The sequence below is a fragment of the Electrophorus electricus genome, chromosome 5 (genome assembly GCF_041902795.1).
Source record: "Electrophorus electricus isolate QZ-2024a chromosome 5, ASM4190279v1, whole genome shotgun sequence".
NCBI lineage: Eukaryota > Metazoa > Chordata > Actinopteri > Gymnotiformes > Gymnotidae > Electrophorus > Electrophorus electricus.
The window spans coordinates 22,834,133-23,122,490 of NC_137501.1; the positions used below are offsets into that span (position 1 = coordinate 22,834,133).

Genomic DNA, 288,358 nt, shown 5'->3' on the forward strand with positions numbered 1-288,358 from the left:
CTTAAGCCACGGAATCGTGGTCAAGGGAGCCACGCTTTGAAGCAGGATGCGCCTATATATTCGACATGGTATTTCGCAGCCCACCGCAAACTAACGCTCACTGAAGCGTGCAGAAGCCTTTTCTCTACATAAATCCAGTTTATTTTAGACCATCCGCATTCCTCTGCTTACAATGTCATTTTACGGTAGTATGATTTTAAAAATAGATGTATGAAGAAATGATACACTGAAATCTATCCAAACTTGCAAGGGTGATAGCCAAGGGCTCCTGCTCTTATGTGGTAGTAGAATTGTTTTGACATTATGGGAAAGTTCTGAGAAATAGATATCCAGATTCAGACTTTATCAATTGAGTACATTAATTCGCCTAAAGGTAGTATGACTAATATGTTTTCATGAAGAAATGGTACAGTGAAATCTGTCCAGTGGTACTAGGATTGTTTTCGTATTATGGGAAATTGTATTTTAAATTGTTTATTAAGCTGTTTAAATATATTAACAATTGTGTTTAATGATATGATGCAAATAAATTACTTAAATGAAGTAAAATATATTTTGTACTTATAAATGTAGTAAAATTGCGTGTCTACACCAGTGCTCTTCAAAAAATACGAACGTTTCTGTTTGTCTTTGTCAGGGAGCATTACTCTGCGGAAAGCTGCAAAATACCGTAATGTTGCACATATATGCGCAAATGCCAAGCCTTCCTATTTATGAACGCCATTAGTGGAGACTCAAAAGCGAAACTAGACGTGTTTGTCCATTGACGCCCGTGGGCAGAGTGAGTGTGAAAACAAAAGTTAAAATCGCCTTTTTATTTTAGATTTTCTGCCTTATGCAATATAGGCTGCTGTCAGATGTCACTGTACAATAACAGCAAAAAATCGTAGTAGTAAGCGGAGCCGGTACAAAACGTTCAAACTATTAAGGCCCGCATATAACAAGATTTCGCTAGTTCGCTAACGTAGCTAGCTGGCTACATCATTTTAGACATGGATGAAGTTGGCGGATCAGAATTAGAATAAACGTGTTTCTGTTTTGTGCTGCGTTTGTGCAGATTCCGTTTTTGAGAAATTAAACAATTTTATCCCCCGTGATATCACCCAGCCCCCGTTGTTTTGCTGCTTAGCTAACTATGCTGTGTAAAGCCTCCGCGCTGACCCGTGTGCATGTGAAAGTGAGACTGGAGCGGTTACCGTCAGTACTTAGAACCAATCAGCACTACAGTGAGAAACGTTAATGTGCTCTGCAAATTTTTAAAGGCGTCGATTTCAATCATAAACCAAGTTTTGATTGATTGCCTTGCTTGCCAACAATGCCAAGTTGCAATTATCAGCTAAACCAGGACTGCGACGCTTAACCATTTAAAGGGACATTTTGAAAAATCTCAGGAAACTGGGGGCCAGAGAACGTTTATGGTTTTATTTCATTTTTAAATACCTTTTTTACTATATTAATTGAACTGTCCATTGTTCATTCAAAATATGCCAAAACAAAACTTCCAACAACAAAATATAGGCATTTGAAGTAGACCCTGAAACATTACATTAATACTTGAAATAAGGAACACACACACACACGTGAAATATCCTATGCCATTAGAGCTTCAGATACGGGTCTGCTTATCTTCTTCAACCCAACAATCACAACATTGTGAGCTCTTCTCAGGGGTCATCAGGACGGCATGTCCCTTCCTCTGTGTTTCATTGAACTGATCCCATGACACCTCCAGATGGCTCAACATTGAGGTCTGGTATCCAAGCCTCACCCCCCCCCCCCCCCCCATGCTCACTTCAATCAAGCCGCACGTCTTTAAGCACTGTGCCACTAGCAAACGCAACCTTTCAAATCCATGATGGCCTTCCCAGCGGCTAAGGCGGTACCAAGTGCTGCTGGCACTGTTAGTGCATGCTCAGTGCCGCCAGTTCCACATGGCCAACTTTTCTTGTTAATGATGAAAAAATAGTCCACCTTTCTCATCCCGACAAGGTGCAAACTTGCAAGGGTGATAGCCAAGGGCTTCTACTCTTATGTGGCAGTAGAATTGTTTTGGCATTATGAGAAAGTTCTGAGAAATAGATATTCAAATTCAGCCTTTATGAATTGAGTACATTAATTCGCCTAAAGGTAGTATGGCTTTAATATGTTTTCATGAAGAAATGGTACAGTGAAATCTGTCCAGTGGTACTAGGATTGTTTTCGCATTATGGAAAATTATATTTTAAATAGCTTATTAGTACAGCTAAAAAACAAACATGACAGGCAAACCATGGAAACATGAATGCGAGGAGGGGGGGCCATTCGTGACAGATATAAACACACACACACTCACAGCTTCATCCACTGCATCCTCTTATGGAATTGTTAACTGTATATATAATATTGATCTTATTGTAGAACATTACAGCCACACCACCTCCATGCCAGATAGAGGGCATAAAAAAGAGCAATTATGGGTGAGAAGGTGGCCAGCAGAATTCTGAACCATCTGAAGTCTGTGAACAGAGGAGGAGCTAATGTCGAATAGAAGAGAGTTGCAATACTCCAAATGGCTAGAGATGAAAGTGTGAGTGTTTCTGCGGCAGACTGAGACAGGCAATGACCTAATTTTGGCAATGTTGCACAGATGGGAAAAATGTTTTAACTATAGAGTTGATGTGGGCACTGAATGAAAGAATGGAATGAAGTGAGAGTGATTGTGGGGCTTCTGTCAAGGAGGGTACGATATAATGAGATTTTAATTCTCTTCTGAAAATTTTTAAGTAGTGAGAATGTTCTGCAGGTAATCTTAAGTATTAAGCTTAAGTTATTGTTTTCCTATTATTTAGGGTGGTTTTAGTGCAGTAACTTGACTTTTATTTCTCTGACTACACACGCTACATCTTGCTCACATTCAGTCTTAAAAACAGACATGTGTTTAGCAGAATTTAAGAGTAGGGACACTGAAGATATTTCTTTTGTAAACCAAATGAAATGCACTGATATGCGTTTGAGCACAACGTGAAGAACATTAGTTAATTCTAACTATACGAGCAAAAGTTTCGAAAAGGTTGCAAATGCCTGTTAGAGCACCCACCATTTCACTGCGAGTCCACCATTTCACTGCGAGTTATACTGTATGACTATGTATGTGACGAATAAACCGAACTTGAACGATGCGTCGAGTACTGGACGAGTGCCCCTTTGCGACCTCTAGTGGTAATGTAAGTTACATTACATTTACTGGAATATAACAAAATTCTGAAAATTGGGTAGCATGACAGGTTGAATCGTAACGGCATGCCTTTTTCCCAGCACGTTGTCAGGATTTTGGCTTGCTTAAATAAATCTGAGCGCAAGTGTCAGTATTTCTACTAACGATTATAACTAGTTTGCTTGTTTTTAAGATGAAGCTGTGAGTTATTCAAGTCTGAATGGAGTTATGTGTAGGTATAACATTTCACAAAATTTGAAAAAGTTTTTAGATTTTATAACACGCAACGACACGCCTCGCCATTCCTAAGTCTCACTGCTGTTAAAGGTAAGATGATAAATAATCGATGCATTACATTCCCGTTTAAACAGTATAAAAAAGTGGATAGTGTTTATTTGTTTATTTATTTTTGGTGCTATTCTAGGTTGAAGCTGTAAGACCACTCGGTTGGTTTCGAGTGGTTGCCTTTACATGGCGCACTTTTCTTGTTAATGATGAAAAAACAGTCCACCTTTCTCATCCGGACAAGGTGCATTTGCTTCTAAGTTATCAGTACACATGCTTACCTCCACGTAGGGGTGCAACATTAAGATGCTACGGCCATTAAGTAACAATATGGAAGTTAAACTATCTGAACAAATTACGCAATCTGTTAGTTGCCTTAAGCCACGGAATCGTGGTCAAGGGAGCCACGCTTTGAAGCAGGATGCGCCTATATATTCGACATGGTATTTCGCAGCCCACCGCAAACTAACGCTCACTGAAGCGTGCAGAAGCCTTTTCTCTACATAAATCCAGTTTATTTTAGACCATCCGCATTCCTCTGCTTACAATGTCATTTTACGGTAGTATGATTTTAAAATAGATGTATGAAGAAATGATACACTGAAATCTATCCAAACTTGCAAGGGTGATAGCCAAGGGCTCCTGCTCTTATGTGATAGTAAAATTGTTTTGACATTATGGGAAAGTTCTGAGAAATAGATATCCAGATTCAGCCTTTATCAATTGAGTAAATTAATTCGCTTAAAGGTAGTATGACTTTAATATGTTTTCATGAAGAAATGGTACAGTGAAATCTGTCCAGTGGTACTAGGATTGTTTTCGTATTATGGGAAATTGTATTTTAAATTGTTTATTAAGCTGTTTAAATATATTAACAATTGTGTTTAATGATATGATGCAAATAAATTACTTAAATGAAGTAAAAATATATTTTGTACTTATAAATGTAGTAAAATTGCGTGTCTACACCAGTGCTCTTCAAAAAATACGAACGTTTCTGTTTATCTTTGTCAGGGAGCATTACTCTGCGGAAAGCTGCAAAATACCGTAATATTGCACATATATGCGCAAATGCCAAGCCTTCCTATTTATGAACGCCATTAGTGGAGACTCAAAAGCGAAACTAGACGTGTTTGTCCATTGACGCCCGTGGGCAGAGTGAGTGTGAAAACAAAAGTTAAAATCGCTTTTTTATTTTAGATTTTCTGCCTTATGCAATATAGACTGCTGTCAGATGTCACTGTACAATAACAGCAAAAAATCGTAGTAGTAAGCGGAGCCGGTACAAAACGTTCAAACTATTAAGGCCCGCATATAACAAGACTTCGCTAGTTAGCTAACGTAGCTAGCTGGCTACATCATTTTAGACATGGATGAAGTTGGCGGATCAGAATTAGAATAAACGTGTTTCTGTTTTGTGCTGCGTTTCTGCAGTAAAATGAACGTTTGTGCTGATTCCGTTTTTGAGAAATTAAACAATTTTATCCCCCGTGATGTCACCCAGCCCCCGTTGTTTTGCTGCTTAGCTAACTATGCTGTGTAAAGCCTCCGCGCTGACCCGTGTGCATGTGAAAGTGAGACTGGAGCGGTTACCGTCAGTACTTAGAACCAATCAGCACTACAGTGAGAAACGTTAATGTGCTCTGCAAATTTTGAAAGGCGTCGATTTCAATCATAAACCAAGTTTTGATTGATTGCCTTGCTTGCCAACAATGCCAAGTTGCAATTATCAGCTAAACCAGGACTGCGACGCTTAACCATTTAAAGGGACATTTTGAAAAATCTCAGGAAACTGGGGGCCAGAGAACGTTTATGGTTTTATTTCATTTTTAAATACCTTTTTTACTATATTAATTGAACTGTCCATTGTTCATTCAAAATATGCCAAAACAAAACTTCCAACAACAAAATATAGGCATTTGAAGTAGACCCTGAAACATTACATTAATACTTGAAATAAGGAACACACACACACACGTGAAATATCCTATGCCATTAGAGCTTCAGATACGGGTCTGCTTATCTTCTTCAACCCAACAATCACAACATTGTGAGCTCTTCTCAGGGGTCATCAGGACGGCATGTCCCTTCCTCTGTGTTTCATTGAACTGATCCCATGACACCTCCAGATGGCTCAACATTGAGGTCTGGTATCCAAGCCTCACCCCCCCCCCCCCCATGCTCACTTCAATCAAGCCGCACGTCTTTAAGCACTGTGCCACTAGCAAACGCAACCTTTCAAATCCATGATGGCCTTCCCAGCGGCTAAGGCGGTACCAAGTGCTGCTGGCACTGTTAGTGCATGCTCAGTGCCGCCAGTTCCACATGGCCAACTTTTCTTGTTAATGATGAAAAAATAGTCCACCTTTCTCATCCCGACAAGGTGCAAACTTGCAAGGGTGATAGCCAAGGGCTTCTACTCTTATGTGGCAGTAGAATTGTTTTGGCATTATGAGAAAGTTCTGAGAAATAGATATTCAAATTCAGCCTTTATGAATTGAGTACATTAATTCGCCTAAAGGTAGTATGGCTTTAATATGTTTTCATGAAGAAATGGTACAGTGAAATCTGTCCAGTGGTACTAGGATTGTTTTCGCATTATGGAAAATTATATTTTAAATAGCTTATTAGTACAGCTAAAAAACAAACATGACAGGCAAACCATGGAAACATGAATGCGAGGAGGGGGGGCCATTCGTGACAGATATAAACACACACACACTCACAGCTTCATCCACTGCATCCTCTTATGGAATTGTTAACTGTATATATAATATTGATCTTATTGTAGAACATTACAGCCACACCACCTCCATGCCAGATAGAGGGCATAAAAAAGAGCAATTATGGGTGAGAAGGTGGCCAGCAGAATTCTGAACCATCTGAAGTCTGTGAACAGAGGAGGAGCTAATGTCGAATAGAAGAGAGTTGCAATACTCCAAATGGCTAGAGATGAAAGTGTGAGTGTTTCTGCGGCAGACTGAGACAGGCAATGACCTAATTTTGGCAATGTTGCACAGATGGGAAAAATGTTTTAACTATAGAGTTGATGTGGGCACTGAATGAAAGAATGGAATGAAGTGAGAGTGATTGTGGGGCTTCTGTCAAGGAGGGTACGATATAATGAGATTTTAATTCTCTTCTGAAAATTTTTAAGTAGTGAGAATGTTCTGCAGGTAATCTTAAGTATTAAGCTTAAGTTATTGTTTTCCTATTATTTAGGGTGGTTTTAGTGCAGTAACTTGACTTTTATTTCTCTGACTACACACGCTACATCTTGCTCACATTCAGTCTTAAAAACAGACATGTGTTTAGCAGAATTTAAGAGTAGGGACACTGAAGATATTTCTTTTGTAAACCAAATGAAATGCACTGATATGCGTTTGAGCACAACGTGAAGAACATTAGTTAATTCTAACTATACGAGCAAAAGTTTCGAAAAGGTTGCAAATGCCTGTTAGAGCACCCACCATTTCACTGCGAGTCCACCATTTCACTGCGAGTTATACTGTATGACTATGTATGTGACGAATAAACCGAACTTGAACGATGCGTCGAGTACTGGACGAGTGCCCCTTTGCGACCTCTAGTGGTAATGTAAGTTACATTACATTTACTGGAATATAACAAAATTCTGAAAATTGGGTAGCATGACAGGTTGAATCGTAACGGCATGCCTTTTTCCCAGCACGTTGTCAGGATTTTGGCTTGCTTAAATAAATCTGAGCGCAAGTGTCAGTATTTCTACTAACGATTATAACTAGTTTGCTTGTTTTTAAGATGAAGCTGTGAGTTATTCAAGTCTGAATGGAGTTATGTGTAGGTATAACATTTCACAAAATTTGAAAAAGTTTTTAGATTTTATAACACGCAACGACACGCCTCGCCATTCCTAAGTCTCACTGCTGTTAAAGGTAAGATGATAAATAATCGATGCATTACATTCCCGTTTAAACAGTATAAAAAAGTGGATAGTGTTTATTTGTTTATTTATTTTTGGTGCTATTCTAGGTTGAAGCTGTAAGACCACTCGGTTGGTTTCGAGTGGTTGCCTTTACATGGCGCACTTTTCTTGTTAATGATGAAAAAACAGTCCACCTTTCTCATCCGGACAAGGTGCATTTGCTTCTAAGTTATCAGTACACATGCTTACCTCCACGTAGGGGTGCAACATTAAGATGCTACGGCCATTAAGTAACAATATGGAAGTTAAACTATCTGAACAAATTACGCAATCTGTTAGTTGCCTTAAGCCACGGAATCGTGGTCAAGGGAGCCACGCTTTGAAGCAGGATGCGCCTATATATTCGACATGGTATTTCGCAGCCCACCGCAAACTAACGCTCACTGAAGCGTGCAGAAGCCTTTTCTCTACATAAATCCAGTTTATTTTAGACCATCCGCATTCCTCTGCTTACAATGTCATTTTACGGTAGTATGATTTTAAAATAGATGTATGAAGAAATGATACACTGAAATCTATCCAAACTTGCAAGGGTGATAGCCAAGGGCTCCTGCTCTTATGTGATAGTAGAATTGTTTTGACATTATGGGAAAGTTCTGAGAAATAGATATCCAGATTCAGCCTTTATCAATTGAGTAAATTAATTCGCTTAAAGGTAGTATGACTTTAATATGTTTTCATGAAGAAATGGTACAGTGAAATCTGTCCAGTGGTACTAGGATTGTTTTCGTATTATGGGAAATTGTATTTTAAATTGTTTATTAAGCTGTTTAAATATATTAACAATTGTGTTTAATGATATGATGCAAATAAATTACTTAAATGAAGTAAAAATATATTTTGTACTTATAAATGTAGTAAAATTGCGTGTCTACACCAGTGCTCTTCAAAAAATACGAACGTTTCTGTTTATCTTTGTCAGGGAGCATTACTCTGCGGAAAGCTGCAAAATACCGTAATATTGCACATATATGCGCAAATGCCAAGCCTTCCTATTTATGAACGCCATTAGTGGAGACTCAAAAGCGAAACTAGACGTGTTTGTCCATTGACGCCCGTGGGCAGAGTGAGTGTGAAAACAAAAGTTAAAATCGCTTTTTTATTTTAGATTTTCTGCCTTATGCAATATAGACTGCTGTCAGATGTCACTGTACAATAACAGCAAAAAATCGTAGTAGTAAGCGGAGCCGGTACAAAACGTTCAAACTATTAAGGCCCGCATATAACAAGACTTCGCTAGTTAGCTAACGTAGCTAGCTGGCTACATCATTTTAGACATGGATGAAGTTGGCGGATCAGAATTAGAATAAACGTGTTTCTGTTTTGTGCTGCGTTTCTGCAGTAAAATGAACGTTTGTGCTGATTCCGTTTTTGAGAAATTAAACAATTTTATCCCCCGTGATGTCACCCAGCCCCCGTTGTTTTGCTGCTTAGCTAACTATGCTGTGTAAAGCCTCCGCGCTGACCCGTGTGCATGTGAAAGTGAGACTGGAGCGGTTACCGTCAGTACTTAGAACCAATCAGCACTACAGTGAGAAACGTTAATGTGCTCTGCAAATTTTGAAAGGCGTCGATTTCAATCATAAACCAAGTTTTGATTGATTGCCTTGCTTGCCAACAATGCCAAGTTGCAATTATCAGCTAAACCAGGACTGCGACGCTTAACCATTTAAAGGGACATTTTGAAAAATCTCAGGAAACTGGGGGCCAGAGAACGTTTATGGTTTTATTTCATTTTTAAATACCTTTTTTACTATATTAATTGAACTGTCCATTGTTCATTCAAAATATGCCAAAACAAAACTTCCAACAACAAAATATAGGCATTTGAAGTAGACCCTGAAACATTACATTAATACTTGAAATAAGGAACACACACACACACGTGAAATATCCTATGCCATTAGAGCTTCAGATACGGGTCTGCTTATCTTCTTCAACCCAACAATCACAACATTGTGAGCTCTTCTCAGGGGTCATCAGGACGGCATGTCCCTTCCTCTGTGTTTCATTGAACTGATCCCATGACACCTCCAGATGGCTCAACATTGAGGTCTGGTATCCAAGCCTCACCCCCCCCCCCCATGCTCACTTCAATCAAGCCGCACGTCTTTAAGCACTGTGCCACTAGCAAACGCAACCTTTCAAATCCATGATGGCCTTCCCAGCGGCTAAGGCGGTACCAAGTGCTGCTGGCACTGTTAGTGCATGCTCAGTGCCGCCAGTTCCACATGGCCAACTTTTCTTGTTAATGATGAAAAAATAGTCCACCTTTCTCATCCCGACAAGGTGCAAACTTGCAAGGGTGATAGCCAAGGGCTTCTACTCTTATGTGGCAGTAGAATTGTTTTGGCATTATGAGAAAGTTCTGAGAAATAGATATTCAAATTCAGCCTTTATGAATTGAGTACATTAATTCGCCTAAAGGTAGTATGGCTTTAATATGTTTTCATGAAGAAATGGTACAGTGAAATCTGTCCAGTGGTACTAGGATTGTTTTCGCATTATGGAAAATTATATTTTAAATAGCTTATTAGTACAGCTAAAAAACAAACATGACAGGCAAACCATGGAAACATGAATGCGAGGAGGGGGGGCCATTCGTGACAGATATAAACACACACACACTCACAGCTTCATCCACTGCATCCTCTTATGGAATTGTTAACTGTATATATAATATTGATCTTATTGTAGAACATTACAGCCACACCACCTCCATGCCAGATAGAGGGCATAAAAAAGAGCAATTATGGGTGAGAAGGTGGCCAGCAGAATTCTGAACCATCTGAAGTCTGTGAACAGAGGAGGAGCTAATGTCGAATAGAAGAGAGTTGCAATACTCCAAATGGCTAGAGATGAAAGTGTGAGTGTTTCTGCGGCAGACTGAGACAGGCAATGACCTAATTTTGGCAATGTTGCACAGATGGGAAAAATGTTTTAACTATAGAGTTGATGTGGGCACTGAATGAAAGAATGGAATGGAGGATGATACCCAGATTTCAGAACAGAGGGGAGGGAGATACAACTGTATCATCAATGGAGACAGAAAGAGAACCTGCTTTTTTGAGAATTGATTTAGAACCAATTAGCATGAGTTCAGTCTTATCACTATTTAACATGAAAAAATTGCACTTTATCCATTTCTAGATTTTCTAACTGATCAAGAGGTGGATTTTTAAGAGATAAATCTGAGTTGCCATTTGTAAAGCAGTGGAAGTCAAGGTTAAAGTGATGCAAGATATGTCCTAAAGGAAAGATGTACACACTGAATAAGAGGGACCCAAGAACTGGTCCTTGAGGACCACCTTGAGTAATAAGACAACTGGAAGAGGTATAGCCAGAGAGGGTAACAAACTGTTTTATATCAGTTAGATATAATGTGAACCGGTCCAAGGCGGAGCTGTCAATGCCCAGCTCATGCAGCCTAGACAGAAGGATAGAATGGCTTATTGTATCAAAGACTGCACTTAGATCTAACAGGAAAAGTATACAGAGAGCACCAGAATCAACAGACACGAGTAGATCATTAAGGAAGTTTCAGTGCTATGGTAGGTGTGGTGGACATCTCGCCAAACTGGTTAGAAAACAGTCTTGTTACTATTACATGAAAAACAGAGAGGCAATGGTAAACCAAAGAGCAAAGTCTGCGAGCATTTCAGTTACACAGACGCAAGCGTCTGTAAGGGAGAGGCAACCTCCCCCTTTCTCAGCCCACCTTTATACTGGTGTGTCCTCACACTATGGCTTTAGCAGTTGCACCACACCTTGGATTGGGAGCAGAAACAACCCCATATAAGGATTTGACTTTGTCTTCTTTTGCTCACAGAACACAGAGCTTAGACTTCCTACAGAGTCTCTAATTGACGACCAGTGTGCTTCATAATGTATGTTCAGGATAAAAGGGAGCAGAATCAGCTGGAAAGGTAGTAGAAATAGAATGGTTAAGAATAGTTAATAGAATGGATCAATAGAACAAGTCATAGGGAAGAAGATGCATCTTTGATTATAGCAACAAGGAATAGCCAGAGGAACTATGAACAGAGTAAGTCTGTGATCAGAGAGTGGAAATAGTAGAGGACAGAGATTCAAAACAGCTAAAGAGGAAGGACAGACAAGAGGACAGACAGACAACCTTTGTCATGAGTGGGAAAATCTACATATTGTATGAGCTGGAAACAGTCAAGGAACTGAGAGAAAATCATTTGAAAGGATAACATTGAGATCATTTTATAGATATTGAAGTCATCAACTAGCAACAATCAAGGTGAAATCGAACACACAAGTGTGAGAAGTTCAGATAATTCAGAGAGGAATGATGCATTAGGTTTTGGTGAACAGTAAATTACCACTGTAGTTATTGAACTAGGTAGTTTTAGAGCTAAGTATTCAAAAGATGTAGTGGATATAGGTTTGAGTTCTATAATATTGATCTTATTGTAGAACATTACAGCCACACCACCTCCACGCCCAGTAGAGCAGCGACGTCTGGAGATGATCTTGAAGTTAGATGGGGTTGCCAGACAGAGGGCATAAAAATCTCCCGCTTGTTGCCATGTTAAGAAAAACGTCATAATTTCATAAGATAACATAAATTCCTGGAGTACAGATGTTTCAGGAGCACAGAACATGAACAATGAAACAGAGGTGACAGGAAAACAAGGAGCAAGACATCGCAAATTACATAGATTAGCAGTAAGATCTAGAGAATGTGAGGAATGTACAGCTGGCGAGATGTGGTCCTGAATGAACATATATTTGTGCCGTTAGAGAAATGGATAGGGCTGTTGCAGAATTGTCTCGAGCCCAGATGAACACAATGGTGTAGACACAGAATGCCAGCTTTACTGGCAGTTACAGCAGCATCTTTAGGGAGGCTGTAGAAATTATTAGGTTTCCTCGGTTCAGCAGTAGTGGAGGTCAGGTAGTGTGGATTAAATGGAGCTCTGGGCAGTACTGAGAATAGGAAAGACCAGGAAAACCTGGTGCAGCTAATAGCAAGGCCAAAGTGATTGAGTTACATTATCAAAAATGAGAAAAGAAAGAGGAGGAAGGAGGAATTTAGTATATGGAACATAAATACACAATTTTTAGTAAACAGCTTTAATATGTGCAACTGATGTACATATTTTTTTTCCATGTAAATCCAACAGAATGTTTTGTTATGTGTTGATATACACAATAAAATGCACTAATTCCACTGTTATATGAATCAAGTTATGTTGCCTTTTACAGTAACTGTTTTTTATGCCAAACCTCAGAAGTAACATAGCATCACATTTATCATGTAACCAACTAACATTTTTATTCTTATATGAATTTAAGGTTTAGTCTGTCATGATACGGCCCCTCCTTCCTCCTCAGACATCTGTGTGTGTGTGTGTTCATTAGTCTGTAGTGCCACGCCCTCTCTTGTCACCCACCTGATCCTTGTTGTGTGTAATCGTCGAGTGTGTATATATATATATGTCTTGTGTGTCGTCATATGTTTGTCAGTGTTTGATGTAATGTAGCATGTGTGCTAAGTGTAGGTATTTTGTGTTAAATAAAATGTATGTCTCAACGTGCCTCGTCCCCGCATCCTGCTTAAGCCTCGTTCTGTCACGGAAACACCGACCGACCGAGGATGCCTGGGAAAGGCAAGAAGAAGAAGGGGAGGAAAGGAAGTTAACGCCCTCCCACAGCACCTGCAGCGAAGCCTCCCGTGTTCTTGGGCACCCTCCTGACTCCAGGTGCAGGTCCAGGTGCCGAAGCAGGGGAGTCATATGGAACCCCGGCTTGCGACCGGTACTGGTATAACAATTTCCAGTCCTCAGAGTCGGACTCTGTGGACTCCTACTATCCAGCGGAGAGACCCTCCCTCATCCTGGCCTCGCTTCAAGGAGCCACAAGGAGGGAGGAACCCGCTGAATGGTTTTGGGGGGGGCCCTGTGCATGGTGCGGGGTCGGACTTTGCAGAGTCCAATGGAAACCAGCCGGACTACGATGAGCGGCAATCGGAGATGGACTCCGCTGGGTCCTACGACCCCTGCATGGACTATCCAGAGGGCTGCGCTGAGTATGGAGAGAGAGGGGAGTATCGTGACGTTGGTCTGCGGTCAGAAGTAGGGTCTGATCGTGAGGAGGGCCCTTCGATGGTGGTGGAGGAGGTCCCTCATGGGGATCCTTCTTCACAGTGTGACGTTACAGGCTCTGAGACCGACGAGCCCCCAGCACCCAAGACTCCACCTAAGGCTCTGCCCAGGGCACGCTGCCCCAGAGCAAGCAGGCTGCCCCGGGTGACTATTGGAGATAAGCGGCATTGCCTTCAGTGGAGGACACTCCTCTCCCTAAGGCAAGCAGTCCCAAAGCGCATGCGCCTACGCCTAAGCCTCGTGGAGGCAAAAAGGCAGCGACACCAGTGCCTGCATCGGAACTGGGCAACATGGCCGGTGCGCTTCCTGGCGCACATACGCCAAAACCGGGACAGTCACTGCTACCCAAGCCAGCGAAGGACAGCCTCCAAACCAGCCGATGAGTGGGGGACTGGCTGGGGTGCCCCCCCCTTCCCGGACTATTGAATATCTGTGGTGTTCATCTGCTTGTCCCTGTCACCATGCCAGTCCCTGTTACCTTAAATGTACCAATCACTTTGTTCCCCTCTGTGTCTGTGTCAGTTCCCGTTAGTGTGTGTGTCCCTGTATGTGTCTTTGTCTAAGTCCTGGTATTCCCCCTCGCGGTCCTGCTCGCACTGGCCTGTGGCAGACTGCCCGGTCCTCTGGCCTTTTGGTGTTGATCTCGGGTCCACAGCCTGTTAGGCTGCCCTTGAGAGGGGGGCTCTGTCACGATACGGCCCCTCCCTCCTCCTCAAATATCTGTGTGTGTGTGTGTGTGTGTGTGTGCTCGTTAGTCTGTGGTGCCACGCCCTCTCGTGTCGCCCACCTGATCCTTGTTGTGTGTAATCATCGAGTGTGTATATATATGTCTCGTGTGTGTGTGTGTATATATATATATGTCTCGTGTGTTGTTCGTATGTTTGTCTGTGTTTGATGTAATGTAGCATGTGTGCTAAGTGTAGGTGTTTTGTGTTAAATAAAATGTTTGTCTCAACGTGCCTTGTCCCCGCATCCTGCTTAAGCCTTGTTCCGTCACATAGTCACAGTGCAGCTATCAGTGGTAGCCCAATCATTTATAAACTTCACAGAGAAAAAGGATCTGTGATTGCAGATAATAATAAAATAAACTATGCATACCCATGATGCTTTCAAAGAAATGCAGATGTAATTGCATTAACTCAGATACCATGAACCTGTCACAGAACGCTCCCACTGATCATGTGGGTCAGCCCACCGCGTGCAGAGGAAGTCACATTGTCTTATTTGTAACCATGCCCTACTTGATAGCACACACCTGCACATGGCTTAATGTTGTGTCTGTGTATTTGAACCCCTGTTGGTGTGTGCATCATTGTTGTTCATTGCTTATGTTGCCGTTGTTAAGGTTCACATGTTACATGTGTGTTCCGTGCCCTGCGGCACTCAGGCCGTTACAGAATCATAGCTCTCTTAGCTGTGCTCTCCCACTCTGTGACAGCTCCACACATGAATCAGCTCACTGCTACCCTGTGCTTAAATGAATTTAAACTAACCACAGAAACAAAAACTGCTTTAGAAAAAAATGGAAAAAATTTCTATATTTGCTTGTGATAAACAATGAGAATGAGAATTCCAATTTTTAAAAAGTATTATTTCTTATTGTTTATATAATCAGATTTTTTTGTGTAAAGACTACCAACTTTAAGTTCAGCCTGGAAACTGGACAGTGATATCTAAATATGAGAAGTCTAGGATGTGACCCACAAGTATCAATATAACATCCAATACAGTAGGATTTGCAATGGTTATAAAAAGACATTTCAGAGAATGTTAGGAAAAAAACTCTCATAGGCAACACAGCACAACAAATGTATGTCAGTGATTCATATGTGAGAAGGTTTAAAGGTTACATAAATACTGGTTTGAAAACTATAGCCAACTGACATTTTAATTTCTCTTCAGATGCATCTGTATGGACAAAAAAAACTCCCTTTCATTAACTAGATTCTTAGATGCACATAAGGTACAGCTGAATATAGACCACTCTTTTTGTGTCTGATTATCATGTGTAGAATGCACTCTACTTGGATGTACGATTAAAGCATTCCATGACTTAAATGTGAATGAACATTTAGAATATGTACATGGGCTGCGTGTAGTGCGTCCAAAATGTGGGTGTTTGAGTTTGTAATCGTTAAGTAGTTCATGCCTGCTTGCAAACGCTGCTGAACACCCTTTACACTGCCGCATTCACTGGAGAAAGAGACCCAAACAAATGTCATGTCATCCTACCTACACGCATCCGACAGAAATAAGGCTTTCTTGCCAGAATAGATAAACACTACTTTCCATTACTTTCTACTATCTTTAAATTCCATAAACCTGATTGCCGGTTTATTACGTCCTCCTTCAAAGCCAAAACGAATGTATTGTCTTCCAACCAGGGTGTCTGCAGATATCCGCATGTCAAATTTAAGACATTTTAAGACTTTTTAAATACTATTTCAAATGTAATTTAAGACCAAATGTGCAGTAAAGATATACAAAAATAAAACCATTTTGAATAACTTAAATATTATACTGTAAACATGGTCACTGAGGAACTGATACTTTCAGCCTAATGTTGAAGGATCATTTTGAAGACATGTGTAAGGAATAAGAGAGGCACACTGAATAAACCAAGTGGGAAAGAAACATACACAAAATTCTAAAGAAAAAAAAAAGATAGAAAACAAATCTTTTTATTGTGTGTGAAGTAATCACAAGGTTGCCAGTTCAAACCCCACCGCTGCCAAGTTGTCAGTGATGGGCCCCTGAGCAAGGCCCTTAACCCTCAGTTGCTTAAGTTGTATTCAGTCATAGTTGCAAGTCACTTTGTATAAAAGCATCAGCTGTAAATGTAAGATCATATATTTCATTACTGTTTTGAAGACATCCATTTTTTCATACGTTCCTTTGCTATAACATTTTATTATTAAATTGCTTTGATAAGGTTGTATTTTGACACATTTTGTTTTTGCGCACAGAGAACCAGGCTACAAACAGCATCTCCGGCTCCAGTGTTTACATCTGTCCAATCTGACCCCTGAGAGGACCCTTATATTATGTCCAATGGGTGTGTTTACCACCAACTTTTTCCAATATAGACCCATTTGCAATTAAATAAATGTATTTGGAGCCCTGCTCATTAATAGCATGAATATGACTAATATTTACTAGACTGTGTTACCATCATTAATTTATGTAATTTAGTTATGTTAGTATCACAACAATGATGACAAAGTTCTATCATCAGTGTATTTATGCGAAAGTTGTATTCAATACATTTTGTGTTTGTACACACAGAATGAAACTAGAATCAGCCTCACCAGCTCCAACATGCATGTCTGTCAAATCTGAGCTGTCAATGGATCGACCCATTAATTTCAACAATGGGTGTGTTTTACCCCCCCCCTTTTCTCTTGTGTCATGATTATCCACATCCACCCTCCCAGAATCCCTGTCTTCATGGTTTCCCTGTCTCATATCTTTGTTTTTTTTTACTTCCTTGTGGTTCCATTCCTTAGTTTCTTTTTCTCCGCCCCTCATGAGTTGCACCTGTGTCTTGTTTAGTGCTAATTAGATCATGTATTGAATCCCTGTGATTGTGCTGTCTTGTGACTGGTTATTGTGAATAGAAGCATCTGTTTGTAATCCATACATTGTTTGTGATTCCTAGCCTGTGTGTATACTAGCCCTTGTTTGTAATTCCTAGTTGTTCATGTTTCCTAGCCTACATTTATTCCTAGCCTCTTTGTTTTAGCCAGCTTCCCTTCTGTCATCGTATGTTGATAATGGTAATCTTGAATTCCTGGACTATACATGTTATGTAATTTAGTAATGTTAGTATCATAACAATGATGACAAATTTCTATTAACAGTGTATTCATGAGAGAGTTGTATTTCATACATTTTGTGTTTGTACACACAGAATGAAGCTAGAATCAGCCTCACCAGCTCCAACATGCATGTCTGTCAAATCTGAGCTGTCAATGGATCGACCCATTAATTTCCACAATGGGTGTGTTTACTTTATTACTTAATTTTTTCCTCTTTTTTCCAGTTGGAAGAAGTAATAGGAGATCCAGTCTGTATATTATAACATGAACATTAATAAAGAACATAAATAGCATGAACTTGAGATCAAATCCATTTATTACAATATGAACATGAACAAACATGATTAGTATGATGATAACTATACATGTTTAACATCTCCAACCATCAGTAGTAAAGAGTTGGTTTGTAGCCTACTGAGTAGGTGAGCTGTAGCGCATGGTCAGTGTTATTTCTTTGCTCTCAATATGGTGGGTGGTATTACAGGGAAAAGCAATGCAATAAGTCTTGTATTTGTCATATTTGAATTAAACACAGTGAGTTGTCAGCCAGTCTGCTGAAGGAGGATCACTTCAGGTGTTCACTGTGTACAGACGTGCTGAAGGAGCCAGTCTACATCCCCTGTGGACACTGTTACTGCAAGATCTGTATCCAGACCTACTGGACCAAACCATCCTACGGTAGAAGATACTCCTGCCCTCAGTGTAGGAAGAGATTTAACACTTGTCCTGTATTGAAGCCAAACTCAGCGTTGGCTAAAGTGGTAGAGAAGCTGCAGCAGGCTGGGCTCAGTCCTGCTCACTGCTATGCTGGACCTGGAGATGTGGAATGTGATTTCTGCACTGGGAGGAAGCTCAGAGCATTGAAGTCCTGTCTGACCTGCACTGCGTCTTACTGTGAAACCCATGTGAGGCAGCACTACACAGTAGCAGCCTTGCAGAGACACACGATGGTGGACGCGACTGAAGACCTGGAGCAGAGACTCTGCCAACTGCACCACAAAGCCCTGGAGGTCTTCTGCAAAACTGACCAGACCTTCATATGTCTTATATGTATGATGGAGGAACACAAGGAGCATGATACAGTGGTGGCCAAAAGTGAAGCTCCTACTGATGAGGTGGGTTATTCAGAATGGTCATTCACATGCAGCTGAGTGGGAATTACTTTTGATGGTTGTCTGTGATGTAAGGGAATGTAAATACCAGATTGTATGGGATATTAGAGTGGAGTATCTCTGAACCAGATTTCACACTCAACTTTACTTGTAACTAGTAAAAAAAAACTTTTAAATGCTTTTGCATTTTAAGTAATACATTTTCATACACAAAGTGTTATGTGTACAAATCACAGATTTTTTGAAAATCTTGAATAAATAACTTTATGTGGCAGGCAAACACATCAGTAAAAAAACATCAGAAAATCAGAAAATTTGATTCATTAGAAGAGAACAAGATGGAGAAAGAGATTAAACATCTCCTAAAGGAAAACAAAGAGTTGACAACAAAAGTTGAGGTAAGTTCACTCTGCTCAATCCTCTGAGCCAAGAACTTTGTTACACTGGAGAAAACATGTCCATAATAACACACTCCCTGCATTTGAAATGCATGAATATACTGTTTTGTCCTCTAAGAACTTGCAGAGAGCTGATACAGAACTGACTTACCTGGCAAAGTTACTCTGCAGAGGACTTGAAGAAGGTGGGTTACAATACTGCTATTTCAGTGAAGTTCCTCAACTGTAGTTTTCTCTGTAACGTCTGTATGAATATAAACAGTTCCAAAGTTAATTAACCAGTCAGTCCCACACCACTGTCTTCAGACTTTGTAGAAATGGCTGCTCTTGGACGTCGTTTGGATCTTGGGATGTTGTATGACTGTCGCTGTGATTCTGTCTGCTCAGGTAGGGAAAACTGTTTACTGTAGTACTGTGCTTTGCTTAATAAACTATATATGAGTTTACATATTGTGCAACACAAAGCTATATATTTTACATTCTACAGCGTTGTTCATGTTGTCAAAAGCTTCCATGCAAATGCATCAAATAGAAAGGAGATTCAGTTGTACCATCTGTACATCTTAACTATCTTTCAGTCTGTTTGAGGCATTTATTATGCTCAAGTGAAAACCTGCAGGAAGATTTGGAAACCAAATCTGTGTTCTGTCCACCTCACATGATTTCAGTAACTTGTTAGAATAAACACACTTCCAAAAGGTTATTTTTATTGTACTAATGTTTTTCTGCATGGATGTATTATTGTATTAGTGTTTGTCTATGGGATGTTGTGTAGTGCTTTATCAATAAGCCCTTACTTGTTACTCTCCAGATGAATTAATTGTAATTTTGTGGGGTATGTAAGACTTTGGCACAGTACTATTTATGTAGTATGTGTAGTTACACTGTGGGTCCTTTTTCCCACATTCTAGTAATTTTATTAAGTACAGACTCAAGAATTTATTGAAGAGAATAGCAGGTCAAGTTTTTATTTTCAGCTCAATGTAACATACAAATGAAGCATTCTCTGTAATATGTCTAACAATCACACAACAAACACACATTTTTTAGTTTTCAGAAGTGATTATGTAATCGGCCCACATTCTTTATATACTAGTGTTTAAAGTCTCCACCACTATATCCAAATATACATTATTCAAAAAATGCAAATTTAGATCCATCATTATGCATGTCAACTCACACCACCAAACAACTGCAAGATATAGAATTTCTCCTGCACCACTTGGTCCTTGGTAAGACAATGAACCTTGTTTTGCCACAGAACTCTCAAAGTCTTGTAACAAAGATGATGTTTCCCAGTACTTATGACATTATTGCTCATGGGAACAGTCCAGAGTGATTGGCCTTAGACTCGCACGGAAGCCTTGAACCCACCTGCATCAAAGCCTCTGCTCTGCACTTACAGACCCAAAAAGACCTCTGAACTTAAGATACCCAAAACATTTTATTAAAACAGTGATCTCATTCAAACCACCTGGTGTTCATTGCACTAATATTGTTGCTTTTTGGTCCACCTTGTTATGTCCTGGCCTTAGTCCAAGGCCTGACACAGAGACCTTCTGAGGCCATACACTGAAGCCTTTTCTCTACATAAGCCAGTTTATTTTAGGCTATCTGCATTTTTCTGCTTACAATATAATTTTATTACCTCAACACCACATAAAAAGTAAAAAGGATCAGGTAACTGTTTAGCCATATGTCCTGGACTTGACACATTCTGTAGTAATTCTACAGTACAATGCTGAGATGATCCAGCATACCTTTGTGGCCAAAATACAGATGTGTTGATACTGTGATATTTGACTATTTTTATTGTAGATGTCTTTCTATGGGATGAGAGCACTCTGTCCTCTATGAAACTATCTCTGTCTCGACCCCACACGGATGTGAGGATTTTAGAGGGAGAATCCCTGCAGGAGAGACTCCAAGCTCTGGACCTGAACCCTTTTCTAAGAGCCAGTGTTGTATCAGGGCTGGTGGAGGTGGCTGGAGCTGCTGCCTTTCTGAATCACTCCACTCAGTCCTGGCTGCAGGACAGAGTCACTCTGGACTACAGAAACTCCACCAGACTAGACATGCTCAATCACACACTGCTGCACAGTGGAGCTCCTCTCTCACTGACCAATCAGAACACAGCTACACATGTGGTTATGGCTGTGCTATATGGTGTCCAAGCGTTTTTTGTCTTTGATAACAAAACTGAAAGCAGTGAAGGAAATACAGTATTAAGAACAACCTTCAAAAAGATGATCGCTTCCTCCTGTGAAACTGAACTAATCTCCTGTCTCACTGAAAGTGAACATGCATGCTGTTCATTATATGACACTGCTCATTACATTGATGGAAATGATGTGACAAGTCCTATGAATTTTGACACGCCACTAAAACTGTATAGCCTTCTTCAGAAGCTGAAAGATAGAACGGCAGTGCCATTGAAAGTCTGGCTGTACCCTCTGAAGAAATTGGATCCAACATTGCCCCATGTAGTTGGAGACATCAGTGGAAACATTCTTTCAAAAACAGAGAATGTTTTGGAATGTTCTGAGAGGTCTTTGAGGGTTTGTCAGAAGTTAATTTACTCTAACATTAGTCTTAGTACATGGGCTCCAGCCTTGAAAGATGCTTTTTGTCAGTTTTCTGCCTGTCTGCAGCAGTACAGGTCAGAGTTTCAGAGAGCACTGGCCTTCTGCATCAAAGCCATACGAGAAATAGGAGAAGGAGAAGAGAGTTTGCGAGACCTTCTGCAGAGACATGAACAATCATGCTTCAGTCCAGAGAACATCAGGCAGTGGCTCCAAAACAGAGAAGCTGAAGTGAGAGCTTTGAATGAACTCAGAGATAATGACGTCACCATTGTGAAGTCACAGAAGGAGTTAAAGGAAGTCACACAAGATTCCCAAACAGACAGTGTGTTGTGTTTAATCCTCACCTCAGTGGGTGGTAAAGATCCATTTCTCTCTGCTCTGAAACAACACATTGATTCAGTAAATGCAGTGAACACACAAGAGACCCAGCCATCATTCAGACTTTCTGATACTAGTCATAAAGTCCTTTCGGACCTTCATTTATTTCTGGCCTATAAAGAAACAGATAAGACTGCAGAGAAAATCAAGTTCATTGCAGCACCTCTAGCTAAGTCACATTCTCCTGCATCCTCTATATATCTTTACCAATCTGGCCATTTGGTGAGCTGCAACGTAAAACTTGATGTAAAGCCAGAAATACTCCCAAAAATAATAGCAGTGAAAGAGAGGAGTGTGAAACTGAAACTGCAGAGTTCAAAGACCAGAAGAAGCAGATACAGAGTGGAGTACAGAGCAGTGAGCTGTAGAGTAAGGGATCCTGTTGAGATGAAATGGAGAGTCAGTGACACTTATCTTGGAGAGAACTGGGAGATTTTGGGTCTCACACCAGAGACACTGTATCAGCTCAGATATGCTGTAATGAACAGTAACAGCCTGAGTGACTACAGCAGAATCACAGAGTTCCAAACACGTCCCAGAGCCAGACCTGGAAGGCCTGAAATTGTCAGGCAGTTTGATAACTCATTGACTGTTGCCTGGAGGAAGGTTAAAGGAGACTCACCTGTGCTCCACTACATGGTGGAGTATATGAAGGTTGGTCTGGAAGGCTGGCAGTCCATTCTAACAGAGGGGCCTAAGTGTGAATGCACCATAACTTTCTCCAGCCACACCTGCTACAGAGTAAGAGTCTCTGCTGTCTATGGAGAGGGTATCACAAGCAGACCCAGTGAGGAAGCAGAGGTCCCTGTAGACGGTGAGATTAACCTCTGGTAATAGTTCTATGTGATGATGATAAATGATAAATTCACAAGTTTACTCTTTACGTCAATATAAATTGTGACTGCTTTCATATCACATTCCAGAGTGGTCCATAAACCTCTCAGAGAAAAAGGCCTCCCTCTTCCTAGAAGCGCTGAAACTCCAAACAGGGAAGAAACCAGTAGAGCTGAGAGGCTGGCCAGATGAAGAGAGTGAAGTGAGGAGTTTCGTTCAGTGTCTGCCCTACATCTCCCGGCTGAGGTTTGCACCTGATTTTATTTTAGTGAGATTCTTACTCTTGAGGCATATTTCATTTCATATATATTGGCATATTTGTGTAATACTTGTGTGAAAGTGTCCATTAAAAATACTTAAACTTTATGCATAGTATTAATATTGGTTGTCCTGCAGTGAGATTACTGTTGTGATGTGTAACATGATCACACAATCATGATAACAAGGACACAGTGTCATTGATTCAAACATCAGTAATATCCTCCCTTTCAATGATGTGTATAAAAAAGTTCACCTTTATTAAGAATCTTCAGCTTGTTAAATCTGAGTGAGTGGGTGAGTTTGTCGTTGTAACGTGGGAGGCGAAGCAGGATGCAGAGGCGAGCCGTGACGAAACAAACGTTTATTAAACACGACAAACGAAACTAAACTAAAACACGAGTAATAACACTGAACTAAACAACACAAAACAATACAAGAGATAAACAGGTTTAATCATGGTAATGAGAATACACTAAGGCAGCTGAAACCCAGCATACACGGGTTAAACACTGACAAAGCCTAACAACTAAATAGAACCTTAAATATACACGTTAACAATGGAGAAAAAGGAACAGGTGTGATACATGGGAGGGGTGTGGCAATGAAGACGAAGACACACACACACACACACACACACAAACACACAGACACAACATCATACGAATATAGCGAGGAGTCTAGGAGGGGGGGGCCGTGCCATGCTGTCAAGTCAGTAGCTCTGTGAGGTGCTCTGCATTAAAATATAATGGTTTGTTTACAGTTATTTCATTATCAGCTGAGGGTGACAAGTTGAACATGTTTCCTAGTGTCAAATCAAAGTTGTAATGCATAATGTCTGGTTTTAATGTTGTTTGTAAATGAATCCAACATGATTTGACAGTTGTCATTCTAAATCATGTCCTGTTATTTATTTTAGATTTTTCTCAGACTGAAACCCCCAAATTTATCCAGTTGTTTCTGCATCTGATCAATCAGGCTTACTAAAAATTTACGTTCTGAAAATTTGAACTACATGAAACCGAACTACATGTTATCCCAGTGTTATATGTTCTAGCCTTAAACTGATTATTTTTTCTCTAGTTCTGTTTCATGCCAAAATTGGGAAGTATTTTCCAAAACAAAGAAAATGAGTATGTGACTTTATTTTTCAGATTATTTTATTGGTTAGTTTATTTTAATCTGTTTTGTGATTCTCTCTATTCCAACAGGATTCATTATAATAAAGCACAAGAGAAAATGTCAGTGATGGAGTTTATGCTGAAGCTGATGGTTGCAACAGCAGAGAGTCATGCAGTTACAATCGAGAGTTTCAATAAGCTGCTGACACCTGAGTGTCAATACTCATTCTTTTCTTTAACAAAACATTATCTTTTTGATACTTTTGAACAGTGTAATTTGCTGCTGGATGTGTACTCATGTGTGAAGGACTCTGAGACTCAAACAGGCAGGAGTGTCCTTCCAGCATTACAGCGACTTTACCGGTCAGCTCCTGAAGTTTGGTACATAGACCTCTCAGAGAGAAAGGCCTCCCTCTTCCTAGAAGTGCTGAAACTCCAAACAGTGAAGAAACAAGTACAGCTGAGAGGCTGGCCAGATGAAAAGAGTGAAGTGAGGAGTTTCCTTCAGTGTCTGCCCTACATCTCCCAGCTCAGGTTTACAGCTGTTTTTATTTTAGTCAGATTCTTACTCTTGGGGAATATTTTATTTAGTATAAACTGGCATATTTGTGTAATATTTCTGTGAAAGTGTCCATTCAAAAATATGTTAAAAATACTTAAACTTTATGTATAGTGTTAATATTGGTTGTCCTGCAGTGAGATTACTGTTGTGATGTGTAACATGATCACACAATCATGATGACAAGGACACAGTGTCATTGATTCAAACATCAGTAATATCCTCCCTTTCAATGATGTGTATAAAAAAGTTCACCTTTATTAAGAATCTTCAGCTTGTTAAATCTGAGTGAGTGGGTGAGTTTGTCGTTGTAACGTGGGAGGCGAAGCAGGATGCAGAGGCGAGCCGTGACGAAACAAACGTTTATTAAACACGACAAACGAAACTAAACTAAAACACGAGTAATAACACTGAACTAAACAACACAAAACAATACAAGAGATAAACAGGTTTAATCATGGTAATGAGAATACACTAAGGCAGCTGAAACCCAGCATACACGGGTTAAACACTGACAAAGCCTAACAACTAAATAGAACCTTAAATATACACGTTAACAATGGAGAAAAAGGAACAGGTGTGATACATGGGAGGGGTGTGGCAATGAAGACGAAGACACACACACACACACAAACACACAGACACAACATCATACGAATATAGCGAGGAGTCTAGGAGGGGGGGGGCGTGCCATGCTGTCAAGTCAGTAGCTCTGTGAGGTGCTCTGCATTAAAATATAATGGTTTGTTTACAGTTATTTCATTATCAGCTGAGGGTGACAAGTTGAACATGTTTCCTAGTGTCAAATCAAAGTTGTAATTTATAATGTCTGGTTTTAATGTTGTTTGTAAATGAATCCAACATGATTTGACAGTTGTCATTCTAAATCATGTCCTGTTATTTATTTTAGATTTTTCTCAGACTGCAACCCCCAAATTTATCCAGTTGTTTCTGCATCTGATCAATCAGGCTTACTAAAAATTTACTTTCTGAAAATTTGAACTACATGAAAGTGAACTACATGTTATCTCAGTCTTATGTTCTAGCTTTAAACTGTTTCTTTTTTCTCTAGTTTTCTTTCAGAACTATTTTGGGAACTACTTTCCAAAACACAGAAAATGAGTATGTGACTTTATATGTCAGATTATTTTATTGGATATTTTTCTTTAAATTTCTGTTTTGTGATTCTTTGTATTACAATGGGTTTAATTCTGATGTTCTTTGTTATAAAGACAGGAAAAGAGAAGTAATGAAGGTTCTGCTGAAGCTGATGGTTGCAGCAGCAGCGTGTGATGCAGCTACAGGAGAGAGTTTCACTAAGCTGCTGACATCTGTGTGCAGCTACACAGCCTTCCCTTTTGAGGGAGATTATTATAATTATTATCCCATGATGCAGTGTGATTTCCTGCTGGAGATGTATTTATTTGCGAAGAACTATGAGATTCAAACAGGCAGGAGAGTCCTTCCAGCATTACAGCGACTTTATCAGTCAGTTCCTGCAGCCTGGACCATAGACCTCTCAGAGAGAAAGGCTTCCTTCTTCCTAGAAGTGTTGAAACTCCAAACAGTGAAGAAACCAGTAAAGCTGATAGGCTGGTCAGATGAAGAGAATGAAGTGAGCAGTTTCCTTCAGTGTCTGCCCTACATCTCCCGGCTCCGGTCTGTACCTCATATTTTTGTGTTCCATTTCTCATGAGTGTGTATTGTTTGATTTTAGTTACCTCTGCTTACTATCTTGCCAATTTTATTTGATTAAAAAAATATTTAGGCAATTCCTCCATCTACCACTGTGTATACCACCAGTAGTACTCTTACTGTAATTTGCTAACCAGTGAACAGAATGCTCCTGCAGCTCTGCTCTGGATCTGACAGCACACACACAGACACACACTCTGACTCTAAGCACTGAGGACTGCAGAGTCCTCTCCACGGCAATCCAGAGAGCGCACACACACACACACACACACACACACACACACACACACACACACACACACACACACACACACACACACACACACACACACACACACACACACACACACACACACACACACACAGAAAGCTCACTCTGCATGACTGTGAGATAGAGAAGGCTGGAGTGGAGTTACTCTTCCCGATTTTACACACAGTCACCCTGCAGTAAGCCACTGACTCCCAACACCGCACAAAATAGGGAAACATTCTGGAAAAGGGGAAAGAATTCTGTAATATGAAACAAAATGTGTGCAAATAGCATTAATGTTAGTAGTTATGTGAGTGTGTTGGTGTTTTGCGACTCTACATGTTGGTGAATGTTGTGTATGTTCAGTTGTAGTAAAGCCATGCTGCTCCATTTCCTGGATTTTGTCCATGTGGGGACTGAGTTGGAGTGTATGAGACACGCTGTGGCTCTCTCCCGGGCTCTGGGTGAGATGGTGGACCTCAGTCAGAAACGGCTGAACCAGCAGGCCTGCAGATCACTGGCACTGTTTCTGGAACATTCTGAAGGGCTGTCAGAACTGGACCTTAGCCACTGTCAACTCACTGACCACTGCCTACAGCTGCTGTTCCCACACCTGCACAAAGCCCACATCCTGGAGTGAGTGGACAAGCGGGAGGAGGGATGTGTAGAGAGTCTTGATTGTTGAGTCCACAGTGAACACTAACATAGATATAACACATTTTACTCTTTTTCTCACAATTTAACACAAAATCTGGCATGTGACTGAATATAGAAGCTGTGTGTGTTCATTGTAAAGCATTGTAAAGCATTCCTTGAAAGGCTCTATATAAATGTAACTTTGCTCATTCAGTCATATCCTGTGTTCCTTCAAGGACTTATTTTTTTCAAAAGCAAACAGTAAAAAGCCTGATTTTCTTGGTGATTTCATTTAGAAATGACTTAATTTGGAAACTGGCTGCCTGGATCACTGCTCACTGCCTGTACTTGGCAGGATGGACCTCTGTGGTCTACAGCACATCCAGACAGCTTGTAGAATCACATGTTCTCATTAAAAAGAGAAATAAGGCACAACAGACCCTTCATGATTTACAGTTTCATGCCTGATAGATAACAAGTCATGTGTACAAGAACTGAAAGAAATTATATTTTGTTTAAAATGTCAAAATGCATAATTATCTGTCCATTAATGACTCAGATCCACTGACACAAATATACTATTTATTTCTTTGCTTATTCATTCATTCATTTAATTCACTGAAATATAAATCTACAGGTTCTTGTACTACTACATGGTGATTTAGTAGAGGGAGGTGTGTTTGCGAATCCTGAACAATGTGGTAATTATAATCCATCTAATTTCAGCCTCAGTCACAATGACATCACTGATGTGTCAGCAAAGAGGATCTATGATACTGTCTCCACCAACAACAATATTCACACTGTGAGGTAACTGTGTGTTTGTGTGTGTGTTTAGGCATGTAACATAAGGCTGTATTTATTTGAGTTTAAAAATAATGTGTTTGCTTGGATTTTACAGGCTCTTCAACAACAGAATTACAGACATACAAATCTTCCTGTCAGACAAGCGTTTTGAAGTCTGGTGATGTTAATGTGTTGATAGTTATTGTGACTATCCAAATTATATTTTTGTTTTAAGTGAAAAAATGTCATGATAAAAAAAAAAAAAAAAATTTGTGAGCTTATGAATTTATGAATATTAGTCCAGTGTATCAGTGCAACCAGGTTTGATTCCTAGTCTGAGAACATCTGATATTTCCGACATTCACATTAGGGCTCTGTTTAAGTTGTGTTCAAGCAAAGGAGGACATGTGTAGACATGTAGTAAGTAATTGAAGTAATTTTTACTTGAGTAAAATGTAACAGTAAAGAAACATATAGAACTAATTTTGCTATTTGTTGATAGTTTAATGTTTATATGTTATGTTGACAAAGTATTTATTTTTGATGCTGCCTCTTGTTTTCAGGACAGTGTTGATTATTTACACTGTTTATATTTCATGTCCTGACTGCTGAAAAGTTGTGTGATCCCATCTTTCGGATGTTATGCACTGATCACTAAAATTTGCCATTGGAAAGGTTGTGCAACTTTTTTCAGACTCTTCACAATGTTTTTACATTTTTTTTTTGCAACTTTAATAGTGATTTTTAATGCATTGTTCCATCTTAAAATGGGACTTTTACTTATTCTGTATATATTCTGTAAATGTGTGTTGCTTGTCTTTTGAAGTAGGCTGACTTTGTGTTTTAACTTAATGCTGCTTTCACACTGAATGGTTTGCATTGCGCTCACCAGTTCAAACTGCTTTCACACCACTGGCAGTAGACGCTTGCAGGTCTGACGTAAAAGTGGTTGGTGCTGCACATGGTTTCCAGAACAATCTTCACACTTATAAGTAACTATCATACATATACTTGTAACAAAGGCCAAAGGCAGCCAACTACCCAGGACTTGAACCCAGGTCTAAACATGAGCTCTGACAGATGGACAAAAGAGCCCTGTAAGCCTACAAGTTTATTTCAGAAGGAACCTCTTAGTTAGTTTAAAAGCAATTTAGTATAAACCCGAGAGACCAACTTGTGCTGAGTAGTGATGGTCAGATGAAGCCTCATGAATCCTTGAAGCTTGTCATCCAATTGGTTAAAAAAAAGGTTCATCTCTATCATTTGCACACAACCCCCCTGATGGTCAAAACCTTTTTTGTCATTTCAACTATTTGAGATGGATTTCTTGGCTGTCTTGCAACAGTGTCAGCATGGGAATAGTCACTGTCAACAATAGAAATAAAAAACATCTTAATATGATTTTGTGTGGTTCTTTCATTCATCTAATCTGTTTTGATGTGTAGGTAATGGTAATAGAGGTCTATTAGTGTCAAAAAACCAGATTGCTTTCAGTCAATGTTTAAATAAATCAAACAGCAAACGAGATGTTTATGTTGAGATGTTTTTAAGAGAATGATTATGCTTATGAATACTGTGGTGACATTCACTTTTATTAAGAAACAATATTGTTCCACTGTGCTTGGACTCAGTCGGTTTGTCTTTTTGGAAATAACCTCTCCGGCTTTGGAGAAAACTCTTTCACATGGTACTGAGGAGGCACAAGCATCCCACAGCAAGCCTGTAGAGGTTTGGATATATGCACCTCTGCCTCTCCTAGTACTGGAGGGGATCCTATGTTCTGCTGATGTTCAGTTCTGCCAGGTATCTCTGTACTTCAACTGTGGCATCAGCAGTGACATTATGAGTTTTTTCTGGCCTCCATGAGCTTGGCATCAAAATGACACCACAGTTTGTTTCCTGAGAAGCAAAAACAGATCATATGAATGAGGTCATAACTCTGAAATGGACTTTAAACCAATGCAAAAATACTAACCAGGTCTTTCAGTTACAGCATCCTGTGATGTTGAAGCTGCAGCTGGGGTTGAATGTGACTGTCTAGATCCTATTACATTGGCACATTCAAAGGCGAGTCGTTTTATTGCTTCATCTGCCTTTGTTGGGCTAAAGAAGCCAAGTGATTTGTATCATGGGTTTAGCAGCATTGCCAGTGATATAATGCTCATGCTTTGGATTTTGTGGAGCTTTTCCATAAGGAGCCTGATGAGGTGCTCTCCCAGTTCCCTAGCTACTGGGACCATTGCCTTTGCTGCCTCTTCCTGGAAGATCTTTTCAACCATTTTCAATAATGGCACCTCTTTGAACCAGATACCTTTTTCTCTTCTTACAGCTCCACAGTGGCCTTGTGAAAAGAATACAGTATAGACAGGCACCCACAAACATTACTCTACACATCAGAGCTCAGCGCAGGAATGTCAATTTGTAAACCCGCCAAATCTGCCCCCACAGGCTCCCTGAGTTCCACTAATCACGCCAACACGTTGTTTCAACCTCAGTTTCTTTTTTTTAAGTTTTCCCATATGCTCTTGAACGAGGTCCAACTTCTCCTTTAACGATAAAACAGTAAACATTACACATGTAGCAATATGAAACACTATGTAAACAATGTAAAAATAATGTTACTAACTTTGGCAGTTGTGCTGCTTCTAAAATAGCCCACCAGCTTCCTTGACTTTGTACGAATAGCAGATAGCACTGGGGTTAGTTCAAGAGCCTTTTTAACAACTATATTCAGGGTGTGAGCAATGCAGAGTGCATGAGGCAGTTTCAGCTATTTGCCACAGACAATCATATTAGATGTGCCATCAGTAACCAGACATGTGACTTTATTTTATTCCCCATTCTTCCATAAGAGAGGATTTCACACAGGCCAAATTTTCAGCCGTATGCGCCTGCAGGAATTTCACAACACCGAGTAGTGTAGACTTCAGAAATGTGTTGTCATCTATAAAATGGCAGGTCACAGCCAAGAAGGCATCCACATTAAGAGATGTCCACATGTCTGCTGTCAAACTTACTGCAGGAACTTTCTGGACCTCAGCTTTGGCCTTCTCTTTCTCTTGTTGACATTTGGCCTCAACCATGGGCTTTACAGTCTAAAGGGAAGGAAGAAAATAAAGATATATTTTTTAATACTACTCTCATAATATATCCATGTCACCACACATACCTTCCTAGTTGGGAGAATATAAGTTGAATCCAAGTTTGCTACCAAGTCCCTGAAGCGTTTATCCTCAACTATGCTAAATGGCTGTGTGTCTCTAACTATCATGGGGACCAAAGCCTCATCCAGCTCTTCCTTTCTGGTCACTGCTTTGTAAAGATTAGATTATACTTTGTCACCAAAAAATACAGTACTCACCAATGAAATTCACTTCATAATCCAATCCAAACTGCAAATAACATGTAAGGTGCAGAGAATAATGCAATATATATATTTATGTATATACCGTATATACACATTTTATATACATGTGCATAATAATGTTAACACCTTGTGACAACTGATAAATAAGCCAAATGACACTCGCAAGGGTGACAGTAGGAAAAACTCATTGGAATGGTGGAAGGAACTTGGAAGGTGTCAGACTCAAAAGGGAATAAACCTGGCCAGAGATGAGTTGGGTAGAGGATGGCTGACAAATTGTAAGCATGAAAGATACACTACAGCATTCCTACACAAAGACATCATAGGAGATAGAAACAGAGCACAGTTCACCTGGATAGATCACCTGGGTAGAAATACAGTAACTCATTATTATAACAGTACAAAGAAATGAAATGTGGATCATCCAGGTGAGGTTCATCTGCTAATTTGCACATAAATATTGTTTGTGACAGTGCAGAATGTTGCAGGTAAATGGAGGGCAAGGTGCTGTCATTTTAAGCATTTTAAGGCAGGTCCAGGAAGGAGAAACCCCAGCAGGTAGGAAGAGTTAGTGGGGAGCACAGATAGCACAGCACTCCAGAATCATGTACTGGAGCATGGTGTGTCCACTGGGGGGAGGTGGGGTGGTTCGAAGAGCATAAAAGACTGTTGTTAATGCAAAGATTCATTTAGACCTTTCATTTGGACTGTTATTCTTTTTTTAGGGGGCGGGGGTGGGTGGGGTGTATTTAATTAAATAATAACGAAAAATTAATAGATGAATTCATACCAATTCAAATTCGCTGGTAAAGAAATAATTTATTTTGAGAGTGATGTTAAGGAATTTTAAAATGTTAATGATAATTTCATATTAGAATAATTCTAACATCTACGGGATGATCTGAGGGTTAAAGAAAAAAGAGGTGGACCTTATGGGCAATAATGCAAAAGTCATTATTGTAGTACAAGACCCTTTCTTCTAGCTAAGTCATCTGCTGCATCATGTAGAATTCTAAAGACAGAAAGTCTTTATTCTGCCATAAAATAAAACTGAAGGGGGAAACATACTTTGAGTTGGTACCAGTAGTTATTGATTGTACACAAAGTCCAGTATAGCATCCAAATGTAATCAAGAGATATCTGTTGGTAGCTGAACATCTCCAACTCGTACAATGCAATGTTTCTTCTTTGTGTCAAATGAACTTAACAATTCAAACATCCATAACTGGCTGTGTTTCTTGCCAACATACTGGTGTTTGGACTTATGGGATTACATGTCTGTTGCCTTCAATATCTTAGTTGGTAGAGTGGAGGACTGTAGAATTTAAAACTGTTATCCTTAGTCTGTCAGTTAAAATCTGACTCAAAGGAAGTTTGTTTTTTCACATACAAGCTTCTTTTTTAAGTGAGCAAAAGGAGCGTCCCCTGACCAGGAATCAAGCCCAAGCCGCAGTGGTGAAAGTGTTGAATCCTAGCCACTCACCCACCAGCAATAAAGCTCAGATGCTTCTGACAAACATTTTTCAAACTCTGTATTCCTAGTATACTGACGATGTTTGTATGCATACTGGACTTGGTATGCATGAGCATTAGGAGGTCATAAAGAGAGGTATTCATATTTCTTTTTATTCCACATAAAAATTAAGTTTGAAAGAGAATCCTAGCCACTAGCTCACCAGGGATAAAGGTGACAGTTTCCTCTGACATGAACATGAGCTACATTGGTAACATTTTGATCGAAACCAGGCAAAAGTATTTAGTCACTAGCTGAAATAGCTCAGCTGGGTGAGTGTTAGATTGAATATCAAAAGACTCCTAGTTCAGTCCTGGGTTTTGGTAGCTGTGCAAGACCAAGCTCCTCATCAAATTGTCCTCTTTTTAAGAATATTTCATAAACTTTTACATTCCTTTCCTAAAAACGAATGACATTACTGTTTTTACGCTATTGTTAGAAGTCATAGTGTAATAGTGCTCTAGACTTTGAATTCAGTGATCCTACTTAAACTTTAGTGGAATTTGCACTTCCTTATGATATGTTTCCTCACTGCACAGAGAGCCATTTGAACATTGGCTTCTGTATAAACGCTTTTGAAATGTTTTTCATTAGTTGTCTACTGGCCAAACCACTGGACAAGGGGAGGGTAGGTGTCAGCTTGCATGTATGCTTGTGTTGGTATCCTGGTTCACACACTCCCTGTGTTTTCATGGAATGGGGCCTACCTCAGCTTCCTTTGGCTCATGGATGGGCTTTGTCCTACCAAAAAAGGTGATGCAAATAAGTCATCTGCTTACTAAAGTTCTTGAAAATCACACTCTGCGAAGAGGCATTGCATAATGCAAAAAAACCTTCAGAAACAATACACTCTAATGACAGCAACCAACATACTTAATACAGGAGTGACCTCAGGGGTGACCTCATCCAAAGGCCACAACAGGAACAACAGGCTTAAGAAGGGACACATGAAATGACCTCAAAACACAAAAGTGAGCAGGTAAGTTGAGTTGATATGTGACTTCATTAATGTGCTTGGTAATTTCATATGGACCGATATACTTGGGACCTAACCTGCGACATGACCCCGGCTTGCGGAAGTCCTGTGTAGAGAGCCACACTCTGTCACCAGGTTGGTATATCGGGTTCTCCCCTCTGTGCCTGTCCGCAATTTCCTTATACATTCAGAGAGCTCATACAATACACTGATCTGTTTCCTCCCATACCCTTTCGCTCCGCTGCATCCACTCATCCACAGCGGTGAAACCAGCTGATATGGAAGTCCATGGGACATTTGAGGCTGATAACCTAAAATACAATAAAAAGGAGTCAAGCCAGTGGATGAACTAGTAAGTGAATTTTGGGCCATTTCTGCCAATAAGAGGAACTTGGACCGGTCTGATGGATTGTTCATATAAAAACAATGTAGGAATTGGCCATTTGACTGTGGATGTAAAACTAATAGCTACCCCGATGTGTTCAATATAGGAAGCCCAAACTCGAGATGTGAATTGATGTCCCCAATATGATATTATGTCCTCTGGGATGCCAAATATACGGAACACCTGGTTAAACAAGGCTTCCACAGTTTGGCAGGCTGTAGGCATACTCGGAAACACAATGAACCACACACCCCTGGAGAATCCATCAACTACAGTGAGGACAGAGAGGTCAGTAACGCAATCTAAGGTGATGTGAGACCAAGGACTTTCTGGTACGGGAAGAAGCATGAGCTTTCCTGTGGGTAGGGTCTTAGGCATCTTGCTTTGACTGCAAATTGAACATGAAGAAACATACTTATAAATATCGCTTGTCATAGCCCTGAACCAGCGAAGAATGAGCCCACTTCAACAGATGGTCACAGCACAAGGTAGGTAATGTTTTCCCGACAGACATTCCATTGGGATGACTGTGTCTTGTATGGCTTGTTTATTCCATCATCTATTTTATATACACTTGTCTATTTAATCATCTATTGTAACTTGGACTTGTCGTATCGTTGTGAAAGTACAGCTCCTTCCCCGATGTTAGCAGCATCAGCTTCCACGACAAATGGAATGGAAGGATCAGGATGTCGACGTATGCTAGTCGTGGTAAAAGCTTCTTTCAGTTTCCTGAATGCTTGATCAGCCTCCTGATTCCAAAGTAGCTTGGTCATTGCTCCTTTCAGGAGGGCTGTGAGAGGAGCTGCAATGCTGCTAAAATTCCATATGAAGCATCGGTAAAAGTTTGCAAATCCCAAGAATCTCTGGAGTTTTTTAACTATAATAGTAATGGGCCACTGGAAGATGGCTTTGATCTTCTTATCATCCGTAGTGATTTCACCATGGCTGATCACGTATCCTAGAAAAGTTATAGTTGGAAGGTGGAACTCACATTTCTTTCCCTTTACAAACTCAATAAACTTTTACTCTTTACTACTCAATGCATAAAGCTGTCTGTGTTTGATGTGCTCTCATTTTCCCACCACATCCATTTAGCAGTACTTCTGAATAACCGAAATGGCTTAAAACAGCTGAGGGGATGTTTGAAACTGAGTGATAAGATGTTCAGCAATTTATATATGATAATACAAGGCAATAAATTAAATTTGGCTGAACTGGACAATAGTACCTGGCATGAAAAGTATGTCGTAAAGAGAGTAACAAAAAACTCAACCTCTCACCTCGCGCTCTGAGATGTCTCCGTCACTGTCTGTAGTGTCCTCTAGGATACTGCTGCCCTCACTAAAGTGTGTCACCCTGACCGGGTCAAACATCTCTTGAACATAATAACTACACAATGGAAAATCAGCTTCAAGTGCTGCACTGAGCAAGAGTGCACTGTAAATGGCCAGATATAAATGGCAATGTCAGTAGTAAATTTATATATGCAGTCATGGAACAGGACCTAGCTGTAGAGCACAGCTTTAAGGTGCATATTATGATGTGCTCTTACCAATCATCCTCCTGGCTGTGTCTTGCTCTTTTGGCCAAATGTTTCTCTTCCAAAGCAGACAGACCAGACTTGCTGCATATTACTCCGTGCACTATAAACAAACCACATGTATAATGCCTTGTAAACAATGGAACAAGGGAAATTTGAATTGTGACTACTGTGTTAAAGGGGCGGATAAGGCAACCCACCCAAACCCCCCCGAAAGCTGTTCTGTTATCTCTAATTGCTATGCAATAGTCCTGTGATTAACTCAAAGGCTGGAGAAGTTTCACCTTTCTCTACTTGAATCCTGAAGGCTGTTCGGTTCTGTCGCCCACAATCCATCCTGTGTAATTAAACATTCACATCATAACTCGACCCCGTGCAATAGGGCAAACTCACTCGGATGGGGGAAAGGATCACAGACTACCTGTACTGCTGCCGCAACTCTGCGGCCATTCCAACAACATCCACATACATTCCAGCAACATCCTATTATAGGACACAGTGGGCTTAAGTACACCCATTTAATAGCATGTTGGACCTTCTTTGGCCTCCAGAACTGCAGCAATTCTTTCTGGCATAGTTTCCACTATGTGCTGAAAATACTCTGCAGGAATCTTGGTCCAATCTTCATAGGATATTTTCTCTCAAATTACATGGAGGGACTGACATGTTCTAAACTGCCTGTTATACTCTTACAGCCGCTTTGAAATACAAAAAAACCATATTTATCTTCCACTCCACTCAAGGATGGCCACACTTGGAATTTCCCTTGGCACATTTAAAACATTGTGTGAGCCAGATAGCTTCTGTTTTCAACCTTCCAATGCTCTGAGTATTAGTGTTCCATGCATATGAGATGCTTCAACACGTCCATGCGTGTTGTAAAGAAACACAGTGTAAGCAGTATTAATGAAAGTGCATCTCTACCTCAAACTCACCAGTGTAACAATTACAGTTTGTGAAATCTAGTTTTAAATGGCGATCAGCCTTCTTAACAAATCTCCAATAACAAATAAGCAGAACTCACCTTGTTAAGTGTTTGTGTTTGTTTGTGTGTGTGTGTGTGTGTGTGTGTGTGTGTGTGTGTGTGTGTGTGTAGTTTTAAGCATAGCAAGGCACTTCAGGGTTGCCAGGTGGAGCCTTCCTGAAGACCCTGATACTGAAACAGCATTAAAAGCTGCAATGGCACTGTAGTTGTATTTATCTGCACTAATACAGTTTTGAACTATTGCACTCTTACATACAGTAAGTTTCTGTGTACCGGTGTACATTTCTGTGTACCTTTAGTAAATAAAGGGATTCTATTCTAATATTACAAGTGCTAGAAGTGCTGAAACTGCAAACAGTGAAGAAACCAGTGGAGCTTAATGACTGGTCAGATGAAGAGAGTGAAGTGAGGAGTTTCCTTCAGTGTCTGCCATGTCCCAGCTGAGGTGAGTGTGAAGCTTTTATTAGTACTATAGGAGTTGTGTTTAACTTTGAAACTGATGGTGTCACAGCCATTTGTGGCCGAGAGTCTAGAAGAGCATAATTGGCTGTACTCTTAGGGAGAGAGGGAGTGGCATACGCTCTCTCCCCTGTCAATTACAGAGACACCGTGCAATCAAGGGCGTCTATAAGTTCACGCGTCAGAAGGGGGAGGAAAAGACTATTTTCTGAGTACTTAGAATAACATTCCGTATTTTTTGGAGAACATTTTCTAGAGTGTTTTCATGTAGAGAGAGAAATGAGTGCCTAAAATGTCAGAAACATTAAGGAGACAAATGGGAAATATATAACAGCTCTTTCCATGTGTTAGTGACACCAGCGTTCCCTCTTTTCCCAGATGGTAAAAAAGAGCCCTGACTCTTGCAAACTTCATTTTTTTGTAGAACAAAGAGAAAGATGAATAACTCGCTTTATGGCCTTTTTCCACTCATGCATACCAAGTCCAGTATGCATCCAAACATTGTCAGAATAGTAGGAGTGCAGACTTTGAAAAATGGTCTTGTCATGTAAACTTAGCAGCTTTGTCCCTGGTTGTCTAGTGGTTAGGATTCGGCGCTTTCACCGCCGCGGCCCGGGTTCGATTCCCGGTCAGGGAAAAACCTCTTTTTATGCTCATATAAAACGACAGATTCTGCATTAAAACATAAAGTTTGTGTGAGTTGGAGTTGAGCCGACAGCCTAAGGATGACAGTTTTAACTTCTACTCTACCAACTAAGTTATTGAAAGCGACATGCAAGTAATCCCACATGTCCAAACACCAGTATGTTGGCAAGAAACACAGCCAGTTTTGGATGTTTCAATTGTTAAGTTCATTTGACACAAAGAAGAAAGATCGCATTGTATAAGTTGTTCAGCTACAAACAGATATATCTTTTGATAACATTTGGAATCATACTGGACTTTGTGTACATGAATGGAGAAAGGCCATAAATGGTTAGAATAACATTCAGTGCTTTTGGAGAAAAGTTTCGAGAGTTTTGTCATGTAGTGAGAGAAATGAGTGGCTGAAATATCAGGCATTAAAAGTGCAATTTGCACTCATGGAAAGAAAATTGCTTTCATGTGGACCGCATTGAGATATCGATCTGCCTGTGGAACATAACACCTCTTAAGAGGCTAGATTTGTGCTCTCAAGCTGCGATGGTGGTTTTCTCATGGCTTCTAAAAGAAGAGGCTGTGGTCAGGGTGGAGTGAGTCTTTGATAACCAAGATTGTTGTTGTTTTGGCCTTCGAATAGACAATGGCATTACCCAGTGTCAGGTCTTTCTCAGTAAACTGCAGAGAATGATATAGAGGGCAAGAAATGGTCAAGCACAGTTTTATTGGGTGTGTGTCTGTAAAAAACACTACAGCTCTCTGATACATTTTTGGTTCAAGATTTAATCATCATGCAAATGATTGTGATTAATGCTTTGTCTGTTTAATTCAAATATTATACTATAAACCTAATATTTTAATAGGGTTGGCAACTTTCTAGATCCGATTACTACATGTGTGTGAAGTACAGGTGCTGTAGCTATACGGTATACAATTGTCCACAGTAGCCTAATTATAATATATACAACCAAAAATCCATCTAAAATAAACACCAGAAACCTGGACTAAGGGTAATTTACATAAGTGCATTAAATCTAGGTAGGACTGCTCAATAGATAGGATAACAGCAGAACAATTGTCCCGCCGTATAAGCAAAATGAGAGCCTGCTAAGGCCGCCAAGAGGGTGCCAAAGACCATGTATTTATTTCTATTTGTTTTTTACCTATGTTATGTCAGTGGCAGCTCAGATTTCTGCATAGGGCCCCAAACAGGCTTGGGCCAGCCCTGGTATCACAGTGTCGTGCACTGGAAAACCATCAAGCCTGTTGACTATGCTACCAGTGTTGTTCATGTAACTGTGCAAATAAACTGCAAACACAATTACTTTTAGAAGTATCATCCAGTTTATTTTCACAATTGCCAAAATGTAATGAATCACAGCCAGTGTTCACAGCTGGAATGTATTCCTGGCTGATGTGCCCTGTTTCTGGTTACAAAAAAACAAAAAAACAAAAAACAAAATAAAAATTTAAATTGGTGGATGAATTTTCAATGAAAGTACTTCATTCAGCAGCCATTAATGATTCTTATATCCAGTATGAATAAATTGAAATTCCTATCCTTGTATCAGGTGCAGCAATTATGTGTAACAATTGTGAAGCAAAAAAGCAATAGCAACATTTTAATATAACAATATAGGTAATATAGAACATGATCTAATGATATTAATTAGGCTATGCAAATAACACAACTACTTCGGTAGCAGATCATTCATGCCTGTTGAATAGGCAGTTTTCTGCTTTGCAGATACTTGAAATCTTTTACTAATCTTTCCCCAAATCCAGTAGGAGCTGCCTTTTACATTAACATGCCAGGATACACACTGACTGGATGTTTAATCTTTCTAATGGGTAAGCTATATTCTTATAGTCAAGAAAGATATTTTTTAATTATTAATCAGTTAAGGAAGTCAAGCTATTGCATTTTGCTGAGATGAAGGAATATTGCATAACCCTGTACTGGCCAAATAATTAGATTTGATGTTCTATTTTGTGGATTAATCCCATAACTGAATTATTCACATGGTTTTATAGCCATGGTTAATACTTGCTGTCAAAATGCTGAGGTTCATAAGAACCTCTTTCCTTCATAAGGAAGCTTCCTGTTTTTGAAACAGGTAGTTTCAGCATACTAGCTCTTACTGCTCTCTATCTGTTTAACAAATGTTTTGTTGGATTTAACTACTTTCTACCTGGAAACTGGCAACTTCCATGGAAAACTATTTTATCATCACAAACTATATCTAAGGAACTACCACAAACATAAGTAATGTTAACATTTTGCTTTTTCATCATGACTTATGTTCTGCTTCAGAGCACTGAATGCAGCATGTTTATTCTTCGTCATTAGTGGCAGTTTTATCTGTGAGAAGTGTAGATGAATTGCTAGTCTGACAGACAGTACGCATCCAGACAGCAAGGCGAAAGGGTGACGTTACGACAAAGTAGACAAGCTTCCACCAGCTCATGAGACCACTACACATCCCCAACATTAAGTAACAAAATCCCAGAGACCTTCTGCCTGTACTGGCCAGACTTCAGATCAGAAGGTGAGAGAATACAGTCATGTGTTGTGTGGCTCAGATTGTTCACACAGTTAGTAACAGTCCAAACACTTTAATTATACTGTACAGCATGAGACCTGGAAATGTGTGTGTGTGTGTGTGTGTGTGTGTGTGTGTGTGTGTGTGTGTGTGTGTGTGTGTGTGTGTGTGTGTGTGTGTGTGTGTGTGTGTCTTCTCCCCAGGCTGAGCTCCAGCTTTGTACTGTCCATCATCAGAGAGATCTATCAGACTGGCTCTGCCCACTGTGTGTCCAGCTTCTTGAATTCAGCAGAGAACTGCATCAACCTGAACAGCAGAGAGCTGGACTCTGTCCACTGTGCTGCCCTGCACTTCACCCTCCAGCACTGCACAGCAGTCTCTCTCAGCCTGCTTTTCACCTCCATACCAAAGGCGGAGCTGGAGAGCATTGAGCAACTGCTCTAACACGTCTCCCGTCTCAGGCTTGAACTTTTCTCACAATCAGAATTTTAACACAGAACTGGTCTGTTTAGGGAGTGTTCTATAAACGTTTATGTACGTTTATGTGTTTTTCACGAGTTTCCTCAAAAGTCATTTTGTGCCAGCATCACTTAGGTTTTATTGAGACTCCTGTGAGGTAATCAGCAATATCCATGGATATTTACTTCAGAATAAAATGACTTTCTGGAGGAAATTGTTAAATTTAGGTGAAATATTTATATTAACCTGAAATTAACTGCCCTGCCACTGTCTGTGTGTGTTTTGTTTTCTCCGTGTTGACAGGCTGCTGTTGCTGAGGCTGCTCCACTGCTACAGTGTCTCTGAACTACAGCAGGGGGCAGCAGCAACAGATCTGCTCTTCGCTCTGCAGCACAGACTGGATTTCTCCTGCTGCTCTGCTCTGGACCTCACAGCAGACACACAGAAACACACACTGACTCTGAGCACTGAGGACTGCAGAGTCGTCTCCATGGTCATCCAGAGAGCTCTCTCTCTCTCACACACACACACACACACACACACACACACACACACACACACACACACACACACACACACACACACACACACACACACACACACACACACACAGCTCACTCTACATGGCTGTGAGGGCAACTCTTCCCCATTTTACACACAGTCACCCTTCAGTAAGCCACTGACTCAACACCACACAAACTAGGGAAACATTCTGGAAAAGGGAAAATAATTTTATCATTTGAAACAAAATGTGTGTAAATAGCATTAATGTTAGTAGTTATGTGAGTGTGTTAGTGTTTTGTGACTCTACATGTTGGAGAATGTTGAGTGTGTTCAGCAGCAATAAAGCCATGCTGCTCCAGTTCCTGTCTCTTCTCTGTGTGGGGACTGATGTGGAGTGTGTGAGACGCGCTGTGGCTCTCTCCCGGGCTCTGGGTAAGATGGTGATCCTCAGTCAGACCCGGCTGGACCAGCAGGCCTGTAGGTCACTGGCACTGTTTCTGGAACATTCTGAAGGGCTGTCAGAATTGGACCTTAGCCACTGTCAGCTCACTAACCACTGCCTGCAGATGCTGTTCGCACACCAGCACAAAGCCCACATCCTGGAGTGAGTGGACAAGCGGGAGGAGGGATGTGTAGAGAGTCTTGATTGTTGAGTGCACAGTGAACACTAACATAGATATAACACATTTTACTCTTTTTCTCACAATTTAACACAAAATCCGGCATGTGACTGAACATAGAAGCTGTGTGTGTTCATTGTAAAGCATTGTAAAGCATTCCTTGAAAGGCTCTATATAAATGTAACTTTGCTCATTCAGTCATATCCTTTGTTCCTTCAAGGACTTATTTTTTTCAAAAGCAAACAGCAAAAAGCTTGATTTTCTTGGTGATTTTATTTGGAAATGACGACCTCTCTCACTGGCTGCCTGGTTCACTGATCACTTCCTGTACTTGGCAAGATGGACCTCTGTGGTCTACAAAATATCCAGACTGCTTGTAGAAACACATGTTCTCATTAAAAAGAGAAATAAGGCATAACAGACTCTTTATGATTTACAGTTTCATGCCTGATAGATAACAAGTCATGTGTACAAGAACTGAAAGAAATGATATTTTGTTTAAAATGTCAGAATGCATAATTATCTGGCCATTAATGACTCAGGTCCACTGACACAAATATACTATTTATTTCTTTGCTTATTCATTCATTTGCTAATTCAGTCATTCGTTTATTCATTCATTCGTTCATTAATTTAATTCATTGATATATAAATCTACAGGTGTTTGTACTACTACGCGGTGATTTAGTAGAGGGAGGTGTGTTTGGGAATCCTGAACAATGTGGTAATTATAATCCATCTAATTTCAGCCTCAGTCACAATGACATCACTGATGTGTCAGCAAAGAGGATCTATGATACTTTCTCCACCAACAACAATATTCACACTGTGAGGTAACTGTGTGTGTGTGTTTAGGCATGTAAAATAAGGCTGTATTTATTTTAGTTTAAAATTTCAAATTTAAAAGCCTATTTTGATTTTATAGGCTCTTCAACAACAGATTTACAGGCATACAAATCTTCCTCTCAGACAAGTGCTTTGAAGTCTGGTGATGTTGATGTGTTGTTGGCACTGTAATGATGAGATTTGATTTTTCTAGATTATTGGGACTATCCAAATTATATTTTTGTTTTAAGTGAAAAAATGTAATGATTAAAAAACAAATTTTAGTTATCTTATACATTTTAAGATTACATATAAAAATCAAATATTCAAAATTTATTTATAAAGTACTTTTTAAAATTGTATTTTATTTTATTTTATTTTATTTACAACAGGTGCTATTATAAAGCAGCTTTTCAAATGTCCAAGTCCAAGCCCCCAGTAAGCAAGCCAAGGGTGACAGTGGCAAGGAAAAGCTCCCTAGAGCATGAGGAAGAAACGTCGAGAGGAACCAAGACTCAAAGGGGGTCCCATCCTCCTCTGGCTGTTTAAAGAGAGACATAAATAAAAAAATGAAATAAGCATTTAATGTTTAGTCCAACTTTCTGGAGGTTCTAGACTTGTGTGCATGTGTCCGAGACCCAAGTCGCAAGAGAACGTCCATTAAGGGCAACAGAGAGTAGCTGGTTGGGGTGGAGGTGGTGTGGGCTACAACAGGGGACATCAGGGGATGATGGGAGTAGCCAAGGCATCTGAGACAGGATGAGGCTCAGTAACATCACAACATCAGGGGTAGGTGTACCTCGGCAGAGTCCACTATCAGTCCAGTGTATTAGAGCAATGATGTTTGATTCCTACTCAAAGAACATGTGATATTTCCAACATTCACTTTAGGTATCAATGAAGTTGTGACATCAAGCAAAGGAGGACAGTGAGACATGAGTAGACAAGCACAAGTTGGACCTATTAGGGACAATGAAACAAAACCTGAAGACAAGACAACAGAAATGAAAGCCTGAGTGAGCTGAACTGAACTGAGTCAAACTCCTACCGCTATATGGACCTAGCTCTGTAATATAGTTGAAACTGTAAGTTGCTATAGATAAGCGTGTCTGCCAGATGTCTGCTCACATTAAGCAGTGCAGTTGTGCAGTGTGAACATGACATCTGTCTTTTACAGCAAAATCTAATTATTTTATTATTCTTTAAATGTCTTTAAATGTCTTCATGGTCTAGCAACTCATAATGGCATTAGCACTTGAAAGCAAAAAACAACAACAAAAAAAAAACAACAGCAAAACAAAAACATCTCAAAACACACTTATTGCATTGAGTTCTGTTTAGATGACTTTTGATTTTATATTAACACATCTACTGTTATCTATTTACCTTTTCCTTTTATCATTATATATGTCATTTTATTTTTTATCCTTTGGGCAATTAGTCTCTTCTCAATGTGTTTTATTTTTTGTGTGCAGAGAGAAGGGGTAAGAAGATGCATATACAGAGGTCTGGACTAGCCGTGCTGTCAAAGGTTAGGGGAAATGAAATAAATAAATGTTCCAAAATGTTTTTTTAAATAGTTTAGTATCCAACATTTTAAATTCTAACATTTATGGTTACCCCCAGCAGTGATCAGTGGTAGCTCAGTGGTTAAGATACTTGACATGTAGTCAGAAGCTTACCGGTTCCAGCCCTACTGCTGCCAAGTTGCCACTGTTGGTTCTCTGAGCAAGGCCCTTAACCCTCAATTGCTGAAGATATACTCACTCGTAAGTCACTTTGGATATAAGTATCAGGTAAATGTATGGTTATGTTTTTTATAATCTTGTCGACACAAATGTCATATTCAACCAGAATATGTAAAACACACTGTCAAATCGTGTTTATAAAAATACGTTTCAGTTTTAATTAATTTCTATAACTTCATGTCACTTATGTTGATATGGTTGTTGGCTAAGACAACAATGGCCACAAGAGGGAGACAAAGAGCTTCCCTAGTAATCAATGAAAACAGGCATACCCTGTAACTGTATGCTATACTATTCTTTTATTTTATATTTTTCCTTGATGTCCACTTACAATGTCTGCATGGCTTTATGTTCCAAAAATAATCATAATCTATTTTACACAAATATTTTCCAACCTGTTTATCTTGTAGAATGAAATAGGACATGTATTACATTACGAATAAAGAATTCTGCGCTGCATACACTTAGACATCGGTAATATAACTTGTAGTTATATAACTTCTAGTGAAAATCCTTGAAGCAGTCAACACCATCATCTGAGTGAGCTCCATTTAACCCTCTGAAGTTAAACAAAGAATTGCAGCTAAATGTGTGAACATTATCACATGTGTCAGTTCATAACAAGTTAAGCTTCATAATAAGTCACGAAGTCAAGAAAATTTATACCTAAGCATTACTTTGTTTGATATGTTTATGGATGTATTTGGGTATAACCAGGTCATTTGCCTGTTTTTATGTATTGATCTTTATTGCTCCAAAAAACTACTCACGTCTTCCAATGTTCTTGATCCCCACTTGTAAGAAATAGTAAATGGACTAATCCTAGTTGTGGATAAGTATAAGACTAAACAGCTGTGAACTAATTCCACACGAGGGGAGTCATCACTGGAAAGGTGTCCTGGTACGAGGCGTGCAGTGGTCCCTGTCCTGCGAACACAGAGAGACACAGAGGCGAGATACCAGTTAAAAAGGTTTGAGAAAGTACATCCTCCACTGACAAGATTCTGTTGTTTAAACGTAAATGGAACAGGTCTGCTCCTTCTCTCAGCCAATATAGAAACAGCTAACCGCACTACAACAAGTACACAAGGTGTAATGAACTTGCTATGAGAATGATCTCAGTAAGTAACTCAAAAAGGAAAGGAGCTTCTCCTTCCTGTTTTCTTTGTTCTCTTCTTGTTAGTGTTTGTATTTGCTCTTTCAAAACACTCCTGCACTCATTCCTCACACTAAAACATGAACCTGGTGTTGTTTACACAGTGACTTGGTGTGAGGCATCTGATCCATGATTTCCCCCTGGGGTCACAGGTCTCGTTTGTCGCCCTTTTTTTTCTCCTTAAGACAAAAACAAATTCAAATAAGAGCAGAAAAACTGAGCAGAAATAAACAACTATTAAAATTCTAGATGCACTGCGGAATGTTCAGAGAAAAACAAGACACTCCAGTCTCTATTGTATTTAATATGTGGTATTTAACTGTCAATATGGGGACATTACGACAAGGGAGTGGGCTCAGCTGACCTGTCTATGATTTTATTTTATTTTATTTTTTTAATCCTAGTCTTTGATTAAGTTAAGGAATTTTTCTTTCAAAGAAAAGAAAAGGGATGGAACATATGAAACACAAACATAAAAATAGGTATGCATTTATCTAATAAACTGATGACTACGATTAGGTGAGACAAGTTTTAGGATATAATAATAAGTGTATAATTTCCATCACACTTTTCACCTGAGTCTCCTGTGTTTCTGAATAAAAGAAAGTAATATAACACAAGCAGTTATACAATTTCCGAAAGGCATATTATTTAGAAATAAAGAAGAACTTGGTTATTATTTGGTTATTAGGACACATGAGGAAAGCATTTTAGTTGCATTCATTTTGCCAAAAACATCCATGACTGAAACAAGCTTCCTGTCACCACTGACCACCCTCCTAGCGTTCATGTCTCCACGGTTTCCCTGTCTAGTGTCTTTATTTTGATTTACTCCCTTGTTGTGGTTCCATTCCTTCGTTTCGTTTTCTGCACCCCTCATAATTTGCACTTGTGTCTGGCTTAATGCTCATTTGACCATGTTTTTAAGCCCTGTTTTAGTTTAGTCTTGTTGCTATTTATTGTAAGTCCAGCTGCTGTTTGTTAATCGAGGCTTCCGTGCATGTGAATATAAGCCTGAATGTTTATCCTCGCCCCAATGTTATAGCCTGCATCCCTGGTTTGTCTTCGTGCACTTTTCTTTACTTTAGTTTATCATGAATTCTCGGACTCTCCATGTTAATAATTTGACCCTGGACTTTGGATTTGCCCCTAATAAATCTCACTCTTTTCCACACACTGCTCATCGTTACACTTCCCCAACCTACTATATTTACATTAAAACTCCGTCAACAGCAGTCTTTAGCGTTGAGGGTTTTTTTAATCTTCGTAAAATTACATAATTTCTGCTGTTTCAGAAGTGAAGGATTTGCGTGCTCTAAATTTTCATCATGCCAATGCACAGAGGTTTTGGTATGGAGATTTTATCCCGATCTATAGGAGCAGGTGTGATGGACTATAAAGTTGACGAGAAAGAAACCATCCGTTTCGCCGTTTATGATATATTGATATTATGATATATTTATGATAGCCGTTTATGTCCATAGATGCTGCTATTACCAAAACTAGTACTGCGCTGATTCTTAGAGGACAGTTGATTTGACCGGATGTCGCAGCAATACGGCCGACTACTCCTGATCATAACGTATTCATGACACTCAGCCCTTTTTACGACTGAGGTGCTCACACGACAACGCGTGATCTTGCACCTTTTATGTGTTTTAAGAAAAACGCTGTGTTTTAAAGTGCAGCAGCGAATTTTCCTCTAACGCGTTACTAAACTCTGTGAGCAGAGTAATTTCTCCCATTGTGTTGAAATGAACAGGTGTCTGTTAAACTCATTCATGAGCGTATTTTAACGCGCGTTCAATATCGTCCGAGCTGTAATCTTTTGAATTCTGTAACCATGCGGCGTCATACGTATAACATTCTAGTCGCGTGGTGTGATAGCAACTGCTAGTCAGAATAAACAAGACAAACAGTAGTAGAAACATTTAAAAAAGATACGATTACAAAAGTGAGATGCATTTTTGGCAGAACAGCGTTAATCCTTTTGAAGTTAGTTGCAGCAATTCTCCCACTTTAGAGCCGACCTACATTGTAAGACATCCTCCTGTTGAGCTGGATATCAGTGTGTTAAGCAGGTTTCTGTTTTGTAGGAGGACGGTAAGCAGCTGGAAGATTCCACCGTGTCAGCGCATCGTAGAGTGAGTTATCAACACAGCTGGCGACTGTTACAACTAACACAGCACTTTAAATTTTGATATGAGCCCTTTTTAGATAGAGATTGCCTGTTAGGGATTAGAATGAGGCTCTGCAGCATCTCAGATTGAAAAAGAAAGTAAAGAACGCAGAGAAGAACAATATATATATATATATATATATATATATATATATATATATATATATATATATATATAATCTTTGTCGGCTGAAGATCTCTAGGGACCGAATACACATTGCTGGGTCATATGTCTCTGTATGTTCCAAATGGGAAACCATAAGGTGGAGGAGGAGTTGAGCAAAGAGACCCTGGGTGAATGTCGGAGAAAGACATGGGAGGACAACCGACGGAAGGCTGCACGTGTGGGGCGGTGTCTTGGAGGTCTAGACCTCGAGCTAGCAGTGCGAGAACTGCAAAGGGAGAATGTGGAGATCAAAGCTGAACTAAGAAGGCTGAGAGCACAGCTTGAGAAAGTAGGAAAAGTGAAACACTTAGTTACACTGCAGTGCACATCCAATGAAGCAATGTTCTGCTATACACAGCAGATGGTTTTAGATTGAAATAAGGAACTATAATTAAAGTCCAGGTAAATAGTGAGCATAAATGTGTTAGGGCATATCAACAAATGGATTGCCTATGGCACTACAATATCACTTACATTATATTTTTGATAGTATATCAAAGTGTGTGCACATGCATGTATTTAATAGTGATGCTAAATTAAATGCTTTTTCACAGTTGGAAAGCCCAAGGCCCAGTTTCCCCCTGGAGTCTCCCAAACCACGAGACAACAGGTTTCCCTCACTCTCCCTCAGACAGCCTACCAGATTTGCACCTGGTGAGCCCCACTGGTTCCAAGAAGCCCCATCATCCAGACCCTACAGGCCTTGCCGTCCACTACTGCCTCACTCAGATGTGAGGCCAGCACCAAATGCACAGGAGAAACAGTTCAAGGAGAAAAAGACACATGAGAAGAAGAAACTGAAACGTCATCAAAAAGACATAGAGCAGACAACGAAAGAAGCGAATGGAGCCTCGGAAGCAAGAACATGTGAGAAGAAGAGATTTCGAATTAGGATTGTATGGAAAGGATTTAAAGGAATTAAGTCTTTCTTTCAAAAATAGCTGTATGGTATAGAATTTCATGTCCTTTCCATATTAACATAACTTTACTCCTTTACTGCATGCAATAAGCCTGCCAAAATAATTTTCCAGGCATTTTTCATAGATATTTAATTGATTTATAATATGAATGTCTAACTTCTCATTTCAAAATGTGCTTATTAGTTCATGTCTGTTTTATAATGTAAATAAAGATATTTTCTTAAATAGGTGAAAAGTCTGGCCTCATCTTAATAGGTACAGTTGCATCATTTAAGTCCATTTAAGTTCCAAGTAAGATCATGTCATGATTTATTGACAAAATATTAAAAATGTATAGTTTTGAAAGGATTAACAGCTCAACATTTATTCAGTAAGAGGTTCAGGAGTAGAAAAAATGTTAAGAAGCCCCCTAGTCCCCCAGTCCCAGAGTCACATGCGAGGTTTAACCATCAAATATTAAAACCCTGAGAAATGTTCAGTCTGAGATCTGAGTGAATAGTTTAAGGAAGATATTTGTCCAACCGTCCATGTTCTGTCACAAAAATGGGGTTGCGGTCTGGACCTCCTTGACACCAAGAATTGTACAACCGTTTCCCTTTGTAGATGATGAATCTGCCCAACAACATTCCCAGTGATGTGGACGGTTATCTGTTCCCTCCCACTTCCACCTGTAGTCTGCTACATAATCTTACAGGATTTGTCATGGACCAGTGACAAATCCTGTCTCATCTACATTGTAGATATTCTGGGGTTTTGTTGTGAAATCTGTGAGATAAGCATATCAAAGCAGTGGTTGAATATTCCAGTATCAGCTGAGGTCCTCACTGTAGCCACAGGAAACTGTTCTGATTTGTGAATGGTCTGCTCAGGATGATCTCACATAAAACAATAAAATCATTTTCTCCCATTGGGGAAAGGGCTCTGAATTCCACTAGCCAGATTATAATCCAGAACAAGATGTAAAACATCTGTTTCAGTAAAGCTCCAACCCCAGTCACACATGACCTGCCAGGATTGTAAGAACACATGGACACATTAGCCTAAGCCATTTTATGATCACATCGTAACTTCATATTTGTCATTCATTTATTCCATCAAACAGCATTTATTTTGCATATCATAATTTCTTACTTGCAGCCAGTACAGCGAAAACTGATGCAAGTTTGTACTTGAAGGAACTCCTCATTAAAACACTCTAAGGTCATCTTAAATGGAGTGTAGTGGGCTTAAATGGTTTCAAAGCGACTAATGGTGAAAAAAGACAATGTGTTCATTTTTAAATAAAAGATATATTTACATGCATGGAGCCTAAATATTACGTGGACTAAGAATCATAAGAAGTATCTTTACTTAGAAACTCTGTTCTTTACCTTTTTCACACTATGAAACAGCTTTGTATTCACCTTAAACACTGTTTCAGGGCAAGAGATTGTGTTTTAGACTAAAAGGGAATGCATTATAAGAAGAATCTTTACTTTGAAACTCTGTTCTTTACCTTTTTCACACTATGAAACAGCTTTGTATTCGCCTTAAACACTGTTTCAGGGCAAGAGATTGTGTTTTAGACTAAAAGGGAATGCATTTTAAGACGAATCTTTACTTTGAAACTCTGTTCTTTACCTTTTTCACACTATGAAACAGCTTTGTATTCACCTTAAACACTGTTTAAGGGCAAGAGATTGTGTTTTAGACTAAAAGGGAATGCATTATAAGAAGAATCTTTACTTTGAAACTCTGTTCTTTGCCTTTTTCACACTATGAAACAGCTTTGTATTCACCTTAAACACTGTTTCAGGGCAAGATATTGTGTTTTAGACTAAAATATAATGCATTATAAGAAGAATCTTTACTTTGAAACTCTGTTCTTTACCTTTTTCACACTATGAAACAGCTTTGTATTCACCTTAAACACTGTTTCAGGGCAAGAGATTGTGTTTTAGACTAAAATATAATGCATTATAAGAAGAATCTTTACTTAGAAACTCTGTTCTTTACCTTTTTCAAACTATGAAACAGCTTTGTATTCAACTTAAACACTGTTTCAGAGCAAGACATCTTGTTTTTAACCAAACCGAATAACTTACAATGTGTTAAGAAAACACATATTTCAAGTGAAAAGAGTTTATACAGGGGAGAAAAAAGGTGTTTGTAATATGACAATTTAAAGTAATTGCAACTCTGTTTGAACACGTCTCACCACAACGAAACAGGGTTTCTATGCATTGTAATCGGCTTATACAGCATTTCAGAGCAAGACATCTTGTTTTTAACCAAACTGAATAACTTACAATATCCTAAGAAAACACATATTTCAAGTGAAAAGAGTTTATACAGGGGAGAAACAAGGTGTTTGTAATATGACAATTTAAAGTAATTGCAACTCTGTTTGAACACGTCTCACCACAACGAAACAGGGTTTCTATGCATTGTAATCGGCTTATACAGCGTTTCAGAGCAAGACATCTTGTTTTTAACCAAACTGAATAACTTACAATATCCTAAGAAAACACATATTTCAAGTGAAAAGAGTTTATACAGGGGAGAAACAAGGTGTTTGTTATATGACAATTTAAAGTAATTGCAACTCTGTTTGTACACCTCTAACCACAAAGAAACAGGGCTTCTATGCATTGTAATCAGCTTAAACACTGTTTCAGGGCAAGAGATTGTGTTTTAGACTAAAAGGGAATGCAGTATAAGAAGAATCTTTACTTTGAAACTCTGTTCTTTACCTTATAAACACATTGAAGCAGCATTGTAATCGCCCTAAACACTGTTTCAGGGCAAGAAATTGTGTTTTAGACTAAAATATAATGCATTATAAGACGAATCTTTACTTAGAAACTCTGTTCTTTACCTTTGTCACACTATGAAACAGCTTTATATTCAACTTAAACACTGTTTCAAGGCAAGAGATTGTGTTTTAGACTAAAATATAATGCATTATAAGACGAATCTTTACTTTGAAACTCTGTTCTTTACCTTTTTCACACTATGAAACAGCTTTGTATTCACCTTAAACACTGTTTCAGGGCAAGAGATTGTGTTTTAAACTAAAATATGAACACGTCTCACCACAACGAAACAAGGTTTCTATGCATTGTAATCGAATTATACAGCGTTTCAGAGCAAGACATCTTGTTTTTAACCAAACTGAATAACTTACAATATCCTAAGAAAACACATATTTCAAGTGAAAAGAGTTTATCCAGGGGAGAACAAGTTGTTTTAACATGGTTCTAATGTGACCCTTGAAAGTAATTGCAACTCTGTTTTTACACCTCTAACCACAAGGAGGCAACGTTTCCACGCATTATAATTGGCTTATACATAGTTTCAGAGCAAGAAATATTGTTTTTAACCAAACTGAACAACTTACAATATCCTAAGAAAACACATATTTCAAGTGAAAAGAGTTTATACAGGGGAGAAACAAGGTGTTTGTTATATGACAATTTAAAGTACTTGCAACTCTGTTTGTACACCTCTAACCACAAAGAAACAGGGCTTCTATGCATTGTAATCAGCTTAAACACTGTTTCAGGGCAAGAGATTGTGTTTTAGACTAAAAGGGAATGCATTATAAGAAGAATCTTTACTCTGAAACTCTGTTCTTTACCTTTTTCACACTATGAAACAGCTTTGTATTCACCTTAAACACTGTTTCAGGGCAAGAGATTGTGTTTTAGACTGAAAGGGAATGCATTATAAGAAGAATCTTTACTTTGAAACTCTGTTCTTTACCTTTTTCACACTATGAAACAGCTTTGTATTCGCCTTAAACACTGTTTCAGGGCAAGAGATTGTGTTTTAGACTAAAAGGGAATGCATTATAAGAAGAATCTTTACTTTGAAACTCTGTTCTTTACCTTTTTCACACTATGAAACAGCTTTGTATTCACCTTAAACACTGTTTCAGGGCAAGAGATTGTGTTTTAGACTAAAATGGAATGCATTATAAGACAAATCTTTACTTTGAAACTCTGTTCTTTATCCTTTTCACACTATGAAACAGCTTTGTATTCACCTTAAACACTGTTTCAGGGCAAGAGATTGTGTTTTAGACTGAAAGGGAATGCATTATAAGACGAATCTTTACTTTGAAACTCTGTTCTTTACCTTTTTCACACTATGAAACAGCTTTGTATTCGCCTTAAACACTGTTTCAGGGCAAGAGATTGTGTTTTAGACTAAAATATAATGCATTATAAGAAGAATCTTTACTTAGAAACTCTGTTCTTTACCTTTTTCACACTATGAAACAGCTTTGTATTCGACTTAAACACTGTTTCAGAGCAAGACATCTTGTTTTTAACCAAACTGAATAACTTACAATGTGTTAAGAAAACACATATTTCAAGTGAAAAGAGTTTATACAGGGGAGAAACAAGGTGTTTGTAATATGGCAATTTAAAGTAATTGCAACTCTGTTTGAACACGTCTCACCACAACGAAACAGGGTTTCTATGCATTGTAATCGGCTTATACAGCGTTTCAGAGCAAGACATCTTGTTTTTAACCAAACTGAATAACTTACAATATCCTAAGAAAACACATATTTCAAGTGAAAAGAGTTTATCCAGGGGAGAACAAGTTGTTTTAACATGGTTCTAATGTGACCCTTGAAAGTAATTGCAACTCTGTTTTTACACCTCTAACCACAAGGAGGCAACGTTTCCACGCATTATAATTGGCGTATACATAGTTTCAGAGCAAGACATCTTGTTTTTAACCAAACTGAATAACTTACAATGTGTTAAGAAAACACATATTTCAAGTGAAAAGAGTTTATACAGGGGAGAAACAAGGTGTTTGTAATATGACAATTTAAAGTAATTGCAACTCTGTTTGAACACGTCTCACCACAACGAAACAGGGTTTCTATGCATTGTAATCGGCTTATACAGCGTTTCAGAGCAAGACATCTTGTTTTTAACCAAACTGAATAACTTACAATAGCCTAAGAAAACACATATTTCAAGTGAAAAGAGTTTATCCAGGGGAGAACAAGTTGTTTTAACATGGTTCTAATGTGACCCTTGAAAGTAATTGCAACTCTGTTTTTACACCTCTAACCACAAGGAGGCAACGTTTCCACGCATTATAATTGGCTTATACATAGTTTCAGAGCAAGAAATATTGTTTTTAACCAAACTGAACAACTTACAATATCCTAAGAAAACACATATTTCAAGTGAAAAGAGTTTATACAGGGGAGAAACAAGGTGTTTGTTATATGACAATTTAAAGTAATTGCAACTCTGTTTGTACACCTCTAACCACAAAGAAACAGGGCTTCTATGCATTGTAATCAGCTTAAACACTGTTTCAGGGCAAGAGATTGTGTTTTAGACTAAAAGAGACTGCATTATAAGAAGAATCTTTACATTGCAACTCTATTCTTTAACTTTTAGACACATTGAAACAGCATTGTAATCGCCCTAAACGCTGTTTCAGGGCAAGAGATTGTGTTTTAGACTAAAATGTAATGCATTATAAATGGTATCTTTACATTGCTACTCTGTTCTTTACCTTTTAAACACATTGAAACAGCATTGTAATCGCCCTAAACACTGTTTCAGGGCAAGAGATTGTGTTTTAGACTAAAATGTAATGCATTATAAATGGTATCTTTACATTGCTACTATTCTTTACCTTTTAAACACATTGAAACAGCATTGTAATCGCCCTAAACACTGTTTCAGGGCAAGAGATTGTGTTTTAGACTAAAATGTAATGCATTATAAATGGAATCTTTACATTGCAACTCTGTTCTTTACCTTTTAAACAGCGTTTCAAAGCATTGTATTCGCCCTAAACGCTGTTTCAGGGCAAGAGATTGTGTTTTAGACTAAAATGTAATGCATTATAAATGGTAACTTTACATTGCTACTCTGTTCTTTACCTTATAAACACATTGAAGCAGAATTGTAATCGCCCTAAACACTGTTTCAGGGCAAGAGATTGTGTTTTAGACTAAAATGTAATGCATTATAAATGGAATCTTTACATTGCAACTCTGTTCTTTATCTTTTAAACACATTGAAACAGCATTGTAATCGCCCTAAACGCTGTTTCAGGGCAAGAGATTGTGTTTTAGACTAAAATGTAATGCATTATAAATGGTATCTTTACATTGCTACTCTGTTCTTTATCTTTTAAACACATTGAAACAGCATTGTAATCGCCCTAAACGCTGTTTCAGGGCAAGAGATTGTGTTTTAGACTAAAATGTAATGCATTATAAATGGTAAATTTACATTGCTACTCTGTTCTTTACCTTATAAACACATTGAAGCAGCATTGTAATCGCCCTAAACACTGTTTCAGGGCAAGAGATTGTGTTTTAGACTAAAATGTAATGCATTATAAATGGTATCTTTACATTGCTACTCTGTTCTTTACCTTTTAAACACATTGAAACAGCATTGTAATCGCCCTAAACACTGTTTCAGGGCAAGAGATTGTGTTTTAGACTAAAATGTAATGCATTATAAATGGAATCTTTACATTGCAACTCTGTTCTTTACCTTTTAAACAGCGTTTCAAAGCATTGTATTCGCCCTAAACGCTGTTTCAGGACAAGAGATTGTGTTTTAGACTAAAATGTAATGCATTATAAATGGTAACTTTACATTGCTACTCTGTTCTTTACCTTATAAACACATTGAAGCAGAATTGTAATCGCCCTAAACACTGTTTCAGGGCAAGAGATTGTGTTTTAGACTAAAATGTAATGCATTATAAATGGAATCTTTACATTGCACCCCCTTTCTTTACCTTTTAAAGACATTGAAACAGCATTTCAAAGCATTGTATTCGCCCTAAACGCTGTTTCAGGGCAAGAGATTGTGTTTTAGACTAAAATGTAATGCATTATAAATGGTATCTTTACATTGATACTCTGTTCTTTACCTTTTAAGCACATTGAAACAGCATTGTAATCGCCCTAAACACTGTTTCAGGGCAAGAGATTGTGTTTTAGACTAAAATGTAATGCATTATAATTGGAATCTTTACATTGCAACTCTATTCTTTAACTTTTAGACACATTGAAACAGCATTGTAATCGCTCTAAACGCTGTTTCATGGCAAGAGATTGTGTTTTAGACTAAAATGTAATGCATTATCAATGGTATCTTTACATTGCTACTCTGTTCTTTACCTTTTAAACACATTGAAACAGCATTGTAATCGCCCTAAACACTGTTTCAGGGCAAGAGATTGTGTTTTAGACTAAAATTTAATGCATTATAAATGGTATCTTTACATTGCTACTCTGTTCTTTACCTTTTAAACACATTGAAACAGCATTGTAATCGCCCTAAACACTGTTTCAGGGCAAGAGATTGTGTTTTAGACTAAAATGTAATGCATTATAAATGGAATCTTTACATTGCAACTCTGTTCTTTACCTTTTAAAGACATTGAAACCGCATTTCAAAGCATTGTATTCGCCCTAAACACTGTTTCAGGGCAAGAGATTGTGTTTTAGACTAAAATGTAATGCATTATAATTGGAATCTTTACATTGCAACTCTATTCTTTACCTTTTAGACACATTGAAAGAGCATTGTAATCGCCCTAAACACTGTTTCAGGGCAAGAGATTGTGTTTTAGACTAAAATGTAATGCATTATAATTGGAATCTTTACATTGCAACACTATTCTTTACCTTGTAAACACATTGCAACAGCGTTTCAAAGCATTGTATTCGCCCTAAACGCTGTTTCAGGGCAAAAGATTGTGTTTTAGACTAAAATATAATGCATTATAATTGGAATCTTTACATTGCAACTCTGTTCTTTACCTTTTAAAGACATTGAAACAGCATTTCAAAGCATTGTATTCGCCCTAAACGCTGTTTCAGGGCAAGAGATTGTGTTTTAGACTAAAATGTAATGCATTATAAATGGTATCTTTAAATTGCTACTCTGTTCTTTACCTTTTAAACACATTGAAACAGCATTGTAATCTCCCTAAACACTGTTTCAGGGCAAGAGATTGTGTTTTAGACTAAAATGTAATGCATTATCAATGGTATCTTTACATTGCTACTCTGTTCTTTACCTTTTAAACACATTGAAACAGCATTGTAATCGCCCTAAACGCTGTTTCAGGGCAAGAGATTGTGTTTTAGACTAAAATGTAATGCATTATAAATGGTAACTTTACATTGCTACTCTGTTCTTTAACTTTTAGACACATTGAAACAGCATTGTAATCGCCCTAAATGCTGTTTCAGGGCAAGAGATTGTGTTTTAGACTAAAATGTAATGCATTATAAATGGTATCTTTACATTGCTACTCTGTTCTTTAACTTTTAGACACATTGAAGCAGCACTGTAATCGCCCCAAACACTGTTTCAGGGCAAGAGATTGTGTTTTAGACTAAAATGTAATGCATTATAAATGGAATTTTTACATTGCAACTCTGTTGTTTACCTTTTAAAGACATTGAAACCGCATTTCAAAGCATTGTATTCGCCCTAAACACTGTTTCAGGGCAGGAGATTGTGTTTTAGACTAAAATATAATGCATTATAATTGGAATCTTTACATTGCAACATTATTCTTTAATTTGTAAACACATTGCAACAGCGTTTCAAAGCATTGTATTCGCCCTAAACGCTGTTTCAGGGCAAGAGATTGTGTTTTAGACTAAAATGTAATGCATTATAATTGGAATCTTTACATTGCAACTCTATTCTTTAACTTTTAGACACATTGAAACAGCATTGTAATCGCCCTAAACGCTGTTTCAGGGCAAGAGATTGTGTTTTAGACTAAAATGTAATGCATTATAAATGGTAACTTTACATTGCTACTCTGTTCTTTACCTTATAAACACATTGAAGCAGAATTGTAATCGCCCTAAACACTGTTTCAGGGCAAGAGATTGTGTTTTAGACTAAAATGTAATGCATTATAAATGGAATCTTTACATTGCAACTCTGTTCTTTATCTTTTAAACACATTGAAACAGCATTGTAATCGCCCTAAACGCTGTTTCAGGGCAAGAGATTGTGTTTTAGACTAAAATGTAATGCATTATAAATGGTATCTTTACATTGCTACTCTGTTCTTTATCTTTTAAACACATTGAAACAGCATTGTAATCGCCCTAAACGCTGTTTCAGGGCAAGAGATTGTGTTTTAGACTAAAATGTAATGCATTATAAATGGTAAATTTACATTGCTACTCTGTTCTTTACCTTATAAACACATTGAAGCAGCATTGTAATCGCCCTAAACACTGTTTCAGGGCAAGAGATTGTGTTTTAGATTAAAATGTAATGCATTATAAATGGTATCTTTACATTGCTACTCTGTTCTTTACCTTTTAAACACATTGAAACAGCATTGTAATCGCCCTAAACACTGTTTCAGGGCAAGAGATTGTGTTTTAGACTAAAATGTAATGCATTATAAATGGAATCTTTACATTGCAACTCTGTTCTTTACCTTTTAAACAGCGTTTCAAAGCATTGTATTCGCCCTAAACGCTGTTTCAGGACAAGAGATTGTGTTTTAGACTAAAATGTAATGCATTATAAATGGTAACTTTACATTGCTACTCTGTTCTTTACCTTATAAACACATTGAAGCAGAATTGTAATCGCCCTAAACACTGTTTCAGGGCAAGAGATTGTGTTTTAGACTAAAATGTAATGCATTATAAATGGAATCTTTACATTGCACCCCCTTTCTTTACCTTTTAAAGACATTGAAACAGCATTTCAAAGCATTGTATTCGCCCTAAACGCTGTTTCAGGGCAAGAGATTGTGTTTTAGACTAAAATGTAATGCATTATAAATGGTATCTTTACATTGATACTCTGTTCTTTACCTTTTAAGCACATTGAAACAGCATTGTAATCGCCCTAAACACTGTTTCAGGGCAAGAGATTGTGTTTTAGAATAAAATGTAATGCATCATAAATGGTATCTTTACATTGCTACTCTGTTCTTTACCTTTTAAACACATTGAAATAGCATTGTAATCTCCCTAAACACTGTTTCAGGGCAAGAGATTGTGTTTTAGACTAAAATGTAATGCATTATAATTGGAATCTTTACATTGCAACTCTATTCTTTAACTTTTAGACACATTGAAACAGCATTGTAATCGCTCTAAACGCTGTTTCATGGCAAGAGATTGTGTTTTAGACTAAAATGTAATGCATTATCAATGGTATCTTTACATTGCTACTCTGTTCTTTACCTTTTAAACACATTGAAACAGCATTGTAATCGCCCTAAACACTGTTTCAGGGCAAGAGATTGTGTTTTAGACTAAAATTTAATGCATTATAAATGGTATCTTTACATTGCTACTCTGTTCTTTACCTTTTAAACACATTGAAACAGCATTGTAATCGCCCTAAACACTGTTTCAGGGCAAGAGATTGTGTTTTAGACTAAAATGTAATGCATTATAAATGGAATCTTTACATTGCAACTCTGTTCTTTAGCTTTTAAAGACATTGAAACCGCATTTCAAAGCATTGTATTCGCCCTAAACACTATTTCAGGGCAAGAGATTGTGTTTTAGACTAAAATGTAATGCATTATAATTGGAATCTTTACATTGCAACTCTATTCTTTACCTTTTAGACACATTGAAAGAGCATTGTAATCGCCTTAAACACTGTTTCAGGGCAAGAGATTGTGTTTTAGACTAAAATGTAATGCATTATAATTGGAATCTTTACATTGCAACACTATTCTTTACCTTGTAAACACATTGCAACAGCGTTTCAAAGCATTGTATTCGCCCTAAACGCTGTTTCAGGGCAAAAGATTGTGTTTTAGACTAAAATATAATGCATTATAATTGGAATCTTTACATTGCAACTCTGTTCTTTACCTTTTAAAGACATTGAAACAGCATTTCAAAGCATTGTATTCGCCCTAAACGCTGTTTCAGGGCAAGAGATTGTGTTTTAGACTAAAATGTAATGCATTATAAATGGTATCTTTAAATTGCTACTCTGTTCTTTACCTTTTAAACACATTGAAACAGCATTGTAATCTCCCTAAACACTGTTTCAGGGCAAGAGATTGTGTTTTAGACTAAAATGTAATGCATTATCAATGGTATCTTTACATTGCTACTCTGTTCTTTACCTTTTAAACACATTGAAACAGCATTGTAATCGCCCTAAACGCTGTTTCAGGGCAAGAGATTGTGTTTTAGACTAAAATGTAATGCATTATAAATGGTAACTTTACATTGCTACTCTGTTCTTTACCTTATAAACACATTGAAGCAGCATTGTAATCGCCCTAAACACTGTTTCAGGGAAAGAGATTGTGTTTTAGACTAAAATGTAATGCATTATAAATGGAATCTTTACATTGCAACTCTGTTCTTTACCTTTTAAAGACATTGAAACAGCATTTCAAAGCATTGTATTCGCCCTAAACACTGTTTCAGGGCAAGAGATTGTGTTTTAGACTAAAATGTAATGCATTATAATTGGAATCTTTACATTGCAAATCTATTCTTTAACTTTTAGACACATTGAAACAGCATTGTAATCGCCCTAAATGCTGTTTCAGGGCAAGAGATTGTGTTTTAGACTAAAATGTAATGCATTATAAATGGTATCTTTACATTGCTACTCTGTTCTTTAACTTTTAGACACATTGAAGCAGCATTGTAATCGCCCCAAACACTGTTTCAGGGCAAGAGATTGTGTTTTAGACTAAAATGTAATGCATTATAAATGGAATTTTTACATTGCAACTCTGTTCTTTACCTTTTAAAGACATTGAAACCGCATTTCAAAGCATTGTATTCGCCCTAAACACTGTTTCAGGGCAAGAGATTGTGTTTTAGACTAAAATATAATGCATTATAATTGGAATCTTTACATTGCAACATTATTCTTTAATTTGTAAACACATTGCAACAGCGTTTCAAAGCATTGTATTCGCCCTAAACGCTGTTTCAGGGCAAGAGATTGTGTTTTAGACTAAAATGTAATGCATTATAATTGGAATCTTTACATTGCAACTCTATTCTTTAACTTTTAGACACATTGAAACAGCATTGTAATCGCCCTAAACGCTGTTTCAGGGCAAGAGATTGTGTTTTAGACTAAAATGTAATGCATTATCAATGGTATCTTTACATTGCTACTCTGTTCTTTACCTTTTAAACACATTGAAACAGCATTGTAATCGCCCTAAACGCTGTTTCAGGGCAAGAGATTGTGTTTTAGACTAAAATGTAATGCATTATAAATGGAATCTTTACATTGCAACTCTGTTCTTTACCTTTTAAACAGCGTTTCAAAGCATTTTATTCGCCCTAAACGCTGTTTCAGGGCAAGAGATTGTGTTTTAGACTAAAATGTAATGCATTATAAATGGTATCTTTACATTGCTACTCTGTTCTTTACCTTTTAAACACATTGAAACAGCATTGTAATCTCCCTAAACACTGTTTCAGGGCAAGAGATTGTGTTTTAGACTAAAATGTAATGCATTATAAATGGAATCTTTACATTGCAACTCTGTTCTTTACCTTTTAAACAGCATTTCAAAGCATTGTATTCGCCCTAAACGCTGTTTCAGGGCAAGAGATTGTGTTTTAGAATAAAATGTAATGCATTATAATTGGAATCTTTACATTGCTACTCTGTTCTTTACCTTTTAGACACATTGAAGCAGCATTGTAATCGCCCTAAACACTGTTTCAGGGCAAGAGATTGTGTTTTAGACTAAAATGTAATGCATTATAAATGGTATCTTTACATTGCTACTCTGTTCTTTACCTTTTAAAGACATTGAAACAGCGTTTCAAAGCATTGTATTCGCCCTAAACGCTGTTTCAGGGCAAGAGATTGTGTTTTAGACTAAAATGTAATGCATTATAAATGGTAACTTTACATTGCTACTCTGTTCTTTACCTTATAAACACATTGAAGCAGAATTGTAATCGCCCTAAACACTGTTTCAGGGCAAGAGATTGTGTTTTAGACTAAAATGTAATGCATTATAAATGGAATCTTTACATTGCAACTCTGTTCTTTATCTTTTAAACACATTGAAACAGCATTGTAATCGCCCTAAACGCTGTTTCAGGGCAAGAGATTGTGTTTTAGACTAAAATGTAATGCATTATAAATGGTATCTTTACATTGCTACTCTGTTCTTTATCTTTTAAACACATTGAAACAGCATTGTAATCGCCCTAAACGCTGTTTCAGGGCAAGAGATTGTGTTTTAGACTAAAATGTAATGCATTATAAATGGTAAATTTACATTGCTACTCTGTTCTTTACCTTATAAACACATTGAAGCAGCATTGTAATCGCCCTAAACACTGTTTCAGGGCAAGAGATTGTGTTTTAGACTAAAATGTAATGCATTATAAATGGTATCTTTACATTGCTACTCTGTTCTTTACCTTTTAAACACATTGAAACAGCATTGTAATCGCCCTAAACACTGTTTCAGGGCAAGAGATTGTGTTTTAGACTAAAATGTAATGCATTATAAATGGAATCTTTACATTGCAACTCTGTTCTTTACCTTTTAAACAGCGTTTCAAAGCATTGTATTCGCCCTAAACGCTGTTTCAGGGCAAGAGATTGTGTTTTAGACTAAAATGTAATGCATTATAAATGGTAACTTTACATTGCTACTCTGTTCTTTACCTTATAAACACATTGAAGCAGAATTGTAATCGCCCTAAACACTGTTTCAGGGCAAGAGATTGTGTTTTAGACTAAAATGTAATGCATTATAAATGGAATCTTTACATTGCAACTCTGTTCTTTACCTTTTAAAGACATTGAAACAGCATTTCAAAGCATTGTATTCGCCCTAAACGCTGTTTCAGGGCAAGAGATTGTGTTTTAGACTAAAATGTAATGCATTATAAATGGTATCTTTACATTGATACTCTGTTCTTTACCTTTTAAGCACATTGAAACAGCATTGTAATCGCCCTAAACACTGTTTCAGGGCAAGAGATTGTGTTTTAGAATAAAATGTAATGCATCATAAATGGTATCTTTACATTGCTACTCTGTTCTTTACCTTTTAAACACATTGAAATAGCATTGTAATCTCCCTAAACACTGTTTCAGGGCAAGAGATTGTGTTTTAGACTAAAATGTAATGCATTATAATTGGAATCTTTACATTGCAACTCTATTCTTTAACTTTTAGACACATTGAAACAGCATTGTAATCGCTCTAAACGCTGTTTCATGGCAAGAGATTGTGTTTTAGACTAAAATGTAATGCATTATCAATGGTATCTTTACATTGCTACTCTGTTCTTTACCTTTTAAACACATTGAAACAGCATTGTAATCGCCCTAAACACTGTTTCAGGGCAAGAGATTGTGTTTTAGACTAAAATGTAATGCATTATAAATGGAATCTTTACATTGCAACTCTGTTCTTTACCTTTTAAACAGCGTTTCAAAGCATTGTATTCGCCCTAAACGCTGTTTCAGGGCAAGAGATTGTGTTTTAGACTAAAATGTAATGCATTATAAATGGAATCTTTACATTGCAACTCTGTTCTTTACCTTTTAAACAGCGTTTCAAAGCATTTTATTCGCCCTAAACGCTGTTTCAGGGCAAGAGATTGTGTTTTAGACTAAAATGTAATGCATTATAAATGGTATCTTTACATTGCTACTCTGTTCTTTACCTTTTAAACACATTGAAACAGCATTGTAATCTCCCTAAACACTGTTTCAGGGCAAGAGATTGTGTTTTAGACTAAAATGTAATGCATTATAAATGGAATCTTTACATTGCAACTCTGTTCTTTACCTTTTAAACAGCGTTTCAAAGCATTGTATTCGCCCTAAACGCTGTTTCAGGGCAAGAGATTGTGTTTTAGAATAAAATGTAATGCATTATAATTGGAATCTTTACATTGCTACTCTGTTCTTTACCTTTTAGACACATTGAAGCAGCATTGTAATCGCCCTAAACACTGTTTCAGGGCAAGAGATTGTGTTTTAGACTAAAATGTAATGCATTATAAATGGTATCTTTACATTGCTACTCTGTTCTTTACCTTTTAAAGACATTGAAACAGCGTTTCAAAGCATTGTATTCGCCCTAAACGCTGTTTCAGGGCAAGAGATTGTGTTTTAGACTAAAATGTAATGCATTATAAATGGTAACTTTACATTGCTACTCTGTTCTTTACCTTATAAACACATTGAAGCAGAATTGTAATCGCCCTAAACACTGTTTCAGGGCAAGAGATTGTGTTTTAGACTAAAATGTAATGCATTATAAATGGAATCTTTACATTGCAACTCTGTTCTTTATCTTTTAAACACATTGAAACAGCATTGTAATCGCCCTAAACGCTGTTTCAGGGCAAGAGATTGTGTTTTAGACTAAAATGTAATGCATTATAAATGGTAAATTTACATTGCTACTCTGTTCTTTACCTTATAAACACATTGAAGCAGCATTGTAATCGCCCTAAACACTGTTTCAGGGCAAGAGATTGTGTTTTAGACTAAAATGTAATGCATTATAAATGGTATCTTTACATTGCTACTCTGTTCTTTACCTTTTAAACACATTGAAACAGCATTGTAATCGCCCTAAACACTGTTTCAGGGCAAGAGATTGTGTTTTAGACTAAAATGTAATGCATTATAAATGGAATCTTTACATTGCAACTCTGTTCTTTACCTTTTAAAGACATTGAAACCGCATTTCAAAGCATTGTATTCGCCCTAAACACTGTTTCAGGGCAAGAGATTGTGTTTTAGACTAAAATGTAATGCATTATAATTGGAATCTTTACATTGCAACTCTATTCTTTACCTTTTAGACACATTGAAAGAGCATTGTAATCGCCCTAAACACTGTTTCAGGGCAAGAGATTGTGTTTTAGACTAAAATGTAATGCATTATAATTGGAATCTTTACATTGCAACACTATTCTTTACCTTGTAAACACATTGCAACAGCGTTTCAAAGCATTGTATTCGCCCTAAACGCTGTTTCAGGGCAAACGATTGTGTTTTAGACTAAAATATAATGCATTATAATTGGAATCTTTACATTGCAACTCTGTTCTTTACCTTTTAAAGACATTGAAACCGCATTTCAAAGCATTGTATTCGCCCTAAACACTGTTTCAGGGCAAGAGATTGTGTTTTAGACTAAAATGTAATGCATTATAATTGGAATCTTTACATTGCAACTCTATTCTTTACCTTTTAGACACATTGAAAGAGCATTGTAATCGCCCTAAACACTGTTTCAGGGCAAGAGATTGTGTTTTAGACTAAAATGTAATGCATTATAATTGGAATCTTTACATTGCAACACTATTCTTTACCTTGTAAACACATTGCAACAGCGTTTCAAAGCATTGTATTCGCCCTAAACGCTGTTTCAGGGCAAACGATTGTGTTTTAGACTAAAATATAATGCATTATAATTGGAATCTTTACATTGCAACTCTGTTCTTTACCTTTTAAAGACATTGAAACAGCATTTCAAAGCATTGTATTCGCCCTAAACGCTGTTTCAGGGCAAGAAATTGTGTTTTAGACTAAAATGTAATGCATTATAAATGGTATCTTTAAATTGCTACTCTGTTCTTTACCTTTTAAACACATTGAAACAGCATTGTAATCTCCCTAAACACTGTTTCAGGGCAAGAGATTGTGTTTTAGACTAAAATGTAATGCATTATCAATGGTATCTTTACATTGCTACTCTGTTCTTTACCTTTTAAACACATTGAAACAGCATTGTAATTGCCCTAAACGCTGTTTCAGGGCAAGAGATTGTGTTTTAGACTAAAATGTAATGCATTATAAATGGTAACTTTACATTGCTACTCTGTTCTTTACCTTATAAACACATTGAAGCAGCATTGTAATCGCCCTAAACACTGTTTCAGGGAAAGAGATTGTGTTTTAGACTAAAATGTAATGCATTATAAATGGAATCTTTACATTGCAACTCTGTTCTTTACCTTTTAAAGACATTGAAACAGCATTTCAAAGCATTGTATTCGCCCTAAACACTGTTTCAGGGCAAGAGATTGTGTTTTAGACTAAAATGTAATGCATTATCAATGGTATCTTTACATTGCTACTCTGTTCTTTACCTTTTAAACACATTGAAACAGCATTGTAATCGCCCTAAACACTGTTTCAGGGCAAGAGATTGTGTTTTAGACTAAAATTTAATGCATTATAAATGGTATCTTTACATTGCTACTCTGTTCTTTACCTTTTAAACACATTGAAACAGCATTGTAATCGCCCTAAACACTGTTTCAGGGCAAGAGATTGTGTTTTAGACTAAAATGTAATGCATTATAAATGGAATCTTTACATTGCAACTCTGTTCTTTACCTTTTAAAGACATTGAAACCGCATTTCAAAGCATTGTATTCGCCCTAAACACTGTTTCAGGGCAAGAGATTGTGTTTTAGACTAAAATGTAATGCATTATAATTGGAATCTTTACATTGCAACTCTATTCTTTAACTTTTAGACACATTGAAACAGCATTGTAATCGCTCTAAACGCTGTTTCATGGCAAGAGATTGTGTTTTAGACTAAAATGTAATGCATTATCAATGGTATCTTTACATTGCTACTCTGTTCTTTACCTTTTAAACACATTGAAACAGCATTGTAATCGCCCTAAACACTGTTTCAGGGCAAGAGATTGTGTTTTAGACTAAAATGTAATGCATTATAAATGGAATCTTTACATTGCAACTCTGTTCTTTACCTTTTAAACAGCGTTTCAAAGCATTGTATTCGCCCTAAACGCTGTTTCAGGGCAAGAGATTGTGTTTTAGACTAAAATGTAATGCATTATAAATGGAATCTTTACATTGCAACTCTGTTCTTTACCTTTTAAACAGCGTTTCAAAGCATTTTATTCGCCCTAAACGCTGTTTCAGGGCAAGAGATTGTGTTTTAGACTAAAATGTAATGCATTATAAATGGTATCTTTACATTGCTACTCTGTTCTTTACCTTTTAAACACATTGAAACAGCATTGTAATCTCCCTAAACACTGTTTCAGGGCAAGAGATTGTGTTTTAGACTAAAATGTAATGCATTATAAATGGAATCTTTACATTGCAACTCTGTTCTTTACCTTTTAAACAGCGTTTCAAAGCATTGTATTCGCCCTAAACGCTGTTTCAGGGCAAGAGATTGTGTTTTAGAATAAAATGTAATGCATTATAATTGGAATCTTTACATTGCTACTCTGTTCTTTACCTTTTAGACACATTGAAGCAGCATTGTAATCGCCCTAAACACTGTTTCAGGGCAAGAGATTGTGTTTTAGACTAAAATGTAATGCATTATAAATGGTATCTTTACATTGCTACTCTGTTCTTTACCTTTTAAAGACATTGAAACAGCGTTTCAAAGCATTGTATTCGCCCTAAACGCTGTTTCAGGGCAAGAGATTGTGTTTTAGACTAAAATGTAATGCATTATAAATGGTAACTTTACATTGCTACTCTGTTCTTTACCTTATAAACACATTGAAGCAGAATTGTAATCGCCCTAAACACTGTTTCAGGGCAAGAGATTGTGTTTTAGACTAAAATGTAATGCATTATAAATGGAATCTTTACATTGCAACTCTGTTCTTTATCTTTTAAACACATTGAAACAGCATTGTAATCGCCCTAAACGCTGTTTCAGGGCAAGAGATTGTGTTTTAGACTAAAATGTAATGCATTATAAATGGTAAATTTACATTGCTACTCTGTTCTTTACCTTATAAACACATTGAAGCAGCATTGTGATCGCCCTAAACACTGTTTCAGGGCAAGAGATTGTGTTTTAGACTAAAATGTAATGCATTATAAATGGTATCTTTACATTGCTACTCTGTTCTTTACCTTTTAAACACATTGAAACAGCATTGTAATCGCCCTAAACACTGTTTCAGGGCAAGAGATTGTGTTTTAGACTAAAATGTAATGCATTATAAATGGAATCTTTACATTGCAACTCTGTTCTTTACCTTTTAAAGACATTGAAACCGCATTTCAAAGCATTGTATTCGCCCTAAACACTGTTTCAGGGCAAGAGATTGTGTTTTAGACTAAAATGTAATGCATTATAATTGGAATCTTTACATTGCAACTCTATTCTTTACCTTTTAGACACATTGAAAGAGCATTGTAATCGCCCTAAACACTGTTTCAGGGCAAGAGATTGTGTTTTAGACTAAAATGTAATGCATTATAATTGGAATCTTTACATTGCAACACTATTCTTTACCTTGTAAACACATTGCAACAGCGTTTCAAAGCATTGTATTCGCCCTAAACGCTGTTTCAGGGCAAACGATTGTGTTTTAGACTAAAATATAATGCATTATAATTGGAATCTTTACATTGCAACTCTGTTCTTTACCTTTTAAAGACATTGAAACAGCATTTCAAAGCATTGTATTCGCCCTAAACGCTGTTTCAGGGCAAGAAATTGTGTTTTAGACTAAAATGTAATGCATTATAAATGGTATCTTTAAATTGCTACTCTGTTCTTTACCTTTTAAACACATTGAAACAGCATTGTAATCTCCCTAAACACTGTTTCAGGGCAAGAGATTGTGTTTTAGACTAAAATGTAATGCATTATCAATGGTATCTTTACATTGCTACTCTGTTCTTTACCTTTTAAACACATTGAAACAGCATTGTAATTGCCCTAAACGCTGTTTCAGGGCAAGAGATTGTGTTTTAGACTAAAATGTAATGCATTATAAATGGTAACTTTACATTGCTACTCTGTTCTTTACCTTATAAACACATTGAAGCAGCATTGTAATCGCCCTAAACACTGTTTCAGGGAAAGAGATTGTGTTTTAGACTAAAATGTAATGCATTATAAATGGAATCTTTACATTGCAACTCTGTTCTTTACCTTTTAAAGACATTGAAACAGCATTTCAAAGCATTGTATTCGCCCTAAACACTGTTTCAGGGCAAGAGATTGTGTTTTAGACTAAAATGTAATGCATTATCAATGGTATCTTTACATTGCTACTCTGTTCTTTACCTTTTAAACACATTGAAACAGCATTGTAATCGCCCTAAACACTGTTTCAGGGCAAGAGATTGTGTTTTAGACTAAAATTTAATGCATTATAAATGGTATCTTTACATTGCTACTCTGTTCTTTACCTTTTAAACACATTGAAACAGCATTGTAATCGCCCTAAACACTGTTTCAGGGCAAGAGATTGTGTTTTAGACTAAAATGTAATGCATTATAAATGGAATCTTTACATTGCAACTCTGTTCTTTACCTTTTAAAGACATTGAAACCGCATTTCAAAGCATTGTATTCGCCCTAAACACTGTTTCAGGGCAAGAGATTGTGTTTTAGACTAAAATGTAATGCATTATAATTGGAATCTTTACATTGCAACTCTATTCTTTAACTTTTAGACACATTGAAACAGCATTGTAATCGCTCTAAACGCTGTTTCATGGCAAGAGATTGTGTTTTAGACTAAAATGTAATGCATTATCAATGGTATCTTTACATTGCTACTCTGTTCTTTACCTTTTAAACACATTGAAACAGCATTGTAATCGCCCTAAACACTGTTTCAGGGCAAGAGATTGTGTTTTAGACTAAAATGTAATGCATTATAAATGGAATCTTTACATTGCAACTCTGTTCTTTACCTTTTAAACAGCGTTTCAAAGCATTGTATTCGCCCTAAACGCTGTTTCAGGGCAAGAGATTGTGTTTTAGACTAAAATGTAATGCATTATAAATGGAATCTTTACATTGCAACTCTGTTCTTTACCTTTTAAACAGCGTTTCAAAGCATTTTATTCGCCCTAAACGCTGTTTCAGGGCAAGAGATTGTGTTTTAGACTAAAATGTAATGCATTATAAATGGTATCTTTACATTGCTACTCTGTTCTTTACCTTTTAAACACATTGAAACAGCATTGTAATCTCCCTAAACACTGTTTCAGGGCAAGAGATTGTGTTTTAGACTAAAATGTAATGCATTATAAATGGAATCTTTACATTGCAACTCTGTTCTTTACCTTTTAAACAGCGTTTCAAAGCATTGTATTCGCCCTAAACGCTGTTTCAGGGCAAGAGATTGTGTTTTAGAATAAAATGTAATGCATTATAATTGGAATCTTTACATTGCTACTCTGTTCTTTACCTTTTAGACACATTGAAGCAGCATTGTAATCGCCCTAAACACTGTTTCAGGGCAAGAGATTGTGTTTTAGACTAAAATGTAATGCATTATAAATGGTATCTTTACATTGCTACTCTGTTCTTTACCTTTTAAAGACATTGAAACAGCGTTTCAAAGCATTGTATTCGCCCTAAACGCTGTTTCAGGGCAAGAGATTGTGTTTTAGACTAAAATGTAATGCATTATAAATGGTAACTTTACATTGCTACTCTGTTCTTTACCTTATAAACACATTGAAGCAGAATTGTAATCGCCCTAAACACTGTTTCAGGGCAAGAGATTGTGTTTTAGACTAAAATGTAATGCATTATAAATGGAATCTTTACATTGCAACTCTGTTCTTTATCTTTTAAACACATTGAAACAGCATTGTAATCGCCCTAAACGCTGTTTCAGGGCAAGATATTGTGTTTTAGACTAAAATGTAATGCATTATAAATGGTAAATTTACATTGCTACTCTGTTCTTTACCTTATAAACACATTGAAGCAGCATTGTGATCGCCCTAAACACTGTTTCAGGGCAAGAGATTGTGTTTTAGACTAAAATGTAATGCATTATAAATGGTATCTTTACATTGCTACTCTGTTCTTTACCTTTTAAACACATTGAAACAGCATTGTAATCGCCCTAAACACTGTTTCAGGGCAAGAGATTGTGTTTTAGACTAAAATGTAATGCATTATAAATGGAATCTTTACATTGCAACTCTGTTCTTTACCTTTTAAAGACATTGAAACCGCATTTCAAAGCATTGTATTCGCCCTAAACACTGTTTCAGGGCAAGAGATTGTGTTTTAGACTAAAATGTAATGCATTATAATTGGAATCTTTACATTGCAACTCTATTCTTTACCTTTTAGACACATTGAAAGAGCATTGTAATCGCCCTAAACACTGTTTCAGGGCAAGAGATTGTGTTTTAGACTAAAATGTAATGCATTATAATTGGAATCTTTACATTGCAACACTATTCTTTACCTTGTAAACACATTGCAACAGCGTTTCAAAGCATTGTATTCGCCCTAAACGCTGTTTCAGGGCAAACGATTGTGTTTTAGACTAAAATATAATGCATTATAATTGGAATCTTTACATTGCAACTCTGTTCTTTACCTTTTAAAGACATTGAAACAGCATTTCAAAGCATTGTATTCGCCCTAAACGCTGTTTCAGGGCAAGAAATTGTGTTTTAGACTAAAATGTAATGCATTATAAATGGTATCTTTAAATTGCTACTCTGTTCTTTACCTTTTAAACACATTGAAACAGCATTGTAATCTCCCTAAACACTGTTTCAGGGCAAGAGATTGTGTTTTAGACTAAAATGTAATGCATTATCAATGGTATCTTTACATTGCTACTCTGTTCTTTACCTTTTAAACACATTGAAACAGCATTGTAATTGCCCTAAACGCTGTTTCAGGGCAAGAGATTGTGTTTTAGACTAAAATGTAATGCATTATAAATGGTAACTTTACATTGCTACTCTGTTCTTTACCTTATAAACACATTGAAGCAGCATTGTAATCGCCCTAAACACTGTTTCAGGGAAAGAGATTGTGTTTTAGACTAAAATGTAATGCATTATAAATGGAATCTTTACATTGCAACTCTGTTCTTTACCTTTTAAAGACATTGAAACAGCATTTCAAAGCATTGTATTCGCCCTAAACACTGTTTCAGGGCAAGAGATTGTGTTTTAGACTAAAATGTAATGCATTATCAATGGTATCTTTACATTGCTACTCTGTTCTTTACCTTTTAAACACATTGAAACAGCATTGTAATCGCCCTAAACACTGTTTCAGGGCAAGAGATTGTGTTTTAGACTAAAATTTAATGCATTATAAATGGTATCTTTACATTGCTACTCTGTTCTTTACCTTTTAAACACATTGAAACAGCATTGTAATCGCCCTAAACACTGTTTCAGGGCAAGAGATTGTGTTTTAGACTAAAATGTAATGCATTATAAATGGAATCTTTACATTGCAACTCTGTTCTTTACCTTTTAAAGACATTGAAACCGCATTTCAAAGCATTGTATTCGCCCTAAACACTGTTTCAGGGCAAGAGATTGTGTTTTAGACTAAAATGTAATGCATTATAATTGGAATCTTTACATTGCAACTCTATTCTTTACCTTTTAGATACATTGAAAGAGCATTGTAATCGCCCTAAACACTGTTTCAGGGCAAGAGATTGTGTTTTAGACTAAAATGTAATGCATTATAATTGGAATCTTTACATTGCAACACTATTCTTTACCTTGTAAACACATTGCAACAGCGTTTCAAAGCATTGTATTCGCCTTAAACGCTGTTTCAGGGCAAACAATTGTGTTTTAGACTAAAATATAATGCATTATAATTGGAATCTTTACATTGCAACTCTGTTCTTTACCTTTTAAAGACATTGAAACAGCATTTCAAAGCATTGTATTCGCCCTAAACGCTGTTTCAGGGCAAGAAATTGTGTTTTAGACTAAAATGTAATGCATTATAAATGGTATCTTTAAATTGCTACTCTGTTCTTTACCTTTTAAACACATTGAAACAGCATTGTAATCTCCCTAAACACTGTTTCAGGGCAAGAGATTGTGTTTTAGACTAAAATGTAATGCATTATCAATGGTATCTTTACATTGCTACTCTGTTCTTTACCTTTTAAACACATTGAAACAGCATTGTAATTGCCCTAAACGCTGTTTCAGGGCAAGAGATTGTGTTTTAGACTAAAATGTAATGCATTATAAATGGTAACTTTAAATTGCTACTCTGTTCTTTACCTTATAAACACATTGAAGCAGCATTGTAATCGCCCTAAACACTGTTTCAGGGAAAGAGATTGTGTTTTAGACTAAAATGTAATGCATTATAAATGGAATCTTTACATTGCAACTCTGTTCTTTACCTTTTAAAGACATTGAAACAGCATTTCAAAGCATTGTATTCGCCCTAAACACTGTTTCAGGGCAAGAGATTGTGTTTTAGACTAAAATGTAATGCATTATAATTGGAATCTTTACATTGCAACTCTATTCTTTAACTTTTAGACACATTGAAACAGCATTGTAATCGCCCTAAATGCTGTTTCAGGGCAAGAGATTGTGTTTTAGACTAAAATGTAATGCATTATAAATGGTATCTTTACATTGCTACTCTGTTCTTTAACTTTTAGACACATTGAAGCAGCATTGTAATCGCCCCAAACACTGTTTCAGGGCAAGAAATTGTGTTTTAGACTAAAATGTAATGCATTATAAATGGAATCTTTACATTGCAACTCTGTTCTTTACCTTTTAAAGACATTGAAACTGCATTTCAAAGCATTGTATTCGCCCTAAACACTGTTTCAGGGCAAGAGATTGTGTTTTAGACTAAAATGTAATGCATTATAATTGGAATCTTTACATTGCAACTCTATTCTTTACCTTTTAGACACATTGAAAGAGCATTGTAATCGCCCTAAACACTGTTTCAGGGCAAGAGATTGTGTTTTAGACTAAAATGTAATGCATTATAATTGGAATCTTTACATTGCAACACTATTCTTTACCTTGTAAACACATTGCAACAGCGTTTCAAAGCATTGTATTCGCCCTAAACGCTGTTTCAGGGCAAAAGATTGTGTTTTAGACTAAAATATAATGCATTATAATTGGAATCTTTACATTGCAACACTATTCTTTACTTTGTAAACACATTGCAACAGCGTTTCAAAGCATTGTATTCGCCCTAAACGCTGTTTCAGGGCAAGAGATTGTGTTTTAGACTAAAATGTAATGCATTATAATTGGAATCTTTACATTGCAACTCTATTCTTTAACTTTTAGACACATTGAAACAGCATTGTAATCGCCCTAAACGCTGTTTCAGGGCAAGAGATTGTGTTTTAGACTAAAATGTAATGCATTATCAATGGTATCTTTACATTGCTACTCTGTTCTTTACCTTTTAAACACATTGAAACAGCATTGTAATCGCCCTAAACGCTGTTTCAGGGCAAGAGATTGTGTTTTAGACTAAAATGTAATGCATTATAAATGGAATCTTTACATTGCAACTCTGTTCTTTACCTTTTAAACAGCGTTTCAAAGCATTGTATTCGCCCTAAACGCTGTTTCAGGGCAAGAGATTGTGTTTTAGACTAAAATGTAATGCATTATAAATGGAATCTTTACATTGCAACTCTGTTCTTTACCTTTTAAACAGCGTTTCAAAGCATTTTATTCGCCCTAAACGCTGTTTCAGGGCAAGAGATTGTGTTTTAGACTAAAATGTAATGCATTATAAATGGTATCTTTACATTGCTACTCTGTTCTTTACCTTTTAAACACATTGAAACAGCATTGTAATCTCCCTAAATACTGTTTCAGGGCAAGAGATTGTGTTTTAGACTAAAATGTAATGCATTATAAATGGAATCTTTACATTGCAACTCTGTTCTTTACCTTTTAAACAGCGTTTCAAAGCATTGTATTCGCCCTAAACGCTGTTTCAGGGCAAGAGATTGTGTTTTAGAATAAAATGTAATGCATTATAAATGGTATCTTTACATTGCTACTCTGTTCTTTACCTTTTAGACACATTGAAACAGCATTGTAATCGCCCTAAATGCTGTTTCAGGGCAAGAGATTGTGTTTTAGACTAAAATGTAATGCATTATAAATGGTATCTTTACATTGCTACTCTGTTCTTTAACTTTTAGACACATTGAAGCAGCATTGTAATCGCCCCAAACACTGTTTCAGGGCAAGAAATTGTGTTTTAGACTAAAATGTAATGCATTATAAATGGAATCTTTACATTGCAACTCTGTTCTTTACCTTTTAAAGACATTGAAACCGCATTTCAAAGCATTGTATTCGCCCTAAACACTGTTTCAGGGCAAGAGATTGTGTTTTAGACTAAAATGTAATGCATTATAATTGGAATCTTTACATTGCAACTCTATTCTTTACCTTTTAGACACATTGAAAGAGCATTGTAATCGCCCTAAACACTGTTTCAGGGCAAGAGATTGTGTTTTAGACTAAAATGTAATGCATTATAATTGGAATCTTTACATTGCAACACTATTCTTTACCTTGTAAACACATTGCAACAGCGTTTCAAAGCATTGTATTCGCCCTAAACGCTGTTTCAGGGCAAAAGATTGTGTTTTAGACTAAAATATAATGCATTATAATTGGAATCTTTACATTGCAACACTATTCTTTACTTTGTAAACACATTGCAACAGCGTTTCAAAGCATTGTATTCGCCCTAAACGCTGTTTCAGGGCAAGAGATTGTGTTTTAGACTAAAATGTAATGCATTATAATTGGAATCTTTACATTGCAACTCTATTCTTTAACTTTTAGACACATTGAAACAGCATTATAATCGCCCTAAACGCTGTTTCAGGGCAAGAGATTGTGTTTTAGACTAAAATGTAATGCATTATCAATGGTATCTTTACATTGCTACTCTGTTCTTTACCTTTTAAACACATTGAAACAGCATTGTAATCGCCCTAAACGCTGTTTCAGGGCAAGAGATTGTGTTTTAGACTAAAATGTAATGCATTATAAATGGAATCTTTACATTGCAACTCTGTTCTTTACCTTTTAAACAGCGTTTCAAAGCATTGTATTCGCCCTAAACGCTGTTTCAGGGCAAGAGATTGTGTTTTAGACTAAAATGTAATGCATTATAAATGGAATCTTTACATTGCAACTCTGTTCTTTACCTTTTAAACAGCGTTTCAAAGCATTTTATTCGCCCTAAACGCTGTTTCAGGGCAAGAGATTGTGTTTTAGACTAAAATGTAATGCATTATAAATGGTATCTTTACATTGCTAATCTGTTCTTTACCTTTTAAACACATTGAAACAGCATTGTAATCGCCCTAAACACTGTTTCAGGGCAAGAGATTGTGTTTTAGAATAAAATGTAATGCATTATAAATGGTATCTTTACATTGCTACTCTGTTCTTTACCTTTTAAACACATTGAAACAGCATTGTAATCTCCCTAAACACTGTTTCAGGGCAAGAGATTGTGTTTTAGACTAAAAGGTAATGCATTATAATTGGAATCTTTACATTGCAACTCTATTCTTTAACTTTCAGACACATTGAAACAGCATTGTAATCGCCCTAAACGCTGTTTCAGGGCAAGAGATTGTGTTTTAGACTAAAATGTAATGCATTATCAATGGTATCTTTACATTGCTACTCTGTTCTTTACCTTTTAAACACATTGAAACAGCATTGTAATCGCCCTAAACACTGTTTCAGGGCAAGAGATTGTGTTTTAGACTAAAATGTAATGCATTATAAATGGAATCTTTACATTGCAACTCTGTTCTTTACCTTTTAAAGACATTGAAACAGCATTTCAAAGCATTGTATTCGCCCTAAACACTGTTTCAGGGCAAGAGATTGTGTTTTAGACTAAAATGTAATGCATTATAATTGGAATCTTTACATTGCAACTCTATTCTTTAACTTTTAGACACATTGAAACAGCATTGTAATCGCCCTAAATGCTGTTTCAGGGCAAGAGATTGTGATTTAGACTAAAATGTAATGCATTATAAATGGTATCTTTACATTGCTACTCTGTTCTTTACCTTTTAAACACATTGAAACAGCATTGTAATCGCCCTAAACACTGTTTCAGGGCAAGAGATTGTGTTTTAGACTAAAATGTAATGCATTATAATTGGAATCTTTACATTGCAACACTATTCTTTACCTTGTAAACACATTGCAACAGCGTTTCAAAGCATTGTATTCGCCCTAAACGCTGTTTCAGGGCAAAAGATTGTGTTTTAGACTAAAATATAATGCATTATAATTGGAATCTTTACATTGCAACACTATTCTTTACTTTGTAAACACATTGCAACATCGTTTCAAAGCATTGTATTCGCCCTAAACGCTGTTTCAGGGCAAGAGATTGTGTTTTAGACTAAAATGTAATGCATTATAATTGGAATCTTTACATTGCAACTCTATTCTTTAACTTTTAGACACATTGAAACACCATTGTAATCGCCCTAAACGCTGTTTCAGGGCAAGAGATTGTGTTTTAGACTAAAATGTAATGCATTATCAATGGTATCTTTACATTGCTACTCTGTTCTTTACCTTTTAAACACATTGAAACAGCATTGTAATCGCCCTAAACGCTGTTTCAGGGCAAGAGATTGTGTTTTAGACTAAAATGTAATGCATTATAAATGGAATCTTTACATTGCAACTCTGTTCTTTACCTTTTAAACAGCGTTTCAAAGCATTGTATTCGCCCTAAACGCTGTTTCAGGGCAAGAGATTGTGTTTTAGACTAAAATGTAATGCATTATAATTGGAATCTTTACATTGCAACTCTATTCTTTAACTTTTAGACACATTGAAACAGCATTGTAATCGCTCTAAACGCTGTTTCATGGCAAGAGATTGTGTTTTAGACTAAAATGTAATGCATTATCAATGGTATCTTTACATTGCTACTCTGTTCTTTACCTTTTAAACACATTGAAACAGCATTGTAATCGCCCTAAACACTGTTTCAGGGCAAGAGATTGTGTTTTAGACTAAAATGTAATGCATTATAAATGGAATCTTTACATTGCAACTCTGTTCTTTACCTTTTAAACAGCGTTTCAAAGCATTTTATTCGCCCTAAACGCTGTTTCAGGGCAAGAGATTGTGTTTTAGACTAAAATGTAATGCATTATAAATGGTATCTTTACATTGCTAATCTGTTCTTTACCTTTTAAACACATTGAAACAGCATTGTAATCTCCCTAAACACTGTTTCAGGGCAAGAGATTGTGTTTTAGACTAAAATGTAATGCATTATAAATGGAATCTTTACATTGCAACTCTGTTCTTTACCTTTTAAACAGCGTTTCAAAGCATTGTATTCGCCCTAAACGCTGTTTCAGGGCAAGAGATTGTGTTTTAGAATAAAATGTAATGCATTATAAATGGTATCTTTACATTGCTACTCTGTTCTTTACCTTTTAAACACATTGAAACAGCATTGTATTCGCCCTAAACGCTGTTTCAGGGCAAGAGATTGTGTTTTAGACTAAAATGTAATGCATTATAAATGGTAACTTTACATTGCTACTCTGTTCTTTACCTTTTAAACACATTGAAGCAGCATTGTAATCGCCCTAAACACTGTTTCAGGGCAAGAGATTGTGTTTTAGACTAAAATGTAATGCATTATAAAAGGAATCTTTACATTGCAACTCTGTTCTTTACCTTTTAAAGACATTGAAACAGCATTTCAAAGCATTGTATTCGCCCTAAACGCTGTTTCAGGGCAAGAGATTGTGTTTTAGACTAAAATGTAATGCATTATAAATGGTATCTTTACATTGATACTCTGTTCTTTACCTTTTAAGCACATTGAAACAGCATTGTAATCGCCCTAAACACTGTTTCAGGGCAAGAGATTGTGTTTTAGAATAAAATGTAATGCATTATAAATGGTATCTTTACATTGCTACTCTGTTCTTTACCTTTTAAACACATTGAAACAGCATTGTAATCTCCCTAAACACTGTTTCAGGGCAAGAGATTGTGTTTTAGACTAAAAGGTAATGCATTATAATTGGAATCTTTACATTGCAACTCTATTCTTTAACTTTCAGACACATTGAAACAGCATTGTAATCGCCCTAAACGCTGTTTCAGGGCAAGAGATTGTGTTTTAGACTAAAATGTAATGCATTATCAATGGTATCTTTACATTGCTACTCTGTTCTTTACCTTTTAAACACATTGAAACAGCATTGTAATCGCCCTAAACACTGTTTCAGGGCAAGAGATTGTGTTTTAGACTAAAATGTAATGCATTATAAATGGAATCTTTACATTGCAACTCTGTTCTTTACCTTTTAAAGACATTGAAACAGCATTTCAAAGCATTGTATTCGCCCTAAACACTGTTTCAGGGCAAGAGATTGTGTTTTAGACTAAAATGTAATGCATTATAATTGGAATCTTTACATTGCAACTCTATTCTTTAACTTTTAGACACATTGAAACAGTATTGAAATCGCCCTAAATGCTGTTTCAGGGCAAGAGATTGTGATTTAGACTAAAATGTAATGCATTATAAATGGTATCTTTACATTGCTACTCTGTTCTTTACCTTTTAAACACATTGAAACAGCATTGTAATCGCCCTAAACACTGTTTCAGGGCAAGAGATTGTGTTTTAGACTAAAATGTAATGCATTATAATTGGAATCTATACATTGCAACACTATTCTTTACCTTGTAAACACATTGCAACAGCGTTTCAAAGCATTGTATTCGCCCTAAACGCTGTTTCATGGCAAAAGATTGTGTTTTAGACTAAAATATAATGCATTATAATTGGAATCTTTACATTGCAACTCTGTTCTTTACCTTTTAAACACATTGAAACAGCATTGTAATCGCCCTAAACACTGTTTCAGGGCAAGAGATTGTGTTTTAGACTAAAATGTAATGCATTATAATTGGAATCTATATATTGCAACACTATTCTTTACCTTGTAAACACATTGCAACAGCGTTTCAAAGCATTGTATTCGCCCTAAACGCTGTTTCAGGGCAAGAGATTGTGTTTTAGACTAAAATGTAATGCATTATAAATGGTATCTTTACATTGCTACTCTGTTCTTTAACTTTTAGACACATTGAAACAGCATTGTAATCGCCCTAAACGCTGTTTCAGGGCAAGAGATTGTGTTTTAGACTAAAATGTAATGCATTATAAATGGTATCTTTACATTGCTACTCTGTTCTTTACCTTTTAAACACATTGAAACAGCATTGTAATCGCCCTAAACACTGTTTCAGGGTAAGAGATTGTGTTTTAGACTAAAATGTAATGCATTATAAATGGTAACTTTACATTGCTACTCTGTTCTTTACCTTTTAAACACATTGAAACAGCATTGTATTCGCCCTAAACGCTGTTTCAGGGCAAGAGATTGTGTTTTAGACTAAAATGTAATGCATTATAAATGGTATCTTTACATTGATACTCTGTTCTTTACCTTTTAAGCACATTGAAACAGCATTGTAATCGCCCTAAACACTGTTTCAGGGCAAGAGATTGTGTTTTAGAATAAAATGTAATGCATTATAAATGGTATCTTTACATTGCTACTCTGTTCTTTACCTTTTAAACACATTGAAACAGCACTGTAATCTCCCTAAACACTGTTTCAGGGCAAGAGATTGTGTTTTAGACTAAAAGGTAATGCTTTATAATTGGAATCTTTACATTGCAACTCTATTCTTTAACTTTCAGACACATTGAAACAGCATTGTAATCGCCCTAAACGCTGTTTCAGGGCAAGAGATTGTGTTTTAGACTAAAATGTAATGCATTATAAATGGAATCTTTACATTGCAACTCTGTTCTTTACCTTTTAAAGACATTGAAACAGCATTTCAAAGCATTGTATTCGCCCTAAACACTGTTTCAGGGCAAGAGATTGTGTTTTAGACTAAAATGTAATGCATTATAATTGGAATCTTTACATTGCAACTCTATTCTTTAACTTTTAGACACATTGAAACAGCATTGTAATCGCCCTAAATGCTGTTTCAGGGCAAGAGATTGTGATTTAGACTAAAATGTAATGCATTATAAATGGTATCTTTACATTGCTACTCTGTTCTTTACCTTTTAAACACATTGAAACAGCATTGTAATCGCCCTAAACACTGTTTCAGGGCAAGAGATTGTGTTTTAGACTAAAATGTAATGCATTATAATTGGAATCTATACATTGCAACACTATTCTTTACCTTGTAAACACATTGCAACAGCGTTTCAAAGCATTGTATTCGCCCTAAACGCTGTTTCATGGCAAAAGATTGTGTTTTAGACTAAAATATAATGCATTATAATTGGAATCTTTACATTGCAACTCTGTTCTTTACCTTTTAAAGACATTGAAACAGCGTTTCAAAGCATTGTATTCGCCCTAAACGCTGTTTCAGGGCAAGAGATTGTGTTTTAGACTAAAATGTAATGCATTATAATTGGAATCTTTACATTGCAACTCTATTCTTTAACTTTTAAACACATTGAAACAGCATTGTAATCGCCCTAAACGCTGTTTCAGGGCAAGAGATTGTGTTTTAGACTAAAATGTAATGCATTATAAATGGAATCTTTACATTGCAACTCTGTTCTTTACCTTTTAAACAGCGTTTCAAAGCATTGTATTCGCCCTAAACGCTGTTTCAGGGCAAGAGATTGTGTTTTAGACTAAAATGTAATGCATTATAAATGGAATCTTTACATTGCAACTCTGTTCTTTACCTTTTAAAGACATTGAAACAGCATTTCAAAGCATTGTATTCACCCTAAACGCTGTTTCAGGGCAAGAGATTGTGTTTTAGACTAAAATGTAATGCATTATAAATGGTATCTTTACATTGATACTCTGTTCTTTACCTTTTAAGCACATTGAAACAGCATTGTAATCGCCCTAAACACTGTTTCAGGGCAAGAGATTGTGTTTTAGAATAAAATGTAATGCATCATAAATGGTATCTTTACATTGCTACTCTGTTCTTTACCTTTTAAACACATTGAAATAGCATTGTAATCTCCCTAAACACTGTTTTAGGGCAAGAGATTGTGTTTTAGACTAAAATGTAATGCATTAAAATTGGAATCTTTACATTGCAACTCTATTCTTTAACTTTTAGACACATTGAAACAGCATTGTAATCGCTCTAAACGCTGTTTCATGGCAAGAGATTGTGTTTTAGACTAAAATGTAATGCATTATCAATGGTATCTTTACATTGCTACTCTGTTCTTTACCTTTTAAACACATTGAAACAGCATTGTAATCGCCCTAAACACTGTTTCAGGGCAAGAGATTGTGTTTTAGACTAAAATTTAATGCATTATAAATGGTATCTTTACATTGCTACTCTGTTCTTTACCTTTTAAACACATTGAAACAGCATTGTAATCGCCCTAAACACTGTTTCAGGGCAAGAGATTGTGTTTTAGACTAAAATGTAATGCATTATAAATGGAATCTTTACATTGCAACTCTGTTCTTTACCTTTTAAAGACATTGACACCGCATTTCAAAGCATTGTATTCGCCCTAAACACTGTTTCAGGGCAAGAGATTGTGTTTTAGACTAAAATGTAATGCATTATAATTGGAATCTTTACATTGCAACTCTATTCTTTACCTTTTAGACACATTGAAAGAGCATTGTAATCGCCCTAAACACTGTTTCAGGGCAAGAGATTGTGTTTTAGACTAAAATGTAATGCATTATAATTGGAATCTTTACATTGCAACACTATTCTTTACCTTGTAAACACATTGCAACAGCGTTTCAAAGCATTGTATTCGCCCTAAACGCTGTTTCAGGGCAAACGATTGTGTTTTAGACTAAAATATAATGCATTATAATTGGAATCTTTACATTGCAACTCTGTTCTTTACCTTTTAAAGACATTGAAACAGCATTTCAAAGCATTGTATTCGCCCTAAACGCTGTTTCAGGGCAAGAGATTGTGTTTTAGACTAAAATGTAATGCATTATAAATGGTATCTTTAAATTGCTACTCTGTTCTTTACCTTTTAAACACATTGAAACAGCATTGTAATCTCCCTAAACACTGTTTCAGGGCAAGAGATTGTGTTTTAGACTAAAATGTAATGCATTATCAATGGTATCTTTACATTGCTACTCTGTTCTTTACCTTTTAAACACATTGAAACAGCATTGTAATTGCCCTAAATGCTGTTTCAGGGCAAGAGATTGTGTTTTAGACTAAAATGTAATGCATTATAAATGGTAACTTTACATTGCTACTCTGTTCTTTACCTTATAAACACATTGAAGCAGCATTGTAATCGCCCTAAACACTGTTTCAGGGAAAGAGATTGTGTTTTAGACTAAAATGTAATGCATTATAAATGGAATCTTTACATTGCAACTCTGTTCTTTACCTTTTAAAGACATTGAAACAGCATTTCAAAGCATTGTATTCGCCCTAAACACTGTTTCAGGGCAAGAGATTGTGTTTTAGACTAAAATGTAATGCATTATAATTGGAATCTTTACATTGCAACTCTATTCTTTAACTTTTAGACACATTGAAACAGCATTGCAATCGCCCTAAATGCTGTTTCAGGGCAAGAGATTGTGTTTTAGACTAAAATGTAATGCATTATAAATGGTATCTTTACATTGCTACTCTGTTCTTTAACTTTTAGACACATTGAAGCAGCATTGTAATCGCCCCAAACACTGTTTCAGGGCAAGAAATTGTGTTTTAGACTAAAATGTAATGCATTATAAATGGAATCTTTACATTGCAACTCTGTTCTTTACCTTTTAAAGACATTGAAACCGCATTTCAAAGCATTGTATTCGCCCTAAACACTGTTTCAGGGCAAGAGATTGTGTTTTAGACTAAAATGTAATGCATTATAATTGGAATCTTTACATTGCAACTCTATTCTTTACCTTTTAGACACATTGAAAGAGCATTGTAATCGCCCTAAACACTGTTTCAGGGCAAGAGATTGTGTTTTAGACTAAAATGTAATGCATTATAAAAGGAATCTTTACATTGCAACTCTGTTCTTTACCTTTTAAAGACATTGAAACAGCATTTCAAAGCATTGTATTCGCCCTAAACGCTGTTTCAGGGCAAGAGATTGTGTTTTAGACTAAAATGTAATGCATTATAAATGGTATCTTTACATTGATACTCTGTTCTTTACCTTTTAAGCACATTGAAACAGCATTGTAATCGCCCTAAACACTGTTTCAGGGCAAGAGATTGTGTTTTAGAATAAAATGTAATGCATTATAAATGGTATCTTTACATTGCTACTCTGTTCTTTACCTTTTAAACACATTGAAACAGCATTGTAATCTCCCTAAACACTGTTTCAGGGCAAGAGATTGTGTTTTAGACTAAAAGGTAATGCATTATAATTGGAATCTTTACATTGCAACTCTATTCTTTAACTTTCAGACACATTGAAACAGCATTGTAATCGCCCTAAACGCTGTTTCAGGGCAAGAGATTGTGTTTTAGACTAAAATGTAATGCATTATCAATGGTATCTTTACATTGCTACTCTGTTCTTTACCTTTTAAACACATTGAAACAGCATTGTAATCGCCCTAAACACTGTTTCAGGGCAAGAGATTGTGTTTTAGACTAAAATGTAATGCATTATAAATGGAATCTTTACATTGCAACTCTGTTCTTTACCTTTTAAAGACATTGAAACAGCATTTCAAAGCATTGTATTCGCCCTAAACACTGTTTCAGGGCAAGAGATTGTGTTTTAGACTAAAATGTAATGCATTATAATTGGAATCTTTACATTGCAACTCTATTCTTTAACTTTTAGACACATTGAAACAGCATTGTAATCGCCCTAAATGCTGTTTCAGGGCAAGAGATTGTGATTTAGACTAAAATGTAATGCATTATAAATGGTATCTTTACATTGCTACTCTGTTCTTTACCTTTTAAACACATTGAAACAGCATTGTAATCGCCCTAAACACTGTTTCAGGGCAAGAGATTGTGTTTTAGACTAAAATGTAATGCATTATAATTGGAATCTATACATTGCAACACTATTCTTTACCTTGTAAACACATTGCAACAGCGTTTCAAAGCATTGTATTCGCCCTAAACGCTGTTTCATGGCAAAAGATTGTGTTTTAGACTAAAATATAATGCATTATAATTGGAATCTTTACATTGCAACTCTGTTCTTTACCTTTTAAAGACATTGAAACAGCATTTCAAAGCATTGTATTCACCCTAAACGCTGTTTCAGGGCAAGAGATTGTGTTTTAGACTAAAATGTAATGCATTATAATTGGAATCTTTACATTGCAACTCTATTCTTTACCTTTTAAACACATTGAAACAGCATTGTAATCGCCCTAAACACTGTTTCAGGGCAAGAGATTGTGTTTTAGACTAAAATGTAATGCATTATAATTGGAATCTATATATTGCAACACTATTCTTTACCTTGTAAACACATTGCAACAGCGTTTCAAAGCATTGTATTCGCCCTAAACGCTGTTTCAGGGCAAGAGATTGTGTTTTAGACTAAAATGTAATGCATTATAAATGGTATCTTTACATTGCTACTCTGTTCTTTAACTTTTAGACACATTGAAACAGCATTGTAATCGCCCTAAACGCTGTTTCAGGGCAAGAGATTGTGTTTTAGACTAAAATGTAATGCATTATAAATGGTATCTTTACATTGCTACTCTGTTCTTTACCTTTTAAACACATTGAAACAGCATTGTAATCGCCCTAAACACTGTTTCAGGGTAAGAGATTGTGTTTTAGACTAAAATGTAATGCATTATAAATGGTAACTTTACATTGCTACTCTGTTCTTTACCTTTTAAACACATTGAAACAGCATTGTATTCGCCCTAAACGCTGTTTCAGGGCAAGAGATTGTGTTTTAGACTAAAATGTAATGCATTATAAATGGTATCTTTACATTGCTACTCTGTTCTTTACCTTTTAAGCACATTGAAACAGCATTGTAATCGCCCTAAACACTGTTTCAGGGCAAGAGATTGTGTTTTAGAATAAAATGTAATGCATTATAAATGGTATCTTTACATTGCTACTCTGTTCTTTACCTTTTAAACACATTGAAACAGCATTGTAATCTCCCTAAACACTGTTTCAGGGCAAGAGATTGTGTTTTAGACTAAAAGGTAATGCATTATAATTGGAATCTTTACATTGCAACTCTATTCTTTAACTTTCAGACACATTGAAACAGCATTGTAATCGCCCTAAACGCTGTTTCAGGGCAAGAGATTGTGTTTTAGACTAAAATGTAATGCATTATCAATGGTATCTTTACATTGCTACTCTGTTCTTTACCTTTTAAACACATTGAAACAGCATTGTAATCGCCCTAAACACTGTTTCAGGGCAAGAGATTGTGTTTTAGACTAAAATGTAATGCATTATAAATGGAATCTTTACATTGCAACTCTGTTCTTTACCTTTTAAAGACATTGAAACAGCATTTCAAAGCATTGTATTCGCCCTAAACACTGTTTCAGGGCAAGAGATTGTGTTTTAGACTAAAATGTAATGCATTATAATTGGAATCTATACATTGCAACACTATTCTTTACCTTGTAAACACATTGCAACAGCGTTTCAAAGCATTGTATTCGCCCTAAACGCTGTTTCATGGCAAAAGATTGTGTTTTAGACTAAAATATAATGCATTATAATTGGAATCTTTACATTGCAACTCTGTTCTTTACCTTTTAAAGACATTGAAACAGCGTTTCAAAGCATTGTATTCGCCCTAAACGCTGTTTCAGGGCAAGAGATTGTGTTTTAGACTAAAATGTAATGCATTATAATTGGAATCTTTACATTGCAACTCTATTCTTTAACTTTTAAACACATTGAAACAGCATTGTAATCGCCCTAAACGCTGTTTCAGGGCAAGAGATTGTGTTTTAGACTAAAATGTAATGCATTATAAATGGAATCTTTACATTGCAACTCTGTTCTTTACCTTTTAAACAGCGTTTCAAAGCATTGTATTCGCCCTAAACGCTGTTTCAGGGCAAGAGATTGTGTTTTAGACTAAAATGTAATGCATTATAAATGGAATCTTTACATTGCAACTCTGTTCTTTACCTTTTAAACAGCTTTTCAAAGCATTTTATTCGCCCTAAACGCTGTTTCAGGGCAAGAGATTGTGTTTTAGACTAAAATGTAATGCATTATAAATGGTATCTTTACATTGCTACTCTGTTCTTTACCTTTTAAACAAATTGAAACAGCATTGTAATCTCCCTAAACACTGTTTCAGGGCAAGAGATTGTGTTTTAGACTAAAATGTAATGCATTATAAATGGAATCTTTACATTGCAACTCTGTTCTTTACCTTTTAAACAGCGTTTCAAAGCATTGTATTCGCCCTAAACGCTGTTTCAGGGCAAGAGATTGTGTTTTAGAATAAAATGTAATGCATTATAAATGGTATCTTTACATTGCTACTCTGTTCTTTACCTTTTAAACACATTGAAACAGCATTGTATTCGCCCTAAACGCTGTTTCAGGGCAAGAGATTGTGTTTTAGAGTAAAATGTAATGCATTATAAATGGTAACTTTACATTGCTACTCTGTTCTTTACCTTATAAACACATTGAAGCAGCATTGTAATCGCCCTAAACACTGTTTCAGGGAAAGAGATTGTGTTTTAGACTAAAATGTAATGCATTATAAATGGAATCTTTACATTGCAACTCTGTTCTTTACCTTTTAAAGACATTGAAACAGCATTTCAAAGCATTGTATTCGCCCTAAACACTGTTTCAGGGCAAGAGATTGTGTTTTAGACTAAAATGTAATGCATTATAATTGGAATCTTTACATTGCAACTCTATTCTTCAACTTTTAGACACATTGAAACAGCATTGTAATCGCCCTAAATGCTGTTTCAGGGCAAGAGATTGTGTTTTAGACTAAAATGTAATGCATTATATATGGTATCTTTACATTGCTACTCTGTTCTTTACCTTTTAAACACATTGAAACAGCATTGTAATCGCCCTAAACACTGTTTCAGGGTAAGAGATTGTGTTTTAGACTAAAATGTAATGCATTATAAATGGTATCTTTACATTGCTACTGTTCTTTACCTTTTAAACACATTGAAACAGCATTGTAATCGCCCTAAACACTGTTTCAGGGCAAGAGATTGTGTTTTAGACTAAAATGTAATGCATTATAAATGGAATCTTTACATTGCAACTCTGTTCTTTACCTTTTAAAGACATTGAAACAGCATTTCAAAGCATTGTATTCACCCTAAACGCTGTTTCAGGGCAAGAGATTGTGTTTTAGACTAAAATGTAATGCATTATAAATGGTATCTTTACATTGCTACTCTGTTGTTTACCTTTTAAAGACATTGAAACAGCGTTTCAAAGCATTGTATTCGCCCTAAACGCTGTTTCAGGGCAAGAGATTGTGTTTTAGACTAAAATGTAATGCATTATAAATGGTAACTTTACATTGCTACTCTGTTCTTTACCTTATAAACACATTGAAGCAGCATTGTAATCGCCCTAAACACTGTTTCAGGGCAAGAGATTGTGTTTTAGACTAAAATGTAATGCATTATAAATGGAATCTTTACATTGCAACTCTGTTCTTTACCTTTTAAAGACATTGAAACAGCATTTCAAAGCATTGTATTCGCCCTAAACGCTGTTTCAGGGCAAGAGATTGTGTTTTAGACTAAAATGTAATGCATTATAAATGGTATCTTTACATTGATACTCTGTTCTTTACCTTTTAAGCACATTGAAACAGCATTGTAATCGCCCTAACCACTGTTTCAGGGCAAGAGATTGTGTTTTAGAATAAAATGTAATGCATTATAAATGGTATCTTTACATTGCTACTCTGTTCTTTACCTTTTAAACACATTGAAACAGCATTGTAATCTCCCTAAACACTGTTTCAGGGCAAGAGATTGTGTTTTAGACTAAAAGGTAATGCTTTATAATTGGAATCTTTACATTGCAACTCTATTCTTTAACTTTCAGACACATTGAAACAGCATTGTAATCGCCCTAAACGCTGTTTCAGGGCAAGAGATTGTGTTTTAGACTAAAATGTAATGCATTATAAATGGAATCTTTACATTGCAACTCTATTCTTTAACTTTCAGACACATTGAAACAGCATTGTAATCGCCCTAAACGCTGTTTCAGGGCAAGAGATTGTGTTTTAGACTAAAATGTAATGCATTATAAATGGAATCTTTACATTGCAACTCTGTTCTTTACCTTTTAAAGACATTGAAACAGCATTTCAAAGCATTGTAATCGCCCTAAACACTGTTTCAGGGCAAGAGATTGTGTTTTAGACTAAAATGTAATGCATTATAATTGGAATCTATACATTGCAACACTATTCTTTACCTTGTAAACACATTGCAACAGCGTTTCAAAGCATTGTATTCGCCCTAAACGCTGTTTCATGGCAAAAGATTGTGTTTTAGACTAAAATATAATGCATTATAATTGGAATCTTTACATTGCAACTCTGTTCTTTACCTTTTAAAGACATTGAAACAGCGTTTCAAAGCATTGTATTCGCCCTAAACGCTGTTTCAGGGCAAGAGATTGTGTTTTAGACTAAAATGTAATGCATTATAATTGGAATCTTTACATTGCAACTCTATTCTTTAACTTTTAAACACATTGAAACAGCATTGTAATCGCCCTAAACGCTGTTTCAGGGCAAGAGATTGTGTTTTAGACTAAAATGTAATGCATTATAAATGGAATCTTTACATTGCAACTCTGTTCTTTACCTTTTAAACAGCGTTTCAAAGCATTGTATTCGCCCTAAACGCTGTTTCAGGGCAAGAGATTGTGTTTTAGACTAAAATGTAATGCATTATAAATGGAATCTTTACATTGCAACTCTGTTCTTTACCTTTTAAACAGCTTTTCAAAGCATTTTATTCGCCCTAAACGCTGTTTCAGGGCAAGAGATTGTGTTTTAGACTAAAATGTAATGCATTATAAATGGTATCTTTACATTGCTACTCTGTTCTTTACCTTTTAAACAAATTGAAACAGCATTGTAATCTCCCTAAACACTGTTTCAGGGCAAGAGATTGTGTTTTAGACTAAAATGTAATGCATTATAAATGGAATCTTTACATTGCAACTCTGTTCTTTACCTTTTAAACAGCGTTTCAAAGCATTGTATTCGCCCTAAACGCTGTTTCAGGGCAAGAGATTGTGTTTTAGAATAAAATGTAATGCATTATAAATGGTATCTTTACATTGCTACTCTGTTCTTTACCTTTTAAACACATTGAAACAGCATTGTATTCGCCCTAAACGCTGTTTCAGGGCAAGAGATTGTGTTTTAGAGTAAAATGTAATGCATTATAAATGGTAACTTTACATTGCTACTCTGTTCTTTACCTTATAAACACATTGAAGCAGCATTGTAATCGCCCTAAACACTGTTTCAGGGAAAGAGATTGTGTTTTAGACTAAAATGTAATGCATTATAAATGGAATCTTTACATTGCAACTCTGTTCTTTACCTTTTAAAGACATTGAAACAGCATTTCAAAGCATTGTATTCGCCCTAAACACTGTTTCAGGGCAAGAGATTGTGTTTTAGACTAAAATGTAATGCATTATAATTGGAATCTTTACATTGCAACTCTATTCTTCAACTTTTAGACACATTGAAACAGCATTGTAATCGCCCTAAATGCTGTTTCAGGGCAAGAGATTGTGTTTTAGACTAAAATGTAATGCATTATATATGGTATCTTTACATTGCTACTCTGTTCTTTACCTTTTAAACACATTGAAACAGCATTGTAATCGCCCTAAACACTGTTTCAGGGTAAGAGATTGTGTTTTAGACTAAAATGTAATGCATTATAAATGGTATCTTTACATTGCTACTGTTCTTTACCTTTTAAACACATTGAAACAGCATTGTAATCGCCCTAAACACTGTTTCAGGGCAAGAGATTGTGTTTTAGACTAAAATGTAATGCATTATAAATGGAATCTTTACATTGCAACTCTGTTCTTTACCTTTTAAAGACATTGAAACAGCATTTCAAAGCATTGTATTCACCCTAAACGCTGTTTCAGGGCAAGAGATTGTGTTTTAGACTAAAATGTAATGCATTATAAATGGTATCTTTACATTGCTACTCTGTTGTTTACCTTTTAAAGACATTGAAACAGCGTTTCAAAGCATTGTATTCGCCCTAAACGCTGTTTCAGGGCAAGAGATTGTGTTTTAGACTAAAATGTAATGCATTATAAATGGTAACTTTACATTGCTACTCTGTTCTTTACCTTATAAACACATTGAAGCAGCATTGTAATCGCCCTAAACACTGTTTCAGGGCAAGAGATTGTGTTTTAGACTAAAATGTAATGCATTATAAATGGAATCTTTACATTGCAACTCTGTTCTTTACCTTTTAAAGACATTGAAACAGCATTTCAAAGCATTGTATTCGCCCTAAACGCTGTTTCAGGGCAAGAGATTGTGTTTTAGACTAAAATGTAATGCATTATAAATGGTATCTTTACATTGATACTCTGTTCTTTACCTTTTAAGCACATTGAAACAGCATTGTAATCGCCCTAAACACTGTTTCAGGGCAAGAGATTGTGTTTTAGAATAAAATGTAATGCATTATAAATGGTATCTTTACATTGCTACTCTGTTCTTTACCTTTTAAACACATTGAAACAGCATTGTAATCTCCCTAAACACTGTTTCAGGGCAAGAGATTGTGTTTTAGACTAAAAGGTAATGCTTTATAATTGGAATCTTTACATTGCAACTCTATTCTTTAACTTTCAGACACATTGAAACAGCATTGTAATCGCCCTAAACGCTGTTTCAGGGCAAGAGATTGTGTTTTAGACTAAAATGTAATGCATTATAAATGGAATCTTTACATTGCAACTCTGTTCTTTACCTTTTAAAGACATTGAAACAGCATTTCAAAGCATTGTATTCGCCCTAAACACTGTTTCAGGGCAAGAGATTGTGTTTTAGACTAAAATGTAATGCATTATAATTGGAATCTTTACATTGCAACTCTATTCTTTAACTTTTAGACACATTGAAACAGCATTGTAATCGCCCTAAATGCTGTTTCAGGGCAAGAGATTGTGATTTAGACTAAAATGTAATGCATTATAAATGGTATCTTTACATTGCTACTCTGTTCTTTACCTTTTAAACACATTGAAACAGCATTGTAATCGCCCTAAACACTGTTTCAGGGCAAGAGATTGTGTTTTAGACTAAAATGTAATGCATTATAATTGGAATCTATACATTGCAACACTATTCTTTACCTTGTAAACACATTGCAACAGCGTTTCAAAGCATTGTATTCGCCCTAAACGCTGTTTCATGGCAAAAGATTGTGTTTTAGACTAAAATATAATGCATTATAATTGGAATCTTTACATTGCAACTCTGTTCTTTACCTTTTAAAGACATTGAAACAGCGTTTCAAAGCATTGTATTCGACCTAAACGCTGTTTCAGGGCAAGAGATTGTGTTTTAGACTAAAATGTAATGCATTATAATTGGAATCTTTACATTGCAACTCTATTCTTTATCTTTTAAACACATTGAAACAGCATTGTAATCGCCCTAAACGCTGTTTCAGGGCAAGAGATTGTGTTTTAGACTAAAATGTAATGCATTATAAATGGAATCTTTACATTGCAACTCTGTTCTTTACCTTTTAAACAGCGTTTCAAAGCATTGTATTCGCCCTAAACGCTGTTTCAGGGCAAGAGATTGTGTTTTAGACTAAAATGTAATGCATTATAAATGGAATCTTTACATTGCAACTCTGTTCTTTACCTTTTAAACAGCTTTTCAAAGCATTTTATTCGCCCTAAACGCTGTTTCAGGGCAAGAGATTGTGTTTTAGACTAAAATGTAATGCATTATAAATGGTATCTTTACATTGCTACTCTGTTCTTTACCTTTTAAACACATTGAAACAGCATTGTAATCTCCCTAAACACTGTTTCAGGGCAAGAGATTGTGTTTTAGACTAAAATGTAATGCATTATAAATGGAATCTTTACATTGCAACTCTGTTCTTTACCTTTTAAACAGCGTTTCAAAGCATTGTATTCGCCCTAAACGCTGTTTCAGGGCAAGAGATTGTGTTTTAGAATAAAATGTAATGCATTATAAATGGTATCTTTACATTGCTACTCTGTTCTTTACCTTTTAAACACATTGAAACAGCATTGTATTCGCCCTAAACGCTGTTTCAGGGCAAGAGATTGTGTTTTAGAGTAAAATGTAATGCATTATAAATGGTAACTTTACATTGCTACTCTGTTCTTTACCTTATAAACACATTGAAGCAGCATTGTAATCGCCCTAAACACTGTTTCAGGGAAAGAGATTGTGTTTTAGACTAAAATGTAATGCATTATAAATGGAATCTTTACATTGCACCTCTGTTCTTTACCTTTTAAAGACATTGAAACAGCATTTCAAAGCATTGTATTCGCCCTAAACACTGTTTCAGGGCAAGAGATTGTGTTTTAGACTAAAATGTAATGCATTATAATTGGAATCTTTACATTGCAACTCTATTCTTCAACTTTTAGACACATTGAAACAGCATTGTAATCGCCCTAAATGCTGTTTCAGGGCAAGAGATTGTGTTTTAGACTAAAATGTAATGCATTATAAATGGTATCTTTACATTGCTACTCTGTTCTTTACCTTTTAAACACATTGAAACAGCATTGTAATCGCCCTAAACACTGTTTCAGGGTAAGAGATTGTGTTTTAGACTAAAATGTAATGCATTATAAATGGTATCTTTACATTGCTACTGTTCTTTACCTTTTAAACACATTGAAACAGCATTGTAATCGCCCTAAACACTGTTTCAGGGCAAGAGATTGTGTTTTAGACTAAAATGTAATGCATTATAAATGGAATCTTTACATTGCAACTCTGTTCTTTACCTTTTAAAGACATTGAAACAGCATTGTAATCGCCCTAAATGCTGTTTCAGGGCAAGAGATTGTGATTTAGACTAAAATGTAATGCATTATAAATGGTATCTTTACATTGCTACTCTGTTCTTTACCTTTTAAACACATTGAAACAGCATTGTAATCGCCCTAAACACTGTTTCAGGGCAAGAGATTGTGTTTTAGACTAAAATGTAATGCATTATAATTGGAATCTATACATTGCAACACTATTCTTTACCTTGTAAACACATTGCAACAGCGTTTCAAAGCATTGTATTCGCCCTAAACGCTGTTTCATGGCAAAAGATTGTGTTTTAGACTAAAATATAATGCATTATAATTGGAATCTTTACATTGCAACTCTGTTCTTTACCTTTTAAAGACATTGAAACAGCGTTTCAAAGCATTGTATTCGACCTAAACGCTGTTTCAGGGCAAGAGATTGTGTTTTAGACTAAAATGTAATGCATTATAATTGGAATCTTTACATTGCAACTCTATTCTTTATCTTTTAAACACATTGAAACAGCATTGTAATCGCCCTAAACGCTGTTTCAGGGCAAGAGATTGTGTTTTAGACTAAAATGTAATGCATTATAAATGGAATCTTTACATTGCAACTCTGTTCTTTACCTTTTAAACAGCGTTTCAAAGCATTGTATTCGCCCTAAACGCTGTTTCAGGGCAAGAGATTGTGTTTTAGACTAAAATGTAATGCATTATAAATGGAATCTTTACATTGCAACTCTGTTCTTTACCTTTTAAACAGCTTTTCAAAGCATTTTATTCGCCCTAAACGCTGTTTCAGGGCAAGAGATTGTGTTTTAGACTAAAATGTAATGCATTATAAATGGTATCTTTACATTGCTACTCTGTTCTTTACCTTTTAAACACATTGAAACAGCATTGTAATCTCCCTAAACACTGTTTCAGGGCAAGAGATTGTGTTTTAGACTAAAATGTAATGCATTATAAATGGAATCTTTACATTGCAACTCTGTTCTTTACCTTTTAAACAGCGTTTCAAAGCATTGTATTCGCCCTAAACGCTGTTTCAGGGCAAGAGATTGTGTTTTAGAATAAAATGTAATGCATTATAAATGGTATCTTTACATTGCTACTCTGTTCTTTACCTTTTAAACACATTGAAACAGCATTGTATTCGCCCTAAACGCTGTTTCAGGGCAAGAGATTGTGTTTTAGAGTAAAATGTAATGCATTATAAATGGTAACTTTACATTGCTACTCTGTTCTTTACCTTATAAACACATTGAAGCAGCATTGTAATCGCCCTAAACACTGTTTCAGGGAAAGAGATTGTGTTTTAGACTAAAATGTAATGCATTATAAATGGAATCTTTACATTGCAACTCTGTTCTTTACCTTTTAAAGACATTGAAACAGCATTTCAAAGCATTGTATTCGCCCTAAACACTGTTTCAGGGCAAGAGATTGTGTTTTAGACTAAAATGTAATGCATTATAATTGGAATCTTTACATTGCAACTCTATTCTTCAACTTTTAGACACATTGAAACAGCATTGTAATCGCCCTAAATGCTGTTTCAGGGCAAGAGATTGTGTTTTAGACTAAAATGTAATGCATTATAAATGGTATCTTTACATTGCTACTCTGTTCTTTACCTTTTAAACACATTGAAACAGCATTGTAATCGCCCTAAACACTGTTTCAGGGTAAGAGATTGTGTTTTAGACTAAAATGTAATGCATTATAAATGGTATCTTTACATTGCTACTGTTCTTTACCTTTTAAACACATTGAAACAGCATTGTAATCGCCCTAAACACTGTTTCAGGGCAAGAGATTGTGTTTTAGACTAAAATGTAATGCATTATAAATGGAATCTTTACATTGCAACTCTGTTCTTTACCTTTTAAAGACATTGAAACAGCATTTCAAAGCATTGTATTCACCCTAAACGCTGTTTCAGGGCAAGAGATTGTGTTTTAGACTAAAATGTAATGCATTATAAATGGTATCTTTACATTGCTACTCTGTTCTTTACCTTTTAAAGACATTGAAACAGCGTTTCAAAGCATTGTATTCGCCCTAAACGCTGTTTCAGGGCAAGAGATTGTGTTTTAGACTAAAATGTAATGCATTATAAATGGTAACTTTACATTGCTACTCTGTTCTTTACCTTATAAACACATTGAAGCAGAATTGTAATCGCCCTAAACACTGTTTCAGGGCAAGAGATTGTGTTTTAGACTAAAATGTAATGCATTATAAATGGTAACTTTACATTGCTACTCTGTTCTTTACCTTATAAACACATTGAAGCAGCATTGTAATCGCCCTAAACACTGTTTCAGGGCAAGAGATTGTGTTTTAGACTAAAATGTAATGCATTATAAATGGAATCTTTACATTGCAACTCTGTTCTTTACCTTTTAAAGACATTGAAACAGCATTTCAAAGCATTGTATTCGCCCTAAACGATGTTTCAGGGCAAGAGATTGTGTTTTAGACTAAAATGTAATGCATTATAAATGGTATCTTTACATTGATACTCTGTTCTTTACCTTTTAAGCACATTGAAACAGCATTGTAATCGCCCTAAACACTGTTTCAGGGCAAGAGATTGTGTTTTAGAATAAAATGTAATGCATTATAAATGGTATCTTTACATTGCTACTCTGTTCTTTACCTTTTAAACACATTGAAACAGCATTGTAATCTCCCTAAACACTGTTTCAGGGCAAGAGATTGTGTTTTAGACTAAAAGGTAATGCTTTATAATTGGAATCTTTACATTGCAACTCTATTCTTTAACTTTCAGACACATTGAAACAGCATTGTAATCGCCCTAAACGCTGTTTCAGGGCAAGAGATTGTGTTTTAGACTAAAATGTAATGCATTATAAATGGAATCTTTACATTGCAACTCTGTTCTTTACCTTTTAAAGACATTGAAACAGCATTTCAAAGCATTGTATTCGCCCTAAACACTGTTTCAGGGCAAGAGATTGTGTTTTAGACTAAAATGTAATGCATTATAATTGGAATCTTTACATTGCAACTCTATTCTTTAACTTTTAGACACATTGAAACAGCATTGTAATTGCCCTAAATGCTGTTTCAGGGCAAGAGATTGTGTTTTAGACTAAAATGTAATGCATTATAAATGGTATCTTTACATTGCTACTCTGTTCTTTACCTTTTAAACACATTGAAACAGCATTGTAATCGCCCTAAACACTGTTTCAGGGTAAGAGATTGTGTTTTAGACTAAAATGTAATGCATTATAAATGGTATCTTTACATTGCTACTGTTCTTTACCTTTTAAACACATTGAAACAGCATTGTAATCGCCCTAAACACTGTTTCAGGGCAAGAGATTGTGTTTTAGACTAAAATGTAATGCATTATAAATGGAATCTTTACATTGCAACTCTGTTCTTTACCTTTTAAAGACATTGAAACAGCATTGTAATCGCCCTAAATGCTGTTTCAGGGCAAGAGATTGTGATTTAGACTAAAATGTAATGCATTATAAATGGTATCTTTACATTGCTACTCTGTTCTTTACCTTTTAAACACATTGAAACAGCATTGTAATCGCCCTAAACACTGTTTCAGGGCAAGAGATTGTGTTTTAGACTAAAATGTAATGCATTATAATTGGAATCTATACATTGCAACACTATTCTTTACCTTGTAAACACATTGCAACAGCGTTTCAAAGCATTGTATTCGCCCTAAACGCTGTTTCATGGCAAAAGATTGTGTTTTAGACTAAAATATAATGCATTATAATTGGAATCTTTACATTGCAACTCTGTTCTTTACCTTTTAAAGACATTGAAACAGCGTTTCAAAGCATTGTATTCGACCTAAACGCTGTTTCAGGGCAAGAGATTGTGTTTTAGACTAAAATGTAATGCATTATAATTGGAATCTTTACATTGCAACTCTATTCTTTATCTTTTAAACACATTGAAACAGCATTGTAATCGCCCTAAACGCTGTTTCAGGGCAAGAGATTGTGTTTTAGACTAAAATGTAATGCATTATAAATGGAATCTTTACATTGCAACTCTGTTCTTTACCTTTTAAACAGCGTTTCAAAGCATTGTATTCGCCCTAAACGCTGTTTCAGGGCAAGAGATTGTGTTTTAGACTAAAATGTAATGCATTATAAATGGAATCTTTACATTGCAACTCTGTTCTTTACCTTTTAAACAGCTTTTCAAAGCATTTTATTCGCCCTAAACGCTGTTTCAGGGCAAGAGATTGTGTTTTAGACTAAAATGTAATGCATTATAAATGGTATCTTTACATTGCTACTCTGTTCTTTACCTTTTAAACACATTGAAACAGCATTGTAATCTCCCTAAACACTGTTTCAGGGCAAGAGATTGTGTTTTAGACTAAAATGTAATGCATTATAAATGGAATCTTTACATTGCAACTCTGTTCTTTACCTTTTAAACAGCGTTTCAAAGCATTGTATTCGCCCTAAACGCTGTTTCAGGGCAAGAGATTGTGTTTTAGAATAAAATGTAATGCATTATAAATGGTATCTTTACATTGCTACTCTGTTCTTTACCTTTTAAACACATTGAAACAGCATTGTATTCGCCCTAAACGCTGTTTCAGGGCAAGAGATTGTGTTTTAGAGTAAAATGTAATGCATTATAAATGGTAACTTTACATTGCTACTCTGTTCTTTACCTTATAAACACATTGAAGCAGCATTGTAATCGCCCTAAACACTGTTTCAGGGAAAGAGATTGTGTTTTAGACTAAAATGTAATGCATTATAAATGGAATCTTTACATTGCAACTCTGTTCTTTACCTTTTAAAGACATTGAAACAGCATTTCAAAGCATTGTATTCGCCCTAAACATTGTTTCAGGGCAAGAGATTGTGTTTTAGACTAAAATGTAATGCATTATAATTGGAATCTTTACATTGCAACTCTATTCTTCAACTTTTAGACACATTGAAACAGCATTGTAATCGCCCTAAATGCTGTTTCAGGGCAAGAGATTGTGTTTTAGACTAAAATGTAATGCATTATAAATGGTATCTTTACATTGCTACTCTGTTCTTTACCTTTTAAACACATTGAAACAGCATTGTAATCGCCCTAAACACTGTTTCAGGGTAAGAGATTGTGTTTTAGACTAAAATGTAATGCATTATAAATGGTATCTTTACATTGCTACTGTTCTTTACCTTTTAAACACATTGAAACAGCATTGTAATCGCCCTAAACACTGTTTCAGGGCAAGAGATTGTGTTTTAGACTAAAATGTAATGCATTATAAATGGAATCTTTACATTGCAACTCTGTTCTTTACCTTTTAAAGACATTGAAACAGCATTTCAAAGCATTGTATTCACCCTAAACGCTGTTTCAGGGCAAGAGATTGTGTTTTAGACTAAAATGTAATGCATTATAAATGGTATCTTTACATTGCTACTCTGTTCTTTACCTTTTAAAGACATTGAAACAGCGTTTCAAAGCATTGTATTCGCCCTAAACGCTGTTTCAGGGCAAGAGATTGTGTTTTAGACTAAAATGTAATGCATTATAAATGGTAACTTTACATTGCTACTCTGTTCTTTACCTTATAAACACATTGAAGCAGAATTGTAATCGCCCTAAACACTGTTTCAGGGCAAGAGATTGTGTTTTAGACTAAAATGTAATGCATTATAAATGGTAACTTTACATTGCTACTCTGTTCTTTACCTTATAAACACATTGAAGCAGAATTGTAATCGCCCTAAACACTGTTTCAGGGCAAGAGATTGTGTTTTAGACTAAAATGTAATGCATTATAAATGGAATCTTTACATTGCAACTCTGTTCTTTACCTTTTAAAGACATTGAAACAGCATTTCAAAGCATTGTATTCGCCCTAAACGATGTTTCAGGGCAAGAGATTGTGTTTTAGACTAAAATGTAATGCATTATAAATGGTATCTTTACATTGATACTCTGTTCTTTACCTTTTAAGCACATTGAAACAGCATTGTAATCGCCCTAAACACTGTTTCAGGGCAAGAGATTGTGTTTTAGACTAAAATGTAATGCATTATAAATGGTATCTTTACATTGCTACTCTGTTCTTTACCTTTTAAACACATTGAAACAGCATTGTAATCTCCCTAAACACTGTTTCAGGGCAAGAGATTGTGTTTTAGACTAAAATGTAATGCATTATAATTGGAATCTATACATTGCAACACTATTCTTTACCTTGTAAACACATTGCAACAGCGTTTCAAAGCATTGTATTCGCCCTAAACGCTGTTTCATGGCAAAAGATTGTGTTTTAGACTAAAATATAATGCATTATAATTGGAATCTTTACATTGCAACTCTGTTCTTTACCTTTTAAAGACATTGAAACAGCGTTTCAAAGCATTGTATTCGCCCTAAACGCTGTTTCAGGGCAAGAGATTGTGTTTTAGACTAAAATGTAATGCATTATAATTGGAATCTTTACATTGCAACTCTATTCTTTAACTTTTAAACACATTGAAACAGCATTGTAATCGCCCTAAACGCTGTTTCAGGGCAAGAGATTGTGTTTTAGACTAAAATGTAATGCATTATAAATGGAATCTTTACATTGGAACTCTGTTCTTTACCTTTTAAACAGCGTTTCAAAGCATTGTATTCGCCCTAAACGCTGTTTCAGGGCAAGAGATTGTGTTTTAGACTAAAATGTAATGCATTATAAATGGAATCTTTACATTGCAACTCTGTTCTTTACCTTTTAAACAGCTTTTCAAAGCATTTTATTCGCCCTAAACGCTGTTTCAGGGCAAGAGATTGTGTTTTAGACTAAAATGTAATGCATTATAAATGGTATCTTTACATTGCTACTCTGTTCTTTACCTTTTAAACACATTGAAACAGCATTGTAATCTCCCTAAACACTGTTTCAGGGCAAGAGATTGTGTTTTAGACTAAAATGTAATGCATTATAAATGGAATCTTTACATTGCAACTCTGTTCTTTACCTTTTAAACAGCGTTTCAAAGCATTGTATTCGCCCTAAACGCTGTTTCAGGGCAAGAGATTGTGTTTTAGAATAAAATGTAATGCATTATAAATGGTATCTTTACATTGCTACTCTGTTCTTTACCTTTTAAACACATTGAAACAGCATTGTATTCGCCCTAAACGCTGTTTCAGGGCAAGAGATTGTGTTTTAGAGTAAAATGTAATGCATTATAAATGGTAACTTTACATTGCTACTCTGTTCTTTACCTTATAAACACATTGAAGCAGCATTGTAATCGCCCTAAACACTGTTTCAGGGAAAGAGATTGTGTTTTAGACTAAAATGTAATGCATTATAAATGGAATCTTTACATTGCAACTCTGTTCTTTACCTTTTAAAGACATTGAAACAGCATTTCAAAGCATTGTATTCGCCCTAAACACTGTTTCAGGGCAAGAGATTGTGTTTTAGACTAAAATGTAATGCATTATAATTGGAATCTTTACATTGCAACTCTATTCTTCAACTTTTAGACACATTGAAACAGCATTGTAATCGCCCTAAATGCTGTTTCAGGGCAAGAGATTGTGTTTTAGACTAAAATGTAATGCATTATAAATGGTATCATTACATTGCTACTCTGTTCTTTACCTTTTAAACACATTGAAACAGCATTGTAATCGCCCTAAACACTGTTTCAGGGTAAGAGATTGTGTTTTAGACTAAAATGTAATGCATTATAAATGGTATCTTTACATTGCTACTGTTCTTTACCTTTTAAACACATTGAAACAGCATTGTAATCGCCCTAAACACTGTTTCAGGGCAAGAGATTGTGTTTTAGACTAAAATGTAATGCATTATAAATGGAATCTTTACATTGCAACTCTGTTCTTTACCTTTTAAAGACATTGAAACAGCATTTCAAAGCATTGTATTCACCCTAAACGCTGTTTCAGGGCAAGAGATTGTGTTTTAGACTAAAATGTAATGCATTATAAATGGTATCTTTACATTGCTACTCTGTTCTTTACCTTTTAAAGACATTGAAACAGCGTTTCAAAGCATTGTATTCGCCCTAAACGCTGTTTCAGGGCAAGAGATTGTGTTTTAGACTAAAATGTAATGCATTATAAATGGTAACTTTACATTGCTACTCTGTTCTTTACCTTATAAACACATTGAAGCAGAATTGTAATCGCCCTAAACACTGTTTCAGGGCAAGAGATTGTGTTTTAGACTAAAATGTAATGCATTATAAATGGAATCTTTACATTGCAACTCTGTTCTTTATCTTTTAAACACATTGAAACAGCATTGTAATCGCCCTAAACGCTGTTTCAGGGCAAGAGATTGTGTTTTAGACTAAAATGTAATGCATTATAAATGGTAAATTTACATTGCTACTCTGTTCTTTACCTTTTAAACACATTGAAACAGCATTGTAATCTCCCTAAACACTGTTTCAGGGCAAGAGATTGTGTTTTAGACTAAAATGTAATGCATTATAAATGGAATCTTTACATTGCAACTCTGTTCTTTACCTTTTAAACAGCGTTTCAAAGCATTGTATTCGCCCTAAACGCTGTTTCAGGGCAAGAGATTGTGTTTTAGAATAAAATGTAATGCATTATAATTGGAATCTTTACATTGCTACTCTGTTCTTTACCTTTTAGACACATTGAAGCAGCATTGTAATCGCCCTAAACACTGTTTCAGGGCAAGAGATTGTGTTTTAGACTAAAATGTAATGCATTATAAATGGTATCTTTACATTGCTACTCTGTTCTTTACCTTTTAAAGACATTGAAACAGCGTTTCAAAGCATTGTAATCGCCCTAAACGCTGTTTCAGGGCAAGAGATTGTGTTTTAGACTAAAATGTAATGCATTATAAATGGAATCTTTACATTGCAACTCTGTTCTTTACCTTTTAAAGACATTGAAACAGCATTTCAAAGCATTGTATTCGCCCTAAACACTGTTTCAGGGCAAGAGATTGTGTTTTAGACTAAAATGTAATGCATTATAATTGGAATCTTTACATTGCAACTCTATTCTTTAACTTTTAGACACATTGAAACAGCATTGTAATCGCCCTAAATGCTGTTTCAGGGCAAGAGATTGTGATTTAGACTAAAATGTAATGCATTATAAATGGTATCTTTACATTGCTACTCTGTTCTTTACCTTTTAAACACATTGAAACAGCATTGTAATCGCCCTAAACACTGTTTCAGGGCAAGAGATTGTGTTTTAGACTAAAATGTAATGCATTATAATTGGAATCTATACATTGCAACACTATTCTTTACCTTGTAAACACATTGCAACAGCGTTTCAAAGCATTGTATTCGCCCTAAACGCTGTTTCATGGCAAAAGATTGTGTTTTAGACTAAAATATAATGCATTATAATTGGAATCTTTACATTGCAACTCTGTTCTTTACCTTTTAAAGACATTGAAACAGCGTTTCAAAGCATTGTATTCGCCCTAAACGCTGTTTCAGGGCAAGAGATTGTGTTTTAGACTAAAATGTAATGCATTATAATTGGAATCTTTACATTGCAACTCTATTCTTTAACTTTTAAACACATTGAAACAGCATTGTAATCGCCCTAAACGCTGTTTCAGGGCAAGAGATTGTGTTTTAGACTAAAATGTAATGCATTATAAATGGAATCTTTACATTGCAACTCTGTTCTTTACCTTTTAAACAGCGTTTCAAAGCATTGTATTCGCCCTAAACGCTGTTTCAGGGCAAGAGATTGTGTTTTAGACTAAAATGTAATGCATTATAAATGGAATCTTTACATTGCAACTCTGTTCTTTACCTTTTAAACAGCTTTTCAAAGCATTTTATTCGCCCTAAACGCTGTTTCAGGGCAAGAGATTGTGTTTTAGACTAAAATGTAATGCATTATAAATGGTATCTTTACATTGCTACTCTGTTCTTTACCTTTTAAACACATTGAAACAGCATTGTAATCTCCCTAAACACTGTTTCAGGGCAAGAGATTGTGTTTTAGACTAAAATGTAATGCATTATAAATGGAATCTTTACATTGCAACTCTGTTCTTTACCTTTTAAACAGCGTTTCAAAGCATTGTATTCGCCCTAAACGCTGTTTCAGGGCAAGAGATTGTGTTTTAGAATAAAATGTAATGCATTATAAATGGTATCTTTACATTGCTACTCTGTTCTTTACCTTTTAAACACATTGAAACAGCATTGTATTCGTCCTAAACGCTGTTTCAGGGCAAGAGATTGTGTTTTAGAGTAAAATGTAATGCATTATAAATGGTAACTTTACATTGCTACTCTGTTCTTTACCTTATAAACACATTGAAGCAGCATTGTAATCGCCCTAAACACTGTTTCAGGGAAAGAGATTGTGTTTTAGACTAAAATGTAATGCATTATAAATGGAATCTTTACATTGCAACTCTGTTCTTTACCTTTTAAAGACATTGAAACAGCATTTCAAAGCATTGTATTCGCCCTAAACACTGTTTCAGGGCAAGAGATTGTGTTTTAGACTAAAATGTAATGCATTATAATTGGAATCTTTACATTGCAACTCTATTCTTCAACTTTTAGACACATTGAAACAGCATTGTAATCGCCCTAAATGCTGTTTCAGGGCAAGAGATTGTGTTTTAGACTAAAATGTAATGCATTATAAATGGAATCTTTACATTGCAACTCTGTTCTTTATCTTTTAAACACATTGAAACAGCATTGTAATCGCCCTAAACGCTGTTTCAGGGCAAGAGATTGTGTTTTAGACTAAAATGTAATGCATTATAAATGGTAAATTTACATTGCTACTCTGTTCTTTACCTTTTAAACACATTGAAACAGCATTGTAATCTCCCTAAACACTGTTTCAGGGCAAGAGATTGTGTTTTAGACTAAAATGTAATGCATTATAAATGGAATCTTTACATTGCAACTCTGTTCTTTACCTTTTAAACAGCGTTTCAAAGCATTGTATTCGCCCTAAACGCTGTTTCAGGGCAAGAGATTGTATTTTAGAATAAAATGTAATGCATTATAATTGGAATCTTTACATTGCTACTCTGTTCTTTACCTTTTAGACACATTGAAGCAGCATTGTAATCGCCCTAAACACTGTTTCAGGGCAAGAGATTGTGTTTTAGACTAAAATGTAATGCATTATAAATGGTATCTTTACATTGCTACTCTGTTCTTTACCTTTTAAAGACATTGAAACAGCGTTTCAAAGCATTGTAATCGCCCTAAACGCTGTTTCAGGGCAAGAGATTGTGTTTTAGACTAAAATGTAATGCATTATAAATGGAATCTTTACATTGCAACTCTGTTCTTTACCTTTTAAAGACATTGAAACAGCATTTCAAAGCATTGTATTCGCCCTAAACACTGTTTCAGGGCAAGAGATTGTGTTTTAGACTAAAATGTAATGCATTATAATTGGAATCTTTACATTGCAACTCTATTCTTTAACTTTTAGACACATTGAAACAGCATTGTAATCGCCCTAAATGCTGTTTCAGGGCAAGAGATTGTGATTTAGACTAAAATGTAATGCATTATAAATGGTATCTTTACATTGCTACTCTGTTCTTTACCTTTTAAACACATTGAAACAGCATTGTAATCGCCCTAAACACTGTTTCAGGGCAAGAGATTGTGTTTTAGACTAAAATGTAATGCATTATAATTGGAATCTATACATTGCAACACTATTCTTTACCTTGTAAACACATTGCAACAGCGTTTCAAAGCATTGTATTCGCCCTAAACGCTGTTTCATGGCAAAAGATTGTGTTTTAGACTAAAATATAATGCATTATAATTGGAATCTTTACATTGCAACTCTGTTCTTTACCTTTTAAAGACATTGAAACAGCGTTTCAAAGCATTGTATTCGCCCTAAACGCTGTTTCAGGGCAAGAGATTGTGTTTTAGACTAAAATGTAATGCATTATAATTGGAATCTTTACATTGCAACTCTATTCTTTAACTTTTAAACACATTGAAACAGCATTGTAATCGCCCTAAACGCTGTTTCAGGGCAAGAGATTGTGTTTTAGACTAAAATGTAATGCATTATAAATGGAATCTTTACATTGCAACTCTGTTCTTTACCTTTTAAACAGCGTTTCAAAGCATTGTATTCGCCCTAAACGCTGTTTCAGGGCAAGAGATTGTGTTTTAGACTAAAATGTAATGCATTATAAATGGAATCTTTACATTGCAACTCTGTTCTTTACCTTTTAAACAGCTTTTCAAAGCATTTTATTCGCCCTAAACGCTGTTTCAGGGCAAGAGATTGTGTTTTAGACTAAAATGTAATGCATTATAAATGGTATCTTTACATTGCTACTCTGTTCTTTACCTTTTAAACACATTGAAACAGCATTGTAATCTCCCTAAACACTGTTTCAGGGCAAGAGATTGTGTTTTAGACTAAAATGTAATGCATTATAAATGGAATCTTTACATTGCAACTCTGTTCTTTACCTTTTAAACAGCGTTTCAAAGCATTGTATTCGCCCTAAACGCTGTTTCAGGGCAAGAGATTGTGTTTTAGAATAAAATGTAATGCATTATAAATGGTATCTTTACATTGCTACTCTGTTCTTTACCTTTTAAACACATTGAAACAGCATTGTATTCGCCCTAAACGCTGTTTCAGGGCAAGAGATTGTGTTTTAGAGTAAAATGTAATGCATTATAAATGGTAACTTTACATTGCTACTCTGTTCTTTACCTTATAAACACATTGAAGCAGCATTGTAATCGCCCTAAACACTGTTTCAGGGAAAGAGATTGTGTTTTAGACTAAAATGTAATGCATTATAAATGGAATCTTTACATTGCAACTCTGTTCTTTACCTTTTAAAGACATTGAAACAGCATTTCAAAGCATTGTATTCGCCCTAAACACTGTTTCAGGGCAAGAGATTGTGTTTTAGACTAAAATGTAATGCATTATAATTGGAATCTTTACATTGCAACTCTATTCTTCAACTTTTAGACACATTGAAACAGCATTGTAATCGCCCTAAATGCTGTTTCAGGGCAAGAGATTGTGTTTTAGACTAAAATGTAATGCATTATAAATGGTATCATTACATTGCTACTCTGTTCTTTACCTTTTAAACACATTGAAACAGCATTGTAATCGCCCTAAACACTGTTTCAGGGTAAGAGATTGTGTTTTAGACTAAAATGTAATGCATTATAAATGGTATCTTTACATTGCTACTGTTCTTTACCTTTTAAACACATTGAAACAGCATTGTAATCGCCCTAAACACTGTTTCAGGGCAAGAGATTGTGTTTTAGACTAAAATGTAATGCATTATAAATGGAATCTTTACATTGCAACTCTGTTCTTTACCTTTTAAAGACATTGAAACAGCATTTCAAAGCATTGTATTCACCCTAAACGCTGTTTCAGGGCAAGAGATTGTGTTTTAGACTAAAATGTAATGCATTATAAATGGTATCTTTACATTGCTACTCTGTTCTTTACCTTTTAAAGACATTGAAACAGCGTTTCAAAGCATTGTATTCGCCCTAAACGCTGTTTCAGGGCAAGAGATTGTGTTTTAGACTAAAATGTAATGCATTATAAATGGTAACTTTACATTGCTACTCTGTTCTTTACCTTATAAACACATTGAAGCAGAATTGTAATCGCCCTAAACACTGTTTCAGGGCAAGAGATTGTGTTTTAGACTAAAATGTAATGCATTATAAATGGAATCTTTACATTGCAACTCTGTTCTTTATCTTTTAAACACATTGAAACAGCATTGTAATCGCCCTAAACGCTGTTTCAGGGCAAGAGATTGTGTTTTAGACTAAAATGTAATGCATTATAAATGGTAAATTTACATTGCTACTCTGTTCTTTACCTTTTAAACACATTGAAACAGCATTGTAATCTCCCTAAACACTGTTTCAGGGCAAGAGATTGTGTTTTAGACTAAAATGTAATGCATTATAAATGGAATCTTTACATTGCAACTCTGTTCTTTACCTTTTAAACAGCGTTTCAAAGCATTGTATTCGCCCTAAACGCTGTTTCAGGGCAAGAGATTGTGTTTTAGAATAAAATGTAATGCATTATAATTGGAATCTTTACATTGCTACTCTGTTCTTTACCTTTTAGACACATTGAAGCAGCATTGTAATCGCCCTAAACACTGTTTCAGGGCAAGAGATTGTGTTTTAGACTAAAATGTAATGCATTATAAATGGTATCTTTACATTGCTACTCTGTTCTTTACCTTTTAAAGACATTGAAACAGCGTTTCAAAGCATTGTAATCGCCCTAAACGCTGTTTCAGGGCAAGAGATTGTGTTTTAGACTAAAATGTAATGCATTATAAATGGAATCTTTACATTGCAACTCTGTTCTTTACCTTTTAAAGACATTGAAACAGCATTTCAAAGCATTGTATTCGCCCTAAACACTGTTTCAGGGCAAGAGATTGTGTTTTAGACTAAAATGTAATGCATTATAATTGGAATCTTTACATTGCAACTCTATTCTTTAACTTTTAGACACATTGAAACAGCATTGTAATCGCCCTAAATGCTGTTTCAGGGCAAGAGATTGTGATTTAGACTAAAATGTAATGCATTATAAATGGTATCTTTACATTGCTACTCTGTTCTTTACCTTTTAAACACATTGAAACAGCATTGTAATCGCCCTAAACACTGTTTCAGGGCAAGAGATTGTGTTTTAGACTAAAATGTAATGCATTATAATTGGAATCTATACATTGCAACACTATTCTTTACCTTGTAAACACATTGCAACAGCGTTTCAAAGCATTGTATTCGCCCTAAACGCTGTTTCATGGCAAAAGATTGTGTTTTAGACTAAAATATAATGCATTATAATTGGAATCTTTACATTGCAACTCTGTTCTTTACCTTTTAAAGACATTGAAACAGCGTTTCAAAGCATTGTATTCGCCCTAAACGCTGTTTCAGGGCAAGAGATTGTGTTTTAGACTAAAATGTAATGCATTATAATTGGAATCTTTACATTGCAACTCTATTCTTTAACTTTTAAACACATTGAAACAGCATTGTAATCGCCCTAAACGCTGTTTCAGGGCAAGAGATTGTGTTTTAGACTAAAATGTAATGCATTATAAATGGAATCTTTACATTGCAACTCTGTTCTTTACCTTTTAAACAGCGTTTCAAAGCATTGTATTCGCCCTAAACGCTGTTTCAGGGCAAGAGATTGTGTTTTAGACTAAAATGTAATGCATTATAAATGGAATCTTTACATTGCAACTCTGTTCTTTACCTTTTAAACAGCTTTTCAAAGCATTTTATTCGCCCTAAACGCTGTTTCAGGGCAAGAGATTGTGTTTTAGACTAAAATGTAATGCATTATAAATGGTATCTTTACATTGCTACTCTGTTCTTTACCTTTTAAACACATTGAAACAGCATTGTAATCTCCCTAAACACTGTTTCAGGGCAAGAGATTGTGTTTTAGACTAAAATGTAATGCATTATAAATGGAATCTTTACATTGCAACTCTGTTCTTTACCTTTTAAACAGCGTTTCAAAGCATTGTATTCGCCCTAAACGCTGTTTCAGGGCAAGAGATTGTGTTTTAGAATAAAATGTAATGCATTATAAATGGTATCTTTACATTGCTACTCTGTTCTTTACCTTTTAAACACATTGAAACAGCATTGTATTCGCCCTAAACGCTGTTTCAGGGCAAGAGATTGTGTTTTAGAGTAAAATGTAATGCATTATAAATGGTAACTTTACATTGCTACTCTGTTCTTTACCTTATAAACACATTGAAGCAGCATTGTAATCGCCCTAAACACTGTTTCAGGGAAAGAGATTGTGTTTTAGACTAAAATGTAATGCATTATAAATGGAATCTTTACATTGCAACTCTGTTCTTTACCTTTTAAAGACATTGAAACAGCATTTCAAAGCATTGTATTCGCCCTAAACACTGTTTCAGGGCAAGAGATTGTGTTTTAGACTAAAATGTAATGCATTATAATTGGAATCTTTACATTGCAACTCTATTCTTCAACTTTTAGACACATTGAAACAGCATTGTAATCGCCCTAAATGCTGTTTCAGGGCAAGAGATTGTGTTTTAGACTAAAATGTAATGCATTATAAATGGTATCATTACATTGCTACTCTGTTCTTTACCTTTTAAACACATTGAAACAGCATTGTAATCGCCCTAAACACTGTTTCAGGGTAAGAGATTGTGTTTTAGACTAAAATGTAATGCATTATAAATGGTATCTTTACATTGCTACTGTTCTTTACCTTTTAAACACATTGAAACAGCATTGTAATCGCCCTAAACACTGTTTCAGGGCAAGAGATTGTGTTTTAGACTAAAATGTAATGCATTATAAATGGAATCTTTACATTGCAACTCTGTTCTTTACCTTTTAAAGACATTGAAACAGCATTTCAAAGCATTGTATTCACCCTAAACGCTGTTTCAGGGCAAGAGATTGTGTTTTAGACTAAAATGTAATGCATTATAAATGGTATCTTTACATTGCTACTCTGTTCTTTACCTTTTAAAGACATTGAAACAGCGTTTCAAAGCATTGTATTCGCCCTAAACGCTGTTTCAGGGCAAGAGATTGTGTTTTAGACTAAAATGTAATGCATTATAAATGGTAACTTTACATTGCTACTCTGTTCTTTACCTTATAAACACATTGAAGCAGAATTGTAATCGCCCTAAACACTGTTTCAGGGCAAGAGATTGTGTTTTAGACTAAAATGTAATGCATTATAAATGGAATCTTTACATTGCAACTCTGTTCTTTATCTTTTAAACACATTGAAACAGCATTGTAATCGCCCTAAACGCTGTTTCAGGGCAAGAGATTGTGTTTTAGACTAAAATGTAATGCATTATAAATGGTAAATTTACATTGCTACTCTGTTCTTTACCTTTTAAACACATTGAAACAGCATTGTAATCTCCCTAAACACTGTTTCAGGGCAAGAGATTGTGTTTTAGACTAAAATGTAATGCATTATAAATGGAATCTTTACATTGCAACTCTGTTCTTTACCTTTTAAACAGCGTTTCAAAGCATTGTATTCGCCCTAAACGCTGTTTCAGGGCAAGAGATTGTGTTTTAGAATAAAATGTAATGCATTATAATTGGAATCTTTACATTGCTACTCTGTTCTTTACCTTTTAGACACATTGAAGCAGCATTGTAATCGCCCTAAACACTGTTTCAGGGCAAGAGATTGTGTTTTAGACTAAAATGTAATGCATTATAAATGGTATCTTTACATTGCTACTCTGTTCTTTACCTTTTAAAGACATTGAAACAGCGTTTCAAAGCATTGTATTCGCCCTAAACGCTGTTTCAGGGCAAGAGATTGTGTTTTAGACTAAAATGTAATGCATTATAAATGGTATCTTTACATTGATACTCTGTTCTTTACCTTTTAAGCACATTGAAACAGCATTGTAATCGCCCTAAACACTGTTTCAGGGCAAGAGATTGTGTTTTAGAATAAAATGTAATGCATTATAAATGGTATCTTTACATTGCTACTCTGTTCTTTACCTTTTAAACACATTGAAACAGCATTGTAATCTCCCTAAACACTGTTTCAGGGCAAGAGATTGTGTTTTAGACTAAAAGGTAATGCTTTATAATTGGAATCTTTACATTGCAACTCTATTCTTTAACTTTCAGACACATTGAAACAGCATTGTAATCGCCCTAAACGCTGTTTCAGGGCAAGAGATTGTGTTTTAGACTAAAATGTAATGCATTATAAATGGAATCTTTACATTGCAACTCTGTTCTTTACCTTTTAAAGACATTGAAACAGCATTTCAAAGCATTGTATTCGCCCTAAACACTGTTTCAGGGCAAGAGATTGTGTTTTAGACTAAAATGTAATGCATTATAATTGGAATCTTTACATTGCAACTCTATTCTTTAACTTTTAGACACATTGAAACAGCATTGTAATCGCCCTAAATGCTGTTTCAGGGCAAGAGATTGTGATTTAGACTAAAATGTAATGCATTATAAATGGTATCTTTACATTGCTACTCTGTTCTTTACCTTTTAAACACATTGAAACAGCATTGTAATCGCCCTAAACACTGTTTCAGGGCAAGAGATTGTGTTTTAGACTAAAATGTAATGCATTATAATTGGAATCTATACATTGCAACACTATTCTTTACCTTGTAAACACATTGCAACAGCGTTTCAAAGCATTGTATTCGCCCTAAACGCTGTTTCATGGCAAAAGATTGTGTTTTAGACTAAAATATAATGCATTATAATTGGAATCTTTACATTGCAACTCTGTTCTTTACCTTTTAAAGACATTGAAACAGCGTTTCAAAGCATTGTATTCGCCCTAAACGCTGTTTCAGGGCAAGAGATTGTGTTTTAGACTAAAATGTAATGCATTATAAATGGAATCTTTACATTGCAACTCTGTTCTTTACCTTTTAAACAGCTTTTCAAAGCATTTTATTCGCCCTAAACGCTGTTTCAGGGCAAGAGATTGTGTTTTAGACTAAAATGTAATGCATTATAAATGGTATCTTTACATTGCTACTCTGTTCTTTACCTTTTAAACACATTGAAACAGCATTGTAATCTCCCTAAACACTGTTTCAGGGCAAGAGATTGTGTTTTAGACTAAAATGTAATGCATTATAAATGGAATCTTTACATTGCAACTCTGTTCTTTACCTTTTAAACAGCGTTTCAAAGCCTTGTATTCGCCCTAAACGCTGTTTCAGGGCAAGAGATTGTGTTTTAGAATAAAATGTAATGCATTATAAATGGTATCTTTACATTGCTACTCTGTTCTTTACCTTTTAAACACATTGAAACAGCATTGTATTCGCCCTAAACGCTGTTTCAGGGCAAGAGATTGTGTTTTAGAGTAAAATGTAATGCATTATAAATGGTAACTTTACATTGCTACTCTGTTCTTTACCTTATAAACACATTGAAGCAGCATTGTAATCGCCCTAAACACTGTTTCAGGGAAAGAGATTGTGTTTTAGACTAAAATGTAATGCATTATAAATGGAATCTTTACATTGCAACTCTGTTCTTTACCTTTTAAAGACATTGAAACAGCATTTCAAAGCATTGTATTCGCCCTAAACACTGTTTCAGGGCAAGAGATTGTGTTTTAGACTAAAATGTAATGCATTATAATTGGAATCTTTACATTGCAACTCTATTCTTCAACTTTTAGACACATTGAAACAGCATTGTAATCGCCCTAAATGCTGTTTCAGGGCAAGAGATTGTGTTTTAGACTAAAATGTAATGCATTATAAATGGTATCATTACATTGCTACTCTGTTCTTTACCTTTTAAACACATTGAAACAGCATTGTAATCGCCCTAAACACTGTTTCAGGGTAAGAGATTGTGTTTTAGACTAAAATGTAATGCATTATAAATGGTATCTTTACATTGCTACTGTTCTTTACCTTTTAAACACATTGAAACAGCATTGTAATCGCCCTAAACACTGTTTCAGGGCAAGAGATTGTGTTTTAGACTAAAATGTAATGCATTATAAATGGAATCTTTACATTGCAACTCTGTTCTTTACCTTTTAAAGACATTGAAACAGCATTTCAAAGCATTTTATTCACCCTAAACGCTGTTTCAGGGCAAGAGATTGTGTTTTAGACTAAAATGTAATGCATTATAAATGGTATCTTTACATTGCTACTCTGTTCTTTACCTTTTAAAGACATTGAAACAGCGTTTCAAAGCATTGTATTCGCCTTAAACGCTGTTTCAGGGCAAGAGATTGTGTTTTAGACTAAAATGTAATGCATTATAAATGGTAACTTTACATTGCTACTCTGTTCTTTACCTTATAAACACATTGAAGCAGAATTGTAATCGCCCTAAACACTGTTTCAGGGCAAGAGATTGTGTTTTAGACTAAAATGTAATGCATTATAAATGGAATCTTTACATTGCAACTCTGTTCTTTATCTTTTAAACACATTGAAACAGCATTGTAATCGCCCTAAACGCTGTTTCAGGGCAAGAGATTGTGTTTTAGACTAAAATGTAATGCATTATAAATGGTAAATTTACATTGCTACTCTGTTCTTTACCTTTTAAACACATTGAAACAGCATTGTAATCTCCCTAAACACTGTTTCAGGGCAAGAGATTGTGTTTTAGACTAAAATGTAATGCATTATAAATGGAATCTTTACATTGCAACTCTGTTCTTTACCTTTTAAACAGCGTTTCAAAGCATTGTATTCGCCCTAAACGCTGTTTCAGGGCAAGAGATTGTGTTTTAGAATAAAATGTAATGCATTATAATTGGAATCTTTACATTGCTACTCTGTTCTTTACCTTTTAGACACATTGAAGCAGCATTGTAATCGCCCTAAACACTGTTTCAGGGCAAGAGATTGTGTTTTAGACTAAAATGTAATGCATTATAAATGGTATCTTTACATTGCTACTCTGTTCTTTACCTTTTAAAGACATTGAAACAGCGTTTCAAAGCATTGTATTCGCCCTAAACGCTGTTTCAGGGCAAGAGATTGTGTTTTAGACTAAAATGTAATGCATTATAAATGGTAACTTTACATTGCTACTCTGTTCTTTACCTTATAAACACATTGAAGCAGAATTGTAATCGCCCTAAACACTGTTTCAGGGCAAGAGATTGTGTTTTAGACTAAAATGTAATGCATTATAAATGGAATCTTTACATTGCAACTCTGTTCTTTATCTTTTAAACACATTGAAACAGCATTGTAATCGCCCTAAACGCTGTTTCAGGGCAAGAGATTGTGTTTTAGACTAAAATGTAATGCATTATAAATGGTATCTTTACATTGCTACTCTGTTCTTTATCTTTTAAACACATTGAAACAGCATTGTAATCGCCCTAAACGCTGTTTCAGGGCAAGAGATTGTGTTTTAGACTAAAATGTAATGCATTATAAATGGTAAATTTACATTGCTACTCTGTTCTTTACCTTATAAACACATTGAAGCAGCATTGTAATCGCCCTAAACACTGTTTCAGGGCAAGAGATTGTGTTTTAGACTAAAATGTAATGCATTATAAATGGTATCTTTACATTGCTACTCTGTTCTTTACCTTTTAAACACATTGAAACAGCATTGTAATCGCCCTAAACACTGTTTCAGGGCAAGAGATTGTGTTTTAGACTAAAATGTAATGCATTATAAATGGAATCTTTACATTGCAACTCTGTTCTTTACCTTTTAAACAGCGTTTCAAAGCATTGTATTCGCCCTAAACGCTGTTTCAGGGCAAGAGATTGTGTTTTAGACTAAAATGTAATGCATTATAAATGGTAACTTTACATTGCTACTCTGTTCTTTACCTTATAAACACATTGAAGCAGAATTGTAATCGCCCTAAACACTGTTTCAGGGCAAGAGATTGTGTTTTAGACTAAAATGTAATGCATTATAAATGGAATCTTTACATTGCAACTCTGTTCTTTACCTTTTAAAGACATTGAAACAGCATTTCAAAGCATTGTATTCGCCCTAAACGCTGTTTCAGGGCAAGAGATTGTGTTTTAGACTAAAATGTAATGCATTATAAATGGTATCTTTACATTGATACTCTGTTCTTTACCTTTTAAGCACATTGAAACAGCATTGTAATCGCCCTAAACACTGTTTCAGGGCAAGAGATTGTGTTTTAGAATAAAATGTAATGCATCATAAATGGTATCTTTACATTGCTACTCTGTTCTTTACCTTTTAAACACATTGAAATAGCATTGTAATCTCCCTAAACACTGTTTCAGGGCAAGAGATTGTGTTTTAGACTAAAATGTAATGCATTATAATTGGAATCTTTACATTGCAACTCTATTCTTTAACTTTTAGACACATTGAAACAGCATTGTAATCGCTCTAAACGCTGTTTCATGGCAAGAGATTGTGTTTTAGACTAAAATGTAATGCATTATCAATGGTATCTTTACATTGCTACTCTGTTCTTTACCTTTTAAACACATTGAAACAGCATTGTAATCGCCCTAAACACTGTTTCAGGGCAAGAGATTGTGTTTTAGACTAAAATTTAATGCATTATAAATGGTATCTTTACATTGCTACTCTGTTCTTTACCTTTTAAACACATTGAAACAGCATTGTAATCGCCCTAAACACTGTTTCAGGGCAAGAGATTGTGTTTTAGACTAAAATGTAATGCATTATAAATGGAATCTTTACATTGCAACTCTGTTCTTTACCTTTTAAAGACATTGAAACCGCATTTCAAAGCATTGTATTCGCCCTAAACACTGTTTCAGGGCAAGAGATTGTGTTTTAGACTAAAATGTAATGCATTATAATTGGAATCTTTACATTGCAACTCTATTCTTTACCTTTTAGACACATTGAAAGATCATTGTAATCGCCCTAAACACTGTTTCAGGGCAAGAGATTGTGTTTTAGACTAAAATGTAATGCATTATAATTGGAATCTTTACATTGCAACACTATTCTTTACCTTGTAAACACATTGCAACAGCGTTTCAAAGCATTGTATTCGCCCTAAACGCTGTTTCAGGGCAAACGATTGTGTTTTAGACTAAAATATAATGCATTATAATTGGAATCTTTACATTGCAACTCTGTTCTTTACCTTTTAAAGACATTGAAACAGCATTTCAAAGCATTGTATTCGCCCTAAACGCTGTTTCAGGGCAAGAGATTGTGTTTTAGACTAAAATGTAATGCATTATAAATGGTATCTTTAAATTGCTACTCTGTTCTTTACCTTTTAAACACATTGAAACAGCATTGTAATCTCCCTAAACACTGTTTCAGGGCAAGAGATTGTGTTTTAGACTAAAATGTAATGCATTATCAATGGTATCTTTACATTGCTACTCTGTTCTTTACCTTTTAAACACATTGAAACAGCATTGTAATTGCCCTAAACGCTGTTTCAGGGCAAGAGATTGTGTTTTAGACTAAAATGTAATGCATTATAAATGGTAACTTTACATTGCTACTCTGTTCTTTACCTTATAAACACATTGAAGCAGCATTGTAATCGCCCTAAACACTGTTTCAGGGAAAGAGATTGTGTTTTAGACTAAAATGTAATGCATTATAAATGGAATCTTTACATTGCAACTCTGTTCTTTACCTTTTAAAGACATTGAAACAGCATTTCAAAGCATTGTATTCGCCCTAAACACTGTTTCAGGGCAAGAGATTGTGTTTTAGACTAAAATGTCATGCATTATAATTGGAATCTTTACATTGCAACTCTATTCTTTACCTTTTAGACACATTGAAAGAGCATTGTAATCGCCCTAAACACTGTTTCAGGGCAAGAGATTGTGTTTTAGACTAAAATGTAATGCATTATAATTGGAATATTTACATTGCAACACTATTCTTTACCTTGTAAACACATTGCAACAGCGTTTCAAAGCATTGTATTCGCCCTAAACGCTGTTTCAGGGCAAAAGATTGTGTTTTAGACTAAAATATAATGCATTATAATTGGAATCTTTACATTGCAACACTATTCTTTACTTTGTAAACACATTGCAACAGCGTTTCAAAGCATTGTATTCGCCCTAAACGCTGTTTCAGGGCAAGAGATTGTGTTTTAGACTAAAATGTAATGCATTATAATTGGAATCTTTACATTGCAACTCTATTCTTTAACTTTTAGACACATTGAAACAGCATTGTAATCGCCCTAAACGCTGTTTCAGGGCAAGAGATTGTGTTTTAGACTAAAATGTAATGCATTATCAATGGTATCTTTACATTGCTACTCTGTTCTTTACCTTTTAAACACATTGAAACAGCATTGTAATCGCCCTAAACGCTGTTTCAGGGCAAGAGATTGTGTTTTAGACTAAAATGTAATGCATTATAAATGGAATCTTTACATTGCAACTCTGTTCTTTACCTTTTAAACAGCGTTTCAAAGCATTGTATTCGCCCTAAACGCTGTTTCAGGGCAAGAGATTGTGTTTTAGACTAAAATGTAATGCATTATAAATGGAATCTTTACATTGCAACTCTGTTCTTTACCTTTTAAACAGCGTTTCAAAGCATTTTATTCGCCCTAAACGCTGTTTCAGGGCAAGAGATTGTGTTTTAGACTAAAATGTAATGCATTATAAATGGTATCTTTACATTGCTACTCTGTTCTTTACCTTTTAAACACATTGAAACAGCATTGTAATCTCCCTAAACACTGTTTCAGGGCAAGAGATTGTGTTTTAGACTAAAATGTAATGCATTATAAATGGAATCTTTACATTGCAACTCTGTTCTTTACCTTTTAAACAGCGTTTCAAAGCATTGTATTCGCCCTAAACGCTGTTTCAGGGCAAGAGATTGTGTTTTAGAATAAAATGTAATGCATTATAAATGGTATCTTTACATTGCTACTCTGTTCTTTACCATTTAGACACATTGAAACAGCATTGTAATCGCCCTAAATGCTGTTTCAGGGCAAGAGATTGTGTTTTAGACTAAAATGTAATGCATTATAAATGGTATCTTTACATTGCTACTCTGTTCTTTAACTTTTAGACACATTGAAGCAGCATTGTAATCGCCCCAAACACTGTTTCAGGGCAAGAAATTGTGTTTTAGACTAAAATGTAATGCATTATAAATGGAATCTTTACATTGCAACTCTGTTCTTTACCTTTTAAAGACATTGAAACCGCATTTCAAAGCATTGTATTCGCCCTAAACACTGTTTCAGGGCAAGAGATTGTTTTTTAGACTAAAATGTAATGCATTATAATTGGAATCTTTACATTGCAACTCTATTCTTTACCTTTTAGACACATTGAAAGAGCATTGTAATCGCCCTAAACACTGTTTCAGGGCAAGAGATTGTGTTTTAGACTAAAATGTAATGCATTATAATTGGAATCTTTACATTGCAACACTATTCTTTACCTTGTAAACACATTGCAACAGCGTTTCAAAGCATTGTATTCGCCCTAAACGCTGTTTCAGGGCAAAAGATTGTGTTTTAGACTAAAATATAATGCATTATAATTGGAATCTTTACATTGCAACACTATTCTTTACTTTGTAAACACATTGCAACAGCGTTTCAAAGCATTGTATTCGCCCTAAACGCTGTTTCAGGGCAAGAGATTGTGTTTTAGACTAAAATGTAATGCATTATAAATGGAATCTTTACATTGCAACTCTGTTCTTTACCTTTTAAAGACATTGAAACAGCATTTCAAAGCATTGTATTCGCCCTAAACACTGTTTCAGGGCAAGAGACTGTGTTTTAGACTAAAATGTAATGCATTATAATTGGAATCTTTACATTGCAACTCTATTCTTTAACTTTTAGACACATTGAAACAGCATTGTAATCGCCCTAAATGCTGTTTCAGGGCAAGAGATTGTGATTTAGACTAAAATGTAATGCATTATAAATGGTATCTTTACATTGCAACTCTGTTCTTTACCTTTTAAACAGCGTTTCAAAGCATTGTATGCGCCCTAAACGCTGTTTCAGGGCAAGAGATTGTGTTTTAGACTAAAATGTAATGCATTATAAATGGAATCTTTACATTGCAACTCTGTTCTTTACCTTTTAAACAGCGTTTCAAAGCATTTTATTCGCCCTAAACGCTGTTTCAGGGCAAGAGATTGTGTTTTAGACTAAAATGTAATGCATTATAAATGGTATCTTTACATTGCTAATCTGTTCTTTACCTTTTAAACACATTGAAACAGCATTGTAATCTCCCTAAACACTGTTTCAGGGCAAGAGATTGTGTTTTAGACTAAAATGTAATGCATTATAAATGGAATCTTTACATTGCAACTCTGTTCTTTACCTTTTAAACAGCGTTTCAAAGCATTGTATTCGCCCTAAACGCTGTTTCAGGGCAAGAGATTGTGTTTTAGAATAAAATGTAATGCATTATAAATGGTATCTTTACATTGCTACTCTGTTCTTTACCTTTTAAACACATTGAAACAGCATTGTATTCGCCCTAAACGCAGTTTCAGGGCAAGAGATTGTGTTTTAGACTAAAATGTAATGCATTATAAATGGTAACTTTACATTGCTACTCTGTTCTTTACCTTATAAACACATTGAAGCAGCATTGTAATCGCCCTAAACACTGTTTCAGGGCAAGAGATTGTGTTTTAGACTAAAATGTAATGCATTATAAAAGGAATCTTTACATTGCAACTCTGTTCTTTACCTTTTAAAGACATTGAAACAGCATTTCAAAGCATTGTATTCGCCCTAAACGCTGTTTCAGGGCAAGAGATTGTGTTTTAGACTAAAATGTAATGCATTATAAATGGTATCTTTACATTGATACTCTGTTCTTTACCTTTTAAGCACATTGAAACAGCATTGTAATCGCCCTAAACACTGTTTCAGGGCAAGAGATTGTGTTTTAGAATAACATGTAATGCATTATAAATGGTATCTTTACATTGCTACTCTGTTCTTTACCTTTTAAACACATTGAAACAGCATTGTAATCTCCCTAAACACTGTTTCAGGGCAAGAGATTGTGTTTTAGACTAAAAGGTAATGCATTATAATTGGAATCTTTACATTGCAACTCTATTCTTTAACTTTCAGACACATTGAAACAGCATTGTAATCGCCCTAAACGCTGTTTCAGGGCAAGAGATTGTGTTTTAGACTAAAATGTAATGCATTATCAATGGTATCTTTACATTGCTACTCTGTTCTTTACCTTTTAAACACATTGAAACAGCATTGTAATCGCCCTAAACACTGTTTCAGGGCAAGAGATTGTGTTTTAGACTAAAATGTAATGCATTATAAATGGAATCTTTACATTGCAACTCTGTTCTTTACCTTTTAAAGACATTGAAACAGCATTTCAAAGCATTGTATTCGCCCTAAACACTGTTTCAGGGCAAGAGATTGTGTTTTAGACTAAAATGTAATGCATTATAATTGGAATCTTTACATTGCAACTCTATTCTTTAACTTTTAGACACATTGAAACAGCATTGTAATCGCCCTAAATGCTGTTTCAGGGCAAGAGATTGTGATTTAGACTAAAATGTAATGCATTATAAATGGTATCTTTACATTGCTACTCTGTTCTTTACCTTTTAAACACATTGAAACAGCATTGTAATCGCCCTAAACACTGTTTCAGGGCAAGAGATTGTGTTTTAGACTAAAATGTAATGCATTATAATTGGAATCTATACATTGCAACACTATTCTTTACCTTGTAAACACATTGCAACAGCGTTTCAAAGCATTGTATTCGCCCTAAACGCTGTTTCATGGCAAAAGATTGTGTTTTAGACTAAAATATAATGCATTATAATTGGAATCTTTACATTGCAACTCTGTTCTTTACCTTTTAAAGACATTGAAACAGCATTTCAAAGCATTGTATTCACCCTAAACGCTGTTTCAGGGCAAGAGATTGTGTTTTAGACTAAAATGTAATGCATTATAATTGGAATCTTTACATTGCAACTCTATTCTTTACCTTTTAAACACATTGAAACAGCATTGTAATCGCCCTAAACACTGTTTCAGGGCAAGAGATTGTGTTTTAGACTAAAATGTAATGCATTATAATTGGAATCTATATATTGCAACACTATTCTTTACCTTGTAAACACATTGCAACAGCGTTTCAAAGCATTGTATTCGCCCTAAACGCTGTTTCAGGGCAAGAGATTGTGTTTTAGACTAAAATGTAATGCATTATAAATGGTATCTTTACATTGCTACTCTGTTCTTTACCTTTTAAACACATTGAAACAGCATTGTAATCGCCCTAAACACTGTTTCAGGGTAAGAGATTGTGTTTTAGACTAAAATGTAATGCATTATAAATGGTAACTTTACATTGCTACTCTGTTCTTTACCTTTTAAACACATTGAAACAGCATTGTATTCACCCTAAACGCTGTTTCAGGGCAAGAGATTGTGTTTTAGACTAAAATGTAATGCATTATAAATGGTATCTTTACATTGCTACTCTGTTCTTTACCTTTTAAACACATTGAAACAGCATTGTAATCACCCTAAACACTGTTTCAGGGTAAGAGATTGTGTTTTAGACTAAAATGTAATGCATTATAAATGGTAACTTTACATTGCTACTCTGTTCTTTACCTTTTAAACACATTGAAACAGCATTGTATTCGCCCTAAACGCTGTTTCAGGGCAAGAGATTGTGTTTTAGACTAAAATGTAATGCATTATAAATGGTATCTTTACATTGATACTCTGTTCTTTACCTTTTAAGCACATTGAAACAGCATTGTAATCGCCCTAAACACTGTTTCAGGGCAAGAGATTGTGTTTTAGAATAAAATGTAATGCATTATAAATGGTATCTTTACATTGCTACTCTGTTCTTTACCTTTTAAACACATTGAAACAGCATTGTAATCTCCCTAAACACTGTTTCAGGGCAAGAGATTGTGTTTTAGACTAAAAGGTAATGCTTTATAATTGGAATCTTTACATTGCAACTCTATTCTTTAACTTTCAGACACATTGAAACAGCATTGTAATCGCCCTAAACGCTGTTTCAGGGCAAGAGATTGTGTTTTAGACTAAAATGTAATGCATTATAAATGGAATCTTTACATTGCAACTCTGTTCTTTAACTTTTAAAGACATTGAAACAGCATTTCAAAGCATTGTATTCGCCCTAAACACTGTTTCAGGGCAAGAGATTGTGTTTTAGACTAAAATGTAATGCATTATAATTGGAATCTTTACATTGCAACTCTATTCTTTAACTTTTAGACACATTGAAACAGCATTGTAATCGCCCTAAATGCTGTTTCAGGGCAAGAGATTGTGTTTTAGACTAAAATGTAATGCATTATAATTGGAATCTATACATTGCAACACTATTCTTTACCTTGTAAACACATTGCAACAGCGTTTCAAAGCATTGTATTCGCCCTAAACGCTGTTTCAGGGCAAGAGATTGTGTTTTAGACTAAAATGTAATGCATTATAAATGGTATCTTTACATTGCTACTCTGTTCTTTAACTTTTAGACACATTGAAACAGCATTGTAATCGCCCTAAACGCTGTTTCAGGGCAAGAGATTGTGTTTTAGACTAAAATGTAATGCATTATAAATGGTATCTTTACATTGATACTCTGTTCTTTACCTTTTAAACACATTGAAACAGCATTGTAATCGCCCTAAACACTGTTTCAGGGTAAGAGATTGTGTTTTAGACTAAAATGTAATGCATTATAAATGGTAACTTTACATTGCTACTCTGTTCTTTACCTTATAAACACATTGAAGCAGCATTGTAATCGCCCTAAACACTGTTTCAGGGCAAGAGATTGTGTTTTAGACTAAAATGTAATGCATTATAAATGGAATCTTTACATTGCAACTCTGTTCTTTACCTTTTAAAGACATTGAAACAGCATTTCAAAGCATTGTATTCGCCCTAAACGCTGTTTCAGGGCAAGAGATTGTGTTTTAGACTAAAATGTAATGCATTATAAATGGTATCTTTACATTGATACTCTGTTCTTTACCTTTTAAGCACATTGAAACAGCATTGTAATCGCCCTAAACACTGTTTCAGGGCACGAGATTGTGTTTTAGAATAAAATGTAATGCATTATAAATGGTATCTTTACATTGCTACTCTGTTCTTTACCTTTTAAACACATTGAAACAGCATTGTAATCTCCCTAAACACTGTTTCAGGGCAAGAGATTGTGTTTTAGACTAAAAGGTAATGCTTTATAATTGGAATCTTTACATTGCAACTCTATTCTTTAACTTTCAGACACATTGAAACAGCATTGTAATCGCCCTAAACGCTGTTTCAGGGCAAGAGATTGTGTTTTAGACTAAAATGTAATGCATTATCAATGGTATCTTTACATTGCTACTCTGTTCTTTACCTTTTAAACACATTGAAACAGCATTGTAATCGCCCTAAACACTGTTTCAGGGCAAGAGATTGTGTTTTAGACTAAAATGTAATGCATTATAAATGGAATCTTTACATTGCAACTCTGTTCTTTACCTTTTAAAGACATTGAAACAGCATTTCAAAGCATTGTATTCGCCCTAAACACTGTTTCAGGGCAAGAGATTGTGTTTTAGACTAAAATGTAATGCATTATAATTGGAATCTTTACATTGCAACTCTATTCTTTAACTTTTAAACACATTGAAACAGCATTGTAATCGCCCTAAACACTGTTTCAGGGCAAGAGATTGTGTTTTAGACTAAAATGTAATGCATTATAATTGGAATCTATACATTGCAACACTATTCTTTACCTTGTAAACACATTGCAACAGCGTTTCAAAGCATTGTATTCGCCCTAAACGCTGTTTCATGGCAAAAGATTGTGTTTTAGACTAAAATATAATGCATTATAATTGGAATCTTTACATTGCAACTCTGTTCTTTACCTTTTAAAGACATTGAAACAGCGTTTCAAAGCATTGTATTCGCCCTAAACGCTGTTTCAGGGCAAGAGATTGTGTTTTAGACTAAAATGTAATGCATTATAATTGGAATCTTTACATTGCAACTCTATTCTTTAACTTTTAAACACATTGAAACAGCATTGTAATCGCCCTAAACGCTGTTTCAGGGCAAGAGATTGTGTTTTAGACTAAAATGTAATGCATTATAAATGGAATCTTTACATTGCAACTCTGTTCTTTACCTTTTAAACAGCGTTTCAAAGCATTGTATTCGCCCTAAACGCTGTTTCAGGGCAAGAGATTGTGTTTTAGACTAAAATGTAATGCATTATAAATGGAATCTTTACATTGCAACTCTGTTCTTTACCTTTTAAACAGCTTTTCAAAGCATTTTATTCGCCCTAAACGCTGTTTCAGGGCAAGAGATTGTCTTTTAGACTAAAATGTAATGCATTATAAATGGTATCTTTACATTGCTACTCTGTTCTTTACCTTTTAAACACATTGAAACAGCATTGTAATCTCCCTAAACACTGTTTCAGGGCAAGAGATTGTGTTTTAGACTAAAATGTAATGCATTATAAATGGAATCTTTACATTGCAACTCTGTTCTTTACCTTTTAAACAGCGTTTCAAAGCATTGTATTCGCCCTAAACGCTGTTTCAGGGCAAGAGATTGTGTTTTAGAATAAAATGTAATGCATTATAAATGGTATCTTTACATTGCTACTCTGTTCTTTACCTTTTAAACACATTGAAACAGCATTGTATTCGCCCTAAACGCTGTTTCAGGGCAAGAGATTGTGTTTTAGAGTAAAATGTAATGCATTATAAATGGTAACTTTACATTGCTACTCTGTTCTTTACCTTATAAACACATTGAAGCAGCATTGTAATCGCCCTAAACACTGTTTCAGGGAAAGAGATTGTGTTTTAGACTAAAATGTAATGCATTATAAATGGAATCTTTACATTGCAACTCTGTTCTTTACCTTTTAAAGACATTGAAACAGCATTTCAAAGCATTGTATTCGCCCTAAACACTGTTTCAGGGCAAGAGATTGTGTTTTAGAGTAAAATGTAATGCATTATAATTGGAATCTTTACATTGCAACTCTATACTTCAACTTTTAGACACATTGAAACAGCATTGTAATCGCCCTAAATGCTGTTTCAGGGCAAGAGATTGTGTTTTAGACTAAAATGTAATGCATTATAAATGGTATCTTTACATTGCTACTCTGTTCTTTACCTTTTAAACACATTGAAACAGCATTGTAATCGCCCTAAACACTGTTTCAGGGTAAGAGATTGTGTTTTAGACTAAAATGTAATGCATTATAAATGGTATCTTTACATTGCTACTGTTCTTTACCTTTTAAACACATTGAAACAGCATTGTAATCGCCCTAAACACTGTTTCAGGGCAAGAGATTGTGTTTTAGACTAAAATTTAATGCATTATAAATGGAATCTTTACATTGCAACTCTGTTCTTTACCTTTTAAACAGCGTTTCAAAGCATTGTATTCGCCCTAAACGCTGTTTCAGGGCAAGAGATTGTGTTTTAGACTAAAATGTAATGCATTATAAATGGTATCTTTACATTGCTACTCTGTTCTTTACCTTTTAAACACATTGAAACAGCATTGTAATCTCCCTAAACACTGTTTCAGGGCAAGAGATTGTGTTTTAGACTAAAAGGTAATGCTTTATAATTGGAATCTTTACATTGCAACTCTATTCTTTAACTTTCAGACACATTGAAACAGCATTGTAATCGCCCTAAACGCTGTTTCAGGGCAAGAGATTGTGTTTTAGACTAAAATGTAATGCATTATCAATGGTATCTTTACATTGCTACTCTGTTCTTTACCTTTTAAACACATTGAAACAGCATTGTAATCGCCCTAAACACTGTTTCAGGGCAAGAGATTGTGTTTTAGACTAAAATGTAATGCATTATAAATGGAATCTTTACATTGCAACTCTGTTCTTTACCTTTTAAAGACATTGAAACAGCATTTCAAAGCATTGTATTCGCCCTAAACACTGTTTCAGGGCAAGAGATTGTGTTTTAGACTAAAATGTAATGCATTATAATTGGAATCTTTACATTGCAACTCTATTCTTTAACTTTTAGACACATTGAAACAGCATTGTAATCGCCCTAAATGCTGTTTCAGGGCAAGAGATTGTGATTTAGACTAAAATGTAATGCATTATAAATGGTATCTTTACATTGCTACTCTGTTCTTTACCTTTTAAACACATTGAAACAGCATTGTAATCGCCCTAAACACTGTTTCAGGGCAAGAGATTGTGTTTTAGACTAAAATGTAATGCATTATAATTGGAATCTATACATTGCAACACTATTCTTTACCTTGTAAACACATTGCAACAGCGTTTCAAAGCATTGTATTCGCCCTAAACGCTGTTTCATGGCAAAAGATTGTGTTTTAGACTAAAATATAATGCATTATAATTGGAACCTTTACATTGCAACTCTGTTCTTTACCTTTTAAAGACATTGAAACAGCATTTCAAAGCATTGTATTCACCCTAAACGCTGTTTCAGGGCAAGAGATTGTGTTTTAGACTAAAATGTAATGCATTATAATTGGAATCTTTACATTGCAACTCTATTCTTTACCTTTTAAACACATTGAAACAGCATTGTAATCGCCCTAAACACTGTTTCAGGGCAAGAGATTGTGTTTTAGACTAAAATGTAATGCATTATAATTGGAATCTATACATTGCAACACTATTCTTTACCTTGTAAACACATTGCAACAGCGTTTCAAAGCATTGTATTCGCCCTAAACGCTGTTTCAGGGCAAGAGATTGTGTTTTAGACTAAAATGTAATGCATTATAAATGGTATCTTTACATTGCTACTCTGTTCTTTAACTTTTAGACACATTGAAACAGCATTGTAATCGCCCTAAACGCTGTTTCAGGGCAAGAGATTGTGTTTTAGAGTAAAATGTAATGCATTATAAATGGTAACTTTACATTGCTACTCTGTTCTTTACCTTATAAACACATTGAAGCAGCATTGTAATCGCCCTAAACACTGTTTCAGGGAAAGAGATTGTGTTTTAGACTAAAATGTAATGCATTATAAATGGAATCTTTACATTGCAACTCTGTTCTTTACCTTTTAAAGACATTGAAACAGCATTTCAAAGCATTGTATTCGCCCTAAACACTGTTTCAGGGCAAGAGATTGTGTTTTAGAGTAAAATGTAATGCATTATAATTGGAATCTTTACATTGCAACTCTATACTTCAACTTTTAGACACATTGAAACAGCATTGTAATCGCCCTAAATGCTGTTTCAGGGCAAGAGATTGTGTTTTAGACTAAAATGTAATGCATTATAAATGGTATCTTTACATTGCTACTCTGTTCTTTACCTTTTAAACACATTGAAACAGCATTGTAATCGCCCTAAACACTGTTTCAGGGTAAGAGATTGTGTTTTAGACTAAAATGTAATGCATTATAAATGGTATCTTTACATTGCTACTGTTCTTTACCTTTTAAACACATTGAAACAGCATTGTAATCGCCCTAAACACTGTTTCAGGGCAAGAGATTGTGTTTTAGACTAAAATTTAATGCATTATAAATGGAATCTTTACATTGCAACTCTGTTCTTTACCTTTTAAACAGCGTTTCAAAGCATTGTATTCGCCCTAAACGCTGTTTCAGGGCAAGAGATTGTGTTTTAGACTAAAATGTAATGCATTATAAATGGTATCTTTACATTGCTACTCTATTCTTTACCTTTTAAACACATTGAAACAGCATTGTAATCTCCCTAAACACTGTTTCAGGGCAAGAGATTGTGTTTTAGACTAAAAGGTAATGCTTTATAATTGGAATCTTTACATTGCAACTCTATTCTTTAACTTTCAGACACATTGAAACAGCATTGTAATCGCCCTAAACGCTGTTTCAGGGCAAGAGATTGTGTTTTAGACTAAAATGTAATGCATTATCAATGGTATCTTTACATTGCTACTCTGTTCTTTACCTTTTAAACACATTGAAACAGCATTGTAATCGCCCTAAACACTGTTTCAGGGCAAGAGATTGTGTTTTAGACTAAAATGTAATGCATTATAAATGGAATCTTTACATTGCAACTCTGTTCTTTACCTTTTAAAGACATTGAAACAGCATTTCAAAGCATTGTATTCGCCCTAAACACTGTTTCAGGGCAAGAGATTGTGTTTTAGACTAAAATGTAATGCATTATAATTGGAATCTTTACATTGCAACTCTATTCTTTAACTTTTAGACACATTGAAACAGCATTGTAATCGCCCTAAATGCTGTTTCAGGGCAAGAGATTGTGATTTAGACTAAAATGTAATGCATTATAAATGGTATCTTTACATTGCTACTCTGTTCTTTACCTTTTAAACACATTGAAACAGCATTGTAATCGCCCTAAACACTGTTTCAGGGCAAGAGATTGTGTTTTAGACTAAAATGTAATGCATTATAATTGGAATCTATACATTGCAACACTATTCTTTACCTTGTAAACACATTGCAACAGCGTTTCAAAGCATTGTATTCGCCCTAAACGCTGTTTCATGGCAAAAGATTGTGTTTTAGACTAAAATATAATGCATTATAATTGGAACCTTTACATTGCAACTCTGTTCTTTACCTTTTAAAGACATTGAAACAGCATTTCAAAGCATTGTATTCACCCTAAACGCTGTTTCAGGGCAAGAGATTGTGTTTTAGACTAAAATGTAATGCATTATAATTGGAATCTTTACATTGCAACTCTATTCTTTACCTTTTAAACACATTGAAACAGCATTGTAATCGCCCTAAACACTGTTTCAGGGCAAGAGATTGTGTTTTAGACTAAAATGTAATGCATTATAATTGGAATCTATACATTGCAACACTATTCTTTACCTTGTAAACACATTGCAACAGCGTTTCAAAGCATTGTATTCGCCCTAAACGCTGTTTCAGGGCAAGAGATTGTGTTTTAGACTAAAATGTAATGCATTATAAATGGTATCTTTACATTGCTACTCTGTTCTTTAACTTTTAGACACATTGAAACAGCATTGTAATCGCCCTAAACGCTGTTTCAGGGCAAGAGATTGTGTTTTAGACTAAAATGTAATGCATTATAAATGGTATCTTTACATTGCAACTCTGTTCTTTACCTTTTAAAGACATTGAAACAGCATTTCAAAGCATTGTATTCGCCCTAAACGCTGTTTCAGGGCAAGAGATTGTGTTTTAGACTAAAATGTAATGCATTATAAATGGTATCTTTACATTGATACTCTGTTCTTTACCTTTTAAGCACATTGAAACAGCATTGTAATCGCCCTAAACACTGTTTCAGGGCAAGAGATTGTGTTTTAGAATAAAATGTAATGCATTATAAATGGTATCTTTACATTGCTACTCTGTTCTTTACCTTTTAAACACATTGAAACAGCATTGTAATCTCCCTAAACACTGTTTCAGGGCAAGAGATTGTGTTTTAGACTAAAAGGTAATGCTTTATAATTGGAATCTTTACATTGCAACTCTATTCTTTAACTTTCAGACACATTGAAACAGCATTGTAATCGCCCTAAACGCTGTTTCAGGGCAAGAGATTGTGTTTTAGACTAAAATGTAATGCATTATCAATGGTATCTTTACATTGCTACTCTGTTCTTTACCTTTTAAACACATTGAAACAGCATTGTAATCGCCCTAAACACTGTTTCAGGGCAAGAGATTGTGTTTTAGACTAAAATGTAATGCATTATAAATGGAATCTTTACATTGCAACTCTGTTCTTTACCTTTTAAAGACATTGAAACAGCATTTCAAAGCATTGTATTCGCCCTAAACACTGTTTCAGGGCAAGAGATTGTGTTTTAGACTAAAATGTAATGCATTATAATTGGAATCTTTACATTGCAACTCTATTCTTTAACTTTTAGACACATTGAAACAGCATTGTAATCGCCCTAAATGCTGTTTCAGGGCAAGAGATTGTGATTTAGACTAAAATGTAATGCATTATAAATGGTATCTTTACATTGCTACTCTGTTCTTTACCTTTTAAACACATTGAAACAGCATTGTAATCGCCCTAAACACTGTTTCAGGGCAAGAGATTGTGTTTTAGACTAAAATGTAATGCATTATAATTGGAATCTATACATTGCAACACTATTCTTTACCTTGTAAACACATTGCAACAGCGTTTCAAAGCATTGTATTCGCCCTAAACGCTGTTTCATGGCAAAAGATTGTGTTTTAGACTAAAATATAATGCATTATAATTGGAATCTTTACATTGCAACTCTGTTCTTTACCTTTTAAAGACATTGAAACAGCATTTCAAAGCATTGTATTCACCCTAAACGCTGATTCAGGGCAAGAGATTGTGTTTTAGACTAAAATGTAATGCATTATAATTGGAATCTTTACATTGCAACTCTATTCTTTACCTTTTAAACACATTGAAACAGCATTGTAATCGCCCTAAACACTGTTTCAGGGCAAGAGATTGTGTTTTAGACTAAAATGTAATGCATTATAATTGGAATCTATACATTGCAACACTATTCTTTACCTTGTAAACACATTGCAACAGCGTTTCAAAGCATTGTATTCGCCCTAAACGCTGTTTCAGGGCAAGAGATTGTGTTTTAGACTAAAATGTAATGCATTATAAATGGTATCTTTACATTGCTACTCTGTTCTTTACCTTTTAAACACATTGAAACAGCATTGTAATCTCCCTAAACACTGTTTCAGGGCAAGAGATTGTGTTTTAGACTAAAAGGTAATGCTTTATAATTGGAATCTTTACATTGCAACTCTATTCTTTAACTTTCAGACACATTGAAACAGCATTGTAATCGCCCTAAACGCTGTTTCAGGGCAAGAGATTGTGTTTTAGACTAAAATGTAATGCATTATCAATGGTATCTTTACATTGCTACTCTGTTCTTTACCTTTTAAACACATTGAAACAGCATTGTAATCGCCCTAAACACTGTTTCAGGGCATGAGATTGTGTTTTAGACTAAAATGTAATGCATTATAAATGGAATCTTTACATTGCAACTCTGTTCTTTACCTTTTAAAGACATTGAAACAGCATTTCAAAGCATTGTATTCGCCCTAAACACTGTTTCAGGGCAAGAGATTGTGTTTTAGACTAAAATGTAATGCATTATAATTGGAATCTTTACATTGCAACTCTATTCTTTAACTTTTAGACACATTGAAACAGCATTGTAATCGCCCTAAATGCTGTTTCAGGGCAAGAGATTGTGATTTAGACTAAAATGTAATGCATTATAAATGGTATCTTTACATTGCTACTCTGTTCTTTACCTTTTAAACACATTGAAACAGCATTGTAATCGCCCTAAACACTGTTTCAGGGCAAGAGATTGTGTTTTAGACTAAAATGTAATGCATTATAATTGGAATCTATACATTGCAACACTATTCTTTACCTTGTAAACACATTGCAACAGCGTTTCAAAGCATTGTATTCGCCCTAAACGCTGTTTCATGGCAAAAGATTGTGTTTTAGACTAAAATATAATGCATTATAATTGGAACCTTTACATTGCAACTCTGTTCTTTACCTTTTAAAGACATTGAAACAGCATTTCAAAGCATTGTATTCACCCTAAACGCTGTTTCAGGGCAAGAGATTGTGTTTTAGACTAAAATGTAATGCATTATAATTGGAATCTTTACATTGCAACTCTATTCTTTACCTTTTAAACACATTGAAACAGCATTGTAATCGCCCTAAACACTGTTTCAGGGCAAGAGATTGTGTTTTAGACTAAAATGTAATGCATTATAATTGGAATCTATACATTGCAACACTATTCTTTACCTTGTAAACACATTGCAACAGCGTTTCAAAGCATTGTATTCGCCCTAAACGCTGTTTCAGGGCAAGAGATTGTGTTTTAGACTAAAATGTAATGCATTATAAATGGTATCTTTACATTGCTACTCTGTTCTTTAACTTTTAGACACATTGAAACAGCATTGTAATCGCCCTAAACGCTGTTTCAGGGCAAGAGATTGTGTTTTAGACTAAAATGTAATGCATTATAAATGGTATCTTTACATTGCAACTCTGTTCTTTACCTTTTAAAGACATTGAAACAGCATTTCAAAGCATTGTATTCGCCCTAAACGCTGTTTCAGGGCAAGAGATTGTGTTTTAGACTAAAATGTAATGCATTATAAATGGTATCTTTACATTGATACTCTGTTCTTTACCTTTTAAGCACATTGAAACAGCATTGTAATCGCCCTAAACACTGTTTCAGGGCAAGAGATTGTGTTTTAGAATAAAATGTAATGCATTATAAATGGTATCTTTACATTGCTACTCTGTTCTTTACCTTTTAAACACATTGAAACAGCATTGTAATCTCCCTAAACACTGTTTCAGGGCAAGAGATTGTGTTTTAGACTAAAAGGTAATGCTTTATAAGTGGAATCTTTACATTGCAACTCTATTCTTTAACTTTCAGACACATTGAAACAGCATTGTAATCGCCCTAAACGCTGTTTCAGGGCAAGAGATTGTGTTTTAGACTAAAATGTAATGCATTATCAATGGTATCTTTACATTGCTACTCTGTTCTTTACCTTTTAAATACATTGAAACAGCATTGTAATCGCCCTAAACACTGTTTCAGGGCAAGAGATTGTGTTTTAGACTAAAATGTAATGCATTATAAATGGAATCTTTACATTGCAACTCTGTTCTTTACCTTTTAAAGACATTGAAACAGCATTTCAAAGCATTGTATTCGCCCTAAACACTGTTTCAGGGCAAGAGATTGTGTTTTAGACTAAAATGTAATGCATTATAATTGGAATCTTTACATTGCAACTCTATTCTTTAACTTTTAGACACATTGAAACAGCATTGTAATCGCCCTAAATGCTGTTTCAGGGCAAGAGATTGTGATTTAGACTAAAATGTAATGCATTATAAATGGTATCTTTACATTGCTACTCTGTTCTTTACCTTTTAAACACATTGAAACAGCATTGTAATCGCCCTAAACACTGTTTCAGGGCAAGAGATTGTGTTTTAGACTAAAATGTAATGCATTATAATTGGAATCTATACATTGCAACACTATTCTTTACCTTGTAAACACATTGCAACAGCGTTTCAAAGCATTGTATTCGCCCTAAACGCTGTTTCATGGCAAAAGATTGTGTTTTAGACTAAAATATAATGCATTATAATTGGAATCTTTACATTGCAACTCTGTTCTTTACCTTTTAAAGACATTGAAACAGCGTTTCAAAGCATTGTATTCGCCCTAAACGCTGTTTCAGGGCAAGAGATTGTGTTTTAGACTAAAATGTAATGCATTATAATTGGAATCTTTACATTGCAACTCTATTCTTTAACTTTTAAACACATTGAAACAGCATTGTAATCGCCCTAAACGCTGTTTCAGGGCAAGAGATTGTGTTTTAGACTAAAATGTAATGCATTATAAATGGAATCTTTACATTGCAACTCTGTTCTTTACCTTTTAAACAGCGTTTCAAAGCATTGTATTCGCCCTAAACGCTGTTTCAGGGCAAGAGATTGTGTTTTAGACTAAAATGTAATGCATTATAAATGGAATCTTTACATTGCAACTCTGTTCTTTACCTTTTAAACAGCTTTTCAAAGCATTTTATTCGCCCTAAACGCTGTTTCAGGGCAAGAGATTGTGTTTTAGACTAAAATGTAATGCATTATAAATGGTATCTTTACATTGCTACTCTGTTCTTTACCTTTTAAACACATTGAAACAGCATTGTAATCTCCCTAAACACTGTTTCAGGGCAAGAGATTGTGTTTTAGACTAAAATGTAATGCATTATAAATGGAATCTTTACATTGCAACTCTGTTCTTTACCTTTTAAACAGCGTTTCAAAGCATTGTATTCGCCCTAAACGCTGTTTCAGGGCAAGAGATTGTGTTTTAGAATAAAATGTAATGCATTATAAATGGTATCTTTACATTGCTACTCTGTTCTTTACCTTTTAAACACATTGAAACAGCATTGTATTCGCCCTAAACGCTGTTTCAGGGCAAGAGATTGTGTTTTAGAGTAAAATGTAATGCATTATAAATGGTAACTTTACATTGCTACTCTGTTCTTTACCTTATAAACACATTGAAGCAGCATTGTAATCGCCCTAAACACTGTTTCAGGGAAAGAGATTGTGTTTTAGACTAAAATGTAATGCATTATAAATGGAATGTTTACATTGCAACTCTGTTCTTTACCTTTTAAAGACATTGAAACAGCATTTCAAAGCATTGTATTCGCCCTAAACACTGTTTCAGGGCAAGAGATTGTGTTTTAGACTAAAATGTAATGCATTATAATTGGAATCTTTACATTGCAACTCTATTCTTCAACTTTTAGACACATTGAAACAGCATTGTAATCGCCCTAAATGCTGTTTCAGGGCAAGAGATTGTGTTTTAGACTAAAATGTAATGCATTATAAATGGTATCTTTACATTGCTACTCTGTTCTTTACCTTTTAAACACATTGAAACAGCATTGTAATCGCCCTAAACACTGTTTCAGGGTAAGAGATTGTGTTTTAGACTAAAATGTAATGCATTATAAATGGTATCTTTACATTGCTACTGTTCTTTACCTTTTAAACACATTGAAACAGCATTGTAATCGCCCTAAACACTGTTTCAGGGCAAGAGATTGTGTTTTAGACTAAAATTTAATGCATCATAAATGGAATCTTTACATTGCAACTCTGTTCTTTACCTTTTAAACAGCGTTTCAAAGCATTGTATTCGCCCTAAACGCTGTTTCAGGGCAAGAGATTGTGTTTTAGACTAAAATGTAATGCATTATAAATGGTATCTTTACATTGCTACTCTGTTCTTTACCTTTTAAACACATTGAAACAGCATTGTAATCTCCCTAAACACTGTTTCAGGGCAAGAGATTGTGTTTTAGACTAAAAGGTAATGCTTTATAATTGGAATCTTTACATTGCAACTCTATTCTTTAACTTTCAGACACATTGAAACAGCATTGTAATCGCCCTAAACGCTGTTTCAGGGCAAGAGATTGTGTTTTAGACTAAAATGTAATGCATTATCAATGGTATCTTTACATTGCTACTCTGTTCTTTACCTTTTAAACACATTGAAACAGCATTGTAATCGCCCTAAACACTGTTTCAGGGCAAGAGATTGTGTTTTAGACTAAAATGTAATGCATTATAAATGGAATCTTTACATTGCAACTCTGTTCTTTACCTTTTAAAGACATTGAAACAGCATTTCAAAGCATTGTATTCGCCCTAAACACTGTTTCAGGGCAAGAGATTGTGTTTTAGACTAAAATGTAATGCATTATAATTGGAATCTTTACATTGCAACTCTATTCTTTAACTTTTAGACACATTGAAACAGCATTGTAATCGCCCTAAATGCTGTTTCAGGGCAAGAGATTGTGATTTAGACTAAAATGTAATGCATTATAAATGGTATATTTACATTGCTACTCTGTTCTTTACCTTTTAAACACATTGAAACAGCATTGTAATCGCCCTAAACACTGTTTCAGGGCAGGAGATTGTGTTTTAGACTAAAATGTAATGCATTATAATTGGAATCTATACATTGCAACACTATTCTTTACCTTGTAAACACATTGCAACAGCGTTTCAAAGCATTGTATTCGCCCTAAACGCTGTTTCATGGCAAAAGATTGTGTTTTAGACTAAAATATAATGCATTATAATTGGAATCTTTACATTGCAACTCTGTTCTTTACCTTTTAAAGACATTGAAACAGCGTTTCAAAGCATTGTATTCGCCCTAAACGCTGTTTCAGGGCAAGAGATTGTGTTTTAGACTAAAATGTAATGCATTATAATTGGAATCTTTACATTGCAACTCTATTCTTTAACTTTTAAACACATTGAAACAGCATTGTAATCGCCCTAAACGCTGTTTCAGGGCAAGAGATTGTGTTTTAGACTAAAATGTAATGCATTATAAATGGAATCTTTACATTGCAACTCTGTTCTTTACCTTTTAAACAGCTTTTCAAAGCATTTTATTCGCCCTAAACGCTGTTTCAGGGCAAGAGATTGTGTTTTAGACTAAAATGTAATGCATTATAAATGGTATCTTTACATTGCTACTCTGTTCTTTACCTTTTAAACACATTGAAACAGCATTGTAATCTCCCTAAACACTGTTTCAGGGCAAGAGATTGTGTTTTAGACTAAAATGTAATGCATTATAAATGGAATCTTTACATTGCAACTCTGTTCTTTACCTTTTAAACAGCGTTTCAAAGCATTGTATTCGCCCTAAACGCTGTTTCAGGGCAAGAGATTGTGTTTTAGAATAAAATGTAATGCATTATAAATGGTATCTTTACATTGCTACTCTGTTCTTTACCTTTTAAACACATTGAAACAGCATTGTATTCGCCCTAAACGCTGTTTCAGGGCAAGAGATTGTGTTTTAGAGTAAAATGTAATGCATTATAAATGGTAACTTTACATTGCTACTCTGTTCTTTACCTTATAAACACATTGAAGCAGCATTGTAATCGCCCTAAACACTGTTTCAGGGAAAGAGATTGTGTTTTAGACTAAAATGTAATGCATTATAAATGGAATCTTTACATTGCAACTCTGTTCTTTACCTTTTAAAGACATTGAAACAGCATTTCAAAGCATTGTATTCGCCCTAAACACTGTTTCAGGGCAAGAGATTGTGTTTTAGACTAAAATGTAATGCATTATAATTGGAATCTTTACATTGCAACTCTATTCTTCAACTTTTAGACACATTGAAACAGCATTGTAATCGCCCTAAATGCTGTTTCAGGGCAAGAGATTGTGTTTTAGACTAAAATGTAATGCATTATAAATGGTATCTTTACATTGCTACTCTGTTCTTTACCTTTTAAACACATTGAAACAGCATTGTAATCGCCCTAAACACTGTTTCAGGGTAAGAGATTGTGTTTTAGACTAAAATGTAATGCATTATAAATGGTATCTTTACATTGCTACTGTTCTTTACCTTTTAAACACATTGAAACAGCATTGTAATCGCCCTAAACACTGTTTCAGGGCAAGAGATTGTGTTTTAGACTAAAATTTAATGCATTATAAATGGAATCTTTACATTGCAACTCTGTTCTTTACCTTTTAAAGACATTGAAACAGCATTTCAAAGCATTGTATTCGCCCTAAACACTGTTTCAGGGCAAGAGATTGTGTTTTAGACTAAAATGTAATGCATTATAATTGGAATCTTTACATTGCAACTCTATTCTTTAACTTTTAGACACATTGAAACAGCATTGTAATCGCCCTAAATGCTGTTTCAGGGCAAGAGATTGTGATTTAGACTAAAATGTAATGCATTATAAATGGTATCTTTACATTGCTACTCTGTTCTTTACCTTTTAAACACATTGAAACAGCATTGTAATCGCCCTAAACACTGTTTCAGGGCAGGAGATTGTGTTTTAGACTAAAATGTAATGCATTATAATTGGAATCTATACATTGCAACACTATTCTTTACCTTGTAAACACATTGCAACAGCGTTTCAAAGCATTGTATTCGCCCTAAACGCTGTTTCATGGCAAAAGATTGTGTTTTAGACTAAAATATAATGCATTATAATTGGAATCTTTACATTGCAACTCTGTTCTTTACCTTTTAAAGACATTGAAACAGCGTTTCAAAGCATTGTATTCGCCCTAAACGCTGTTTCAGGGCAAGAGATTGTGTTTTAGACTAAAATGTAATGCATTATAATTGGAATCTTTACATTGCAACTCTATTCTTTAACTTTTAAACACATTGAAACAGCATTGTAATCGCCCTAAACGCTGTTTCAGGGCAAGAGATTGTGTTTTAGACTAAAATGTAATGCATTATAAATGGAATCTTTACATTGCAACTTTGTTCTTTACCTTTTAAACAGCGTTTCAAAGCATTGTATTCGCCCTAAACGCTGTTTCAGGGCAAGAGATTGTGTTTTAGACTAAAATGTAATGCATTATAAATGGTATCTTTACATTGCTACTCTGTTCTTTACCTTTTAAACACATTGAAACAGCATTGTAATCTCCCTAAACACTGTTTCAGGGCAAGAGATTGTGTTTTAGACTAAAATGTAATGCATTATAAATGGAATCTTTACATTGCAACTCTGTTCTTTACCTTTTAAACAGCGTTTCAAAGCATTGTATTCGCCCTAAACGCTGTTTCAGGGCAAGAGATTGTGTTTTAGAATAAAATGTAATGCATTATAAATGGTATCTTTACATTGCTACTCTGTTCTTTACCTTTTAAACACATTGAAACAGCATTGTATTCGCCCTAAACGCTGTTTCAGGGCAAGAGATTGTGTTTTAGAGTAAAATGTAATGCATTATAAATGGTAACTTTACATTGCTACTCTGTTCTTTACCTTATAAACACATTGAAGCAGCATTGTAATCGCCCTAAACACTGTTTCAGGGAAAGAGATTGTGTTTTAGACTAAAATGTAATGCATTATAAATGGAATCTTTACATTGCAACTCTGTTCTTTACCTTTTAAAGACATTGAAACAGCATTTCAAAGCATTGTATTCGCCCTAAACACTGTTTCAGGGCAAGAGATTGTGTTTTAGACTAAAATGTAATGCATTATAATTGGAATCTTTACATTGCAACTCTATTCTTTAACTTTTAGACACATTGAAACAGCATTGTAATCGCCCTAAATGCTGTTTCAGGGCAAGAGATTGTGTTTTAGACTAAAATGTAATGCATTATAAATGGTATCTTTACATTGCTACTCTGTTCTTTACCTTTTAAACACATTGAAACAGCATTGTAATCGCCCTAAACACTGTTTCAGGGCAAGAGATTGTGTTTTAGACTAAAATTTAATGCATTATAAATGGAATCTTTACATTGCAACTCTGTTCTTTACCTTTTAAACAGCGTTTCAAAGCATTGTATTCGCCCTAAACGCTGTTTCAGGGCAAGAGATTGTGTTTTAGACTAAAATGTAATGCATTATAAATGGTAACTTTACATTGCTACTCTGTTCTTTACCTTATAAACACATTGAAGCAGCATTGTAATCGCCCTAAACACTGTTTCAGGGCAAGAGATTGTGTTTTAGACTAAAATGTAATGCATTATAAATGGAATCTTTACATTGCAACTCTGTTCTTTACCTTTTAAAGACATTGAAACAGCATTTCAAAGCATTGTATTCGCCCTAAACGCTGTTTCAGGGCAAGAGATTGTGTTTTAGACTAAAATGTAATGCATTATAAATGGTATCTTTACATTGATACTCTGTTCTTTACCTTTTAAGCACATTGAAACAGCATTGTAATCGCCCTAAACATTGTTTCAGGGCAAGAGATTGTGTTTTAGAATAAAATGTAATGCATTATAAATGGTATCTTTACATTGCTACTCTGTTCTTTACCTTTTAAACACATTGAAACAGCATTGTAATCTCCCTAAACACTGTTTCAGGGCAAGAGATTGTGTTTTAGACTAAAAGGTAATGCATTATAATTGGAATCTTTACATTGCAACTCTATTCTTTAACTTTCAGACACATTGAAACAGCATTGTAATCGCCCTAAACGCTGTTTCAGGGCAAGAGATTGTGTTTTAGACTAAAATGTAATGCATTATCAATGGTATCTTTACATTGCTACTCTGTTCTTTACCTTTTAAACACATTGAAACAGCATTGTAATCGCCCTAAACACTGTTTCAGGGCAAGAGATTGTGTTTTAGACTAAAATGTAATGCATTATAATTGGAATCTATACATTGCAACACTATTCTTTACCTTGTAAACACATTGCAACAGCGTTTCAAAGCATTGTATTCGCCCTAAACGCTGTTTCAGGGCAAGAGATTGTGTTTTAGACTAAAATGTAATGCATTATAAATGGTATCTTTACATTGCTACTCTGTTCTTTAACTTTTAGACACATTGAAACAGCATTGTAATCGCCCTAAACGCTGTTTCAGGGCAAGAGATTGTGTTTTAGACTAAAATGTAATGCATTATAAATGGTAACTTTACATTGCTACTCTGTTCTTTACCTTATAAACACATTGAAGCAGCATTGTAATCGCCCTAAACACTGTTTCAGGGCAAGATATTGTGTTTTAGACTAAAATGTAATGCATTATAAATGGAATCTTTACATTGCAACTCTGTTCTTTACCTTTTAAAGACATTGAAACAGCATTTCAAAGCATTGTATTCGCCCTAAACGCTGTTTCAGGGCAAGAGATTGTGTTTTAGACTAAAATGTAATGCATTATAAATGGTATCTTTACATTGATACTCTGTTCTTTACCTTTTAAGCACATTGAAACAGCATTGTAATCGCCCTAAACATTGTTTCAGGGCAAGAGATTGTGTTTTAGAATAAAATGTAATGCATTATAAATGGTATCTTTACATTGCTACTCTGTTCTTTACCTTTTAAACACATTGAAACAGCATTGTAATCTCCCTAAACACTGTTTCAGGGCAAGAGATTGTGTTTTAGACTAAAAGGTAATGCATTATAATTGGAATCTTTACATTGCAACTCTATTCTTTAACTTTCAGACACATTGAAACAGCATTGTAATCGCCCTAAACGCTGTTTCAGGGCAAGAGATTGTGTTTTAGACTAAAATGTAATGCATTATCAATGGTATCTTTACATTGCTACTCTGTTCTTTACCTTTTAAACACATTGAAACAGCATTGTAATCGCCCTAAACACTGTTTCAGGGCAAGAGATTGTGTTTTAGACTAAAATGTAATGCATTATAAATGGAATCTTTACATTGCAACTCTGTTCTTTACCTTTTAAAGACATTGAAACAGCATTTCAAAGCATTGTATTCGCCCTAAACACTGTTTCAGGGCAAGAGATTGTGTTTTAGACTAAAATGTAATGCATTATAAATGGTATCTTTACATTGATACTCTGTTCTTTACCTTTTAAGCACATTGAAACAGCATTGTAATCGCCCTAAATGCTGTTTCAGGGCAAGAGATTGTGATTTAGACTAAAATGTAATGCATTATAAATGGTATCTTTACATTGCTACTCTGTTCTTTACCTTTTAAACACATTGAAACAGCATTGTAATCGCCCTAAACACTGTTTCAGGGCAAGAGATTGTGTTTTAGACTAAAATGTAATGCATTATAATTGGAATCTATACATTGCAACACTATTCTTTACCTTGTAAACACATTGCAACAGCGTTTCAAAGCATTGTATTCGCCCTAAACGCTGTTTCATGGCAAAAGATTGTGTTTTAGACTAAAATATAATGCATTATAATTGGAACCTTTACATTGCAACTCTGTTCTTTACCTTTTAAAGACATTGAAACAGCATTTCAAAGCATTGTATTCACCCTAAACGCTGTTTCAGGGCAAGAGATTGTGTTTTAGACTAAAATGTAATGCATTATAATTGGAATCTTTACATTGCAACTCTATTCTTTACCTTTTAAACACATTGAAACAGCATTGTAATCGCCCTAAACACTGTTTCAGGGCAAGAGATTGTGTTTTAGACTAAAATGTAATGCATTATAATTGGAATCTATACATTGCAACACTATTCTTTACCTTGTAAACACATTGCAACAGCGTTTCAAAGCATTGTATTCGCCCTAAACGCTGTTTCAGGGCAAGAGATTGTGTTTTAGACTAAAATGTAATGCATTATAAATGGTATCTTTACATTGCTACTCTGTTCTTTAACTTTTAGACACATTGAAACAGCATTGTAATCGCCCTAAATGCTGTTTCAGGGCAAGAGATTGTGTTTTAGACTAAAATGTAATGCATTATAAATGGTAACTTTACATTGCTACTCTGTTCTTTACCTTATAAACACATTGAAGCAGCATTGTAATCGCCCTAAACACTGTTTCAGGGCAAGAGATTGTGTTTTAGACTAAAATGTAATGCATTATAAATGGAATCTTTACATTGCAACTCTGTTCTTTACCTTTTAAAGACATTGAAACAGCATTTCAAAGCATTGTATTCGCCCTAAACGCTGTTTCAGGGCAAGAGATTGTGTTTTAGACTAAAATGTAATGCATTATAAATGGTATCTTTACATTGATACTCTGTTCTTTACCTTTTAAGCACATTGAAACAGCATTGTAATCGCCCTAAACACTGTTTCAGGGCAAGAGATTGTGTTTTAGAATAAAATGTAATGCATTATAAATGGTATCTTTACATTGCTACTCTGTTCTTTACCTTTTAAACACATTGAAACAGCATTGTAATCTCCCTAAACACTGTTTCAGGGCAAGAGATTGTGTTTTAGACTAAAAGGTAATGCTTTATAATTGGAATCTTTACATTGCAACTCTATTCTTTAACTTTCAGACACATTGAAACAGCATTGTAATCGCCCTAAACGCTGTTTCAGGGCAAGAGATTGTGTTTTAGACTAAAATGTAATGCATTATCAATGGTATCTTTACATTGCTACTCTGTTGTTTACCTTTTAAACACATTGAAACAGCATTGTAATCGCCCTAAACACTGTTTCAGGGCAAGAGATTGTGTTTTAGACTAAAATGTAATGCATTATAAATGGAATCTTTACATTGCAACTCTGTTCTTTACCTTTTAAAGACATTGAAACAGCATTTCAAAGCATTGTATTCGCCCTAAACGCTGTTTCAGGGCAAGAGATTGTGTTTTAGACTAAAATGTAATGCATTATAAATGGTATCTTTACATTGATACTCTGTTCTTTACCTTTTAAGCACATTGAAACAGCATTGTAATCGCCCTAAACACTGTTTCAGGGCAAGAGATTGTGTTTTAGAATAAAATGTAATGCATTATAAATGGTATCTTTACATTGCTACTCTGTTCTTTACCTTTTAAACACATTGAAACAGCATTGTAATCTCCCTAAACACTGTTTCAGGGCAAGAGATTGTGTTTTAGACTAAAAGGTAATGCTTTATAATTGGAATCTTTACATTGCAACTCTATTCTTTAACTTTCAGACACATTGAAACAGCATTGTAATCGCCCTAAACGCTGTTTCAGGGCAAGAGATTGTGTTTTAGACTAAAATGTAATGCATTATCAATGGTATCTTTACATTGCTACTCTGTTCTTTACCTTTTAAACACATTGAAACAGCATTGTAATCTCCCTAAACACTGTTTCAGGGCAAGAGATTGTGTTTTAGACTAAAAGGTAATGCATTATAATTGGAATCTTTACATTGCAACTCTATTCTTTAACTTTCAGACACATTGAAACAGCATTGTAATCGCCCTAAACGCTGTTTCAGGGCAAGAGATTGTGTTTTAGACTAAAATGTAATGCATTATCAATGGTATCTTTACATTGCTACTCTGTTCTTTACCTTTTAAACACATTGAAACAGCATTGTAATCGCCCTAAACACTGTTTCAGGGCAAGAGATTGTGTTTTAGACTAAAATGTAATGCATTATAAATGGAATCTTTACATTGCAACTCTGTTCTTTACCTTTTAAAGACATTGAAACAGCATTTCAAAGCATTGTATTCGCCCTAAACACTGTTTCAGGGCAAGAGATTGTGTTTTAGACTAAAATGTAATGCATTATAATTGGAATCTTTAAATTGCAACTCTATTCTTTAACTTTTAGACACATTGAAACAGCATTGTAATCGCCCTAAATGCTGTTTCAGGGCAAGAGATTGTGATTTAGACTAAAATGTAATGCATTATAAATGGTATCTTTACATTGCTACTCTGTTCTTTACCTTTTAAACACATTGAAACAGCATTGTAATCGCCCTAAACACTGTTTCAGGGCAAGAGATTGTGTTTTAGACTAAAATGTAATGCATTATAATTGGAATCTATACATTGCAACACTATTCTTTACCTTGTAAACACATTGCAACAGCGTTTCAAAGCATTGTATTCGCCCTAAACGCTGTTTCATGGCAAAAGATTGTGTTTTAGACTAAAATATAATGCATTATAATTGGAACCTTTACATTGCAACTCAGTTCTTTACCTTTTAAAGACATTGAAACAGCATTTCAAAGCATTGTATTCACCCTAAACGCTGTTTCAGGGCAAGAGATTGTGTTTTAGACTAAAATGTAATGCATTATAATTGGAATCTTTACATTGCAACTCTATTCTTTACCTTTTAAACACATTGAAACAGCATTGTAATCGCCCTAAACACTGTTTCAGGGCAAGAGATTGTGTTTTAGACTAAAATGTAATGCATTATAATTGGAATCTATACATTGCAACACTATTCTTTACCTTGTAAACACATTGCAACAGCGTTTCAAAGCATTGTATTCGCCCTAAACGCTGTTTCAGGGCAAGAGATTGTGTTTTAGACTAAAATGTAATGCATTATAAATGGTATCTTTACATTGCTACTCTGTTCTTTAACTTTTAGACACATTGAAACAGCATTGTAATCGCCCTAAACGCTGTTTCAGGGCAAGAGATTGTGTTTTAGACTAAAATGTAATGCATTATAAATGGTAACTTTACATTGCTACTCTGTTCTTTACCTTATAAACACATTGAAGCAGCATTGTAATCGCCCTAAACACTGTTTCAGGGCAAGAGATTGTGTTTTAGACTAAAATGTAATGCATTATAAATGGAATCTTTACATTGCAACTCTGTTCTTTACCTTTTAAAGACATTGAAACAGCATTTCAAAGCATTGTATTTGCCCTAAACGCTGTTTCAGGGCAAGAGATTGTGTTTTAGACTAAAATGTAATGCATTATAAATGGTATCTTTACATTGATACTCTGTTCTTTACCTTTTAAGCACATTGAAACAGCATTGTAATCGCCCTAAACACTGTTTCAGGGCAAGAGATTGTGTTTTAGAATAAAATGTAATGCATTATAAATGGTATCTTTACATTGCTACTCTGTTCTTTACCTTTTAAACACATTGAAACAGCATTGTAATCTCCCTAAACACTGTTTCAGGGCAAGAGATTGTGTTTTAGACTAAAAGGTAATGCTTTATAATTGGAATCTTTACATTGCAACTCTATTCTTTAACTTTCAGACACATTGAAACAGCATTGTAATCGCCCTAAACGCTGTTTCAGGGCAAGAGATTGTGTTTTAGACTAAAATGTAATGCATTATCAATGGTATCTTTACATTGCTACTCTGTTGTTTACCTTTTAAACACATTGAAACAGCATTGTAATCGCCCTAAACACTGTTTCAGGGCAAGAGATTGTGTTTTAGACTAAAATGTAATGCATTATAAATGGAATCTTTACATTGCAACTCTGTTCTTTACCTTTTAAAGACATTGAAACAGCATTTCAAAGCATTGTTTTCGCCCTAAACACTGTTTCAGGGCAAGAGATTGTGTTTTAGACTAAAATGTAATGCATTATAATTGGAATCTTTACATTGCAACTCTATTCTTTAACTTTTAGACACATTGAAACAGCATTGTAATCGCCCTAAATGCTGTTTCAGGGCAAGAGATTGTGATTTAGACTAAAATGTAATGCATTATAAATGGTATCTTTACATTGCTACTCTGTTCTTTACCTTTTAAACACATTGAAACAGCATTGTAATCGCCCTAAACACTGTTTCAGGGCAAGAGATTGTGTTTTAGACTAAAATGTAATGCATTATAATTGGAATCTATACATTGCAACACTATTCTTTACCTTGTAAACACATTGCAACAGCGTTTCAAAGCATTGTATTCGCCCTAAACGCTGTTTCATGGCAAAAGATTGTGTTTTAGACTAAAATGTAATGCATTATAAATGGAATCTTTACATTGCAACTCTGTTCTTTACCTTTTAAAGACATTGAAACAGCATTTCAAAGCATTGTTTTCGCCCTAAACACTGTTTCAGGGCAAGAGATTGTGTTTTAGACTAAAAGGTAATGCTTTATAATTGGAATCTTTACATTGCAACTCTATTCTTTAACTTTCAGACACATTGAAACAGCATTGTAATCGCCCTAAACGCTGTTTCAGGGCAAGAGATTGTGTTTTAGACTAAAATGTAATGCATTATCAATGGTATCTTTACATTGATACTCTGTTCTTTACCTTTTAAGCACATTGAAACAGCATTGTAATCGCCCTAAACACTGTTTCAGGGCAAGAGATTGTGTTTTAGAATAAAATGTAATGCATTATAAATGGTATCTTTACATTGCTACTCTGTTCTTTACCTTTTAAACACATTGAAACAGCATTGTAATCTCCCTAAACACTGTTTCAGGGCAAGAGATTGTGTTTTAGACTAAAAGGTAATGCTTTATAATTGGAATCTTTACATTGCAACTCTATTCTTTAACTTTCAGACACATTGAAACAGCATTGTAATCGCCCTAAACGCTGTTTCAGGGCAAGAGATTGTGTTTTAGACTAAAATGTAATGCATTATCAATGGTATCTTTACATTGCTACTCTGTTGTTTACCTTTTAAACACATTGAAACAGCATTGTAATCGCCCTAAACACTGTTTCAGGGCAAGAGATTGTGTTTTAGACTAAAATGTAATGCATTATAAATTGAATCTTTACATTGCAACTCTGTTCTTTACCTTTTAAAGACATTGAAACAGCATTTCAAAGCATTGTTTTCGCCCTAAACACTGTTTCAGGGCAAGAGATTGTGTTTTAGACTAAAATGTAATGCATTATAATTGGAATCTTTACATTGCAACTCTATTCTTTAACTTTTAGACACATTGAAACAGCATTGTAATCGCCCTAAATGCTGTTTCAGGGCAAGAGATTGTGATTTAGACTAAAATGTAATGCATTATAAATGGTATCTTTACATTGCTACTCTGTTCTTTACCTTTTAAACACATTGAAACAGCATTGTAATCGCCCTAAACACTGTTTTAGGGCAAGAGATTGTGTTTTAGACTAAAATGTAATGCATTATAATTGGAATCTATACATTGCAACACTATTCTTTACCTTGTAAACACATTGCAACAGCGTTTCAAAGCATTGTATTCGCCCTAAACGCTGTTTCATGGCAAAAGATTGTGTTTTAGACTAAAATATAATGCATTATAATTGGAATCTTTACATTGCAACTCTGTTCTTTACCTTTTAAAGACATTGAAACAGCATTTCAAAGCATTGTATTCACCCTAAACGCTGTTTCAGGGCAAGAGATTGTGTTTTAGACTAAAATGTAATGCATTATAAATGGTATCTTTACATTGCTACTCTGTTCTTTACCTTTTAAACACATTGAAACAGCATTGTAATCGCCCTAAACACTGTTTCAGGGCAAGAGATTGTATTTTAGAATAAAATGTAATGCATTATAAATGGTATCTTTACATTGCTACTCTGTTCTTTACCTTTTAAACACATTGAAACAGCATTGTAATCTCCCTAAATACTGTTTCAGGGCAAGAGATTGTGTTTAGATTAAAATGTAATGCATTATAAATGGAATCTTTACATTGCAACTCTGTTCTTTACCTTTTAAACAGCGTTTCAAAGCATTTTATTCGCCCTAAACGCTGTTTCAGGGCAAGAGATTGTGTTTTAGACTAAAATGTAATGCATTATAAATGGTATCTTTACATTGCTACTCTGTTCTTTATCTTTTAAACACATTGAAACAGCATTGTAATCGCCCTAAACGCTGTTTCAGGGCAAGAGATTGTGTTTTAGACTAAAATGTAATGCATTATAAATGGTATCTTTACATTGATACTCTGTTCTTTACCTTTTTAGCACATTGAAACAGCATTGTAATCGCCCTAAACACTGTTTCAGGGCAAGAGATTGTGTTTTAGAATAAAATGTAATGCATTATAAATGGTATCTTTACATTGCAACTCTGTTCTTTACCTTTTAAAGACATTGAAACAGCATTTCAAAGCATTGTATTCGCCCTAAACGCTGTTTCAGGGCAAGAGATTGTGTTTTAGACTAAAATGTAATGCATTATAAATGGTATCTTTACATTGATACTCTGTTCTTTACCTTTTAAGCACATTGAAACAGCATTGTAATCGCCCTAAACATTGTTTCAGGGCAAGAGATTGTGTTTTAGAATAAAATGTAATGCATTATAAATGGTATCTTTACATTGCTACTCTGTTCTTTACCTTTTAAACACATTGAAACAGCATTGTAATCTCCCTAAACACTGTTTCAGGGCAAGAGATTGTGTTTTAGACTAAAAGGTAATGCATTATAATTGGAATCTTTACATTGCAACTCTATTCTTTAACTTTCAGACACATTGAAACAGCATTGTAATCGCCCTAAACGCTGTTTCAGGGCAAGAGATTGTGTTTTAGACTAAAATGTAATGCATTATCAATGGTATCTTTACATTGCTACTCTGTTCTTTACCTTTTAAACACATTGAAACAGCATTGTAATCGCCCTAAACACTGTTTCAGGGTAAGAGATTGTGTTTTAGACTAAAATGTAATGCATTATAAATGGAATCTTTACATTGCAACTCTGTTCTTTACCTTTTAAAGACATTGAAACAGCATTTCAAAGCATTGTATTCGCCCTAAACACTGTTTCAGGGCAAGAGATTGTGTTTTAGACTAAAATGTAATGCATTATAATTGGAATCTTTAAATTGCAACTCTATTCTTTAACTTTTAGACACATTGAAACAGCATTGTAATCGCCCTAAATGCTGTTTCAGGGCAAGAGATTGTGATTTAGACTAAAATGTAATGCATTATAAATGGTATCTTTACATTGCTACTCTGTTCTTTACCTTTTAAACACATTGAAACAGCATTGTAATCGCCCTAAACACTGTTTCAGGGCAAGAGATTGTGTTTTAGACTAAAATGTAATGCATTATAATTGGAATCTATACATTGCAACACTATTCTTTACCTTGTAAACACATTGCAACAGCGTTTCAAAGCATTGTATTCGCCCTAAACGCTGTTTCATGGCAAAAGATTGTGTTTTACACTAAAATATAATGCATTATAATTGGAATCTTTACATTGCAACTCTGTTCTTTACCTTTTAAAGACATTGAAACAGCATTTCAAAGCATTGTATTCACCCTAAACGCTGTTTCAGGGCAAGAGATTGTGTTTTAGACTAAAATGTAATGCATTATAATTGGAATCTTTACATTGCAACTCTATTCTTTACCTTTTAAACACATTGAAACAGCATTGTAATCGCCCTAAACACTGTTTCAGGGCAAGAGATTGTGTTTTAGACTAAAATGTAATGCATTATAATTGGAATCTATACATTGCAACACTATTCTTTACCTTGTAAACACATTGCAACAGCGTTTCAAAGCATTGTATTCGCCCTAAACGCTGTTTCAGGGCAAGAGATTGTGTTTTAGACTAAAATGTAATGCATTATAAATGGTATCTTTACATTGCTACTCTGTTCTTTAACTTTTAGACACATTGAAACAGCATTGTAATTGCCCTAAACGCTGTTTCAGGGCAAGAGATTGTGTTTTAGACTAAAATGTAATGCATTATAAATGGTAACTTTACATTGCTACTCTGTTCTTTACCTTATAAACACATTGAAGCAGCATTGTAATCGCCCTAAACACTGTTTCAGGGCAAGAGATTGTGTTTTAGACTAAAATGTAATGCATTATAAATGGAATCTTTACATTGCAACTCTGTTCTTTACCTTTTAAAGACATTGAAACAGCATTTCAAAGCATTGTATTCGCCCTAAACGCTGTTTCAGGGCAAGAGATTGTGTTTTAGACTAAAATGTAATGCATTATAAATGGTATCTTTACATTGATACTCTGTTCTTTACCTTTTAAGCACATTGAAACAGCATTGTAATCGCCCTAAACACTGTTTCAGGGCAAGAGATTGTGTTTTAGAATAAAATGTAATGCATTATAAATGGTATCTTTACATTGCTACTCTGTTCTTTACCTTTTAAACACATTGAAACAGCATTGTAATCTCCCTAAACACTGTTTCAGGGCAAGAGATTGTGTTTTAGACTAAAAGGTAATGCTTTATAATTGGAATCTTTACATTGCAACTCTATTCTTTAACTTTCAGACACATTGAAACAGCATTGTAATCGCCCTAAACGCTGTTTCAGGGCAAGAGATTGTGTTTTAGACTAAAATGTAATGCATTATCAATGGTATCTTTACATTGCTACTCTGTTCTTTACCTTTTAAACACATTGAAACAGCATTGTAATCGCCCTAAACACTGTTTCAGGGCAAGAGATTGTGTTTTAGACTAAAATGTAATGCATTATAAATGGAATCTTTACATTGCAACTCTGTTCTTTACCTTTTAAAGACATTGAAACAGCATTTCAAAGCATTGTATTCGCCCTAAACACTGTTTCAGGGCAAGAGATTGTGTTTTAGACTAAAATGTAATGCATTATAATTGGAATCTTTACATTGCAACTCTATTCTTTAACTTTTAGACACATTGAAACAGCATTGTAATCGCCCTAAATGCTGTTTCAGGGCAAGAGATTGTGATTTAGACTAAAATGTAATGCATTATAAATGGTATCTTTACATTGCTACTCTGTTCTTTACCTTTTAAACACATTGAAACAGCATTGTAATCGCCCTAAACACTGTTTCAGGGCAAGAGATTGTGTTTTAGACTAAAATGTAATGCATTATAATTGGAATCTATACATTGCAACACTATTCTTTACCTTGTAAACACATTGCAACAGCGTTTCAAAGCATTGTATTCGCCCTAAACGCTGTTTCATGGCAAAAGATTGTGTTTTAGACTAAAATATAATGCATTATAATTGGAATCTTTACATTGCAACTCTGTTCTTTACCTTTTAAAGACATTGAAACAGCATTTCAAAGCATTGTATTCACCCTAAACGCTGTTTCAGGGCAAGAGATTGTGTTTTAGACTAAAATGTAATGCATTATAATTGGAATCTTTACATTGCAACTCTATTCTTTACCTTTTAAACACATTGAAACAGCATTGTAATCGCCCTAAACACTGTTTCAGGGCAAGAGATTGTGTTTTAGACTAAAATGTAATGCATTATAATTGGAATCTATACATTGCAACACTATTCTTTACCTTGTAAACACATTGCAACAGCGTTTCAAAGCATTGTATTCGCCCTAAACGCTGTTTCAGGGCAAGAGATTGTGTTTTAGACTAAAATGTAATGCATTATAAATGGTATCTTTACATTGCTACTCTGTTCTTTACCTTTTAAACACATTGAAACAGCATTGTAATCGCCCTAAACACTGTTTCAGGGCAAGAGATTGTGTTTTAGACTAAAATGTAATGCATTATAATTGGAATCTATACATTGCAACACTATTCTTTACCTTGTAAACACATTGCAACAGCGTTTCAAAGCATTGTATTCGCCCTAAACGCTGTTTCATGGCAAAAGATTGTGTTTTAGACTAAAATATAATGCATTATAATTGGAATCTTTACATTGCAACTCTGTTCTTTACCTTTTAAAGACATTGAAACAGCATTTCAAAGCATTGTATTCACCCTAAACGCTGTTTCAGGGCAAGAGATTGTGTTTTAGACTAAAATGTAATGCATTATAATTGGAATCTTTACATTGCAACTCTATTCTTTACCTTTTAAACACATTGAAACAGCATTGTAATCGCCCTAAACACTGTTTCAGGGCAAGAGATTGTGTTTTAGACTAAAATGTAATGCATTATAATTGGAATCTATACATTGCAACACTATTCTTTACCTTGTAAACACATTGCAACAGCGTTTCAAAGCATTGTATTCGCCCTAAACGCTGTTTCAGGGCAAGAGATTGTGTTTTAGACTAAAATGTAATGCATTATAAATGGTATCTTTACATTGCTACTCTGTTCTTTAACTTTTAGACACATTGAAACAGCATTGTAATCGCCCTAAACGCTGTTTCAGGGCAAGAGATTGTGTTTTAGACTAAAATGTAATGCATTATAAATGGTAACTTTACATTGCTACTCTGTTCTTTACCTTATAAACACATTGAAGCAGCATTGTAATCGCCCTAAACACTGTTTCAGGGCAAGAGATTGTGTTTTAGACTAAAATGTAATGCATTATAAATGGAATCTTTACATTGCAACTCTGTTCTTTACCTTTTAAAGACATTGAAACAGCATTTCAAAGCATTGTATTCGCCCTAAACGCTGTTTCAGGGCAAGAGATTGTGTTTTAGACTAAAATGTAATGCATTATAAATGGTATCTTTACATTGATACTCTGTTCTTTACCTTTTAAGCACATTGAAACAGCATTGTAATCGCCCTAAACACTGTTTCAGGGCAAGAGATTGTGTTTTAGAATAAAATGTAATGCATTATAAATGGTATCTTTACATTGCTACTCTGTTCTTTACCTTTTAAACACATTGAAACAGCATTGTAATCTCCCTAAACACTGTTTCAGGGCAAGAGATTGTGTTTTAGACTAAAAGGTAATGCTTTATAATTGGAATCTTTACATTGCAACTCTATTCTTTAACTTTCAGACACATTGAAACAGCATTGTAATCGCCCTAAACGCTGTTTCAGGGCAAGAGATTGTGTTTTAGACTAAAATGTAATGCATTATCAATGGTATCTTTACATTGCTACTCTGTTCTTTACCTTTTAAACACATTGAAACAGCATTGTAATCGCCCTAAACACTGTTTCAGGGCAAGAGATTGTGTTTTAGACTAAAATGTAATGCATTATAAATGGAATCTTTACATTGCAACTCTGTTCTTTACCTTTTAAAGACATTGAAACAGCATTTCAAAGCATTGTTTTCGCCCTAAACACTGTTTCAGGGCAAGAGATTGTGTTTTAGACTAAAATGTAATGCATTATAATTGGAATCTTTACATTGCAACTCTATTCTTTAACTTTTAGACACATTGAAACAGCATTGTAATCGCCCTAAATGCTGTTTCAGGGCAAGAGATTGTGATTTAGACTAAAATGTAATGCATTATAAATGGTATCTTTACATTGCTACTCTGTTCTTTACCTTTTAAACACATTGAAACAGCATTGTAATCGCCCTAAACACTGTTTCAGGGCAAGAGATTGTGTTTTAGACTAAAATGTAATGCATTATAATTGGAATCTATACATTGCAACACTATTCTTTACCTTGTAAACACATTGCAACAGCGTTTCAAAGCATTGTATTCGCCCTAAACGCTGTTTCATGGCAAAAGATTGTGTTTTAGACTAAAATATAATGCATTATAATTGGAATCTTTACATTGCAACTCTGTTCTTTACCTTTTAAAGACATTGAAACAGCATTTCAAAGCATTGTATTCACCCTAAACGCTGTTTCAGGGCAAGAGATTGTGTTTTAGACTAAAATGTAATGCATTATAAATGGTATCTTTACATTGCTACTCTGTTCTTTATCTTTTAAACACATTGAAACAGCATTGTAATCGCCCTAAACGCTGTTTCAGGGCAAGAGATTGTGTTTAGACTAAAATGTAATGCATTATAAATGGTATCTTTACATTGATACTCTGTTCTTTACCTTTTAAGCACATTGAAACAGCATTGTAATCGCCCTAAACACTGTTTCAGGGCAAGAGATTGTGTTTTAGAATAAAATGTAATGCATTATAAATGGTATCTTTACATTGCTACTCTGTTCTTTACCTTTTAAACACATTGAAACAGCATTGTAATCTCCCTAAACACTGTTTCAGGGCAAGAGATTGTGTTTTAGACTAAAAGGTAATGCTTTATAATTGGAATCTTTACATTGCAACTCTATTCTTTAACTTTCAGACACATTGAAACAGCATTGTAATCGCCCTAAACGCTGTTTCAGGGCAAGAGATTGTGTTTTAGACTAAAATGTAATGCATTATCAATGGTATCTTTACATTGCTACTCTGTTCTTTACCTTTTAAACACATTGAAACAGCATTGTAATCGCCCTAAACACTGTTTCAGGGCAAGAGATTGTGTTTTAGACTAAAATGTAATGCATTATAAATGGAATCTTTACATTGCAACTCTGTTCTTTACCTTTTAAAGACATTGAAACAGCATTTCAAAGCATTGTATTCGCCCTAAACACTGTTTCAGGGCAAGAGATTGTGTTTTAGACTAAAATGTAATGCATTATAATTGGAATCTATACATTGCAACTCTGTTCTTTACCTTTTAAACAGCGTTTGAAAGCATTTTATTCGCCCTAAACGCTGTTTCAGGGCAAGAGATTGTGTTTTAGACTAAAATGTAATGCATTATAAATGGTATCTTTACATTGCTACTCTGTTCTTTATCTTTTAAACACATTGAAACAGCATTGTAATCGCCCTAAACGCTGTTTCAGGGCAAGAGATTGTGTTTTAGACTAAAATGTAATGCATTATAATTGGAATCTTTACATTGCAACTCTGTTCTTTACCTTTTAAACAGCGTTTCAAAGCATTGTATTCGCCCTAAACGCTGTTTCAGGGCAAGAGATTGTGTTTTAGACTAAAATGTAATGCATTATAAATGGTATCTTTACATTGCTACTCTGTTCTTTATCTTTTAAACACATTGAAACAGCATTGTAATCGCCCTAAACGCTGTTTCAGGGCAAGAGATTGTGTTTTAGACTAAAATGTAATGCATTATAATTGGAATCTTTACATTGCAACTCTATTCTTTACCTTTTAGACACATTGAAACAGCATTGTAATCGCCCTAAACACTGTTTCAGGGCAAGAGATTGTGTTTTAGACTAAAATGTAATGCATTATAATTGGAATCTTTACATTGCAACTCTGTTCTTTACCTTTTAAACAGCGTTTCAAAGCATTGTATTCGCCCTAAACGCTGTTTCAGGGCAAGAGATTGTGTTTTAGACTAAAATGTAATGCATTATAAATGGTATCTTTACATTGCTACTCTGTTCTTTATCTTTTAAACACATTGAAACAGCATTGTAATCGCCCTAAACGCTGTTTCAGGGCAAGAGATTGTGTTTTAGACTAAAATGTAATGCATTATAATTGGAATCTTTACATTGCAACTCTGTTCTTTACCTTTTAAACACATTGAAACAGCATTGTAATCGCCCTAAACACTGTTTCAGGGCAAGAGATTGTGTTTTAGACTAAAATGTAATGCATTATAATTGGAATCTTTACATTGCAACTCTATTCTTTACCTTTTAGACACATTGAAACAGCATTGTAATCGCCCTAAACACTGTTTCAGGGCAAGAGATTGTGTTTTAGACTAAAATTTAATGCATTATAAATGGTATCTTTATATTGCTACTCTGTTCTTTACCTTTTAAACACATTGAAACAGCATTTCAAAGCATTGTATTCGCCCTAAACGCTGTTTCAGGGCAAGAGATTGTGTTTTAGACTAAAATATAATGCATTATAATTGGAATCTTTACATTGCAACTCTGTTCTTTACCTTTTAAAGACACTGAAACAGCGTTTCAAAGCATTGTAGTCGCCCTAAACGCTGTTTCAGGGCAAGAGATTGTGTTTTAGACTAAAATGTAATACATTATAAATGGTATCTTTACATTGCTACTCTGTTCTTTACCTTATAAACACATTGAAACAGCATTGTAATCGCCCTAAACACTGTTTCAGGGCAAGAGATTGTGTTTTAGACTAAAATGTAATGCATTATAAATGGAATCTTTACATTGCAACTCTGTTCTTTACCTTTTAAAGTCCTTGAAACAGCGTTTCAAAGCATTGTATTCGCCCTAAACGCTGTTTCAGGGCAAGAGATTGTGTTTTAGACTAAAATATAATGCATTATAATTGGAATCTTTACATTGCAACTCTGTTCTTTACCTTTTAAAGACACTGAAACAGCGTTTCAAAGCATTGTAGTCGCCCTAAATGCTGTTTCAGGGCAAGAGATTGTGTTTTAGACTAAAATGTAATACATTATAAATGGTATCTTTACATTGCTACTCTGTTCTTTACCTTATAAACACATTGAAACAGCATTGTAATCGCCCTAAACACTGTTTCAGGGCAAGAGATTGTGTTTTAGACTAAAATGTAATGCATTATAAATGGAATCTTTACATTGCAACTCTGTTCTTTACCTTTTAAAGTCCTTGAAACAGCGTTTCAAAGCATTGTATTCGCCCTAAACACTGCTTCAGGGCAAGAGATTGTGTTTTAGACTAAAATGTAATGCATTATAATTGGAATCTTTACATTGCAACTCTATTCTTTACCTTTTAGACACATTGAAACAGCATTGTAATCGCCCTAAACACTGTTTCAAGGCAAGAGATTGTATTTTAGACTAAAATGTAATGTATTATAAATGGAATCTTTACAAGCTGTTGTACCATGATTGCAATGTGCACATTGTATCTGCAAATCTGTTTTTTCACTTCTGTATACAATGAAACAGCTTTTCCAAGTCTTCAAATCGCATTAAACAGTGTTTTACTGCATTACATAGTGTTGTAGAGTAAGATGAACTAAATACCAGACATTTTGTACAAGTGAAAAACTGTTCTAACATGTTTGCAATCTGCTCCTTTTAACTGCAGCTCTGTTCTTTCCCTTCTACATACTATGAAACAGCGTTTCCAAGATTTCTATTCAGCCTAAACCATGTTTTATAGCAATCTAAAATGAAAAACGAAACAAAGTACTATGTTGTATTTCAAGTGAAAACAAGCTGTTGTAGCATGATTGCAATGTACACATTGTATCTGCAAATCTGTTTTTTCACTTCTGTATACAATGAAACAGCTTTTCCAAGTCTTCAAATCGCATTAAACAGTGTTTTACTGCATTACATAGTGTTGTAGAGTAAGATGAACTAAATACCAGACATTTTGTACAAGTGAAAAACTGTTCTAACATGTTTGCAATCTGCTCCTTTTAACTGCAGCTCTGTTCTTTCCCTTCTACATACTATGAAACAGCGTTTCCAAGATTTCTATTCAGCTTAAACCATGTTTTATAGCAATCTAAAATGAAAAACGAAACAAAGTACTAAGTTGTATTTCAAATGAAAACAAGCTGTTGTACGATGATTGCAATGTGCACATTGTATCTGCAAATCTGTTTTTTCACTTCTGTATACAATGAAACAGCTTTTCCAAGTCTTCAAATCGCATTAAACAGTGTTTTACTGCATTACACAGTGTTGTAGAGTAAGATGAACTAAATACCAGACATTTTGTACAAGTGAAAAACTGTTCTAACATGTTTGCAATCTGCTCCTTTTAACTGCAGCTCTGTTCTTTCCCTTCTACATACTATGAAACAGCGTTTCCAAGCTTTCTATTTAGCTTAAACCATGTTTTATAGCAATCTAAAATGAAAAAAGAAACCAAGTACTAAGTTGCATTTCAAGTGAAAACAAGCTGTTGTACCATGATTGCAATGTGCACATTGTATCTGCAAATCTGTTTTTTCACTTCTGTATACAATGATACAGCTTTTCCAAGTCTTCAAATCGCATTAAACAGTGTTTTACTGCATTACATAGTGTTGAAGAGTAAGATGAACTAAATACCAGATATTTTGTACAAGTGAAAAACTGTTCTAACATGTTTGCAGTCTGCTCCTTTTAACTGCAGCTCTGTTCTTTCCCTTCTACATACTATGAAACAGCGTTTCAAGAATAAGAAAATCTAGCACAGCAGACAGAGCTTTTTCCTATAAAGCTTCCACACTATGAAATAAACATACTGTATCATTATTATTTTCTTGACAATTTTTTTGTGTCTATGTTTAGTTGGTCCAGAATTTACATTTTTCTTTTTTTTTTTTCCTAAGGTTGATATTTCCTGCTTCCCCTAATTCTATTTTAATCATCTTTCTTAGCACAAAAAAGGCACGATTTACTTCCTAAACAAAACCAATAAAATAAAACAGGCAACTTGATAAGATAAGATAAACATGGCAACAGACCACACCTTTGGATTGAAAAAATAAAAATAAAAATATGCTTTGTGATGCAAAGTGAATTTATCACAAGGCTGTGTTGATAGAATGTCAGTTTCACAAGCAAAGTATTACTTTAGAGTGAGTGTTGTGCAGTGTTAGAAAGTGGAGATCATACCTAGCAGAGCCTGGAAATTGTCAGAGCTCTGGTCCTCTCCACATCTACAGCATCTCAGAACAATTACTCCACCCAGAACACCATCCTCACTGGCCAGAAATGGTGAACCTATAGCACACAAACAATCTAAGCCTATAACCAGTCCACATTTGAATTTTTGTGTAAATCTTTCCTAAAATACCACAGGCCAAACAATGGGTTATTGACACCCACAACAAAACCACTGTTGTAAGCGATTAAAAATATTGTGAGCAAATCTACAAAGCAGCAGAAAATTAGATAATATGCTAAAACTCATCCTTTTGTACTTCATAAAGCAGAATTCATGATTAAACCAAATAAAGTCCCAAGTTAGGATTGTCCAATTATTACCTTTCTATTACACGTTCTTGACATTTGGTTTAAAAAGTAATTTGAGTAAGAGAGAAATCCTGCTTTTTGAAATACCCGCATTTGTTTTCAAGGTGTTAAATGAATAAGTACTCACCAATTAATTTATTTTGCATAACTTCCAGGAGGGCTTGATGTGCATCCTCAGTCTGCATAGCTGTGGAACATTCTCTAGCTAGCATGGTGCGCATAAGATGTTCTCCACATCCTGCAACATACAAACAGAACAAGATTTTGTACCATTAAGTAATGTTTTCACCAAGTATTTAACATACACATTTTCCCTCCTACATAATCAACACATCAAGAAATGTATATTTTAGACCTATTAATCACAAATCTCATTCAAATAAACATTCATGGAAAACCTCACTTTCTTAAAAAAAGACTCATAGGCTTATTTCTGTTCAAAGAGTTGCAATTTTCAGATATTTTACATTAATTATTTTGTAAAGAATTGTGTGGATTTTATTGCTATGCAAAAACTGATGCAATCCACCCCAAACAAAACAGAGATGAACTGTCACCCTCCAAGATGATGAATGACTTGGATGCATGAAAACCACATAAAGGAATAAAGAATGAAAAAAATAAACAAACAAAAATATCATAGGGCTGGTAAGTATAAAAATAGTAACCATATCAGTACATGGATTGTGATATTTCCCATTAGAAATACAAGGTGGAAACCTTTTTTTATTTTATTTATTTTTAATTTATTTATTTATTTATTTATTTTTTACAAAAGCAGTGCCACTATCCCTCTAATGTCCTGGCCCCAGTACCAATTGTTGAGAATATCCAATAAAGTGAATACAGGTAGTTTTGTAGACCAAATAAGCATTACTGTACATGTACATTCTATTAATTGAGATTCCTAGATTAAATTTATATCAATATTCTACTTTAATTTTACATTAGTTCTAAAAAAATAATTAATTAATTTTCAAAGTAACTTAATGTTAAGATAATGCTGTGCCACTTAGAAAGAAAATAACTCCCACTTCAGGTCCCTGGATTTGATGGTGCCCAGGAACTTGAGTGACTCCACAGTAGAAAACACACAGCCATTGATGTTGATGGGAGGTAGGAATGAGATGTAGCCTCTGACATCCACCACAATCTCTATTGTCTTTTGCATGTTCAGCAGCGCGAAGCTGATACTGCACCAGGGGACTAGCAGCTCAACTTCCTTTCTGTAGGCAGACCATTGGCTATGAGGCACAGTGGTGTCATCTGCAAATTTCAGGATCTTGTAGTGAAAATAGTTGTTCCCCTGATGAAATTCTGACCTGGTCAAAAGGGGGCTCTCTTCCACCCCCAGGCCACAGACCAGACCATTGGTGCCTAGAGGCTTAGCAACAAAGCCATAAATGGCCTAGCTATCATGATGGCCTGGCTCCTGACCCTCAACTCCCTTCCCTGAAGGGTCATAAACTGATGGATGGTAAGGTGAAAAGCTCTTACCAACCTGGGTATAGTAAGGAAGACCATAAATTCCATTAGACTCAAATTCTGACCAGGGCAAGTAACTTTACTCAGCCCACATATTCACAAAGTATCAATTTACCATTTAATCTACTATGATGTCAAATAATCAACCAATAATGTATGGTGATTTTAATGTAATCTCCTGTTGTTGCTTTATTGTGTTCATTACTTGTCCTTCATTCATTTTATTATTTAGTCATATTATCTCATCTGTATGTTGTTTACTTCATGCATATTGTAAACAAATCATCAATCACCACTAGTTGTGTTTACCAGAAATCCTATATGAACCAATTAGACAATATATTAAAGTTAGTAGTTTGTAACGTCGAGAAACCAGAAAAGCTATTAAACTCATTATCCAATTGCTCTACTCTCGTTCTAAGACCAGGAGGTAGGAAAGGACAGGAATATCTGATTTTCTTTATTATTATTTTTTAATTCTGTTAGTGCTTTATTTATTTAGTGGTGAATTCTATGTATTCCTGTTTCCCTATATCGCTTCCCCAGTCATGAACAGAGGTTACTGAACATGCATGACCTAGGCAGGTCTTATTCCTTCCAAGATATAACTGACAAATTCTACCCCCTCAGGTGGGATGAGTAGAGTCAAGTCAAGCAATCTAGTCTGGTCTGGTCCTATGTGCGAACTGTGACTGAAACAGGGGGCAACCCCCCAATGAACTTCGAAGGTGGCAAAGAGCTTGTTTTTGTTTCTTAAACAAGTCACCAACTTCTCACTAAGCAGACAGAAATTCAAGGTTATCTTTGTTTACCACATTTTAATTGTCTTTGTTTTTTATGTTATTTTACTAATTTCTTTTCATTAGTGTGTATTCATTGGAATTTACCCATCATGGCTCATTATGAACACACACTTCTTGTTGAGACTGAAATTCCAATACACTGGAATTCCAATACACCGGTAAAGAACCCACGTCTCGGAAAAGGTCTGTGACTCTCACTATAGCCAAATCTGAAGGTCCACTTTCTTGGTCTAAGAACCCTGGTCTCCTCACCATCAGTGGCACCCAGGAACAGTGGACTGAGACACCCAGGAACAGTGGACTTGTGGTCCTCAGGCACTGAGGGTTTGGGGGTCTGACGTGTTTTTCTAGCCACAACTGCTATCTCTTATTTGTCAGGAAATCCACAATCCATTGGCAAAACACTTTTGTGCTCTGGATTTGCTCTGGATAAGAGCGTCTCTTAAATGTGGTAAATGTAAATATAAATCTGGCATGACAGCTGGGATGATTTGACCTACAGTAGATATGGCAGTACAGTGTTGAAAACTGAGCTGAAGTCCACAAACAGGACTCTAGCATATTGTCCAGGACTGTTGAGATGTAGCATGAAGGTCATTGGTGAGCCAGCAGTTGCTCAGGAGATGCGTAGTTTTTCTCACCTTTTTTTAATCTCTCCTCACCAAACTGAAGCTGGCAATGTGGCTTTTCAGCTTTTCTGATAATTTTTATCTTTGCTTTTTTAATCCCTTACCCCAGCCTGTACTTGGCCTCTTTGTAGAGAAATCTGTTCCCACTACTGCTTCCTTGTCCCTCCAATGACATCTAACTTCCACTGAAAACCATGGTTTATTGTTGCTGTTATTTCACCCATGTTGTGAAATGCAGCTGTCCTTGCAGAAATTTATGTATATCATCATGGTATCCAGGTACTCATTTAGACCGACTGTGGCCTTTTCAAAGTCCAGTTGTAGGCAGGCTATATATTTTGCTTAAAACATTAGTAATTAAGGAGGAGTTAACTATCTAAATGACTTCTTGTACACTTTACACGTTAGGTGTCAACCTCTGACTGCACCTGTGCCCTTTAGCACGTGGGCCCAGTCTGGCATACTCAAATAAATCACTTGATCACATCAAACCTCCTGAAATACACTACATCAACATAGAATTTCTTAGGACTAATATAAGTACCTGCTTACCAATTTTCAGCTATCTACATGCAACTGTTTGCCAGAAATCCTATGCTGTTTTATTGGTAAATATCCACAACAATTGTGCCTGTCCTTTTAAATGGCCTTTTAAAACATGTATCCAAGGAGGCTTAGGCTTCTCATGACCCACCATGATAACTTCCGATTTTGTCATATAAAATTCAATTACGATCAAAGCAACTGTGTGACATCTTTAAAAGTACATAGAATGTTAGTAAAGTTCTTTATTTGCTGGCTCACATCTTTTTACAAAAAACATGCGTTCCTTTCCTTCATAACCTAACACAAAATACACAAGCCTTTAGTTACCACAAAATGCACTTTACTTATGTAGAAGTGTTCCTGAATAGACCCCTAGCACCCTCCTCTTTTAGATTTAATTGTTGCTGTTGGGCCATAAAGAGCTATTTTCTTCGAGTCAGACTCGTTCACACCTACAGAGCACCAAGGTGTTGGGGGCAGGGGGAGGAGGGGCCCTATCAAATTACTTCACAAATGTTTTCCAGGCACAATCTGAATGATTGGCAGCTGTTTCACCAAAGCGAGGACACTTAGACGAAAGCCTAGATGCCTTACTTGCCTTATTTGGTAACCCGCTTACTCAGCTACAACAATGCGCACAGCAAAACATTGCTTTGCGTTCTAAACCAGATAAAGTGTAGTGCATGCATGTGACACTGTTTGGCGAAACTAATGCAGTCATTGAGATTGTTTTTAGTGAATCATTTCATCGCCAATACTTTTTGACCTCATGGAACGGAAAAGGCTTACTTTATCTGAAGTTTATGTGGAGTTGTTTGGGTGCAGTTATGAGCTGGAAGGTGAGAGGAAGCTTCTAGCATAGACTATGATGTTTGTATTGCAACTCACTGGATGTTTCCAATTAAAGCTGGAAAAATTGTGATCCTGCTAAAATTGTAAGTATAAATGAATTGTAAGTATAAAATATAAATACTATTTCTTTACAGTATTACAGCATTTACAGTATTAAAGTATTTTTCCAAGCACAGCCTTTTAGGCTGATAGCAATGAAGCTAATATTGTTTAGCCTTTAACAATGAAGCTATAATGGAATTAATATTGTCTTTTAGTAGGTTGTAGCAAAAATCACACTCTTGCACAATGGATGTATAGTAACTAATGACTGTGTGCATTTGGGGAGGTTTTGGGCACTTTGGAGATTTCTAGCACACTTAGTAGAAAATACTGTGTAGCTCCTGAGCAATTTAATGTATAAGATCAAAATTGTTCATTTTATATGACAAGACCCTGTTGAATCAGGAAATATAGAGCATGACTGAAAATGAATCTCCAGCATCCACATACATACCAAAAATAAAAGGTGCTTTTTGTTTTTTTGACATTTTCTTCTGTATTAGATGGGCTCAAATGGAACCTAAATGATGGGGAAAATAAGCCTGGATATGAATGAATGTCTTGGCTAAAGTGTCTTCTTCAATTCAAATCCTGCAATTTCAGATAACTAGTGTTAAAGTGTATAAGTATAAATCTTAAAACTAAATGTGCACTTAGGGATTATCTTGCAGAACAAAATATTAAAGGTGTTCCAAAAAATATTTAAGGTGTTCCAAAAAAATTATATCTTCTCTCAGACTATTACCATCAACCCCAGAATGGCATTAATCTAGAGTCATTTATAACAACAACAAATCCCCTTAAAATCTAAATGTCAAATAAAATGTGTATACAGACACAATTATAGACACTCTGGAAAATGCAGGTTTTCATACCTGAGGTGCTCACAGCTGTAGAGTATGGTCTAGCATCACGTGCATTTTCAGCCCAGCAGCCACATCCATAATGAGCAGCCTTAGAAAGTGTAAACATTTGTGCAATGTTTAGTGATTTTTTTTCTTCTTCTTCAAATAGGAATATATAATTCTAGTAGCCTAGACCTGTGTAAGACTGATTGCTGCAGTGCAGTGAAGGAACATTGACTTACTTGGCCCACTCGTCTAGGGTGTTTCATGGCTAAACCTCCACTAGACACAGCAGCTGCGACATTCCCTTCCTGATCCACAACAATGGCTCCCACTGTATCCAAGGAGGCAGACATAGGCTCCTCATGACCCACCATGATTTCACTCACCTGCTTAAAGCAATTTAAATTATTGTTTGGCACTTTAAAATCATAGGCAGTTATAAATCCCAATGATTAATTTACCAAAACTCAGGAAGGCTGGAAGGTTAGGTAGAGCAAGTAAATCAGCATGTGGTGCACTCGTACAACAATTTACTTAATGTATTTAAACAAATTACTTATGGTCAGTCTTATTTTGAGTAATGAGTCAAATACTGTCTTGGGGAAAGCTTCTGGCCAGAGTGAAAATGCCAAAAGTTGCCAAGAAAACCTAGGGTTCAACCACATTTCCTGCCAATGCTTTGGTTTTTCCGTAACACTTCATTTAAAAGGTGCGTATATAACGTACAACACACACACACACACACACACACACACACATTATATATATATATATATATATATATATATATATATATATATATATATATATATATATATATATATATATATATACACACATATACATGCATACATACATATATATATAAACAAACATCTTACATAAACACTTCATAACATGCTCATGAATGATAAAAAAAATTAACAAAAAGAAGAGAAATACAGATGCACAATACATGACTTGGACAGAAGAGCACAGAAATGAGAGATAGAGAAAAATAGACAGCATGGTTATTACATAAGTACTGTAACTGTCCTAAAATTAATAATTCAAATAATACTTCAGATGAGGAGGTAATCACCTAAGTAACAAGCGTAAAGGTTAATATTCAAATGCTATAATAGGGTCAAAACATAAAAATAATACTTAATACTGAATAGCTGAGATAAGACATAGGGAAAAGGTTAACACAAAATTAGAGGGAGTAAGTCTCATAACAGTTCAGTGGTGATGGCTAGTTAGAGTTCACTCAGTATTAAGCATACCAAGACTGTTATGTATATCAAAATTCATTGCTGGGCTGTACATGGTTAATAAGTCAAGCTGGGGGACCTAGCATAGTCACTGTGGGATGCGGTGGATTGTGTCCACACAGTCAAAGAAATCTTGTTGCATTCCTCAAATTCAACAGACATATTCTTTATCTGAACTTTGTCTTGTTGCAATGCTCGCGTATGGGAAAGGTTCAAATCTACTAGTCCTTTTAACAAGTTTTTCCAATCTAGGTATTCTGGGTCGTGAAGTCATTGTTAAATTCCAACCGAGGTATTTTATGGTCTTTTAGTTCCCCAGGCCAGACCAGGGGGTCGTTTTGGGACATGTGTCCTTGCGGAGTAATAAACCTCTCTTACAGAGTGGCTTTGAAGACCTGATAAGAAGGTTGAGGTGACATCCTTGTAGAGCCAAAAGGGTTCTGGTGTTTATATCAGAGGCCTCGCAGATGTTGATGTTATGATTTGTCCTATGGGTGAAGGTCCAGTCAGACAGGAGAACAAAGGCTGGTCTCCCAATTCATCTTGATAAGGAGATGTTCCAAGTGGGGTGTTTAAGGTTTCCTCAGGGTAAATTGCTGAGGCGGCAGGGGCGGCAGCTTCCACTACACTAGATAGACGTTTTTAGAAACTGCAGCTGTTGGCAAACTGCCTTCAGAGGACCAAGGCCTCCTCTAGGAATTAAATAATCAAATCAAATGATCAAAAGTGTGAATGCAACAACTGATTCTCATAGTGTCTAGTACTGCACTGAACTTGTGAATTAAATTTTTGATTTTCTTTCCTCATCCCACCTTGAAAATAAATCCTGGCTACATCCCTGATGTAAGGGGACTCATGTTCTGCTCAGTATGGGCAATACTATAGCAGGAATGTGTTGTCCTTTGGTGACAGTAGCTGTATGTTTGTACTGCAGCCATGGAGACATTTGGCCATTATGCAGAATGACCAAACATAGTGCATCACTACAAATACCTATTACCATTCATCGAGCATTGTGGTACAGGAGTGATGATACTGGTTTTCCTTTCTTCCTTTTTTTTTTGTATCTGAAGGACCCGACCATCTTGTAGTTAAGGCAACCATAAACTCCTCAATACCAAAGTATTCTATAGCTGTAGGAAGCTAGGCCGAATTTGTGTCACGAATCAAGACAAAAATCCCAAAGTGAACTCCTCTTTTCACAAAAGTATTCCAGAAACAAATGTGGGACAATCTCTCCAACAGCTAAAGTTTTGCCAAAATTGTCTCATGCAATTAGGACAATGATTCAATCATCAATCATAAACCAAAATAACAATTAAGTTACTGCCTAACTACTGTACAGGACTGATCACCAGCTATATACAATATCTGAATGTATTGCTTTTTATACTATTTATCATGTTAATCAATAACAACAACTACAATAATAATTCCATAATTCTATACATACGTGTACACACACACACACACACACACACACACACACACACACACACACACACACACACACACACACTTTCATATATTTAAAAGGGCATATCTACCATAAAATATATGGGAGGTCTTTAATAAACTAGGGCTACATTTCTGATGCCAGTAGTACTGGGACCCTTTTTTGTGATTTTTTAGACACAGTGTGGAGGGAAACCCATTATTTGGTTATTCAATTTGTGCACAAGGTAGTAAAACAACTAACATCACCAAAAGCACTATATACTGCTCACTAGAAGACATATTGCTTGTTGGCAGTGTTTGCTCTAGTGATGCCTAATAGTGCTTTGTTGAATCACAAAAACTGAATAGCTGTAGAATGTATTCATCAGATGTCTTACTGATAAAATATTTTCAAACTCAATAGTTTGCATAACTGTACAAGACATTCCAGTCAATACTGAACTAAAACTCCCTCGCAATATGCAATTTCTGATGTTTGTCCACACATCTCTCTTTCTTTACGCCTGGATAAATGGGCTATTATTAAAATAATAACAACAGTCACTAAAATGTGATCATTATATTCAGCCATTGCTCTCTTTCCATGAAAACAGGTATTTGGATTATGCATTTAACTTTGTTACCAGCTCCTAATTCTGTGTCCTGACACAGAAAAGTACCACAGAGGCCAGTTAGTTGAAATGCTTAAAGTGTAGGGCACACAATATGAATATGAACATAAATTCTTAAAATAAGTAATTTTAAGTGACTCTGCCGCTATCATTTTCATTTGTTTTTGTTTTTTATTTATTAATTCATTTGTTTAATATACTTACAGAAAACACTAACGTTTAACATTCAGTGCATGTAACAAATTTCCAGTGCCATCTGTGTACGACATGGGGGTGCTTCACATACTACTGATGTTGTGCATATTACAGTATTAGAACCATTGCAGCTGCATACAACAGCAACACAAGGACTTAAATATCTTTACATCTGGCAACAATTTGTAAAATGTCTTGGCAAGGGGTATGGCATGTCGCAACAGTCTAGTATCAGCGTCTTCTTGATTATTGTTCAAATTTAGTAAGCTCTCCACTTTGTCCTTGCAATCTGTATGGTATGCAGATGCTTTGGACAACCAATCCATTTGGCTTAAAACTGTTTATGAAAAGTACCAAAGGAGTCCAGAGAGTCTTTCTTCTCAGCTGATATGGTGATGTCACAGTTTGAGCTCAGATGTGATGGCTCCTGAACTGCTGGAGAGTCTGGCAGGTAGTCTTGTGTATCTAATCAAGAAAATATGAAATGATGACTTAGTGGTGCAACGATAGAATTAGAAACATTGACACCAGTCAGGTTGCCTCAGAAAGGTTCATCTTGCTTCCTTGATGATTCACAAACATAAAATAAGATGTACATAGACTAATACTTGCATAAGTGCAAAAGGTTTACGGAAAGATCTAGAAAGAAGAAAATGCTCTGTTGCTTTTACAGAGTATACTGAAGCACCTCCGTGGACATATACCTTTGGCTTGAAACTTGTAGAACTGCCTCTAAAAAGTGCATTAAATACTGTCTAAGTCTACAGCCTAATATTAGTGCTTTCCTAGACACAGGGCAAGCTGGCACAAAGACATTTGTGGCAGTCAGCATTACAACTGTTGAGAAAATGCTTGTGGGAGACACAATCAGTATTTACTTTAAAATCGGAAATTCTTTGCAAATGTTTGGAAGTGCTGTGACAAAGTAAAATGCTTTCGTCATCCTGGTTCGACTGAATACCTCAGTAATTAACTGTCTACGGCAAGACATGATGTTCTTTTTCTGTATGGCCAAAGCAAAATTAAAAGAAGAAAATGGTTGGCAAAATTCATAAAATCTACTGCCAGATTTAAATGTGATGATCACTACAAATAGCATTGCATCTACCCGTCTCAGCTGCCATGGATACTCCCACCTCCCGCTGATGTCCCTTCCTGTAGCCCACTACACCTCCACCCTAGCCAACTATTTCTCCGTTTGCCTTGCAGCAGACATTAATTGCTTATTTTTTCATTTACGTTTCTTTTTAAATTGTTATTACTGTTGTGACCCCTTTGAGTTTTGATTCCTCTCAAGGTTTCTCCTCATGCTCTAGGGACTTTTTCCTTGCCACTGTCTCCCTTGGCCTGCTCACTGGGTGCAAAGCTGCCTGTGACATCTGTTTAAAAAAGTGCTATATAAACACATTTTGATTTGATTAGCACATTTCCTCATTAATAAATGTGGACTGCCAGTGTATTTTACCATCTGTGTCATAAATTGATCCACAATTTGTCTTCATTTACATATGACACTGACAATTCATAATCGAACCACCTTGACTCCAATGGTAAGCAACAGTAAACCAATGTGGATTGGATGTTCTTTTCTCTAATGTTTAGTCACATGCAAGTCAACAATAAAATACTGCACATTTATCTAATTGACAGATTTATTTAAAAGGCATGTTTTTGGGTTGGAATGAGCATGTTCGCAAACTTTGCAACTGCAATAGTAGGAGTAGACAAAAGAAAGTTACTTGTTTTAGCAGGATCTCAGAATGAGGAGAGATACAGTTTTGTGCTCTGCCATGACTTAGAAGACGAACTCTGTACAACCATGTAATTCCCATCTTGGTGAAAGTTACAAATTCCAGTTTTATGGGAAAATTTCAGTGTGTCACGGGTCTCATGACCATGGGGTTAATCACTCATCTATCATTTGGGGTGGGTTTTTAATATGCATGGCCTCATTGTGTGTTGATTTTGATTGGCCTTCACCTTGGACAAGAAGAACTAAAGGCAGCATTGACACCAGTGTGCTAATTTTCGAGACTTTACGAAAAGGAATTAAATACCATGTCACACATTTTGCATGGTTTAGAGCAGTTACCGTTAAGTTTTATGAATCTGGCTCTGTATGTCAACTAGTCATTTTATATCTATATATATATATAGATATTTTTTTTTTCATTCTGCCTTCTATAGCAGTGTGCTTCTTATCTTCCGTCAACAGAGGATGCATTTAAACAACATGTTCTCAAAGATTTGCACCGTATATCAATGCCAATGTTGCTGTAGAGGAGTTACCCGTGCATCACAAGCATTTCAATGAATGAATGTGCTGTATGTTTATGCAAATGACGAATAAATGTGACTTTACTTGAAATCCACATTGGTGCTGGGGTGATCTTGAAAAACTAATTCTCCAACAGGTTGGAAAGTTTGTATGCAAAAAGTGATGGATGAAATAAGCCTGGGATAGTTCAGGAAACAGCATAAGAAGTGGGTACACAAGGTACATAGTGATGTCAAAAAAGGAAAATGCCAGTGGATTTCAGCTTTCTTGTACAATTTTTTTTTCTTGCTGCTTTCTTCTATGCTTGAACATGACATAACTCTTGATGACAATTCCATTGATAACTGAAGGTGTCCCGTGCCATAATTTATAACAAAAATAATCCTAGATTTCCACTTAGTACAATTGCACATAACAAAGAATAAAACTGATACCAATGCTCAGATTACATCACATAGTAATGAGTTCACAAATTTCTTCAATGAGAAAATTAAGCACATTAGAGATAACAATCAGAGTATTAACGTGACATTGAGCAGCTACTTAGAGATCAGAACAACCAAGCCAAAAAAGACTATAGAACCCTTTACATCTATCCAAGAGCCAGAATTTACACCTCAAAGTCCTTCACTTGCTTACTAGATTCACTGCCCACACACTTTCTAGAGGAAATCCTACCTGAAGTAATTAAAACTTTACTACATTTAATAAATTCCTCCTTGAGCATTGGCTACGAATCTAAATCTTTCAAATTTGCTATAATCAGACGACATCAAAAAATCTAACCTTGACCCTTGTCCGCAGGCCAATCTCAAACCTTCCATTTATTTCCAGCATCCTAGATCCAATATCCTAGAAAAAGCTGTAGCTCAGCAGCAAAGCTCATACCTGAATCTGAACAAGATACATTAAGTCTTTCAGTCAGGGTTTAGTCCTCAGCATAGTACAAAGACAGCACTGATTAAAGTAGTTCATGACCTGTTGTTGGCTTCTGACCAGGGTTATGTCTTTTTGTTTATATTGTGTGATCTGAGTGCAGCATTTGACCCTATAGATCACAACATTTTACTAGATAGACTTGAAAATGGTGTTGGGGTTAGGAGAATAGCCCTTTCCTGGTTTAAATCTTATCTAGCTGTTTGCTACCAGTTTGTTAACATAAATGGAGACTTCTCAGCATACAACAAGGTTAACTATGGAGTCCCACAAGTATCTGTTCTAGGGCAATTGCATTTTTCTTTATATATGATACCTCTAGGTGACATTATAAATAAACAGTGTGCTAGTTTTCACTGCTACGCTGATGATGCTCAGCCAAACCAGAGGACATATCAGCTTATTATTATTGAGGAATGCATAAAGCACGTCATACTCTGGATGTTGAGAAACTCTCTCTCACAATCCTGACAAAACAAGGGTGCTTCTATTAGGCCCAGAGACAGCTAGGTCCTCACTGTCTAATTACTTAATGAAGCTCAATGGTTTCCCAATCACATCTTCTCTAACAGTTAAAGATCTTGGAGTGATCATGGATCCCAGTCTCTCGTTCGAAGCTCATGTAAATATTTCTAGGACTGCCCTTCTCCACTTCAGGAAAATTGCGAAAATTAGGAACATACTTTCTTCACATGATGCAGAAAAGCTAGTCCAAGCATTTATCACTTCAAAATTGGACTACTGTAGTGCTATATCTCTGTACCTACCTTTGTGCCTAAACAAGGTCCAGTCTGTACAAAATGCAGCAGCCAGAGTTCTTACTAGAACTAGAAAGTTTGATCATGTTACTCCTATCTTAGCTACATTACATTGGTCCCAATAAAATTTTGTATTGATTATAAAATACTTCTAATGGCCTACAAAGCACTGAATGGTCTTGCCCCACAGTACCTTAGAGATCTCCAGGTACATTATGACCCACCGCATCTGCTTAGATCAAAAGGTACAGGCTCTTACCAAAAATATGAAAATCTACTGCACAAGGCAGAGCCTTTTCCTATAAAGCTCCTACAATATAGAATAGCCTTCCTGTACATGTTTGAGACTCAGACACAGTCTCAATATTTAAGACTAGGCTGAAAAACCTATCTGTACAATCAGGAATTTTATAAACTACTTCCCATCTTAGGTAAAGGTGTAGGTCTGGGGGTCCATGAGCATTGAGAGTTATGGTAAACTGGGATGTTATGATGCTCTCACTTCACCTCTCTCTTGTCACTAAGGTTTGTTGACTGAGAGGGTTGGATTGCTGATGGGGCCCCCCCATTTGAGTCTTGGTTCATCTCAAGGTTGCTTCCTGATGCTCTAGGTGCCTTTTGCCTTGCCACTGTCGCCCTTGGCTTGCTCACTGGGCGCTTGGACTCAGACATTTGAAAAGCTGCTTTGTGACAACATATTTTGTAAAAAGTGTTATATAAATAAATTTAACTTAACTTTGACTTAAAGTTTTAACTTTTGCTGTAAAACACTGCAATGACAAATTAAATATGCATTAATAAAACTGTATATCTTCAAATAGTGTTTAGAATTATTTTTTGGTGGCCTTTTCAAAGTAATCATTATTTGCTACTTATTGTACACAGCTTTGTAGTATTTTCTGTTTCCTCCTCTCTGCTGATTCCTCAGGAATTAGAGGCTGGTAATAGCTATGTAAAGTGCATAATCCAAAAACATTTATGATAACTATGTATAGAGTAGAACATATTTAAAATGAAATTTTAAATTAAAATTTTAATAATGACAATGTTTTGTATGTAAAAATACCAATTACAGTCAATATAAACCTTATAAAAAACCCGTATAAAAATAACCACAAATCTTCCATTTTGCAAACTACAAATATCAGTCACAAATAAGCACTGCTGTACTTTGGCACCTTACCAGTGGTCAATAAACCACTTCTGTAAATCAACTCTCAATGAAAATACAACTACATTGACCAGCTTTTGTGGCATTAGCATTAACATAACGGATTTACTGAAGATAAACATGCAGGTGGGAAAAATGTTTTTATATTTGGGAAACACCTAATGAAAAGTATTATTTTCTGGCAAAGGTCAGTGGTTTAAAAAAAAACAAAACAACTTTATTACAATAAAATGACACTTGCAAGAGATCTGTACGTGCAACTAACGAGAAAATAATACAAGCCATTACATTACTCACAGTTCCATTTGATTGTTGTCGTCTCTTTGAAGGATTATACACGGTCTCCAGCTTCTCTGCCTGTTCCATCTTCCGCTTGTTCCTTCTGTATGCTGACAAACTAAATTCTGAAAAGCATCAAAAAGAACTCTCTGTATTTCTTAGTAATAGGCAAAAGTTTCATCCTGAACAATAATCTTGCTTAATCGATGAGAGGCCAGCAAATTTGCTCCATTTTCCTTATACTTTATACCCTTCCAGACCACTGTAGTGCACTACATTTTAATAGTTATACTAGTATTAGGTTGAGCAGACTCCACTTGTAATACTTCAGCAGAATACAAGCCTTCCTTGATCACTGAGTCAACAAGTTCTCATATTTTGAAACTGCACTTCTGCAACTTGTTCCTTGATCGACTCTCCTATACCACCACACCTCCACAATACATTCAGAATTATTCTACTTTCCTGGTTCATACTACATTCTCTTTTTTTATTCTTCTCCCAAGGTCACTCCACTAGCTCCCTGCTAGATAAAGTACAAACATTCAGTAAACAACACAGTGTCATGATCAAACTCTATTGAACAATTTAGCAAGATGGCATTATTAGTCAGTAAAGGTGTAAGAGGTGAGCATCACACCATCACCATTCCAGTTCACTCAGCATTCAGGATCAGAGAAAAGCTTTAGGTTGGTGGAGGGATGAAGTTATTTAGGAGTTGGTGATCTCTGGCAGAACTAGATTACTCCCATATGTTGAGAGATCATCACAGATTACAGACACTTAAGAAGTAAAGAAGAAGCAGATGAAAAAAGTAAATAAGTAAATAACAGAATTATATCTGTATTTCTTTGTTTAAAAAAGTTGCGGTGTAGGTCAGATCTGCAGGAGTTAAACATTTTACTGCATTCAATCACTTCACAATCCCTCTTAAATCAAACAAGTTTCTGGTTGCAAGCCAATTTCGATGAAATTACAAGCATCAAATGACTACTAAGCTTTTCAATCAGTTATGTATTCATGTCTATAAAATGCTCAAAGTATGTAAGAGTTATTCCATTTGTCAAGATTAATTAGGCATTCCTTCCTTACTGACAACAGCTAAAATTTTCTTACTAGAGTCACAGCTAGCAAGTGATACTAAGCGTTTTGCTTTTTTTTCTCCAACCAGAAACTATTTTTTTGGGAGGGATATTTTTAATAGTGTAGCAGTGTTAAAAATAACTCAATCATACATAATGAATATCAAACAATTCCAATTTTCACCAATATTATAGCATTAATATCTATTAATGCTATAATATCTGCAACTGTAAAACATGTTTATTAATTCCAGTCTCCTTGTTGGTGAAATGCTTAACCTATGTGTCTACACTTCACATAATTACTATTGGGTACATAAGACAAATACTGGGGAAAAAAAAAAAAAAAAAAAAAAAAAAAAAATATATATATATATATATATATATATATATATATATATATATATATATATATATATTATTTGCAAAATAAAATTTTCGTTTAGGCAAGTAAAAGCAAGTTTTTACTTCCCTTTCAATAAGTTTATTTTAGAAATATTATATGCAAAAATCATCAATGACAATGATTTGTGATTTAATTGTTTAACTGAATTTTACTGTTTTGTAATGCCATATATTATCTACTTTTAATTGTAATAATATAAACAAACAAATAAATAAATATATAAATAAGAAAGCTTTGTTTTGGGCAGGGCAAAAACATAATCCTGAAATTGTCATTTCTTTTTAGTCTCTTTGCAGAATAAAAGTTAATCAAATTTGGTGACACATTCAATGCACAACATATGGTTTCACATAATGTTTTCAATATTTGGACAATTATACTAACACTATAATATACATTAATCTGAAAATATTAATAAATAATTCATCATTAATTTCTGAAAAGAAAGCTGTATTCTGACTAGAACACAAAGGATGCAAAATGGGTTTCAGGTAAACTCATCTGAAAAGAAAAGATGGCATTTAGAAATTGGGGCAGTATTTTACAAAATAGGTCAAATACAGGTTGGAAAAGAACTAAAGCAGCAAAGAAAGAATATTCAGAAAAGCTGAAGAACAACTTGCTGCTACTGATGCAACAACAACAACAACAATACCACCACCACCAGCCTGAATGAATTCTATTGCAAACCTGATAAAGCAAAGGACAATATCCATCCTTATGCTTCTAACCCCTCAAAACAGATGTCAATACTTGAAAATCACATTGTCATCTCACTTTTATCACTCCCCCATCTCAAACCTCTCATCAAGGAGATGAAGCCCATTAAAGCCAGCACAACCAGAAACAAGCACAGCTGTGTGTGTCTGTGTGTGTAAAAAGGGAGGAGACTGAATGCGTGAGTGCAGATGAGCGCACGTTTACATGTGCATGAGTGTGTGCTGTAAGAAGGAGGCAAGATTTGCCATCTTGGCTCTATGGAGAACAAATCAAATAAAATGGCACAGAGTTTGAACATCCGAGCAATGTGGCTGTATGTTAATGAGCTCAGCCAATTTATACTAGTCTAATCACAGAACAAAGGACAATGGTGCTGATTTTAGTAACTATCAGTGGTGTGTCAATGTTCATATGGTGCTGGAGGAAGAAAGAACCAGAGAGAGAGAGAGAGAGAGAGAGAGAGAGAGAGAGAGAGAGAGAGAGAGAGAGAGAGAGAGAGAGAGAGAGAGAGAGAGAGAGTAGACAGAGCCTCTCTTTGAGGTCTAACCTTGTAAAGAAAACCAGAGACAGAAGTTCTGTTGACCAAGGTATTTACACTTGAGTTCTGTGTGCTTTTGGACACACCCATTGATGGTCCTGTTAGGCACTGGCCTTAGGTACATGTGGGAACTAAACATAGAGAATATAACTAGGAACAGGTGAGAAGAATAACTAATAAACCACGGATTGAGACTGAGGAAAAGAACTAGGATTAAACCTTTAGCACAGCCAAAACTCAAAAAGGGAACCATCCCCATCTTTCTGAAAGCCAATAAACAAAAAAGGAATACCAGCATTTTTTGTCTTGTGGCTGAGTTGTTCAGATATACACCAAGATAATTATTTCATAGTGAAGGACACACAGAGTCACAGAATGGCATTTAAAGCTTTTACTCAGACATTTATTGTGTTTCATAGATGATAAATCGGGGTATTGTTCATGTTTATTCAGATAGGTACATACTTATTCTTGTGCTAAAGCAGAACCTAATGGCTAAGAAATTGCATTTAGTGGTTATGCTAGAGAACTCGTGTTTTGTTTGTTATTCTCAAATGCTTAAATGTAAAGATGTGAGGGAGCCATGTACAGTGATAACTATATACATGTAAATTTACAGAGATGACTTTTTGTTTTATACAGAATAAATATGCTAGCCATGTCCTTTTTTAAGATACCATTTGCCATTGTGCTGCTATTGTTCCATTGAGATGTGTTACTACAAAAGGTTGCAATATTGAGCCACTTTGTATACAAGTCTTGGAACATAAGAATAAGAGGTAACAGAATTCTTTCTGCATTATGCTGATTGGTCAAAAGTGAAGCGAGACAGGGTACTGTTTGGGGTAGAGATTGAAGGTGGCTAAACATCAGGTTAGTATAAGGCTGGTAATCACCACAGAAAAAGAATAAATAGCACATGAAAATGGTTGTCATGCAAGTCCTGTCTGGTCTGGTCTATAGAGCTAGAAATGAATCATCAGGATCTTGTGCTCATGCTGTATTAGCTGAATAACCAAATCAGCACTGCAGTAATAGTGGATAGGCTGATTAAGGCAGTAGTGTAATGGAATAATTGTTTGCACCTAGCCCTGATCTTTTATTCTTCTGGAATGCCCAAAGAATGTAGAATATTTACTAGGAATAAACACAACATTGGTTTAAAAAAGACCTTAGATCAGAAAGAAGAGAGCAAAGATCATAAAGCAGATGGCAAATGAAAAATGGCTGGCCAACTAATCTGGTTTGAAATTTACATACACTGAACATGGACATGAATGTCATGGCAATATTGGGCTTGCAAAGATTTGGCTTGCAAAGATCCTTGAACAGTTATTTTTCTTTTTCTGGGGTAGAATGAATGTACAATACATATTGTTAATAGAATAAAAAAATATCAGGCTTTAGTGCATAAATTTTAATTTTGGAGGTGGGGGGGTTGTCTGAATCAACACAGGGTCAAAATTATACATACAGGGTCACAAATATGTATACTCCCACTTACATTATTAAATCAGTGCTGCTGAAAGTTCCAAAATGTCTTAACTTGCCAAGGCATCTTATCTTCCTGTAGGTAATCATGACTGACTACTGCTAAGCTTAATAACACTCACAATGATTGCTGTTTATTTGTTGCGCTCGATAATCAGCCAGCCAGCAGGCTCCACTTGGCAGAAGATCTTGATGCAAATGCAGACAATGATTGATGGGAAAACTTTCATGTCAACTTCTGGCATAGTAATAAACTGTAAAAAAAACAATTTGATAAAATTCACTATTGCCTGCACAGTGTGAAGTTTCATTAGAACTTTTTCACTCCTTATGGTTTGGAATCTCCCTTAAAATAGCTGAATTCCTTATGTAGCCCACTTTGCAGGAACTACTATGGAAACTGGAATGCACTTTTCAATTCTGAAATGTTATTCATCTGCTTAGTTATATTTAATACTTAACATCTTGCAAAAAGTACAACCACAAAGCATTGTTTGAGCTACCAATGCTGAAAACGTTACCACAGTTTCAGTTATATGGGTGTGCTTTGGATATCTGAAAGGTGATGAAGCACAAATTAAGTCTGCAAAATATGTCGTTGGTCAGTACAAACCAAAACAGGCAAGATAACAAATATTTTCCATTACCTAAAAAGGTGCCCCATCACAGTGACCACACCCACACTGTGAAAATGCGGCCCATGTTAATTCATGCTTAAGCAGTGCTAGTGGGGCTCTACTAAAAAGCAATAAATCATGTCATGTTTTGCAGCCATTAGCCCATATGGAAAGCAAACACCTGCCACATGCCTCAACATCTGTAGATTTTTCCTTCAAAAAAAAAACAAACAAACAAAAAAACTGAACCTGCAGTCATAATGATGAAAATCACACACTGCTAACAAATAAATGGCAAGGTTCAGTACAAGTATTATCTAGTTTTTTTTTTATTTTTTAGAGCAGGTATACAGGAGAGCTCCTCTCACTGTTATTCAATTAATACTACAGAGGCTGATTGGTTTTTCAATACTGTTCAGTAAAAAGATTGAAGACAATAGTCAGCAACTAACTACTGGATGTTCATTTCAATCTTGCATTTTATGTGGCCAGGACCACAAACACATTTATTAGACATACATACATTAGACATACATCCCATCTTAAGTGAGGTACCTTCATGTTTTGCAATATTTGTTGTCTTTGTTCTTTTTTTTTTCTGTCATTACATTTTATGCAAGCTTAAGAGTAATGAAACTACTTATTCATGGCAGTAGGGTCCTCCATATTGGCAAAATACTGGTTGTCTATTGGTAATCAGTCTTAGAGCAGTGGAAGTGCAAAACCAATGTGAACTCTGTATTATGACAGGAATTTAAAAAGTGAATCGCTACCATTTTGCAGTATAATTAATATTTAATGTGACAGGCCTTCTGTTTTGTGTGTGTTTTTTTTTTTTTTTTGGCACTACAGGGCACTATATTAACTGCACACGGCAGTTATTAATAAATTACAGCAGTTTTTTTTAGTCCTAGAGACTACAGGACTACTGGTGTGTTGCTATGCAGTTTGTGTATGTCAGGTCTATCTTCAAATGTAAAATCTGGTGTAATTCCGATGTATTAAATCCTTGCTTTCTAATGTGTCCATGAAAGATGGGCAAATAATAGAATGGGCTACCATATCCTCTGAGACCAGAGGTCCCCTTTTACTGTGCTATAACCATAGTTCACTGTCATATATTACAGCCAAATTTCCAAGTATGTTGTACATTACACTAACAGAATTAATTTGCAAGTTATAGTCATTCAAATGATAAATTAGAGTGGGCTGTGATGCCCAATCCTAGCACGCTGAGTGTATTTGTTGATTACCTGAAAAAAATGTTAGGAAAACCTTTAATTTCACCATGAAAGCCAACAGCTATTTTTGCAGTACCAATGATAAAACACAGACAGGTTCACTTAAATAGATTATATGATCACTCTTATTGACAGAGATACTATGAGTTTGGGATATCCCTTACTTGGCAACTGACTACAGTTTGTACTATACTGTATGTTATTTTGAAATTGACTTTTGGGAGGTGGTCTGATCATTTCTGCTCATCTTGTCGTGCATGGCTGCTGGTAAGCTTAAAAAAAAACAAATCTGTAAGTTCAATATTATTGCTTATCTAAAAGCTTTGAGTATGGTTTGACAATGGTTAAAGTGACTGAATATTTTGCATGTCCTAACACAAAATGAGGTACTTTTCCTTCCAGGTTCTAATATGAGGTGTTTTAGAATTCTGAAGAACATAAGACTTCACTCTTAAATTGGCCTTCAAATCAAATAATTCTGCTCAATCCTGTTCCGCAGCACTATAAAAAGCAAGCAGGTGTAGAGTACAATGAAGCAAATTGTATACATAAAATACTCACTCGTGGCCATCTTCTCTGAAGGACATGCAGGGATGCCATGACCAAGAGCCCACTGCTGCGCTCCTATTCCAACTAAAAAGCTGACAAACAGAAAAAATGAACCTATGTACTTAAAAAACATTTTCAGCTATTGCATGACATTAGCATATAACTGTAGCCTGCAACATCTCAAATGAAGAATGAGTGAGGAATCATTGAAACATTCAAAAAGGAGTAGAATACATGAAAAAAGATGTATACACTGCCAATTAATTGCACATTTTTCTCATTTACCAAAAGCAAATGCCATTAAGTCTATAATGGAGCCTCAATCAGACAGATTGTTTTATTTAAACTTAATATCATGAATATATTTTCAAGTTTGTACATCCCTACAAAAATCAAGATGCATGAAATCACATGCACACAAGTGAAACAGTAGTAAGCAAAGGTAAAGGTAAGCATGTATAATAACGAATACAATAAGATTGCAATAATTATACCAACAATAGAAAATTAAAGAGCATAAACAAAATATAATTTGTTAAATAAAGACAACAGAACCCCAATACTGATCTATGTCTAATTTTTTTGGCTTCATCATAAGGCATTGAACAAGTGAAACATTTTCAACAGTACCAAATATATTCTGATTGTACAAAAGTAACAAGACTGAGCACTGCAACACACCTGGAAAGCTGATTCAGCTCTACCTTTATAAAATGTAAATCTTTCAAATTAATAGAAAATAGATTAGAGTTTAGCCAACTGAGCCACAATGACACTGTACACCTGACATGTTGCAGCTAAATATATTTTTTCAAACAAAAGTTTGTTTGTGTGTTTTTGTTTTAATTAAAACTTTTTGGGGGTGGGATGTAAACAGGCATCAAAAACAACTGGCTTGAGTTAACTGGCAGTTAATTTATCATGACCTACCACTCCAGTGACATCATCTGCGAACTGGACCTTTTTAAGAATTAATATAAGATATGGAGGCATTAATAATTTGATCAAGAGATTGAGGCAGGACCATGATGCTCTGATTACATTAGGCAAACAAGCTATTATATAGCAAATTACCTTGTATGTGTAATCAGTTTATTGTCTGTCTGTACAAGAAATACTGACTCTCTACACAACAACATTGGTTTTAGGTGTAGTGCCCTATGTACTGGTTGAAGAAAACAAAAAGCATCATGTGAACCACAGATTTAAGGTTTGATTTACCATTAAGAGACAAACTATTCAGAAACAGAATTCTGAAACCTGAACAAACCTCTGTTGGACAAACATCTCAACCTTTTCACAGAATTTAAAGATTTAAAAGTGATAGTTCACTAGTTCACTTCACTGCAGTGGTATCATTTCAGTAATGATATCAAAATCAGTATCGAAACAAAACTTTTGGTATCATGATAACACTATGCCCCAATAGGCATTCCCCTTGGGGGCCGCGATGACAAGCAAACAAAACCAATCCTACCACTGCAGTATTACATAATAAGAAACAAATGGCTGGAGTAATTAACAAAGGGCTGTAGACATGATTGGGTTTTATAAGATAACACTATATTAATCCCCAGGGAAATTAAAGAAATAACCATCTACATAGATCCAAACAGCAATAATACATTAGTAGCCTTGTATAACTATTATGTTTACTACAAACAGTAAAGTCTATATTTTATAAAGTTATTTTAAAAGGCTGTTTGAAAAAGACAATTGTGTACTAATATTATTTATTACTATGCTGTAGCCTTGAAGAGTTAAATCATAAATATCGTCATGAATCAAGAACACATGATCAGCTGGTCTGGTTAGATGTGCTGCTACAATATCCAAATCATATCAACTCCCCTGATTCCCTTTAAAAGCTTAGCATGAGCCAGCCACATGACAATGACAATTTCACCAGAAAGTTTACGGATGACCAAAGAGATACTTGTCATGGAAGTACAGAGCTGTCACAATAAGATTTATGGCACTTGAAAAATTATAGTTGATCACTCTGATGAGAGTAAAATAAATAACTGTGAGTGTGATTAATTACTTGAACTATTTAATTTTCCTTGCATAATGACAATTGTTTATATATACACACACACACACACTTTATTTTTTTATTTTTATATTTTACTCATTTTTATGTCCATACCTGAAGTGAGCAAAATATTGTGCTGCAATTGTGTTTGTGTTAAGAGCAGATCCCAACGGAGGCGGTGGCACAAGTACAGTTTTAAGTCATAATGAGTTCAAAAATATTGTCACACCCTCTGTTGCGCCATTCCACCCACTCAGGTGCTCATTTATTTTTGTCTCAGGTGGACTTAACAAATGGCAATAGTATATGAGGATTTGATTTCCTTGTGCAAGTAGTTTATTATTAAATTATGGGTCTTCCAATAGTCATTATAAATAAATAAAATATAAGTATATTTCTCATGTATTGTCTTGCCAGCAATAATGTGTGTCCATCCTACAAAATTAGTAAAATATGGTAATAGGGGGCTCCAGTGTAGCATAAAATTAGAGCCCCTAGTGTCTTGTGAAATAAAGTGCTTGTAAGAAGGGACAAATAGGGTGTTAACAACAAAGCACATACACAAACAGCAAATTGATCAGTTACTTATGACACAGAAGTGTGCTTATCAGGGAGGTATCCTCCCAGCTGAAAGCTTCCCCTTTTGTGCTTCATTCAGTAGTCTTCTGGCACCAAGATCGGATTCTTAATTCCTAAGAAGAGAAAAACCATTACTTTATATACATGTTCCCAGGAACTTGTATAGTAGAAACACCTGCATTCGATAAAGTAATCTAACTGTCTCAGCCCTCAGAGCTGAATAAGTGTGTTACACCATAGTACAATAGAAACAGATTCAACAATTACACGCAGTCAAAACAGTTGGCACTCATTTAGTCACCCCTTCTTTCATTTGTATTTATAGCTCCCTGAACTGTTAATCTATAGCCTTCAATTTCAGTTCTCAAATACTCAACAAACTGCTTTGTATATTGACAGCATTTATCTGTTTAATCCTTTTTATCCTCTTTTGTCCCTCCATTCTTCCATGGAAACCATTTGAAGCTATAGCTAGAAAACTTGGTAAAAACATTTATCGACCTCTTCTATCTTCATTTATTGCACCATCTTCCCATTGAAACCGATTGATTCTACAACCCCTTTCTTTTTTAAGTTGTATTTCATGTTGATGAAACAATCACCTATTATCTTTTTTCATTTCTTTCATTGTCTTTATATTATAAAGAAGTTGCAACTCAAGCAAAAATAAATACTTCCCAGATAAATAGCTTTTAGTTTGACTCGAGGCTAAAGCATCCTGATATCCTGAGGTTGACAATAAATAGCCAAAGATAATTATATTGCACAACAAATCAAAAGGTGCTCCCTAAACTGCACCATGACTTAAAATCCTAGTAAAAAAATATTGCATTGCTACCATCAGCTTTATACTTATACACACAAATGCATACATTAAAGATATTACAATACAACAAAATGTAACAACTGTTACTCTAGATCAAAAACTAGGAGGAGAAAAAATTGTGAGGTTGTTCTAGATCAAAAACTGTGGGAAGAGAAATATTTGTGAGGAAATTTGTATGGAACAATATAATAAAAAGGGGAAAAAATCAAGGTAAATAAAATATTAACATTTCTGTTTCTCATGAACATTAATAGAAATTAAGAAAACCCACCAGTTAAAGCACCAACTGCTCCATAGTTTAATGATTTTCCATCCATGATGCTGGCATCACATTCAATATCCCCACACAAGTTCAGGTTGGAACCTGTACCAGCATTGGTGAATGGTGAGTCCTGCAAACAAACAAACAATAAGGATCACTGTATGCTTGCCCAAAACAAGTGTCATTTCATATTTCTTGTGTGTGGATTTTTTTGAATTTGTATAGGTCTTGCACATCAATCAAAGACATTTAAGGGACAAGACATTTTGTGTTTAACAGGGTCTGTTATATACATTACAAACTTTTGCCCAACTGAAATATCCAATAAGAGATGCATTTCAGATTTTCTGATTAAAAAGCTAACTGGCACCTATCCTTCAACTGAAAAAAAAAAAAAGAAAAATCCACCTGCAACAACATGGTTATTCTCAAAGTCCTTTAAGTGTTATTTTCTAAAAGCACCCTTAAGAGTTTTATTAGTGCACTGCTGCCTCACAGTGGGGCTGGGCAATATCTGAAAAATTCTTTTCACAAACACAGATGTTTGTGCAAGCACAATATATTGAAAACTAATGATGCAATGCAGCTTGTGTATGGGTGTCCAAAAAGGCTGTCATATTGGCCAGCTTATCTGTAGTAGCTACAGATTTTTTTTTAAAGATACAATAAATTGAAAAGCAAGAGTAACTCAACACTGGCTACCTCATCTGTAAATTAAAAAAGAACCCAACAAACTGTTTGTTCTCATAAACATATGGGTTTCATTAGAAAATACTAATCTTATCATGGTCCTGATCAAACAGTATGAAGCAGCTAAAAACCTTAATGGATACGTAAAAATATTATGCAGCTTGGGTAATAGTTTACCCAGCTAGTTCCAAGTTACTTGATTTAAAGTTACAACACTACCTCCTGGCTACTGGAAAATGTAGTTGCTACTGTACTATATTAATAAATAAGTTAGGTTAGTATGTGATTAACTTTTGCATGCTGTCAACTTTGTGCAGCATTGACTTTTGTTGTTGAGTTTTACATATAAACAACTGATTTTGAACCTTATGTCAACTTCCAAGAGATTCAAAAACTTATTGTTTTATATTCACAAAAATCAGCTTTTAAATCACAGCTCATTTATTCACAGAGAAGCAACACAGCCCAAGATTAAAAAGTAGCTAAAATTTAATTTTCAACATCTCAACATGTTTCATAAACCTAAACGTTCAGCTAACATTGAATTAAATGGCCATCCATATTCTGTTTGTGCTGTTATGTGGGATACCTTGTTTCCTAATATTTATTTAGCACTTATGTAGTTCAAGGACACATTGGTGTTTCTACATCAAATACACATTATTTTTCAAGGTATTTCTTATACTGTGTATCAAAAATACTGTGATCAAAAATGGGAGCATATTGGCCAATTGTGAGTTTTTGTTCTCAGTAAAACTCAGTAATTCAGCATTCACCCTTCTATGCAGCTGTTTACACAAGCTTGGAGAAAAGGGGCTCTTACCTTGCCGTAGTTACATGAGACCTACTCATCACAAACTCACATCTTCTTAGATTACTTACAGCTACTTCATGTCAATTACTGTGAGATCCAAACTGCTAAAAATTTCAGGAGCGTTGCTCATCCTTATATTAATAGAAAGCTTACAGCATATGAACAAAGCACATCAGATAAATCTTTTTTTAATTATGTGCAGCAGTATCAGTACTGGTAAAACATTACAGCAGATATGACTGTATTTGATATAGATTATCGGTTACCAAAAAAATCATAATTATGTCTATAAAGGTGTAAATGATGATCGCCTTAAGTGTTGGCGTGTCATTTTGGTTCTTGCCTTTTTTCGTATTCAGACTGGACAAGGTAAGATAGAAGATCCAAATGAAGCAGTATGTAATATTATAATAATAGTATGTATATTCTCAACCGTATAATGTGTGCTTCCTTACTCAGCTAGTGATAAGGATCATTGACATAAGTGGTTGACCTCAAAGGAGGTGAAATCAATCAGATCAATGGTTTCCATGGCTCAACTGGCTATTGCTTATTTTTCTCTCTCCACTTTAAAATACAACTGTAAAATAACAATACATGTTCCATTTGATTAAAACATTTTTATAGTATTCATGCTATAATCCAAACTAGTTTAGGAAAAGTAAAAAAGAAGCACCTCTAGCTCTATAAGAGCAGCAGTCACTGCCTCCAGGGCCATGGCTCCAGCTCTCAGCCTGTCCACAGCCTGCAAAAGATTAGGGAACATGAAAACATGTAAAATTTCTTTCATGGCAAAAACAAAAAAACACTGGCACAAAAGAAGTGAGGCAAGTTTGGGTGTGTTAATTATTACTATACTGCATAAAAACATTTCCACACTGTCCATCATGTTAACAATAGACCCTTTTAATGTTTCGTTTTAAGACTTTTTTTTTGCCTCCGTCATAACTTCACACAAAGACCACACACATCAACTGAATACGATGCTTGTAGATTCTTATTTATACAATGCCCATTTTTGGATAAAACAAATGTTCTTCAGGTCAACATTTTATTCAATTTTCTGCATTTTGTGTATTTTATTAATTAACTAAGCTAAACACAAAAGACTGTAAAACAGCACCTTATGCTAAAAAGGTGCCTAACTGAACTACAAAAAAACAAAAAAAACAAAAACAAAAAACAAAACAAAACAGAAGAACGGTTCTTTGCTGCTTTTTGAGGACCCTTTAGCTTCCCACTGCACATAAAGTAAGAGTAAAATTTTGCATACAATATGTTATTAACTAAGTCCTCATTATTGTCTCATTAAAGGTCAGATTATATATATATCATATAATCATATTTTATGAGTTCTTCATTTAAAATCAACATAATTCACAAACATTCACAATTGTACAAATTTTTATGACAAAAGCCAAACTCTCACAATACACAGAACACTGCATAATGCCATTTGAAAAATACCATAAGATTTGGCACCCCTACCTGTTAGAATTCATAAGAATTATTCAGATCAATCTGAGCATCTCCAAATACAGTTTAAGAACTACCCTTGCAAAGGTATTTTTTTCCTCATGCACACTGGATCCACTAGCATTATGTTAAATCTAAGTGTGAGAACTGCTTTGTTGTTGGCTGCACAGGCCAGCATAAATTGCTACATCCATACAGTACAGAAGACCTCAATGGATAAAGGTTTTCATGGCAATGGCCCAGCTACAGTCGACAAAAACCTGTATGCACTAACCACTATGTATCTGACATCCTTTACAACATCAGTCAGTACAATGCATGCCTTGCAACAAAACCTTTCCTAAAAGAGGGATCAATACTAACTGTGTGAGGCTAAATTGGAAATGAAGAGGGAAATGAAGGGAAATGAAGATAAGTATTACAAAGAAATATGCTAGCTCAAGTGTTTCTTTGGCTGTTTAACACTAGCTAATGTTAAAGGTTGATGTATTAGCTAATGCAATTTTGTAGAAAATGACTGGCGTTACTTACTGCAGGACCCAGGATCCACAATAACATTAATGCTATTAGTATGTTAGCTAGTTAAATGTCTGTAAGATGAACTTCACTTTATCAACATGTTATTCACGACAGTAAAAGCAAAAGTTACAGTTGTGTTGCAGTCAGGTAATCAGGGGTTAATGACATTACAATGTGCATTATCTCCATCCTTAATTTGGCAAGCAAGCACACATTGCAGTGTGTGGCTATGTATTTTTTATTTTTATTGTGTGTGTGTATGTATGTGAGACTGCAAAATTAGTCCTGACATCACAGCAAACTCAGGGTCCAACTTTGGTTCAATCACATATGACTTCACTGCTATGTTGTCTCTGGCAGCAATGTTTATCCCAGGGTTCACACGAAAGGGGCAGTGAGTAGTTATCTTATCATTTAAAGGAACAGGCACCCAAATTGGACATTCTGAACAGGGTGAGAAAGGTACAGTGGTATTCGATCGTTTTGGTATTGTGACCAAATGTAATTTTGTGACTCTCTGAATAATTTCATTAAAATTCCAACTTGTGTAAAGGGGACACAAGATGACAGGGAATGCCTGAGAGGAAGCTGCCATCCTAGTTCCTCTTGTACATTTCCAACCCAGGTTTCTGATAAAATGTTTGGTTTTTCTTGGATTATATAAAATGACTGAGGTAGTTAGTTTATTTGGGAGAGGGTGTGTGTTTATATATATATATATATATATATATATATATATATATATATATATATATATATATATATATATATATATATATATATATATATTTTTTTTTTTTTTTAACTTTTTTCCCCTCTTCATTTTAAACAAAGTCTCTGTGTTGCTCTGGGAATTCTTTACAATAAATCTCACATTTACCTGGCATCCTTACCAATGCAGAGCAAAGCACAACAAATACATTACTGAGAACGTTTTGGGTATTCAATATTTGGTCATTATTACTTTTTCAAATTATTCTGCCTAATCCTAAACATAAAAGTGTACACAAGACAAAAATCACATAAATAATCAGTGTTTCACATATTATAGTATTTAGCAGGTTGAGTGCTTTGTTTTAGATTTTTCTGTGTATTTACTGAATAAGTTATATTAACCCACATTAGTAGATATGCACCGCTTGCAACAAAGAGATAACTACAATAAACACTCCAAATTCATGGTTGTATGATGCTGGATGCTCATGCAATCATCTGTGCAAAAAAGTATAATCCAGCCTTTACCTTGTGCAATATCAGATGTGGAATCAGTGTGAAACCACAGAAAGAAATGTTTTACCACGGCCTTTGATTTACTAAAGGTTATAGATTATGCTGACTTTTTCTTAGTCCTGATAAGGATACATTCTGAAATGGTGGAAACTTATTTCATACATGCACATAAGCTTATTTTCACAGTTTAAAACAGCAATATCAAAATTTTGCATTCTTGCAGATTTAAAAAATGCATATCATAGGAACCAATCTTTAAAAAAGGAAATTATGTTAGTGCTTGTATATGTTACGGGGCTTAATTCTTGATGTTACCTGTGAAAAACAAAGAATCACACTAATGTTTGAAGAGAAGAATAAAAATACTAGAATACCAAAAGGAAAATAATGTTAAAAAACCCATATGTACACACTTTCTGGCAAGCCCTCTTGCACACATGTTTATACTCCTTGGCTTTGGATTCTGAATGATACCCTGCCCCTGTGGTAGCAAAAAAATTAGGGGACATTATAATTTTCCTTATTTGCTTTAACAATTTGTCAGATGTTACATTTTCAAACTCAAAGGGCAAATATACCCCTGAGGTCTGACAGAATTTAGTTTACTCCTTTAGTTACTGAGAACGCTCTGCTGTTGTCAATTATGTTAAGTATAGATTTTCTTTTAATTTTAGCTCATTAAGAATTTCCAAAATTGCAAACAATGTTAGCTCATTTGAGAAAAACATTGGTGGGTTAAGATGTTTAAACTTTATGGTGCCATATTTCTTTAGTGGATGAAAAAAGGCTCACTGCAAAAATAACAGGAAAAAAAAACAAAAAACACATTCCATAAGTTGTAACTATATTCTCGTGATGAGGAAAGAGCAGACCCACTTTATATCACAAGTCTAATACATATGTCCTTACACATGAATATCAACAACTATAACTACTAAGGATGTAGAGCTACAGATAGATTACAGTATTACAGTTTATGTACATATATATCAACTTTGGTTTTGGTTTATGCAAGTATAAGTGTATATATGCTGAAGTGCAGATGTTTTTGTTTGCAAAAGGATGTAACTACCTACATTATGGTATTTTGCCCCAGTAAATACCATTTAGAAGAAAATTTAAACTGTAACACAGTTTAACTAAAGTGAGATTTTAAACCAGACTGTACTTTTTTGACAGTACTTTTAACTGCAGCCTAGGGTATCAATTCTGGTTTCTGTTTGGTTACATCACAAATATAATAACAAATAATTTACACTTTCAGTGGACTGTTCCTGTGCTATTTCTATTAAATTTGATACAAGTGTGAACTAATACAGCTATTGAACTAAGCTGTATTACATTTGCAACATACAAACTAGTTACAAGTATAGTTGCCTGAATAGTGTAACTACACTAGCATTACAGAAACAACAAGTGGGTTTAAAAGGTCTATCTAAAATTGCAATTATTCTTATATCACAGTGACAACATTTACAGCATTTAGCTGACGCTTTTATCCAAAGCAACTTACAATTATGACTGAGTACAACTTGAGCAATTGAGGGGTAAGGGCCTTGCTCAGGGGCCCAAACCAGCAACCATCTGATTACAAGTCAAGTACCTTAACCACTGAGTTACCACTGACAACAACTGAAGCCCTAAAACAAGAGCTATTCTTGCATCATAATTATATATGTACATACTGCTGACATGGTTGATTATTGTCCTGTATTTTGTTGTATTATTTATGTATGTTGAATCATATGAATACTGTAAAGAACCAAACACCAGAAAGCTTATCTAGAATAGCTGAAATGAACACTGATGAAGGGATTGACATTTTCAAAGCAAATTCCATTTTATGAAACCATCTGTACTTTTTCCCCCTCAAAAGGAAAAATACCAGGTCAGCATGAAGGTTTTCATTTTCACTAAATGCATAACTTGCTTTCAGCAGTGATTTAGGCTAGACTCCATTATCCCAAGCACTGTAAGATATACGATCTGAGAAAAAGCTATAGACCTGGGGGTACCCTCATGCAACATGATTGAATTATTATTGCATTATTTATGAAAAAATAAATATAGAATGAATAAATAAATATGGAATTATTTACATTTTGAATTATGTGAGTGTAGTGCTAGCATTGGTCAAGTTGCTTACAGCACAAAATTGTACTGTTAAGAGCACCAGTTTGAATATTGCAGCATTCTGAGATTTCAGACCTGCAAAATGTCAATACTACAATAACAATTAACAAATTACATATTGTGCAAACATAACCTGCATTTCGCTTATTCTCCTCAAGGCCCAAATATAGATGTTTCATACCCCCTTTAGAGGTTACCTAAAAGTCAGTAAAATCCAATAAATGTCCACAAGACTTAATTTTATTAAATGACCAAAATTCATAAAATGACAGTGACAAATGATTCAGTCTATGGTCATGTGATGTACGTAAATATATTTATAGCTAGGTCATCAACATAAGCAAGGTAGAAGTTTAAACTTGGACAGCAATGTTATGATTTTTGAACATCTGAACCCTTCCCTTTCATACTGTTCCCAGGCCAGCTACTGAGAAAGTGGACAAATAAAATGGGCACCAAACAGAAATTTCAGTTATAAAAGGTCCCCTAAATTCCAACATAATTGAGCATTCAAAAGTGCAAAAAATCTAAACTAAAAATGCACAAAGCATAAATCCTCCAGCACTTAGAATGAATTTCTTTTGGCAAAACCACAATTAAGAAAACTACACAAACTACACTTTTACCTAACTTAGTGAGAATATATAACTGTGAATGTGCTTTGTTGATTTTAGCCTTTGCACTTTCTATAAGCAATTTAGAAATGTAAAATAAATAAAACAAATAAATTAAAATTGATTGAATGAAACTGATATGTGAGAATGATTAGCTATGCTTGTATGTGTCCTTTTCATCTGAAATGAGATAGTAGATGGCTCCTAAATGAAACACCTTCACATAGCATATACTCAAAAGGTATAAAGAAATTTAGGGGAATACTATTGCAATAGTAAGTGTCCATTTCGGCGGTAGCTGTCAAAGTATGTAGCATTTTGGACAACACGTGCATGCATCTAAGTTTAAAGACTCTCCCAGTAAAATGCATCAGACGAAACCTATCTGCAAAGACATTTTATATCCTTTTAGTCTATAGCAAAGACACACCTCTGTTCAATGGTTGGAAAAAAAAAGTGGTATAACTCATATCAGATTTACAAATGTCTTATCCTGTATAATGTGTATTCAACAGATACACAGATCAGCCACAACATTAAATCACTGACAGGTGAACTGAATAACATTGATTATCTCACTACAACGGCACCTGTGAAGCGGTGAGATATGTTATGTCTATTCTTGAAGCTGATGTGTTGGAAGCAGGAAAAATGGTCGAGCGTATAGATCTGAATGAATTTAACAACATTCAAATTGTATGACTAGATGACTGGGTCAGTGCATCGCAAAAAATGGTAGGTCTTGTGGTGTTCTTGGTATGCTCTACTAAGTGAGCATCACCAGACAACTTACAGGACTTAGTGGATGTGCTGCTAATGTCTTAGTAGTAGATACCCCAGCACAAAGGTCTTGTGGGGCTTGTATCTTGGTGGGTTTTGGTGGCACAAGGGGGACCTACACAATATTAAGCAGCTAGTTTTAATGTTATGGCTGATCATTGTAGTCATATTTGCATTCTGAAATGGTCTGTTATGTGGTAAGTTTTCGAATGGAAGACAAAATTATACAGTATAGGCTGTATATCTATGTAAAATTGATTGAATGAACAACTGATATCTGAGTTGCTATATTAGCTATACTTGTATATGCCCTGCATATATCCAAAGCAACTTACAATTATGGTTGAGTACAATTTGAGCAATTGAGGGTAAGGGCCTTGCTTAGGGGCCCAACAGTGGCACTGTAGCAGCAGTGGGGCTTGAACTGACAACCTTCTGATTACTAGTCAAGCACCTTTACCACTGAGCTACCAATAACCAGCTACCAGTACTACTACTGCTACTATGGTAGATGACTCCTAAATGAAACACCTTCAAGTAGCATATGTTAAAAAGGAAAGAATATTACACCTGAATTCAAAAACAAACCTGCATGCACCAGAACAAAGCCCATAGCTTTGTACACCCTGCTGGAAATGTTCTGTGTAGAACCTGAATAATTTAGTTGCAACCTGTTAAGTTTATTACTTCCACCATGACCCATATGCAGCAGCAATTGCATCTTGTCCCATCAATCACTCAAAATATTTGCATTCTGGCCCTCTGAGTCCTGAAGAAATAAAACATAAGAGGAAAAAGAGAAGCTTAATGTTTCAAGACCCAATAATAAAAATGTACTGAAGATAATGTTTCAGTTTGATTCAAGCAAACTGATATGCCACAATGCATGGAAATGACATTATGAAACAATAATAGAACACCAAAAGTCAGAGGTCAATTTTTTCACACTTTCATTAAGTCATTAACAGAGAGTAGTGTTATTTGTATGTTACTTACAGTGATAAACCTAGGTTTATTTGTTTCTGCCATTATGAGCAGCACACAGTAAATGACTAAACATAGTAATATACAGTTGTGGCCAAAAGTTGAGACTAGTACACATTTTGGTTTTCACAAAGTTTGCCGCTTCAGTTTTTTTATGGTGGCAGTTTGCATTAACTCTAGATTGTGAAGAGTGATCAGATGAATTGCAATTAATTGCAAAGTCATTCCTTGCCATGAAAATGAACTTAATCACAAAAATCATTGCATTCCAGCCACTGTATTTCAACACTGACACAAAATGCCCTGCTAATATCATTTCAGTGATGATCTCATTAGCTCAGGAGAAAGTGATAAGGATAAGGCATCTGATATCACACTGTCATGCCATGGTAACCATGGTTACCTCTAAGGAAACATGTGCAGTCATGCTTGCATCGCATCAAAATGGCTTCACAGGCAAGGACATTGCTGCTTGTAAGTTAGTACCTAAATTGACCATTTATCAAATCATCAAGAACTTCAAGGAGAGCGGTTCAATTGCAGTGAATAAGGCTTCAAGGCACCCAAGAAAGTCAAGCAAGCACCAGAACCATCTCCTAAAGAGGATGCAGCTACAGGATCGGGTCACCACCAGTGCAGAGCTTGCTCAGGAATAGCTAAAGGCAGGTGTGAGGGCATCTGCACACACAGTGAAGCAAAGGCTTTTGGAGGATGGCTTGGTGTCAAGAAGGGCATCAAAGAAGCCACTTCTCTCCAAGAAAAACATCAAGAACAGACTGACATTCTGCAGGAAGTATAGGGATTGGACTGCAGAGGACTGGGGTAAAGTTATTTTCTCTGATGAAGCCCCCTTCAGACTGTTTGGGACATCTGGACAAATGATGATTGTCCAGAGAAGAAAAAGTAAGTCATGTGTCATGGCAACAATGAGGCTTCCTGAGACCATTCATGCGTGGGGTTTTTTCTCATCCAAGGGAGTGGGTTTGCTCAAAATTGTGCCTAAGAACACTGCCATGAATAAGGAATGGTATCATAACATCCTCCAAGAGCAATTTCTCCCAACGATCCAGGAGCAATTTGGTGATGAATAATGCTTTTTCGAGCATGACTGAGCATCATGTCACAAAGCAAAAGTGATAACCAAGTGGCTCGGTGAACAAGACATTGAAATGTGGCATCCAATTTTGCACCTCCCCAGATCTGAATCCCATTGAGAACCTGTGGTCAATCCTCAAAAAGCAGGTGGGCAAACACAGAAACTGATCAACTCCAAGCAGTGATTAGGCAAGAATTTTGCCCAGAAGCTGATATCCAGCAAGCCAAGGTGAATTGCAGAAGTCTTAAAAAAGAAGGGTCAACACTGTAAATATTTAATCTTTGCTTAAACTTGATGCATTTGTCAATACAAAGTTAAAAACTTATGAAATGTTTATAATTGTACTTCACTATACCATATAAACATCTGGCAAAAGTATCTTAAAAAAAAAAAAGAGGCCAAAATTTGTTACTCAACTTTTGGCCACGACTGTAGACCTTGACAAACTCTGAACCATGTCTCAAAAAACACCATGCACTTACGTCAATGAACTGTATCTATACTTTATTCAATTAGAATTAAGCACATTAGAAATAAACGTTTTGTTGTTCATAACCCACCCACTTCACTGCCAGTAATCTAACTGTTGTGATTGCACTTTAAAACACCAGGACCGGTATGAATAAGACTGTGTTAATATGTAAGCAATAAATATATCCCAAACGAAACGTTTACCGTTTCAGTGTAGTTTTCACAAAGTATAATTATAAAGCAATGAAAACAACCAATGTATTACATAACGAAGCCCCACAGCAACAGCTGCACTTCGTTCTTTTGACCACCAGGTGCCATTGACGTGCACTATGTTGAAAATCTTTAAGGAAACCCTTGCTCAGTACGTTTCACCACCACTACCACCTAAGATAGCTAACAAAACTCACCACCGCATCTAAGTTTCTGCAGTTTCCAAGCATTCCCCTAATACACCTGAGTCTGCTGCAGGTGCGGGTTTGTCTTATGGGTTAAATTGGTTAGGGTTGTTATGGTTACACTTTACTGGTCTAGCTATAAAGTGTTTTGAGTGTGGGATCCCTAAAACCAGAAGCGAGAAGTAGCTAAACTACTCAAAGTGTATTTATCCTAAATTGATGTTGCTTTGCTCTTCGCGGTATTACTAGCTAGAATTTTAAATTATATTAGTCAGTTAAGCAAACCGTTTATAAACTACCGAAAACTAGTATTGTTTAATAAAAGTCAATGTTCTTTGTCTACTAATACGTCAAATTGAATTATGCTAACCCTGGGGTTTATGATTTAGCTAAGCTAAATAATACTCGAGCAATTAAGTTTATGATACGACTGTCTAGCTGGCTGGCTAATTGTGTTGCTAACTCGCTAGCTAACCTAGCGTTACCTAGAAGTTAAAGACACATCGTCAAACACCACTGAAAACTGCTGCATCGAAGTATGCAGGTAGCTATGACTGTACATGAACAACGTAAAGCCCTCTGACGTTATAAGCCATAGCTAGGGTGAGCTAATTCCCCAGCCATACGTGTTTTATACGTTTCATACCTAACCTGGTGTTTTAAATAGTTGTGTCGCCAGCATTCCCACATTTTCAGAATTAGCTTGTTAAAGAAAACTTAACAAGTTCTAAGTTCGATGATAGTTTTCGGTGTAGTGAAATTAGTGATAAATACATACATCAACATTAGATCCGCTGCATCTTTTTTGAGAATACATTTTATATTTAATAGCGGCGTTGCTAATTTCTTCTTCGTTGGCGTCTGCCGCCGCTGCTTCTTCTTCTTTAGTTTACAGTGGTTTTCCACCACAGGACCGTCGCCACCTTCTGTGTTGGAGCGTGAAGTTGCTCGAAAAGAGAATAGATTTTTGCATTTTACATTCGCAGGCCTATAAAGCAATAACTACCAAATTTTCAGAAAAGCTTTATCTTAAGCCCATTCACTTCTTGTGCTGTTTGAAATAAGTTATGTCCCGTTTCAGAGCCATGGGGCGTTCCACTTATTTATATAGAGCTTCTAACAACAACTGCTGCGACAAAGCAGATTTACGTATGTCAGAGTCCAAGCCCCAAGTGAGCAAGCCGGTGGCAAGTAAAAACTCCTTAATAAAGTTATTTTCATGTGGGTTCATTTCATTTGGGTTTTATGTAAAACTGTTCTACAGGGGTAGTTTTGTGTGTGTGTGTGGTGATGAATTCTAATTAATTTTTTTCTTTGCAAATGGAAAACACAAGCCCAATTTTGGTGGAAGTGACCCAGCTCTGGTTTGAGTTTTCATCCAGATCCAGCAGCCAGTTCAAAAGACATAATTGGTGAAAATCAGTAGTGTATGACTTTGGTCATCTTTTTATGTCTCAAAAACAGCTCTCCATTACTTTCAGAATTAAAATTTTAAACTATATATATATATATATATATATATATATATATATATATATATATATATATATATATATATATGTATGTAAAAATCTTATATATTTTTTTACTTCAGGATCTGTTGGAGCCACTTTGCTGTTGGCCTCAGTGTGTTGGATTGTTCTTCCATCACAGTAGTCAACCTAAAAGTATTCAGTATCCTGTATTCATTTCCCATTTTGTATATACATAAAATAACTAAGGGTTGGGTGCGTCAGAGTAATACACTTTTGTCCTGAAAAAACAGTTAAACATTAAAAACATTTCTCAAAAAGTCAGAGTGTGAGGTCCGAACTATCTGTTTTAGAAAAAAAGTGTATACCACAGCTGCTCTGTTTAATCTTAAAACAAAAATCTATGAGCCTCTCCCATGATTGTGGTTTCCATGTTGCCAAACCTAGAAGTACACTGACCTAAATGGAAAACTGCAAGATTTTGGAAATGTTTTGCGAGCTCATGCAAAGTTTTTACAAAAGTAATTTTTTTTACCCATTGATTTTTTTCCCTTCCATGTCCTTTCCAATATTAAGGATTTAAACATCATTACCATAATACAGAGCTGTACGGTAGTAATGATGTCTAAATCGTGACTAAAATATTTCTTGTATGTGATTCCTATGTATGGAAGCCTTAAATGTCCTTTGATTTACATCTTTTTTACTCAGTTTTACCATCATAACTATTTAATTATATTTGTTTTATTGAGAGCTCAAATTATTTATTTCATTATCACAGTGTGTCAAACACTGTTTTCTTGTGATAATTTTATTAAAAGCATGATCACATTGAAATTACCAAAGGAAAGAAACATAAGGACTTATCAACCTTCTAAAGGGCTCAACTCTGGTAGAAAGGTTTCTATAGAATGACCTGTAATATCCAGCCATACCTAAACATTTATGTAACTCACGACATGTGGTTGAGACAGGATAATTCTGTCCATTTTTGCATCCAAGGAGTGAACATAAGCACCACCCATTTGCTTTCCCAGGTAGGTGACTGTAGCTTTGGCAAATTCACATTGTGCCAAATTTAAAGTCCGAGACATTTTTCAAATGTTGAAAAAGAACATGCAAGGACTGCACATGACTTGTCCAATCAGGTGAATACACAACCAAATCATTGAGATAAGCAGACCAATCTGGCATATCACCTAAAATGGTGTTGATCAGTCTGTGGAAGGTGGCAGGTGCATTCTTAAGTCCAAAAGCCATAACAGTGTACTGCATAAAATCATAAGGATTGACAAAAGAAAGCTCCGAAGCCTCAGCAGTTAAATGGACTAACCTTTCAGCATATTGAATTTACTTACAAAACAAGCAGCACCAACATTATCAATACAAATCATCCATATGTGGTAAAGCGTATGAATCAGAAACAGTGACTGCTTTTGCCTTCCTATAATCCGTAAGGAGCCTACATTTTCCATCTAGTTTAGAAACCAACAAACAAGGCGAACTCCATGGACTATTGCTGGGCTTAGCAAAGCTATGATCCACCAGGTACTTCATTTCTTGTTTTATAAGAGCCTTTTTGGTAGCATTAACATGACATGGGTGCTGTTTCATCTGATTTGCAACAGTAACTTTAATATCATGTTGCAACACGTGTTTGAGTTGGATCACCAAATATCGGGAAAAACTTAAATCAGTGATATCTTTCTGATGTTCTTCTGATAAATTAATAATTTTAGAAGACAACTGTATCAAAACCTCAGAATTAAAAAGCTTGGCACTGGGAATGGATTTACCAAACTGGGCACAGCATCAGGTTTTTGAACGTCTCTATGATGATATGATTTCAACATATTGATTTGACAGACATGAGAACTTTTTGGATGTTCAGGAGTTTTAATAATGTAATCTGTTTCTCTCAGCTTTTTCTCCACAACATATGGTCCAGAAAAATGAGCTGCAAGAGACAAACCAGAAACACGCAGCAAAGCCAACACTCAGTCTCCTGGGTTAAAACTACGAGATGCTGCCTTTTTATTGAAAGTTTCCTTCATTTTAGTCTGCGCCGACTTCAGAGCTTCCTGAGCAACATCCCGTGCATTATGTAACCTCTTACAAAGTGCGCTGACATTCTAAAACATGATGCAGCTTTTGCATTGTATCAGTAGCCATAAAACACTGTTTCAAAAGCTTCAAGGGTCCATGTACTGCATGACCAAACACCAATTCAGGAGGACTAAAAGAAAGACATTCTTGAACGGCTTCTTGGGCTGCAAACAAAATAAGAGGAACTCTATCATCCCACACTTTATTTGTCTCAAAACAATACTTACGAAGCATTGACTTTAAGGACTGATGGAAACATTCCAGGGCACCCTGTGATTTTGGGTGATAAGGACTAGAGATAGCATGCTTGATTTTCAGACTCTCTGTAACAGTTTCGATAAAAAATGCATACACTGATCAGCCTGGATCACTTTAGGCATGCCAAACATAGAAAAGAACTTCACTAAGGCTTGAACAATACTTGAAGTAATCCTACATCGTGGTATGGCCTCTGGAAAAAGCATAGTGGCATACATGATAATAAGCAGGAATTGATTTCCCGACTTTGATTTAGATAATGGCCCAATGCAATCTACCAATACCCACTCAAAAGGTTCACCTATAACTGGGATGGGCCGTGCTGGAGCTGGCGGAACAGGTTGATTAGGCTTACCAGTACTCTGGGAAGCATGGCACGTATGATAATAGGTAACAATGTCTTTTTTTACTGCAGGCCAAAAGAAGTGTTTTAAAACCTAATGGTAGGCTTTAGTGACACGCAAGTGACCGGACCATGGACCATCATGAGCAAGATTTAAAACATACTGCCAATACTTTATGGACACCACAATTTTGTACGCAGTGTTAAGTTCAGGTTTAACAACCGGTTTCTACCTATGCATTAAAATTTCATCACTGAGATAATGTCACTTGCTTACTACCCATTTCATCTTTACTACTCAGAATAGTAAAATACTTGATTAAACTATTATCTGTTTTTTGTACTGCTATAAGATGATCATGTCCAACCACACAAACTGCTGACTTTTTACTTCATCTGGCTTACTCTTCTTCTGTTCACATTCAGTCAGTGTAACAGGGCTCAGCAGTTTATCCACTTCTGTGTTCATACACAGAAATTTATCAGACAAATTTGCAATCACCCACTGTGCATGGCTGAGCCTGTCTAAGTACACACACAAGAAAAACATCCAGCTGTTCCCCAGTCCTATCAACAGGGGAATCTAAAACATCTAAATGAGGCAAAACCTGCAATGTTATTCCCCAAAAACAACTGAATTCCACTAACAGGCAATTTTAAACAGACCTGACAGCAACTCACTAGTTAACTGAATAAAGTGCAAAGGTGCTTTAACATATCCCATTTCAAAACCCTAACATACAACATGTGAACTGCAATGACACATCTGAAAATGGTAAAACTCCTACTAAAACAAAAGATTGGGATGCCCCAGTATCTCTTAATTTTAACAGGTGTAAAATCACCTACTTTTTACAAACACAACCATCTAAAACAAAAGGCTTGTATAATGGGTCTACAGTGGTGTGAAAGTGTTTGCCCACTTCCTGATATCCTTTTTTTTTTGCATGTTTGTCACTCTAAAATGTTTCAGATCTAACAAATTTAAATATTAGACAAAGAACACAAGTAAACACAAAATGCAGTTTTTAAATTAAGGTTTTTATTATTAAGGGGGAAAAAATCCAAACCTATATGGCCCTGTGTGAAAAAGTGATTAAACCTAATAACTGGTTGGGCCACCCTTAGCAGCAACAATTGCAATCAATCATTTGCGATAACTGGCAATGAGTCTTTTACAGCACTGTGGAGGAATTTTGGCCCACTCATCTTTGCAGAATTGTTGTAATTTGGCCACATTGGAGTGTTTTCGAACATGAACTGCCTTTTTAAGGTCATGCCACAGCATCTCAATTGAATTCAGGTCAGAACTTTGACTAGGCCACTCCAAAGTCTTCATTTTGTTTTTCTTAAGCCATTCAGAGGTGAACTTGCTGGTGTGTTTTGGATCATTGTCCTGCTGCAGAACACGCTTCAGCTTGAGGTCATGAACAGATGGCTGGACATTCTCCTTCAGGATTTCTTGGGAGACAGCAGAATTCATGGTTCCATTTACCACAGCAAGTCTTCCAGGTCCTGAAGCAGCAAAACAGCCCAAGACCATCATACTAATACCACCATATTTTACTGTTGATATGATGTTCCTTTTCTGAAATGCTGTGTTACTTTTACACCAGATGTAATGGGACATACACCTTCCAAAAACTTCAACTTTTGTCTCATCAGTCCACAGAGTATTTTCCCAAAAGTCTTGGGGATCATCAAGATGTTTTTTAGCAAAACTGAGATGAGACCTTATGTTCTTTTTGCTCAGCAGTGGTTTTCGTCTTGGAACTCTGCCATGCAGGCCATTTTTGGCCAGTCTCTTTCTTATGGTGGAGTCATGAGCACTGACCTTAACTGAGGCTAGTGAGGCCTGTAGTTCTTTGGATGTTGTTGTGGGGTCTTTTGTGATCTCTTGGATGAGTCATCACTGCGCACTCGGGGTAATTTTGGTCAGCCAGCTAGTCCTGGACAGGTTCACCACTGTTCCACTGTTTCACCATTTGTGGATAATGGCTCTCACAGTGGTTCGCTGGAGTCCCAAAGCTTTAAAAATGGCTTTATAACCTTTTTCCAGACTGATAGATCTCAGTTACTTTGTATCTCATTTGTTCCTGAATTTCTTTGACTCACAGCATGTTGTCTAGCTTTTGAAGATCTTTTGGTCTACTTCACTTTGTCAGGCAGGTCCTATTTAAGAGATTTCTTGATTGAGAACAGGTGTGGCAATAATCAGGCCTAGGTGTGACTAGAGAAATTGAACTCAGCTTTCCAAAGATATGATGAACCACATTTAATTTTTGTTTATTGTAATTTATTTGTCATTTACAAACTGCATTTTGTGTTTACATGTGTTATTCTTGTCTAGTATTTACATTTGTTTGATGATCTGAAACATTTAAGTGTGACAAACATGCAAAAAAAAAAGGGGGGCAAACACATTTTCACACCACTGCTCTAGATCAAATACTTGATTATACTGGGCCCACAAATGATAATCCATTTGAAGCTAGGCTATCTGAACCAGCACCATGACTACTTTGCCTTTTTTGTTTTCCCTTAAGCACCAGACAATTCACTGCAATAATAGCACTCTCTGGTCCCCTGGGACCATGGAGATGATCAGCCAGTTTGCTTCGGTTTAAATCGGCCTTCAGTCGGGCATTGTACATCAGTTGCACTACAATTTTGTTTATGAGTGAGTACGAACGTATCTGCGCAAATAGCCGCTTGCAATGCAGTAACAATCTCTCGCTCATTCAAATATACTACCACACGTTCCGAAAGAATGATAAGCTCTCTAATTGATTCAAAATCAATGGATTTACTGACACTACACCACTTATCAAACACGATAGACTTCTCCTTTTCGAACTCTGTATAAGATTGTGTAGATAGCTTCTTATGAGTTTTGAAGCTTTGTCTGTAAGCCTCTTGCACACATATCCTCTTAGTATAGTTGCCTTCACTACTTCATACTGTGAGCTATTTAGTGACAAAGTGGAACAAGCTTCTTGTGCTTTACCTACCAACTTACATTTTACTAATATTTCCCATATATGTTCTGGTCAGTGAAGGGCAGTGATGAGCTTCTCAAAAGCACTGAAGGAGGTACTTTGCTTTCTCTAAAAGGAGCTCTAGTTCAGTGTGCACAGCAAACACTGCCCTGAGTCTGAACACCTGCTTGTACCAACACAAGCCCATCAGTGGGAGTAGTGGAGAGTCAGGAAATCATAGGTGCAAGGCTATGTCAAATGGTCTGGACATGATATGACATGCAGTGTCTAGTATGAGACAGTAACTCCCAACCATGTGACAGCCTTGCACCTAATAAACAGTATAGGACAGCATGACATGAGAGAGAAACTGACAGACAGACAAAGAAACAGAGAGAGAAAAACAACTATTTACAGAAGTGGGAGTTACATTATATAGAAAATTTAACAATTCCCATTTTTTATTCCTTCAGAATAACATCTGCAATGCAAGATTCTTCCACCCAGACTGGGTGTCTATTAGAGAGAAAAAGCCCCAGCCTACCCACTTTTGTGCAGCAGGGTTAATACCCCAGGTGAAATCAAATGTATTTATTTATTTTCCAAATGTCAGTAACTGACATTGTCAGACACATACTATTTCTAATATATAACACAATCATTAGAATAAAGGACATAGTCTTTATGTTTTTGTTTATAATTATGTAGGCTGCAGGCAATTGATTTGTTATTCAGGAATAATGCAGTCAAAGTACTTGAAATTAGTTCTTGGATACATTTTATCACTATAGGGATGTAGCAAGGAATAATAAAAACAATCACGATGGGTAAAACAACCATCAGAATGAGATGAAGCCAACCACCCCACATTGTCTCTACCCAAGTGAGATGAATGTATCATGTATCAGTGTGAGCTGAAGTCGAAACTGCATGCATCGTATCATTAATAATACGAGTAATTCTGTGTGAATAATCAACAATATAAAAACAGCAAGAAGCATGTAAAACCTTACACACCCCTCCCGCTTTTGCCAGCAGGAGTTCAAAAGCCAAATGAGCCAAACGATACTGTTTGCAAAGCAGCCAACTAACTGATAACGAAGCATGTAAAGTATTAGCCAATTTCAAAACCTGCCAAGCTAGCCCATTAATCAAAGCAACAGTTGTGCCACTTCCCAAAAACAATGACTGGCCTATAGCCGATAATGGAGTAGTCCATGGGTCTCAAAGTATAACCAATGAACTTTTCAGGAACAGCTACCAGTCCAATGAACATGACTTATTTCCAGAAAACCATACCATAGAATCAGTGGCGGAAACACCAGTAAAAGGGCAGGGGAAATGTTTAGACTCTCTATATGAACACAACATAAAAGCACTCTTTTGACTTATATAAAGACCATGATTAATATCTATGTAATGAGACCACTCCCAGTAGTGGAATCAAATGTATTTGACATCATATGACAGTTTTTGAGTACAAATAAAACATGCTTCTGATATTAACTTAATAGTTTTTGCAACTTCTGTGATACAATATCTGCTATTAATATATTATCAATCACCCCCCTTGTCACCCACTGTGTAAATGACCCACAAGAAAGGGTAAGAAAGATATGGGCAACATCAGTCAAGCCAGGGTCATTAACTAAGTATGTGAGAGAAAACTATAAGTAAAAGTACAATCAGATGGACCAATATAGGGGCAAGTTGTCCCCTCTTTGGCTGCGTGTTTGGCCACAGTGTCAGCTAAATAAGTGCAGAATGGAAAATAGGCTTACCATTATCTGCACGAAAGCCTCTCCATGTCCTTATGTGGCCAAATTCATGTGCCACACCAAATGTGTGGCAACTGACAGTATAGATTGTTACTGGCCAATCTTTGAATAAGGAACATGCCCTAATTAAGGCAGCAAGTTCAGCTGTTTGTGCCAATTTATATGGGAGTGGGCTTCTAGAATAATGTTGAGAAGTTGACAAACAAAGTAACTGCAAAGAAAAACACCACCGCTTGGTTTAGAACAGCAACCATCAACGAACACTTTGTACCCTCTTTCTAAAGTGCAAGAAAGAAGTTCTGAACTGCATTGTTACGGCCTGGTCTAGGCTCCGGACCATGACAGAAAAAGGAGAGATGAGGAAAAGGATATAATGAAGTAAAAAGTGGTATTTATTTGTAGAGGGTTGTGCTTTGGGAGATGCCAAAATAACAAACAAACAGTCCTGGAATGAAAACAGGAGATAACTTGCCTAACGAGAAAAAGAACAAACATAAATGAGCAACAAAAATGTGCCCTAACTCCCTGAACCAAAACGGAAGAAAAAAAAAAGAAGTTACCCAAAATAAATGGCATCATCTCCCTACACCTCTACGACCAACATACTCTATACAGACATAACCGAACTAAACACAAAACCCTCGCATACTCAACCACAAAAAAAAAAGTTCAGCAACAAAAGGTACAAGACAGATACAATGCAACATATACAAAGGTATGTTCAGGCCTCTTCTCCTCGAATGGGCTATATGTGAGGTGGTGTAAGGTAGGACAACCAATCAGGCCAAGGCACGTTGCAATCACCGAAGCTCGTCAGCACCTGGCATGGCGATAGAGATGTGGATGACGAAAAAAACCTGAAGCAAAGTACATATAACAGACAAACAAAACGAGCCACCAGAGGTCGTAGTCACCTGGTCCAGTCAGGCAATAAAGACCAGTCCCAACCTCATCCTGGTTGTTCTTCAAATACAATGGGGGGTAAAACTGTAAAACCTATGCTAGGAGAGAGTTCATGGGCATGGATGGAAATGAAATGAACTGGATGAATATACAGTTACGTGGATAGATAATTTGGCCGGGAGGACTGACGGCTCCAAATCTTATTTTGGCTGAACCTATTTGTGAGAGGGGTCTTTTGAAGAAACTCACATGAGGCAGGACTGAATAAGGGATGGCCAGGGAGACCCAAATTGGGATTATAATTATATGAATAAATGCCTGCCTATATGAAGCAAAATGAAAGCTGAATGGGACAAATATGTTAAAAAAAGACTTAAAAAAGAAAGTTCATAAAAGTATGCCTGTTGGATCCGCCCTTTTGGCTCCCCCACTGGTGCATAATTGCCATGTGTTAGATGTAAAGAAAACCAAACAAACGGTTTCACTTAACAACAAATTACGGACCAGTGATCAGACAGGTAGCGTGAATTATGATGATTCACAAAGTATGAGTATTGATCTCAACAATGACATGTAATATCAAGAGCATAATGTGGTTGCACATTATTATCTACTCCATTTACATCCAGGCTTATTTTTATTATTTATTATTATTATTATTTATTATTTGTTATTTAGGTTCTATTTGAGCTTATCTAATACAGAAGAAAATGTCAAAAAACAAAAAAAATGCCTTTTATTTTTGGGGTTTGTAATGTGTATTTGGATGCTGGAGATTCATTTTCACTCATGTTCTTCACTTCCTGATTCACCAGGGTCTTGTCGCTGTACAGTATTTTCCACTAGACATCTTCAAAGTGCCCAAAACCCTTTCCAAATGCACACAAAGTCATCAGTCACTGTACATCGAGTGTGCAAGATGTTTTTTGCTAAAACATCACAACAATGTACTAAAAGACAAATGGTAGCTTCATTATAACTTCATTGTTAAAGGCTAAACAATATTAGTCTCATTGCTATTAGGCTAAAAGGTTATGCTGAGGAAAATACTGTAATACTGTACAGAAATAGTATGCTTTCTCATTTCTACTTATATTTTGTTACTGGATTATGAATTTTTCCAGCATTGAATGGAAACATCCAGTGATTTGACATGCAAACATCATAGTTAGCCAATCAATTGCTGATCAATTTATTCCAAACCCCCCACCCCCCACCCCCCGCCAAAAAAAAAACATCTAAGACTGCATCATTTCCGCTTTATCTGATTACAATGTGCAAGCGATGTTTTTGCTGTTGGCATGTCTCTAGCTCAGTTAGTGGGTAAACAAATAAGGCAAAAGAGTATGATTGGGTCTAAGCGTTCTCTATTAACAGCTTCCAATCATGCCGCTTTGCCTGGAAAACACTTGTGAAGTAATTTGATTGCCCCCCTCCCCCCCGGGGCCGCTTACCCCCTGACTCCTTGGTCCTTGGTAGGTGTGAACGGCCATCAATCAAAGAAAATAGCTCCTTATGGCCCAACAGCAATGATGGAATCTAAAAGAGGAGTGTGTTAGGGGTCTATCCATGAACACTTCAATATGAGTAATTTTGTGGCAATTAATGGCTTGCGTATTTTTTATCAGATTATGAAGGACATGAATGAGTGTTTTTGTACAAAGACATGAGAAAGCAAATGAAGAGCTTTACTAACATTCTATGTACTTTTTAAACGTCATGCAGTTGGTTCGATGGTAACCCAATTTTCTTTGACAAAATCTGAAGTACCAGAGCCATGTTTTAAAAAGCCATTTAAAAGGACAGGCACAATTGTTGTGGAAATTTACAATATAAAACACGGTGTATTCAATGTGGGACTTCTGTTGAACGGTTAAACATAAATGGCTAAAAATCAGTAAGCATTAGTCCTAAGAAATGTTCTGTTAGTAGATTACTGTATTTTAAGAATATTCTATGCTATCAAGTAATTTGTTTGAGAATGCCATATCTGTCAGATGCCAGATGATGTTGGGATATCTTCGTTTTTTTGAGGATTTGGCCTTTCCTATTGTAGACCTGATGGTCGCAGATAATCTTGATTCCCCTTTGAACTTGGAAGAGATTACTGTAGCTATTAAGGCTATGCAAAACAATAAGTCTCCTGGTCCCGATGGATTCACTATTGAGTTTTTAAAGAGATTTATAGATAAGTTGGCTTCTATTAGGAGTTTATGATGAATCCTTGTCAGCTGGGGCCTTGCCCCAACCCTAACTCAAGCACCTAGATCCCTTCTTTTGAAGAAGGACAAATATCCTACTTCTTGCACTTCATACAGATCCCTGTCTCTTTTAAATGTTGACATGAAAATTCTGGCCAAAGCTTTGGTATTATGTAAAGAGTTCACATAGAGTTCACTGGTCTAGGTCTCAGCTATCTATATTCTACCCTAATTTAATCAATAAATGCTGTGATAAATGCTCTGCCTCACCATGTACTTTAAGTCATATGTTTCATCTCTGTCCCACTATAAGTAAATTCTGGTTTCATTATTTTGGGATAATGTCAAGGGTCTTAGGCATCAACATCAGTATATGTTCCTCTATTGCTATATTTGGTGTCTCCTTTGGTTCATCTTCATTAACTAAAGTTCATTTGGTAATTCTGGCTTTCACCACTCTATTGGCTAGAACCTGCTTAATTTACTATGTCGTGATATGTCAAAATTACATTTGTCAATCTTTATTGAGAGAGGAAAATTGTCAGTTCCTACTAAAATGTGGCTATTCATTTTTTGTTGATTCAACAAATATAGTGACCCTCAACTACAGATCCTTAGCTACCTAAAAGACATGCCCAAGAGGTTGTGGGCAGAACACAAGGATCAAGTGGGTTTGTTAAACTGTGAACCATATCAGGTTCAACTATCAACAACAGCAACCAATGAACTGCAAGCAATATCTTCTATGAGAAGGAAACAGGCAAAGAGGGTGTTATAAATTAAACAACAAAAACAACTCTCAAATATTTGCTTGTAATTGTAGATCAGTTTTCAAAGTGGTGTGAAGCCTTCCCGTGCATGAGCGAAAATACAAAAGCTGTCGTACAAATTTTGACTAAAGAAGTCATCCTTCGTTTAGGTATTCCAACATTAATCAATAGTGACAGAGTACACAGCTGCACAGATTGACAAATTAACAAGTATGTTGCCGCTTCTCTTCCTCTTCTCACAGGTCAACCCACTCACCCTTTAAAACCTGAAGACAAGGTAGTAATCAAATGTTTGTTCCCTAGGAAACTGGGAGAGATGCTGTATGGACCTCCATGTGTTGTGATTGCTGTCACGAGGACAGCTGTGTTAACAGATGAAATGCCTTAATGGATGCATGCTAGTCAGGTAAAACATGCTAGAAATATTAAGGGGGCCCCAATAAGACTAGGTTGAGAAATGTGTGTGTTCTTTTTGATACTTCTTTCTCTGCATCTCTCAGTCTTTCCCTTATATAGGCTTTAATGAACCAACTGCTGTTGTATGCACAGGGTGTTGGTCATTTCCTAATGATAGATGGTGTTGATTGCTCGATAAGGTAACCAACAGATGAGGTGACCTTCTCGGGGTTGTTTACAATGGGTGATAGAAAATAACTGCTCTCCATTGTCCCTTATTGAGACTCTTCTCATACCATCTACAAACCATCTGATTCTACCACTTGGATGGTACCCAAGATATCAGTGGCACTTTAAGATTTACTGGCTAAGTAAATCTACTGGCTAAGAAAATGAATTAAGAACTTGTTACGTGCAGCAGGAGGAAATTGTTCTCTATGGACTTGGTCTTGTTTATCTGTATATAATAACTATCTGCATTTTTTTTTCTTTTTTAAAATTGACTTTATTTTGCTAACACTTCAATCCTAGAAAGCCTAGACAGATATGATGTAAAATTTCATGAGAATTTATTTAAGAGATGTGCATTGTTGTTGTAGTGGTAATTATTACCCTACTTTGGGGAATATTACAAAAAATCCTGGCTAGATGCCAGGGAAACACTCATTCTGAGAAACATATCCCAGGGCTCTGAGGAGGAACCACCAGACACAGGCGAGGCAGATGGTGGGACCAGTAGTACAGAGTTAAGGATAATACAAAATTTGATAAAACTGTAAATTTGATACTTTTTGTTACCTTCTTTATGTAATGCATTATGGTACTTTAAAGCCACACAATACATGTTATTTACTAGGTAAAAATCTGAAGCAAAGAAATGTTCACAAGCAGGTGTTTGTTGTCAGAATTATTTGTTAGATTTTCCCCATGTTGAATGTGCATCTGAACTGTTACTATATTTCTTTTGTATTTTTCCATCTTTGCTACTAAACAGGTTTTTTTGTGTAATGGGATGCTCTGTTGGAATGAATAAATCATACTAGGCTTACTGAAAAAAAAATATTTCATATTGAAATATGTTTTTTATTTTCATATTCTAAAAGCTTGAAATTTTTGGTCTCATTTTTTAGTTTTTTATTTATTTTTTGTCTTATTATTATCAAATTAAAATTTAATTTAGCTGTCCATACTGGTAATCCCCCCCAGCATTGATGAAATAAGATGTAACATCTTCAGGTTTACTGTTTGTGAAGTTTGCTTGCATCCAGATGAATATGGCAGTTCTCTTTGAAATACTTTGATGGCAACACTGATAAGGCTGAAGCCTGGCTAAGCATCTTCTGAGTTGATGCACACAAACGTGTGTATGTTCTTATTTGGTCACTGAATTTATGAATGATTTGGGATTTTCTTGATGATATGAAAAAACTAAAATATTGCAGATGTTTTTAACTAATTATCTATTTTTTGTAGAACTAAAACTTAGAACCTTAACATTAATCTAGATTCAGTCCTTTACTTGACAGAAAGATGGCAGTATAAGCCTTTATTATGCATGGCCTACATGCATTCCGGCTTTTAAAGTATATGGAAGCCAAGAACAAAGTCAATAGGGTAACCACTAATTGGCCTGAGTTCAAGAAATAAACATGCTCGGGGACTTTTTCAATTGTCTCCACTCTGGTGGAAGACTGAAAAGGTCCTTTTCTATATAAATTGGGAAATGAAATCAGAAAGAATCATAAGACATGAGGCATTTTTTCCCATTCTCTGTGTGTGTGTAAAAGCAAGAGAGTCATCCACTTGACATACGTAGATACGTAGATCAAAATTTAGTACAAAAGTATAAAATTCTGAAAGACTGAAAGGTCGAAAGTCAAACAGAAAATATAATAATAACATATAGCTCTCACGGTACAGCCCCTTCTCCCAGGCACCGCCCCAAAAGGAGCAAATGTAAGAAGAAGGTGAAGAAAGCACTTAAGCGTTCCTCCCTAGCCCTTGCGAGGAAACCCCCCATACTCTTGGGCACTCTCAGTACTGGAACAAGAAGGGAGAGTGCCCCTGGAAAATTTTGGGGGGGCTCTGAGGGTAGTACAGGGTTGGACTCTGTGGAGTCCTACAGCCCCAATATGGACTACCAGAACAGGTATGATGACAACCTATTATCCAAATTGGGACTACCGGGAGAGCTACGGGGAGTACAAACGGAGTGAGGTGTATACCGACATCAGCTTCCAATCGGTGTGTACTGACATCAGCCTCCAATTGGACTCGGAAGTTGATCTCATGGAGAATCTGTCAATGGAGATGGAGGAGGTCCTCCATAAGGATTCTCCCTCAGTTGTGGACATCGCATCAGCGGGGCTGTAGCCTGATAGGCTGACACACTGGGAATTGCGCCGTTGGGGAGGGGCTCTGTTATGGTATGGTCCCTCCTCTCAGATGTCTTCCTGTGTGTGTGTGTGTGTGTGTGTGTGTGTGTTCGTTCATATGGCCATGCCCTCCCCATGTTTCACACCTGCTCCTCGTTGTGTATCGTTATTGTGTGTGTATATAAATCTCTTGTTTAAGTGTGAGTAGTGTTGGTGTTTGACCTTATGTGTGCCTGAGTGCTGCAATCAATGTTTTTTGTAAATAAAAGTATCGTTCTGTTTCCCACGACTCGTCCCCGCATCCTTCTTAGCCTCCTCGCCTCACAATAGCATAAAAATCTGAAGAAGCTGATTAAACAAACAAGCACACAAATCTACAAAAATTATCTGACCATTATCTTTAGTTAGAAAAATGTTTTAGCTACAGGTAAGACAAATAAAAAAATGTTTGAGGAGCTGCTGCAACTGACATTGCGCAACACAGTTTCACAGTTTCATCCGTCATATCGCCCGCTTCCTCAACACACTACAATACCCAGCAGGCTGTTCGTCACCCAACCTCAACCAATCATGAACTTCACATCAGATCATCATCACCCAAATATTGAACTCACATGTGTCATTTATGAACAGGTATATAAGCTGGTCTAAAACTTAATCACGTTGCAAAGTATTGCCTCTAGTTTTGATACCAAGCATACCAAGCCGTTATTTCTTCTGTTTCTTCTTCTGTGTATCGAACCTAGGATTTACTGTTTCTCATTATTGGATTTTGCCTGCCCCTTTTGGATTGTCTTTCTGGTTTTGATACGGACTGTTTCACCACTATTCGTGCTACTGTCTCTACCTGGCTCATTTGCTTGCAACCTTTTTCTTTCACTACGTGGAACTACAATAAAAACCCTTTTTTTTATCCGTAAGCGTCTGATTTTTGGCCTGGCCCATTACAGAGTACTTCACTTCCATGCAGATGGTGGACTCAGATGCCTTGAAGGAGGCTTTGACCAACCAGAGTCAACTAATCCAACACCACCAGGTGCTTGAGGGTTTCACATGATCAACGGATACTATTCAGATGCCTTGAAGGAGGCTTTGACCAACCAGAGTCAACTAATCCAACACCACCAGGTGCTTGAGAGTTTCGCATGATCAACGGATACTATAGCCAAACAACAAGCAGACCAACAAACTCAAATGTCAGAACTAGGACAATGTCTTAGAGAACTTACCACCCGACTGCAAATGATGACTACTCCTTCCCAGTTCAATCCCACGCCTGCACCTAGTACCGCCATGATCGGTATCCAACCAACCTTCCCTGTGAGTAAACCCAAAAAATATGATGGCTCCCCAGACAAGTGTCGAGGTTTCTTGTTACAATGTTCATTGTATTTCAATAGCCTTCCATCCTGTTACAATTAAGATAAAATTACCGTCGTTACCTCTCGTCTAACTGGCAAAGCTCTTGACTGGGTGACTACCATCTGGGAGAACACACAACTGGTGTCTTATGATGATTTTACTGATCAATTCAAGGCTGTGTTCGATCACCCACATGAAGGAAGAGCCTGCAGGGAGATACTCACCAAGTTGCACCAAGACAATTGTTCTGTGGCCGACTATGCAAGAGAGTTCCATACAGCCGCTGCAGGCAGTGGATGGCATGAGGCAGCATTGATTGTCACTTTCCAGAACAGTCTCAATGTAGAGGTTTTACATGAACTAGTTTTGCTGGGATGATAAGTTAAATTTGAATCACCTTATAGCTCTTTCTATACGTCTGGATCATTTTGGTCAAGAAAGAAAACCCTGTAGAGCTAGTAGTTCTCGCCCAACCCATCTCTCTCCCAGTTATAGACCAGAGCTCAGATGAGAGCAGACAACGGAACCAATGCAATGTGATTCTTCATGCTTAACTAAAGAAGAGAGATGGCACCAATTCCAGGATGGTCTTTGTTTTTACTGTGGATCCTCAGAACATGTTATCAGTTATTGTTGTCTTAGACCCAATCGAGCATCATCGCTGAGCCATAGAAGGATCAGGCAACCCACATCACAAAACAAGGTAGAGATCTTGCCACCAAGAAAGATGATGGCTAAGTCATTTTTGTTAACTGTTTATGTTGGGCCTCATACATCATCTCCTACATTTACAGCCTTAGTTGATTCAGGAGCCGAGGGTAACTTCATACATGCCCATCTTGTACAGGAATTGGACATTCCAGTAGAGCTGTTACCCAAGACTGGCTGCTCTGGATGGATCACCAGTAGGAGCCGGTTCCATTACACTCTGCACTACACCCATAAAATTTACCACAAGCACACTTCAGTCAGAGTTCATATCATTTCTTGTCATAGAAGCCACATCATTTGCAGTCTTTTTAGGTCTACCTTGGCTAGAACAACATGACCCAAATATATCATGGTCCTGTAAGGAGATCACTCAGTAGTCATCTCAATGCCTAAGAAATTGTTTGACATTACCAGTTGTCCAGTTATGTTCCACCACTATTGAGAGTCCTGCTGACAACCAAGCCTTTCCCCTCCCTCTGGAATACCAAGATCTTTCTTTGGTCTTTAGTAAGAAGAAAGCAATCCTGTTACCTCCCCATTGTCCCTATGACTGTTCAATTAAGGTCCTGGAGGGAGCCATATTCCCCAAGGCTCATATTTACCCTCTCTCCCAAGAAGAAGAGAGGAACATGGAGGAATATATAGATAAAGCGCTAAGTCAAGGCTTTATTCAGCCATCCACTTCCCCAATGGCTTCGGGCTTTTTCTTTGTAAAAAAAAAAACAAACGGAGGTCTTTGCTCCTGTATTGACTACCAAAATCTCAATCAAATATCCAAGAAATATGCATACCCACTACCTCTCATCCCTGTCGCTCTAGAACTATTATGAGAAGCCAAGCTATTCACCACATTAGAACTCCATTGTGCTTATAATTTGATAAGGATAAAGAAAGGTGATGAATGGAAAACCGCCTTTATCACCACCAGAGGTCACTATGAGTACAAAGTCATGCCATACAGTATCAGTGTAGTTCCATCTGTCTTTTATCAGTGATATCCTCCATGAATTTGATATTGCTTATATTGGCAACATCCTCATCTAATCCCCTGACATTAAAGGACATATACAACACGTACGAGTAGTATTGAAGTCTCTTCTGGATAACAGGTTATATGTCAAGGGAGAAAAAGTTCCACCTTCCTACCACAACTTTTTTAGGATATGTGATCAGCCACGGTGGGATCACTATGGATGACAAGCTATCGAAGCTATCCTCCAGTGGCCCGTCCCTGTCACCGTTAAAAAACTCCAGAGTTTCTTAGGGTTTGCAAACTTTTACAGATAATTCATACAGAATTTTAATAGTATTGCAGCCCCTCTCACAGCCCTCTTGAAAGGAGCAACAACTAAGCTATTGTGGAATCAGGAGGCTTACCAAGCATTCAAAAAACTGAAGGAAACTTTTACCATGGCTACTATACTTCGACATCCAGATCCTTCTGTTCCATTTGTTGTGGAGGTTTATGCTTCTAACATCGGGGTAGGAGCTGTACTTTTCACAATGACACGATAAGTCCAAGTTATACTCAGTGGCTTATTTTTCCCATAAGTTATCACAGGTAGAACGTAATTATGGAATGAACTGTTGGCCATTAAACTGGCCTTAGAAGAGTGGAGGAATTGGTTAGAGGGGGCAAATCATCCCTTTCTAGTTATCACCGACCACATGAATCTGGAATACATGCGTACAACTAAACAACTGAACCCGTGTCAAGCTCGTTGGTCTCTGTTCTTTTCGAGATTTAATTTTAAGTTCATGTATCATCCTGGGACCCTCAATACTAAAGCTGATGCCTTATTCCGTGAAAAAGATGATGAAATAGAACAAGCCATGCAAGACACAGTCATCCCAATGAAGTACCTGTCAGGAAAACGATATGTACCCATCTCGTGCCGTGACCGTCTATTGAAGTGAGCTCATTCCTCACTGGTCTCAGGGCACCCTGGGGAGACACATACTCGACAGCTTCTGGCTAACCGGTACTGGTGGGAGATCATGATGGGTGATATGCATAAATATGTTTCTTCATGTTCAGTTTGCAGTCGAAGTAAAACACCTAAAACCCTACCTGCAGGAAAGCTCATGCCACTTCCCATACCAGACAGACCTTGGTCTCATTGACATTGCCTCAGTGTAGTTGATCATTTCTCCAGGGGTGTGTGGTTAATTGCTTTCCCGAGTATGCCTACAGCATTCCAAACTGCGGAAGCATTGTTTAACCAAGTGTTCCACATATTTGGCATTTCAGAGGACATATCAGATTAGGATCTTAATTCACATCACTAGTTTGGGCTTCCTTTTTTGAACATATTGGGGTGGCTATTAGTCTTATGTTGGGCTATCATCCTCAGCCAAATGACCAATGTGAGCGGACTAACCAGTAATTAAGTAAATTCTTACATTTTTTGCATGAACAAGCCATCTGACTGGTCAAAGTTTCTGCTATGAGCAGAGATGGCCCAAAATTCTCTTACTAGTGCATCCACTGGTTTGACTACTTTTGAGTGTTTTTTTAGGCTATCAGCCTCCGATGGCCCCGTGTACCTCTGTCTCAGCTGAAAAAATTCAGAGAAGCGGGCAGGAACCCCAGCCTGTCCCCCAGTCGTCGGCTGGGTCGAAGTCCAACTGTGCTGTGGGAGATCGCCCTTCGCTGATTTGGGTGGCGACGGCTTTTCTGGCTTTGGCGCAGACAAATCAGGAAGCGCACCAGCTGTTTTGCCTGTCTCTAGGGCAAGCACTGGTGATGGCTCCTTCTTGCCTCCTTGAGGCTTGCACATAGGCACATGAGCTCTGGGGATTAGGTGAGGGAGTGTCCTCAGTGATGATGCCGCCTCTCGGCGAGTCACGTGATGCAGCTTGCTGACTCTAGTGCGTAGTGCCTTGGGCAGAGCCTTGGGTCTCATCGCTCTCGGAATCTGCCAACCACGTGTCCATCACAGAGGGGGAATCCTCCTGGAGGGCCTCCTCCACTTCCATTACTGGATTCTCCAAGCGGTCAACTTCTGAGTCCGACCAGAGGCTGATGTCGTGGCACTCCTCGTTCTGTTCGTAATCCCCATAGTCCTCACGATAGTCCCAATACGGATAATAGGACCCTGCGGAGTCCGAACCTGGATACTGGTCGTCATCGTTCCAGTTTTGTTAGTCTGTCAAGGGTCTGTAGGACTCTGCAGAGTCCATCCCTGTAGTACACTCAGGGCCCCCCCAAAGTTTTATAGGAGCACTCTCCCCTGTTGTACCAGAGTGCCCAAGAGTATGGGGGGTTTCCTTGCAAGGCCTGGGGAGGAACGGTTACGCATTTTCCTCCCTTTCTTCCTTTTGCTCCTCTTCTCTGGCATCGTTCGGCAGTCGGTGTTTCTGTAACGCATGGAGGCTTGGCAAAGAGGAGAAGTGTAACACACAACGACATTTATTGAAAGACACAAAAAGGACAACGTAGCGCTTAGGCTAACATAAGGTCAAACACCGACAACATCCACAATTAAAACATTCTGTCTTACACACCCACAAAATGAGGAGCAGGTATGAAACATGGGGAGGGTGTGGCCATACAAACACACACACACACACACACACACACACACACAGACAGCTGGACATCTGGGAGGAGGGTCTGTAATGTGACAAGTTTAAAGCCCTAGTGGGTATCCTTTGTATGCTTGGGAACTGTTGGAGATTGAACTGACATTATAAATGTTTGAGATTTGAAAGATGAAAATAAATCATAGTTCAGCTGTTTTTGTATTCATAGTTTAGCTTTTATTAAATTGACTAATAAAGACTAATAAAAATTTCTTGCACCTCTGCCGTCTGATGTTCATTTGATTGAACAAGCCTTGTGAGGGGAAGGATTCATTGTTAGAGCTTAATAATTCTTTCTTTGTGACTACATTCAATTGATAGGTTGCTCTCATCCCACAATTAAGAGTGGTGTAGTTGGGGCTGGGTTCCAGGTGCCACACACAATTTGAAACACTCGTGTACTGAAGAAGGTTTGATTGTCCTATTCATGTGGTATGCTGAGCTTCAAATAACCAAAATAATGGTTTGATTTAATTTTTTCTTCTTTTAAATGTTTTGATTTACACACTAGCATTCTGCTAGTTCTAATATGATTACTTATTTCCCTCTGTTTTGCCTTTTGATTTTTTAAGTGAAAAAAGAGTATTTTTTCATGAGGCATATAATGACTAGATTGGGTATAGCTGGGTGTAGTGACAGAGAACCCAGGATACCTTTCTCTCTTGCCAACAAACATTGTTTATAAAAGTGTTTTCAGTTCCTCCTTCATTACTGTAAAATGGTAATAGAAGAAGAATGCATTATTTTATATCCCACTGGCAAATCAGAGCCTGTAAGTGGTTCTTTGTCATATTATGTTTAGCTAGGCTTGAATGAGCACTTCTTATTGATTGTATTTCATATGTTGCTGGCTGCTGTGATGTGGCCATGCATTGCATTGAATGACAGTTTTATTAGTGTTGCTGATGATTGGTATGCACAAAGGCAAACACACTCTAGCTTTGTCTCTTTTTCCCCAAGCATTCTTAGACACCAGTCCCTCTCCCTAAAGTTTTTCTAGTCTAAGAAAACAGGATGTCACATGTATGGATGTAATTCCATCATGGCGGTCGGAGGTCAGGTCACCTTTTTTTTGCTAACCTTTCTGATCCTACATGCCAGCTAAAGTAACAAGGCCTTTATTAATAGTCTAACTCTGATGATCTGTGAGGGTCAGCCAGAAGACTGGATGCATGTGCTCCTCAGAGTGTATGAATGCTAAAACTGCAGAGTTTACATTTGACCCACACAAACCAGTCACACGTGTGTGTGTGTGTGTGTACACATTTGTATGCTTGTGTGTTGGGGTTGTGTTTTTATTTCTTTGTACTAGTATGTAAAGAAAAGCATACAGAAACCAGCTTTGATAGTGACTAGATAATAGTTGATGCCAATTAGTCCTTTAATGAAATGTATTGAACAAATCCAGTTAAACCCATATTTGGTGCACTATACACTAAAACCTGTTACTACATAAACTATTCACTCACATGCAAACAATTTTTTATTGGTGTCTATGGTGTTTCTAAGTAGGTAAAGACGTTATACAGATAGGAAAAAGGTCACAAAGCTATTCAAAACCTAAATTTCATATAAACACTTTTAACAAATAAAAAGAGCAGTATCTGTCACGGACTGCTCCTCTTTCAATTGGTCACGTGGTTCGGCCACAGCATGTAATGGAAATTCATTTAGCCTTGTTTCTAACCACTCCCCTGTTGTCAGTGCACACCTGCACATGGTTTAGTGTTGTAGTGTCTGTGTATTTAAACCGCTGTTAGTGTGTGCATCTTTGTCAGTCATTAGGCATTTGTCGTTGTTGGTGTTCGCAGTTGTTTTATGTTCACGATGCTTATTCATGTTCACTGTGAGTGCCATTGTCTTACATGCATGTCAATAAATGTCTATCACCATCGAGGGAGTCTGAATGTCCTGCTCCTTGCCCTGCGGCATTTGGGCTATTAAAGTATCTTTATTACTTATGCCCACAAGTCCATGCACCAAATAATAAAATGTGTTAGTGTTGAAAAAATTGAGTGTCGCATAAGAAGATACATTTATCATAATAGAAAAAGCCTTACTGTAACAAGACACCATAAAAAAAAATACATACTTCATAGAAACTGCTAGGATGGAATTAGGAAAAGTAGACAGAATGGTGCATAATAGATGCACAGGATTAAGTAGAACATAAATTTAGTACATGCATAGAGCACATAAAAGATGTAAAGGGAACAATGAAAATGGATAAGCTAATTTGTGCGTTATGATTGATTCTGAAAATGCTCTAATTACTGTACCATAAGGACACAGAAATAAAACAGGCTTCTGGAATAGACAGAATCAGTCTTAAAAAAGAGTAGTAAAGCAGTGACAAATTGCAAGGTGCCCAGCACAGACAAGAGCAACAATGCCATCAGGGGCAAAGGGAAACAAAAAGGAGGTTCAAAGTTGCTTAGAGGCAGCCTCTCACAAAGCTATAATGCATTCTGGGACCAAGCCACAATAAAAGAAAAGACAAATCACGTAAAATGACAATTATGAGATGAAAGTGAAGAAAGGCAGGACATAGGCAGTAATGAGTGGTCACGGGATAGGAGTATGCACATGTTTGTGTGTTTGTAAACTGGAACTAACAGAGACTAAGCCTATGTCATAGGATTCAGCAAACAGACCAGACCAATTGGAAGTATAACAAAACAGCAATGCTAAGGCAAAAGCCTATGAGTGATGAGACCTATGAGTGTGTGAGTAATGACAGTATAAGGGGATTTAGCGAAGATGAAACAACTAGGTGGAACAAGAATATAAATGCAGGATAAGACCTAATACAGTAACTGAATATTTGCAGTTGGGCTTTTAGGAAATCAGGGGGCAGTATTGTTGCACAGTGACTATAGAATCCACAATGGTAATGAAGGAGGTATACAAGCAATGACAAAGCTGATCCAAGAGTATGGAGTATGGAAGCAACAGAAAGGCCATGAAAGGACAAGTGGAACAGAGAGGTGGCATGGGGGAAAGAAAGAAAGTACATTTATGTGCCTGTGATGCAATGCACTCGGTTATGTGAGCAGTGTTAAAGAGAAACAAAAGGAAATTGCAACAGGCTCTTGGGCCTAAAAAATAAAATCTCAAATATATGTTGTATTCCTGTTTGAAATGTACATATGAACAATTGAACTGAAGGAAGGATGTCAGAGTAATAATGCAATCATAACAGGCTGTACTGTAAGGGAACTACATGACCAGGATACATGTATACATTTAAGATGAACAACAAATTGTTCAAAAATTGCTCAGCCTTAAAAACAAAAGAAACAAACAAAAAAATGCAAGATTAGATTCCTCTAAGTAGCTGACTGGATACTATGAAATGTGTGTGAGGGTTTGGACAGTGACAAAACAAATTAGAGCCAAATGGTTTAGAACTAACTGAAATGTAAGATTAAATAAACAATGAAATTGAAGTTTGTCATATGCCATTACTAACAGTAACAACAAATGCTGCATTATCTCAACGATTTCTTATGTATAATGAAATAATGTGCATCATCTTAAAATGACTATATGCATACCAAATTTTAATTACAATTCTGCCGTATATAAACATATAGACAAACAAGTAAACTTTAAATAAAAGTAAAACCTTTTATGATTTCTCTTATTGTTAAAAGCTTTAGCAGAAATACTGTCATCAGCAATGTTCAGATATCCCACTTCTCTCATGGAGTGCACAGTCATTTTCTCTTCTGACCTCTCTCTCTCACTGCTGTCAAATGTTTATCAAATCTGTAAGTTTCCAAATCATCCATATGATTAATTGCCAAGCCATAATTGTGTTAATGTATATTTTGGTTTTCATCTACTCCTCACCACTCATTTTGCCATTCAAGTTTTACATTTTAGTGCTTTCCTGTTATACTCACAGATTCCTACAAATTACCATAGAAACAGGAGCAAAACACTTAAGGCTGGAAACGTTTACATGAAGAATTAGAGACTGAGTTCATCAAAAGAAAACATTCTGAATTTCTTGCACATAAAGGTGACTACATTTATGTGCTAATGTGTTTCTATACAGAATATTTCTGAAGAATAGTTTGACAGACATGATTTTTCCACTTACAGCAAGCAAATGCTCTGCATGAAGAGCATCCACATTGCCCCATGATCATGTGAGAAAGCCGCATTCCAGTTGTCTGATACATTGATCTGCTAAATTCCGTAAATGTAAATATCTGAAGGCACTGGGATTTTTGCAGTGTGACTGTAGACATTGTCTGGAATTGTAGCCCATCGATTCTCAGCAGCAGTACTCCCTGCTAGGACGGCATAACATCCAAGGATGCCATCATGAAAAGTGCAAGCAAAAACAAACAAAAAAAAAACCTACTCCAGGATTTTCCAAACTGTTTTTCATTACATAAATGTTTCTCTCATTCTTAGTACTAATTGACTGATATTAGACAAATTGGAAAGCTGTGAGGAGCAATTAAATACATTTCAAGTGAAGCCATTATGATATTGTGTATTGTGTATCTATTTACAACTGTTAATGAGAATACAGGAATATTAAAGCTATTTTACAAAATAACAAGGTTTGAGCTTTTATCATTGACACTCTAGGTTGAGCTGTTAACACTTGATAGAGGAAATTGCAAAACATGTACAATAGTTTGGCTGGTCATCAAGGCTAATTCTTAACAGGTAGACATGGACCATGTTTATAGCAATAGGTGTTATAATTTGCCCATTATGCTATAAAGGCCATCTAGGGCTGCTTGTGCCACGGTGGTGACCAGCATGGCAAGACACTGCAAAGACATTAACTAAGCCAAAGTGGCGTTCTGCTTTACTGGTCTTTCCTGTAGACAACATATACACACTCCTAGTCTCAGGACCTGTTTCTCAAAATAACTAAATTGTACAGAAACTGTGCCCACGCCTTTTAAATGCTGTAAAGCCTTTTTCTACTCTACTGAGTTTTTCTACTCACCCTGTCTCTTTTTTTGGGCAATGGTATGTATTCCTTTCAGAAGAGGGGTAACAAAAAAGAAAAATAATATAAAGATATTGCATAAATAAAGTCAAATAAAAACAAATCAGCCTAATCATATAAACAAATTTATATATTCTTTGTTACTACAAGTGCATTTCTGTGTGAGAAATTAAAACTGCTCATTAATATGTCTGCAGGAACTTGATGATGTGTATGTGCCTACGTGTCTCTTCTGGTGATATTTTGAAGGGTTCCGTAATGTAAGTGTATTAGCAAAATGCCAGGAAATCTAACCAAAGAAATGTATGACTTTAACGACAGCGGATGGTCAACAACAGCCTGACCTTTCTCAGTATTTTGAAGAAAACATAACTGACGATGTAGAAGCTACCTTAGCCAACATACTTTGTGATGACTACAAGCAAGACAAACAATGTGGCCTACTGTAATGGCCCAAGTGCTGCAAAGCGTGGAGCAGGACGCACAGACTCCCTCAACAGTGACAGACATTTATTAACAGACGCTTACGACATTAGCACTCACATATAACGTAAACAATGAACAAAAACACAGGCATTGACATTATGAAAACAGACATGAACAAAGGCAATGTGAATAAAAGATAATGACCGACAGTGATGCACACACCGACAGATTTAAATACATAAACACAGAACAACACTAACTAGGTGCAGGTGTGTGCAGACATGTAGGCATGATTACAATGAAACAAGAAACTCCCACTGCACGCGGCGGGCCGTACCATATGACAGTGAGAGGGGAGCATTCCGTGACACCTACCTAATTGATTTTACCCTTCAATCAAAATCTCTGAACAATTCAGTGAGGTGGGTCAAATCCACCTTAGTCAGTATGAAAAAAATATTATGTACAAAAATTATATATGCATTTTGAGGACTACTGAGCTGTATTTTGCAATCCAAATTATATGTTCAGTTCACATGTATTTTTTGCACTACACATACACTGCCTGGCCAAAAAAAAAAGGTCACCACCTGGATTTAACTAAGCAAATAGGTAAGAGCCTCCCATTGGATAATTACTGCATGGGTGATTATGTTTTAGCTGGCAACAAGTTATTTAACCATAACTTAAGCAGTGAGTAGCTTCTCATTTGTTAAACCACCATGTCGAAAGACACATCCTGTGGTCATGGAAAAGATGTTAATCTGTTTCAGAAGGGTCAAATTATTTTGTCAAGCAGAGAAAACATCTAAGGAGATTGCTGAAACTACTAAAATCAGGTTAAGAACTGTCCAACGCATTATTAAGAAGTGGAAGGACAGTGGGGAAACATCATCTTTGAGGAAGGAATGTGGTTGGAAAAAAATCTTGAATGATTGTGATCAGCGATCACTTAAGCGTGTGGTGAAATCAAATCGTAGAAAAACAACAGCAGAACTCAGGGATATGTTTAATAGTGAAAGTAAGAGCTTTTCCACATGCACATTGCAAAGGGAACTCAAGGGATTGGGACTAAACAACTGTGTAGCCTTAAGAAAACCACTTGTCAGTGAGGCTAACCGGCAAAAACGGCTTCAATTTGCTAGGGAGCATAAAGATCGGACTCTGGAGTAATGGAAGGTCATGTGGTCTGATGAGTCCAGATTTACCCTGTTCCAGAGTGATGGGTGCATCAGGGTAAGAAGAGAGGTGGCTGAAGTGATGCACCCATCATGCCTAGTGCCTACCGTACAAGCCTGTTGGGGCAGTGCTATGATCTGGGCTTGCTGCAGTTGGTTAGGTCTAGGTTCAGCAATGTTATGTGCCCAAAGAATGAGGTCAGTTGACAACCTGACTATACTGAACGACCAGCTTATTCCATCAATGTATTTTTTCTTCCCTGATGGAACAGGTATATTCCAAAATGACAATGCCAGGATTCATCAGGCTCAAATTGTGAAAGAGGTTCAGGGAGCATGAGATCATTTTCACACATGGATTGGCCACCACAGAGTCCAGACCTGAACCCCAGTGAGAATCTTTGGGATGTGCTGGAGAAGACTTTGCACAGTGTTCCAAACCTCCCATCATCAATACAAGATCTTAGGGAAAAATTAATGCAGCTCTGGATAGAAATAAATCTGACATTGCAGAAGCTTGTGGAAATGTGCCACAGCTAATGTGTGCTGTAATCAAAGCTAAAGGCGGTCCAACGAAATATTAGAGTGTGCGACCTTTTTTTTGACCAGGCAGTGTATAAAACAGTTAGTCAAAATGAATAATAAAATTACGATAGCCTTTACCAAGTAAAAAATGCTTATCAAAACAAGTGTTATGCAAGATGTACCCATTAAGCATGCCATAACTGTATAATGACTTATGGAGCCTTCACTTTTACCCATATGGGAAAATGTAGGCTCTTGATCCTATTGAAGAGACAAAGATTAAGCTGAGGAAATGAATATGCACACATATATGGTGGCATTGAGGTGTGCTCGGGTTTCTCTGAGTATGAAGCTGAGGTGAGGGCCCCTCTTTTCTGGTGTGTGAATGCCCTGCAGTTACAACTCCTCAGAAACAAGGAACAGTTGGCCAACTCACATCCCCAAATGTCCTCTGAGAAGGGAAGGAGAGAGGATATTATCTATTTTATCTATATTATATATCTATATAAATACAATTATATAATTATATTGCCTTCAGATCTACACAAGCAGAAGCCTAAAGAAACTTTTCATAATATTTGGACCATTTACTCAAGAGAACTAACAAAACACCAAGTGCTATAGGCTTCTAATAATTTCAGTCATCTTAACTTGTTCTTCATTAGGCCATTCATGCTATCCTTTTAATAGTACAATATAGTTCACACTGGAAAGAGGGGAAATCAAATAGCAAATAAATCTAAAATAGTGAAACCACCAAAAAGGCCATTGTGTGCTTCATAATGCACAATAACGCCACAAAATAGCCTGCTTTGGGCAGACCTATAGAAATTCACAATTCCCTTAATGATGGGAAAGTCAGTGTTTGCCAAGCCGAGGATTGTAAGATTGTGTTGCACAAGAGAAAGATTTCCGGGGCTTGGTTAGTAAAGTGTGGTCAATGATAATGATAAAAGCAGTGTGCAGTCAGTTGTAATAATAGGTTTGCAAGGGCTACTCCGCGATAAAAGTGAATATGGACCACAAGCTTCCGCAACTATTAGGTACCGGGCCTATTAGCCAGATGGACTGTTCAATATAGTGAAGAGGGAATAAATCAAAGTGACTCTGACTATCGGGAGCCCATGCAACACCAAAATTGCAATGTCATGACCACGTTTCCCAATCTGTGCTGACAGCTACAGCTACCTCAATGTCGTAGTCAGAATTATAGCATTCTTATTCCTTCTTTTTGTCACGGGATGCTCTCCCCCCAAGTCACGTGGTACGGCCTGCCGTATGCAGGGGGGTTCACCCATGTTCGTAGCCACACCCCCCCGTGAAAGCACGCACCTGTACGGGATTACGTGTTTAATGTGTGTATGTCTATTTAAACCCCAGTCAGTGCGTGCCTCCTCGTTGGTTATTGTTTGTCTGTGTGTTAGTGTTTGAAGTTGTATGTTTGTTTTCAGGCTTCTCCAGCCTATGTTAATCATTTACCCAAGTGTCTTCATGTTTGTCATAGCTGTTACGTGTGAGTGCCACCCTTGTCTACAAGTTTGTGTCATTAAATGTTTCAACTCCAAGAGAGTCTGTGCGTCATGCTCTGCAGCACTCGGGCAACGTCACACTTTTTTTTTTTTTTTTTTTAAAGGCAAAAAAATGGAATATGTATGAATGGATGTGATTCATCAGTTCTAAAATGAGACACAATCTTGCAGCAATTGCTGCTGTCATTTCTTGTCGTTACTCCTCCATAAAACTCTTTGTCCTTTTCTACTTCTGCCCTTCTTCCCCTGTTTTTCCTTGATGCCTTCCAGTAGCAATGTATCCCAAAGTTTGACCAATGATGAAATAGTTCCTTATTGCTGGGTAATCTCCACAAACAAAGAGCAGTCTGCTCCTTATTATGGCCAAGGCTGTGTAGTTCCCAGACTGCTCTGTGCCCTGACCTGTGCCTTTCCCCAGATCAGGTCATATGATAAACATTAGCACTACTGCCTTTTTCCCACCAGCTCAATGCCTGAATGCCATCACCCAAGGGCAGCAATGAGAGTTTGTTTTTTTGCCAGTTAAAAATAACCTGTCTGCGTCCTTTTATGCCACCTCATTAGATCTCCAACAAAGGATGCAAGAAACACAGAGAGGGTGGGGGTACAAATGAGGATTTCAGTAGGGGCACAATGTAGATAGCTTTATATTCAAGAGGTTAGACTGTTGTAGGTTTTTTGTAATTCCTTGGCGATTGAAAGATGAGCTGTACTATTGTCATTGCATAGTGGCAAAGAGCACTGGCAAATACTAATCAACTAAGTGCTGGCATTATTACAATCCAGGCCTTGTTATGATACCACCAGATATTGAGACCATACATAATTAAATAAGTGTGTATTAAAATGGAAATATGCATGGATAATTACTACTATTTTGATTGGAGTAGATACACACCAACTATCCTTGTATGGAAGGTCACAGTGGGAGGGGGACAGAAACTCAGCTTAGTCAGAGCCAGAGATTGGTGTGACACTGAATGACTTGTAGTGGATGAGATTTCCCATTTGAATGGCCTCTTGTGATTGCAAACTGTGCATCAATGGCTGTCCTTATCCATAAATAAAGAGCATTGAGATATCATTTAACAAGGGGAAACATTCCTGTGAAGTAATACTCTTAATTTTCTATCAACAACTATATTCAATTATATTACCTGATACAGGGTATAAATTTGTAATGTAATAGATGAGACATGAAATAAGTAGAAAAAAAAACAACATTTCAGTTATACCAGTAGGTATACTGTGAGGAACAGGACACAAGGGGACTGAAACACTACATGCCAACAGATGGGCTACAGTCAGTAATTGTACATGGATTTAAATGTATCTTTAAGATTTGTGTACTTTATATTTGCATTTAAATTTATAGCATTTGGCAGACAACCTTGTCCAATGTGATAGACTTTTTGCCCTAATAGTATTCTTAATACTAACCTATTTATGCTAAGATTGAATAACTGGAACAAAAAGACACCTTTTTATTTCAGGGAAAAGACTATAAATTCATAAGAGGACAGACTGTAATTTTGTGAATCACAGAACTCTGATAATCTGTACCAATATAGGCTCTCACTTTTCCATCTGTCAGAATGCAATGCACTGTCACAGGTTTGTTATAGTTAAAAATTAATAAATAAATAAATAAATAATAATAATAATAATAATAATAATAATGATACATATTATGTAATAAGCACCTTTCAGGATACTCAAGGACATGTTACAGTACACGAGCAAATGAAAACATGATAAGAGTTATAAGAAGAGAATAGCGGGGTAAAACATGACAATGCAGTTGGTAAATTAATACATGGTAAGCATTACAGTAAGAGAATGGCAGGACAAAACACAAATATGATAAAAGTGAAAATAAGATTTAGAGATTAGAAAAAGCAGTCTGAAAGAGAAGTTTTTAAATGCTTTTTGAAGGTGGATAGTGATAGGCAGAGATAGAGTTGCAAGGGGATGGAGTTCCATTGCTTTGGGCCTGCAAAGCTAAAAGCTCTAACACAGTATGTGCATAATTTGGTAGGAGGGACAGAGTGCCAATGAGCATCAGCAAACCGGAGCAACTGTGAGGGTGTATGTCCGGACAACAATGCAGAATGGTAATCAGGAGCCAGACCATATAAAGATTTGGAAACCAGGAGTTCGATTTTATACTGTATGCAATAACAGACTGTGAGCCAGTGTAGGTTTGGGGGTTACGCTTGCTGCTGAATTCTGCACATATTGGAGCTTCTTGGGAAGACTAGCAGGGAGCCCAACCAGAAGTGAGTTGCAGTAATCCAGTCTGGAAGTAATAAAAGCATGAACTAGCGCTTTGGCTACAGAATCAGGGAGTGAGATGATATTTTTAAGGTGGAAGAAGGCAATTTTGGTGGTATTATTAATGTGGGCCTCAAGAGCATATGTAGTCCATGATAACACAGAGGTTATGGACCTCTAGTTGACCAATATTCTTGAGAGTGGAAGGTGATGCTATGAGAATGGCTCCAGATTTAGTACAATTAAGTTTGAGGAAAATCAAAGCCATGCAGTTTTAATGTCAATGAGGCAGCTAATCATTGAGTCTGCGGGCAATGTATCAGAGGGCTTGGTGCCTCACTGGGTGACGGAAAGTCACAACTCGAGTTTGAATAAAAGTATGCTGGTTAAGCACCATAGAGACAGTATCAGTGTAATGATTGACCAGTGCCATAGCTGATGTAAGTGACGGTGGTTGAGGGTGTTCATAAAAGCCAAAGGACTAACATTTTTAATATTCCTAAAGGCAATACTATGAGGAGTGTGCATCTTAGTGGAGTGGCGAGACAGGATAGATCAAAAACAACTGCTCAGAACTTGCCTGTGGGATTCCAAGGTACTTGTAGCTGCCCTCAACATCTGTTATGTTACCTTCTGGTAGTACAGTCCCCTCTAGTTTAGCTATCTTCCCTCTCCTTGTAACCATCCACCACATCCAGTCTGAAGGACATGCCAATGTCATTGCTGTGTGTCCTGGTGAGATGGATTAGACAATGTCTTGTTCACCTCTGGCATACAGCTTGATGCCATCCATGTAGAGGAGGTGGCTAATGCTTTTTCCTTTCTATAGCCAGTATTCGTAGCAACTCTTGGTTATTTGGAACAAAGAAGAAGAGCAGCTTGAGAAAAACCAAGGACTGAGGGAAGTGCTAGAAAAGATGTGGAGCGTGAGATCAACTGTGGTTCTCATGGTAATCTGAGCACTAAGGGATGTAACCTCCAAACTGGGAGAATGGCTCCAACAGATCCCAGGAACAACATCCAAGATCTTGGTCCATAAACTGCAGTCCTGGGAACAGCAAAGATGCTGATCAGGGCTGTCAAGCTCCCAGGCCTCTAGTAGAGGACCTGAGCTTGGAGGAAATAAGACGGAGTGAGTTGGAGTGAGAGTTGGGAATTTCTTTTTAAATATATAAAATAACCATACATAATTATCTTTGATCAGACTAAAAAAGTAACACTGCAGACCCAAACTGTTAAACATTACCCAGAAACTATTAGGATTAGATAAGTGTGCCTAGGGCTACTTGTTTCTTTGTATAGGTGCAATGCTAAGGTTGTCTTGCAGTGTTTGAAGTGTCTGTTTCTTTTCTGGCCTGAGATGTTTCTTCAACTCAGAGATGTCAAACTTGCAATTAATGCTCAGAGCAAAGTGTCACCAGTGAAGCTCCTCGACCTGGGAATCATGTATACACAACTAGGTTAATTGAATTTAAATGTAGATATTGTCAGCACTGTCCTAAAAAGTGGAAGGTGGTGTGCTGTACAAAATATATAGTTTTATTTTCTTATTTTAAAGAGAATAATGGGAGTGAATGGCATAGATGAAATAGCAAACCTGTGTGATGATATTTTGGAGAGAGTCCATCTGTTGATTTAGTTCTTGAAACTTCCCATCTTATACTTTGTCGATTGTTATTTTGCACATCATCATCAAGAGCATTCATTTTGTTTGTTTTTTACTAGGGATTTTTTTTTATTTATTTTTTTTTTTTTTTTTGGAACAAAGTGAGCCGAATAGCATGCAAGAATCACCTTTCGGACAAAAAAAAAAAACATTTGCAACAGTTGCTTTGAAATAATGATTTTAACATCACAAGGGCGTGCATGTATTCACAAACATGTATGATCAAATAGGGAACGATCCTTTATTTTAAATGTATTGGATACAACCAAGTATTGAGACCTGATTAGTTTAACCACCATAAAGCATCAGCCTGACATCACTTTCTTATTGTCATTTTGGCAGTATGTGGAATCAATATAAGCATGTTGTGACACGTTAAGACTCTACCTGGTACAAAAGCACGCTGTTGGTCTCATACAATCTAATAGTGTTTAGTCTGTATCAGCTGGCTATATAATGTTAAATCAGATAAAGATATCTTTCTGATGACCATTTTTGGACATATGGAAAATATACACGTTTCTTCATAAGTTATGCTTTAGTAGTCTTGTGTCTGAACCTGCCAAATTTCCAATCCGCTCATCTATGGAGAACGCTTCTGAAGATCCTTACAAATAGAAACAATGCAAATACCGCAGCAGAACACACCCAAACAGAAGATTTTTGTAATACAAATATGCATTTTAATGCAACCTATACAGTTCTGGAATATATGAAAAATGAAGTGGCCTATCCTGTTTTGATATGCAGCTATTAATAAAATGTGAAGACATGTACGAGGTAAAAAAGTCTTTTATTTTTTTATTTTATATTACATATTTTTACCCTCATAATCAATAATTCAGCAATCTTCAAAAGCTTTGACTTTGATGTAATGAAATGTGCAGACATATTGGCTCTAAACATATACTCCATAGACAAAAGCATAATTATGTCAGTGAGTTTCTAGCTCGATGTAGTCATTATATGCAAATGAACCCCGTGTTAACAAAATGTTCCTATTTTCAAATGCTCAAAAATGACTAAAATATTAGATCGCCACACTAACCCTAACCTTTTTTTCCCTCCAACTTACCTTGCTATACTGCTAAAGTTGCCTCAATGCTTTTGAAAGGTCAGTGTAAAAAAAAAAAAAAAAAAAAAAAAAAAAAGTCCTTACCTTTTTCCCCCCCCATTCTCAGGCTGAATTGATTATCTTTGTTAATTCCCAGCATCCTCACGCAGTAATCCATGACTTTTCCAACCTATGTATCTCTTGGAGTCCTCAAATGAGTTGCTTTGATGCTAAAATAATACCAAATAACCTTTGTGACAACCTGGAAATTCCACATGAACATAATACTGATGGGCATGTTAACCAAACTTAAGCATTCATTTTAGGAAACAGTTCATACTGAGAAGAGGAAAGAGTTCTTTTCAAGAAAATAATTACCATGCATTTGTGAAAAGACTGAGAACTGATACCCTTGTGATAATACAGAAGTCTAATTTGTGAATACTGAAACACTAACTGCTTTGTTCTTGTGACCTGTATTTAAACAACATAGACTAAATTATAGTAATAACAGTTCTGTTCAATGTTTGGAAATCAATTGTTTTGCTAAATTTAGCTCTCAATTACAGTATGAAGAGAAATGATATTTCATAACATTCATTAATGATATTTTGACTAATTCAGCAAAAGGGTTTTGGTCTGAAGCAGGGTGCTTGTCTGAGATCACTAACTGTGGCCATAACTGGTTACATGAACAGCACCAAAATGTAACATTAGTCATGATCTCTACAAGATGAGCATTTCTGTGCACCTGAACATTTTCCCCTTTGTGTCTATGAGAATGAAATATGGATCATATAAACAGTGTGTCTACAAGATGTTACCACATTTTAAAATGTTGGGCTGAAGATACATTTTAAATATTTAAAACGTGGGCATGGGTTGAAACATTGAAAAGACTTGTACCTGAACTTATGTAACATTTAATGTATTGTGACAAAGCTGATATTTGGTGAAGACAAACTCATGGACATTAAAGAAGCACTAAAATTTAACATTGCTTGGACCAAAACGTACCATTTTTATTTCCATTTTCAAGTAGAATGACAAAACTGGTTATCAGGGGTATTATCAGTAAACTTAACTATACTGAAACAGTATTCTGATTTTAATTTGCTTCATTTGGTATTATAAACCATTTGTATTTTAAATTTCATTTTACAGATTGAAGGTTCTGTTGTAGTAGTATGTTACCTAGAAGGAAGTCGAGTTTCTGGGTGGATAAAGTTCCTGGTAGATGGCTGACAATAATGTCTCATGTTCCTCTGCCCCAGACACTTGGAGGACATCCAGAATTTTGGGGTCAATGTGAGAACCACTTAGTTCTGCTCCTGTAGAACATAATACAGCCCATAATTAACATTATTTGAGACAGCTGTAACAACAACAACAACAACACAACTCCAATTGACTTATTAAAAGCTTTTTCATATATAATACTTATGAACATTGTAAATGTCAATAGAAGTCTTAAGATAACAGGACCAATGATAAACATCACAGAAGTAATACTAATAGTCAAAGGTTTTGTTTCAGTGTGACTGACCCATTTTGTTTTATTGTAAAAGACTTCCTGCTGCCAAAGGCTGACTCTTCAGACCAAGGAATATCAGTGATTTAAATATGTTTCTGGTTGTAATCTGATTAAACACTAAAAATGGTAACATTTTCACTACACTAGCATCAATCCATTTTTTAAATTGATTTTAAAATTAACTTACTGGTTTTAATCCTAAAGTTAAATAAATTGGTATTGCATTTGTTGAGTTCTGAGATTAAGATACCACTCTAATGTGGGCTCAAAACCAGGTCAGATAAGTGACAACACCAACAGCCTACTGGGTGAGCAACCACACTCTAATGATAGTGAGCCCATGTGTGAAACAGTTAGATCGTAGAACCATAAAACAAGAAAAATAAATAACTAAAGGAGGGGAGTGAACACCAGCCACTTTGCTGGAAGGTGAATAAATACCCGGTAGACTGCGACAGCTATAAAACTACCCGCACGTATATCGCCCTTCAAAGGAATGAAGGGCAACAAAACTAGAGGAAAAAAAATTAAACAGCACGCTGAGCGTGGAAAAAGGGAGAACCAAGGACACCACAGGAAGAATGGCAGCCCCGATGCCGTGGGGAAAACCGAACTAAAACTTCCCAAACAAAACAGAAAACAAAAAGGAACTGAATGGCTAAGGGAAGCCTTGGGAGAGAGACTTGAGGGGGAAAACTGGAGAGGTGAGGGTACATGTAAAAACACAAACACCCTCGCAGCACAGAAGTTATGTGTAGAACAAGGGCTCACAGACCACAATACCTGAAATTACCATTTAGGAGCTTGGCTTAGAACTTTGGCAAAAACCCAGCACTGAGTGATTGGGTCACTGGGCTAATATAGACCCAACCCAACTGTTGGGCGTTAAGCCTGATTAGTGGCGTGCCTGACTCGAGGCCTCCCTCTGGTGGCTGGAGGGGGCCTCAGCCTGGTACCAACCCTTACACACTCAGCATACATGTTCTGCAAAGTTTATATTCTGGTCCATGGACTGAGGGTTGAAGGATGCCGAAAGTAGATAAAAATTAAGGTACAGTCTTTTTCATAGTAGTCTTGTTCACAATTTCAGTGAGTCACCTAAGGCAAATTCTATTTCTTTTGATTTATATGAAAGATTTAAGCAGAGGTGTAGGAAGCCATTGCCTCAAGGTAGAGAGACAGTGGACAATGATAACAGCAAAGCAATTTGTATATAACAATATGAAGCCAAAAAAGAGAGTCCTTATCAACAGCTAATCTTTGCCTTGGTAATTCATCATCTTCAAAAATGTCATCTGCTCCATTATGAACAGAGTAAAGATTGTGCCTCTGTGACCTTGTTTCCCCCAAACTGCACGATCTTGTAACTGGCTTCTATTGACTATGCAATGTTAATAATAGAACATTTGCACAACTGCAAGGACACTCATGAAGGGTCAATGAAACTAACAAAATTAAATGCATAACTATAATTCGGAAATTAAACTTATTTCCCTGCACTTTTTACCATTTACCATGAACATTGTACTATTACAGTTTAAACCAATATCAAAGTAAGCAAATGCATTTGCAACACAGTAAATATATTTATCATTAACATGCTGGCAATGTAATATAACTGTCTACAAGTAAAACTTTCATTAAAGCCCAGCATTGCTTGGGTTTAATGCCAGTGTCAGTCATACTAAATTCTACCCATTGTAGAGCTCGTCTATACAATAAAAGCCCCTGGATAACAGGAAGCACGTTTGTATCACATTCAGCCAACTATTACATCTTTGTTAAACTCCCAAATTGCAGTAGAGAAAGAGCATTAACTTTCACATGGCATTAGAGACTTGACAAGCTTTGTATCAACATAGAAAGGCATAACACCACCATTTCCATGCAGTGGGACAATTCTGAACAAATATATAAAGACTCCCAGCCAGCCTAGACAGCAGTTGCATTGCTGAAATTTGAGCTTGGGTGTCACGATATGTCCCCTCCCTTCTCCTCAAATATCTCCTTGTGTGTGTGTGTGTGTGTGTGTGTGTGTGTGTGTGTTCGTTCGTCTGTAGTGCCACGCCCTCTCGTGTCATCCACCTGTTCCTTGGTGTGTGTAATCGTCTTGAGTATATATATGTCTCGTGTGTTGTCGTACGTTTGTCGGTGTTTGATGAGAATATAGCCTAGGTGCTATGTCATGTGTGTTAAGTGTTACATGTTAAACGTGTTTCATCGTGCTTTGTCCCCGCATCCTGCTAAAGCCTGCTCACATTACAGAAACACCAACCGACCAAGGATGCCTGGGAAAGGTAATAAGAAGAAAGGAAAGAAGGGATGTAAACACCTTCCTACAGCCCTTGTAAGGAAGCCCCCCATGTTCTTGGGCACCTCCTGACTCCCACAATAGGAGAGAGAGGTCCAGGTGTGTGCGATCCAAGTGCGGAAGTGGGGGAGTTGTGCAGAACCATGTCTGGCTACCAGGATTGGTATAACGATTTCCATTCCTCGGAGTCTGACTCCATGGACTCCTCCTGTACCATGGTGAGACTTTTCGTTCATCCTGGGCTCTCTCCAGGGATCCACAACTGGACTACAATAACCGGCAATCGGAAATGGATTCCGCTGGGTCCTACGACCCTTACATGGACTATCGAGAGGGCTACGCTGAGTATGGAGAGAGAAGGGAGCATAGTGACGTTGGTCTGCGATCGGACATGGGGTCTGATCATGAGGAGGACCCTCCAATGGAGGTGGAGGAGGTCCCTCATGGGGATCCTCCCTCTCATAGAGACGTTACAGGCTCCGAGGACAACGAGCCCCCAGCACCCAAGGCTCCACCTAAGGCTCTGCCCAGAGTACACCGCCCCAGAGCAAGCAAGCTGCCCTGGGTGGCTAGCAGGGAGGCAGCATCATCAGAGGAGGACACACCTCTCCCTAAAGCAAGAGGCCCCAAAGTGCATGCACCTATGCCTAAGCCTCGTGGAGGAAAAAAGGCAGTGACACCAGTGCCTGTGCCGGAACCGGGCAAAATGGCTGGTGCGCTTCCCGGCATGCATGCACCAAAATCGGGACAGTCACCGCTACCCAAGCCAACAAAAGACAGTCCTCCACAGGCTGGTCAGCCTCCAAACAAGCTGATGACTGGTAGACTGGCTGGGGTGGCTTCTCCCTTCCCCGGACTATGGAATATGTGTGGTGTTGTTCATGTACCTGAGCCTGTCACCGTGCCTGTCCCCGTTATCCTGAATACACCACTTTATTCCCCTCTGTGTCTGTGTCTGTCCCTGTTAGTGTGTGCATTCCTGTGTCTGTCATCGTCCTGGTCCCGGTCCTTCCCCCTGCTGTCCTACTCACACTGGCCCATTGTGGGTTGTCTGGTCCTACTGCCTCACCGTTTGGTGTTGGTCTTGGGGCTGCAGCCCGATAGGCTGGCGCGCCGGGAGTCGTGCCCTTGAGAGGGGGCTCTGTCACGATACGGCCCCTCTCTCCTCCTCAAACATATCTGTGTGTGTATGTGTTCATTCATGTATAGTGCCATACCCTCTTGTGTCATCCACCTGTTCCTTGTTGTGTGTAATCGTCTTGAGTGTAATCGTCTTGTGTGTTGATGTACGTTTGTTGGTGGGAATATAGCCTACATGCTATGTCATGTGTGTTAAGGGTTGCATGTTAAATAAAGGCCTGTTTCATCCCCACATCCTGTTAAAGCCTCTGCATGTTACATTGGGTCTCAGGAATAGAATCCATCTCTGTACTTGCAAAAATGCCCTTGCATATGACTAATTTCTCATAGCTTTTACAGAATAGCCATAAGTGGATGAGAAAGAATCTGGATATATATGAATACATCCCTGTCTGGGAAAACAAAAAAGGATTTCAAAACTATGTTTGGTCTAGTGCATGTTATTAGAAACAACAAAAATTCCTGGCTGCATTTGGTAGTGATGAAAAATGATTCCCAGACAGAAACAATCACTCTTAGTTATATTTTTTATATAATGACATATCTAGCTACACATACCAAAATGAACAGATGCACTTCTTTGATTTTGTTGGATACTGTGATCACAGTTGCCTAGTAACTCAAATGGACAAATAAAGGTTGGCTGGCAAATAGCACACTTTCCCACACAATGCAGACATTCCCAACACATTGCATTCTCAAATGACCTACCTCTCATAACAAGGTTAAAAAAGTCAAGTCAAAGTCAAGTTAAATTTATTTATATATTGCTTCTTATAACAGATGTAGTCACAAAGCAGCTTTGCAAATATCTGAGTCCAAGCCCCCAGTGAGCAAACCAAGGGTGACAGTGGCAAGGAAAAACTCCCTAGAGCATGAGCCTCAAAGTGGGAGGCCCAGCCTCCTCTAAAAGAGGAATCTCTAAATCCTCTAAAATACTATCTCTAATATAGTGTATGGGAAATGTATGTAGATACCTGATTGGAAAACCCATTGGACATCTGGTTGGAAATCCCGTTCAAAAATCATGGGTATTAATATGGAGTAGCAACTCCCTGCTTCTCACTGTAACAACCTCCACTATTATTGGAAGGACTGGTTTGCAGGGATGTCAGTCAAAAGAGCATTTGTTAGGTCAGGCATGAGAAGGCTTGGCTCACTACTGTTCAGATTGAGGTCAGGGCATTGTTCAGGCCAATGGAGCTCCTTCATACTAAACTCATCAAATCATGTCTTTAATGACCTTGCATTGTTGCACAAGGCCACAGTCATGCTGGACAGGAAAGGGTCTTTCACAAACTGCTGCCACAATGCTGAAAATGTAGAATTGTCTAAAAAGACTTTGTGTACTATAACATTAACCATTCACTAGAATTAAGGGTCCTAGCATACAGCCACAGAAATTATCCCTCTTCCACCAAACTTTACTATTTACTAGACTACCAGATAGTGTAGCATGATCCAGAACTCCAGAGAACACATGCCCATTGTTCCAGAATCCAGTGGTGACATGCTTTACACCACTTCAGCTGACACTTGGAATTACACGTCAACTCAAACATATTAGTATAGCACTTTTTATAAAACAAGTTGTCACAAAGCAATTTTACAAATGTATGGCTCCAGGTGCCTAATTAGCAATCCAGAGGCAACTCAGGAAAACAAAAAATTGGGTGGGATTGAGGAAGAAACCTTGGGATTGTGTGGTCTGCTGGTTTGTGGCTGAGCTGCCACTGGACCTAGACACTTCCATTTCACAATAATAGCATTAACTATTGGGCAAGTCTAACAGGACAGAAAATAACCTAAATTGTAGTAAGGGTAAGATTCCATGTCAGTGCCATGTTTATAGTTACTCTTCAGCACAACACATTCTAAAGCTGCTTTGTAAAATGTGTGGTAAAAAGCACAATATAAATACATTTAACTTGATTCTACTACCAGATTTTTCCATGATGAATTTTTTCTATGTGCTTGAATTTATACACCCGCTTGCAACATGTGTAGCTGAAACACAAAATCAATAACTGGGAGGCACATATTTTAGTCTACATATTGTAATTTTATAAAACAGCATTCTGACCCAGTTCAGTTCAGACTAATAAAGAAACAACATTCCCATCTCCCATACAAAGTTCCAACTACCATGCAAGTTTAGCACAGATGCCTCAAAACATTCTAACAAATTACTAAGTGGGATTCACAGTAGCAAAAGCTCAAGAATTACTGATGGAATCAGTACATGTGAAGGCATCAGTGTACTCTCTGAATGATAAATTCCCTAATGAGTCTTCAGAAATCCTCAACTCATCACTTAATATTTTTCCTATTGGCCCGTTTCATCCATTACATGAACATTACCCTAAAGGTTCCATACAATGGAAAACTGTATTTACCTTGACATATTTGACTAAGAAGAGTTCTGTACATGGAACGGACATACCGTATACCTCAAACTCTGTCACCTTCTTCAAATGTAAATCCTACATATGTAAAATAGGGTCATAAAATAGAAAAATTTAAAAACTCCTAGACTGTTGCATGACATTTATGCCAGTAAAATATACAAACACAATCCCCCATGTTCTACTCTAGCCTAAACTTCAAGTTTTTCAGTAGGTATTGTGAAAAATTAAATACTGACAGTGGACCAACAGGCATGCTTGGCATTCATATTTAACAGGATCCCAGACAAGTTGTTAGCTAACCTAGCTTGTTTGCTATTAGGCTATATGTAATGTTAGCTACTAGCACTCTCTAGAAAGTAACTAGATAGCTAGCATAGCTAGCTAAATACTATGATGACATATTTACATGGAGGGGTTTTGGTTTCCTGTCTGTGCCCCATTCAAAGAAATTACCTGCATTGTCAAATAAATCTAGAATATAAGATGTATCTTCATCAATCTCTTTGTCAGGTAAATTTCTAATTTATTAAGAAGATATAACTCAAAAACTAACTAGTTAGCTAGCTAGTTTGGTTCCTTAGAGATATTCACTCTAGTTTGTTAACACACTCTAAGATAGCTAACATTAGCTTCCCCACCACAGAAGTGGAAGCGATTTGACAGGACAGTCAACCTGTTTGAGAACTGAATATCCTCCAATGCCAGCTCATGCATATCCGGTTGGATGCTTAAAGACTCCATGGTTCACCTCTCACAGATAGCTAGAGATTGCTATTGACCAGCTGATTCTGTGTGAACCATCTTCTTAACTTTCTGTAAACAAGCCAATCTAGATAAAGTTCATCAATTATTAATTCTAGGGCCAAATCACAGTGTTATAATTAGGTTTGTAAAGCCACTTCTGAGCATTTTTCACCTATATTTTCTATATAGACATGCCTTCTATACAGACATAAAAATACAGAATAAAGCATTTTATGGCAGATTTCTAAGCAACTCTAGATGTGCATAATACAAGAAGCGGGTGTCTGTCTGTAAAGCATACTTGAGTTTGAGAAAGGCACTATATAAATGTAACTAAGAAGAAGAAGCACTGAAAAATATGTCAAAATACATTAGTTTGGAAGTTTGGAATCCAGGCTAGATGTGTTATCTGAATATATTGAATGACTTTATATACTTCCCACTTTTCACATTTCTTAAAAATTACTTTTTTCAGAAGTGCATGGAACCAGCTCAGTCTGTGTCATACATTGGTTTAGACTACAGTCAACATCAGTTCACTTAATAGGAAGGGTTCATTGAGGTCCTTCAGAAATAGCTGACAATTCCATATTCATAAGCAGTTTACACTAAAATCCAAAAGACATACCAGCACACAAAAATCAAGCACAAGATGTCGTTGCTGCACTTGCAAGATTTATTCACCCACAAATGATGGACAAAACCTCTTTGTTTGCAGACAGCATTACTTATATCCCTTAAACCAGGCAAGCAAAGGCCAAAAAGAGACTGAAGGGTGTGAGAAAGTACTCATATATCCTGCAATTCTGGTCAGGACGATTAGAAGGTTTCCAGAGGTTTCAGATAGAAGTCCTTCATCACTTGTGCAAGCGAACAGGACATTTCAGACAGAGGTCCATCATCAGCTGACAAGTAAATCTTCAAATATTCTTTGCTTGCACAGCTGATGAAGGACCTCTGTATGAAATGTCCTGTTCTTTGTACCTCTGTTCTTTGGAAATCTTGTGTACTTCACTGAAATTTTAACTACCTCTATATCTTTTATTACAGTACAGTGCAGTTACTGCCTGGAATCTTTTTCATATTTTGTATCATACTGTGTGTTTAAACCACATAATGAAGTACTTAGTGATGCACAGTAGCCTCAAAACAAGGGAACAATGAGTCACAACTGCAAGGTATCTACCACAGAAATATGGTATACAATCAGCTGATTAAGACACATTCTGGACCATACATTTGTCATTTTACAGCTACTGTATCACATCATTAATCAATATTTAACATTACATTTAGAATGTAGATGTCCTCCCGGTGTAGTCCTCCGTTGGCCGGTCCTCCACCGGGAGGGACACGCCCACGCCAGACAGGGACCGTACCACTTACCTGCCCTGCTCTCAGTCACCTGACTTCTAATTGGAGACACCTGCTCCACATTCCTTGTCTCCCTATTTTTACACCTACAGGTTCTGAGAGAGAACACTGCACATTAGCGGACGATGCTGCGAGTTCCCCTCGGTGCATCACTACTCTGATCTTGTAGAGTTATCGTGACTACTTTTGTGTTGGTTTAAGTGTAATGGAAAATAAAGAGCACATTAGCTCGACATCGCCTCTCGCTTTCTCTGTGCCGCCTCCATCATAGTAGACTCATTCAAGTTGTGCTCAGTAAACTGGAGTAAGTTGATTCCAGCAAAAAAAACTGTCATATAAAAATATGAGTCGCTTACTCTTCTCCAGATACTCAGTAAAAGGGGACACTTTGAAGGAGCTGCACAAGTTTATTTTATGCTGTTTGAACTTGATCTCCTTAGCTGCATTTGCTTATTCTTGGAACTTAAGCCTTGGAACTTCATCTTCAACCTCAGTAGGCTCTTCAGTCATAATACTCTGATCTAGTTTTTCTTCTTCCTCTTCACTTTCATGGTTCCGTGGGGCCGCAGTTCCTATGCTGTCAACCTCATCACTGCCTGATGTGTGAACCACACTCTCTTCTTCTGAGTTCTTGTCAAAGAGGGTGTATTTGTAATTAAATTGATGATGGGTGCTGTGAGGAGGCAACCATCACTGTAAAAGGGATTGCAAGTGATAAAGTGGGGAGTCCGGAGATGAGTTGCACTCCTCACTAGTCAAGCTACGTTAAGTGGTTCTGGACTAGAGAGACATTGAAGGCAGTGGTACTAGCTTCTTCTTCAGCATCACTCTTTGGCATGAGGACACAGAGCTAGCAGAGTGGCCCAGTGTACCTCTATGAGGAGTGGAACAGTTTACTTCTGTAAGGGTGAAGTTTGGGTTGTCTATTCCCAAATCCTCCACAATGATTTGAATACTCTCCTCATCCTCAACACTTGCAGATTCCTTTTCTTTATCTTGGTCAAAGATAAGACAAGAGTCTTTCTCACATGCCTGAAGGCAGGAGCAGCAGAAAAGCTTCTGCATAAATGAAATATATTATAAAATATTCCTTCTGGATTGGCACTTATATTTGGTAGGCACCAGATCTTCTATTGTCTTCTATTCCTGAACTTTGTCTCTTCAATAGGCAGCAAGCCAGCCAAGAAACAAATATATCTCTCAATCTCAGAATTAGCCCATTAGAACTTTAAAGCAAAATATATAACTTGGTAAATTAGTGTAGCTTTACCAAAAAGGGGTAGTTTATGCATATGAGCCTCTTTTAGTGCAAAAGAAACACATTTTAGTGTTTCGAAAAAGCAATGCTAATGAATGCTTTTGAGTATGTTGCTTAGCAGTAGTGTAAGAGAGAATTGGATGGAGCCATGTGCTCTGAGTCAGGTGAACACTTGAGAAATACTGGTTTTAATTAAAAGCCTTTTATGGAAAGGCAGTTGTAACATTGCCCTGCCCTCATAGCACATTGCTACATGTTTATACATAATTAATACATAAGGCATGAGAAATACATTAAGTTTATTTCCAGTGAGGATTATGTCCTCATTACACTAATTATGTTATCTTACCATCAGATTAGTGTAAAAAGGAAGACTTAATTTATGAACCTGATTTATTATAGCATAATTTGTACCATGTTAATTAATATTGAATTATGTCTGTCATTTAAACCTGTACATGTGGGTGATATAGCACAGCTAACTGTAGCATTGAGCGGTAAGGATGTGCTGAGAGGAGCGAGATTTAATAGGGGCAAATGCAAAATCAGGGTCGTTTAGGCAGTACAGGGTCATAGAGCCGACACGGAGAGTACAAGGAAACATTACAAAACAAAAACACATGAAGGCACAAAGAAACAACCATCAAACATTAATTCAAAAATGAAACCAACAGTCAAACCTCCAAACAATGAACAGCCACGACCAAGGCACACAGCAGGGTTTAAATACATGAACTAGAAACAAGGGACGGACAGGTGTATGCAATCAATGTGAGGACAAAAAACTATGGAACGTAACACCACAAGACATGGAAGGGACTGATCGTGACAGTAGCCCCCGCCCCCCAAGCACACGAAACAAGAAACACCAAAACAAGACTAGGACGAGACACCAACAGGAACAGAACGGGCAAGACACAGAGCAGGGACAGAACCCAGACAAGACACAGGAGCAGACAGACCAGAAACAGGACATGAGGAGCAGGCACCAGAACAGCAGACACAGAAACCGGGGCAACAGAAGAGACAGGCAAAGAAGCAGGAACAGAACCAGACTGAGGACAAAAGAAGTGCCGGGAGGAAGGACGAGGATTACAAGCACACAAAACAGACCAGGCTAGGGACAAAGGAACAGGAACAAAAACGGACACAGGCACCGGAACGGACACACAGACGGGCACAGGAACAGAAACAAAAGGGAGACACAGGAACTGGAATGGTCACAGAAACAGGCACAAGGACAGACAACACAACAGGAACCAAAACAAAACCAGGCAACAGAGAAGGTAAAAACAATGGGGCAGTAGGAGCCACAGGAGAGCTTTGAGGAGTGACCAGACGGACAGGCCTGGCACGAGGCACGGAAACTTGTGGAGTGGTTTCTCCCACTCCAGGAACAGGAACTGGTGGGTCTAGGGGCACGGCTGCGACGACCAGTGGCGGCAGGTCTGGGGGTTCTGGAGGCAGGGCTGCGGCCATCAACGGAAGCGGCGGGTCCGGACGCATGGCAGAGGCAGTCAATGACAGCGGGTCTAGGGGGTGCAGAGGCGAGGCTGCGGGAACAGACCTGGTAACAGGTCGGATGGCATCAACTAGGCTGGGAACAGGGACGGAACTGGCAACATCCACTATGCCAGCAACAGGAACTGGAACAGGACAGGCGGCGTCTCACGCCGGGAACCGGATCATACTGGGTGGCTTGCGGGATAGCCACAGACACTGGTGGGGTCACACAGACACAGAACCCTCTCAGTGGCTCCCAGAGCACACACGGGCTATGGGGAGCTCATATTTGCGCTTGAGCACCAACCGAGTGCCTAAAAACAGGTTATCTGCGCATTCACTCTGCCTACTCATGCCTTGCGCTGCAGGCTGCTACCCCCTGCAGCGTTGGTCAAGATGGGTAGACTCTTGGCGCTTACCTGGGATCTCATCGTCATCAAAATAAATGTGATCCTGCTTTTTCCAGGGACAACGAGATGCCTGTGTACTCGCAGTGCCAGGGGATTTGCTGTCTCTGGTTTGATGGCACTGATATGTAATGAACTCGGACTGTGTAGAAATAGCCAGAGTTTCATCCCAGTGAAACCACCTCCCAGAGTCTTGCTCTCTTGCTGCATCTTTGTTAGGCTGTTGATTCTGTAGCGTTGAGCGATAAGCAGGCGGACGCGTGTGCTGAGAGGAGCGAGATTTAATAGGGGCAAATCCAAAATCAGGGTCGTTTAGGCAGTACAGGGTCATAGAGCCGACACAGAGAGTACGAGGAAACATTACAAAACAAAAACACATGAAGGCACAAAGAAACAACCATCAAACATTAATTCAAAAATGAAACCAACAGTCAAACCTCCAAACAAACAATGAACAGCCATGGCCAAGGCACACAGCAGGGTTTAAATACATGAACTAGAAACAAAACTATGGAACGGAACAAAACACAAGACATGGAAAACACGGAACATGGAAGGGACTGATCGTAACACTTACACTGAAAATTGTCTTTTCAGATACAGCTAGTGTCAACAATACCTCCTTTAACAGGAATGTATTTTTGTGCCCTGCACAAATGAATTACCATATATATTTCCTATGTTCACTGCACATGAGGTGAGATGTTATAAGAGAAAACATAATTCAGGATACTGCCAAATATTATTTTAATAAATGTATATTATTGGTATAATGACTTATTAAATTCAGTTGAATACAAAATTATATTACATAATGTAAATATTAGGTGTATCAACTGTGAAAACAATCTGATTGAATATGATCGTGCAGTGTGGTTAAACAGGATTGAGAACAAGTGGTATCAATACTGGAAATCTTTTGTCACTTTGTCAGTCTCTCAAAGTGAAATACTCTACTAGAGCTATGATCTGTAGCAGCAATCTGTAGCAGCAAAGAGAAACTATTTTTCTCAGGAAAGCCTTCACTACAGTTAATTATGTCCAGTCTATTTGGTTATGATTTGGAAGGATTGATTACCAGAGTGTCACTAGAGTTTAGATGGAGTTGGTAGTCAGAGGTGAAGGGAAGAGGAAGGATTTGAATGTGGCTGCTAAAGAACCATGTGAATTCATTACTCAGCAATCCAACATTGCAGGATATCTTAATCAAATATTTGCTTTTGTCTGAAATTACATTTTTCAAATTTACATTTAAACACATTCAGTACACAGTGTCAACACAGATTCATTTTAGGTTTCTTATTCTCTGTTAATTCTTCAAAGATCTTACAATTAAGACTAGGACTAGACCACTTTACAGTGGTCTTACTGCACTCAAGGTTCAGAATCAGTTGTAGTAAGTAACTATGAAAAGTGCCCTATATACTGTATACTATTCTATGCTGTATACATTCTTCATGGTGAACACAGAGATTGCCATTGTTCTTTTGTGGCTCTCCAGCATACTTTTCTTCCTAAGCATGTTTTCCTATTGTTTTGAGAGCTTGCTAGATGCTGGTGCAGCCCTAGACATCTAGCCAAAAGCAACATTAGTTCTGTTGAAAGGGATACTTACTAAAGGAAGTTCCAGCTTGGTTTTAACACTGTGAAACATATTGAACATTTCCTGAGACTCTCATGTTTCCACAGGCCAATCTCCCATTTGCTGTTTCACAGAGCATGACCATGCCCACTCCTGAGCCTTACCTAATCAGTTATGACTTCTTCCACATTTCTCTATGTTCTGCCACCAGTGTTCCAGACTCTTTCACCACCCTCCCAGGCCGCCCACCTACATTTTGCTTATCCTGTAATTGCTTTATGCTTAACATGAACAAAATGGAAAGCAACTTTCCTTTCACCACTGGAATGTAACAAATTTGCCCAGAAGTAAATGATGTTGACTCTGTACTCATTAATCATGTTTTATATATAAATGGGTGTGTTCCTACACTGCTGGAGGAAAAAATTAAATTAAAAGAGCAATCCTACTGCATAATGTGTGTATGTGTGTGTGTGTATATATATATATATATATATATATATATATATATATATATATATATATATATATATATATAGAGAGAGAGAGAGAGAGAGAGAGAGAGAGAGAGAGAAAGAGAGAGAGATATTCAAAATTAAACTGAATTAAATAATAAATAAAATAAAAATACTAAATTTTTCAGAGAAACAGGACATTTGTCCAAGATAAGTGCTTCTGAATGAGTAGGACAAAGCAGTTTATATATGGAAAAGTAGATGTTTAAATCAGGTTTTCTAAACTTACAAGAGTGAAGATCAGCTCTTTTACTTTGAGTTTCCTAATTACATTGCTGCCATAGCAACAACTGGCAATGCAAACAGACATGTCATTAACCCTAAGTGCACCTCCAGTTTTAAGCTCATTTTGAATGATCTGTACTCGTTCACTTTAACACTAGCTATCTGAAATTGTACACATAGCACAATGATCATTCAGAAATCAATTTGAAGTAGATACTTGGGCAAAGACATCCATTCACATCCAAGCTTATTTTTCCATCATTTATGTTCTATTGGAGCTCATCTAATACAGAAGAAAAAATCAACCACCAACAAAAAAATATTTTATTTTGGGGGTTTATAATGTGTATTTGGATGCTGGAGATTCATTTTCAGCCATGCTCTACATTTCCTGATTCACCAGGGTCTTGTGAAATAAACTGAACAATTTTGAGCATATCCATGAAATTACTCAGGAACTACACAATATTATCCACTAGGTTTCCTAGACATCTCCAAAGTGCTCAAAAACCTCTCTAAATGCACACATCTGTCATCAATCACTTTTTTGCTAAAACATCACAACAATGTTCAACAACATACTAAAAGACAATATTAACTTCATTATAGCTTCGTTGTTAAAGGCTAAACAATATTGGCTTCATTGCTACTAGCTTCATTGCTATTAGGCTAAAAGGTTATGCTGGGGAAATGGCATGCTTTCTCATTTACTCTTACAATTTGTAGAAGGATTAGGAATTTTTCCAGCAGTGAATGGAAGCATGCATGATTTGCGATGCAAACATTGTGGCTAGTCCATGCTAGAAACCACTGAGCCATTTTTCAGCTTCCAGCTCATAACTGCACCCAAACAACTCCACATGAACTTAAACTAAAATAAGCCTCTTCCTTTCACTGATGTCCAAAAGTATCAAATTATTCTCTAAAAATAATATCAATGACTGCATCAGGTTTGCCATGGTTACATTACACAAGTAACATTTTGCTGTTCACATGGTTGTAGCTGACTCAGTGGGTTACCAAATAAGGCATATATATATATATATATATATATATATATATATATATATATATATATATATATATATATATATATATATATATCACATCGTTATCATCCTTGTTAGTCTGTGTATTTAAGGTCCTGTTCTGTGTTTGTCCTTTATTTGTGTTTGACCTTGTGTATGCTGCTGTTCAGCTACATTATTGTGTATTGAGTCCTTTTTATTGCTTTTTATATTTTGTCTTGTTTTCACTTAGTGTTGCTGTTTGTGTTTTGGTTTCAGTTTCGTTACGCATTAAAATAAAAATCTGTTATTGTGCAACACAGCTTGTCTCCCAATGTCACTATATATGTATATATAAAATTCCCCACTCGCCCTCCTCTTGAGGAGGTGTTTTCCTTCAAGCTCAGGTACTCTACTAGAGATGCAAGGCAGGAAGCCACTACACAATGTTGGCAGCAAAATGCCAACTCTTCAAACTTTGTGATGTTTAGTGAAAAGAATTCTCCAACGGCCACTATTTTTCAATCACAGCTCTCCAGTCCCCCAGTCAACCTACTAAGGAGGTAAACAAAGCCTGGCTGCATCAAGGCCAATGTGTGAGTGTTTGTCTTTAGGCTACAAAAATGGGCATTCTTGGTATTGTATGGAAACAATTACAAGTGCAGCAGTAACAGTAACATTGATTCATATGCCTTAAACTAAATGCAATTTGAGAGCATCATCATGTCAGAATGACACATTCTCAAACTGATCATGTTTTCAAGAGACCACTTGTCTCATGTATCATAGCATTATTATTATTTCTTTCAGCCTTTCCCAGAGATGTAGAAGTAAGTTATTGACAGTTATTCTCTGATGGTTTGTTCATGACCTTTGACGACATCAAAGAAAAATACAACATACCAGATAACTGTCATTTTCAATATATAAAACTCAAAGATGTTCTAAAGAAAATAATCAATAGCAGAGAGTTTTGTAATCATACTCCCACCCCCCACACAGAAGTACACTTCCTTAAACCAGAAAATATTATCACAAATATATAAACTCATAGCATCAAATGAACACACTATCTCAATAAGAGAAAAAAATTGACCTCAGATATAAAAGAAACATGTAATCTTATCTGGCAAATGATATGCTAAGGTACTTGACTTGTAATCAGAGGTTTGCTGGTTCAAGCCCCACCACAGCCAAGCTGCAACTTTTGGGCCCTTAAGCAAGGCCCTTAAACCTCAATTGTTTAGCCACAATGATGCATGCCAACATTGCCAAGATTTAACAGACAACTATTATCGTGCATTCTGGACATGTCCCCCTATCCAGTCCTGTCTTATCCAATTAGTCTATTGTCTGTGTTTTCCTGCCTTGTTGTTCAGTTCTCTTTTTCTTTCTTTTCACAAGATGGCTATTATCTGGGAGATGAACATGTAGGGGGCTGCTGTAAAAGAGGAGAGTGGAAGGGAGCGGAGTTGGGTGGTTGTGGTACCTCATCAATTTTATATTTGTATACAAGCAATGAACTGTGTGACATTACTAATGAAAAGGAAAAAAATATGAAGTCAATGTCTCGATAAAGGGGGGTGGTGGTGTGGCCAATAATACTGACTCGGGCATTTATTTTTTTTTAAATGATACAAATAAAAGATAAGAGAAAAATGTGAAAGAATTTCCATTGGAGATAGACAAAGATGGGCATATGCAATCACTTTTTTAGAGTGGTGGAAAGCAGAAAACCTGATATAAAAAAGCTCCAGAATAAAACGAGGCTTTGTTTTAATTGGAAAAAGACAATCCAAAGTGGTAGTCAAAATACAGGCAATGGTTAGAACCAGTATGATAGTTTTTACAGAACCAGAGAACATAGCAAACAGATACAAAAACAGTTCAGGTAGAACTCAAAAAATGCAATCAACCCAGGCAGACAAGTCCAAAGGGGCAGGCAAAAACAGAAGATGTCAATTGTAAAAGGATCAGAAACACACACAGGCAATCAGGAAATAACGAACGGTATGCACAGTAAACACTAGTAGAAAGGGTGTATGGAACTGGCAGGTTTAAATAGACAGAGTAGAGTAACAGGTGCAGTTAATAGTCCAGTGATGAGGATCTTGTAAGTTGTCACTGATTGGCTGGGCTTCCCTCTGGTTGGGTATCAGAATACTGGGAGTTGCAGTGAGCTGGGGAAATGGGTGGCATGACAACTGATTTAAAAATGTATAAGATGTGGGTAACTCAGGGCTCCTAACAAGGCTCAACCGCTTCAATATACACACACACACAAAGAGAGAATGGGTGGGGGACAGTGGCATTATGAGAAGATTTTTAATGAGAAGCTTTTTTTATGAGAAGTAGTTTAAATAATATCTAAAAGCATTCACATGGAAATGGTCTTTGTACCAGTCCATGAGCTACAAATCATATACAGTGAGTCAGTGAGTGTTAAACATAATATAGAGAAACACAAGAAAGTGCATATATACACATACAATATATAACTATTATAAATATATTTTAACTAGGAAGACTTAGTTCTTCTCTACCACTCTCTGCAGTTCCTCCCATTTGGATTTGGCAGTGTCCACCTCATATACATTGCATATGTTCCTGTATATGATCTCTGCCACATTTCATGTTTCTCAGTGTATACTTTCCCTGCCAGCATCTTACATCCTGCTAGTAGATGCTAGATTGTCTCAGAGATTCCTATGTACTGTCTGCATCTTGGGTCTTGTCTGGTGTGATACACTCCTGCTTTTATTGACCTAGTGCTTAGTGCTTGATCTTATGCTGCCTTGATTAGAGACTTTGTACTGTTCTTCAGTCCTGCCTTTTCCACCCATTGGCAGGATTGTCTTATGTCAAACACCTCAGGTGTCTACTGGTGACACATTCCATGGAGGGGCTTATCCTGCCATGTAAAACACCTGAATTCAATGATTAAGAGGTGTGTCCCAATACTTTTGATCGTATAGCATATTATTCTTGCTTTATAATTAACTGACACATAAATTTGACCAGATTCTGATATCATTCATAATAATTGTGGCAATTTAGCGTTCAGTGACCAGGATATTACTATATTGTTGTTCTGACATCATTGAAGGTCTTGTAAGTTTGTGACTTTTATTCTGCTCCAAAAGGCTTGCAAAAAAGATACCAGTGACTAATCAAGAAAGCTTCTGCTTAAGAGGAAATGCACACATGCACGCACAAAACACACACAAATAGCCTAAACACACAAAGATACAAAAGCTGATAGAAATTCCCTGTCTGCTGTTAAGGGTAGGTATTGAAATTCAGCATCAATATGGCACTGGTTTTATTATTGGTGTTTACCCCACCAAATCACAACAGCTTTCAGTGCCACATAAAGGGATAGGTTGGTGAAAATAAAATTATTTTCACTTACTACAGATGCAGTCGATTGGCCAACATGTTTGGAATCAAAATTTTGCTTTTGTAGTTTAGAACAAAGATTGCTAATGTTGCTAACAAAATCAGAAAGTAAATAGCAATGACAACAGCATTTGTAAATAAGTTAGCTAACTACACATCCTCAAATGTATCTCAACCTGCATCCCGGTCTCTGGTGGTAATGGTGACATTTGTAATCACTCTTATAGTTCACAATGTCATACTGCATCCTACAACACATTGATTAGTCTGTGTGATGATTATTAAGACCTAGATGCAGTTTGCGGAAGTTAAGCAAAGTTTGTGGGCACGTATATACAAAGGCTATTTGGGTTGCTGTTGAGTTTAAGTGTTGTTAGTAGTGTTGAGAGTTTTGGTACTAGACAACTAAAGCATGTGTATGCATACAGTTATGTAATTTCTACAACTCCAGCCTTTACAACTAAATCTCAAACAAAATGAAACTGACTTCTATCCTATAATGGGTAACTAAAAATAACAAACAGAGAGAGTTTTTTGACACTATATGCTTACAAGACATATGACTAATCATATAACTAATTGTGACAGGACAAGCAAGGCCAGACGCTCGCGGATGTAGAGAAATAGATGTATTATATTTCAAATTCGTGATGGGTGAACAAGCCAGGGTCAAAACCAGGAAAGCCAAGACAGGGGTAATCCAAATCATAAAGGTAAACAGACTGAGTCAAAAACCAGAGAGCAAGAATAAACCAGGCAAACTATACAAAAAGGGGAAGGCAAAAATCAGAAGTCTGGAGTGCAAAAAAAACCACAATCGAAACACAAGGAAAGACCGCTCGGTCAAAACTAGTGGCAATATTTCACAATACAGGTAAGTTCTAGGCATGTTTATATACAGTTGAGATGTAGAGAAACAGGTGAGGTCAATATTCTGGTAATGAGGATCTGAAGGAATGTGTATGAGTGGATTAGCACAACGTGGTTAGCTGTATGATGAAGAGCATGTTTGGTGTTGTAGTGTGCTTGGGGTTTGGCTGACGTGACACTAATCATTTGTTCTGCAAATGTGTGGAATGCATGTTTTTTTAGTTTTCCAGAATCTTATTTAAATAATTAATGCAGTTTAATAGATTGAGTTTTGACAATTCTAATAATTTTCATTACACACAAGAGAATAGAATTTTTAAAAGTCTTCCTTAACAGATATTACAGTGGCCTTCACTTTTATCATTTTCAATATGTGCTTTTAAGAGTAGCTTCAAAAAAGAAAACTGTCAAATCATTATTTAGGTAAACTCCTCTTTATACTTGGAAAAACACTTAAATAGCTATGAACCTGAGTATTACAAAGTTTACTCAGAGTATTAGTAAATAAATGTAAAAAAAAAAAAAAGCATTTTATTTTATTAGCTTCATTGCTATTAGGCTAAAAGGTATTTTATTAGTTTAAAAAACTAAAAACTGAGGTTGTGCAGAAGGACAAACTGTCCCCAGGCCAAGTAAATAGTGAAAGACAGGGGGCAAAAACTCTGGCTTACAGTATGCAATCTTTGAAGGGGACATATGAAAAAAAATACTTTTTTCAGTGCTTGTGCACAGACATTTGGGTATTGGGGGTACCTACCAACCCACAAACTGAAATAATACAACCCATTCAGTTTTTGTGGGTTGCCATCAGATTTGAGCAGCCATCATGCAGGGTGCGGCACATGGAGCGGCCATGGCATAGGGTGGGATGGACAGTGCAGCCATGATGCAGGGTGTGGCACGGCTCTGCAATGTTTTACAGGACTTAATAAAGACAACAATAATGACAACAGATTAGCCAGATAGCTTACTAACAACCTGTTTAATTTAACTCACTACTGTCACAGCATGGCCCCATCCTCCTAGACTCCTCCCCGTGTCCATGTAATGTCTTGATAGTGTGTGTGTGTGTGTGTGTGTGTGTGTGTGTGTGTGTGTATGTCTACATGGCCACGGTCCTCCTTTGTTAGTCGGGTACATGTTTCACCTGTTTCTTGTTAGAGTCATTGTTAACGTGTATTTAAGTCTTTGTGTGTTAGTCATTCCTTGTCTGTGTTTAACCCAGTGTGTGCTTCCATAATCAGCTGCTTTATTGTGAGGAGTGGCTTACTATAATTTAAAGGAACCGGTACTCGGGTTCTGTGGTGCTTGATCCTTGTGGTGTGTTAATGTGAACTGTGTTAACATGTAAAAGGGCTATGTCACCTTTAAGTGATGAAGTATTTATGTGCAATTGCTCATTGAAACTAATTGTTTTTTTATCTCTTAGGTATGACTTAAACCTGTGCTTTGAATATTTATTTTTCTGATACTGAATAGGCTTTTCAAAACATCAAGAATATCCAAAAATTCAGTAAATGCTAGGAGTTCCGTTTATACAGGAATAGTATTCATCCCATCACTTATGTGTCTTGGACATTTCGACATGAAGAAGAAACATCTATTTAAAATACCTTCCCTCTAGAAACAGCATAAGAAAAATAGTCATAGTGCTTAGAGTTCAGGCAGTAGCTCTTATCTCAAGGAAATGAAGGCCAATACTGTACCAATCTTTTTTTTTTATTTTCTCTTAATAATATAGCATTTTATTGACACATACTCGCCCTGAAAGAAATAACATATTCATATAATTCTGACCCAAATCTGCTTCCTAAAATGTGACATTGTTGTTATTTTTCCTGCACTTTTCCTTTTCTGTCTGGTTGTTCTATTCAGGGTATAATATCTTGCAGTAGACAGGAAATATAGCTAAAGGTCTCCCATTTGCCATGTCATTGCTTGACACCAAATGCCCTGAAGCCATCTTTTATCCCTCTTTTAAGTAGTAACATAATGTTTGTTTATGGTGACCTCTAACTCCATGGAATTCAATGCCAATTGTGGAGTTTGAACTTAAAAAAAATAAATAAATTACTCAAGGAACACCGGGTCTTAGTTGCATGTTCTCTGTATCTTAATATTTTATAGTCTCTTAATATCCTTTCACACAGCAACTGTCTCTTAAGCTACTGGCAACAAAGTTTTTCATTCATATCACATTACAGGATCTGCCATCTTATATTAAGACAGTAATGAGAACCTGAAAATTATTTGTAACCTTGGGCTAAGACATCAAAGTTAAACTAAGGTTAGCATATGTTTTAACCTGTACAGATCAGACTCAACAGGACTACCAAAGCTGAAAAGAGATACATATTTTTTAAGACAAGACTATGCTGGTATGACAAATAGTTGGTGTTTGTTTCCCTCTAAATATTTTAATCCTTCCAGCTTCCTTTTCCATGCTATACTGTCATAGCCTCCAACTTCCCTGCAAAATAAAATATGAATGAAGCTTGACAGCTTTATCTGAATCATTAACACATCAAGAAAATGCAAAAATGAAATAAACCAATTGTTGCCTAACTCTTTAACCTCAAAAATGGCATTTTATTCTTAAAAAACAAGAACTTATGAACTTTTTTTTTTCTTTTGTGATAAACCGGTCAGTAATGTGTCAGTAATGTTAATTAAGGAAGATTACTGTTGTCATGGCAAATCTAAGAAGAACCACCAGTGGGAGAAGGGCCTCTCTCTCTCACACACACACACACACAATTAAAAAAATATAAATAAATAAGTGCATGCGCACATACACATACGCACAAATAAAAGAAAGAAAAAAGAAAATCAAATTTGTGAATAGACACAGCTACAGATGAGCAGGACTGTGGGTAATTAGACTGCCAGTTGAGGGTGACAATGTTTGTTTACCTTTATTGTTGCATATTGGGCAAGCATAATGAAAATGCTGGCCCCACCCTCTTATGTCCCAGATGCCTTGACCTCTTTGAATTTAAACTTTCTTTTTGCCAAACGATTGTCTAAAGCTATAATAGTTTGGTTTAGTTGGTGAGGGTACAGATACAGACATTGGATGAGATTATGGTATATTAAAGTGTAAAAATGATTTAATCAAACCTTTTGCCCTCTTAAATACCAACAAAAATATTTTTGAAAATTGTAGTGAAGCTAAACTGCATGGAAAAGAAACTGTTAAGCGTCAGGCTAAGTGTCAGGCTTTAATCTCTCTCACACTTTGATTCATTTCTTTTAATGCAGAAGTAACACCCTACTAAAAAAAACTTAGGAAAGATCGTACTTTTCACCTGCCCTCCCCTTATGTGCGAACACACTTGCGAAGTGCCGATGCGCTGGATGGTATGTGAAACAGAACTAGTGAGTAATGCCATATGAGAGTAACTAAGAGTTTGATAAATAATAGATCTAATAACAGAAACAGGTGACCAAAAACAGAACAAAAGACAGAAAGAACAGGCTAACAAGACGAGTAAGGGAATTGGAAAACAGAGCGAAGGTAACTAAACACGGCGAACAAACGGGCGCTAACTAAACGAGGACAACCGAGAGCTACTCAAACACATACCCTACCAAAACACTGACCGACAAACCAGAGACCTAGGAAAGGTGTTTTTATAGGACTACAATCAGGGACAAACTAGAAACAGCTGGAGACTAAGGAGAGGAGACAGGGAACCAGAGAGACCGACGTAAACCCGGAAGTAACTAGGTTGCCCGGGAAACAGGCAATGCTTCGGTCTGTGGACGTGACAGTAAGAGTGAGATGATCTGTCATAGTTTTTGTCATGAAGAAGAAACCTCTACAGAAAGTATGAAGGAGAAATATCAAAACCTGCTTAATTCTTGTCCTGTCATTCAGAATCTACCTGGTTATCATCACATTCATAGGTGTAAAACCCATTCCTGTAAAATACTGTATACTATACAACGCATTATTTGTGTAATCAAACATATTTATACCATGCTTATATTATAGGTTTATGTTTTATGTTTTGACATATTGTACAATATATGTATAGATTTAAATAAATAAATATATACATTCAATATTTTTCAATTATATTTAGAGCACATGTCTGAACAATACAGAACTAAAATATGTTACACAACAGTTTTACATGTCATTGTTACAGGAGATATTATAGAGCATCTTTTTTAAAGTCCTCACTTTTGATCAGTTTTACCAGCACCCTTACTTGGAAAGCTATACTGTATATTGCCATCAGTATACTGTCACCTTGACATACAAAAAAAGTCAGATGTAATAATGTGCTATGTCATTTCACCCCCAAAGTGTCATGACACATTACCAAAAATCTGTCATACTTGACATAACTGTTGTGTTAACTTGACATCAAAGTTGACAAAAGCACATTTTATGACATCTTCTTGTTGACATAAGCATTTAAAATGTTTATGTATCTTTAATGAATTGTCATGAAGGGCTTATGTAAGTGTCATGAAGCCTTCTAAACAGTGCCATTCAGTAAAGTGTTACCTTAATTCAACAATGTTTACATTACAATTTGTGTGGCTATTTCTAATTGAAAAACTGAGTAAAATACTTTTTTTTTTTGCCTCATGTGGACTTTCAAACTTTAACCAATGTACATGCTGAAATGTAATGTATACTCATTGACATGTGAACTATGGTTTATTCACAGCAACATCCAATCAGTTAGTAATATCCTAAAGCCATCCTTGACAATTGAGGTGCAGAGTAATTTGCCTCACACACTGCTACCACCATTTTACTGGTTTTTGCATTCAAATTGTAATCATCAGTATTATATATGCACAACATACAAAGCAATATGTTGAATATTACATTTTTTGTTTGTTTAGAAATAAATATAGAATAGTGAAATGTACTGCTGAGATGATTCTCAAGAACCCAGGGAACTGGCATTGTATAAAAACATTTCATTTCTCTCTTTCTCTCTCATTATGGTGTGCCACTGAGATGGTATGCATTTCTTTTAGCCTTTTTAAGGACTGACATTATGTTTTATTCTTCATTTGCATGAGAACTGGTTTGTGCACATAATTATTACATTCAGAAGTAATCATTGGTTGGGATGCAAGAGCTTCTAAATAACACAACTTCTCAGTGTTGGGGAAGGCATGAATCTACCCAGCTAGCAATTAAAGTATGTGAAAGTATATGTTAAGCCCCCACCATTGAAGCTGTTAAGCAGCCTGTTATCTGATTTTAATTTCAAACTTCTTAATACTCTATAAAAATTTGATATAACTAATAGAGTATGAAAAATATGCACCACTGCCTGATACTGTATGAAAGGTTTATGATTTAAATTAACTACTGGTGTTTTCCAATGTTTTGATTCATTTGCCATTCTGTTTTATCATCTTCATAAACATGTTTTTTAACATAATTTAGAAAATAATCAACAAAGTATGGCATGTTTTTTAATAAAAATATATAGAGGAAATCAATTTAAGTAAACAATACACAGTAATTGGCCTGAGTTCTAGTGAGAATGGAAACAGTCCATCATGAGCTTCCATAAGCTTGTTGTTTATTTTTCCTCTAATAGTGGTAGTTACATGGGAAAAGATCTCTGCCACGGATGCTCTGCCCACATGTATACAGAGAGGCTGATATCTGTTAAACTGGCTAGACTGCCAGGATTCTGCCAGTTGCATTCTGATTGTCTATCCACTCTTTCTCATTCATTTGGTACTTGTTTTGTATGAATCAAAGTTTGTTCAGCTTTAGCAAACAATACATAATGAAGGAAAATGAGCCGTTCAGAGCAAGATATTATCTGTGGGACTGAAAAAGGCTTGTGAAGTCCATGGTATCTCATCATTAAAAGTAATTCAAGAGTTTTGCTTAAAGCAGTAAGGAATATGTAACAGAACATCACTGCTTGTTTGCTGATGGGCTATGGGAAAAACTCTATATTTCAATAATGGCCAACTATGAAAATCCTCACAGAAAAAAAAGGTTATTTGTGGCTTATGCGGGGAAAAATTAGATTATGTACACGTAATGGACACTAACAGACACTAATGTTCATGGATGCTAAAAAGTGGAAAGAAGTGCTAGAGACCGACATTTACAGTGAGTGGCTTATTAGACAATCTGCTTCCTGGGGGACTGTTTATATCATGATTCCATACCTCCTTCTATATGTCATGCCAAAATTGCAAACTTGTGATTGGTAGTTTTGTGTGTTGAATTCCCTTTTTCTGCAAGAGTATGTGGTTCTTGGCTACATTAAGTGATGAAAAGGACCGGACTCTCCCTAAAGATTCTGACCATGTGAAACTATGTGGGATATATATTTCACATAAATGGTATATATATTTAATTATATGACAATACATATGTATATACAGGTATATTGGCCAGAGGAGGATAACCCCCTCTCAAGGTTTCTTCCTCATGTTCTAGGAAGTTTTTCCTTGCCACTGTCACTCTAGTTTGCTCACTGGGGGCTTGGACTTGAACATTTGTAAAGCTGCTTTGTGACATCTGTTGTGAAAAGTGCTATATAAATAAATTTTGATTTTGATTGATATATTTATCACAAATATATGTGTAGCATTACAAGGGGTTAAGAATATATAACACTAGTGCAAATATTTTTCCATGCTTTTTGTCAAAAAAGGCAATACAAGCTGCAGAATATGTTAAAAGTGAATCTGTAATGTGCTAGTTTGGATATTTAAATAATCAAAGCAAAACCCTGAAGCTCTTCCATCCTCTATATTTATGAGCAGGTGAAAAAATTCTCAAGAAAAAATCTTTTAGCTTAGCAAATGCCATGCAAGAAGTGTAAAGAAAATCATGTGGAATACAATAGAATGAGCACCAAATCCATGTAATAAGATCGAGAAGAATAAAGAAAACAAAACCTTAATTTATCCTGCAGAGCATTTTGTGACAAGTAGAATAATTGAAATTTAAAAAAAAAAAAAAAAAAATCTTTAATGTAGTAGAAAGTCAAGGATCATTTTGAGTATAAGACTAGCTCATACCTATACAGTTGCCAATCTTTCAAACGAATTCCCAAAGTCTCCAAAATTGCTGTAATTGGACAGTCCACAATGAATGGCTCACAGTTAACAATGCTTAACAAGTTTAACATCCTACTTAGTTTTGCCCAACACCTTCACTATTTCCTAACCTTAACACGCTGCATGTTTGTGAGTGTCTGTTTGAACCCAAATGTATAATTTATAATGTATAATGTATAATGTTTCTCTAGAAAGACATATAGATTTATTTCTAATCTAAGTCCCTTGAATGCTGAATATCATTAAGGCTGCCATGGTGCAGGCAACAGCATAGACTGAGAAATCAGATCTATGTCACTATATTCTATTGTACTTTGGATTCATCTGCATTTGGAATAATGGTGAATGGTATGGTATGTTTTGCTCTTCTGTAAATAAACAAATCAACTTGTCTTGTGTTTCAAGATTGTGAATAGGGTATGGTATTTTTTTAAGTGAAAACATTATTGCCTTAGGACTACATAGATAAAGGGTATAAAGATAATTATATTTTGAGATCACAAATACAACACAGACCTACAAATATGTTTATTAATGTGGAGTAAACCACTGGGTTAATAAAAGGAGAATTATTTCTTATACCTCTGTTACAACACCATAAATTAATCATAGATAATAATATTAAGTAATTTCAATAATAATAATATAAATGAGGAACTTTCATAAGGAAGACCTTTCCCTTCAAAAGGAGCTTCAGTAATTGGTTGGCCATTTTATTTATTCCAGTGAACACCACAATGCAAACAAACAAAAGTGTCAATCCAAACATACATTTACCTGGAACTTCCAGAAAACATTCCAAAATAACTGACTCTGGCTGTAATTTTGAATGCATTGGTGTGCCTGAACTGTTGAAGCTGTTATTGAAAAGTAAAGCATATATGCTACCACGCTCATCCAGCCTTTAAAACCTTGTGCTTCAACCCAGAGCATCAGGCAAAAGATCAATCAGCAGTCATTAGGAAGCCGACCACAGCTTGGAAAGACAGTTTAACAGCTTATGACTAATAGTGAGGAAAAACAATAATATCATTATTATTCTAATTATTATTATACATGTATATATTACATCAAAAACATATTTTGAAGCAGTAAACCATGGCTAAACTGCCTTACTTCGGTATGTTGTGATTACACTACTGTTATGGTCAATGTATATTTGCTGAATAACCTAGAAAGCAGGGTTATCCAGATGCAGAGTATTGCTATGAAACCTAAAATAATCAAATCATAGATCTGCCACAATAATAAGTCAGATAATACGTTCAGCTGTCCAAAATATAATGACAGTATAATGACAGTCTGTGCTCTGCTGGTCACACACTCTGTGGAGTGTACTAAGAAGGACATTCTGATACATCCAATAAAGTCTCATGTGTAACATTTCTTGACTGAATAGGGTTGCTATTTGGTCTGTCATCAGAGAAATCTAATGGAATCAGTTTGTGCCTCATATTATGGTGCATTATTTGTGCTCATTTACTATTTTCAGGACATCCTCAATGTTTTTTTGTTTTTTTTTTTATCGTTAAACTCCAATTATAGATCCAAGGCTCTTTGAGCCTAGTCTTTGCTATAGGTTTTTAGCTCATGCCATTTCAGGAGGTTTTTGTTACCAGTCATCTCCCGCTCCTCTTATTAATATGGTATGGATCTGGATTCCTGATTGCTTTATGACATTTTCTATTGTTAATAGTGTGATTCAAATTAAGTTACTCTGGCCTTCCACTACAATGTTTTATGAACATTTTTGTTGTTTTTCCTGTGGTTGACATGACACTTTTTTTGTCTGTATTGTACTGCAGTTTAGGTAACCAAATTCCTCCACAGAAGGCATCACCTTTCAATCACAACTTTATTAATTCATAAACCTGCTCTCAGAGAAATGTGTAGTTGGAAGATCTTGTATGAAGGTGAAAGTAAAATATAATCACCATCCACTTAAAACACCCATCTTGTATCTCCACTCAATGGCCACTTTATTAGTTGAATTTTATACAGCCCATCTGTTTGCGTGCATTCATTAGCCATGCTAACATGGTAATGGCATGATTTGGGATGCTGAGCTGGTACATGTTTATCAAGCACAGTGGTATTGCTGGGGTCTTTACATATGTCACTGTCACTATCGAGTGGTATGCTACCCAAAAATAGCCAGGCAACAGCTGTCATGTAGCCAGAAACTAACCACTAATGAAGGGTTAGAGGAAGGTTAACACAAACTGTGTGTACAACAGATGTACAGTTCCTTATTAAAGTGTTTTGCTACATTGTGAACCTACAAGATAGGAGTTTCCAATAAAGTAGCTGATGAGTTTATATTTCCTTAATATTTCCTTTATATTTACTAGATTTCTTAAATAATTTAGCCAGATGGCCAAATTAGTGCAAGTTAGCAAATATGGTTAATAATTTGAATTAAGATAATGAACCATGGCTGTGACCCTGAACTACAAGTGCATGTAGGAGAGTTGTATATGGTTGTAGAAGACTTGGCAGCTATTCTCACACCTGATGGGTAACTTTTGTCATTACTTGTGTGCAGTATAGTTCAAATATGAACAGCTTTACATTCTGTACTAGACACCCAAAACACTTTATATTTTGGTACAATATGTATGACACTCCAGATTTATTAGATGCTCATTTACAGTTGTAGCAAATATGAGGGATAGTAGTCTAAACCTAATTAAAATGATACTATTAACAATACTACTGTTACTACTACAATATAGAAATTTAACAAGCTCAGAAAAGTGTTTCTCCAGAAACTACATCATCTAACCTCATAAATTAATTAACTACAATATCACAATCGGACAAAGGTCAATCCAGCTTGCCAACATTATTTGGACTGTTCTTGAGGAATCAGAATACCTACCTGTTAGAAATTTAATTTATTATGGGATTTACACTACAGTACCTGCCATACTTGTTGTGCATGTTGTAGAATTTACAAATAATGTGCATACTAAATTATAAGACATAATACCAAATTTTTATGACAGCAAAGGCCAAGTGTATTTACACGTTTTGGTGTTCAGGCACAGAAATATACAAGAAACTGGCACAATAGATTCAGGGGTGGCCCAGGCCAACAAAAACAAAAACCACACTAGAAACAAAAAGACAATTTACTGAGCAAACAAAAAGAAACATACAATGACTATACAGACTATAGTGGCATACGCAAAGACAAACCCACACCCAAACAAAATAGCAGCCACTCCCTTTCACCAATGTGTAACTAATATATACAGGACAACATATACAAGAGACATGACATTTAGCAACCAGCAATCAAACCAACAAGGGACAAAGCAAACCGTAAGTCAAGGGGAGAAGGCAAAGTCATATGCACAAATCCTAAGCGATGAAATATCAAAAAGCAGACACAAGTACAAGCACTAACAACAATAATCTCTTCTCTAATCAGCCCTAAGATGAGTTCTTCCCTTCATCTTCCTTTTATATAGTCCTCCGGCTCACTGGAAAACCCAGTAGGATTGGAACAACAGAAGATTCAGAAGCCAAACCTGGAACACAGGAAAGGCAGACACACACACACACGTGTACATAACAGATACTACAGGCAACAAACTATTAATGTTACTGCATGTCATGCTGCTAATTAAGACCACACTTGCTCTTATGGAAGCAGACACATACCATTAGCTCGTAGCTAGTACCTTAAGATTAAATGCCTAAAGATAAAACATTTATAGTGTGGTTGTATTCCACTAAAAATAATTCAAACACCAGAATGTGCATGAAATGTTTCAATGAGCATTAACTCATTTTTATCACCAAAAAAAGGTTTGCTAGTTTTTTTTTCTGTAAAGTGCATCTCACATGAGATGAAGAATCAAACTGCTTTGTAGTCCTTTTTATGAATTTGAGTTTTTTGGAGTTTATACTCCATAGAGTGGGTCCCCCAAATGGAGATGGCTATGTTTAAAATAGATTTAGTACATAACATCTGAAAAATCCAGGCCACTAAGTATCAGTATAATAGCTGCTTCATAACATGAATAAAAATCATTTTAAAAATGACTCCTTGCTCCTTTAAACAACCATCACATATAAAGGGGGAACATAAATTTCATGAATAATCTGTCAACACATCAACAGCTTGTGTGATCCCATGCCAAGCACATCAGCAGGCAGTGTGGGTTTCTCTGGTCCTGATACACACATATATTTGCCCTATAAATAAATAAATAAATAAATAAATAAATAAATAATATATATATATATATATATATATATATATATATATATATATATATATATATATATATATTCTTTAATGTTGTTGACCCTCAGACACAATAATAAAATAATATAATATGAAAGTACCAAAAATATCATACATAATAAAAGTATCATTTCAGCACAGGTATTGGACAAAACTCAAATGATACCCAACTCTAGTTGAGAGCATCCTGACTACCTAACGCCACATGTTACTAATTTTGTAGGGTGCATACACATTTATCGCCATTTGTTTATCTGGTGGACCAGGGATGTGTGACATTTAAAAGCCACAGAAACATTACATAACAAAGTATGCTGTCTGATCACTAATACAGCTATCACATACAGTATTTAACCCAATATGTATGCTGCTTTAAGAATCAGAACATTTTAAACAGCACCTTCTTACTTGTCTAATGACTCAGTATTAAATAGGGCTATTGGTGTAATTTTAACGTTGAGCAGTAAGGAGGTGGACCCATGTGCAGAGGAGGGCGAGATTTAATTGGGGGCAAATCCAGAAGTCCATGGTCAAAGAGCCGACACGGAGAGCATGGGGATACATTATTAAAGGGGACAGGGGCTAGGATACACAAAAGCTAGGAGACAAAGCAAAACGTACACGACGGCAAATGGGCTATAACAAAGACTAGGGAACACGGAAGCTAAGATAACACAAAGGCATTGAGTACAAACTTATGGACTTGCAAAAACATCGAAACAACCAAACACTTAAACGCAATGAAGCATAACATACCCAAATGACCTGCCAAAAGTAAGGGAACCAGGCAGGGTTTAAATACAATCAACTAAACGAGGGACGGGTGTAGAAAATCAAATGAGGGGCGGAGAAAACGAAACTATGGAACGGAACTAAAAAACACAAGACAGGGACAACACAGAATATGGAAACCGGGAGGGACTGATCATGACAGTAATCATGTAAAATAAATCCATTGAAAGTGACTAACTGTTTTGACATTGTGTATAGCCTATATCCAACACTTATTTTAAATCTATCACAGCTTTGAGTAAGTTTTTGAAACCGTGAAATTAGGCTACTTCTAAAACACAAAAACATCTAATTTGAAAGAATATAGTTTGTTTTTGCCAACATTCGGTTTTATCCAGTGTTCCAGTATGCATATCTGAATATCATTTTCAGCAGCATCAAAGGCTTCACTGAGGCCAAGAAGTATACACACCCAGTCAGAACCAGCACTCAGCTGCAGAGTGAATTTATAACAATGCCGTCTCATCAGAGCAGTCTCTGGATTAGACCAGAACAAGACTGAATTTTTTAAAAAACTCATCATAATGAGCAAATAAGTTAACTGAATAAAAACAATATTTTCTGTTTGGAAAGTCACCAGAGTAAGAAGTTTACAAAATCAAAGACATTATCCAAGATCGAGGAAAATCTTTTTTTTCTTAAAACAGTGTTACCAGATGGATCCAAAATAACATAGAAAAGAAAGAAGATTTCAGTTACTGGATAACAGTTTTCAGTTTATGCATATTTAGAACAAAAACAAATGCAGAAAACAGAGACTGAGGGTTTATGAAGGCAGTCACATGTCTTGCCTAATCATAGATATTTTGCTTTTAAAGTGAAAAGCAAACATCTCACATAGTTGTGTCCATTAATTGCAAAAATAATTCTGCTTTGTGATTTGTGAATCTGATGATCAGTGACAGGAAAAGGTACACTGGCCTTGTTTTTGTGGTTCACTAATTTAATTAATATAACTGTTGTGATTCCCTAACTTCAGCTGTCTTCCATGAGACCTTAGGCCCAAATTAAACCATTTTTCCATCTAACTTTAAATTAGATTTAATTTATTTCACTTTAGTTGAATGAAAATAGAAGGTTACTGATAAAAGGACATGATCTAAATCAAATTGTTGATAAAAAAAAATATTTTGTATTTAGCTGTAAATTTGGCACTTCCTTCAGTATTTGCCACTACTGGAGTGTCCAACTTTATTAAATAGCACAAGACAGAACGAAGACAACTCAGGTTGTTGCAAAAAGAGTTTCTCAAAGGAGGTTTTGCATTGTACTGGATTAATAAAAGCCTCTGGTGAAAAAGAGGGGCCAAGATGTTTGACTGCAAGAAAAGACAGTTAGGATCTGTTAGTATAGTTGGATTTCTGTCAGTAGGAAGATTGATGATGAGTGAGACCACATGGTGGTTTTGGCTCTCGCTGTCCTGACATGTCAGTGTGGGTGAGGACCAGATAAACCTCAGTCTGTGGCTTTCGTGGAGCTGGTGAATGATAGTATTGAGTGTCTAATGCTACAAGCCTAGGATTGCAAAGTTATCTAATGTACATTGTCTGCAGTGCTACAGCCATGTAAGCGTCAGAGATATTGGCAAAACATGTGTTAACAAATGAAGGCTTGAGCTTTTGTAGAAAATACAGTCTCCATTTGTATATAGTGTAATGGCTGACTCCCATTCACTTTGGCAGCCTACTGAGACAAGTTGAGCTGGGCGAAGTTCAGGGCCAGTATTGACCTCACATTTCATTCTGCTGCCACTCACACACATTTGTTTACTCACTCTTTTTTCTTGTAATCAGTATATTGCAATCAATATATGCTGTTACCATCATATGCTGTTTTATAATTCCCAATATTTCATTGTTTGACCGCAAAGAAAAACAATGGAGATGTACATACATGTACATGAACCAGCGTTTAAACAGTGAATCAGAGAAAACATTCTTACTTTTCTTGGCTGTAAAGTGCTTCAGTGTCAGTGATTGTGGTGTTTGTGAAGAGCTGAATGCCATGATGTCTTGCATAGATTAAAATGACTATAGTTACATGATAAATAATTCCCTTCATTTCACATTTGAGTTAAACATTTTTAGTCGATTTCTTTAAAGACTATCACTGAGTTGTCCTGCTTTTTGGTTTCCAAAGCTTCACATTAATATGTCAGATATAGGGAACTTTAGATGTTTTTGAAAAATTTACTTGATGTAAAAAATTGTAAAAAAAAACCAAAAAAACCCCAAAACAAAACAAAAAAGATATGTGTCTGCATAGTAATTATCAAGAAATAACTGGTGTTTTGCTTGACAGGCACAATGGTCTTTAGAAGTTATGCAAAATCTAGGCTACATACAGTACAAGGGAGTAAATTTCACTCTTTCACACTCCTTTCTTGATTTCTTTCTTGCTCCCCTCTCTGGAAACAGAGGTATGTTTCAGGCTCAGTTTGGGAAAGGAAAAGAATGGGATGGGCTTTTGAAAGAGCTTTATTGTGAGGTCACATTCTTCCCAAATGCAAGTGGGAGCCAAGTCAGTAGCTGACGGAATTACCCCATGAATCATACCCATTGTGGTGCCTACTTCGGGATGAGAACATGGAAAGAAATTAGGTATGGCTAGCCTTATCAGCTCTCCCTTATAGGACAAGCTGGCTAAGTGGCCAGAGTAGCAAACCTTCCAATCCCTGTTTTTTCAGCATGGAACGAATGTTGGCAACTCTAAAATTTTAGAATTCCTCTATTGCCATGTGTTGTTACTTAAGGCTGTGCTGCAGCCAAGTGCAGTGTGCTTTTCCACACACACCCGTCTTCCTGTCTGTGCACTTCCTCCCCCTACATTTACCCAGAGATCTTTGTGGTGGGTCTTGGAGTTCAGGCAATATTAGGTTGCACCTCTTAAAACATGTCAAGTTTTGTGGTGAAAATTAAAGAATGGAAAAATGATGAAATGTAACATTTTACTGATCTTTTATTTCAAATTCCAGCTGTTAAAAAGGTAGGAGGGCAGGAAGGAGAAGGGATGGAAAGACAGTTCATATTGGAGAGAGAAGTTGTAGAATCTTGCTAAGGGTGTTTTCAACAAAGTACATTTATATGACATGCTGAACACTGCTGAAAACTGGGAAGAGTAGCTGTTTTACTTCAAGTGAGTTCAAAAACTGAAACAACTCTCTGAACCATATGCTAAACATCAGATGATGAGGTACATTTTAGCCAATTTGTGAGACTGTCATATTATCTCTTTAGGCCTAGAGAAAGATGAGTTTGTCATTGTAGTTCAAGAAAGCAGGAATCAACAATGAAACTAGTTTCAAAACGAAACTGTAATCTAAATCACTTTACAATGGACAGAGGCATACATTCTCTCCCAGGATATCAATGGAAGGAAAATATCTGAGGCATCATTAATAGGTCCATTCTGATTTTAGGACATATGAGCTATGATCACAGACATGCTTGCTGCTAAAGGGATCTATGAGCTATACTGTGCCAAATATATTTTCTGCGAAGACTTGGAATGAGGTAATAACACTCAGAACAGGAAATCTCATGTCAGCATTCTCCGAAGACTAAACACTAGAAGTGAGCATAAGAAAGAGAGCAAGAGGAAATATAATGAGTAAGGTTAACTCTCTCTCCCTCTGTCCATGCACAGGCAGAGATATGCATACACAAACATTTTTTTAAAATGTAAAAAAAAAAAAAAAGCATATGTGCTAGTCTGTCAGAACTGAGAAGCAGGGTGTAAGTATGACTCACAGGTTTATACTAGCCTGCATACCTTGTAAGGTCATGGAGCAGTTTCCACTCACTTCACAAACAACTGCAAGCCTCACAGGAATGGCACAAATTACAAAGCTACATTACAGTACACCAAAGCCTGCCACAGCAAGAAGAAGACAAAAAGAGTATAGATGAGAGCGATAAAGATAAGGAGGTGGGAGGTAAAAGCACAACAAAGCAACAAGGCAGGTTGCTTCCCCAGGTTGATGGGTGGTAAGCAAACCTCCAGTCCATTAAACCAAATAACATCCAGGTGCTGTTTTTGTTTTGTTTTTTACCCTGCCCTCCCCTGCCTTCTCATGATGAGATGCAGAAAACCAAGAAACAGTCCAGCAGGAGCCTGTAAAGAGGGCTCCACACTGATGACTCCTGCTCCATCCTAATACATTCTGTGTATTACAACAGGACATTAAAGTCAGCCCCTTGATCCGTGACATCACAAATAAAAAGCAATTGCTCTGGACAAGCCTGTGTGGAACACAGAGTGGACTAGCCTGCTCCTTTGTTGGCCCCATTCTAAACATGGGTTTATATGTTAGTGCTGCTTCCCACAACAGAGCTGGGAGCCCCTGGGCAAGCACCAAACAAGCTTTCTTCTCTGTCTTTCTATGAATGTAGCCTTTTAATGAGAAACAAACACAAGAGGAAAACTAGGAGGTGATGCATTTGACAATAACTGAACTATTTGTAAAAATATCCACATCATTTCAGCAAGCAAGAGAAAAGGTGGGACAAAGAAATCTAGAGACTTATGCACAAGATGCCATAAGATGCCAGGGTAAGATTCCATTAAAAATAAATGTGGCTATGTGGCATAAGGGATCTGTATGTCTTTAATGAAACACTGATTATAACATACCTAAATAATTTGTTCCTTATTGCACTAAAATACATCTGAAGCCTACAGATTGATGCATGTAAGCTTATATGGCTTTTCAGTTATAAACAACAAACTCTCATATATACTTATTTACAGCTTCTCCTACGTGTACTCTTCTGAACATAATTCTTTACATTTAATTTTAAGTTACATTAATAACACATATTATTAGTTAATGCTCTAATTGAATTATGAGGCATCATATTACTGATGATAGTGATAATACGTACAATACTATAATAATAATAATAATAATAATAATAGTTATAATAATTAGTATTATTTTTATTATTATTATTAGTAGTAGTAGTAGTAGTAGTAGTAGTAGTAGTAGGAGTAGGAGTAGTAGTAATATGTGCATTGTTTGTTAGGAGTAAAGAAGGAATTAAATGTAGCGTACCATGCTCTGGTTTTCAGGGGACAGCCCAAGATTCATTTGTAATTTTGAATATAATTGATAATATGGCAGTATTGGTCCAATCATTGGTCATCTCAGGATTATTAGACTTATTATTAGATTTATTTTTTCTTTTGCAACAAAATATCCAACCAAAGAACAAATTCAGAAGAAACAATGATGACCATGATTATAGACCACAGAATCTCATTCCAAATTCACAGGCATGTAACATATTCAGCAGAAATGTATGCACATTCAATTCAAAATCGAGGTTTCTCTCATCTGATTTAGGAGTATATAACTGGTTTCATCCATTCTGTTAATTAGCTCCTGGTTGAGGATAGCTATATCTCTGCACTACACTAACAATGACCAATGCATTGCACACATTTACATGGGTTTAAATACACAGACAAGACAAGGTGCAGGTGTGTGCAGGCATGGCCACAAACAAATATCCTCCCAAGTCACGTGGCGGGCCAAACCCCGTGACTTGTGGGATGCGAGCGTTCTGTGACACATTCGCTACAAATTACCCTGTCGTTATTGAACAAATTCATGTCAGAATAGTGAACAGAAACATTTATCCAATAAACTAAGCTAATATTTGCTAGTTTTGACCTTTTTACTTTAACTAAAATTTCAGTATGTTTCCTTCAACAGATCTTCAATGTGGATGACCAGGCACATTCAAACACATCCTGTTTTTGAAATGTATCATGCCAACATCACTGTTTAGGCATACTAGCCCTTACTGCTCTCTGTTTATGAATTTTTTTCTTGGACTTAACCATATTCTATCTGGAAATCAGCAACTTCCACTAGACATCGAAGACTACTTTATCACCAAAACTACATCCAAAGAACAACCTAAAAACATAAGGAACGTTAACATTTTTCTTTTTCTATCATGGCCACTTCCATTCTTCAGTATGCAGAGTGCAATCTGTTTAGCTATTCTTTGTCTGTCATTAGCAATAGTTTTATCTGTAAGAAGTGTAGATTCATTGCTAATCTGATGGAAAAGATTCTAGCGCTAGAGGTGCACATCCAAACCAAAGAAAGTGTTAGACCTATCGAGGATTTAGAAGTACAAGCTGTGGATGCCTTAGGTGACGTTAACAAGCCCTCAACTCTGGCATTACAGTGGGAGCAAATGAGTGATGTTATGGCAAAATAGCCAAGCTTTGGCTTGCCCACAGGAGCACCACACCTCTCCTATGTCCAACAGGTTTGCCCCACTCAGCAAGGCACCTGCTGAGAAGCCTATTGAAAGAGCTCTGGTTATAGGGGACTATTTTGCGACAGAGGAAATTAGCTACTCCTTTAGGGAGCAGCAGTAGTAAGCTGTATACTGGGGGCCAGCGTGCAGGACATTACAGGTAATCTGAAGGTCTTAGACAAGCATAGGTTCTTTAAGATACTCATTCACATAGGACCTAATGATATATGCCTTTGCTGCTTGGAGATCCCATCCCAATGTGGAGTGGCAATATAAAGTACAGCCGGTTATCTTCACTGAACTGCTGGATGTCCAAGAGGTGCTAACAAAACAATGTTGGGTTTATAAATAATTGGACCACATTCGCAGGTAAGCCTGGCCTTTTAGGGGGCAGAATGGTATCCACCCTACCAGGAGGGCGCTGCTCTCCTTTACTGTAATGTAAGCCACAATCTTATGACAGACCTAGTTAATCTATGACAACACAGAGTGGAGGCCAGGCTGCAGACAAAGAGAATAAACCAACCATCTGGTGGTCGCTACGAGACGTTACCCAAGGTTCATCATATTGACACTGTGTCTATTCCCTGAGCTAAGCAGAAATACAAAAAAACAAAGAAAAACATTAGTATTAGATTAACTGATTCACAGAACACTGCCTGCACCTTTCATCTAAAGCTGGGTTTACTAAATGTTAGATACCTAACATATAAAACACTCATGATAAATGAAACCCCAACAGAACATAGATTTAATGTACTTTATTCTACAGAAACCTTGATCAAGCCAAATGAGTATTTAGCTTTAAACAAAGCATGTCCCTCTGGATACAACTATATACAACCTGCCATGGTGGTGGCATTGCAGTTATTTATACTGACACATTAGGCATAAACCAGGAAGCTGGTTATGATTTTGAGTCCTTTGAAATAATTTTACTAGCATAAATGATGTAGCCAATAAGAAGCCCACCCAGCCACTAATCTACAGACCACCAGAACAGTATTCAGAATTTAATAAACAAAATTGCAGATTTCCTCTCTAATCTAGTCACTCTAGTATAAGGAGCTATTATAGCTAGTGATTTCAATATCCACTTCGATAGTGCCCAAGACCCTCTGAGATCAGCCTTTAGTTCTATATTAGAATAAATTAGTTTCACCCAATGTGTAAGAGAACCCACACACTCTGGTAGACATATGCTTGATTTAGTACTGACATACAGTGTAGACATAGAGAACATAGTCATACTAGCCAAATCTGATGCCATCTCAGACCATTCCCTCATTTAATTTGAACTACATATGAGCCACAGTATGGTAACCTCGCTTCACTACCACATCAGATGCATGATCACGTCAGTCACTGCATTTAGATTTATTGTGATTTATTATCATTTATGACTAGGAAAGCCTCAAACCCCACGGAACTCAATCAAATGACTAAATGCTTAGAATCAATATTGCGCTAGACACTCAATGATGTTCCACTTAATAAAAAAAATAGGGACAAAAAAAAGTAGTACCTTGGTATAATGATCACATTCAGAATTTAAAACAAAACACTTGAAAAATAGAATGTCAATGGCATAGCACTAAACTTGTAGTCTTCCAGCTTGCATGGAAGAAGAGCCTTCAAGTATAGAAAGGCATTCATTACCCCTTGAACAGTTTATCTCTCAACCTTTATAGAAAATAAAAATAATCTTAGATTTCTATTTAGTATTGCAGTAGGTACAATCTAACTAGGAATAAAACTGACACCAGTGCTCAGATCAACATTACATAGCAGTAATGAGTTCATGAATTTCTTCAATAAGAAAATTAAGCACATTAGAGTGCTTCAGAGTATTAACATGATATCAGGCAGCTACTTGGTTGATCAGAACAACCAAGCCATAAAAAGCACTGTAGAATCCTTTACAACTATCCAAGAGCCAGAAGTTACCTCTCTGATCTCCTGCTCAAAATCCTCCACTTGCTTACTAGATTCACTGCCCACACATTTTCTTAAAGAAGCCCTAGCTGAAGTAATTGAACCTTTACTAAATTTAATGAACTCCTCCTTGAACATTGGCCATGTATTTAAATCATTAAAATTAGCAGTAATCAGACCACTTATCGAAACATCTAACCTGGACCCATGTGAGATGACAAATTACATGCTGATCTCTAACCTTCCATTTATTTCCAAGATCCTAGAAAAAGCTGTAGCTCAGCAGCTAAGCTCATACCTGAATCAGAACCAGATACATGAAGTCTTTCAGTCAAGATTTAGGCCTCATCATAGTTCAGAGACAGCACTGGTTAAAGTAGTTCATGACCTGCTGTTGACTTCTGACCAGGGTTATGTCTCTTTGCTTATATTGCTTAATCTGAGTGCAGCATATAACCCTATAGATCACAACATTTTACTAGATAGACTTGAAAATGTTGTTAGGATTAGGGGAATAGCCCTTTCCTTCCTAAGGGAATAGCCCTTAAATATTATCTAGTCAGTTGGTACCAGTTTGTTAACATAAATGGAGACTTCTCAGCATACAGCAAGTTTAACTATGGTGTCCCACAAGGATCTGTTCTAGGGCTTGAAAAACTTTCTCTCACTTAATCCTGACAAGACAGGTGCTTCTATTAGGCCCACAGACAGCTCCCTCTCTTAATTACTTTATTGAAGCTCAATGGTCTCCCAATCACATCTTCTTTAACAGTAGTGATCTTGGAGTGATTATGGATCCTAGTCTCTCATTCAAAGCTCATGTAAATATTTCTAGGACCACGATTCTCCACCTCAGGAACAATGCAAAGATTAGGAACATACTCTCCTCATATGATGCAGAAAAGTAAGTCCATGCATTTATCATTTCAAGATTGGCCTACTTTAATGCCTTACTATCTGGCTGTACCACTACATTCCTAAACAAGCTACTCAAAATGCAGCAGGTAGAGTTGTTAGTAGAACTAGAAACTTTGATCACATCACTTCTATCTTTGCTACTTTATGTTGGCTCCCAGTAAAATTTTGTATTGATTATAAAATATTTCTAATAACCTACAAAGCACTGAATGGTCTTGCCCCACAGTACCTTAAAGAACTCCTAGTGCATTACGACCCACCACATCTGCTTAGATCAAAAGGTGCAGGCTCTTTACTAGTACCAAAAATAATAAAATGTACCACAGGGGGCAGAGCCTTTTCCTATAAACTCCCACACTATGGAATAACCTTCCTGTAAATGTTTGAGACTCAGACACAGTCTCAATATTTAATGCTAGGCTGAGAACCCTCATTTCTGACCTGTGCAATCAGGCAATTTATTAACTCCTTCCCATCTTAGGTAATGGTGTATATCTGGGGGACTGAGAGATATGGTAAACTGATGCTGTCACTTTACCTCTCTTTTGTCACTCAGGTTTGTTGACCGAGAGAGGTGGAGTGCTGATGTTCCAGGGTGCCCTTATGCCTGTGGTTCCTTCTGGCTCTATCCTTTTAGCTATGCTGCCATAGCTAGATCTGTTGGAGAGCATCTTTGCACATTATAGTTCCCTAATTTACACACCCTCGTACCTGGACATGCCTAATAATCTATTATCTCTTTCTGCTGAGGTACACTTCACCTGATATCATGATGTTACTCCACCCATCTCAGCTGCCATGGCTACTTCAACCCCCTTGCACCTCCCTACCCTCTGTTGTAGCCCACCACACCTCCACCCCAGCCAACTACTTCTCCATTGCCCTTGATGGACATTCTCATTTGGGATGGGTTTTGACACACGCACACCCATGGGACCAGACTAGGACTTCTAGAAAACCTGTCTAGACAATTATTATTTATTTTTCATTTTAGTTTTTTTTCCTCTTTCACTATTTATTCTGTAATAAATAGTGAAAGACAAAAATAACTAAATAAATAAATAGATAAGATTTTGGTAACCATTGTTGGCAAGAGGATGCCCCCCCACCCCCCCCAAGTCTTGGTTCCTCTTAAGGTTTCTTCGTCATGCTCTAGGGGGTTTTTCCTTGCCACTGTCACCTTTGGCTTGCTCTCTGGGGACTTCTTCAACTCTGACATTTGTAAAGCTGATTTGTGACACATCTGTTGTAAAAAGCACTACAGAAATAAATATGAATTGACTTGATCTTAGCTCTTTCAGTATTCAACCAAACATGTCCCAACATTCCAAGAAACGACAACCAGCCATACCATTTAATGTCAACTCAAAGCAAACAGGCTGTGAAACATTCATACAACACAAAACTGAAACTAGATTGAGGAGCATGGCATATTAAGACCCATTCAACCAAAAAGTTCTGAGACAGTCACTTACACATGAAAACAACTTGCTGTAAGAGGAGGTAACAGGGCTTTACACTCTTAGACTGTATGACAGTGATAAAGAGACAGGAACACACCCCTTAAGCTCTATAGTGTGTGTCTTCATGGTTCTCATTCCAACTCATTTCATATACCTGTAAGCACACTTGGGAGCTCTGGGTGGGGTTTAAATCTGATGACTTTCCCTTTTCCATTAATGTATTTTAGTAGAGTTATCGTTAATTTAAAATCCTTAATCAATTATACTTTGATAATTTTGCAATCCCTATGTAAACAAAGCTTTTAAGGGAGTAAAGGAGTTAAAAAAATGCCTTTCATGTCAGATACATGACACCTTTATCTGACACCCTTCATGTGATGCTTCAGTAGGGTAACCACAGCTAAATGACAATCATTTTTATGGTCACCATTGCATTTAATTAGTGTCTTGATTTAATTTACTTAATAACTTCACATCCATCCCTGCATTCAGTTGCCTGTGAAATATATTTTGATGTCTTACTTGAAATGTGAACTGCTGTCCAGCATCTGACAAAATCCAAGAAAGGGTTCCATTTTCATTTCTTAGGGTCTTTGGTTTATACTACTTTCATTATTTGAATCTGATGCCAGCCAGAGGAGGATATCTCCTCCATGGTTTGTTTCAACATCACATCATCTTATGTTTCTCTTTGCCCCTGGATTCCTGTGGGCTATGTCTGCTGTAAAAAGCATAGTACAAAAATTAAAATGAATAAAATTAAAGAATTATTATCTGACAAAATCTAAAGGTTTATCTCTCATGTTAGCTCTTCCTAGTTTTTAAATGTTGTTACAAGGATAGGAGTAGAAAATGGAGTGAAAATGTTTTTCCCCTAAAAAATTAATTACATTTAAAAAAACATGTTTATTGCTGCATACCATTGCTGGCTACATTATGGGATAAGTCTGGGGAGGAAGCCTCCCACCAGTCTCTCCCACAGTTAAAACTTTCTAAACATGGCATATAGAGTAAACGATGAAGGAAAAACAAAAATGGTTAAAATGTATAGAAGTGGGATTAAATGTCATATAGGGAGTCTGAAAATGGCTTTGGAGGGGACTGTTATTGTGAACAATACAGAGAATGAGTCTAAGAAAAAAAATTACCCAGAAAGTGTCACATCTCAGGCTACCTCCCTAGACTCCACCAATCAGCCTCGCCAGTCTGCTAGCCTCTGACCAAACCCCTGCCATGACTACCACAGATCCTTTAAAAGCCACAGTAACAAACCCCTCATTGCAAAGTCTCATGAGCTGTTGCTGAGTTCTAAGCCTTTCCCCATTAGTTGTATTGCCTGCTTACTGTTTACTCCCTTGGACTGTTTTTGGCCTTTTCCTTGTCTGTCTCTGTTGCTCCTCTTTTGGCCTGGTGATTTTGGATCAGTAGACCTTGTTTTTGGATTTCTCCTTCTGCCTCTGGCTGAATGCTTGGCCTGACTACTCTGTACTGTGCTGTATTGGACGTTATTAAACCTGCTGTTCACTTACACATGCTTCCTTACCTGATTCCTTACAGAACGTTTCACTGGAAATATGAATTATTACAGATATTTTAAGTTGGATAAACATACTAGTGAGAAATCACAAGGGTTGTGAATATTAAAGCTTGTCTTTTGAGCATGAGATACTCATTAATCCCAAGTTTATTATTTTTCTAGTAGAGGTCTATAAACTCTGGAAACTCTTTAAAATGAGTCATCAATGAGATATTTAATTGATGAGGGTAAATTGTTTTGTAGATAACTAAACACATATAATGTCATATTAGACATTAATCCTAAACACATATGTTCAAACCTTCATGGGCAGTCTTTGTGTTCTGAATGAGGTCACATATATAAAAATAACATATTTCACCATGTACCTGGAAAGCCTCCTGAAAATGTAGTTATAACCATATCCAAATAATCAATCAATCTAATGGTCAAAAAATTAAAGGCTTAATCAAGATGTGAATGACAAGAGCTGGAACAAAACTGCAATAGCTAACTCAGGAGCATCTACAGGCTATGGTGACAAAGTTAGAGATGGATTACTTATCATTTAGGAGTTGTTTAATTCACCATAAATTAAATGTCTGTAACCCTAAAAAGCCCTCAAATGGTAGCTTTTGAGAAAAAGGTGACTTTCACAGTGTAACATGAACCAAAGCTAAATCAACTTTAGCGCCTAAATTCCACAAAGCTATTTTACTGAAGAGAATAGGAGAACCCTCTGTACTAAGGGTTTGGCAGTTACTGAAAGACAAAAAAAGGAAAGTGAAGAAATCAAATCCCTTCTTATACTGGTCCAACATGTCTATCATGTTACAAAAAATAATTATACAGCCCTCTCATGATGATAGTTTAAGTGATCATGCATTCTACCAACTATCAAGATTATAGGATTATCCAACTCATCATGTGATAAGACTTTGGTTCTTCCACTCCCTCATTCTGTGAGGGATTTAGACCTAATGCAGTCCCCCAAAAAGGCTGTCACCATATTGAATATCTAGGAGGGTTCGCTTCTCATCACAAAAGGTCCACAAATTACTTTCATGTATTAAGGAATAGGTTACCCTAATGTTATCCAAACACTGACATCAGAGTTGGAGTGCAAAGTTGCAGTTAGAGAGTTATTCAGTAGGGTGTGACGAACTGCTTTACTGGCACCAAATGCCTTAGAAGATGCCAGGGAGAGGAGAGTCCAAGTTCCTCTCTTCAGCTTCACTACTTCTGCATGGCATGTGCTTTCTCTCAAATTTACTAGGTTTGTTACACAGGGTTTACAGAACTGAAAGCAAGTAACCATAGAAATGGGGTCCACCAGAGAATCACAGTCTGGCATATTTGCTGAGTGGTTCACAGCCCTGTGTCTTTCTGCAGTTCTTTGGGTTGGATGGATACATGTGTTTCTTTCCACTGCTGACCTAATGAAGCTCATCACTGTTTTCAATGGATTATTGCAGGGAAAGAAATTATTGCAGAAAAACTTGCAATGGTGAAACAGAAACACATTTTACATTTTGGTGAAGACAGAAATCATGGTTTTCTTTACAGTATTTCTCTTAAACAATGGCAGTAAAACAAAAAACAAAAAAAAAGCTTTTTTACATTTATAAATCCAACAATCAAGTGACAATACTTTAGAGCCCAAGTGGCTAATTCACTGCTGCACTTTCACTTTTATCAGTGAGATCACGTCAAGTGATTCTGTTCTTACTTAGATCAGAGATTTGTGCAATCCCTTTCACAAGGGATTTGTGCAATCCCTCTCATTCATCTGATTCGTCAAATAGAAAAGTCATACACTGTATCAGCAGAAGTCTTGTTTTACTATGGCATCTAAACTAAAGACTCAAATCCACAGACATTTAATAAAAATATTTCAGATCATCAGGTCAGGCTAGCTGAGCTCATGATCTTAGAGTCATTGATATTGTAAAAACATATTCACCCAATGACCCAATATCTTTAAAAGTGACTTTGACAGTAATATGGCAGTCATGTTGATTAGTTAGAGGTCTGTAATCAGTTTTTTCTTTCTCTACAACAATGAAAAACAGGGGGATATTAAAGAATGGTGAAGATACAGGTCGTCAGCACACACACATTTAAACCAAATAACAATAATTAAAGTCAAATTCTGCAAACAAGCATTGAGTCATCTCATATTTATTCCTTATATTGTTGCATCTGGCATAGAGGTAATTGCATAGAGACAACTGTGTTCCATTAGGCTAGAGATCTCATTTAGATTATTAATTACTGTAGGTGTGTGTTTTGTGTGTGTCTGTGTGTGTGTGTGTGTGTGTGTGTGTGTGCACGCGCACGTGTGTGTGAGTGTATTTTAGCTTTGATAAGGCTAAGTTGATAAATGTTCCAAGGTGATATTTTTATGTGTTTGAAGGCACGTGAAAGACAAGTGGAATGGGTGTGAGGTTCTTTGTTATTTAGTTATTCCTGTAATCATGCTGCTCAGTGTTGGCAAATGATGAATCTGTACCTGGGGCTGATGTGAGTAAAAGGGTCTTCCTGTCTGGCTGAGGCAGTGAAGGCAGGAGTGACACAGTGTGCTGGTGTGAAGATGAGGGGATGTGAGATCACTGGTGGGTGTCTGTTCCACGGGGCCAAATTGCTGCCAAATTGCTCCCTTGTGCTCAAGTTAATATAAAGACACTAGTTTATACCCCAGACCACATAACCTTTGTTGTGTGGTCTGGGGTGTAAACACACACACACATACACACACACACACACACACACACACACACACACACATATACACACACACACAAAATATCTTTGAGGTTTCATAACCTCACCAGCTGCTAATATCAAATGGATATCACAGAAAGGAAAATAGTAAAAAAAGAAAATGTTTGACAAGTCTCTCATTCTAAGAAAGTAAACCATTATCAGTGCAGTAAAAAAGGTTAGATTTCAGTCATTGTAATCAGATTCACGATCATCTGCAAAAAAATTGGAATGTCTAATGAATTTTCAGGAAAACAGCAAGGCACCTAGTGGCATCTGAATGTTTTTTTTCCTGGAAAAATATTCCTGAACAAAACTTTTATAAAGTACTTTTGAATTGCTTGCATACAGACATATGCCATTTGCTATAAGAATAGATGGGACTCTCAGATTAAAAGTGTCCCACTTCCCAAAAGGTTCACAACATAATTGTAGTTTATGGTATAGAAAATGTTCAAATGATTACTAATTTATCATATAGCAATACACAAGATGAAAGACCACAAGATTTATCACAAGATGAAATGATAGTAGTTCAATTTTTTTGGTATTTACCACTTGATAATTAGCAGTGCTACAACACCTTGTAGAATATGCAATATGTTTCACCCACATTTTTACTATATTTGCTGTCAGGTTTTATGCATCAGAATTCTACCTGGAAGACAGGCAGACTGAAGAATTGAGACATTCCTTTCTTAATAACTATTAAGAAACAAAAGGTTTAGCTAAACATTTTTTCTGCTTATAACACAGTTAAATGTGTTTAAATATACATCAGTGCTACAGTAAGCACAAAGACCCATGTGGGTTTCTGTTTTTCTCAAATTTTTCAATCAGACCTCTGCTCAGATTGTTCACTGTAGATTGTTCACTCAGATTGTTCACTGTAGGTATTTACCAGTTTACCAAATATATATCATCTGTCACACCTTTTGTTTGTAAAATTAGCAGTAAGATTGATATGATATTACCTGAGCATTGTGTGAGCATTAAGGATTCACCAAAAGCTAAGAATTCATGATTACACATTTCTTGGAGAAAGTCCAGATAGGTCAAGTACTGTCCTTAAGGCAAAAAGATAATACACACTTCAACTGTTTGAAGGTAAGTTCACTCACGTATTTGGACCTTTGTCAAAGACACGAAAATATAGAACCAGGTCATGAATACTGGTGGAAATATTTGATCTATTTCACAGTTGCTTTTATATCTGGCTAATTTTTGTGTTGCTGAATTATAGATCATAAAATGACCTGACGGAGAATTACTCACTGATTGGCTTATTGTTATTGTTTAATATTGTTTTTTGGTAGTTGTGTGGATGATTGCAATCCATTGGCCATGTTTATGTAACATGATTTTAAGAATAAAAGACACATCCAGCCACACGCCAGACAAAGTCAGCATTGCAGCATCACATTGAAAGAATCATTGTAAACAGACCTTATAAAGATGACTCTTAAGAACATACACAAATATACACATGTACATATGCATGTCTACGCACATGCACACACACACGCACACACACACGCACACAGAGAGAGAGAGAGAGAGAGAGAGAGAGAGAGAGAGAGAGGAAAAGACATAAACACACATTTATTTACAAATCAACCTTCCTAACTGAAGAGCAAATGAGCAGGCCTGTTTTAATCAGAGATCTTGCTGTCATTAGAAAAAGTAAGCTGACAGACTACAAAGGACCTGGCAAAAGTCTTTTTCCCCTGCTGACAGTTAAGGCCCCAAGTCACCGGATTGCTTAACTAGCTATTGATTGGCTGCCTCACACATGAAATTAAAGGTTTAGGAAAGGTGGCTCATAGTAGCTAACATGAACACTTCTGAAGTGAAAGCATTCAAATTTTCTCTTCATTTCCACATCACTCTTTTTGCAAAAATGTTCATACAAGGAATTGTCAACTGTTGCTATGTTTGCAGTAAAACCAAATCCCAGATCTCCATGCATGATTGCTGTCTTGGAAGTGCCTTAATATCCCATCATTGGAAATGAGATGAACACAGAGGTGGTCTGTGAGGTAATAATTTGGCTCTCATTATCTTCAGCAAGGGCCACCACTCAGCAGGAATATATTCCCTAATGTCAGAGTTATGTGAGTCAAGGCAACTAATCAACTCTAAATGGCAGTGAATGGCAATGCAAAAAAAACCCAAAAAAAACCCAAAAACAAATCTAAAATTATGTCTTGGCTGAATTCAACTGCTGTAGGCCATTAGTTTTTGTGCATATTTTTAAGCCCAGGAAAACCAAGTAATTATGATTTGTTCTTGCAATTAGTAGTAGAATCATTGTTAAGTTAGCTTCTATACTGGCGACTAGTCAAGAATATCTCATAAGTTAATTTAGCCATTTAAATTGATTATTTGCCAGCCTAGTCATTCCACATATATACCAAACTGATCATTTTTAAAATATATTTTAAACTTTGCATTACCAGTCACCTTTGTGCTACCTGCTCTACTTTAAATGTATTGTGTATCAGGAGCACAGTTATGTACATACAATCTGAAATTTCTGTACTGTTTCTGTACTAACTGAAATTTCTGTACTGCATTTCACTTTATACCCCTGCCCTAGACAAAAAAAGATGATGTAATTGCTTTTGACTAAATTATACCATAGAATTTCATAGTACTTGACAATCTGCATTGCAGAGTAGATGATTTGTTTGGTCAATAGAAGGAGCTCATGACATTCCAGTGAAACTCATGACATTCTAGTGAAACTGTACAGGCTGTCCATAGCAGCCTGTTTTCATATTATTACAGCACAGCTGCCAAGCACAGGAACACACCTGAGTAAAGTACTCTCTGTCTCTTTCTCTTCTCTCTCTCTCTCTCTCTCTCTCTGTCTCTCTCTTTATCTCTCTGATTAATAAGCAGTCTTGGCTGCTGTTGTACCTCAGACTTCATTCTTCTCCCCGTTAGGACTGTGGGGCTTGGCTGCAACCAGAGATTCACTTCACTTCAGGGGTACTGACATGACGGCAGAACCAAAATTGGAGGCCCACCCAAAAGAGCATTCACTTACACAAGTCCCAGTGCACCTCTGCTCTACATCATAATGGTCAAGAGACTCCAGGCTTTTAACATGTTCAGGGTTGGGTGTTGTGGTGCTCTGTGTAATGCTCACAGATCCTCAGGTCCTGTCAGTTTCCCTCCTCCTGAATCTTCCTAGTCTGGGTTATGATCAATATATATATATGTGTGTGTGGGGGGTGTGTGTGTGTGTGTGTGTGTGTGTGTGTGTGTTTCTCATTGTTACAGTATATCCTGGAATTACACCTAGCCTGTTTTTGCCTAGTTGTTATATTAGGATCCTCTGACTTGAGCCAGAGGGATCAATTAACATGTCAATTGAAAGTTTGTTAAACTTTTTAAATTGGTTAATCATAGTCTATGTTCTTTTGTGTTTATGGTAAGATACAATTGCAATCCACTTTTTTTTTTTTTTTGCTGGTGTTGGTGTGACCCAATAAGATTAGAAGCCTATATATTGCAAGTCATTCAAATAGCTTTTTTAATGTGTTGTCATAGCTCTGGAGACCTGGTAAACTGAGATAGATATGTTCATTAACGCTTGTGCATTATTATTATTAAGATGTATTATGCAGTGGCCAGTAAATATTGAGTAATTATATTGAGACTAATATAAAAGATATTTTTAAAAGAGTGAGGAAAATGAGCCATCAGATCCAGGAAATTTAATAATGGCAAACATTTCACTTCTGTGTTCTTTGACCATTAAAAATGTATAGCTGAAGAAGTGTTAAATAGACATATTCATTTAATAATGACGATATCTGTTTAATTAAGCAATAGTTTGTACAGCCTGTGAATATTCTTATATGAAGTACATATCAAATAATATTTACCGTTTCCATTTTTTTACTACTGCAAATAAATCAAGTCACTTTTTCCCCTTTTTGAAATATTTTACCTTGTAATGCATTCATCAAATAAAATCTAAATGTATTTATTTTGCACTTTTTACAACAGATGTCACAAAGCAGTTTTACAAATGTCCAAGTCCAAGCCCCCAGTGAGGAAGCCAAGGGCGACAGTGGCAAGTAAAAACTCCCTAGAACATGAGGAAGAAACTTTGAGATGAACCAAGACTCTGGCTGACAATGTTTGCCACAATAATAACAATTTTAAGAGAAAATAAATAAATAATAATAAAATGAAAAAAAAAAGCAATTAATGTCTAATCCAGCTCCTAGAGCATGCCCCTTTTGAACATAATCTGAAATCAAATTAGGATATTTTCTTGTGTCTAATACATAACAGGTTTATGTCTATCTCTCACCAGGGCTGTAGACACTGAAAGATATGTATGCCTGTAAATCCAGAAAAAGAAAACAGAGCAGTACTGTGACTATACTGATGGCCTTTGTGATCCAAAGTGAGGTTTTGGCTATGTCTCTGAGCTGGGTTAGAGTGAGTATTAGTGGTTCCAGTAAAGCATACTAGCAACCACTAGGTTTGGTAGCAAACCCCTTTCTCCCTCATTTATTTGCATCATGGCTCTTGGCTAAGGAAAAATAAATTTGCAATTGTTTTTATTTATTTATGATTTAATCCCACTGCAGCCTGGCTCAAAGTTTTATAACTGAGGTGAAACTCCCACTCTACTATAACAGAGGTACAATCCCACTCTACTAGACCTCAGTAAAAGTTTACAGTACACCACTATGTATCCAAGGCAACCCTTTACAATGACGCAGAGCACATGAGAACATTATTTACTAACATAAGTGTGGAATGGAACAAATTCTTTTTTTTTTCAAGGCAGGTGGTCAAACTGACTTGCCTTCCAGAATAATTTCAAAATTCTTCAGTGGGATCCACAAACCTGTCATCAAAATCGGGCATATCCAAATGTATGAACTGCAAGATTGCTGTTTTTTCTATCAGATCATTGACTTTTTAACCATTCTGAGAAGCACAAGCCACAGGAAAACTGCCATCACAAGCCCTTTCATTTTTAACCCCTAACTCTCACACCTTCCAGCACCCTGTGTTTCTCTCTACCCATCTGGTTTTAATAGGTGCCAGACCCCTATGGAAGAATATTAAACTAACCCAACATGGGCAAAGGTAAATGGAAGGTAGTGAAGTCTTTTGAAGTCCTCTGTCACATTAGAACCATCCTAAACACATCCAGCTGGCCAAAGTTCACTGAAGACATAAAAGGGGTCCTAGTATGTTACCTCAGAAGATGATAATCAGGCATGGCTAAAACTACCAAGACATTTCACAGTTAAATATCCCATAGACATGAATCCCTTTAACTTATTGCTTGCTGCCAGTAGGATATCTATCAGTGAAAGGTTGATGAGATGCAGTGTTAATCACCTCATGTGCATCAGAGGTCATAAAACAGAGGAAATGTTCTGTGAATGTGATTCAACTCAAATATATGAGCTAATTCAAAAAAAGCTTGGCTTGGGGTAATTAGAGGTGGTTGGTGGTATTTTGTGCTGTGGTGGAGATGTAGTGGAAAAGATAAAGGGAAAAAATGTATGCAACCAAATTTCAGCAACATTGCTATCCTCCTCATTTGGTAAATGAGGAGAACAGCTAGCATCCCTTCAGTGTAAATTCACTATAGCAGAGTCTGACCAAAAGGGAGGCTAATGAAATGGGTATGACTATATGTAAGTTCACTCTCTGTGTGTGTGTGTGTGTGTGTGTGTGTGTGTGTGTGTGTGTGTGTGTGTGTGTGTGTGTGTGTGTTCTGTGTCTCACACTGTGGCACTTTTACCACACAAATTAAATACAAGTTTGTGGTGGAACCACAAGGCCCAGGAATGCTCTCATGTGGCCATCCCTCTCTGACCACTGGTGACAAGAGAGTTAGGAAGCTTTAGGTCATCAAAATTCCTGGTGACCAGTGGCAGAAAAGAGAGAGCAGAGTATCTGGCTTAACAGTTCTGCAAATTTGTGAAGACCCCCAGTGCTAGAGATAACCCATCCCCTACCTTTTTGCCTGCATTTATAACAAAGATGGAAGAATCCATTCTGAAAGCAATTCAAGATCCTGAGAAATTCCAATATAATCTACATGATCCAACATCATCATACAACACTGTGAAAATGGATAAAGTGAAGAATCTCAATCCAGTGCCAAACATAATGTTCATGATGATAAGATCCATTGCCATCTGAGGTGGACTCATCAATCAAAGCTGGGTTTCATTTCTCTCCAGCCCCACTTACAAAGCAATAGGTACTTCAGGTATTTCAGCTAAGGCTAACAAGTAATAGATTCACTGAAATCAATTTCCATGGAATCTTTGGTAAAAGTAGATGGCATGAAAGGCCTTCAGCTACCTGCTGAAAAATGCTGGTATATTGCTACAGTAGACATGATAAAGCCTGCTGGATGTGGGTGTGCATTGCACACCTAGAGAACTTTTTCTTTCCATATAAAGAAAAACCTGCCCAACCTGCCCACAACCTTTCCATATAAGCTACTTACATACCACTGTCTTATTGTTAACTTGATCACTGTCTGCTGATAATGGTTGTCTTTGGTCTAGTTTCAGGAGGACATAACTTAGCGCAGACAAGTGCTTGCATAACACTCTCCACACTTTCCTGAAGATCTTCTGTTATTGCAAGGCACAGTGCAAAAATAACTTAAGCATGCACTGTCAAATCTTTTCATTTTTCATTTACTTTTGTATCAGTAGTTGATATAGAATGAGATTTTGCCTATGTGCCCTGAATCCCCTGGATTTGAAGCATTGGAATTGTTCCCATAACCAGTTCATCATATCACAGGAACAATTTTTCAGAATATTAACATATTATTGTGTCTCCCTAACTAAGTGTCCTTTATTGCCGTACGTAGCACCAGAGCCAGGCAGCAGAGATTCTGTTGGTCAGTGCTCCCCATGACATTCATTACACACTCTGTTAACATCTGCCACAACTGTTCACTCCTGCTAAGGTTAACTCCTTCCTGACAAAAAGGAGAGTAATGGGACTTTGAGACTCTATTTTCCACCATTCAGCCATGACAAATTCTTAGTGTCCATTCTGATCTTCAATCAGGTTAAAAGATTCTACACTGTCAAAGTATTTGTTAGGTTGTTAATAGCATCATCCATCAAAAGGAGGGGAAGTTCACAGGGAAAGGGGGGCAGAAGGGTGGTGGGATCTACAATTAATTGTGCTCTACAGTGACTACATCATTTCTGAACTTTTGTTTAGTTATCTTTATTGATTTATTTGTTTGTTTGTTTGTTCATTTAAAGGGAATAGAGAGATGTGGATGATTAGATGGATAAAAGAGAGTGTCCTACCTGTGGAGATCTGAGGCAGAAAGAATAGTAGCAGTTGTCTTGTGCATTAGCTGTGGGCTGCACGTTTACAAAAGCAAAATTATCCCTGACTGCCAAAGGGAGTAAGCACTTAGACAGCCAGGTACAGTATTGTTTTCAAACACTATTGCTGACAGGGTACTGTAAGAACGACAGACAAGGTCATAGAGAATAAAATCATGGCCCAGGAATTCTAAACTACAGGCATCTGAGGAGGACCATAAAAGCAATATGGCACAAACACACACACATGTGTAGTTCTGGGTGGTGCTTTGGGAGTTTATGTGAATGGATTCCAGGGGAGACTTCATATATACACATATGCACACACACACACACACACACACACACACACACACACACACACACACACGCACACAGAGCATTTTTCCAGCTGCTGGCTTCTTTTTATTTAGAGCTGACATGACATATTTGCACAGATCCATTTTGAGATTATTGCTATAGTACAAATGGCACACACCCTGGTGGTACAGCAACACTCACCAATGGTGTTTGAATAAAAAGGCCACATAACAGTTACTAAAACCAAATACGCTTTGCAGAACATACTTTCACTTTCATACTTTCAATGAAACAAAGATTTCAGTGAAAACATTAAAAGGTTTCAGTTTAAAGAACACATTTCTGGTTGCAGTCATGTAAAAATGTTGATGTAGCTGTTAATATTGGCAATATTATTTTATGTGGTATATGCCAGAGTATGTGCTTGTAATTTATAAGAATTATTAGGTTTATAACTATTTACTTACTTTTCCATTTCATCTTCATTTGTAGAGTTATCTAACTTCATCTAGCAGTTTAATTTTTTAATACTTTGTTAATGCAAGGTACCACATCTGGTCAAAGTTAGTGGAACACATTTACCAGCTATGAGTGTGTGTGCCATGACTACAGTAAAAGTGGACACTAGAATCAGTCCACTAGAATCAGTAACCAACATTAACACACAAACTCATTGTCAGGTTTTTTTTTAGCAGAGACAGAATCCAATGCATTTAATAATGAAAATATTTAATAATGAAAATGGTCAATCCAAAGGTGCAGTCAAATATCCGGCAAACAGGTAATAAGCAAACAAATTCAACAAGGAGCATGCAAAAGAGTAAATCCAAAAACAGGCATAAAGATTAGAAACCAGAATAGCAGACAAAGAATACCGACACACCGAATCATAAGGCAAGCAGACAAGCCTTTGCAATGAATGACTGGACGAAGTAAGCTTATATAGTTAAACACATGAGGGATAACAAGATACAGGTGCAATTAATAGTCAGGTGATCTGGATCGAACTAGGGGCTTATGGGTAGTACACTTTTTACTGGGCTAGAATATGTGACATTTGTCTGTGGAATTTAGTAAATTAATACTAGTACAATGTGAGGTTGATTAAGCTGTTTAATGTCATTGAGTGAGGTCTGTTACTGGGGCTTACTGGGCATATTGTTATTATAGTAAAGCCATCCAGAGGCTCACAAAGAGGCTTTCTTCTGGTCCAGCTCAATTTTTTGTTACTCCACAAACCCAGAAGTACATTCATTGTACTGCACAAAACTGTATTGATGTATCACAACTGAAATAAAAATAGGCTTGCTGTTAAAAACCAAGGGCAATGATGGCTGTCACACACAGAGAAGTTTTAGGACACTTATAATCCAGATTTTGCTCTTTTTACTGAAAAAAAATGTTGGTTTTCCCAAAAGAGATCTGGAAGGTCCAAGGATTTGCTGTATTTTTCACTACGTTAAAAAAGTCTCCCAAGATATATTGTTTATTTTTATCTTATGTGTCAGCAGATTTGGAAAACTATATAAAAGCATTGGTCCAATTTATTAGCACCCAAGAAAGCTTCATCCTGAAATTAACAGAAGCAAGCAAAAAAATATTGTACCACAAACCTTTATTGTTTTTTGTTTGATAACTTCACAAAGCAGGAAAAACATTTTTGTTAGAAAATCAAAACAGCATGGTTAATAAGTTAAAAACTTGTAGTAGTTAATAACTTCTAAATGTAACTATCACCATCATACTTTTATTGGGTAGTTAAGTGATACATTTTTTGCAAAAAAATGTCAATGTCAAATTAGACACCGTTTTTTTTTTTAATTACTCTAACTGGAGATTCACAAAAGTGGAAATTTCAGCCTTTCTCTGACGAAACGAACCAGCACACAATGAGCACTGCAGTTTTAGCACTTGATGCTCTTCACCCAAACAAATTTGTTTTTAACACCATATTGGCAATAAAAAGCATGATATACCTCAGAACAGATAATGTCACTACATTTAACCCAGTGATTTCATCGCTTTTTTAATCTTTTTTACACTTAATTGAAGGCAAAGGCTCTAGTTATGAGAAGTATTAAAACACACAAATTTAATATTTCCCCCATTATCTTTAAACTTCAAACTGTGTGGTTGGCTGCCCTAGGATGCAAAGCCCATTACAGTGTCTGCTCTTTGGAGCAACTGAATGAGCTTTGTAGAGGAATAAGCAACCCATGTTGTTCATGTTGTTGTCCTGGTGATTTCTCAGTGGGGGTTTGCAGGGTCACCTCTGGGCACATCTATAAAGGTCCCCAGATGTGACAGCAGTGCAGTTGCTCACACAGACCATTGCTTCAGCCACCTCATTACACTGCACCACCTCTAGTGCTCCACATTAGAACTCCACATTAATTGAAACAAATGACTGCAGGAGAAATTCACCCAGCTATATTTTAAAAGCATGAACATGTCATGTGTGTGTGGGTGTTAACAAGGTTTCATAAGGAATTGTAGATCAAAAGATATGGAAATCACAAGTTAGTTTAAGCCATTTGCGCAAGGAAGTTCTAAAGAATACTGTTTTAATTTCTCACTTCATATTATTGTGGTCATGTAATGACATGATGAACCTGGCCCAACCTGCCCCAGGCTATGGCACCAATCTATGTACTGAATGAGAAATGAGCTGCTCTGTAAAAACCAAAACAAATCCAGCTCTGACACATTTCTCCTGTCATGTAGGTGGCCCCTCTGTGTGCAAAACTTTTAGAAATCTTGCCCTTCCCCTGGCATCAGTGAAACTCAGAGAAGAAGAGGGAAAAATGAAGCCATCAAAAATAAATAAATAAACAAATAAATAAATAAATAAATAAATAAATAACAAACAAAAATAAAGTTGTGAAGGGCAGCTCCCTTGATCCCCAGGGTCTCTAAAAGTATGCGCAACTTCAACTGCACAGTGCATACAGACAAAAGAACGCAAGATCAGTAACATAAGATCATTTTTTCCAATAATCAGCCTCAATTAGCCCCAGCTGCTCCCTGAATAAGAGGGAAATCAGAAAGTGTCTCCATATTTCTTCTTTGATCATATTTATTATCCATATCTGAACTTTCAGTGGTAGTGCCAGTGATTTACATAAGTTTGAAGGAACTGAGCAGAGCATTCATAAAGAGTTATGTTGGTCCCAGCAAGTAAGGCTGTATGTTTGCTGCATATCATTATAAAACAATTAACCAATGAGTTTATATATTGTTTCGCATAATCTACTGTTTGTAGTACACTGTCAATGCTTATAATATGTCAACCAAATATTTAATACCCTTTTAATACCCTTACACAGTCACTGACACTTACATATCTAGATGTAAAATTAATGCTTGATGTACCCTAATTTTTAATGGTAAAAATATATTTTATTAGACAGCATATAGCATCAAAAGGCTTATAAACTTTACCAATCTATGTGAGAGAAATTTTAACAAAGAAGGATAATTCTCCATACAATCAATCACTGTAGAGAGCACTGCACAGAATATCTCTCTCTCTCTCTCTCTCTCTCTCTCTCTCTCTCTCTCTCTCTCTCTCTCTCTCTCTCTCTCTCTCTCTCTCTCTCTCTCTCTCTCTCTCTCTCTCTCTCTCTCTCTCTCTCCTCCCTTCCTCCAGGGGTTGGGCTCAAGTCTGAGGTTGAAGTAATCAGACAAGGGTGTCTCTGGAAATCTGTAGTTATGTTCAGGCCCACACCCCTGGCATTCTGTCATTCCACTTTAGTACACCACCCCAAAAGAAAGACTTGTTATGGAGGGGATTTTCTAACACTCCCTCACTCTATTTTCCCTCAAAGAAAGCACAGAATGCTTTCTGGAATCCAGTCACCCATACACTTTGTCTGGACACTTGATTCAAATTAGATTTTCCCCCCATTTTTTTGGTTTT

The 288,358-nt window shown here is 36.2% G+C and overlaps 2 protein-coding genes and 1 non-coding gene across 4 annotated transcripts; 2 read left to right on the plus strand and 1 right to left on the minus strand.

Annotated features, from left to right (window-relative positions):
* The first annotated feature begins 1,773 nt into the window (after window positions 1–1,773).
* LOC113589653 (uncharacterized) lies at window positions 1,774–29,389 on the plus strand. Of its 2 annotated transcripts, none has more exons than XM_035530214.2 (16): window positions 1,774–7,392; window positions 16,543–16,631; window positions 16,862–16,951; window positions 17,487–17,576; window positions 17,930–18,509; window positions 18,782–18,904; window positions 19,023–19,089; window positions 19,211–19,291; window positions 20,723–22,681; window positions 22,791–22,947; window positions 24,171–24,614; window positions 25,712–25,761; window positions 25,872–26,298; window positions 26,951–27,220; window positions 27,947–28,030; window positions 28,122–29,389. In XM_035530214.2, exons 2-16 carry the CDS (start codon window positions 16,621–16,623, stop codon window positions 28,186–28,188), a joined length of 4,500 nt encoding a protein of 1,499 aa, XP_035386107.1. In that variant the 5' UTR covers window positions 1,774–7,392; window positions 16,543–16,620; the 3' UTR covers window positions 28,189–29,389. The 2 variants fall into 2 exon arrangements, with proteins under 2 accessions (XP_035386107.1, XP_035386106.1); XM_035530213.2 differs by lacking the exon at window positions 1,774–7,392 and adding an exon at window positions 7,425–8,508.
* Window positions 29,390–37,799: 8,410 nt separating this feature from the next.
* Window positions 37,800–37,871, plus strand: trnae-uuc (transfer RNA glutamic acid (anticodon UUC)). The gene has a single exon. It is a non-coding gene; the product is annotated as a tRNA-Glu (tRNA).
* A 5,332-nt stretch (window positions 37,872–43,203) lies between these two features.
* On the minus strand, window positions 43,204–195,792 carry tasp1 (taspase, threonine aspartase, 1). The gene is given in 16 exon segments (XM_081714853.1): window positions 43,204–43,365; window positions 45,343–45,499; window positions 45,829–45,907; window positions 158,594–158,701; window positions 159,081–159,191; window positions 164,186–164,264; window positions 164,398–164,544; window positions 173,116–173,222; window positions 179,754–179,834; window positions 182,386–182,448; window positions 182,451–182,468; window positions 183,453–183,573; window positions 185,624–185,692; window positions 188,586–188,653; window positions 192,288–192,468; window positions 195,427–195,792. Coding segments are annotated over 15 exon segments (1,503 nt in total). The 5' UTR covers window positions 192,421–192,468; window positions 195,427–195,792.
* Window positions 195,793–288,358: the final 92,566 nt, after the last annotated feature.

Coding starts and splice junctions, on each gene's coding strand:
- LOC113589653 (XM_035530214.2), top strand. Junction 22,948..24,170: donor CCCTACATCTCCCGGCTGAG/GTTTGCACCTGA, acceptor CTATTCCAACAG/GATTCATTATAATAAAGCAC. Junction 24,615..25,711: donor CCCTACATCTCCCAGCTCAG/GTTTACAGCTGT, acceptor TTTTTTCTCTAG/TTTTCTTTCAGAACTATTTT.